The 275,769-nt window shown below is 44.9% G+C and overlaps 5 protein-coding genes and 1 pseudogene across 9 annotated transcripts; 3 read left to right on the top strand and 3 right to left on the bottom strand.

Annotated features, from left to right (window-relative positions):
* Positions 1-20,947: 20,947 nt before the first annotated feature.
* LOC117058583 lies at positions 20,948-21,415 on the top strand (annotated as a pseudogene).
* An 11,184-nt stretch (positions 21,416-32,599) lies between these two features.
* ZNF385C (zinc finger protein 385C) lies at positions 32,600-171,781 on the top strand. 4 transcript variants are annotated; one of them, XM_033169713.1, is made up of 9 exons: positions 32,600-32,743; positions 88,223-88,477; positions 147,390-147,532; positions 157,234-157,344; positions 160,477-160,648; positions 161,665-162,006; positions 166,549-166,736; positions 170,071-170,169; positions 171,036-171,781. In XM_033169713.1, the coding sequence occupies exons 2-9, from the start codon at positions 88,225-88,227 to the stop codon at positions 171,255-171,257; spliced, it is 1,530 nt and encodes a 509-aa protein (XP_033025604.1). In that variant the 5' UTR covers positions 32,600-32,743; positions 88,223-88,224; the 3' UTR covers positions 171,258-171,781. The 4 variants fall into 4 exon arrangements, with proteins under 4 accessions (XP_033025604.1, XP_033025602.1, XP_033025603.1 ...); XM_033169711.1 differs by having other exon boundaries at positions 170,071-170,184; XM_033169712.1 differs by lacking the exon at positions 32,600-32,743 and adding an exon at positions 69,587-69,783 and having other exon boundaries at positions 170,071-170,184.
* Positions 171,782-180,446: 8,665 nt separating this feature from the next.
* Positions 180,447-191,748, bottom strand: NKIRAS2 (NFKB inhibitor interacting Ras like 2). 2 transcript variants are annotated; one of them, XM_033170449.1, is made up of 4 exons: positions 191,306-191,327; positions 190,469-190,599; positions 186,150-186,391; positions 180,447-180,847 (listed from the first exon to the last, which is right to left on the bottom strand). In XM_033170449.1, exons 2-4 carry the CDS (start codon positions 190,560-190,562, stop codon positions 180,608-180,610), a joined length of 576 nt encoding a protein of 191 aa, XP_033026340.1. In that variant the 5' UTR covers positions 190,563-190,599; positions 191,306-191,327; the 3' UTR covers positions 180,447-180,607. The 2 variants fall into 2 exon arrangements, with proteins under 2 accessions (XP_033026340.1, XP_033026339.1); XM_033170448.1 differs by lacking the exon at positions 191,306-191,327 and adding an exon at positions 191,638-191,748 and having other exon boundaries at positions 180,448-180,847.
* Positions 191,749-193,314: 1,566 nt separating this feature from the next.
* DNAJC7 (DnaJ heat shock protein family (Hsp40) member C7) lies at positions 193,315-223,346 on the top strand. Its single transcript, XM_033170336.1, has 14 exons — positions 193,315-193,517; positions 206,701-206,789; positions 207,737-207,861; positions 208,478-208,591; positions 208,941-209,015; positions 210,355-210,473; positions 211,714-211,867; positions 213,424-213,588; positions 214,873-214,964; positions 216,603-216,676; positions 217,180-217,326; positions 218,414-218,566; positions 218,954-219,016; positions 219,810-223,346. The coding sequence occupies exons 1-14, from the start codon at positions 193,390-193,392 to the stop codon at positions 219,845-219,847; spliced, it is 1,536 nt and encodes a 511-aa protein (XP_033026227.1). The 5' UTR covers positions 193,315-193,389; the 3' UTR covers positions 219,848-223,346.
* Positions 223,347-227,099: 3,753 nt separating this feature from the next.
* CNP (2',3'-cyclic nucleotide 3' phosphodiesterase) lies at positions 227,100-244,274 on the bottom strand. Its single transcript, XM_033170337.1, has 4 exons — positions 244,139-244,274; positions 233,097-233,763; positions 229,328-229,470; positions 227,100-227,814 (listed from the first exon to the last, which is right to left on the bottom strand). The coding sequence occupies exons 1-4, from the start codon at positions 244,139-244,141 to the stop codon at positions 227,362-227,364; spliced, it is 1,266 nt and encodes a 421-aa protein (XP_033026228.1). The 5' UTR covers positions 244,142-244,274; the 3' UTR covers positions 227,100-227,361.
* A 2,969-nt stretch (positions 244,275-247,243) lies between these two features.
* Positions 247,244-264,527, bottom strand: TTC25 (tetratricopeptide repeat domain 25). Its single transcript, XM_033170471.1, has 12 exons — positions 264,344-264,527; positions 263,599-263,730; positions 262,908-263,061; positions 262,071-262,132; positions 259,636-259,795; positions 257,797-258,021; positions 254,922-255,129; positions 253,179-253,265; positions 251,747-251,943; positions 249,768-249,868; positions 249,457-249,535; positions 247,244-247,854 (listed from the first exon to the last, which is right to left on the bottom strand). Exons 1-12 carry the CDS (start codon positions 264,455-264,457, stop codon positions 247,520-247,522), a joined length of 1,854 nt encoding a protein of 617 aa, XP_033026362.1. The 5' UTR covers positions 264,458-264,527; the 3' UTR covers positions 247,244-247,519.
* Positions 264,528-275,769: the final 11,242 nt, after the last annotated feature.

Below are 275,769 nucleotides of genomic sequence, written 5' to 3'. Positions count from 1 at the left end.
AGATTTTAATTTGTATCATCAGAGTTGCCTGTCTGAAAATCACACCTTTAAGGAAAACTTTGGACAGATCCTGGCAGAAACAGGCGACATATTATTGAAGGCAAAGGGCAGAGTTAGCTGACGGTTCATCTTGGCCCTAACTCGTATCTCCCAGCTAGGCCTTGCTACATCCAGCTTCTTCATTACCTAGGTCAGCTTTTTCAAACCTGGCACTCTCCTGGCACACTCATCTACCCAGCTAGCTGATGGAATTTGTAGTCTAAAATTTCTGGAAGCTTGGGGAAGGCTGGCCTAGACCAAGAGTTGCTCAGTATGCTATTCCTCTCTGCCTTTGGGAAGTCTGCAATTGCTATCTGCTATCGCTGGCATACATCACTAACCTCAGAAATCTATCCCATGAGATCACCAGAATTCTATTTTTTTCAACAACGGACCTCTCTGCATGGGATAATTGATGTTCAGAGCATATAACCTTTTTTATTTATTTTTTAATGTTATCCAAGGATAATCTTCCTTTTAGGTCGCTCATGCCTGATACACCCAGATTTCCATTTTAGCATCATGAGAAGAATGGAGGGAGCTACTCGAATGCCCAGTAGTGGCTGTTCAAAGTTATGATATAAAAAAAAAATTAGGTTTATTCTGCAGGGAAACGGTTATTTCTGGAGCAGTCGTGGAATCGGCTTGCTTGACATTTTCTTAGCCCCGAAGGCAGAGGTAACCTTCAGGAAATCAGGAGCATGTTCTTCACAGCAACAGCAAAGTTGGGGAGAGGGTTGAAAGAAAATTAGGGAGGGTGTGGATAGATTGGGTTTTGAGTTGTTTTGCTGTCTTGAAGTGAGAATGTAGCCATGCTCCACCCCTCTCTTCCTCTGGGCATGTCCTTGGGAGTGTTCTCAATTGTAATCCCTGTTACATAAAGTGTGAACACTTGTTCTGTGTGGGGTTAGACCTGCTATTAGTGAGGTGACCCTCTCAGGCTGCTGATTTCAGTGTTGTGAAAGGACAGCAGAGTGTCAGTGATTCAGTTTGTTAGTGTTGGATTTTTGCTGCCAGGAAAGCAAGACAGGTGCTTGGTTTTTCTGCCTCAAGGGCCGAAATAACTTGGCCAGCTTTGGGTGCACCGTGATCTACGCGTGTGCATGTTGTTTTTCTGCTCCACCTCGGGCAAGAAAATGTCTTGGGAATTTGGATAGTTTTGGGGGAGAGGAGCTGCAATTCAGAAAACATGGCAAGAAGATCGGAGGGGACAACCCAATTTTCTCAGTCCATGTTCCTGATTAAACTGGAGTTACTGGAATTCCGCCATTCTAGGCAGGAAATTGCCTGTACTTTCCATTGGGTGGACCCTGACACAGGACCAATCAGATTGGAGACCCAGTGTTGGTGCATGGGTCTTGCAAGTGTCATATAAGACTAGACCCACCAAATTGGGACATCTATCCTATGCGGTTCTTGATGTATATTAAGACCTTGCTAGTCCCCCAAAACCAGCCAGTGGCGTAAAATATCTGAAATATTAAACAAAGATTCTTCTGAAGAGCTCTTGCACTTGCACAGGGCTTTCGACAATACTGCTGGATGATTCATTCCTGTAAAATTCAAAAACTTCCATGTCCAACAGAAAGCCATCCCATCAATCTGGCTTACTCCTCTAGTACAGCTGTGCAAATCTGTCAATGTTGGTTATAATTTTTCCAGTCTTTGATTATCCACATACCAGTTTGCATTGTTATTTAGAAAATGCCTCATGAAAACTCAGTAGCATTTTAGTGTGAATTTCATCATCATACAAACATTTTTTGCATGCAACATATTATTTGCCGAGGAATTTTCCCCAGTATGTATTATTTATCCTTGTATGTTATTTTCAGGGATGCAGGTGGCGCTGTGGGTTAAACCACAGAGCCTAGGGCTTGCCAATCAGGAGGTCAGTGGTTCGACACCTCATGATGGGTGAGCTCCCGTTGCTTGGTCCCAGCTCCTGCCCACCTAGCAGTTCGAAAGCACGCCAAAGTGCAAGTAGATAAATAGGTACCGCTCCAGCGGGAAGGTAAACGGTGTTTCCGTGCGCTACTCTGGTTCGCCAGACATTTTATGTTATTTTCAGTAATGAATTCATTGTTATGTATGCATTACTTGACCGGAGAATACTTTGTAACATTCAGAGGAGTGTGAATTAGATAGGTTTGCATTTGAATGCAAATTTCTGCCCCATTGCCGCTACCCTGCACACCTCAGGTATCCACTGTGAAGTTGACCAGAGGTTGGACTCCAGCTCCCATGAGCTCAGCAAGCATGGCCCTGTGGTCAGGGATTATGGGAGCTGGAGTCCAGCAACATCATTGGCTGCTCTTGTTCTAAGGCAAAGGTAAAGGGACCCCTGACCATTAGGCCCAGTCGTGTCCGACTCTGGGGTTGCGGCGCTCATCTCGCATTACTGGCCGAGGGAGCCGGCATACAGCTTCTGGGTCATGTGGCCAGCATGACTAAGCCGCTTCTGGTGAACCAGAGCAGCGCAAGGAAATGCCATTTACCTTCCCACCGGAGCGGTACCTATTTATCTACTTGCACTTTGACATGCCTTTGAACTGCTAGGTGGGCAGGAGCTGGGACTGAGCAACGGGAGCTCCCCCCATCACGGGGATTCGAACCGCCGTCCTTCTGATCAGCAAGCCCTAGGCTCAGTGGTTTAACCCACAGCGCCGCGCTGTTCTACTCCATCATAAAACCTCTCTTGCTAAAACATGCATGGAGTTAATTTTCTTTAAAAATTTGCAGCAAACTGTGACTTGAAATGAGGCAGCAGCTGAGAAAGGAAAGAACAGCCACCCCAAAATAAGTTTGTAGTTTCTCAGTCAGCATGCATGATCGGATTGGGAAGGATAGGAATAGAGGTCAGCTGTAATGAAGTCTTCTGGCATTATTGATTGTATCAGAGGGAAGCTAAGCTTTTCTCCTCGCTGCGCCATTCTGATAACAGCATTGCTGAGAAGAAAATAAAAAGGTACCAGATTGGTTTAGAACATGGAGGGAAGGAAAGCAGGAGTTTGGGGAAGAGATCCATGGAATGTACCCAACACTGGTTGCCGATTAGAGGCCTTCCTTGTAAACAATCCTAATTCTGTGTAAAGGGACCGAAATTCCTCATTTAGCTTGTATTATTCGTGTCCTGTTTGTTTATATATTGGTTGCGGGAATGGGACTGAGACTAAGGCATTGGGAATAAAGATCTGTGAAACAGGAAATCGTGCAAAACTCTGAAAGCTGCCCTCAATGACTACTGGAAGCCATGCCCCTGGCCTTTATATCCTCCAACAGTTCTCCGATGAAAAGAGGGATGTCCTAATCCATAATAGTAATAACAATATTATTATTATTATTATTATTATTATTATTATTATTATTATTATTTATACCCTGCCAATTGGGCTGCTTCCAACATGTATATAATACATTAAACATTCGAAAACTTCCCTATCCAGGGTTGCCTTCAGATGTCCTCTAAAGGTTATATAGTTATTAACTCCTTGGCTCGGGGGGTCGCATATCTCCATACTCTCCAACAAAAATAGGGAAAAGCAGGACATTCCAAGGATCAAATCAGCAGCCAGGACTGCTTTTGTAAATCCAGGACTGTCCCTGGAAAATAGGGGCACTCGGAGGGTCTGGGCATTTTGGCTAACAGTAAGTTGGAGTGGAGCCGGACATTTTGCCCCTGACATTTGGTTTTCGAATCCTCGGCATGTGTACTGCAAACAATGAGGACTTAGAAAACTACCTTTTCTGTTTCCATAAATGTTTAAATCCTGTGGCAGCAATATCCCAACCACTGGAGGCTGGTCTGTTAGGGCAAAGAGGGTGCTGTTCCACCTCCCTTGTCTGCGAGCCCTGAAACGTCTGCCATTTTGTTTGCATATAATTCAAGGAAGGACATTGACTGGAAGCTTCTTGCTTCTTCTTCTCAGGGTTACCATTAACAAGGAGGAAGAGGAGGGTGAAATTAGAATTAGTTGTCTCTGTCTTGTCATTGTTTCCAGCTCCACTAACAGTTGGCCTTCCTCTAACCCCTAGTTGGCACCAGCCACCGCAAATCCTACATTTCACCATAACGTGTGGCTATTGAGAAGGACATTCACTATCTAAAGCAGCTCTGCAAGGCAGGGGCAAATACCGTTGCCACTTTCATGGGCATGGGAGCCAACCCTTAGGGCCCGCGGGGGCTTCGACCCCCCACAATAAAATATTGGAGGGGGCTACCCCCCAAAGTTGATGAGCAATTGTCATTAAATGTGTGTGCGCTGCATGTGATCAATGATGTGGGTCAGGGCTTACCTGTGCCTTCCCCCCCCCCATATTTTATTCAAGTTGGCACCCCTGGGTGGGTGGATGAGTGGGCAGCATGAGCAGCAATCTGCTGAAATCGGGCAGCTCAGGTGAGCGAACTTTGAGGAGAGATGGTCAGAGTGGCTCTGGAAATCTCGTACGCCTCTTGGTCTGTGCATGCTAGTTGTTTGATTTGGCAAGCCGAGATGCTAGACGTTCTTGAACGGAGGCCTACCTCAGTTCACACTTGAGATGTGAACTGTTTTAACAGTGAATCTCTGTCCACAGGGAGAGGTTAGGGATCTCTGGCACTGAATATCCAGCACCCTCACCACATCACAAGTACCAGGATTGTGGGTGGGTGGGGGGAGCAGCCATGAGAGTTACAAGCTGGTATCAAAGTGATACGTTTTTGTGTGTGTAACTAAGCTAAATGAATTCATGAGAACCGTTTTTAATTATCCACCCTCAAAGCAGAGCTTCAAAAGGAAAACGGGTGGGTGGCGCGGAAGAAAGTAGGCTGGATTTTAAATATGCCTGAATTCTTCCTTTCAGTCCTGTAGCCTAGACTTCTTGACCAGACTTCCTCAATCTCCTGAGTCCCTAGCATTAGTAGGTTTCTTTCTGTCAAATAAGGTGCCTGGAAGTTGGATCACAGAAGGAGAAGTGTCCCCAAGGGAATTGCTTTAACCGGAATTGGTCCCTCCTTCAGAAGCTATGGAAGAATTCCTCTAAGCCAGTTAGCAGGCCAGCAGAACATGACATTTTCATGAGATTCTGGGTAAATAAGGAGTTCATACAGGAGATCCATGAGGTAAAATCGGTCATGGGAGCAAATTGGACAGACAGCGAAAAGTGCAGACCCTCCAAGTGTCCCTATTTTCCAGTTACGTCCCTGATTTAGAGAAGCCATCCCAGTTTCTGATTTGATCCTGGAATGCTTTTCCTTAGGATGTCCCTATTTTCATCAGAGAAATGTTAGAGAGTATGAGGTTATCTGACCCACAAACTATCTGAGTATGTTTTTATATACGTTGGAAGCCGCCCATAGCGGCTGGAGCAGCCCAATAAGATGTATGGGGTATAAATAGTAAAATAATCTTTCTGGAATGTTACATCCCTATTTTCATTGGATAAATGTTGGAGGGTATGAAAGTGTGGGGAGACCATTGCTAGGAAACATTAGCTAAGGGACTGAAAAACAAAACAAGTCCGTTCTTGACACAAAATGGAGCATGCAGGGAAGGGGAACATACAGCCAGCCCAGAATATTTTGCTGCCTGAGGTGGAAGTTCAGAAGAGAAAATGGTGCCTGCCCACCCACACTTGATGTCAAGATGTACCATACCCAAGGCCAGTCAAGTTAATTTGGCACTGGGAGGCAGAAAATCCAACATGTACTTCTTTTGGGGAGTAAAATTGCAACCATGATAAAATCATTTCCTTGCTATTTTCACAGTATGCCTTAATTTTCTCCCTGCCCAGTTCATTCCCAGTATCAGAGTCGGGGCTTTTTTTAGCCAGAACTCGCCAGAACTCAGTTCTGGCACCTCTCAGGTGGTGCCATTGCCATCATAAGAGAACAAGGGAGACGTTCATTGTGAGTTCCAGCATCTCTCTTTCTAGAAAAATAGCACTGGTGGGGAACCTGCACCAAGTAGTGGTGAAAAGAGGGGGAGATATTCACTTTGTTCCCCTATATTCTTCTTTTCATGTAAATACCCCAGCCTCCTGTTTACATGGAAACAGAACTGATTCACACATATGTTGCCCTGTCTCATCTCGCTTGGCCCTGAGAAGACTTTGCTGTTCTTACCATCCTGTATGAGAAAGTTCTTTGTAAGACCCAGAGTTGTTGTCCCCCACCCCCAGAATTATGATCAGTGTCTACTGTATACTCTCCCATTCATTTAGTGGGATTTCCACTAATAACAGAATAATTAAGCTTTGGGGCTCAATGCAAGATGAAACCTCCAGAATTTGCTTTGGAAGAAATAATAATAATAATAATTTATTATTTATACCCCGCCCATCTGGCTGGGTTTCCCCAGCCACTCTGGGCGGCTTCCAAAAGAATGTTAAAATACAAGAATCTATTAAACATTAAAAGCTTCCCTAAACAGGGCTGCTTTCAAATGTCTCCCTAAAAGTCTGGTAGTTGTTTTTCTCTTTGACATCTGGTGGGAGGGTGTTCCACAGGGCGGGTGCCACTACCGAGAAGGCCCTCTGCCTGGTTCCCTGTAACTTGGCTCCTCGCTGCGAGGGAACCACCAGAAGGCCCTCAGCACTGGACCTCAGTGTCCGGGCAGAACGATGGGGGTGGAGACGCTCAGTCAGGTATACTGGACCGAGGCTGTTCTCAGGAATCTACTCAAAGGGTACCCAAATAATTCAATACTTGGAATGGGCTTTATTTGCGACTGTGAGTGGCTTAAGCAGTATACCCGAGCATGTGCAGAGTGCATGTTTGTTATTGCGTAACCTCCAGCTTTTTAGAGGGCTTTGATTCCTGCAGTTACGATTCTGAAAAATTTAACCTTAAGGAAACCCGCACGCTCTTTCTCATTTTCTTGCATACTCTGCAGTGTGTGTGTGTGTGTGAGTGTGAGAGAGAGGTTGGTTGCATAAATATTTATACAGCTGATGTACTTTCAAGTAAAGTTTTATCTGGAAATTTCATTTCGGCGATAAGTGTAGATAATTTATTTATAATTAATAGAGACCTCAAGTCCCATCTTAGCACAGCCTCTGAGCTTTCATCTATAATTGGGACATACAGCCGTCTTCCAGAATCCAGCTTTCCTTATCTGCTCTCTTCTTAGTTTTTCTTTACCCATTCAACAAATGAACATGCTTCCATTTACCTTTGCATCAGAGGCGCTGCGAAAGCCTTTGAAAATGCTCGCTGTGTAGGGAAACGAGTCCTGGAAATGTTGGGGAGGCGGTTCTTTCCTTTTTAAAAACAACAACAACAGATTTTGTAAACCCGCCACGCAACTTTTCTTGCCGACACTTCCCCAATACGTGTCCTCTCTGCAATATAGCATGAAGAAATGGGTCACTCACATACATGCATGCACTGGCGATGGAGCAGCCTCACCTTGTGGATTAGTCTGAGCAGACTCGGGAGGGGGAGGGGGAAGCCTGATCAGTGCTGGATTTACATATAAGCTAAACAAGCTATAGCTTAGGGCCCCACTCTCTTGGGGGGGGGCAAAAAATGTAAAGGAAAACAAACGATGTACATTTTCAAAATATAAAATAAAAAAAGAAATAAAATAAATCCTACATATAGCAACTGTGTTTTGTGTTATGTAGGCTCCTCTGATGTAAGTAATGGGCCCCGGCTGCTAGCCTGCTCCCTAAAATATCACTAGTTTGCTCATTTCTAGATAAAGGGTACCTACATTCTGCATGGACTGGTTGCATGGCAACATGTGCAAATGGCTTTAGATACCTATTAGATCCAGAAATTACCATATAGCATATTTTCAACACAAAAAAACAGCAACAATTTGTTGTTGACAGCTGGACATATAAAGGGCCCCATTACCTTCTGTAGCTTAGGGCCTCATCAAACCTAAATCTGGCCCTGAGCCTAATAGACCTGGAGTTGGGGAGTGAATAGCAAAAAAAAAAAAAAAAAAAACACTGCAGGCAAACACAAAATAGCCTTCACTCTTTGCTCCTAGCGATACTCCCTGAGATTTACCTCAGTTTGACTGGAGTCCCTGAAGAGAGAGCTCAAACTCTGAGACCAGGCAGCTCTAGCAGATGAACAGGCCCTTGGCACCCACTGCCCCAGACCTAGCCTATACAGAGGACCTCACAGAAGCTAGTATTGCACGTCCTGAGGATGATGATGATTTAATAATTATCATTTATACCCCACCCATCTGGTTGGGTTTCCCTATAATATTGAAAGCACAATAAAACATCAAACATTAAAAACTTCCCTAAACAGGGCTGCCTTCAGGTGTCTTCTAAAAGTCAGATAGTTGTTTATTTCCTTGACATCTGGTGGGAGGGCGTTCCACAGGGCGGGTGCCACCACCGAGAAGGCCCTCTGCCTGGTTCCCTGTAACCCCACTGATGGTCCCCTTATTATATGTGTATAATTAAATAGTGAAGGTACTGGGTTTTTTGTGGTTTTTTTGGATTTTCCTTTGGCCACTGTTGTTTTGTGTGTGCCCCCTTTCCAACCCTTGCAAAAAAACAAAAAACCCCACAGTTTGGATTACCAATGTTCCGTGTTTGCACCATTTAATTTGGCAGCTGTCAACATAAATCCTATTTGGGGGTTGTTGCTTTTACTGCTGAGTTCTTTGTTTTGTTCCTCATATAAATGTTAAGAGAGCTAAGAGGTAGGTGTCATTTTTTCTTTTCCAGAATATATTTGTCATTGGGCATGTACCTTTATTGTTACAACCTCTCCAACATAGTGTTTGCATTTTATCTCGTATAAAATAACAGGTATGTTTATAACCATCTAGACAGAGGTTTCGTTTTCTTTGACGTGGGCTGAAACGACAGTTTTCCTCGTCCTGTATTGGTTGCATCAGTTGTGCTATTTAGGGAAGATCACATATTTTTTGAGGCCCTTGGTTGTGTTTTGGAAGGTGGTTTTTGTTGTTTTTTTAACTGCTCTCATCACCTTCTAGAAGCTTTCCTGAATACTAATGGCACATCCCTGGCCTTGCTTTCCCTGGTATGTTTGCCTCAAGGAAAGAGAAAGTGATTGTCTGCTTTTGTCAAAATTTTCCCCAGGGCCATCCATTACCCAGCAAAGGCCCCGAGACTAGTTTGAAGGTGACTGCCACATGTATTGTGTCCCCATGACTTTCATTAAAAATAAATAAATCAGCCTGTACCAAACAGCTCAGGAAAACCGAGGGGCATTGTAATAAGACAAGCGTCAAACATGTGAAAATCCTTCTGCTATGGACCGATCTGAGGCGTGTCAGACGCCATTACACATCGGTTTCTAAGTGATGGTGGCCTCATAGACTATTTAGTCTCACAGGAGTGTCAGCTTTTGGTGAACTGGTTGTGGTGTAATCAGGGCTTTTTTTTCATCCGGAACTTACCGGAACCTCTCAGGTGGGCGCCATTGCTATTCTAAGAGAATGAGGGAGGTGTTCATAGTGAGTTCCAGCACCTCTTTTTCTGGAAAAATAACACTAGGCAGAATCACTCGGGTTGCCAGGTGCTGGAGTGTGAGCCTCTCCTCATTACTATACATTTTTAATTTGGCCTTTATCCCGACTAAGAAATCTGCTTAGGGTCAAAGTTTGCTAATCCTTTTCTGTGTCTGTGTCGTGCCTTTATTATTTTTTTGTTCTCCTTGAACTCTACTGAGCTTTCTAACCAAATATGTTCATGCCAGTAGCCCTTGTAATTCTTTGGTTCGGAAGATAATAGTCACTCTAACCTAATGTGCAGTTTCCTCAAAAAGGATATTGTAGAGTTGATGGCAACTGGAATGATCAAGGGTCCCTATGGCAGCCCTGTTTTGGGAAGTTTTTAATTTGTGACTCTGTATTGTATTTTGGTATTTGTTGGAGGCCGCCCAGAGTGGCTGGGGAGACCCGGCCAGATGGGCGGGGTATAAATAAATTATTATTATTATTATTATTATTATTATTATTATTATTATTATTATGAAAGCTTATGAGAAATGGGGGGACCACTTTTCTCTATCTACTTTCTTCATGCCATGCATGATTTTATAAACCCAGACCCTCCAAGTGTCCTTATTTTCCAGCAACAGCCCCAGATTTACAGACAACTCCGGATTTACAGAAGCCACATTCCCTTTGCAGTTAAGCTGGCGTGTGTACATTTGAGGCAGCTGTTGCACAAGGCAGCTTCGTGAATAGGAGTTGCAGGCTCAGGGAAGCCGGACAGGTAATGTTCATTGGGTGGAGACATCTTCGCCCCAACACTGGTTTGCAAATATGACTTGAAACGCAGCATGGGGAAACAACTTTGTTGCATTTGGGGCCGCTAAAGGGTACATAAAGTGCTATAGACACACATGACTGAATTCTTCCCTCCCACGTACAAAGGTTTCTACCACCCATCCAAAGCTAGCATGACAGGGAGAAGACTAGGTTAGAATCCTTATCTTTGCCATCTGGATTTCTTCGTGCAGGGATTTTTTATTATTTATGGTATGGAGGAGGTTTCAGCCGCAAAGCTACAACCCAGTGTGAAATGGCACAGCCTCAACAAGTATTTCCTGCCTCAATGAAAAGCAGGCCTTGGTGTGTAACTACTTAAACTCTCATCCCCAACACAACAAGGCCTAAATACGCACAAACTGCATTTGATCACACTTATCCTGTGTCACTTTTGCCTCTTCCTACTTCTGCTTGGGTTGGAAGTTTCCCAGGTGTCTCGTTCTTTTGTGTTACTCAGCAGTGGATCATGTACATTGATCCGTTTATAGATAAACAATCCTAGTATACACTAGGCATCTATATTAAATCCTACGCTAGTGTAAGTAGCTGCCTTACAAATCTCCTGCCTTGGGAAACTATGCTTCGGGGATGGCAAAAGCAGCTAGACAACTTGCGCTCTCATGAAAACAAACACCCACACAAACCACAGGGTTAGTGAAAGCAATTGGTTTGTCTCCAAGGTGTGGGTGAGTAATTGTGGATTTCAAGGTTTGCTCATTCAGAGCCTTGATGCCCATAGCAACGACAGCCCCAAAGTTCAACTCTTCTCCTCAGAACCATCAGTAGAGGCTTCCTGTGGTCAGCTAATGAGTGTGTCTTAGGTGGTTGCAAATATAATGTCAGAAAGACAAGATCTTGGTGGCTTCCACCAGCTGTGGAACTCTGTCGGCTAAAGAAGGGACATAAGTAAAATCACACAGCCATTCAATATTCAGGGGGAAATCTCCATTGCCGGACCGCTAAAGCAAAATGCCTTTAGTAGATAGCAGCCGTTTAGAGATTTTCTCAGAAAGCTCTAACTTCAAGCAGCGTTTTCCAGGTAAAAACATTTAACCAGGAGAAAGAATGTGAGTGCAGACTGGCCAAGGGTCCCTATTTTCCAGGGACAGTCCCAGATTTACTAAGTCGTCCTGTTTTCTGGTTTGATACCGTAACGTCCTCCTTTTCCTCAATAGGACGTCCCTCTTTTCATCGGAGAAAGGTTGCAGGGTCTGGTAGGATGTCCCTATCTTACTCTGTGCACTTGTAATGTATTTTTTAATTTTTCAATAAAGAATATAAAATACCCCCAAAAAAGCAAAATAAAAAAGATGGTAAAAGAATCATTTTACCCCTTCAAAACTATGATTCATGTGCAGATCTATGGAGATTTAACCGGGTAATATAGTGAAGTTATATGTGCCATTAATTGACTAACCATTACCTCTAACAGGATAAATGCCCAGTTTATGACTGATCTCTTAACCATCACCATCTCAAATGAAATATGAAGTTCCCGCAGTCCTTTACGCCAGACACCGTGTGGCATACTGAAGTGAGTCTTTCTCATCCAGGTATTGATCGACTGTCCCTTTGCACAATAGTTACCAATGCATCTGCTTCAGAGCTGTGATTACACCACTGCTACAGACAAGCAGTTTGGTGGCGCTGATTGAGTCCGCTAAACAAGATGGGGTGGGGGGGTGCTGTCTCCCTTACCTGCTGCCTTGAACACGCGGGTGTCTCCAGCTTCCCTTCTGGTTAATCAGGTCGTGATGAGCTTATATTGCTTTCCGATCTCCACGGAAATTGCAAAGGTCGTTAAGTCCCTGACTGCGTTCACTTTCACTGAAGCATATGACTCAATGAGCAATTAGAGGCTTGAGAGCAGCTGAATTTAGCTCCTTGGCAATGTCCAGGCACCCAGTGCTAGAGGGAAGAGAGACCAAAGGGAATGGATCACTGCCTGGTGGGAGATTTCATTGGGAAGAGAAAAAGACACAGCTAAGCTTTTTTTCTGGCAGCATGGTGGGAAAGTGATGGGTATTGGCCTTATTTGTATGTGTCAGGCTGCTGTCAAAGGCAAAGGGCTGCATTTTTAGCTATATATACTAAATCTCTAGGGACTATTGACAAGCAGGTACAATAGCTGCTTCACAGTGTGATTTTTTTTTTTTTTGAGTAATCAAGAAGTTAAAACTGTTGGACTCGCTATTCTTTTCTGAGCAATGGTAGGCCTTGCCAGGGGTGCCAACTTGAATCAAATATTGGGGGGCAGGTAAGCCCTACCCTGAATAATCAATCACAAGTCGTGGCACACCACACGAAAATCATTTGAATGGCAACACCAATCAACTTTGGGGGAGGGCGGTCCCCTCAAATATTTTATTGGGGAGTTGACTCCTATGGTGCTTGCTTACCCAATGTTTGGTTTCCTTTCAAAAACAGTAAGCGGAGGCTTTTTGGTGTTTTGTTGTAGTCGGTTTATTGGCAAACACACAGTTTGAACATAGGCGGACTCAGGGCTTCCCCCCCCCCCAGCTGGAACTCGCCAGAACACAATTCCCAGAACCTTCCTGGGCTCCATAATTTCTTATAACTTAAATTGGTCAAGCAACATCAATAGTATTATTAAAAAGGTACACCAGAGGCTGTATTTCCTGCGTCAACTAAGGAAATTTAAATTGTCCCAGGAAGTGTTGATTCAATTCTACAGAGGCATCATTGAAACTGTTCTCTGTAATTCTATAACAGCTTGGTACGGTACAGCCTCTAAGAGAGACAAGAAAAAGCTCCAACGAGCTGTAAGAATTGCAGAAAGGGTAATTGGTGTTAGCTTGCCTTCAATAGAGACAATTTATGCTACCCGAGTAAGGAAGAGAGCAGAGAGAATTGTAGCAGATCCTTTACATCCCGGTCATCATCTGCTTGATTTACTTCCATCTGGACGTCGCTACAGGACTTCATATACAAAATCGGCCAGGCACAAGAATAGTTTTTTCCCTTGTGCCATTAAATTGTTAAATTCGTAGTTGTATAGCTTAAGGGGAGGTAAAATATGGGTGGGGTTTCTTTACTTCTTTGTATTGTGAGAGGAACAGTGTCTGTATGTTTACATTGCAATGTAGCCGAAACAAATTCCAAGTATGTTGGAAAATGTACTTGGCCAATAATAAATTATTCCTATTCCTATTCCTCAGGTGGGTGCCATTGCCATTCTAAGAGAATGGTGAGTTCTGGCACCTCTTTTTCTAGAAAAATAGCACCAGGTGGACACAAAGCTTAAATACTCCAAACAGACAGCCAAAGTCTATTGTTCCTGCATCAGATCTCCGGGGAGACAGCTAGTACCTGAAGACACTTACAGAGCTCAAGCTCAGTCTCTTTCCCTGTGCCTGTCTCCATATCTAATCACAAACCGCATCACTTTTCTTTAGACAGCAGAAACCAGGATTTTTTCATCCTTAGCTGGGCGTGGGGAAGGTGTGGCCTCTTCTGTGAATAGTCTCCCCCCCCCATACACAGAACATTCCCCCAAATGGCCCTCTATTTGAGAAGCAACGTCTAAACATCTAGTTACCATGGCAGCATAACACCTGTAGTTTCCCTAACAAAAGGATGTGCTTATCCGGACACTTTGGCCAACCGTCAGACCCATTAAATTTTTGTTGTCCAACCTCCAAATGGGCAATAATGCTTTGGTCTTGCAAGGCAACAAGTCGGCTATGGCAGAGGAGTGGTGTGAAAATGTGCTGAAATCTGCAGCCATGAAACATGCAGTGCTCCATAGGAGTGGCACACCACTTGCTGGAATGCAGTTTGGTGTTGGGCACTTGAGTCTGGAGGCTCAAGGCACAGAAACTATTAGGATTCCAGGGAGAGACGGATTAGAACTGTTCCCATGTGTGTTGTGAGGCCAATCTGTGCCAAGTGTTCTTTCCCAACAGCAAAATTGCCCTTTTCAAGTCGGTCATTCAAACTACAGTCGTACCTTGGAAGTCAAACAGAATCTGTTCCGGAAGTCCTTTTGACTTCCAAAACATTCGGAAACCAAAGCACGGCTTCCGATTGGCTGCAGGAGTGTCCTGCGGCCAATCGGAAGCCGCGCCGGATGTTCGGCTTCTGAAAAATCATTCGAAAACTGGAACACTCACTCCCTGGTTTTGATGGTTCGGGAGCTGATTTGTTCGGGAGCCAAGGCGTTCGGGATCCAAGGTACGACTGTAGTTAAGTCATATTCAGAGTGAGGCATTACTGTTATAGGCAATATAGGGTTGAGGGAAAAGAGAAGTAGGAAGAGAGGAAAGGGGAAGACAGCAAAATTTCATTCCTTTACATAATATATGTGCAAACTTTTCCTGTGGCAGAAAGAAGTCCATACTCAGAGGCAGAGGCTGAAGCTGGAGAGGAAGGACTTCAGAGGCAGAGGTGAGTCAGGCTGTTGAAGTGTCAGGAGTGTCTCCTCCTGCTGCCGCAACAAACTCCCTCTCCGTTGCTCTTCCAGAACCAGAAGAGGTGTGAAGAGGGTGGAGGAGAAGTTAGCTTCATGCAGGCACAGTCTCCAAAGGTTTGGAGGGAAACCTTGGAGAGGAGGGGACTTAGGCAGCTGTGAGGAGCCTCTGCAACTGCTTCATGTGGGCAAGACCTGCCAGGGGAGAGTTGCTGTGCTCATTAGGCCTGACAGTCCGGTGCAGATCCTGGTTTTGCTTATGAAGAGTTAACTCCAACTTGTTCAGTGTGATTTACTGCTGGCTTGCTCCTTGACATCATGGGGACTTGCAGCAGGCATGGGTGGGTTTGTGTGACTTTGCTATTTCCTCCCATGCTAATGGGAGTACTGTATCCACAATTGATGCAGGAGTTGGCACAACTGACCTAGTAGGGTGAAGTCAGACATAATATAAGAAGAGAATGTTACAGGTGGGTAGCCGTGTTGGTCTGCCATAGTCGAAACAAAATAGAAAATTCTTTCCAGTAGCACCTTAGAGACCAACTGAGTTTGTTCTTGGTATGAGCTTTCGTGTGCATGCACACGAAAGCTCATACCAAGAACAAACTCAGTTGGTCTCTAAGGTGCTACTGGAAAGAATTTTCTATTTTATAAGAAGAGAAGTTAGAGCAAGTTTTGAACCAGTGGGATGGGGCTCAACTTGACTTCGTAAGCTGTATGACAGACTTAGGTTGTGCACACACAGAATTTTCAAGTGCTTTCTATGCACACCGAGTGTGGGTGTTTTGTACATTGTTCACAACATGTCATCCATATCCAATGTGTATTCGCTTAATGTATTTCTTCACATTATTTAATGTGATTAAGAGACTAAAAATGCAATATAAATTATCATTGCTCCATTGTGGACATCAGGAAGTGCATTGTGTACATGTCTGGGAATTTTACGCTGCTCAGCTCTCAGCCTTGCACTTTCTCTCATGCATTAGCCCTCTCCCCCTCCCCTTTTATAGAAGACATTTTTAAAACTGCAAAACTGATGTCACAGGCACCAGAGGCCTTCCATAGTTGGATCTTCCCCATTCCACCACGATGAAAAACTGCATCATTTTCTCTCTCTCTCTCTCTTAAAAGCTTTCCCTGGAACAGAAGCGGGTCTATTTATGAAGCAGCAAAGCTGCCTCCATCCCTTTCATAATGATATATGTGCCTATTTCCTCACTTGTGAGTCTCCAGCATGCTGATGCAGTGTGTCAAAGCAGGACAGTTTCTGGAGAAAGCTGTCTTCTGGAAGAAATAATGGCACCATTTTGGAGGGATTTGGGATCTTTAGCACCGAGTTCTGCTTTTGTTCATGCTGCTACTTTTCCAATTGGTGTCCCATAACCTTCTCTTAATCTACACACCAAACTGGAACCTAATTAAAGAAACACACACACACACAGCCTAACAGCCTTATCTTGGCAGGGATTTCCTTAAACAATAAAATTAACAGCTGCAAATAATTACATGTGTGCCAGGTGGCACGAGCTAGTGTTGCTAAGCTAGTATTTAGTATTTAAGCCTGTATGTGTTGGACACATGCTTTATTGGACATTGGGAATGACACATCTAATAAGATGAAGCCATCCTGAATATACTGTTTGGAGAAAAAGGGTATAAGAACTAACGCTTACATTATGCTGTGGCATACATGTGTTTACCATCAGGGGTACATTCGGCAGCCCAATCCTGGTCTCATGATTTACATACCTGTATGATGCATGTGTCTGCAAGCAAGTATTTATCACATACGCACTTAACCTTTTTCACTTTTTTCCCAACAACAAAAAAATATACTTGTAATTAATTGATACATTTCAAACATAGAACAGTATGGAAATCTGGCAAGGAAAAACAAGGGAAACAAATTTGGGTACAGACTTTTTATCATTATTACAGTATTAACAAAAATACACAGCCAAAATGAAAATGGCACTTTGTTGGCAGTTTCAGACAACAGCGCTTGACAAATACATGTTTATCTTCTTTCTAAGTTAATTCTTATAAAATATCTGTATTTATAAATATGTATCCCCCTTCGTTTTCACACAGACACAGACACACACACTATGCCTATCTTTCTATAGAAACAGAAAGTTATAAAGTATTTTAAAAGTAACATTTTTAGGTGCACAGTTTTGTTTTATTTAATCACGTGTGAAGCAATCCAGAGGCAAAATTAGAGTTCTGATTATCACAAGTGGCATGGCTGAAGAGGCATTACCCATTGCCTTAAAGTATGCCCTTAATTCCTTTGCCATTATCAAGATCTAAATCCGTATCAACAGTTATTCAGCTTCTAAATAAAGTCTGAATTCTGGGTCAGTCTTTGTAATTGGTTTTTAGCTGTTCATCAACCACTGCGTGTGATTAATTTGGGAATATGGCAAAGTTAAATATCATTATTATTATTTTTAAATATAGGGACACAATCCTGCTTTTTGTACTCTTGGCATTTGAAACGGCAGGTTGGGCGCTCATTTACAAATAGGTGTTTCAAAGCAGGTGTCCCAGCTGCTGTTTGAAGCAGGACTGAAATTTCTAGACACTGTCTGTAAAGATAAAGGGACCCCTGATCATTAGGTCCAGTCGCGGAGGTCATCTGGCTTTACTGGCTGAGGGAGCCAGCATACAGCTTCCGGGTCATGTGACCAGCATGACTAAGCTGCTTCTGGCGAACCAGAGCAGCACACAGAAACGCCATTTACCTTCCCGCCAGAGTGGTACCTATTTATCTACTTGCACTTTGGTGTGCTTTCGAACTGCTAGGTTGGCAGGAGCTGGGACCGAGCAACGGGAGCTCACCCCATCACGGGGATTTGAACCACCAACTTTCTGATCGGCAAGCCCTAGGCTCTGTGGTTTAACCCACAATGCCACCTACCTACAAATGTCTTTGCAAGTAAACTCCTGAGCTCTACCCTTTTACTCCATTTTGAATCTTTGTCCCTTAATTATTCTTGCAGTGCTCTTTCTGCAGGAGGTATGTAATTGATTGCCATGTCTTCTGACTCTGAAATTCAGGAAGTGGTGCTCGGCTGCTGAGGACTGGTGCCCTCTGCAGTTGGGCTGGTGCTAACAGCTCAGTTCAACTGGAACTGTGCATATGTCCCAGAAGATTGAGCAAGCTTTTATTCTCCTGCTCTGGCAGGTAGGACCTAAACCAATGGACTCAAGTTACAAGAAATGAGATTCTGACTAAACATCAGGAAGAACTCTCTGACAGTAAGAGCTATTTGACAGTGGAACAGACTCCTTTGGAAGGTGGTGGACTCTCCTTCATTGGAGGTTTTTAAGCAGAGGTTGGATGGTCTTCTGTTATGGATGCTTCAGTTGAGATTCGTGCATTGCAGGGGGTTGAACTAAATGATCCTCCGAGTTTCTTCCAACTCTACAATTCTATGATACTAACTAAGCGCTTATTTCGGCTTTGCTTTGAGCAATGTGTGGCTGTATTTGCGAGGGAATCGGAGAAAGCAACACTGGTCGCAGCTAAGTATCGTTCCATGGGGAGCCCTAGTGGTTCCTGCAAAATCTACTCTCCATAGTAGCAACTGTCTGGAGAATTTTTCCCCACAATAACACATGTGCACAGTGAGATGGGATAACTGAAGTGCAAAAGCATGATTAAGTTCAGGAAGCTTGCTTTCTACAACTGCACTCTCATTCCTGTTTTGTTCAGTTTTCCACTTGGAGGACTGTTCCACCTCTTTAAGCTGTTCTGGAATCCTCCAGAAGTCTACTCCATACTGCTCTGACTTTGTTGATGCCTGCAGGAGCCAAACTCTTCTGCAGCTAATATAGATCCATACCCTTGCCTCCATTCCCTACTTTTCATCCATGCTTGTTACTCTTCGGTTGAATCTTCATGTGGAAAGCACAAGTCTGGGTTACCCCAAAAGGGAGCTTGTCTCTATTTTTGAACTTTCTGCAGAACCCAGGGGTGATTGGACTTAGCTGGTGTGACCAATGAAGGCTGCCCTATATTCTACCATCCAATCATCACTTGAAGATGGGAGCCCCTTTCTTGAATGTTCATGGATTTTAAAAAATGCAAGCATCTTGTTTTCAGACACCCACACACCCCATATTTCATGCTTGGCCTTTGCTCATAACCCCCAAGACTCAGCTACATAGGTCACGTTGAAACTCGGGAAACTGCTTGTTTTTTTTTTTTTTAATAAGAATTTATTGGCATTTTCATAACAAAACATAAACCCACACCCACACCCACATATATAAATCAAATACAAACACAAATACAATTCTTCTTGTTTACTCACTTAAGAAAATCTTCTAGTTCCAAATCTTAACAATTGACTTCCCCCACCCTCTCTCCTTCGGTTTTATATCCATATTCTACTTTAATAACATCCTTTCTCTAAAAATTTTATTCACTTAATAAAATTCGAGCCTTAAACCACAATCTTAATAACAATTCTTTGGATCTTAACAAATTACTCTTATATAAAATCTAAACTATTCTTCTTCCCTTAAACTGCTGCTAATATCAAGAAATTTCAAAATATCCCTTTTCTTATTAAAAATTAAAATAAAGCTTACTGTCTTAACCCTCCGATTTCAGATTACCATAACAAAGCATTTATATTTTATACTTAATATAGTTCACCCTATCCCCCCTCTATCCAATGTCCTTCTCCATCTTTCACCGGAACCGCTCCTCAGATTGTCCTCTTTTCTTATACGTCCACAGGACCAGACCAGCCAGACACCGTCCCCAACCATCCTTGCATCGAGCATCAGGATACACTGTTCATCTCTCGGCTTCTCCCATTCAATGCTGCATTCTTCTATTTGTAAATATCTTAGTTTCTTGACCATCGCTCCCGAGCTCACACCTCGGGGGCTGGATATAACATTCCTAGCCGTTCTCGAGCTGCCACCACCGAGAAACGCTCCTTTTTCTGGGGATCGCCGTGCCAACTCACTCAATTTTTCAAACAACTCCTTCAGCTCTTTGCCCAGACATTCTTCCATAGTATCGAGTATCTGGAAGGTCTCCTCTGTGGGAAATAGATTTTCCTTCAAGTCCCCACTCAAAACCTTCAATTTCCGATTAATCAGTTCCAGTTTCAGTATAATAATCCTTTCTTCATCAGTTAGTTCAGAGTCCAAAACAGTTTCAAAAACAAAGCCCAGCATGGTGAGGATGGGCATAGGTATCAAATTTCAGTTTCTATTTCAGTGTTGTTCATCATGTAGCAGTACTTTTCCACTTCGGTTCAAAGTTTTCGCGGCCATTTTCTCTGAAACCGGGACGCAAAGACTAAAACTTTCAAAAGGAATATTTTCCATCCTCTTCCTCCCCCAAGGGAGATCTATAAAGTCTCACTCCTCAAAAAGTCTTAACAATATATCCATCCAATAGCAACAGCATCACAATCTGTTATTCTTCTCAGCTCCGAAGAGAGACAGGCAGTCTGCCTTTATCTAAAGCCTCCAGGGTCGTTAAGTCGTTAAGTCTTTAAACTCAGCAGTTAATCCAATTAAGTACTTACGACCTCCAGCTTCTTTTCCTTTCATCTCTCTCAGGTAGAACGTCTCGCTCACCACGGCCAGTTCTCGCCGCTTTTCCGCCCGGTTGGGGCATTTCCCCTAATGGCCCAGCTCCGCATTCCCTTCACCCCCACTCCCCCTTTACAGGGGGAGCGAGGGAAGGGCGCGTAGCTTAGCGGGCCCGCCGGGGAGCCCGAGGCACGGGACGCTCTTCCCGGCCTCACCGGAGCCCCGCGTAGCGGTGGCAGGGCTCCAACCCCCGGGCTGGACTGGGTGGCCTCGCAGCCGAGGCAACCCAGCGACCGCCCGCGATGGCGACCTCGCCGGAAGTCGGGAAACTGCTTGTTTTTACTCTCCCTTCTTCTGGACTGGTAATTATTAGCACCTCCTTCCTCTTTCCTATTTCTGTCTTTCTCATTTCCCTAATCTGTCTCTGAGCTTTTTTTTGTTAATCCAAACCATAGTCATTTGCATTTGAGCATTTCCCCCAAATGTGCTTAAACCTCCATTGCATTTTGCCTGGTTCCCTAGCACCTCAGTATAAGGCAATCTCTCTGCCTAAGTCTAGATCTTTATGGTCCAGTTTGGATAGCCTGTGTCAAGTGTAACAGCTAAACATGTTGCAGATTTCGGGCTCCTTCTAGTGAGCTGGCAGCAGCAGCTGGAGGAAGATGGGCAAGTGCCTTGGGCTTTGGACAGCCAGGAAGCTGCGCGGTCATCACCGAGACCAGAAACGACATGACAAACAATACAAGAAGGCCCATCTGGGTACTGCTTTGAAAGCCAACCCTTTTGGGGGAGCTTCCCATGCCAAAGGAATTGTCCTGGAAAAAGTTGGCGTTGAAGCCAAGCAGCCAAATTCTGCCGTCGGGTAGTGTGTCCGAATTCAGCTTATCAAGGATGAAAAGAAAATAACATCCTCTGTTCCTAATGATGGTTGTCTGAACTTCATTGAAGAGAACGATGAAGTCCTGGTTGCTGGGTATGGTCGGAAAGGGCTTGGTGACATTGCTGGTGTCTGCTTCAAAGTTGATAAAGTAGCCAATGTTTCTCTGTTAGCATTGTACAAAGGCAAGAAAGAGAGACCAAGATCTTAATATCTGTTATGCTGCATTCAGCTATAATAAAACTTCCAATTTGACAATTAAAAAACAAAAAAACCCTAACCATATTGCAAGCTCATACAGTATTTCTAGCTTTTGTTGTTTTCACTCTGACGTCTGTGCTAGATATGCTGCCATGTGTTATACGTGGGGCTGCCTTTGAAGACAGTTCGGAACATGTAGCTGATGCAGAATTCAAAGGCCATATTGTTGACCAAGCATATAAAATATTTTCTGGCACGATTAAATTGGCTACCAGCTAGTTTTCAGGCCTAATTCAAAGTGCTGATTTTGAACTATGAAGCCTTATGTGGGCTCAGGATGCCAATACCTCAAGGAAATACCTCTTCCACATGAACCAACCTGGACTCTGCATTCATAATCTGAGCTCCTTTTCTATGTGCCCCCCTCTGAGAGAGGTGCAGAGGGTGGTAACACAAGAACAGTGTGTGTTCAGTAGTTCATGCTTGTGCCAGAAAGGTATGCCAGCATCATAATTAGTTTTCAGGCACGAGGCAAAAACATTTCTATTTACCCAAGCCTTTGACCCTTTATCTGGAGGCTGTTAGGTGTATTTGTGGCCTCCCCCCACCCTCATATTTTTAGTGGGATGTGGTGTGTTTAGACCAGTGTTACTTTTATAGAAAAAGAGGTGCCGTAACTCACCACGAATGCCTTCTTTGTTCTCCTAGAATGGCAATGGCACCCACCTAAGAGGAGCTAGAACTGAGTTCCAGTGAGTTCTGGCTGGGGAAAAAAAGCCCTGGTTAGGACTCCCTTCTTAAATACATTATAGACCTGCTTTCTATGTTTTTATTCTACTCTGGTTTTTTATACTTGGTGGTCATGCTTGTTTCACTTTGTGTATTGCTTTTGGGTCGTCCCCCCCTTTTAAAGTGACTAATACATGCAATAAGAAATGGTAATGTAAAAGCTGGGCTCATAGATATCCCCTTCCTATCTTCAAGGAGGAAGAGGCCATTGCAAGAACATGATTCTGAAGCAGCCACTTCGGATGCCTTTGCAACGTGCTTTTGCTTTCTCCCAAAGTAGAAAAAGGGACCTCTACCTGCTCATTGCCCTGAAGCTACATCACTGCCTTTATTCTCTCTTCCAAGTCTCTGCATTCATGTTATTGGCCTTCCTCCTACACGCATCTGCTTATATACCATCCCCTGTGCTCAGAGCAGTACCCCTATTCCATCCACCAAGCCATTTCCCTCTTGTTCCACTTTTTCCTGGAAAGCTGCTCCTGAGTCACACCCCTCTCACCTTGCCTGCACCTCCATTTTCTTTTGACTCGTTCCCTCCCATATCCCCAAGTAACCGTACTCAACCACCATGACCTTGCCCTGCTGTTTAGAAAACTGACTGACATTGAGTATGGCTAGCTATTACAGGCAGTCGTATTAATAAGACACTTGTTGTCGGGTGTATGAATGTTTAAAGCAACGTAGGCTGACTCACGGCCATACGTTTATAGTTTACGTGAAGAACTTTCTCCTGATTGAGCTGAACTCACTGCCAAGCAGTCTCATTGGATGAGCCCCTTCACCTTTATGAGAAGCAAGAAATGTTCCTACTCCATGCTTAAAACTACTGAGTGGACGTTCTTTCTCCTGGAGGCTTCGGATCATTTTGCAGAATCACAGGGAGGGACGAGAGAGTTCCTAACCCCAGACTGTCACCCAATGCAGCTTCTGCATTGCTGCCCAATATGGAACTGAGAGCTCAGTTCTTCCCAGGAGTTAACACCTGCAGGGAGACTTGAACTCCAGCCTTCCTATTGGAGCTCTGCTCTCTAAACCATTATGCCACTATGGGAAACCATAGGCCCAAGTAACATCATCATCATCATCATCATCATCATTATTATTATTTATATTAGTATTACTATTTATTATTGAGCTTATATACCTCCCTATACCCGGAGGTCTCAGGGCAGTTCATAGAAAAGATCACAACATATATAATCAGAATAAAAACAACAACCCACTAACCCCCCCCCCCGCCAAGAGCCACATTTTAAAAGGGTACAGGATGTCAAACAGATCAACCAAAGGCCTGGTTAAAAAGGAACATTTCTGCCTGGCGCCTAAATGAAGGTGCCAGGCAAACTTCCCCGGGGAGAGCATTCCACAAGCGGGGAGCCACTGCAGAGAAGGCCCCTTCTCGTGTTGCCACCCTCCGTACCTCTTGAGGAGGAGGCACATGAAGAAGGGCCTCAGAGGATGATCTCAGGGTCTGGGTACGTTCCTATGGAAAGAGGCGGTCCCTGAGGTATTGTGGTCCTGAGCCTTTACTGGCACTTTCCTTTACTATACTCCTTTATATTGTCCGTTCATCATTATTTGTGCTCACGGTATTGGGGTGGGTATGCATAGTCCTGCTATGAGCTCTGTCTGTGTTGGCAAAAGTTTCGGACTGGGTGTACTGCTTCGTTTTGGATCAACATTTTGGATCCCCCGTAACTGCCTGCCTGAAATCCTGCAATAGTTTAGACACAAACGTTCTGGTTCGTTCTGTGTCCCACTCTTGTTGCGCTATAGTGGAAGAGTGGAATGATGCAATAACACTGGGGAAGTGCTGCAGAACAACTAATAGGGTGGAATGGCCTGTGAACGGTCCAGTATAAATTAATCACTATTACTGTGTCCATGCCCTGTTGTGTGTGTGTGTGGGGGGGCAGTCTGAAGGGGCCCTGTGACTGGATTGCTGCTCTTTCCTTCCACAATAAAAACTCCTCCTTCCAGTTACTGTACAGTACTTCAGTTCCAGGTTTGCTGCTCATGAACTCTGAGTCTTACTCTACCCCTCCCTGCTCCTGCTGTGCTTCCCGGTCCCAAAAGCCTCCCATGTTGTGGGACAACTGTCCTAGATCCCTCAGACATCTTCCATCATGTTCTTTTGAGCAAACGAGATCTTTCATAACTTCTTGATTGGGATCGAGGTAGCCAAATCTGATACAGGACTCCAGATGACGACTTACAGGCTCCATACACACATTCTTTCCCTCAAAGAATTTTGAGTACTGTAGTTTGTTGAAAAAGCAAGGCCAGCTCCTGAGGCAAATCCCAAAATAGCATCTGTCTCCCTACCAGGAAAAGAGGGGCAAGGGAAGATCTACATTAGGAACAAGGGGGGCGGGGGAGAGAAAAAGATCAACATTGGGGACTGCTGCCTCGGTGGATCCTGCCGCCTGAGGTGATCACCCCAACTAGCCTCATGGGTGAGCTGGGCCTGCTGTGTGGGGAAAAGTACAATGTCCAGAATTCTTTGAGAAAAATAATGTGCTTTGACTATGTTTTAAAGGTATAGCATTTACCAGTGCTATTTTGATAGGAAAAAGAGATGCTGGGACTCACCACAAACACCTTGTTTGCTTAGAATGGCAATGGTGCCCACCTGAGAGGTGCTGGAACTGGGGGGGGGGGAGGGAGCCCTGGCATATATGCAGACTACTGTGAATTTTCCTAACTTTCCTATCCTGCTGCCATCCTCTTTCACACACAAAGTCTACACAAAACCCTTCAATATTGGGTTTAGAATGGCATGCAAACTGAAGGACGTTATAGAAAGGCTGCCTTCGTGTTGCTTTTGGTTAAAGAATCGCTCACAGAGAGCTTCACTTTCTCTGGGAATTTATTAAACAAGGAATAGGCCTTAAGACGTTCAGGGAGCACTCTGAAAGAGCAAAGCTGCATACAAGTAGTGATTGCAGCAAAATACTGGCTGTCATCTCCCCCTCTGTAAATAAGTTGGCTATAGCACTGCTATCAACATCTTGACAGCTAAGGTATGAGATCCATTAGAGCATCTGTAATTATTTATAGAGGAGGAGAAAACATATTGCATTGATTTTTAAAGAAAAAAACAAAAAACAGGATTGCCCAGCAAGGGAGCACTCCCTGTTTCTAGGGAAGAGTTCTTAAAAAGTAATAATTATCTTAGTTATAATTGCTAGCAGAATGAAAGCTCTTCACTTTTTTTCTGAAGGTTATTTCACTCTGTTCATATATAGCACTTAACCCGCAGAAAATGCTGAATGGCATTTAACAATTCTGGGGAAGGTCTAAGTTGTCCAACAGATATTATATAGTACAGATTTGGGGGCACACATATTTATGCACAATTGTTTTGGTACAAGCTACATGTTACATGGACTGCAAGATGATCAAACCTATCCATTCCTAAGGAAATCAGCCCTGAGTGCTCACGGGAAGGATAGATCCTGAGGCTGAGGCTCCAGTACTTTGGCCACCTCATGAGAAGAGAAGACTCCCTGGAAAAGACCCTGATGTTGGGAAAGACTGAGGGCACAAGGAGAAGGGAACGACAAAGGACAAGATGGTTGGACAGTGTTCTCGAAGCTACCAACATGAGTCTGACCAAACTGCGGGAGGCAGTGGAAGACAGGAGTGCCTGGCATGCTCTGGTCCCTGGGGTCATGAAGAGTCGGACACGACTAAACAACAACAACATGCTACATCCTACCATTTTTGGTGACATCACAGAATATGTTGTGGTTGAGCTCCCAGACTGAAAGCTGGAAGCTGTACATGAATTAGAGGAATGCAACCAAGAATCCTACACAATGTCATATACTGCTTAGGTTCTATTACTGCACAATGTCATGTTGCTTAGCTTGACTCCTTGAATCATGTGCTGCACTTGCCAGTGGATTTAAGCTAAGTGTTGAGTGTCCTAGGGCAACCTCCCAACATCAAAAAGGACCATGGAGCACACATTTTGGGTTAACATGCCACGATTTTGTAGCTCCAGCCCTGCCAAGCCAAGAAGGGACATTCTGGTTTTAAGCCTGTCAGGTGAGATCCTGGAGACCACTGTGGGGATAACCAGCATCTGGGACGACCAGTAATTCCCGGATTTCCTGCTCCCACTGGCCGTGAAAGGGTCTGCTGGTTATGAACCTGAAGGTCATGAGATTGTTGTTGGAGTTCTGAAGGTTTCTGAAGGTTCCGGAGGTTTCCGGATAGGAAAGATAGGCAAAGCTAAAGTAATGGCCAAAACTAAGGAGGCCAAATAAACTTTTAGAAATAAAAGAAATAAAGACTAAGAGACTGCAGTCAATGGTGAAGAAGCGCTCTACTGCTCTGTGCGGCTTGGTTTCTCTTTCGGTTTCTCTCTGGCTTGTCTCGCACTGATGTTCTTTCTTAGCTTGTCTCGTGCACACTCCACACCGCTACAGAGAGCAGGGGCTATTTATTAGGAAGTTAAACATCGTCATAACATTATCAACAACCAATCACAACGTTGTCTCTAGGTGAGTTTCTGGGCGGGAAACTCTTAACTGACTGTTAATAAGGCTAAATTGGCGCGCTTTGCCCCAAGCGCGGAGGGATCCAGGCAGCAAACCTTCTGCCGGATCCTTTGCCTTCTGTGCGATGCGCGGAAGGTTACCTTAAAGTAAACAGGTGCAGGAGCACCTTAAAATGTATTCCCACAGACCACAAGAGCAAGTAGGGTAGGCACAGCTTTGTGGTTCGTTGACCATCTCTAGTGACTCAGTTGGAAGACAGAAGCTTCAGGCTAAGAGGCAATAATATAATTTATGAAGTATCTATTTTTTTTTCTCTCTGCACCGCTTATAGTCTAGATGCCACTGAATACTAGTTGCAGAGGGACAATAGAGAAAGAGGACTACTGTGCACCCCTGATTGTAAACGTCTTGGACATTGTGGGAAACAAATGGTGGACTAGACGGGCCTTTGAGTCAACTCAACAGGGCTTCTCCTGCAGCAATTTCACCAGTCCAGACTCTGCTCCCACTCTCCATCCCCAGCTTTCTTGCATGCTCCAGATCAGGTAGGTGCAGTGCTGCTTGCAGAGAGTCAGTGGGAGATTTTGCGCCATCTATATACCAACAGTGGTGAGCTAAATCAGATAGCGCGGAGGAAAGCAAAATAACAATTGGCCTGGGTGGTAATGATGGATATGAGAAACCTTTTCCAGACGGCAGGCCATTTTGACAGGTGGGTGTCAATCACCTGGTGACGTTAGGTAACCCAAAGTTTTTTCCCCCCCATTTGGGGTTGTGGCTCAAGCCATACCTGCAGAGGAAGATATTTTGCATTTCCGGCTTCAGGAAAACATTGGAGGCTTTTAAGCAGAGGTTGGGTGGCCACCTGCCATGGGTGCTTTAGTTGAGATTCCTGTATTGCAAGAGGTTGGATTAGATGACCGGCATTGTCCCTTCCAACTCTACAATTCTATGTGCTGACAACAAGTCTGCTTTCAGCAGGGATTGGCCGTGCTACAGGATTCCCCAACAGGAACTCCACCGCTTTTGATCCCAGCAGGTTTGCTGTCAGTACTGATCAACTGAATGGTGCTGACAGCAAGCTTAACTTGCCAAGGAATAATCAGGAGTGTACTTTAAGGCTCCCTGTTTGCTGTCAGATGCATCTCTGCCCACCCCCATCCATGACATCACATATACTGGCATCAGGAATGGGACTGGTGAGTGTAGCTTGGGGGAAACGGCTATGTGCCTAACTGGGACCCATGCCTAGCCTAACTAGGCCCATGGAATTGAGGTTCCACACCTCTGATGTATTTATTTATCATTTTATTAATTAAATTTTCATGCCACCCTTCATCTGAAGACCCCAGGGTGGTTCACCACATAAAAATACAAGATAGAAACACAAAATACAAAAGAAAAAAATAGCGCCCCTTCTTCCCACAAGCACATTTAAAATGGATGTTACTCAGCAAAAGGCCTGGTTGAAGAGAAATGTTTTTGCCTGGCACCTAAAGGTGTATAATGAAGGTGCCAGGGAAGCCTCCCTGGGGAGAGGGAGCAACTGCAGAAAAGGCACGTTCTTGTGTTGCCACCTTTCTGGCATGGCAGGGGCACACAAAGAAGGGCCTCCGATGATGACCTCAGGGTTTAGGTAGGTTCATATGGAGAGAGGCAGTCCTTGAGGTATTGGTGTCCCAATGTAGGGCTCCCAGCCAGTAGGGTTACTGGCCAAAAGAAAAATTGGCCTGCCTTTTGTGTATTTAACAGCACCTTGATCTGCAGGAATAATCGGGTGGAACATGTGGCCCTCCAAATGATGCTAGTCTACAACTCTCTTTGTCCCTCACCACTGGCCATGCAGGTGTTGAAATGCACAGGAATGGAGGCAGATTAAAATAATAATAATAATAATAATAATAATAATAATAATAATAATAATAATAATTGAAAGCATTAGTGGATGGCGTTCCCTTCCTCACTGCATGCATGGAAATTAGATTCTGAACATGAGTGGAGCAATCTAGCAAATCTCTAATGTACCACCAAACTCCTTGAGGTATTTCTATTTGGGACAGTACATGATGCCCCAAAGAAAGGATCTCTCCAAAAGTCTCAAATGAGCTATAACTTGTAGGGGGTGAGGAACAAAAAATTATTTCAAATCTGCTGTTAGCCCTTGGAATGTGGCCTTCTAAAAAAACAACAACACATATCCATCAGATAAGTAAAACTAGTGCGCAGATTTGAGTATCAGTTTGCTTGTTTCCTTGGGCGGAGGGGCATGTGTGATGAGCTTCTGTTTTTATAGCTGTCCACCCAGTGGCTTTTAAAGCCTTGAACTTTCGGATGCTGTAGAGCAATTAATAATAAAGCAGCTCTGCAAAAGGAGTCAGCGAAAGGAGTTTTAAATAAAACATCCAGTAGCCAATTTACCCTTACTTAAAAAGCAAACACCCTCTTTCCGGGAACACGAAAGGGCAATATAATTGTATATATATCTATATTGCTTTCCTGCCCTTGTAAGGTAGCTGGATTCCAGTGCCGGTTGATTTCTGCAAAACATGGTGTGCCTGGATGGGACAACCGTTGGTTACTCCCAAGTGTGTTAAATGCTAGAAAAGAAGAAATAAAAATTAACTATAGCATCCAAGTCAAAGCTTTCTGATGGCTGAACATGGCTTACTTGACTTGCCAAGGTGGTTGTTGGGTCAGTGTGAACAGCAAACAACTCTGGAGGTATTTGCTTAATTTTGAAGTGTTCCAAAGGCCGTGCACTCATGAAAGGGCTTTCATAACAGATGCTATTCAAAGTTATTAAGTGGCCCCAGTCCAGGACGGCTGTTATAATGTGAGCCTTTCATCGCCTCCAGCTGAACAGTTTGGGATTTCCACCCCTAAACAAGCCACCCTGAGCTGTCAGTAGTGGACTCTGTGTGATATATCCAGGCCTCCTTCTAGAAGTGTTTGTTATCCATGTTCATTTTCTGGGATACAGTTTTCCCAAAGCAGTCTTTTCAAAAGTCTATTCCCCCCGCCCCACAAAGTTCACCACCGACTTTTTCCATCGTTCGGTTCCCCTGCCCCCACATAACATACAGCCAAAAGCATCCATGCTGTGTATTCAGTTGCCTTCTAAGAGTAGTGTGATGAGCAGGCAATAATGTTCATCTTCTTGCCATAAAAGGTTTCGCTTTTGAACGCATGCATATCAAGTTGCTGAGGAGCTGATCTTCTGGCAACCCTGATGCGGATGGGAAGCTGGCAGTGACACCATCCTGTCCCTTAAAAGACAACGTATGCATAAGACATCACCTTGCCGACAAAGGTCCGTATAGTTAAAGCTATGGTTTTCCCAGTAGTGATGTATGGAAGTGAGAGCTGGACCATAAAGAAGGCTGATCGCCGAAGAATTGATGCTTTTGAATTATGGTGCTGGAGGAGACTCTTGAGAGTCCCATGGACTGCAAGAAGATCAAACCTATCCATCCTTAAGGAAATCAGCCCTGAGTGCTCACTGGAAGGAGAGATCCTGAAGCTGAGGCTCCAATACTTTGGCCACCTCATGAGAAGAGAAAACTCCCTGGAAAAGACCCTAATGTTGGGAAAGTTTAAGGGCACAAGGAGAAGGGGACTACAGAGGACGAGATGGTTGGACAGTGTTCTCGAAGCTACCAACGTGAGTCTGACCAAACTGCGGGAGGCAGTGGAAGACAGGTGTGCCTGGCGTGCTCTGGTCCATGGGGTCACGAAGAGTCGGACACAACTAAACAACAACAACAGCGCATATGTTGCGTGGTCCCCACAAATGCAGAATGAAAAACATGGATGGGATGTTGGGCGCAGAGGTGTGGTCCAGAAGGCAGGGCCCCAGAACCAATGGGTAGAAACCTTTGGGAAGCAGATGTCAGCTACATGTTAGGAGAAACGCCGTAACAATATGAGTTGTTTCGCCAGTGGAACAGACTACCTACTCAGGAAGTGATGAGCTCTCCTTTGCTGGCTGGCGGGCCACCTGCCAAGGGATGCTGTAGCTGCATCCTGCGCTCGTGATCCTAAATTGAGTTGGACTGGGTGACTTTATAAAGGTACCTTTGAACTCTGTGATTCAGATACAAATTCAGAATTCAGATTCGAACAATGTTAACTTATTATTATTATCAATAACAATATTGAATAACAGCAGGCTAAAATTCTGCAGGGAAAGCTGGGATGTGCTCGTTTTTGGGAATGCTGCAACTGTTGAATCTGACCTGTGGTTTGCCTGTTAAATGCAAAGACAGAAGGCAAAAAACCCGTCCTCTTGCTTCACCCCTTCGTAAGTTTATTTATATCTCCTTACTGTGTCCTATCATTAGGCAAAGTGAGGTGGCTGCCTCAGGCAGATGTTTTTGAAAGGGCAGCAAAATGTTAAGTTATTTAATTTATTATTGTTGGATTTTATTTTATTTTAATGCCAGGGAGAGGGAAGAGATGTCTGTCCCCAAAATAACTTAGCTGGCTTTGCACCTTGATGGGGTATGGGGCGGGCGGGGTTGAGGGTCAATATGCTGTGGTATCTCAGGCAGTAAAACATCATGGTCTGGCCCTGCCCTCCGCCCTTAGCTTTTCTGCCATTTCTTGTACGGAAAATGCTGTTCCAGCTCACCTGTGAAGCAAGGTGAGGCAACCACCTTGGGCAGCAGGAACTACAGGGGCAGCAGATCTGGCCTCCAATGAATGTATCGTGGAGGATGCAGCATGCTTCTTAAGAGGCCTGATCTGCCACCTCCTCAGAAGACCTCCCCTCCAATGTTGCCTCTGCAATGGACTCTTGGAGAATTGGAGGCACTGCTGCTCTCCTCCCATCCTTGTTCCCAATGTAGATTGTTATTCCCCGCCTTGTTCCTAATGTAGATCTTCACTCACCTGTTCTTCCCTGGCGGGAGTGGGAAGCCATTTTGTGGCTTGCCTCAGGACCTGAATGTCTTGGGTCAGCCCTGTCCGTAGGAGCAAACTCCTAGGGACCACAATAAAATTATTTGCGCTCCCCGCCAAGCTGATGGGCATTGCTATTCAAATGGTGTGTGCCTTGCGATCAATTACAGTCATACCTTGGGTTATGGCCACTTCAGATTGTGTGATTTTGGGTTGCGCACTGTGCCGAACCTGGAAGCAATGGAACGGGTTACTTCTGGGTGGCAGGCCTGGCTTCCAAGGAACATGCCCACAGCTACCACTGCCCCTTTGGCAGCACACGAGGCATTCCTCGGAGGCCAAAATCCGCTGCGTACCCTGCTGCCCAAGGCGGTCACCTCACCTTGTCTCATGCATGGGCCGGCTCTGCACACCGAACCCACCCGCATGCCCTTGGTGTCCTCCCCTCCAGTGCACCTCCTGGGCTCTAGCTGTCAAAGTAAGCTGCTGCACATGGGGGCGTGGGGAGACATGGGGCACATCTTATCCCAAGGGTGCCAACCTGAATAAAATATGGGGGGGGGCAGGTAAGCCCAGTTCTGCATAATCAATCACATGACACGGCACATGCACACTATTTGAATATGCCCATCAGTTTGGGGAGGGGGCCTCTCAAATATTTTATGGGGGCGGGGGCGGCGAAGGGACTTTGGCCCCTAGGAGTTGGTTCCAATGTTTTGTTCTTTGCTTCCGGCGGTGAAAAGTCTTGGGCCAGTTCTGGCTCCAGCCCTGGTCTGGTTCCCCTGCTTTTTTTGGGGGGGGGGGTGTGATTAGGCTAAGCAAGCAAGCAAGCAAACACTCCCGGCTCCTTGAAGGCAGGCGGGTGATGCCCCCCCCCCATGGAGCCAGCAATGCAAACTTGTCCGCTAATTCGTGCAGCTGTCGCGCTTGGCCCTCTCGCCCGGGTCACAGCTCTCCCCCCACCGCAGCGCGAGGCGGGGGAGCGGCCGGCAGCTACGCCCCCCACGAGCCCGGGATGGCGCGCGTGCGCGTCCCCAAGGGTCCGGGGAGGCTGGCGCGCGGCGTTGGCACGCGCACTCTGCCCTAGAGCGGGCGCTGCGCTGCTGCTTGCTGCTACCTGCTAGCTGCCCGCGAGGAGGAGAAGATGTTGCAAGCCATGCCCGGCTGAGCAGCAGCTGGCCAGGTAAACTGCATGTGGGTGGGTGGCTGGGTGCGCGGGGTAGGGGGAGAGGCTGAGAGAGAAGGGGGGCGGCGGTATAAAGAGGTGTGTGCATCTAGGCGCTTGCAGGGATTCTCCCCCTCTCCGGAGAATCGCCTATGGCTGTGCAAAAAGCGAAGGAGGCGGAACCGGTCTTTGCTGCTCCGTTAACTCATGGGCAGGTGTGCGTGGGGGGAAAAAAAGTGGGCTTTAGGAGCACGCAGGAGACTTCTGCGTGCCCCACGCACCGGGGAAACGCTTTCGAAAGAGGGAAGGAGGACTAGCCCATCTTAACCCACCCACCTGCCCTCCGTCAGATCCTTGCATCTCCTGCCAGTCGCTGCTCCTACCTGTCAGTCCCTTCCATTCATTTTCTCTGTCTGTCATTCATTCATTCAGCCTTTATTGGCATAATTTCGACAATAAAATTCATAAAAGAAAGGGAGGGGGGAATCCATAAAACATGGGTAATCCAGACGGAAAGACTCGGTAGCCACCATTAAGTAGTTTCAAATTTAACTTTAAATATCCTGAAACCATTTTAATAGTTTTGGGAATATCATCTCTCAGCAGATACTGGATTACAGATTCTTTGCAAACAGATACTTTAAGATTTGAAGGAGTCTGTTTGGCTTTGTCTGTATTCCACTTTCCACCTTCCCTTCCTAATTCCACCCCCCCTTCATGTTTTCTGCCTCTATTTTTCTCCTAGATTCCAACCCCCCCCCCCTTGCAATTCACTTTCTTGCCTGTTTCTCCTGTCCCTCTGTTCCATCTATACCTGCTCTCACCTGGTTTTTCCTCTCCAAGTCATCCGGTTTCTGTAAGAGAGAAGCAAAGGGAACTTTTGGGAAAGCCTCCTCTAGCCCCCTCAGTAGTCTGAATGTGGTGGGGTTGCCCCCCTCCCCCAACTGGTGTTGATTTTCCTGTACTGTAATATTTTTTATGTTTCATGAACAAGGTGTTAGTGTGCTGCAGGCCAGCAGTTGTGTAAATATGCTTTATTTAATAGGAACCAAAAATCATGTTTCAGGAGGTGGAATGTCCTTTGCAGAAGAAGGGTAGTCAGTGACCCAAGAATGGTCATTTTGTAGGAAAACTCTGTATTGGGACACTTAAAAAAAACAAAAACTTAACTGTGGTTTCAAGGGATTTCAGATACAAACCATGGGACTATGAACTGCATAACGCATGACTTTAGCCAAATGGAAGGATATGTTCAAAAGCACAGAGGAGATAGTCCTCATTTGTTGCTTATCTTACAATTCCGTTTTAAGTGAATGTTAGGTTTCTCATTCTTCATTGTAAGCTTCTGATTATTGGAAACCTAGTTAGTGGCCCAGGGTATGAAGACTGCGTCACTGCATCAGAACCAACACCCCCGGACAAGGTGAGCTGTGTAAGCTGCAAGCTTGCATGCTTTTGCAAACAAAATGCTTCCTCTGTTTCTAGTCGACGCTTGGTGCAAGAGTATGCAAGCTTTTGACATAACAGATCTCTCAGTCAGGCAACGGAAAAGGCAGATAATACCTCATAGTGCACCAAGTGCTGCTGATATATGACTGCGCGGTCTTTGGAGCTACACAAGCAGTTCAGTAATGAGCTAGTGTGGGAAAGATAAGCAAATTGCCCTACCTTCTTTTGCTGTAGATATACACACAACACAACCTTTTTGAGTTACTCAAGTCTCAGCAGCTGCACAGAACTTTTGGGTTGTGTTTGTATTACCAGCTTAAAATGCAAGTTGTTCGTCTCAATTTGGATGGAAGCTTGTTGGGGGGACGGAATGCACAAAATGCAGCATTTTATTAGAAACAGAAGGATAGATTGTGTAGCTAATGTCATGTGTATATCGCTTCTCAAATTAAGTGATGGGAATGAACTCAATGCAGAAAAAAATGGAAGTTGGTATCCACCCTTAAGTCAACATTTTTTTGTGTATCTAAAATACCCTGTATGTCAGCAGAAGCTGGATCAATGATATATATTTCCTTACCTATCTTAGCCAAGCAGACCACCTTGTGAATCGTTTAACTGAAAAGGCTGAAAATTGTTTACAATGGTTGAAGAAGTTTTAATAGTGTTTCAGTGTGATCATTACAGAGCTCTTTAAGTGGCCAAACCCAGCATAATTTTACACGCACACCCACCCACACACACACAGACACAGTAGGCTTGTGCTAACTTTGAATATGTATAGTAAAGAATTTCATTAGGCAGCAGACAGAATTCTTCACTAGGTTGATGAAGAATTCTTTCTCACTTCAGTCGTTTCCACACTTTAGTCTGGTGAAATTGGACAATGAAAGTTTGTGTGTATTTCAATCTATCAGGCTAACAAAAACTTTGCTTCCATTCTCAATGTGTTCTCTTTATTTGGGTCACATCCTATGGCTGGGAATTCTCCACTACCCATAATCTTATTAAAAAAGAAGATGGGACAATGATACCTCCCTCTCTCAAGGGCACCAGTAGGGTGACTGTTAATTGTACAGTAACGGTTCTGGTACAGATAGAGATTGTTCGCAGTGAAGCTTTGACACTTTTATTAACCTTCCAAAAGAGCTTGTCCTTGGTTGGGAATCGTAGGAGGATATATTCCCGTTTGCTTCAAGAGTACCTTGCAATCACAGGTTTTTGCAAACTTGTCACTTTAAAAGGTAAAGGGACCCCTGACTGTTACGTCCAGTCGCAGATGACTCTGGGGTTGTGGCGCTCATCTCGCTTTACTGGCCGAGGGAGCCGGCGTACAGCTTCCGGGTCATGTGGCCAGCATGACTAAGCTGCTTCTGGTGAACCAGAGCAGCGCACGGAAACACCGTTTACCTTCTCGCTTTACTGGACATTAAAGCACCAAAATCCAGCTGCTGCATGGCAGACATTTTGGGGTGCTCCCATATGTGAGTTTTGGACAATTTACACCCAGGGATGTAAACAGGGCAGGATCTTCTTCCGGCAACCCAGCCAGATGGGAGGGGTCTAAATGTAATAATGATAATGATAATGATAATAATAATAATAATAATAATAATAAATTCTAAGGGGCTCTTTTGTCACAACAAATCAGACAAGAAAAAGGAAGGGATATTAAACATCCAAACACTTTCTTAGATCCAGTGTTTGTTTTTTAAATTACAACAAGCTGCTGAACAAGAAATGGAACAGTTCCTCAAAAAATGTGATATGGATTTTTCGGGATTTGAATAAGGCCTGTGTGTCTCACCTTCCCAATACAAAATACAGTTGTCTGAAGTTTGGATGTGTAGTGTACATATGATATCTTTAGTGTTTCAGTTGTCAGCACATCTCATTTTTTGTATTTTGTATTTCTGCAAATTCATAACCTGGCCCCAAGTGTAGTTATAACTGCAGGTACCTTAGTTGGGGGGTGGAATGTACTCAAATTGGCCGCCTTGCAAACCTCAGTACTGGCAAAAGCTGTGCAGTTTGTGTTACTGAGAAACATGGGATTTGTGTGCTAGAACTGTAAGAAGCTTTCATACAAATTCAGTGGGGCATTTGGGTGTGTGTCTGTGTGTGTGTTATTTTGAATGTGTGTGTATGTGTTTTAAAAGCAATTTCAGACCCCCCCAAAAAAAATTCAATATTGAAATAAAAAGCAACAGCGCACCCCAACTTCTTAATTTTTGTTTATTGTTAAGTCAATAATATTTGTATGAGCATGCCAGATCCAGATTTTGATGCATTGGTATTTAATATTTGATTTGTTGCTAAAACAGCATTAATCATTAGGGGGGGCAGAATATCTGTTTTAAAAACCTGAATGTTCCAACAGATAGCTTCTTTCTTGTCCTTTGAATCCATTTATCTGACATCAGTCTGTGGTTGTTGTTTTTCTTTTACGTCTTGTATGGCAACAAAAAAATTTTATCTGTAAAAACCAACCTTTAAAGAATAAAAGGTTTGATCACCACCAGTAATTTTTTCAGCTCCAGAAGTTCCGTTAAAAAAAGTGCAAACACAATCACGACCGGCTTTTAAAAAATACAGACCAATTGCAGTTCCTTAATGGAAAACCAAGCATCATTATAAAAAGCAACTGAAGTTCTATAGCTAGTAGGTGTACTTACGATTTTGTTGTGTTTCTTGTGTGTAAAGTTTCCGTGTGTAAAGTTTCCAGCTGTATGGCAAGTAGTTTTGACAAAAGGGACGGGTGGGTGGGAGCGTTATTGCCGCTTATACCAGATTGATTTTGCTCCATGATTTTGTTATTATTTGAAACCACGGATGGCACTTAGGAACATAGGAAGTTGCCGTATCATGAGTTGGGCCAGCCTGTTTTGGCTGCCAGTGGCTCTCCAGGATTTCAGGCAAGGGTCTCTCGTAGCCCTAACGGGCTCCCCCTTCAGCCACATAGAATGCGGACATAGGGTAGTAAAGTGTATTGATTGCTTTGCTTACTTTAAAATGGGGTTAGCTAACTCTGATGCATTTTGGGCAGGGGGCTCCAAACCTCCTGCTCCTTCTGCTGGGTGGGGGCCCTGGACTTCAGCCCCATAGTCGTGCTCTGAGTGCAGCACTGAAGAGATCCTTTGGGCTGGGCTTCCTGTTAGAATCTCATGAGAGAGCGCGGTTTGAGAGCCTTGGCAGCTGGTCCATAACGTTTATAGTTTTTGTGCCCATAAAGTAATTACGCCTTTGGCAAATTAAGCTCAGTGATCGGAAGTGGGGAACCAAGAGAAATAATCTGCAAACAGAAGAGATCAGCCGTCCCCTTGTGTCTTCAGATACATTATTCAATTAATTTGGCTACTTATGCGATGTAGATTAGTGCTTGCGGTGGTTTTATATTCCCTTTAAAATTGCATGGAATGGACTATTTGAGGAGTGGTGTGCAGTGTGTGTGCTTAGAAACCTTACCCATGGATCTGAAGTGAAATTTGCAGGTTGAAAAGAAAATATGCAGCACTGAAGTACAGAATTCCTGCATACATTTTTCCAGCTGTGTGTGAAAATTGAGGTAGTGTATCTCTCTCCCCCACTCCACACACACACACACACACACACAGAGAGAGAGAGAGAGAGAGAGAGAGAGAGAATATGCCATTAGCAACTAGACCAGCAGTGAATTTCAAGAGATGCTGTAAGAGTTTAGATAACACTAGTGAAATTCCTCAGGGGCATTTCTCTCATCTGTTCTTTAAAGATACCTGGTCAAGGCACTTAACAGAGTTGTGTGAGTGAGAGACAAAGAGGGGGGGGGAATTGACAGCACTTGCTATTCAAATGGGAGAGAGGTGTGGGACAAGACATACAGTGGAGAGAAAAAAAGATAATCCTGTGATTATGGGGAAATGATGGGCAGACCAAGGAGGTGGAGGGTATGCTGAGAGCGTCACATATTTGCACATATGCAAATATCTACCAGGGATGGAAGCAACCAAACCTGAATTCAGAGATGTAGGTGCTGTTCCAGACAATTTGGCATGTTATTTTGATGCCCTGGACACACTCAATAAGTGATTATGGTAAACAAGAAGGTTTTTTTGTTTGTTCCCGAACGCCTCCTTTGATAGAAACCAGCTGTGAGACAAGAGCAGTCGAGGGTCCCATCTTGTTCTTCCTATCAAAAAGTGAAAACTACTGGGGGGGGGGGAATCATTGAGGCACATATATTTGCTTACTTTAATCTATTGCAATAGGTATCTGCAGGTGTTCTCTCTCCCCAAGAGCTGAACAGTTGTCCTTTCAGAAGCTGATGGTGAACGGCCTGTACTGTTTGCCTGAGACAGCTATGATAGGTGTTACAGTTGAAAACAAGATCATTATAAAGTTTGCACCCTTCTATAAACGGAGCCATTACTTAGTGTTGCTAGGCTCTCAGCAAAGTCTGCAATTAAAAAAAAAAGTTGTCTTTCAGCTCCTATGTCAGCAAAGTCCTTCCTGGAATTTGTCCCCACCCTTCTTAAACTTTTTCGGTTTGGTACCCGTTTTATACTCAAAACAAGCCGTTCCCTGGTTTCAGCCTTTTGCAGTACACAATCCAGGCATTGAGACAGGGCATGCCTTTTAAGTTGCTGTCTTGTGTTTGAGTACATTTTTGAAAGTTTGCCTACCTCTTTCCCGCAAGCTGTGATTTTATATGAGTGAAGTAGTCCTTGGTGTTCCTCCTCCACACCCTTCACTGAGTTAGAAACATCTAACTGTATTTCTTTGCTCAGAACCTGGAAGGAAGAGTTGAATCGTACAGAACAAACAGTCAGAATGTACAACTCTGGAACAGTGCAGAGGAGCTGGCCAGGTACTGTGTTGTCATAATTTAAGACTGATTGAAACATACAAAGACCGTTGCTCAAGCAGCAATTGCAATTTCTTTATCCACTGTCAAGAATTATGTCCATGATCTCGAGAAAAGTCAATTTGCACTGGTGAGGACAAATAAGAACTTCTTTACACGACCCACAAATGGTCATAAAGAACGCCTGTATGTTTCAGAAACTTCTTGGAAGTCTGCCGGGAGGCGTAATAACCAGAACCAGTAATATGCCCTCAAGCTGTTTGTCAAGGAATCAAAGGAGGAAATGGTCTCAAATGTTATCCAATCTGAGTGCCAGGCTAAAGGCAGGATCCACTGAGCAACAACAACCCATTTCCCCCACAGCTGAGGGCCTTTTTATCACAAGAGTTTTAGCCCATAGCAGCTGCAGGAAGAACAAGGCTGTCTTTTTGTGGACATAGTTGCATACAAACTCTGAACATGAATTTCATCTCCTAATATTAACGTTGGTCCCCAGATTGCAAGTGACGTAAAGAACAGAATGCCACACCTGAATAAAGGATTGGAGAGGGGACGGGGTGGGGGTGGGGTGGACTTGATAATATGACGCCTTGAGCGGGAATAACATTTTGCACACACTCTACCCAAATTTCTTATTTTCACTATAATTCTTAGTTGCTTTTTTATGGATCTTCTTAGTAGGTACCCAAATAAATATAAGTTGTTGCTGTTGTTGTTGTTTTGCTCTGCCTCATCTCGTCACTTTTTTGGGGGGGTGGGGGTGGGAATTGCTTGCACCGCCCTAAATCCGTAACGTCTGTAAAAGGATGTGGAACATGCATCTTCATATGGCAGGGATCGAATGGTAAGCCAGACACGTGTCTATATTTGCAGAACGCAAACTGCACTTGAAAGTACATACAGTCCCATTTTCTGGCTTGTGTTTCTGACCGCAGATCTACCCTCCCTCCAAATTGAAGTTGAGGATCGTAAAGAGGCAGGCATGTGCCCACCCCTTAAGGTACTTAGGCTTGCCTTGTGCAGCTGTATTGCTGCATCCCATGAAGTACCACAGAGTATTTTATATGTCCCTCCCCCACTTTTGTCACACTTCAAAAGCATGGGGGTGGGACACCCACTAATAAGCAGCCTCCCACTGTAATAACTGCTGTGTGGCAAGGATTCTGGACTAATTTTGGAGGAGGAAGTGCACAGTATTACACGACATGCGGTCAGCAAGTGATAGAGCAGCAAAAAGCCATCAAGTGAAGAGACTGCCTCTTGCTCTGTGTGCCAAATGTTGTACTGTACCAATATTGAGCAGTGAGGCTTTAGTTAAAAACGTTTTTATCTGACACATTTAACTCCCTCCCCCCCTTTTTGCAGCCAAGCTTTTAAGCTTAGAAGCAACAACAGTAAAAAACAACAACCCATCATTTTAATACATGTACACATTTGCTAGGTTCACAAGCGGCTCTCTTTGTTCTTCTCTGTGCCACTTTTCAGCAATCTGAATCTCTGTTACAGATAAACAGACAAACAAATGAATCTAAAATTGCTCACTGAATCTATGTTGGAAATGTGGTTTTTCTTTTTTTCTTTTACCTTTAATGTAGGCGAGGATTACAACAGGTTTTAGTGTATATATTTTAATCCTTGTACAGCAATGGAGGTTAGTGTTCCTTTTAAGGCTCAAACAACACAAAGCAGAGGTAGAGCTATTTGTTGAAATGGACCAACCCTATTATTATTATTATTATTATTATTATTATTATTATTATTATTATTATTATTATTTTATTTCTTGTACCCCACCCATCTGACTGGGTTGCCCCACCACTCTGAGTAGCTTCCAACAAAGTACAAAGGAATGCACCAAAATATCAAATGATAAAAGCTTCTTTGTATGTGATTGGGACAGACCCAGGTCTGAACAAGCTGATACAAACACATGGGTTAAAATTGTTCTTTTGCCTAAAGCACCCCATAGTACATAGTTATAAAGCCTTTGTGAACCCAAATGTGCATACTGTGTATATAGACTGGGCCAGGCTAGAAACATGGCCCTGGAAATTTGTACTGACTTGGGAATTTTCCAAGTCGATGTCTGTTTCTGAGCTGTGTACAATTGAGGTGCAGCTTTGTTTTCAGCCTGAAATGCAAAATGCACTAGGCAAGGGTAGAAAGCAGGTTTGGGATTGTTGCTTTTAAAGGGTTTTGGGGGGTATTTGTACCAGGCTTGGCCAATGCAGTGATCTCAGGCAGCCAGGTGCAGTTTTGAAGGCCTTGTATTGTACAGTCCTACTCTGTTGTGTGCTTCGAAAGGTTTTCTGTGAGCCCTGAGAGTACACAGCAGCTCAGTAGGCTGGGCTCAAGACTCGCGGTCCCTGACACTTATTCAAATACTTCTGTGCCACTTAATAGCCCTGAGTGGCTCTCAAAACGCCTTGCAAAAGATTCTTTAAAATAAAATGCTGCGCATATGAAGCCAGGGCTGTTCTTCTTGGTCTTTGTTCTTCCTTTGTGTCATGCCAAGCGCCTGCTCCCTCCAAGGTTCTCTGAAGGAAAGGATTGGGCCTAAGTGGCTGGATCTCACTTGGCCTGTGATGGAAGCGATCTTCCTTGAACAGCAGTTGGCAGGCAACGGGTCCTCTGAGGCTGAGCGGCTGGATCTTGCTCAGCCCTATGATGGAAGCAGTCCTCACTTCCAGAGTGTTTTTCATTTCAAAGTCCTATGCCGTTCCGCCCCCCCCCCCAACATTTACGCAATATTCAAGAGAGCCGAAGAAGTCGCTGATTTCTGTTCTTCCCCATGTTCACCTCACACAGCACCTCTTCCGACCTGCTGCCGTTTGGCTTCTGACAAAAACTAGGTTATTCATCCTGCTGTGGTGGAATTTTACGTGATTAATCGTGTAAATCATTTCATTATTCCACACCATTCGTTTCTGTGCAGAGGATACACAATGCAAATGGTTTTTAAAAACAAAACAAAAACACCCATCAATTATGTATTGTTTGCAGACAGAAAGCAGCAGCAGCAGCAGTGAATCCCAATTCTATTCCCTGGACCGATTTCCATTCCAGACATGGGACAAATAAGTGAACAGTTTCTGCTCCCGTTTCTGTCAAAAGCCTCTTGATGCCCCTAATCAAGGGTACTTTACGGTGTCTTGTGAAAACATAGTTCGAAGGTACGTGAGCAAATAATGAGCTTTCTTGAGGTAATTTCACCAACGAGGAGGCAGCGATTAGCAGAATATTGGGACAGTTCGGAGCAAGCTAAGTGATTTGAGCATGGGTAGGCAAACTAAGGTCCGGGGGCTGGATCCGGCCCCATCGCCTTCTAAATCCGGCCCGCAGACGGTTCGGGAATCAGTGTGTTTTTACATGAGTGGAATGTGTCCTTTTATTTAAAATGCATCTCTGGGTTATTTGTGGGGCCTGCCTGGTGTTTTTACTTGAGTAGAATGTGTGCTTTTATTTAAAATGCACCTCTGGGTTATTTGTGGGGCATAGGAATTCGTTTTTTGTTTTTGTTTTCCCCCAAAATATAGTCTGGCCCCCCACAAGGTCTGAGGGACAGTGGACTGGCCCCCTGCTGAAAAAGTTTGCTGACCCCTGGATTTGAGTGTGTGTTCAATGTAAGTTTAAATAAGAGGGTTTTTTATTTATTTGCTCTTCGTGTATTGTTAATTAGGGTTGAAGTGTTTTGTGTGGTGTAAAACACGAACCCCATTTCAGCAGTGCTTTGGAGGGGAGTGTCCCCCCAAATGAAATGGTAGGAGGAAGATCACACATCTCTTTGTTCCCTCAGTAACTTGGAGATGCTCCGCAATCTTCTGGCCCCTTCTTGTGAGGATGGCATCTCCGCAGCGCATAAGTACACCCCTACCCAAAGGTAATATGGCTTTCTTTGCCCTCAGTGATGCTATATAGCTATATTTGATTGGCTAAATTAGCAGCGTGACATCATCTGGCTCGCCAAAGGATCCCTGATTTGCTAGTATCACACAGTTAGGGGGAAGAGAAAATGGCGCCAGTGGACCATCAGAGGAGAACAGCGTCATTGGGCGTGAGGTACATTTGAGAGTTTGTCCTCCGTCCTTTTGGGCAGATGACCCCTCTTTCCACCAAACATCAAGGATGATAATTCGGTTTGGTCGCAGCAGTTTATTTGCTGTCCCTCTGGATTTTGCACTGAGGTATTTTCTGATAACGTTTTGTCTTTCAACAGCAGCAGCAACAAAATTATCCTGCCTTCCTGTAGTTCAAGCAAATAAAGCTTCAAAAACATTTGTGTACACATTATGCTGGGCCCCTGCTGTGGTCTTCAGCACATGGAATGCAAAAGCTGTATTTATATTGACGTATTTGATCTACAGTATTGTAATGTATTAGGGCTGCCAAGACCAGATTTCCTCTGTGTTTAATAGATTCCCCCCCCCCCCGGATTTTTCTCTCTCTCTTTATGGCAGTTCTAGAAATGAGAGGAATCTGTGACAGTTCAACCCCATTTATAGTGTGGACATGCCAAAGAACTTAATTTGCTGGGTTGATAACAAACAAACAAACAAACAAATTGTTTGTATGCCACCCATCTGACTAGGTTGCTGTAGCCACTCTGGGCAGCTCCCTCTGGGTTAGCAGTGACACAAAGGGGTTTTGTTAAAGAATATTCCTGGGACGAGGGGCAGTGAACTCGTAGATTATGGTGTTTCATGGGTATATGTATGTATTACCTGTCTGTGCACAGGCGAAAGGGAAACGATAATAGAAGTTTAAAACTGTCAGACTCCCTTGTATCAGTTGTTTGTTTCCAGGGGAATTATTTCTAAGTCATGTTTCCTTTGAATCGGTATTTATTTCTGATTAGTGCATTTTATGGGGCTAATTATTATTCATGGTGTTTTGTTTTCTTTTTCAAATGTTTATTGGTATATAACGGGGAAGGAGTTGGTTTGTGAGTGGATGGAGGAAGAGGGTAGGGTGAGAGGAAAATAAAATAGCCCTTTTAGGTTGAGGCTGAAACCTAAAAGGTCCTGCACTTTTGAAGTTTCAATTTGCCTTTGGGGTGACGACTTTGTTCCAAGTCTTAGGAAATAAAGACCTCCTTTCGGTGTTTACAACTGGACACTAGATTTCCAGCAGAATGTGTTCACAGGCTGGAAAAGGATTTGGAAGAGAGATGCAAAGATGTACACTTTTTTGGAAGTGAGAAGTCAGCGGCTGAAGGTTTTTGGCGTTTAACCCAAAATAAAGTAAACTGAATGATGGGGGAAGGGATATGCTGACAGCTTCCTCAGGCATCTTAAAGGGTTTCTGACAAAGTGAGGGAATGATGATTCAACCTATTCACTGAGGAAAACGCAAGGAATAATGGATTTTAAATTATATGGAGGCAAGATTGGAGCTGTTTTCACAAGTGCTGTCCAAACTGGGTTTTGTATGAACCGCATCTTTAATACCAGCATAAACCTGTCATCAGCTGGAATGCATGTTCTAATTTGAAAATGGCTCTTTCTTCCTTTTTGGCTTTCTGTCCTATTTTAACACCATCCATACATGCACACAGATGGCATAATGAGAAATACTCAAAGCTGCTTTTAAATGTTATGTGAAGATGCTCTGAGTATTTGTTTTCATTTATTTTCTTTCATAAAATTTATGCACTTACTATTTTAAATAAAAGTAAAGGTAAAGGGACCCCTGACTGTTAAGTCCAGTCACGGATGACTCTGGGGTTGCGGCGCTCATCTCGCTTTACTGGCCGAGGGAGCCGGCGTTTGCTCTGTGGTTTAACCCACAGCGCCACTAAATAGATTTGTCTTTAATGTTGCACAAGATTCTCTGTTGTTTTTGCTGCCACAGACTAGCAAGCTACTCCTGTGGAAGCTCTTCTGGAGCAGTCTCTATGAGGAAGCACAAACCTGGAGAACCAAATTGACATAATCGTGACAGCAAGTTGACCCCTTTTCAAACCAAACAGAACTAGCTAAATGTCAAGGGCCATTGAAAGGGTAGGAATCAGAATTTACAACAGTGGCACCCCCTTCCAATTGGCCAAGGCATGGAGGAAAACCAGAGCTCTAAGAGAGCTCATAGGTCAATTTAGTTCCTGCAATATCATTCACACTGAAAAAGCTGCAAAATCATTGAGCTTCTACCCATCCCCATGCCACTAAAATTACTGAGGGTGCCACGAGATTAGAGTTTCTTGTGGAATCAGTGCTGCTCATGCACATTTGGTTTTTGGGGTGTGTGGTTTTTTTGCAACACCACACATTGTCAATGTCAAAATGCCAGCCAGTACAGTACTTAAAAAAAATATTTAACCCAGTATTGCTCTAACCACAGAAAATACAATAAGTAAAAATAATTCATTGTACACTCACAATCACTGCCGGTGTGAAAGCCCATTAGCACTTTGTGTGTGTGGTGGTGGTGACTGGTGACATTTCAGTGGTCGCCTCTATCCAGAGGAACAGCAATGAATATCCATGACTGGAAGAATGGGAATGTATGGAAGCAAATGTGTGAAACATGCATGTCAGAAAATCAAATCTTTATCCGGAATCATTCTAATTTTATTGGGAGCACTTGAGATGCACCTGATTAGAAAGAAAGCAAATTTGCTTAGAGGTATATAAGTTCAAATGAGCAGATAGCCAGATGCGTTGAACGAAATCTCCCATCAGTCCCAGCCAGCGCGGCCAAAGATCAGATATGATAAGAAGAAGAAGAGTATGGATTTGATATCCTGCTTTATCACTACCTGAAGGAGTCTCAAAGCGGTTAACAATCTCCTTTCCCTTCCTCCCCCACAACAAACACTCTGTGAGGTGAGTGGGGCTGAGAGACTTCAAAGAAGTGTGACTAGCCCAAGGTCACCCAGCAGCTGCATGTGGAGGAGCGGAGACGCGAACCCGGCTCACCAGATTACGAGTCAACCGCTCTTAACCACTACACCACCACTTAACCACTACACCATATTTTGTAGTCCAAAACATCTGCCGAACATCAGGTTAGTGAAAGCTGCAACACCAGCTTCCAAGTGTGTTCCCTCCTGCATCTGATGGTTAAATTAGTCATGGGAGAGGTGCTTCCCCCCCAGTTTAAGTTACTCCCATCTGCTGCGAACCTGAAGGGGCAAAAACACAGGTACCTAGCTTTGGATGCAATTCAGCACGTACTATTTAAAATAGTGGGACGTGGGTGGCACTGTGGTCTAAACCACTGAGTCTAGAGGTTGCTGATCAGAAGGTCGGCGGTTCGAATCCCCGCAACGGGGTGAGCTCCCGTTGCTTGGTCCCTGCTTCTGCCAACCTAGCAGTTCGAAAGCACGTCAAAGTGCAAGTAGATAGGTACCGCTCCAGCGGGAAGGTAAATGGCGTTTCTGTGCGCTGCTCTGGTTCGCCAGAAGCGGCTTTGTCATGCTGGCCACATGACCCGGAAGCTAAACGCTGGCTCCCTTGGCCAGTAACGTGAGATGAGCGCCGCAACCCCAGAGTTGGACACGACTGGACCTAATGGTCAGGGGTCCCTTTACCTTTACCTATTTATTATGGCAGCTTTTGTGGTCTAGAGTCCAATTCATCAGATGCATGAATTTCAGATAAATCTGCTTGGGAACTCTTACCTAAAAAAGCATCACTTTGTGTCAAGTTACTGCAGTGTCTGTATTCTGGACATTTCTTGGTAGCGGAGTAAAACTTTAACTTTTCCCTTTTCCCCCCTTAAAAAGAGATTAAAGGGAACTATTGCACTATTTTGACTTCAGCAATCTACTGATGGCTTACCCTTTCTCCTGTTTAAAGTAATACTGTAATAGACTATGCTTTCTGAACTTCCACCCGTGTGGTATAACCCCTCCTACCCTTAATATCTGACCTCTGTTAGTTTACACAGCTCTCCTCTGCTCCTTGAGAGACAGAAAGTGTTCAGAGAGAAGGGAGGTGGGGAAGAGAAAATGTTAGCTTTTTTTTTTGGGTCAAGAGAGCAGTTATTTTGCATTCATTTGAACTGTTGAAATATTTAATCAACACAAAAGATTGACTGTGTGCTGCCTGGAGAGCATTTGGGAAATATATATTAAAAAAAAAAACAGGAAAAAGGCAGGTCAAACCTTGGCATTCTCTAGGGACAGATTTGGGGCTCTGAGCCCCAACTGCAGTATAGCAATGAACTTGTGGGAAGGTTTGGTGTCCTTCAACCGTATCTGTAATATGACACGCACATGTATTTATTTTCTTACCTTTGCCTTCATATCTATCTAGGGTGGTCCAAAGCATGACCCAACGGCTGCATGGGGCCCTCGAGGCCCTTTTTTTGCAGCCTTTGATGCCCCCCACCCTCCTACTGCCTTCCAAAAGCAAGCTAAGGAGGCAATAGCCTTTGGAAAGGAGGCATGAGTGCTCTGACAGGGCCTAGAGTCCTCCCTCTTCCCTCCCAAAGCCTATGAAAAGTTGGCCTGTCCTGATTTAGATGGTTGCCTTATCTTAGAGAGGCATCCCAGTCCTCTCCACTTGCCATGATATTTGTGGAGGGCAGTTATACCTACACAGCTCACCACTCTGGTATTTTAAATGACATTCAATAATTCCTCAAAAACACTTGCATTTCTGGATATTTTATGAAATATACAAAAAAAATTGCAAGGAAAGCTCTTATAACATACTGAGATTTGCAATTTAATCTTCTGTAGATCCAAACAGTCTTTGAAACTTGCTGTGATATCCCCCATCCCAGGAAGAGGCTTGGGATGGCACTGCCGGTCTGTGTTTGTCTCCCTTCTTAAAACCCATTTCTTCCATGAAGACCTCGTTTATCCCACAACTTTCACCCCCAACTAAAACAGAAGTCTGAATGTGTAGGTGCCTTTGGTCACCTTAAGTACCGGTATTTATTATCCTTGCCTTTCTCTTTCTCTCTGTTCTCCATTTTCACATGTTGAACTGTAAACTCCTTGAGACAGAGAACTGTCTCTTTTGCTAATCACATGAAGTGCCATACATTAGTGGCTCTATATAAATGAATGCACTGTCACCGTCAATTTCTTTGTCTGTACTGTGCCACCAATGTGCTAGTTGGAAATGGTGGTCTTTTGGTATCCTTTAGTCCTCTTAATCAGTTTGTATGATCTAAAGAAGTACTTGATTCCTCCAGTGAAAGGCTTGATAGTTTTTGGACATTCTTGAATGTCGTGTTTCAGCCCATGGCAAAGCGTGCAGAAATAATTTTTAAGAAATAAATGGCTCGGCTCCAAATTTTCAAGAGGTATTAGAAACCTCTTCTGGGGCCTTATTTTTCAACATCATTATGAAAGAGTTTTAAATCAGAGATTAAAGGGCAGCTGGATTAATTTCCACTAGAGTAAAGAGAAGATTTCAGTTCAGGGATGTCTGGAGACCTCAGGGAAATGTTGGCTTAGACCAAAGAGTGTGGAGTTGGGGGGATTACTATAAGGATCCTGTTAGGCTGAACTTGTCAGCTGCTTTACTCCCAGAGAACCTGTTTGATATATACTGTTGCATGCCACCCCAATCTCCAAACGGTTCAAGATTCCATGGCTTCCAGGTGCTTACCCAGGGTTCGTTTTTTTCTGGAATGAGGGACGGTGGAGACTGTGGTGTCTTTATGATATATGGTTTATTTACATATACAACCTGAGTACGATGGAGGGGCTCACAGCATTAACAGTCCAGTGCTTCTCCTATAGCCACAGCCTTGGATTCTACCAGAAATCAGGCATGGGTCTGTTTTTCAGCTGCCAAGCCTGCAGCCTCCTCTAGCTTCTGGCTCACACACCTCAACTCAACTTTGGCTATTGTCTTTCTAGCTACCAGACAGTTGCCTTGGCCCAGTATACCTGAAGGAGCGTCTCCACCCCCATTGTTCAGTCTGGACGCTGAGGTCTAACTCCGAGGGCCTTCTGGCGGTTCCCTCACTGCGAGAAGTGCGGTTACAGGGAACCAGGCAGAGGGCCTTCTCGGTGGTGGCGCCCGCCCTGTGGAAACACCCTCCCATCAGATGTCAAGGAAATAAACAGCTATCTGACTGTATAGGGAAGTTTTAAATGTTTGATGTTCTATCGTGTTTTTAATATTTTGTTGGGAGCTGTCCAGAGTGCCTGGGGAAACCCAGCCAGATGGGTGGGGTATGTATGTATGTATAAATAAATAAATAAATAAATATTATTGTTTAGAGCCACCCATTTTGTTCTGGCACTTCCTTTGTTACCTTAACAACCCATGCTTAGATCACTATCAAGAAACTTTGACTGGCTATTCCAGTGATTGGATGCTTGTTGGATCCAGGGATTAGAAGGGACTCAGGCATACAGTCCACCCTCTCTCCAACTCAATGCCTGTTTTCTTGCTGTCTCTGCATGCTTGTTAAATTTCTGTTCCAAAACCTGCCAAAGTGTGCATAGTGTTTTGCAGAGTACAAGAGGAGATGTCCATCCACCAAGGAGCTTTCAATCTACAATCCGACACACAGGAAACAACAGGGTACACACAGAATGAATGAATATGTGGTGTTTTTAGTTACATGTGCTTAAGCTTAGTTACAGGCTAGGATTCAGTAGGGCATGGGAAATAAACCAAAGGTTTCATAGAAAATGTGGTAGGTGAAGAGATTTTTGCTACCCTTCACTTGTAAAACAAGCCTTTTAAGGAGACATCTTTCTGCCTCTGTAATTGACATTGTTTTAAAATGTTTTAATTGCATGCTTGCTGCCCAGACTCCTTTGGAGGTAAGGGCAGGATATTATTATTATTATTATTATTATTATTATTATTATTATTATTATTATTATTATTATTACCGTAATAATAATAATAATATTTGAGAAGACCAATCTAACGTCAAGGTCCAATAAAGGTGGCATGGTAAAAATAGCAAAATCTGTGCTGTGGACAGGAGGAAGCAAAATGGGCTTGTGGTTTCATTCCCATGTGTTGGAAAGAATTTATGTGTGTCCTCAAACTGCCTCTTGTAAAAAGTAATAGTAGTCACGTTGACCCATATGAAAAATTCCAACATCTCTATCAGTCCAAAACCTTTATAAGGGCAACCAAAATGTTAAAAAATAGTGTGCAATTTTTCAAGTTCCCCAGAATTCTTTATCAAGCTAGCTGGCAAACAAAAAGAAGGAAAGGGAAGAGGGAAGAAGGCAAACGGTGAAACCATTGTGGTGTTATGAGATCACTATTAGTCATCTGATGTCTTTGGCGAATGGTCCATTAAAATGTTTTAATGCAAGTTGCTAAGAGTGGTCACTCTTTGCAGTTCAGATCCTGCTCCAAGTTCTCTAGAAAGTGGTTATCTTCAGTGGCAAATGGGTGTACCTTGTCTCTAGTGTACACACATGTGCAAATGCATGCAAATGGACTGTAAAGCTGACGTCTGTATTTTGAAACTGTTAGCGCTGTAGGGTAAGCCAGTTTCTGTTTTCCTAGTATATTTTAGCAACGAGCACCTTTCGTTGCAGCGGAAATGAATAGTATGTACTGTAGGTGGAGTAGAGTCTTCAGCACTGTTTAATATTGGTGGGGATGGGCGGGGGGAGCACCCAGATGCTAATCTTTGATTTCAGGAAAAGGGTATTAACAAGTATGACAGTATTTCATCTGCAGTATATTGGAGGCTATGTTCATGTCTTCATAACGTGCCAGACTCGTCAACCTTGCAAGCAGCCGCCTTGTATGAGGCACCCTTGGGCCATCTCTCTTTCACAGCCTCCTTTGTAAAAACAGGACAGGAGGGAGTTCGTGGGCAACAGCTTCCAAGAAAGCTGGATAAAGAACAGACAAGCTGTAAACAGTGAGGCCTTAGCTGTGGAAACACCCCCCCCAGCTTTACCTAAATACAGGAAAGTGCTTGTATGCAGGAAAAGAGGGTGTGTTTCAGAGGGTGCACAGAGAGGTTACTGAGAAAGGTGACAGAGATGCTTTCTACACTGGACTTGAGGCCTTTGCTGTGCCCACAAGAGCTGCCTTGATTCCTGTAGAAAAATAAATCACTGGGGGCTCAGCCCCTTTTCAGAAAGCTTGTGGGTCCAGTTCTCTTCAACTGGAGAAAGGAAGCTGGAGAAAGTTTTGGAAGGCATCCTTCTTGCTAGAAAGGGTCTTTTGGGTTGTCCTCAAGAGGGCCATTCAGACAAAATGGTGACTCTCCCTCTTAAGGCTCTGCATTACTGTAATAGTTTCCATGGCTTTGGGTTCCTGATCTTTTAACTCTTCCTAGCCACAGTGAGGTAAATTTGGGGCACCAGTGAGTAGGGGTGTTGATGAACCCCAGATCCTTTGCCCCTTTCAGTCCTTGCTTACAGATCAACCATAAAGTTCAGTGCAGATGAGTCCCTACCCACTTGCTATCTTAATTTGCCAAAAAGCAGTTTTTTACATTAACATACATATGCAAATTTGTGTCCTGAGTCCAGAGTGCATTTGCCCCATATGTCAGAACAGAACATTCCTTCACCTTTAATGGCAGTGCTGTTGCTACGTACTTAAATGCCACTGCCATTAAGGGTGAAGGAACAAGCTCTGGCATATGGGGTATAATGCACTAGGACAATTCATTTGCAGCCACCATTGAATGAACAGGAGAAGTTCACAATAGTTCCCCAGTAATATGGCTTGAATCACAATTAAAGTATCAGTATCAAACACTTTTTCACATAGCACACAATGAAACGATGGAATTTGCTGCCTCGGTATGTAGTAAAGGCCACCAACTTGGAATACTTTAAAAGAGGGTTAGACAGATTCATGGAAGGTAAGGCAGTCAGAGGCTACCAGGTGTGGTGGCTGTATTCTGCTTCCACAGTACAGTCGTACCTTGGAAGTTGAACGGAATCTGTTCCGGAAGTCCATTCGACTTCCAAAACGTTCAGAAACCAAAGCATGGCTTCTGATTGGCTGCAGGAAGCTCCTGCAGCCAATCAGAAGCTGCGGAAGCCCTTTTGGACGTTCGGGTTCCAAAGAACATTCACAAACCAGAACACTCACTTCTGGGTTTGCGGCATTCAGGAGCCAAAACATCTGAGTACCAAGGCCTTCAGGATCCAAGGTACGACTGTATACAAGTTGCTGGGAATCACAACTAGACATCTCATTGGCCACTGTGAGAACAGGATGCTGGATTAGATGAGCCATTGGTATGATCCAGCAGTGCTCTTCTTTTGATCTTAATGCCCTATGTTAGGAGGGGGGTTTATAATGGATTGTCCAATAATGTAACATTCCTTCTTTAAGCAGTTCTGTTCTGCTGCAGGAGTATTCATGCAAGACATAGAATCATAGAATTGTAGAGTTGGAAGGGACCGTGAGGGTCATCTAGTCCCACCCCCTGCAGTTCATGAATCTTTTGCCCAAAGTGGGCCTCGAACCCATGACTCTAAGAGTCTCATGGGTGCATGAGAAGCCCGGTTAACTAGGCTGGAAGAGGGCATCCCAATAAAAGGAAGAGTGCCTCTTGTTGCTTGTCTTGTGATGGACACACTGACCCTATGATTGTTAATGTTTGCTCTGGGGACCTAGAGACAAAGCCCTGTGTAGATACATTCATCCCATCAGCTTACACACGGCCAGTCTTTTTTAGATTATTCCTTTGATCCTGCAAGATCTTGAATGAACTGGGAAAGATGCATCCCGATTGCTGGGGGGTGGGGGGAAGGAGGGACAAGCCACATAGACTCCACAAGAAAATAAGACAGAAGTAGGAAAAGTGCAGGGACGTGGATGGCGCTGTGTGCTAAACCACTGAGCCTTGGGCTTGCCAATCAGAAGGTTGGCGGTTCGAATCCCCGCAACGGGGTGAGCTCCCGTTGTTCGGTCCCAGCTCCTTCCAACCTAGCAGTTCGAAAGCACATCAAAGCGCAAGCAGATAAATAGGTAGGTACCGCTCCGGCGGGAAGGTAAAAGGCGTTTCCGTGTGCTGTTCTGGTTTGCCAGAAGCGGCTTAGTCATGACCCACATGACCCAGAAAAACACTGCGGACAAACGTCGGCTCCCTTGGCCATTAAAGCAAGATGAGCGCCGCAACCCCAGAGTCGTTCGCAACTGGACTTAACTGTCAGGGATCCTTTACCTTTTTAGGGAAAGTGCACTAAAGAGGATAAGCAGGATACCATCACTTGGTATCCAAATAACTCCATTGTCAATTACAGCACTGGCTTCACCTACTGGCTAAAAATAACAAAAGTCGAAAACAGCCAGGCTGCCTCATCTCACAGAAATCACATTGAAAGGTACCTGTACATTTTGCTTCATAACTTTCTTTCTAGGAGGGCTAGAGACTTTTTTTTTAACAATGAAAGTTCAGAGTCTTCGGCTGTGGGCCTCGTACACCTGTGCCCACCTTTTAGCGTCCCTGACCAGGAGGGAGTGTCATGCTCAGTGCACTTCTTAGGTAGGTTCTGTTCTTTCCAGGATAAAGATTACCTTACCACGCTAGTGCATACTTTTGTAACTTCTAGGGCCAACTACTATAATACACTATATATGGGACTGACCTTGATCTCTCCTTGGAGGCTACTTCTTGGTGCAGAGAACATATTGGATATGTTCTGTGCCAATTGCACTGTCTGCCTGTGTGCTTTGAGGTCTAATTAAAGGTCCTAATTTTGACCTTAAAAGCCCTTTGCAACCCCGGACCCATCTATATACGGGATTGATTCTCACAGTTTCAGCCCAGGTGCCAGTTGGGGCAAGCAAATCAGGCCCTACTCTGTGTGTCTTGAGAAGCTGGCTGTATTGCTTTTTTAAAATACATTTTTATTTCATATTGATGATATTTAAGTTTTGCGAGCTCCTTTGAACATTTGGAAACGGCATAAAATGTTTTTTAAAATAAATATTATTCCTATGTTAGGCTGGATGGCTGTGGCTGAGAGAGAGCAGTTCATCCAAGGCCACTTTGGGAGATTAATGCTGACCTCATAATTGAATGGGGAGCCTCCTTGCTTGTGGCTAGTGGAACTCTTTACTGTAATCCTAACACTCCAAATATCTATGCAAGACACAGAACCTACAGCCTCCAAGCACTGTAGCCTTTTGTACGCCTCTTATAAAATTAATTTGCATCATTGCCAGGTTCAGAAACATTAATTTGGACTGATATTGTTGCAAGCAAGGTTCCATAAGTATGGTTGCTTGTGAAATTATGGATGAATGTGGGCTAATTCCTAAAGCAAAAGATCTTTCTTGCTGAAGTTTTCCTAAGAAAAATGAAACAGCAGCATATTTTGCTCCGTTTATAGAGTACATCTTTGGAAATAAGCACTGAATTTATTTATTTTTTTGGTCTCACATTTGAATATTTTGCTCTGGCAGCTGTCAGTTGAACTCCATTGATCACAGAAAATGCTGGTTGAGATGGAGAATTGATGGTTTGTAGCTTGAACAAGGAGTGGCTCTTGAAGCCAACAAACGGTAGCTGAGTCCCATTATTGGGGGAAATAACGGGTGGCGGTGGGTGGGTGGGTCAGAAGGGTTCTTGGACTTAGCAGTTTCCTTCACAGCTGTTTGTGGTTTTGTGTGTGAGAACACTTTTTGGAGCTGTTGGATCCCTCTTGCCAGGGCCATCTTAGAGGTATCGGCCGCTGTGGCGCGGTGATCCCTCGGCGCCCCCGGCGTGCCGCCTCTCCGCCCGCCTCCCTCCCACGCTGGCCGCCCCTTGGGAGGGGGGCGAGCGGGGATGAGGGGCGTGGCGCTGGAGCGGCGCGGGGCTTTGTGCGCCCTTCCAGCGCTTCAGCTGGGGCTCCGGGAGGTGAGGGCGACCGGCTTGCAACCCGCCCGCCGACGGGGGCGGGGAGGGGGCGCCCGGTATGCTGACGGGCTTGCAGGGGCGCCCCTGGGGGGCCCGGCACCCTGGCGCGCCGCACCACCAGCCCCTATGGACGAGACGGCCCTGCCTCTTGCTGCTTCATTTTTGTCTTCATGCACTGGGTCTTTGTACGGTAGTGCTGTTGCTGTTCTCCACTCCCAACCCTGGTAAATTCCTGTTTTGCATGGTGGCATTTTGGGGTGGAGTCTTTCCCAGTCTTCATAACATTATTGTTGAGAGAAGTTTAGTAGTTTTTGTGGATAACAGAATGGACAGGAAATCTCACAAGTGATGCTGCAGCACAAAGTACCAGTGCCATCATTTTGGTTCTTGGTTACTACAGATATCTAGATCAGCAGCCTAAGTTCTGATTAGTCCAGATGTTAGCAATTGGGCATGACTGCACTATCCATTGACTGTTAATCCACCCCTGCATAAAGTTGCACTTCTATCTGCCATGGTTAATAAGCGTTGATAAGACCTAAATTCAGTGCATTTATCTAATCTTTTAAACATATGTTTCTACATTCATAGCATCGTGTGGATTCATAGCATCGTGTGTCTGGTCTTTTGAAGAAGTGGCTTTTTCAATGTATTTGTTCCGCAAAACAAGCCTTTCCATTTTACTAAATGACCTTCAGATCTTTTGCGTTTTCAGAATACTCTAAACTCCAAAGTGATAGCATCGTTTGTTTGTTTATTTATTTAGTCTTATTTATAATGGTATTTGTAAGCTGGCAACTCCTGAGAAGAATATTGCTCTAAACTAGTAAAAGTAACACTGCCTGGAAGTACCTTGTTCATTCCTGGGCATTCATAAGGAGGTTGATGGAAGTTTGTAAGTTCCTTGCACACCATTGTACAACATTCTCAAGAGGAGTTTAACCTTGAATTCTCTTAGCCATAAACAAGATGTTGTGGCTATGCAACAAGAACAACTATTTTTTACATGTGGATCATATAATCATAGAACCTCAAAGTTGGAAGGTATCCCAAGGGTCATCTAGTCCAACCCCCTGCAATGCAGGAATCTCAGCTAAAGCATCCATGACAGATGGCCATCCAACCTCTGCTTAAAGACCTCCAATGAAGGAGAGTCCACCACCTCTCATGGGAATCTGTTCCACTGCTGAACATCTCTTACTGTCAGAAAGTTTTTCCTGAATGTTTAGTTGGAATCTCCTTTCTTGCAACTTGAAGCCATTGGTTCGAGTCCTACCCAGAGCAGGAGAAAACAAGCATACTCCCTCCTCCATGTGACAGCCCTTGAGATATTTGAAGATGGCTATCATATCTCCTCCCAATCTCTTCTTTTCCAGGCTAAACATACCCAGCTCCTTCAAGCGCTCATCAAAAAGCTTAATTTCCAGACCCTTGGTTGTCCTTCTCTGCACACGTTCCAGCTTGTTAACATCCTTCTTAAATTGTGGTGCCCAGAATTGCACACAGTACAGTGGAACCTCGGTTGTCGAACGCTTCGGAAGTCAAACGTTTCGGCTTTTGAACGCCGACAACCCAGAAGTGAATGCTTCCAGTTTATCAATTTTTTCAATGGATTTTGCCAACTGGCAATTGCGCCTCGGTTGTCAAACGTTTCGGAAGTCAAACGGTCTTCCGGAATGTATTACGTTCGACAACCGAGGTTCCACGGTATTCCAAGTGTGGTCTGACTAAGGCAGAATAGAGTAGTACTATTAATTCCCTTGATCTGGACACTCTACTTCTGTTGATGCCGAAGAGGGTAAGGAGAGGGTAAGGAGAACAAGGAGTCTGGAAATTTCAGTCACTGCCCTTAAAGGAAAGGATTGGGAAGCCTCCTGCAAGGGAGATTGTCATGTGAGTTTTGCCTGCATGGCAGTGCTTCAAGAGACAAAAAGCAAGTGTGAAAGAGAAGCCAGGAAGGGCGGGTGAGGAAAAATTATCAACTGAGTCACCACTGATAAGGCACTCTGCTGCTTTCCTCTCTGTCAGAGTCTAAAGCGGTATTAAGTGTGCTGTTCAGAGAGAACATCACTGGAATGCTAATCACATTAAAACGGCGGCGTGACTGGTAGGGAAGGCAAAGGAGAGGAAAAAGCTTGTTACTAACTCCAGATGGCTTGAAAAGCGCAACCCACTGCTGCTAAGAGATGCTCAATTAGCGATTACTCCTTTTAATCAGGAATGGCGTTGAGTTGTGCTGCTTGGGGAAGCTTTGGAGGTGCTGAGTAAGGCTGGCATTGGCATCTTGTGGTTTTGCTAATCGCACATTTCACATTAACAAATAATATCCTAGTGCCTTATTGAATTGCCTCCTTGTCACTCATCCAATCTCCTCTCATTTCCTATACATAAAGGTAAAAAAAGGTAACTGACCCCTGGACAGTTAAGTCCAGTCAATGGCGACTGTGGGGTTGCGGTGCTCATCTCGCTTTCAGACTGAGGGAGCCAGCATTTGTCCACAGACAGCTTTCTGGGTCATGTGGCCAGCGTGACTAAACCATTCCTGGCGCAACAGGACACCGTGACAGAAACCAGAGCGCATGGAAACACTGTTTACCTTCCCTCCACAGTGGTAACTATTTTTCTACTTGCCTGGCGTGCTTTTGAACTGCTAGGTTGGCGGGAGCTGGGACAGAGCAACAGGAGCTCACCCCGTCGTGGGGATTCGAACCGCCGACCTTCTGATCGGCAAGCCCAAAAGGCTCAGTGGTTTAGACCACAGCACCAGCTGCATCCCGGGATTCCCAAACATAGCTTCACCTAAATAATACCATCTCCTAACAGCTCTTTCTGTTTGCCCCTATCTGTAAGAATGCTTTGTAAATCTAAAGTATATGTTAAGAATAGCAATGGTTTATTAAACCATTTCTATACTACTTTACATTTTTTTAAACAAAAAAAAAATCTAAGTGGTCCATCTATCTAATTTTTATTGTGTTCCTTTTCTAGAGAGTTCAGGGTGGCATACTGTACAGTGTTATCCCCTTGTATCCTGTGAGAGAGGTCAGCATGAGTGCAACTAGCTCAAGGTCACCGAGTAAACTTTGTCTTGAATGATGTTTTGAACGCTGGTCTCGCTGTCTGTCCAATGCACTAGCCCAGCCTTCTCCAACAAGGTGCCCTCCAGGTTGGGGACAGTAGGAGTTGTAGCCCAAAACATCTGTGCAGGTAGCAGGCTGGAGAAGACTGGGCTAGCCACTACTACACCTTTGGACTTCTCCCATGGGGGAAGTGGAGATGGGTGAGAGTCTTCTGATCGGTTGTGGGATCCCTAACTATGCTAATCTCTGAGTTTTTGTCCTTTCTGCTTCCCCTTGTTCCTTGCCCTCCTGTTGCCCATCAGTTATCTTCAAGGGTGCCTTCTGTTTGTCCCAAGGCCTGGCAGAGCAGCAGCATACACTGGGTAATTACCTACAGATGCCCCAGGTTCCCCTTTCTCTTCCAGATTCTGCTTTCTTCTCTGCCTATCTGGGACTGCATCTGAATATCACCGACGCCAGTAGAATAACCTGCAGTATTCTAACTGTACTTTTATAATCTATCTATCTGTCTGTATATTTGAAGCCAGAAACAAACAAAAAAATGAGAGGAAGGGGGAATTTGGTTGTGTTGCTGCTGCGCCAGTGAAAAATGAGTGCCGCCTTATGTAGGTGTCAACTAATGACACCAGCTGGGAATGCTAATGGGGGCCCAGCAGGCAGAACTTGTTTGCTTTCCAGCAAATAATCAAACCTGACACTAGCAAGGGAGACATCAGTAGGTTCCTGGGAGGGTGTCTCCTTGCTCATTCCCCTGCTCAGAATATCTGCCTTGGATTGAATGAGGAGGTGGAATTCAGAAAAGCCCAGGACTTGGAGGACTTGTTTCCTGTATCTTGCATTAGTTGGGGGCAGACTTGATAGTATTGACTTACTCCATTAACCTGTGGCAACTAAGAATTGGCTGCAAGCAAGTAGGCAAGGAAACCTTGGTTCTCTCCTCCTCCTCACACCTTAGGCCATAAATAAGTAGGGGAATTTGGAAAAGCTCATGAAAATATTTGCTGCCTAGTAACTATTGTGGATTTATTTGTAAGTTTGGCTGAGAATAGTTGTTTTCTTCTTGTCTTGGAATACATAGAGAGAGAGAGAAAAAAATCACATTTTAAGTTGAGCCAGCTCTCCTGTTTCTGCAATTAATTTTTCTACTATCATCTACTGTTAGCCACTCTAATGAGAGCAGTGTCTGCTGAAGGTTGTGGGATAGAAATAAAACAAAAAAGCAAATGGGACAGAGGCTTTGGCTTGCAGATTGACACAAAAAACTGGTTCTTCCGAATTAAACCAAGTGGAAATCTCAGGGACTGTCCAAATCCTTATATCTCAGCTCAGTCATGGAGATAATCTGCAGGAGCATCGTCGACCATTCCCCAAGTTGGCAAGGCTCATTTGAGAACGAGAAGCTACACCTTTAGTATCATGGGCCCAGTATTGTAGAATACTGTACTCTGCTAATAGATACTTAGCAGGTACCGTCTGTCCAACTTTTAAATGCTTGCTGAAAACTTTTCTATTCTGTCAGGCTTATGCAGGCAATTATGCATGCATTTTCCCTCAATAGTTTGCTAATTTCTGATTTTAACATTTTAATATGTTTTCTATGGCATGGTTTTATGTGCAATTGTTGTAAACAGCTCTGGTTTTTTTTTGGTTAAAAAATGAATAGCCGTATAGATATAGATGCACACACAGACAGACAGACAGACAGACAAACAAACAAACAAACAAACAAACAAGGAGGGCCCCTTTCTTCTCCTCCTTGCTGGAGCATTGAGCTGCTCTGGATAAAAGGCAAAACATCTCTCAAGTCCTGTGTGCAGAGACAGGAAAATGCTACAGGTGGGAAGGAAAGGAGAGAGCTCTGCCTAAATCCTTAGGAGATTCCAAGAGACTGAAAGTCAAGAGGAAAGGCTCTGTTGGAGTGGAGAGAAATGCCAGCCTTTTCAGTCTGTTGGAGAGAGAGGGCAGAAACAAAATTCAGCAGCTGCACAGAATCTGATGCTGAGGAGACCTTTTGCCATCGACTGCAAAGGCACTGTCATCTGAGCAGAAGATTGCCAGCCAAGTCTCGTGTCTGTGAGGTGTGTCTGCCATCGGGGGGAAAGCAGCCAGCTGGGCCCAGCTGCTACAAGACAGAAGCAACAGCAACTACAGCCAAGGCCATGAATGATTGTGCACACCCATACAATTTCTCGCTCTGCGGAATGTTGTAAAAATGATCGACAACTGGCATCATCATCATCATCATCTCCTTGTTTTCGGTCTTCAGACTATGGCATCCACAAGATGGAGGTAACGGCAGACGTGGGCTAACTCAAGGTTTGCAGAAATCTATAGGTAAATCCCTAAGGGCAGAACCCCCAAAATAGTTCATTAAGGAGGACTTGGTGTGCTCAGTCGCCACAGAATACTGATGGACGGGGGTGTGGAATGGAATGCAGAGGAATCACTAGATTCTGGAACATCAGCAGCCCTCCACTGCAACATTTTCCTGCAGTTTCTGCAGGCAGTGGCCATTTTAGTCACGTCCAATTCTTGTGCGGTCGCCAAGGCGTGGGTCCTTTTGGACCCGCAAAAGGGCAGAATGGGGGTAGAACAGGGTGGAATGGGGCTTATATGTGCTCTGCTGACATGCATAGGGTCCGAGAATGTAACCCTGTGTCACCGCCTGTACTTTTTATACTGTGATTTTAAACAATAAGCACATTTGTAAAGTTGGGTTATTAGAAGCAGTAATTTAGATGTAGTCAGTGCTATTTTTTCCTAGAAAAAGAGAACTCACCCTGAACGCCTCCCTTGTTCTCTTATAATGGCAATGGTGCCCACCTGAGAGGTGCCAGAACTGAGTGCCAGCGAGTTCTGGCTGAAAAAACCCCTGGATGTAGTTATGTTCTTTGGTAACAGATACACCATACTAATGTTTGCTTATCCTAATGCTGATTTCTTCATTTGAAATAAAGCTAATCCATATTGTGAAGTGTGGTTGAAGTAGATGCTGTAAAGATTTCGATACATACCCAGGGAAGTATTGAGAACCAAAGTTCTTACACCTTACACAAAGGGAATTATTCCTGGGCAACTTGCTTTGCATATTTTTACAAAGTGGTAATGGTACAATGTGGGTGGGGGGACAGTTGGCCATATGTATGTCTTGGGCTCTGGCACATGACCGGCCTCATAACGCTAGACTGTGAATAGTACTGGGTTAGGAGAACGCTGCTTACTTGTGGCTAGACTCGATGTTGCATTGGTGAACTATGGAATCTCTGATAACCCACCCAGATCATATGTAGCAAGGCAGTTAACACCGATGTGGAAAATAACTGTGTAATCCATCTCCCTGTTGCCTGTGAGCTGGAGGAACACTTTGCCTCTCAAGATTGCTGCGCAGCTGGACCCAGCCTTGTTTCCTTGACTGTACTAAGCCTGCAACGCTACTCTGGGGCTTTGTACACACCAGAGTGCTGGTATGCACATGAGTCACATACAGCTAATTTTTCCATGTGTGGTTTTGTTCATGTTCATCCACACCTGAGCACTTTTAGTTAAACTCTCAATGATTCCTGTCCACACTAGTGGGTGGTGTTTAATGGGATATATTTGCACTGTGTGCTGCTGTTCCTTCCCCAACTTCACTTAGTATCTCCCCCACCTTCCCTGAGTTCCAGAAACCCGAGCTCCATTACGGCACAGGTATTTGTCTATCTGTGTGGGTGGCCAATTTTCTATTTCTGTTTTTGAGGTATTAGTTTTCTTATCTATTAGACTTGTACAAAACAAAGGTTAAAGAATAAAAAAAAAAACCCACGTGTCATTGCTAAACACACCAAGGAGCACCTCTGGAACAAAAGTAGGGCATGTGGAATCTTTCTGCGTTATCTGCAAATTGGGAAAATCTGAATTCAATGAAGGGAATGTGCAGACTGTCACTTAGGGCTTATCAGGTGTGCCAACTCCAAGTGGTTGAGGTGTCTTTGTCTTCCTCAGAATCTCTGGGCAAGGGGCTGGGTCCCCTCAGTGTTGAGGGGGTGGAGGAGGCTCCTGGTGGTTGGCCTTCCAGACTGTCGATGACCTCCAGTTGCATGTGTGATGTGCATCGTCACGCATCCAGCCCTCTGGGACGACCCTCTGATGAGCCCATTGCGCTGGTGCTGCATCTGTGTGAAGTCACATTTATGTGATGTCACACATATGCGACAGATCCTCACAGTGTTGGGCACAACTTGGCGCCTCTGGGGCTTATCGACACTTCCTCTTGTTCTGCTGCTTCCCCCTGGGGGAAACTGCTCTTTAGCGCTCAGTCGGTGCAAAGGGCAGTTGGATTTTCTGCAGATTGATGTTTGCTCTGATTCAACATTAAAGAGCAGGTTTCCCTTGAAAAGGAGCGGGGCATGCGGAAACCCACTCAGACCTATGCCTAGAAAGCGTGGGTCAAGCGGAAAACTGCTTGCACACATGCTTTCTTCTAGGCACAGCACAAGCAGAAGTGTGTGCGAACCCCTAATGAGAGCAATGTTGTTTGGCCCATGTGAAAAACACACACACACAAATTGCGTCAAATCTACTTTAAAATGCCAAGGGTCCAGTGCAGCCATCGTGGGTGATGTACCCTGCCAGCTATGAGAGTTCTAGAAAGAAATAATCCTGCTTTGGAAGGGGAGCATTTTTCCTTGTGCACTGCCCCAGGTTCAATCCCACACCTCTTGGGTTAAAAAATCCAGGTGGCAGAGCTGGGAAATATATCTCCTTGGCCTGTCCCAATTGAGGCTTCTTCAGCTGGGTTTCCAAATCACAGGCTGCTCAGTTCAACAAGGCTTTCACCTCCTCTCGGTAGGATACTATGCCATGTCCTGCTTCAGCTGCATTTGAGAGCTTTCCAGGTTTCCTTCAAGGGCCTCCATCTGATGCTGGGATTGCTGTCAGGCCACTCTGACCTTTCAGAAGTGCTATTAGTTGCTCCATCTTGGCCACTTTACTGGCTCGCAGTTTCTCTCCACAGGAAATGTTTACCTTGCATTTCCATTGTGCTCAGAGAGACTTGTAAGCAGTGGTAAAATCATACAAGTTAACAGTAAAATACAACAAAATACAGTACAATACAATGAAACGGCATAAAGTAGCAACAGTAGTAAAAAGTGGCAGGTAAGCAGGTAGAACCAGCTTTAAAAACAAGGGCTGGCACAGTCACAGAGAAGGCTTTGCCCCGTGTTCTTGGTAGTTGTGCCTTGGCTGACATCAGGATGTGGAAATGGGCCTCCGCAGCAGAACTTTAGGAGCAGAATTGATCCTTTAGGTATCCTGGGCATTCCTTTTCTGACACCACTGTTGCATGTTTCCTGTTTCCTGTTTTCCTGAGGAATGAGAAGTCCAGGAGCAGAACAATGGGTTTTATTTTATATACGAATTAGGCTCTAAATGGAGGGGTCCTGTTTTGGGCTGTAGCCAGCCTGAAACAAGATCCATGCATCTTCAGGAGGGTGGGGAGGAAAGGAAAATAACACTTTTCTTTCCTCCTCCCCGATGCCAGCCTATAGCTCATGGAGAAGTCAAAATGCTAATCCAGAAATACGAATTCAGCCTTTCTTGGCTGAGGTAGCACTCTTGCAAACTCAGGTTCACAGTTACCAGTTTAATTTTAGATCTGCGTCATTATTTATCGGGGCTTTTTTTCAACCGGAACTTGCTGGAACTCAGTTCCAGTACCTTTCAAGGTGGGCACCATTGCCATTATAAGAGAACAAGGGCGACGTTCATGGTGCATTCCGGTACCTCTTTTTCTCGAAAAAATAGCCTTTATTTATTTATTTATTTATTTATTTATTTGTGTTCCTCCTAAAAAAGTTCAGGGCAGCAGGTGTCGAAATAGTAAAACAATACTATTAAAAGTAAAACCATATTTATTAAAATATATAAAAAACATGCAAAACAGTAATCAGGGAAAACTTTCTGACAGTAAGAGCTGTTAGATAGTGGAACAGTCTTCCTCGGTAGGTTGTGGACTCCCCTTGGAGGTTTTAAAACAGAGGTTGTATGGTTGTCTGTCATGGATGCCTTAATTATTGCATTACAGGGGGTTGGACTAGTTGACCCTGGGGTTCCCTTTCAACTCTATGATTCTTTGAATTAACAATGGGCTCATCCAGACTTCCGCTTGTCCTGCCACTTTCCCCAGGGAAAACCGACTCTTGATGTCTATCGGCTTTTCCGTGGATTGACGTTTGCTCCGATTCAGCGCTAAAGAGCGCGTTTTCCCGGGGAAAGTGGCAAGGCAAATGGGAGAACCTCCCAGGCCTGTGCTTCTTATGCACGGGGCAAGCAGAAGTGTGGACAAGCCCAATTCCAAAGTTGGCAGAACAGTATCTATCAACTATTGAACGCCTGAGTGAACAGAGCTGTTTCTAAGTTCTAACTGGATGCTAAGAATGAGGGACACAGATACACCTCACCAGTGGAACAGGGAACTGGCTCCAATAAGACTGTGCCTCAAGTCAACACCAACCAAGGAACCACCCTTGGTGGCACTGCCAAGAAGGCTTTGCTTGCCAATCTTGGGACCTAAACTGATTGACACAGTTTTCGTACTTAAATTGTACTGACACCTTGAATTGAGCCCGCTAGCTCACTTGCAGCCACTGTAGTGCTTTCAGGACCAGTGGAAAGCTTTTGTATAAATGTTTTAAATTAGTAATATCCCAGCCCCAAGAAACCTCAGCCTCGTTGCTCAGGATAGATTGCATCTCCTTTGGGCAGGAGGCAAGTCCCTTAAGGACTCTCTGTACAGCACCTAGCATAGTGTTGATGCTAATAAGTGTGTGTTTATAGAAGTAGGTAAGTGAGCCTCTAAGATGAGCTGGGCTGAAGGTGAGGAGTGCTGAGAAATATTATCACTATCAGTGAGAGCAAGGTGGAGAGTAGAACTTTAAAATCCCTGAGTCATACATTTTAACGCCCATCTAATCATTTCTGGATTTATGTGCCGGTCACCAATGAAGGTCACACATCTTTATTATGCTGATGAGAGCAAGCCAACTCCAGCAGGTTCCAAGCGAGCTGATTGCCATCTTGCAGGAGGTCTGAGAGATTTAATTTCGGGAATGAAGTGTGTGTATGTATTCTTGTAGCAGCTGAGCCAGAGCATTTGCAGGAGCCCAGCTTGCATGGTTGGCTAAATCAGGTTGCACGCCCACCGTCTATTTTAAGCATCAAATGGCGTGGATGTTGGGAAGTGCGCCAGCGCCATCAATTGTAAAAGTACTGTAGCAATCAAAAGGTTCTGTCAACAGAAGTGCTTGCAGTTGACTGCATTCCTGGCAGGAGGAAGAAGGCTTCAGCCCAACTGTTCCTTGTCTCCTTAGCTGAAAGAAATGCTAAGTCATATTTGTGTTTATGGTTGCCAGTCACATACTGTGAATGGTTTGCAAACACCCTTATGGTTTCATAAGTGGAATTTGAGTTTTGCCACCAAATTAACATTTTGCAGCGAAAGTGACTTCAGCAGGGTTTTCTGAGCTGATTCGTGATAATCCACCCCTGCTTCAGTTAACCTAGGTCACACCTTTTTAAAAAATGAAGCTCTATTCTATACCAGTAAGCCCTCTTTTATCAGCTGTGTGTTTATTATACGAGACCTTTGCATCTTAAGATTAGCTTGCTTTTCTCACGAAAATAACATTGGGCAGATCACTTGTTGCGGAAATAGTAGCATTAATAGTAGTCAATTACTGCTAGTAATTGTTGTTGGCACCTGTCTGTTTCTAGAGACAATGGAGTGCGCCTCCGGGGGTGAAGTCAAACCACTGTGTTAGCAGCACCGAAGTGACCTCCCTGGGGTGCAAACCTGGGCAGTGTGTATGGAGGTCCAGATGACAAGACTCCCTTCTTGGCCTCACTGATGTGGTCCAAAGGAAAGCAGAGCAATATGTTTTGCACCAGCTTGCATGCCGGAGTTGCTGGAAAGAGGCCATCCAACCGTCTTAGAGACTCCACTCTAGACTTGTGTTGGGTTTACTCCTCAATCTTTGCTTCTCCTGAATATATCCTGCAAGGCAGCAGAGGTTTAGGATCAGAGCTTTCCTTGTCCTAGATGGGTTGCCTACCCAGGTTGATGAGCCCCACCTGCCCCTCACTTCCATCTGCAGCATTATCACTATTGTGTCCATTTTAGAGATTTAGGAAGAGAGGTCAAGAGCAAAAAAATGGTGCAATGTTGCAGTATGTTTTGGACTCTGCTGAAGAAAGAAGGAACCCCAGACTGTGGCATATGCTTCCGTAATATGTTAAATAAGAGTAGTTTGCCATCTCTAAGACTGGAGGTGTGATGGCAGTGAATGTGTGTGAGGAGGAGCTAGAGTCATGATCTCCTGTTTTATAAATCTGGTCTTGGTCCTGTGTTGGGGCTTGAGCAACAGTGTTTACAGGAGGGCAAGTCTTGACCCAATTAGAAAATACGAAGACACACACCAGAGTTAACCTCTGACTCTGGCCTAATGGCTGGTCTGTTGCTGGGGGGGCCCTTCCACCCCTATTGTCATTTATTCTACTTAATGCAATGGTTTTTAATTCATTAATGTTGTTTATTGTAGATTTATGCAATAAATGAAGCAGTGAGATTTGTCAGGGTGAACATAACGGAGCTCCCAAGTTAAAATAACATAATAAAAATTCTAACAACAAAAATAAAAAAGGCATAAAACCCAATAAGATATTTAGCTAAAATTTATTTGTTTTGCTTTTCAGTAAAAAAGATCTGCATTGTGCAGGGAAAAAGAAATATTTAACAAAATTTATATACTGCTTGTTTGTAGTAAAACCTCTAAGCGGTTTACAAGAAATATTAAATTATCAATAAGAATCAACGATCAAACTAGATAACCACCTAGGGGGTAGGTGAGCCACCTTAGGGAGAGAATCTATGAAGAAGGTGACATGCCAAAAATGGAATTGTTCATGGATTGTAAACTGTGATGAGAAAAAAATGTTTTTAACCTTCTGACAGGTAACAAGTTTGTGTCTGGTCTGCTGTAGCAGGCTGTATGTAATCTAGCATGCGGATTAAAGATAAATAAACCTTCTTTCCCTCTTTGGCAGCTTCCAAGAGATACTCATGCCTTTTGGTTTTTAGCTCTGCTGGGTTTATGTTTATATTTTGCTCCTTTAGGATTTTCATTAGTAAAATTTGGAATTAACCACCACATTTGTTAAGCAACAGAGCACTTGCTGCTTCCAGTTTGTTAGATGAGTTGGTGAAATGTGGTGACGGCAGCAGGGAAGGCTTCCATATAAACCAGATTCAGCATTCGTTTGTAGATGTGTTACAGAACATGATGTGTGTTTGCCAATAAAACCCGTTGCTGTGAATTGAGGCCAAATATCTCTAAGTAGAAAGTGTGTTTTCTCTCCTTCTCCCACCTAGTATAGGAGATAGATGTGATCACGCTTCCCACCAAGCGAAAGCTGGCAGTCAAGGCTGTTGTGGGTTGTCACTTTTTATTTCCTGATTGGTAAGAATATATTTCCATAGCGCGGAGCAGCAGCAGACCCGTGGGATGAAAATAAATCTACTAACTTTCTTTTGAGTGTTCGCAGCTCATTCCTCACCTGCTGTATCGGCTTGACTTTGCAATAAATAAAAATGCACATCAGAAAGTCTAATGCCGTAAATCAGTCACACATGGACCTGTGCTTTCTCCTTCACTGAGTTCTAATGAAGAATTTGTGTCAGTGAAGGATTTCCTCCCATTGCAAATAGTAGCTCCAAAGGAGTGGTCTTTGAGAGGTCTGCAGCAGGTGAAGAAATGGTTAAACTCCCCCTCCCAATCTGCTGTAGCCCTGATAATTATCAACCTACAGGTGACTGCTATGTGCATTCTTTATGCCAAGATGCATTTAACTTTGTGGAGATCAGAAGCTTTCGTTGTAGTTTTAATAGGGACAGGGGTTCCAAAGAAGATGACCAAACTATTGATGTATGCGACAACAGCAACGAGAATATTATATGCACAGAAATGGAAAGAGCAGGTTTCAAAGAAGGAAAAGTGGCTTTTGAAAGTAGGGGACTGTGCAAAAATGGCAAAGCTGACAGCGAAATGAGATCAAAGCGAGCTTTTTATAGAAGAATGGAGGCCTTTCGTGGACTATTGAAAAAAATACTATAGTCAAATGAAATCATGGGCAGGATTTGAGATAAAAGCAGTGGAAGAAAAATGGTAAAATAATTGTAATGGAGAAACTTTTCTAATAAATAAAGATATAATGCAATAGAATGACCGTTCCCAACATTAAATGGGGAGCGACTTTTGTGTGGTCGTGTGTAGCCCCCTTGGACCCCAGAGCGGCTCCTGCCAGTTTGGGCTGGCGTCGCCTTCCCCAGGCTTGATACCTGTGGTCCCCGCCTACCTCAGCCAGCATCCATTCCTGCCTGGGGGAGGCGTTGCCAGGGGGATTGGCCAGGTAAGGGGAGGGACCATCCAGCTCACACAATAGAAGGCGTAGCTTACCTGGGGAAATGGCAGTCGGGCTCCATAGCTTTGACTGAGGCGTGGTAGAAGGGGCATGGTAAGGGGTGCGCCCTCCAAAGCAGCCTTTCAGGCCTTGGTCGGAATCCTTTATTCATCTTCCTAAATGGGGGGGTGGGGTGGGGGTGGGGTGGTGATCCCACGCCCCCAGTGTGGCTGCGATACCAGGGTTCCCGTTAAAGGGGTCTAGGGGGGAGGCATTAACCATATGCCGAGAGGTTGTCATTGCCCTCCCCCTCCAGCGACGGTGAATGGGAGGCGGGCTCTCTGCTTGAACATATGTTCTCCAGAGCCAGCCCAATCCCCACACATTCTGGATAACCCTGAAGTTTCCCAGATCCCCGGCTGGGGGCTGGGAAGGATAAACGCCCAATGCCTGAGCCAAGGTCTCCCTACATCTGAATCTTAATAAAGTTGTGGCCAATTTTAATCCCATAGCACATTGTCTTGTGTCATTATTCCGCTCAGGGGTCGCCTGGGGTTTGGGGGACTCCGTCTGTCCACACAAAAGGTTTGAGTAAAAACATGGTGGGGTTGGGAATTCATGAATCAGTGTAATGATTTGATATGAAGATTGTTGTGAAAATGTTTGAGAAATGAAAAACAAATTGTACAGCAAAGGGCTCCTTTGTTGGTGAAAATAAGCACCTAACTTAAATTCATTAGTTGAACTCGCACACCAGTAGGTTCACTTAAAACTCAGGACTCAGCTTGTGATGTGGTTCAGTCTCAGAATCTGCAGGGTTCAGCCATGGTATTGAAACCCAGTGTGTGAAGTAGTAAAGGTGCCTCTGAGCATGTGCAGAGTGTACACCCCCACAGCCCCGCAACTCCGAGTAACCACATGTGCACTTAAGCAAAGGCAAATGGGGCATACATTTCAAGTACATTTCCAAGCAGTTCAAGGGGTCTTGGTTTTCTCTAGTGGCAAATATCCGCGTGTGACCTCAGGCGTGGCCTTCAGGGGATGACATGAGATGACTTCCCATCCATCTATCTCCCTCTCTCTTATAGGTCTGATGTCAAGTGCATTCTGCATGTTCTTGGCAGGCAAGCGATTGCTACGGTTACAAATGAGCACCAGTTGGCACCTGTTCTGCCTTGTAACCGAGTCTAAGGACTGTCGTTTTTTTCTTGCAAGCACCTTAGCTCAAAACTTTGGACTTCTTGCAAGCACCTTTGCCTGGGAAAGCTCCTCTGGCAGGGGGGGGGGGGGGTGGTCACTGGTTTTCAGTTCGCAATATTGGAACTTGCATGGGAGGAATTCCGATCGGCAAGACAAAAACACGTCAGGAAATCTTGACCAGACCTTTGCAATTAGGGTGCCGGCTCTTTCTCCCTGGCTGTCCTTTGCTTAGACAAGTGGAGCAGGCAGCAGCAATCAAGGGGTGGAAACGGTCAAATTTGGCATCGTTCACGGTAAGACTTTATCCTCCTGACACAATTACTCTAAAGATACTGACACATCCCCTCTTTTAAACGCTTGGCTTGAATCGACTGGGAAGTCTTATTTTAACAGCTCCTCATAGCTAGTCAAGAAGTTGGCTATATTTTCCTAAGCTTCTTTTTTCCCTTCCTTCAAGCTAAACGGCCAGAAAAGTTGCCAGTTAAGAGTGCTGCTAAAAATAGAATTTAAGACCAGTTTTCTGTTCTGCTGGATTTTAGCATTACAGGGAGTTTTTGCTGAGGGTTGTGTCTGCTGATCTATAAGCATGCTCTCCTGTTGTCATGTACCGAGGTGAATGAAGATCTTCCTGCATGTTTTGAACACCATTTTAGAGAGCTGGAGGAGCCTCTTTAAACACAGCTCTGCTGGGTCAAGCCAAGGACCTGTCTTAACATCATAATTCTGTTTCCAGCAGTTCAAGGGGGTCTTAGATTTTTTTTCTAGTGACTGCCAGAAAGCTTACAAGGGCAGGAAAGCAACAGCTTTGTCCTGTTTTTCTCCGGCAGAGGTATACTATCTGTGAACATGGAAGTTCTATTTAGCTGTCATGGTGAATGTATTTGTCTAACCTGTTGTTACTTTTTAAGCTGTTAAATCTAATGACCATCATTACATCTCCTGGCAGCGAATTTTCTTAAGTTATTTCATGCATTGCACAATTACCTTTTTCTGTTCCGAATTTACTGCCTATCAAGTTCACTGAGTGACTGGTACTGTTGGTTTGTACTGTTATAAACGTAAACAAAAAATCCACATCCCTCATTCCATTGATAATTGAATGAATCTCTAATATCTGCCTTCAGAGTTATTTCTCCCCCCCCCAAAAAAAGCCCCATGCACTCCAGTCCAATGATCATTTGTAGTATACTTTAAATTAAAAATTGAAGGGGAAACTGGTTTATAGATGGAGTTGAGTGGGGAGTATTTGGGTCCTAGAGCTATGCATGGCTGTGAATCCTAAGGGTTTGAGTTTTACATCACCAGCTGCCACCATGTGCCTTAATTGTGACACATGTGTTACACATTAACTGTGACACAAGAATCTGTTTCCCCTGGGATTTTCAGAGTTTTAGGGGCTACAGTTCTAAACTCATTTACCTGGGAGTAAGCTGCATTGAATTAAATTACACCGGAGTTGACATTGTTAGGATTGCAGCCTTGGTCCTGATTATTTTTCCTGCTGTGCTGTTGGTTGATTTTTGGATGCCTTAATTTGTTACGTTTGAAAATTTTATTATTGCTATATGGTGGGGTTTTTTTTTTTAATGTACCCTACCTTGGTGCATCCATACGGATGAAGGGAGGGCTATGGATATTTTTCCTAAATAAACAAACTGAAAATAAGTCCAGTTCTCTGGGCACTTTGCAAAACTTAAAATACAAAACACAGCTTTTGAAAGCTTCAATAAAGCTTCCGTTTCAATATCAAAATGTTTGAAAAGCTGCAGCATTGATCCTCGGGCAGAACATTTTCTTGAACACCTCCAGAGAAAGAAATTGCACAAGAAACTTATTCTACAGTAAAGTTTAAGAAGCTTTTCCTTATGTTCCCTCTAGTTCTGTCTCCTCACATCTTTCTACCAAGGCACACTTCTCTCCTCCTCTAAATGCACACAGAAAACCTGCTTATTCTTTTCTACTGTTGGACCTGTGTTGCAGCACGTCCTCAGATCAGAAAGGTGCCTGCAGGCCTTTCAACAAAATGCCATCTTTTCCAAGGCTAGAATCAAGCAATGATGTTGTTTCCTTGAAGCAACTTGAAGGTGGGAGGACAGAGGCACCATTCACCAATGGTGTGCAGGCAGCTGTATCCCACTGGTCGACCAGAGACGAACAGGCTTGGAATTATTTGAATCAATACAAGAATTTGTCAATCTTTTTTAACCAGGTGTGATAATGCAATTGGGGCACACTGCTAAAGCAATCCTTCTTTCATAGCATAGTCAATTTATGGGTAGCGGGGAGGAGAGAAAGCACATTTTAATGTTTCTTATCAGAGCTCCTTTCCCTTTCAATCCATGCATATATCTGCTATTTTGCTTCCCTGGCCCTGTCTCTCTAAATCAGCTTTCCCTGGCCCAGTGCTCTCCAGGTGATTTTGGATCCTACTTAGCCCCAGCCAGCATGACAGTGGGAGTTGTAGTCAAAAACATCCATAGGGTACCAGGTCAGCCTGGGTAGCTCAGTTGGTTAGAGCATGGTGCTGATAGTGCCAAGGTTTGCAAGTTCAATCCCTGTATGGGACAGTTGCATATTCCTCAATTGCAGGGGCTTGGACTAAGATGATCCACAGGGTCCTTTGTAACTCTACAATTCTATGTTTTCCACTGTCACTTTCCAAACAGCCCACTCTATAGTTTTATAGGTTCTTTGTTCTGCCTTTGTCCGAATAAAAACAGGCTATCTCTTTCCTGGCTGTTGCAAGTCGTGCAAGTGTGTGGAACCAAGCAGTGTTCAGTTCAGGCTGTGCAAGCTCATTCAGAGCAAAGCTTGTGTGGTTTAACAGGAGTGAAGATACTTGCCTGGGGCACACAACCTGAAGATGTGGACCCAGACCATGTATTTATTTACTCATGTTCTCTGTGCACCCTCCAGCCATTGTTCGGCTGTAATTCGATTAGTTGCTTTGGAGTCCTAAGGTTTCTTTCACCTTGGCCTTGTGCAGCTTAGAGGGAACTTGTTTTAGAGTTTGCAATCTGAATTTCAAGGGCTTGAGGGCCATGCATTTGTGGTCCCCTTCACCTGAGCTTTCTGACCTTATTGATGTAGATTGGTTCTGTGCAGCCTTGTAAAAGAGCCGATCACCTGGCTGCCTGTGTGACAAGTAATTTTCCTCCAGGCAACTGGGGAGTTACCCCTACTGTACCCTTTTCTTCTTTCGACCAAATACGTGCAGACTGTTTATGTGGTTTGGTTTGCAAGGCTGGCTTTTGTAGTCCAGGATGCTTTCCATTAAATTCAACAGGCAACACACCATACTTGCAGGTGAATCAGTATGGTTAAAAAACAAACGGGGGTCAATTTCTCACACAGAGAACATCCTACCTTGAAAACACACACGCACACAAAAACATTTCCCTCAGTGCTTATATTCTTAGTTTGAAAGTTATTCTTTTTAAAGAACAATACCTTGAGTAACTTCTAACAAAATTAGTAACAGAATAAAAATGCTTTCAGATTCAGGAACCATCTATAGCTTTATCATGCAATTTGAGGTCTATTTGTTTCTCCTCCTTTCTATCTGTTTTTCCTTCTTCGCTTTTTGTCTTTCCGCCTTTCCTGCTTTCTGTCTTTAAAAAAAACACCCAACAATTAGTGTAGTTATATTCCATGAATTTAATAGAAACTATGAATAAAATCTGTAACAGATTTAATAAAAGTGCCTGTGCAGATCTCTCCAGCAGTTCTTCTTCCTGTTGGTAATGTAGGGCACTTAAATTCTGTTCATTGACAGAAGACATACTTTGCATGCATGTAGTAGCAGTTTCAGTCACTGATGTTATTGGTTTAAGGAGTTGTGGGAGAGAGGCAGGATTGGAAAGAACCACTACCTAAGAATCTGGGGGATTCCTGCCTCATCCCAACCTTTCAAAATGCCTGGAGTAGCTTTGTAACTGCATTCACAAATTTATCTTTAATAAGGTGAAGAATGACTGTGAATACACTCTTGCAATCAATGGGACTTAAGTTGCATTGATTTCAGTGCGTTGAAGCAGGGCTTACCTTGAATTCAACCATGTATAAACAGATAAATATGCGTCACCTCACCCCCAGCCCAGTACAGTGGTACCTTGGTTCCCGAACTCAATCCGTTCTGGAAGTCCGTTCAACTTCCAAAATGTTCGCAAACCAAGGCGTGGCTTCTGATTGGCTGATTGGCCCCAGAAACAATGCCGACAGCCACAACGGATGTTCGGCTTCTGAAAAACGTTTGCAAACCGGAACACTTAACTTCTGGGTTGGTGGCTTTCGGGAGCTGATTTGTTTGGGAGCCAAGCCGTTTGGGAACCAAAGTACCACTGTACTGACATGGGGAGGGATTAAGACTGGCTACCGAATCAGTGTTTAGCTCGCTGATCTGTACATACAGATGGTAGGTCCGTGAAATCTGGCTGAAGTGGACTTAATACCAGTGCAGAACCTGCTGTGGCCATGGATAAAACATTCTGACTGTTGCAGGAAGATGACCCTCGGGGTCCCTTCCAGCTCTGCGATTCTATGAGTCCATGATTCATCAGTCTTAGATTGCTAACCCAAATAGTGTCAATCCCTACTGAACTATCCTCAGGCTATTCAGGCACCCAGTAGTTTTAGTAAGCTGGTTGCAGCCTTTGCAGTGACTAATTTACTTGCTTAGAACATGACGATCTGAGAGCTGGAGGTAAATCCATCACCCAGCAGGGGTGGCAGAGGAAAACGCCAAGTCTTCTGTGGTAGCTGTAACTTAGATGTAATTGAGTAGGATGACACACTTGTCCTGTGGCTGTATTTGTCTCCAGCCTACACAGGCCGGGCATATTCTTTTTGGAAGGGGGTGCCTGAGGAGTGAAGGTTGCAACTCCTCTTGACACTTTGCTGCTGTCTTTGATACAACTTGTAGTGGAAAATGGCTTCACTAGAGTACCTTTGCAGTAGCAAAATGTTCCAGCTTTATAGCTCTTTCACGTCTGGAGCTTAATTTCCAGATGGGCCTCAACTCTCAGCACTTGTTTTCCCTGCTGACAAGTAAAAACTATGCATTGAGCATTCCCAGCTATTAGCAGGGTTAACATTCTGAAACAGTATCCACCTGTGGGACAAATAATTTAACTGTGGTTTAAGGTAGAGGTAAAAAACCAAAACAAAACATTGATTGACAAAATTATTTCTGGTGCCACAGTTGCAGCAAGTTGGGGACAGGATGCTTGTTTTAAAATAAATAAAAACTCATCCTGGCTTCATCGCATGCTCAGAACAAAGGTGGACAGGTAGACCTAGAATAAGGCTGGAGACCTTAAGTTTGTGTGTTAGTGGGGGGAGCACAGGGAGAGAACTGAATGGCCCCCTGCAGCAACACATTGCCCAGATTGTGAGGTTAGCTGGTTTGTGAAGTTTTTTTAATATTTCTAAACAACTGGTTGGCCCTTCAGCATCACTTCTAAGGCTAAGAGGATCATGGGCTGCTGTGGAGATCTCACAGCTGGAATGACCTGTAGTTCTTCCCCTGGACAGCAATCAAGGTACCATAGGGAGCCTTAGACATTTCCCCCCGCACCGTTTCTCTAGACAGGATTATGAGTAGTACGAGTTGTGGTTGCCAATCAGCCAGGATGCTTCCCCATCCATCATTGCTGTGTTCTGCTAGACAACCTCTACTGGGGTCTACAAAACCAAGGAACTCCTCATCCTGCCAGATTTTGACAGGTTCTGGTCATAAGGTGCAGTGGCGAGTACTTTTTAAATCGAAAGTTGCCAATCTGAAGCCCTGAGCCAGCTCCTCCTCTCTGTGTTTCCCTTCTGCAGTGTCAAGTCCAGACCTGGCTCCCAACACACCATAAGAAATTAGTCACTCTGGCTTCCTAGTGCAGAACAAACTGTATGGCACTCTTTTAAAAAAGTGTTTCTAATTGACAGCCTTTTCTTTTTTCTTAATTTAATTGCTTTTTGAATTTCTGAAATTTTAACAAATGTAGCAACACATAATTCCCTTAAATGTTTTGACTTCCCACCCTTACCTCCATGATGTTTTTATTCCCACGCTTTTTTTCTACTGCATTATGAAATATTTTTACCTATTAGATATTTCCTATTTTACAATCTACTTACACCGCTCATATTTCAGATCCTGCCCCCAATTTCATTTGACTATATAATACTTTCTCAGGTAATCCAAAAGGGCGCTCCACTCTTCAATAAAAAGTTTTGTTGCTTTGGTCTATTAAAATTAAAATGGACTGTGTGGAAATGGAAAAATTGACAGCAAGACTAAGAGTTCTAATTGACAGCTTTTTCAACTTCCAACCCACCAACACAGGAAGTCCCGAAAAGAAATGTTCTCAAATTTGAGGAGCTGACATTATGCTGGCTTGATAGGATGTCAGACTAGCAGAGGCAGTGAATAGTTCCAACAGCAATTAGGACAGTGCCTTTTGTATGGTGTTGTGCACAACAGAGTGGATAGATACCGTACTCATAAATGGATCCATCCTGGAAGCAACCCGGCTGTGTGAGTGGGTGGAGCAGCAGAGCAACCAGTTACTTAGCTAGAGGTGTGGTGGAATCTGCATCTGTAGAGATCATTAAGAGCCGTTAAACAAGTGTTTGGCTGGATTTGTTTTCAGCGGCATCGAATCCTGTGGCAGGAGTAACCGGAGAACCTTTTGCAGTTACTTCTAGCTGCCTGTCGGAGGGTTTCCATAAGTGGAAGAGGGATGCACAGTCCTTTGACAATGGTAGCTGTATTTAGCTGTATTCATGCTTCAGCCTCAAGGATGCGGGTGGCGCTGCGGTCTAAACCACTGAGCCTCTTGGGCTTGCCGTAAAACACCGATGTAAAGCGAGATGATCGCCGCAACCCCCCAGTCTGCGACTGGACTTAACTGTCAGGGGTCCTTTACCTGTTTTTTTATGCTTCAGCCTCAGGGAAGTGGTCTTGATTGGACGCACTTGACTCATCCGTCCAACTTGATGGCTTTGTGGTTCAGTAATTGAGCGCAGCAATCATTTAAACTTAGCTCTGTTATGACCCAAGCCTCTAGTACATTATTTCCCAAACTTGGGTCTCCAGCTGTTTTGGGACTACAACTCCCATCATCCCTAGCTAGCAGGACTAGGTATGATGGGAAATGTAGTCCAAAAACAGCTGGAGACCCAAGTTTGGGAAACACTGCTCTAGTACAAGGGTGGCTAGCCTGCAGCCCTGCAGATGCTGTTGGTCTCCAACTCTCATCGGCCCCAGCTAGGATGGTTGTTGGCCAGGGATGATGGGACTTGTTGTCCAGTAACATCCAGTGGACCACAGGCTAGCTACCCAGATACCAGAAGGATACTTCTTTGCAAAAGACCAGTTTTTCTTGTGTCCACCACTGTGTGCAAGGCCGCTTGAAAAAGGCCTTGAAATTAAAACTCAACACCTTTAGCATTCCTGTGCAGTTGCACTGCACCTCTGGGGTGAAGGGAAAGCGTTGCTAGGAAGTGGGCAAATGTTGCTAGGTTTGTGCATGCTCTGTCTGGTGACAAGCTCCTTTGATGGCATGCCTGCCAGCAATATGAAGTGTGCAAACCTAGCAACAGATTCTTTCCCCCTCACTCTGTGTGTCCCAATACACCTGTATCCAAGTGCAGTGGCTGATTTCTCTTTGACATTAGCCACTCTTTTCTCTGTGAAAGACTAGGGTTGAGCGATATATCAATATATGGTCCAAAAGCGGTTTAAAGTCCACACTGTATTGTGATATAGGTTTCATAATTTTTGACCTGGCAATATATCGTGAAGTGTGTGTGTGTGTGTGTGTGTGTGTGTGTGTGTGTGTGTGTGTTATGCAAACATCTTAATGCGGGAAAAACTTTGAAGCCAATGCTTCTACATAGCTCTATCCTTATTGTGATATATAAGTATATCATGATTTATTTTTTTTAAAGTAAAGGACCCCTGACAGTTAAGTCCAGTCGCAGACGACTCTGGGGTTGCGGTGCTCATCTCGCTTTACAGGCCGAGGGATGTGGCCAGCATGACTAAGCCGCTTCTGGCACAACGGAACACCGAAACCAGAGCAGCGCACGGAAGCACCATTTACCTTCCTGCCACAGAGATACCTATTTATCTACTTGCACTTTTTGGCGTGCTTTCGAACTGCTAGGTTGGCAGGAGCTGGGACTGAGCAACAGGAGCTCACCCTGTCATGGGGATTCGAACCGCCGATCTTCTGATCGGCAAGCCCAAGAGGCTCAGTGGTTTAGTCCACAGCGCCACCCGCGTCCCTAGATCACGATGTTTAGCTGGTGATAAATCATGATGTTGAAAACCAGATATCGGCCAGCCCTAGGAAATAATGTCATCGTTTTCTTCTGTTTTCATTGCTGTCTTTTGGACCATCTGAAAACACACTTTTGAGCACTGGTGGTGGTCTTTGGAAGACATGATTGTACCACTCTCCAGTTGTACTGGAGACATAATTGTAATGCAGCCAGTAAGACTTGGATGGAGCCACCATTTCTCATAGTGTACACCAGTAGTTTCCAACTCCTCTTTTGGTTGAAGAACCCTTGCAATGTGTTGTTACATCCAGCAGAAACCCACCCCCTCTCTTTGCCTCTTAAAGTAAAAAAACAAAAAACAAACACACACACACACAGCTAAAACTGGTAGTAAGCAATTTATTTAAAAACATAAAGGGGAAAGTCAAGTGCCTGGGCAGGGTAGATTGTAAAATTCAGTGGACGCTCTCCCACCTCACCTTGGAAATCCTCAGAGAACTCTGGTCAAAAAACATAAATGTGCATGCACAGGTACTTTTGCTTCTCATCAAACAGACATTGCAGGTTTAAACTGCCAGGGGGGAAAAAAGAAACATATTCCATTCAATGGAGATGAAAGTGAAATGAGCGTCCACTCAGCAATCAGCCTTCAGCTCTTTGGGAAAAAAGAACATGTCTTCTATCTAGAAAACTTCATGCTGATATGCACATTTACCGGTATATAGAGTTTTGGGCACAGTGATCTTAAGACGTTCAAGGCACAATGTTTGCAAAATATAGACATTGTCTATTTATATACTGCATTTCCCACGGATTTGTGCTGAAAGTGGTTTACAAAAAAATAAGCTTAAATACAATAATGCATGCATGGCCGCTGACTTGGCGATGTCTCTCAAACAGGATTATCATTAGCCACATTTGTGAAGGATGGATCTGTCAGTGGGAATTAGATATGAGAGTAATAGGAAAACTCGTGCAGCTGGCTAAAGAGCTTTTTGCTGAAGTGTGGTGTGCTTCACAAGCAGAACCTATACAGTCAGAAGTAAGTGCCACTGACTGCTTATGACGGCTTGCAGTGACGCTGATCCTAATAAATTGGGTATTATTCTAGGCACTTCTGGTTCCTCCTCCCCTCCTGTGTGCATATGCACAGCTGCTGACATTTTGGGGCTCTCCTTCAGGCCATGGCTATGGGAACTGTCACAACAACCTCTTGCATTTCAAAATTTACCACTACACCACTGTATCTGGCTGGCTAATGTTGGAAACAGATTCCTAGGCTTGGAATGACGTCCTTTAGGATTAACTATGAGAATGATTACATTTCTAGAAATACAAGCCAAATTGCACAAGGAAAGCTTGCAGGACAAACAAGGAACCAAGCTAGATAGGACACTGGAGATCTGAGACTGGATATCCCATGGCGGGGAAATTGCACCGAAAAAGTGTGGGATGAACTCATGATTAATGGAAAGACGTGTAAACACTCAGCAAGCAAATCGGGATCAACGCTCATGGTCACATAGCCACCTTGTAAACAAATTGGAATGAATGCTCAGGGGGGGAAATGAGACACAGTCTGACTTTGTGTAAGCAAAAAAAGCTGAATAAACAGGTCATCTGTGGGAGCCCTTAAACCACAGAGAGGCAGATTTAAACACTGGGAGCCTGTTTTGCTTTGCATCACTGAAGACTTAGAACTTGCTGTTGGGGGCGGAGAAGCTGCAAGTCTCAGGTTGCTGATTTTTGTGTGTGCCAAAGACCAGTATCTACATGGGAAGGTTCAATTGCATAATATTTTCAATAATATTTAGGGAGAAGGCTGAATGAATTGGCCTTTGCTCTTCGCCTCCCACCTGGTAAATAAAACCTTAAAGGCATACACTAAATGGTTAAGGAGTTGTCCAAGGTTCTAAAAATACAGCCTCCTTGAGCTACCAAGAATTACTCTCCATAACTTTCCCCTTAAAAGTATCTGAAGAAGTGTGCATGCACACGAAAGCTCATACCAGGAACAAACTTAGTTGGTCTCTAAGGTGCTACTGGAAGGATTTTTTTTATTTTTTATTTTGTTTCCCCTTAAAAGTGTGTGTTGGTGTCCCCGAGGGAGCCTCCCCCTCCCTTATCTACTTGTGCCTTGTCTATAAACCAGACCCGTTTCAGATTTATTTGTGCCATTCTGAATTCTTGCTAGCATTTGTCACTGCCATGCACCTGCTCCACCTTTTCCGCTTCCCCCCCCCTTTTGCGGCATTGTGTTTTATGGCATTATTAAGATTTAAAATAGAAAAAAGACTCCGGGTTATGGACTGTATTACGAGAGCTATAAAACTGACCTCAGAGGATTATAAATGAGGTGGCGAGGCCTCTCTTCCTGACAGCTTGCTTACTGTTTTCAGATTTACTGTCAACCCAACGTGGTTGGAGAGTTGTAATTCCTACAATTGGCCTGTTGTTCAATGGGAGTGTGTGTTTAAAGTTAGTTGTAGCTAGAGAGCAAGAAAGGAGTGAATTATCCACCGTAGCAGAGAGCTTGGAAGGAGGAAACCAATTCTGATTGTGCAGATAAAATATAACTGAATAGAGTTCTACAGGATGTGTTGCTAGTGTGTGAAAACAGTCCAGATCCAAGGGTCCTCAGGTATGCACCTCCAGATGATGGAAATGTCAGGCGCAATCCTGGCACCCAGGCATCTATCTTCACTGGGTCGCAAGTGGCCGATAACAAAGTGCAAAATGCGCCCGGCAAATTTCGAACACTGCATCTATCCCCCACCCCAGACTATAATGAAAAGACACATATCATATGTATCATATATATCAGGCATGCAGCTCATTAATATTGTTTCATATATTTCAGGGCTTCCATCCTAGTGCTGAACAAACTTACAGGGCTAAGCCTCATTGTAGTATAACATAAGCACTCTGTACTGTAGAGTGTTTCTGTCCAGTGTTCCAGTTAACCAACCATGCCACAGTTAACCAACCATTCCAGTCCTCCTCCCACCCAATTTTCCATCCTTTATCAATAGTCTGTAAGGTTTCCCTGCCCAGGGAGCGCACTCGATCCTCATTCATTGCTTCATGGGTTCTCCCCCGTAGGATATTCTTTTCTAAAGATTTTTTGTACTTCTGCAAGTCCATATTCATCTCTTCCCCATTCCAAAAATTTTATTTTATAGGATTTTTAAAAATTGCACAGGAAACAAACAAACAAACAAACAACCTACTCTGGGGTAATACAGACAAAATTTGTACACACAGTACATATTTGGCCTGTAACGCCAATATTGTAGCAGAGCACCTAAGGCTGACTTTGTGATCCACACTCACCTCTGAAATGGAGCGAAAAAGCATTGGCTGTGCAAAATGAGATGCTGGACTTTAAGATCTTACATTGAAACTCCCTCAAACTTTGTGATCTCCCTTGAACTTTAAGCTCTTACACTGAAACTTGGTGTGCACGTTCATTGACACAATTCTGCATTCAAAGTTTGAAGGCTGGCCTGATCTGTGGGATTGTTTTTAACGGAGTGGCAGGAAATATATATTCATTGCAGGCACGTGTAAACTGTTCATCTTGCAGAAATGACAAGGCTTCCCAGTTGGAAAGTCAGATAGAAAAGAACCTAATCAAACAGCAAACAATGAAATATAATTTTGTGTGCATGTTGTTGAGGGGGTATAACAGCGGATAGCTCAACCTTACTATGAAGTGATGCCTCTTCAGCTATGTGATTTACCTGTCTGTTAGGCTGGGGAAATTGGAGACAAATACCCGAGCATGTCCAGATGCTTGGGTAAAAGGGAGCAGTGTTTTCCAGAGGCTTAACACTTGGCAAAGTCACATAAAAGTGCAGAGTGAATATTGCAGGCTTGGTATCGTGTTGCATTTTGTTTGTGTTGGGGTGAGAAATGGCTCTCTGTGCTTACACTTTTTCCTGCCGTGGTCCAAGCAGCCCTTGCTTGGAAGTAGGGGTGCTTGAAAAGGTATTAATGCAAAGTGCTTATTTGAGTTGTCCCGGAGTGTGACTTCTGACCTTCTTTTATTTCAAAGAGATTTAGACATCTGTCAAGGATCTCTTGCCATCCATCATCCACATCCAGTGTCCCTTTCCCTCCTTCTCTCTCTCTCTCTCCCTCTCCAAACCCCTCCTCCTCACATTGCTGCTTGTTCTGACAGCTGCTGCTGGAAGATCTTCCTTTTTTATTTTAAAACCCAGGCCACTTAAGGTCTTGTTAGGGGACAGAAGTTTGTCTGCTTTAGATGCTTTTAGATGCTTTAAAAAGAAGAAAGAAACTTGCCTAAAGCATCTTGGCTGCTGTAGGCTCCTGCTCAGGAATGCAGTGAAGAAGTTGAAAAGAGTGCGGCTGTAACTGAGCCATGTGCAGAGTGCTTTGCCCTAACCACTAAGTAACCACAGTAGCTGTCTACACAGATGGGTGTAGCTCGTCTTTCATAGAATCATAAAGATCATAGAGTTGGAAGGAATTTTGAGGATCATCTCTTCCAACCCGCTACAATGCAGGAATATTCAGCTGCCCCTTACGGGGATCAAACCTGCAACTTTGCCATTACCAGCAGCACACTCTAACCAACTGAACTACAGTATCTGACTTGGTCATAGTGTAGCTTCCAAGAAGCCTTGAGTCTCAGTATTGGACCTCAGAGCTGCTTGCTGTGACCTCACAGTTAAATTGCATTTTTTTGTTCCTTTGTTTCTCTTTCCATGGCTACTAGGCAAAGGTGAGTTTGCCCTGCTGTGTATTCTGTCTACTTCACAAATTCCCAAATTGGAGGCTGACACTGGAAATATGGCTCAGGGCTGAGCCCCACTTGAGGTTCAATCTCAAATTATACATGCCATTGTTCCCTGACATATTATTTTCATATCTCAAGAAGCAGACACAGGTATCATTTCCCTATGGACCAAATGCATCTCAGGGGGAGGAGTCTGTTCAGAGGAGAAAACTGGACAGAGAAGAAAGGGTCAGGATGTACTGGTCATCTGCTGGAGACTGCCGTATGGGCAGTTGGTTTAGAAAAGGATATACAGTCGTACCTTGGATCCCGAATGCCTTGCAAGTCGAACGCCGCAAACCCGGAAGTGAGTGTTCCGGTTTGCGAAAGTTCTTTGGAAGCCGAACATTCAGCACAACTTCTGCAGCTTCTCATTGGCTGCAGGAGCTTCCTGCAGCCAATCAGAAGCCGCACATTGGTTTCCAAATGTTTGGGAAGTTGAACAGACTTCCAGAACGGATTCTGTTTGACTTCTGAGGTACCACTGTATGTGTATGTGTGTATGGTTAATATTATATACAGTTTAAATCTAAGACACAGAGATAGTATTTCTAAAATTGCACAAGCCTTGCAATGATGAGAAGCTGTCCTCCTAAACCCATTGGCAAGACTCAATTTGTGGGCAAATCTCTTCCAGTCAGGAAAAGTTCATTGGAGCGAGTGGCTGTGTACACACAATACATTTAAAGCATATTTCATGCCCCCCCCAATCCTCGGAACTGTAGTTTGTTAATGGTGCAGGAAATTATAACTCTATGGGGAATAAACTACAGTTCCCAGGATTCTTTCGGGGAGGGCATGTGCTTTAAATCATAGTACGCATGCACACAGCGCCTGGTTTTCCTTCAGAGTATTATGCGAGGCACATACAAGGCAATGTAGCTCCAGAGGTATGACTAATACCATGGTAATTATCACACCTAGAGTTCTCGTTATTAATTCTATTCATCTGTTTGGGGAGAATGGCAGATTGCTGAATTGCAGTGCCTAATTTTCCAGGAGGGACAAATGGGCACCGGAGAGATTAAGTGAATGAGATGAGCACATCCACAATATTTAATGGTTATTTAAAACTCTGTAACTCGAGCTGTGATGGTGGGCCAAGCTAATTTGAGTGGCCGTGTATCCTTTTTTTAGAGAGCAGTGGCCTTTTGAAAGTATTTTGTCCAGATAACTTTCCAATTTTAATTTCCGCCAATATTAAAAATAACCTGGTCACCTGTGGGAAAGCAGTTAATGAAATATAGTCACCGGAAACTCAGTACACACCATAGCACATCTGGGTCAGAGGTCGTGTGAGACTTTGGCAGGGTGCAAGAGCTTTCTGATGTACCTTGAGTCTTGGAGCCTGTATACAGACTTAACCTGTTCAGCGCAGTTTTAACCAGTGCTGAATCTATTCCCATATTACTTTCCCCCACAAATTTCACTAGTGTCATAAAGTCTCATAGAAATCGATCATGCTATTTGCTTGCTTTAAACTCTTGCGCCATCTCATCTCAGAGATATCAGAAACATCATTGCCACATCCTCTTCATATAATTTTATTATTATTATTATTATTATTGATTCAGTTTTATACATTTCAGTAATTTTACAATCATTTTAACATTTTGAAACTCGACTTCCTACCCTCTCTTCCTGCAGTTCCTTAAATTAATTTTTTATATTTTCTGCATATTCCAAATTAATTTACTCATTTATTCATCTACTTTAAATATATACTCTTATAAAACTGCAGGTTATTACAATAATCCTGCCAATGCTCTTATCTCTTTACAATTGGTTTGCAAATATTCAATAATATTTGAATATTTACAATTGGTTTGCAAATATTCAATAAACCATTTCCATTCTTTTATAAAAAGTTTGTTATCTTGATTTCTTATTCTTTGATTTCTTATTCTTTCGGTAAATTTTGCCATTTCTGCATATTCCATAATTTTTTGTACCCATTCTTCCTTTGCTGAGACTTCTGCTTCTTCCCATTTTGGGGCGAGTAACATTCTTGCCGCTGTGGTTGTATACATGAATAAATTTCTATACAGTTTGGGTAGTTCTGTCCCTATAATTCCCAAAAGGAAGGCTTCTAGTTTTTTTTACAAACATTACGGTATTTTAAACAACTTTTTTCAATTCATTACATATCATTTCCCAGTAAGCTTTAACCTTACTGCAAGACTACCACATTTGATAAAAAGAACCTTTCTCTTTACGTCTCCAACACTTCATAGAATTGTAGAGTTGGAAGTGACTCTGAGGGTCATCTAGGGGTGGCCAACTCCCAAGAGACTGCGATCTACTCACAGAGTTAAATTCTTTGGGGGGACCCAATGATCTACCAGTGATCTACCGTAGATGTCCAGTGATCTACCTTTTGGACATGCCTGACCAACCCCATGCAATGCAACTAAAGCATGCATAACAGAAGACCACCCAACCTCTGCTTAATAACCTCCAATGAAGGAGAGTCCACAGCCTCCCAAGGGAGTCCATTCCTCCATCAAACAGCTCTTACAGCCAGAAAGTTCTTCCTGATGTTTAGTCGGAATCCCCTTTCTTGTAACTTGAAGCTATTGGTTCAGGTCCTACCCTGCGGGGCAGGAGAATACAAGCTTGCTCCCTCTTCCATGTGACGGCCCTTAAGATATTTGAAGGTGGCTATCGTATCTCCTCTCAGTCTCCTCTCATCCAGGCTAAACATACCCAACTCCCTCAACTGTTCCTCATAAGGCTTGGTTTCAAGACCCTTCATCATCTTGGTTGCCCTCCTCTGCACATGTCCCAGGCTGTCAGCATCCCACATGATGTTCTGCTGTGCACCTGCTCTCAGCTTGTGGCACCCCATGGTGCGGATGTTATAGGACATTCTGTGAGAAGGTCGTGGATCAGCATTCCTATTTTGGGGCAGTCTTCATGCTCCCAGGGTGTGAGGTTCAGCTGGAGTTGTCGTATTTGAGGGAGTCTGCACTCCGTGATCCCAGCAATACACGTAAATAACATTTAAAAGACATCTCCCTCAAAGAATCCTGGGAGCTGTGATTTAGGTGTGCTGGGAATTGTAACTCTGTGCCTAGGATTCTTTGACAGGAGGGCATTGCTAAATCGCCTTCTAAATATGGCCTGCGGGCGGTCCAGGAATCAGTTTTTTTACATAAGTAGAATGTGTGCTTTTATTTAAAATGCATCTCTGGGTTATTTGTTATCTCTTTTTATTTAAAATGCATCTCTGGGTTATTTGTGGGGCATACGAATCCGTTCATCCCCCCCCCCCAATATAGTCTGGCCCCTCACAAGGTCTGAGGGACAGTAGACCAGCCCCCTGCTGAAAAAGTTTGCTGACCCCTGCTTTAAATGTACACTGTGTAGGCAGATGTTCAGTAACGGGCATGGGAGGTACAGGATTTTTGTTGGGGGAGGGGCAAAATGTTGTTGAGCTTTTTGGGGGAGATCTTAAAAAAAAAGTTGCAGCGCTCATCTTGCTTTCAGGCCGAAGGAGCCGTTGTTTGTCCACAGACAGCTTTCCGGGTCATGTGGCTAGCATCCCACCCTCTAATCCCAAACTGGTTTCAGTAACTAGATGCTGTGTGGCAGAGTGCTACGACTGAATTCTGCTTTCCGACAAAAATCCACTAAGCAAAATCAGCCGGTTCCACCCAGTTGATTATCCATTCAGTGTTAGTGTTAGTCCTGGGCTTGCTGACGTATAATGTATGGAACAGACTTTAGTTTGAAGGGAAAATATCAGTATTATTTTTAAATATTTATTGTTTATTCCAAGGGTTCCCAAACAGGTTTGTGCGCCACCAGTGGCCCTCAAGCTTCATTCAGCTGGTCCATAGCCCAGGGGCGTAGGGAGCAGCTTTGCCGCCCAGGGTGTCAAAGCGGGGGCACCCCCCTGGGGGCGGGGCGCCGCTCCCTAGCACGCACAGCGTGACGTCACAGTGCGCGCAGCATCCCAGGCACAGCAAGTTTTAAGGCCGCACGGTCGGAAGGGGTGCCGGCTGCTTGCGCCCACCATATTGGGTGGACTGTGCATGTCCACCCAAGATGGCAGGCGCAAGCAGCCGGCACCCCTTCCGTGCGGTGGCATGGCAAGTTTTAAGGCCGCAGCGTGCGAACAACAGCACAGACGCTGTGCTGCTGTTCACGCGCTGCAGCTTTAAAAGTTGCCGTGTGCCGCTGCCGCCGATCGCAGGGGCGGAGCGCCACCCCCTGTCACCCCCCCGGGCGGTACCCGGGGCAGCCCACCCCCCCCACTTCCCTTGCTCCACCCCTGCCATGGCCTACCTGTGGATTTTTGTTTGAAGACAGGAGATGGCACATCCATCGCAATAACTGTTGATTGTATTTTTTGGCTTCTTTTATTTATTGTATTTTATTGTCTTATGGGATGCAAATTTTAATACGATGAATACAATATATAAGAAATAAACGAAGCAATAAAAATGCAATTAAAGCTCATACAGCATCTAGCACAGAACGTTAGAATTGCTACAATAGGCAGAAAAATAGTTACACGGTTCGCAAAGAGCCTTAGCGTTTTTCGGGGGGGGGGGTAGTTTGGAAACCACTTAAATCTTATATTTGTTCTTCGCTTTCTACATCTCAAAGGGAACTTACAGAATATTTTAAAATGTAAAATATGAAATACCATCAAATAAATATGAAATAAAACATAAAAATATGAAAAGTGTTTAACAACAAGAATAAAAAGGGTGAATCCTATGATCATTCCTACCTTCTGTATTCAGTCATGATCCATTGAAGGCACAATACAAATACCGGTAATACTTAGTGTTTATATGGTACATTTAAAGGCTTTTTAAGGCTGTTTGCGTAACTGCAGTACTTCTTACAGCACTCTTGTAAGGCAGGCAACTTCTATCTTCGTATTTCAAATGGGAGGGGCATTGGTGGGATTAGAACCCGTGCTCAGGTCCTGTTTGTTACCATTACAGTATGCTTCACTGGCTGTCAACATGAAACTTCCTGTGCCTTTCAGGGTGTTTCAGCCACAACCCTTTACTGATTTGCTATTCCTCTAGGCGAGCGTGAACTCCTTTCTGGAGATAATCGCCTTGCAATTGTTTTGTATTGTCACATACTGTGGAATGAAAGAGGAGTAACTCTCTCTTTCCCCGTGTGCATCGCTAAAACCTCTGAATTGCCCTTTGAACACATCCAGGAACCCAAAGCGGGTCTGTTTCAAACTCACTTAACCCTGGAATGACACTGTGTAAATTCAGGCTTTAGACAACATTTGGAGTTGCCAAGGAACGGGTCGTTGCAAAGTCAGATGATCTGATGTCTCTAGTGTTTTCCTCTCCAGAGAAAAATAGACCTGTAAAGGCTGCCTCGAAGTTCCACCATGTAGCAAAGAGGGAGTGCTGAGGAGACCAGTGAAATAAAGATGCTGTAATGCTCGCAGTTCTACCTAGCAGTGATTTCAGCTGAATTAAGCTGTATTGTAGGCAAAAGCGAAGGCAGTTAACTCCATCTAGAGGATTCTTCTATGTACTGCTTGATGGTTTTGTAGCTAGATCACCAGCACAGATGGATGGGGAAGACCTTTGCTCCCCAAATCCACTGAGTGTCTCTCATCAGGCAAATTCCAGTACCTATCTTAATTCTTTTTCTCCCTCCCCCCACAGGGATGAAGCGGCCCCTGAGCCCACCCCACTCCCCAGGGAGGAGCAGCATCTTTGGGACCCTCACAGAGAACTCTGGTATAGGGTGCGCACCAGAGCAGCGCACAAAAAGGGAGAAGAAGCACCCGTCGTTCACGCTCTGTGAGGTGTGCAATATCCAGCTCAATTCAGCAGTACAGGCCCAGATCCACTACAATGGCAAGTCTCACCAGAAGCGCCTCAAGCAGCTCAGCAAAGGCAAAGCGCTGCCACGCCAAGGTAAGGCACCCCCTTGGGACGCAGGTGTTTGCTGTGGTCTAAACCACTGAGCCTTTCGGGCTTGCCGATCGGAAGGTCGGCGGTTCGATTCCCCATGACGGAGTGAGCTCCCGTTGCTCTGTCTCCTCAGCTCCTGCCAGCCCAGCAGTTCGAAAGCACACCAGTGCAAGTAGATAAATAGGTACCGCTGTGGCGGGAAGGTAAACAGCATTTCCGTGCGTTCTGGCACTCGTCACGGTTTAGTCCTGCTGGCCACAGGACCCAGAAAGCTGTCTGTGGACAAACGCCAGATCCCTCGGCCTGAAAGTGAGATGAGCGCTGCAACCCCATGGTCACCTTTGACTGGACTTAACTGTCCAGGTGTCCTTTACCTAAGGCACCCCGCCATCTACACACGCATCCTCCGGCAAGTGTGATAGAGAGTCTGAACTGTGATTGCCATCGAAAACTCCGCCACAACTGCAGTATTTCCTTAAGGCAACCCCTGTGAGGGGCAATCTGTATGATAACAGGTGTCTCCCTCGACCCATACAACAGTAGTTATCACTCTCTGCTGCCCAAATATTTCTTATTGTCTTGTTGCACCATAGGCAGGGCCGGCCTGGGGTAGACCTCAAAACGGCGTCTCTCCCTGCCAAGGTAAAAGGGGTCAGGGAAGATCTATATCAGGAACAAGGGAGCAGGGAAAGAAAGATCAGCATCAGGATCTCCTGCCCCGGGTGGACCCTGCCGCCTGAGGCAGTCACTTCGCCTTGCCTCATGGAAGAGCTGGCGCTATCCTTATGCCTGGAACACCCTCCGGGCATACCATTTCCCTTTCATTTCCCATCTCAAAACTCACCTTTTCCATTGGCGTAACCCATTATGTTCTTATCCTCTTCCTGAAACTGAGGACCCTTCTTCTAATTTGGGGTAAGTTCCAGTAACATACCTGAAAATTCAGATTGCACAATTATTGTTGATTTGGGAGATCTTGTGAAACAAACTTGCTTTCCCCCAAAGGTCAGATTTTTCACAGTAAGAAAAGTGAAGAGAAAATGCCCCGGAGAGTGTGGGATAACACTTGATTTTAGCGTGATGATCAGCTAACCTCCCCGCAAACAAATTGGAATGTTAACTAAATACCTTAAGAAATTAGGATTAATGCTCAATAAATAGGCCATTTGGAAGTACCCCAAGCCTAACAAAAGCATTTGTATATTATTTCCCTCTTTGCACTCACCTCAGTCTGCCTCCCGTCCCTCTTTTACTTCCTCATTCAAAATTTTAGATTGTTTGCTGCTCGGGACAGGGACCTGTCTTTTTGTTAAGTCATTAGTAGATTAATCAGTGATGAAAATGGCAAATCTTCTTGAGCCTACTTTGGCTTTCAAGGATCATGAGGAGAAACATAATTTTAAAATGAAGGCCTTTCTTTCTCATTAGTTGTTTTTGTTCATTAAATTATAAATTATCTCACACTTCGCCTTATACCCACTTTATATACCATAAGTGCAAATCCCATTAGACTTACTTCTGAGTAAACACATGGAGTGAACTGTGCATTATTGCCCCTTTGAATGGAACATGTAGTTGCATGGAGCCAGTTCACGGAGAAATCAAAATTATAAAGAGGAAGAGGAAGAAGCAGGGGCCAGAAACATGCTCCAGATGCTGGTGCGATCACTACCGCATCACCACTCTCGTTTGGCTTCTGATGTTGATTTAAAAAACGGCACCATCAGCCGCATTGCTACTCATCTTTGCCAACTTCTCTGAGCATGAATTTAGAAAAGGCAAAGCTGAGCTTGGGGGTAGCGTGCTTGCTTGCTTTTGCTTGCCTGGCATCTTTCTCAACAGGGGTGTCAAAGCAGCTCATAAAAATGCTACACATTCTGCTGTGAGTTGGAGGGAATGAATATGATTTGCTGTTTATACACCTTGGTAACTTGTAAGCAATGAGTATCACCAGGCTGCTTTCAGCCTGGGGTGGGGGGAATTTAGTAAGTGGGTCAGTGTTGCTTCTTTTGAGTAGATCCCAGTTGGAGCTTATAGGACAGCTGTTGCAGTCGACTCGGTGCCGATCCCATTTTGTTAACTGCTGTACCTGAGCACTGTTTAAATTTCGTATGTTTGTATATTCCCTGCCATCTTTCCCCCTTCCTTAAATAATCCTCACTTTCTTTCTCTTTCAAACAGCAACAACCCCATATTTAGATTTATGTTCACCAGTTACAGAATTGCAATCCAAAACATTTTAAACCATTCATATCCAATTATAGTCCTTACTGTAGTCTTCCTTTTACATTACACGGCTAGCATCAGAGGTACCTGCTGAGGCCCACATCTCTGCAGGGCAACTCCTGTTCACACACATCCTGGCCTCCAGGCTCCACTGCTTTTTCCATGAGCTGTCACTTACCTGTTCACTGGCCCTCTTTGTGCCTGCAATAAGTAACAACAATGGAGAGGCAGAGCATCATCCTTCACTTCCCCTGCTCTCCCACTGGGTAGCTGAATGGGCAATGGGGACATCAGTGAGGGGCCACTCAAAGAGATGGTCCCAATGAGGGCCTCTTTCCCAACAGCCCTCTAGATAGAACCTGGAGCCGGCACTGTTTATATTAATAAATAAACAACCTCTCTATTTATTTAGCTCACCGTGAACACTCCATGTGTTCCTTAACCATTCATTCATTTAATCTAATTCATTGCTCCTAGAACTGAATTTTATTCGCGTGCCAAATGATAGATTTTAACACCTTTTCCTCTTCTCTTCCCTGTTCTTCATCCAGTGATTTAGTAGATTTAATGTCCAACCCATCACTTTTGATATGTCAACCCATCACTTTTGGCACATCTACTTTTTCCCAATGAACCCCATTTTCTTAACCGTGGGCATTTTTAAAGGTATTCCAATCAAAACGTACGGTCTTTGGGCCAGACTTAGTTGAACCTACCTACTCTTGGTCTGAAAAGTTCAGAAACTTCAACTGGTGCTGAATTCAGCGGCCACTGGGACAGTACGGTTTGCGCATATAACGCCAATCCTGGCCTGAGTGCACTGGCTGCTAATTAATTTCCGGGCCCAATTCAAAGCGCTGGTTTTGACCTATAAAGCCTTAAACTGCTCAGGACTGCAATACCTCAAGGACTGCTTCTCCTCATGCGAACTGGCCCGGACCCTTCAATCATCCTTCCTCATGCCTCCTCCTTGAGGGGTCTGGAAGGTGGCAACATGAGAGCAGGGCCTTTTCTGCAGTGGCTTCCTGCCTGTGGGATGCTCTCCAAAGGGAGACTCATATCTTTAAGCACCAGACAAAACATTCCTCTTCTACCAGGCCTTTGGCTAATTAAACAATCCATGATGGCCTTTTAAACTGTGTGTATGTGTTATTGTTTTTGTTTGTTACTATGGTATGTATGTTTGTGTTTTTGATGTTTGATTGAAGGGTGGTATGGAATAACAAACAGCAACAGTTCCTCATCTCAGCTGTTTCTCTGCACTGGCAGCCATCCTGCATGATCTACCTGTACCTGGACCGCAGCATAACATGGGAATCAGTTGCAGTAGAGAAGCTGCATTCTTGGAAGCATTCCTTGCATTTCCCCACAGTTTTCCAGTATCCGTGTGAATTCTGGAGGGGGCAGCAGAGCCATACACAGCACAGCCAGACTTGCTCACCAGCATGTCTGCTTTAAGCACCTTGATGTGGCTGCTACTAAAGGGATCACAGGAACTCTTTTTTTCCAGGGTATCTGAGGCTAGTTGCAGAACTTGTGGGTTGTGCATAGCTCGCTTTCTCCCCCCATTTCTAACAGGATTTGGTGGAAGGGGTGGTTGACTGGGAAAGCATGTTTTTTATAGCAATACTTCTCAAGCTACTTTCTTTACACTATAGTGCTGATAGAATGGGTTATTGCCACATTAAGTGGCAGCAGAAATTTAGACTGAATGGGAAGAAAGGCTCTCATTTTTTGTAAATGAAGGCATAGTACTAGAAGCTGCTTCTATTTTGGGGGGGGGGGGGGTGTGTGCTTCCAGGCTTGCCTTTTAGTCTATAGTTACCATCTTACCCACACTTTAGGGAGAATCCATTAAACATAATTAGAAACCCATTGTGTTCCAGGTTTTCCTTCCTGGTTGGAGCACCAGTCTGGCCAGTGCAGATTAGATATAGAGCTGTTTCATGATTATTGTGTCTTTAATTAGAAGATTCCTTCTCTAGAAGGAATAATTTCCGCTGCCTCCAATTGCTTCCTGTTTAGTACAGCCCATCTAAACTAATTACTGTTTGCCACATAATTAGTCAATTTATGTTCTCTGCAGGGAATGGATTTTAATTACTGAGTTGTTGTTTTCCATTTATTTTCTGTTGTTGTTTTCCATATATTTTCTTTTGCTGTTTTCCTTGTTGTTTTCCATTTATTTTATTTTTTTGATAAATCAGGCCAATTTTATATATATAAAAAGGAACCCAATAACAAAAATCTTTCTGCTCCCAGGGAACAGGAACTGGCTATTTACAGGGCGATTAAAGGACACTTTAATCAGTAATACTAGGCTGCACTGATTAGAAAACAGCAAAAACAGAAGTCACAAGGAGAAGGTTTCTAATCAAAGTTGTAGGGGATCTTTGCTGTATAGAACTTGTTTACATTAGGGCAGTATCCATGAGGATTAATGTTTTCAAATAATATAAAAATTCCCTCTCTTTCTGATGTTTAGGCACCTGGAAATTGCACCATGAAATTGGGCCAGCCCAATTTCTGATCCAGCCTGATTATGGATTACAGTTCTTTAATTCATAAATGGTCTTTCTGTGACTTGTTGATACAGGTGTTGCTGAGGTGCAAGGTGCCACAATTTCAGCTTGTGTTCATGATTTTTGTCATTTCTCTCCCCATTGCTTCTCAATCTGCCCTCCTCAATCCGTGGCCCCAAAAAGTCAGCAAACATCCACAGCCACCTCAGCTTGAGCTCCCCAATCAGCCTTGCCTTGGGCCCTGTCAGTTTGCATCTGATCAAGTCCGCAGTGTAACATTTGGGGGGCAGGAAGGACGTTCTCCTTAGGGCTTGTCTACACTGCCGTCTATTGCAGCGATGCTTTGCAAGGCCTGAACAACCTTTATTTTGCATTTGGCCATCTGCTTTTTTTAAAAAAAAAAAATGGTGCTGAATTAATCAGACCCGTTATTTATTCAGAAGTGGGTTTTCTCTAGGTAACTTTTTCCCACCTCTCCCAGGCTGGAAATCACACGGCCACAACTGAAAGCAGCAGCCCTGCAACTCCTCCTCCTCACGACCTCTGAATTCAGTCCCCACAAAGTGTGGCGAACCAAAATATGACATCACTGCATTGCCGGTTTCCTTGCCTCCTCGGTGCTTTATTGACTGTCACTTGTGAAAGCAGGGAATGTCACATTTTTAGTAAATGCTGGGTGGGTGGGGGGGGGGGGGTGAGAGAGAAGGAGGAGCCATGGGGCTGCCACTCTTGGTTAGTCACATGATTTTTGTAATGTCTACTTTCAGTGCAAGCCAGACGTCATTACAGGGACATGCCGCTTCCACCAAGCTGCATCTCTGACCTGCATCACCCAGTAACATCTATTAAGAGACAGTGCCTAATGCGATGTGATATTGTGCTCAGAGCTTTCCCTGCCCTTGTTCAGCTTCATTGGCTGGTGCTGGCAGGGGTCAGGGGAGCTCTTGAGTGAGACGGTGTCATGTCCCACATGCATCTTTGGCTAGACGTTACTGGGGGGATGAGAGTTCCCCAGTTCCGTGTGCTTTTGCCAGAGTGGGGCTAGGATTTCAGCTTGCTTGACTCAGCTTAGTCCTTCCAAGGACTAAATGCCATTTCCCCACCTGGTTCGGCATCCTTAACTCACAGCTTAAGTGCATTTAACTTGCACACATCCGGCTATATGCGCTTGGCAATTAAATAATTATTTAAAAAATCAAAAGCTGGGGACAGGTGTCTGGGGGGGGGGGGAAGACTTCGACAATCCCATCTGCCATTAAACTCAATGTTTTGTTTTGTTTTTACCATACATAGTTTTGACTTTAGGTGCGATCCCTGGAACATTAACTCCCCCATAATGTGAGAGTTGCCTGTACAGTGATACCTCGGGTTAAGAACTTAATTCGTTCTGGAGGTCCGTTCTTAACCTGAGGTACCACTTTAACTAATGGGGCCTCCCGCTGTCGCCGCGCTGCCGTCATGCAATTTCTGTTCTCATCCTGAAGCAAAGTTCTTAGCCCGAGGTACTATTTCTGGGTGAGCAGAGTCTGTATCCTGAAGTGTCTGTAACCTGAAGCGTCCGTAACCCGAGGTACCACTGTATTCCTTTCCCTTTTTAATTTTTCTTTGTTTGGGGATAATGTCATTTCTGTGGTAGCCAAAGTCCAGAACAGAACCAAGGGAAAGATCTGAACGTGCCAAATAATTCCATTTGCCTTTACTTCGGAGGAGGAAAGCAATTCTTGCATTGGCTTTGCTCTGCTTAGCCCTCTGCTCTCTGCTCAGTCTCCTCCTCCTCCTCCTCCTCCTCCTCCTCCTCCTCTGCACCAAAATAAGAGCAGGAAATTATCAGCACATGATTTTGAAAATTATTTGCTGATTTCCTGCACTTATTTTAGCGTGGGGGGAGGGGGGGCAAGCAATTTCATTTTGCATTGTGGCAGAGGGAGAGTTTTTGGCACAAACAGCAAAGGGTACAGCTGGGCTGCAAGGGACGCTGGGGGGGCTCATTTGCCTGTGATGGCTGAGCACATCCGTGATTATAATGCCAGCTGACAGGTTCAGCTAGATAAAGGGTTTTTTTTCGGAGGGGGGGGAGTGCAAAAATGGGACTGTGGCAGTTTTTTGCGAGCAGAGTGATGGATTGGAGATGGTCAAACAAAAGCCGTTGGTGAAAGTTACCTTTTCCTCCAAGGTGGGCTACCGTTGTTCCAGGGGACAGGATAGCTCTGAAAGTGTGTTGGGAAATGCTCTGGTGGCGACAAGAATAAATTACAATGTCTCCCCCCACCCCAAAAAAGCCTCATATCAAGCCAGGTCTAGTTCAGGCCATGTTACTGCCCTAGGCAAAAAAAATATTGTTATCTCCTCCCTGCCTGCCCCCCCCAACCCTTGCTGGCGTTTTATATATATATATGTATGGTGTGGTGGGAGGGGAAGCTGGAGAATTCTGATGAAAACCAACATGAGCAGAAACTCCCATTTCTAAATCAGCTTCCGAAATCAAGGCAGCTAGCTGGCCTCTCCCTTTATTTATTTTGGGTGTTTTGAGCTTTGTGCCTTTTCATAGTGAAACAGTCATCATTGCGCACTGCGTTTGGTTCGCTCAGAAAGTTCGAAATCCAATTCTGGGGGTATGTCAAATTTTTGCCCTTGAACTTCCCCTCAAATCTCCCAGTTCTTTCCTCTCTCTCTCCTCCCCCCCCCCCACCAGTAACTGAGCCATTACATCAGTGTCACACACCCCCTGCATGTCATCCCTGTTTGAGTCATCCCAGCCAATCAGAAATCATGTAGGCATCAGAGCACCAAACCACTGATGGCAAACAAAGTTGTAGTGCTGCCAAGGAAGGTAGGCCACTATTCTCTGTCTTGCAACACTGAGTGCTACAGCAGCTTTTTAAGCTGCAGCTTGGCACCATATAACAGAACCCGTGCGACTGGTTGCCTCAACGTTCGGGATGTGTGTGCTCTACCAGGGCAACTGACCTCATGAGCACTCTCACTCTCTTTCGGAGGGATCCATGAAAAATTGCCAAAAGGAGATCCCTTTTCACCTCAGTCATCAGAAGCCTGAAAGCATGCCAGGCGTAAAGGCTGCAGACATGACGTACATTTAAAGCATGTCCCGTCCCGTCCCCCAATAGTCCTGGGAGCTGTAGTTTGTTAAGGGTGCTGGGAATTGTAGCTCAGTGGAGGGTAGACTGTGGTTCCCAGGATTTGGGAGGGGGCACGGGGGGAATGTGCTTTAAACATATGGTGTGTATGTAGCCAACGTCTGTAATCCCTTTCTACATGTATGGATCTTTCCTTTTTCGACATATTTGTTGCTGTTGTTACTCTGCTGCTGCTGCTGCTGCTGTTTTGGCTGTTTGCACATAGCACCCCAATGCGACTATATCCTTAAAAATAAACTGAAATGCAACGCCCTCGGTGCCAAAGCTATCTATGGGGGATCAGTACAACAGTATGAGATTAAAATCCTATCAAGAACAGCACACAAGTTCCCATCCCTTCTAGAAGAGAAAACAACATCTCTTCTTTTCGGGGGTCCCCAGATATCAGTTTGGCTTACTAGTCAAGCGCCTATTTGTCCTTGTGGCCATTCAAGGTAAAGGAAGGGGCTTCTCTTGTTTGTTCCAGAATTTAGAGCAGGTAAGAAAGATAATAGAATCACATAGAATTGTAGAGTTTGAGGGACCCTGAGGATCATCTAGTCCAACCCCCTGCAATGCAGGAATATGCAGCTGTCCCGCATGGGGTTTGAACCTGCAACCTTAGTGTTATCAGCACCATGCTCTAACACAATGAGCTACTCTTGCTTTTTCTTTCTTTCTTCTTCTTTTTTGTTTGGGAGTAGATCTATATACACAAAAAACTTATTTTCCTGACTGCTTTCCCCCCCAATGTTTAGAGGATCAAAAGTGAGAATTATGTAGTACCCAAAGCATTAGGAGGAAAAATGAATGTTTAGTTCTATCCACCAACTTTGAACTTTTTGTTTTCTTTTTTCATCATTTGTAGCAGTTGTCAAATTTCCATGATGATAAATAAAACATGAGGTGAAATACATGAAGTAAGTTAAATATGCATTAAGGGTCTGCATGTAAAGGAGTTTAACTCAGCTACATAAACCAATAGCAAATTATAGCCTGATCCACTTTTAGAACCAGATATTGATGCTCATCCCATACAACCTGCCAAACAGATGACTGACTGTCCAGTGACATTTTTGCAGATTATTCATTGGGGCTGCATTTAATTCTTCTGAGCTTTTCATTGATTCAGTATCCTGATACCAGTTAAGTTTGAAGGAAGTGAGACACATCCTGACACTGTGGTATCTAAACCAGCTTTATCCAACCTGGTGCACTCCAGCCCAGACTCTTGCTTTTTTCTAACCTTCTCCCAGCTGCTGCACAAGTTAGAGCAGAGCTTTCCAAACTTTTCACGTTGGTGACACACTTTTTAGACATGCATCATTTCGCGACACGGTGATTCAATTTTACTAGCAAGCCAGAGGTTAAACTAACCCCTTTCCAGCCCTGGGAGGAGCACGGAGAGCGTTCACATGACACACTTGCACACCGCAGCCGACACACTGACGTGTCGTGACACACAGTTTGGAAAGTTCTGAGTTTGAGAAAGCTCTACCTTACTCCCAAGCCCTCTGTCAGATATAGTAGGAATCCCTCCAGATTTTTCTTGTCCTGTTTAATAACCACCGCTGCTGCCCCACGTCCCCTGCGCTTATCAAAGAACTTGAGGATGAGGCAGAGTCTTGTCCAGTTTGCATGGAGGTGCAGCGAAGTTTAGAAACTGCAGGTGCTTCTTCTACTCTTTCTTAATCTTTTGCAAATCTCTCTACAGAACAAGACACTGCCTGTTTGGAGTTGCTTCTTCTCTTTTCTAAACTGCAGTGCAAAGAGGGGCCTGCTGCTGGGGCTTCTTCTTGCCAGAGGGTTCTCTGTGGCATGATGGCAAGTGGAATTGTGGGCATCTGCTTCTCCCTTTTCCCTGAAGGGAAAAGATAGCCAGTACAAACAATATTATATCCATTTCAGTATATTATAAATGCTTCTGTTTGTGAAGGTATGAAACAATTGGCAATTTAAAGCAGTAACAAAAATTAAATTAAGACAAAAATGAAACCAACCTATTGTAGTATTTTAAATCAATCCTCAATATGTTTAACCCTTCTTTTAGTATTCCATCTCTGCTCCCAAATTAGGAATCAGCAAGGAGCTGAGAAGCATCCTCACTTTAGCTTAACAATTAGGGTCCAAAATTCTGTAATGGTGGCAGTGCTTTTTTTCTTTAAAAAATGTTTAGGGGTACTCTCATTTTCCTATTCATATTGAAATACTGCCCCCCAATGAGGCCAAACTTAGATTCACAAAATGTTTAGGGGTATACATCCCGCTGCATCCCCCAGGAAAAAAACACTGAATGGTGGTATTCACTTTCTAGCAAGCACTTTGCTAGGGCTTGTGTAATGTTGGAAAAGATTCCACGTGCAAAGGAATTTTTTGGAGTGTAGTTAGGTCATTGTTTATTTTAAAATGCTACAGAAGTTTAGAACTGTACCGTATTTAACATGCTAACAGTCTCAGATGGCATCAGACTGTACTGCATGCTTGACAAGGAAGTGAACAGCCTCTGAAACTTGGAGAAGGGCAAACGCCGTGGGAAGCAGCTGATCCATTCAACTGCAAGCAGATTTATCCTCAAATATCTGTGTGGTGCAGCTGACGAGCACAGAATCTCTGGAGGGAAAATGAATATCTATGCATTGGAGGGATTTTGGGGTGGGTGGGAGGATCAGGGATTCAAATCAAAGTAGGTGATGTGTGTGAAATCTTTAGGTTATGCTTGTCTTCTTTGTGTCATAGGGGTGCGATTCTTTTGGTTTTTGTGTGTCCTGAGAAATGTAAGAATTGCATTGCTGAGTCAAACTGAGATCCATCGGGTTCTGTTCTCCGTCTCTGCAGTGACCCACTGTCACTTTGGGTAGACACAAACAGGACCTGGCAGATCACCGTTCCCTGTTGTTTGCCCATTAATATCTTGTAATCAGAGAACCCTCACTCGGAAGATTTCACCCTTTCCTATAATATTGCTGCATTCACATGCAACATTAAACCATAGTTTAGCACCATGTGCACAAGCCCGAGCAAAGACTCAGGCTCACCACCCCGTCCCTTGTCTCCTCCTGCATGACCAGAAGTAGGACTAAAAAAGGTAAAGGTATGCCTGACCGTTAGGTCCAGTTGCGGACAACTCTGGGGTTGCGGCGATCATCTCGCTCTATAGGCCAGCCCTAGGCGTCCTAGGAGGTCTACTTTGCCAGTTTTCACTTTCACAGAATCTCAGCGTGTCCTGTCCTATCAAGCAAGCATCTTTCTATCTGAATTGTCAGCAGGAGTTTCCTGATAACATGACAACATCTGGAGAACGAGTGTGTTTGTACTGCATTTAACATATTACAGCATTTGTGTTTGTTTATTTTTGGAAGGGTTTAGGTTAATGTCAGAAGGGATGTGTGGCTTCTCTCTCTCTCTCTCTCTCTCTCTCTCTCTCTCTCTCTCACACACACACACACACACACACGCATGCTTGGTAATGTTAAATGAATGTGTAATGTGACAGTGATATGGTTAGTGTATCTGCCCCTAGATGTAAGGGATATGAGTTTACCGATGTGATGATGCTATATGCTTCATCCACAAAACATGGGCATACACACGAGGGAGATTGGCAGCAACCACACAAGTCCAAATAAACTCCTTCCTGAGAGGAGTGGCTAGCAAAGGTATGGGACATTGCACTGTCAGGACATTGGACATTCCTCCATTGCAGGGGGTTGGACTAGATGACCCTTGGTTTCCCTACCACATCTACAATTGTATGATTCTATAACCTATAACATGTTCTTAGACCTCCACCGTTGTGCTTCAAAATATTCAGGGTGAACCCCACAGTAGATATCATTGCCTTTCCTTACATACTTCGTATGCATGACTAGTTTTTGGTTTCTGTTTACCCACAAGGAATAACTTGTTATATTTTATGAATATAAAATATAATTTAGCTTGTAAGCTCCTTGGACGCATTGATAGCATTAACAGTAATGAAATCTGCAATAGAACGTGGCCATCTCTAAATGACTTACACAACCAGCTTAGAAAAACGGAACTCCTAGCTTTGAATAGTCTAATTTCAGATAGGGTTTATTGCTGTCATTCCCCAGAGTTAAGTTTCCTCAGGTATATTTGGGTCATCAGAGGCTCTTGAGTGTTAACGTTTTCTTATTTTTACAAATTGTTCATCCATTAACAAGGGCATTTATGTTCACAGTAGGATTAAATAGCCCTCCCAATTTATGAAGTGAGTATATTTTATCCATGCTGTGCCAGCCTGAGTATTTTGGGGGCCAAAGGGTAGCAGACCTGCCTTAAGGAAAGTGCTGAAGGAATAGACCCAAATTCTGACTTCCTTGGGGGCTCAGTTTCTGCCCCCATCCCAGTTCACCTTCTGGAACAGTTGATAGGATAAAAATTTTTGTAGTGCCAGATGTTCAGATGAAAATGTGTTTCCAGTTTGTCTCTACCTTGCTAACACATGGTAGGCCCATGTTGGTCAGGGTGAAGTAGAACGATCTGGGCTTTTATTCCCCCCTCCACCTCAGTTCACAACCCAAGTGGATATTTGGAGAGATCTTTAAAGATAGAAATTGCCGTAGCCATTGGCTAACCCTGAGCAGCGGAGACTTATGGGTAAAGTACAAAGCTGTCATTTTTCATTCAGTCTCAAAGACTGAGCTGTTTTATATGCCCAGATTGGAAGTCATGTGCAATATACAATCTGGTGATCTGCTCAAGTCCTGCTCTCATCTTGTCACTTTTTCTCAGGCTGTAAAAAATGAAGGGGATGGTAGACCTTGATAGAAAATGAAGAGGGCTATGGGGAAGAGGTGGAAAAAATGGATAGGAGGAGTGGCTTTTTCACAATTATTTTGTGCAAGCAGACAATAAGAGATGCACACAGACAAAGAAATTGAGGAGCACGTCATTAAAAACATTAAAACCACCAGCAAAATATTATTTAAATACCATCCAGGGAGGTGGTTGGACCTTTCGACACCAATGAATAGAAAGTGCACTAAAGGAGGAAAATGAGATTGCAGAATAGCTAAATAAATTATTTGCATCTATCTTTATATTGGAAGATATAGGGCAGATCCCTGGTCCTGACATAAGTTTCTCAGGAAGATAGTCTGAGGAACCAAGGTGAATAGTGATGGCAAGAGACTAAGGCTGCATACACTCTATATATTTAAAAACATTTCCTCCTTCCACCCCAGGATTCCTGGGAACTGTGCTTTACTCCTCACAGAGCTACAATTCCTAGCACCTTCAACAAACTACAGTTCTCGGGATTTTTGTGTGAGGGGTGTGCTTTAAAAGTATGGTGTGTATGCAGTCAAAGCTCTATACCTTACAGACAAATTAAAAACTCTCAGATCACTGTGTCCAGATGGCATTCACCCAAGAGTTCTTAACGAACTCAAATGTGAAATTGCTGATCTTCTAACAAAGTATGAAACTTGTCCCTGTTCAGCCTCCATACACAAGGGCTGGAAATTAACCATGTGGCATCCTTTTGGGGGGGGATCTGGGAAATTATAGGCTGGTTAGCTTAATGTCTGTTCCAGGAAAACTGTTCGAAAGCATTATTAAAGATAGAATTACCGTGCATGTAGAAGAACAAGTTTTTTCTGAAGCAGAACCAGCATGGCTTTTGGAAGCTTAAGTCCTGACTCACTAATGTAGTAGACGGCTTTGAGAGTGCCAACAAGCATATAGATAGAGGTGACTTAGACTTCCAACAATTTTGAATAAAATCCTCACCTAAGACCTTATAAACTTAGCAGTCATGGGACAGATTGCCTTATAGATAGGTACTGTTTAAGGATCGCCGAAGAATTGATGCTTTTGAATTAAGGTGCTGGAGGAGACTCTTGAGAATCCCATGGACTGCAAGAAGATCAAACCTATCCATTCTCAAGGAAATCGGCCACCTCATGAGAAGAGAAGACTCCCTGGAAAAGACCCTGATGTTGGGAAAGATGGAGGGCACAAGGAGAAGGGGACGACAGAGGATGAGATGGTTGGACAGTGTTCTCGAAGCTACTAACATGAGTTTGGCCAAACTGCGGGAGGCAGTGAAGGATAGGCGTGCCTGGCGTGCTCTGGTCCATGGGGTCACGAAGAGTCGGACACGACTGAACGACTGAACAACAACAAGGAATAGGAAGCAGAGAGTAGGGGCCCCTCTGGAGTGGGGTTGTGTTTTTTAAAGAGTACATTCTACAAAATAACCATTGATGCAATCATTATAATATGCATCAATAATTGTGTGCTACTGGTAGATTTATACTTGACTCTCCACCCATCATTCTACTTCATTAGTTGTTCCACGGCGCTTCACATTATTGCTGTCTGGAGTAGGATATATGCTCTATAGTGCGACAAAAGTGGGACAACCTCCCCACCCCCTCGGAACATTTGTGATATTAAAAGTTATAGGAATTCAGCAGGATGTTATGGGAAATGGACTGACTGGAAATAGTACTGAAAGCTTATAATCACCCTAATACTATCATGAGCACAAATAATCGGAAATCTACAATAAAAAGGACACCTTCAGAGCCCTAGCAATAAATGGACAGTTCTCCCAATTGAGGAATGCAGAAAGTAGAGTCTCCCAAGGACCGTACTGGGATCTGTGCTTTTTAACTTGTTCATAAATTACCTGAAGTCACGGATAAACAATGAAGTAGCAAAGTTTGCTTTTAGTACCATCTTGGACAAAGATGGTTAATATAGAAAGGGATTGTGAGGAGTTCCGAAAGGATCTCTCCAAACTGGTTGAATGGGCAGTAAAATGACAAATGCAATTCAGTGTAAACAAGAGTACAGTGATATATTGGGGCAAAAATGCTAATTTCTGAACTGGCAGTGACTGACCGGGAACGTCATAGTAGATAGCTCGATGAAGATATTGAGCCAACGTGCAGCAGCTGTGACAAAGGTGAATTCAATGTTAGGCATCATTAGGAAAGGGATTGAAATTAAAACTGCCAATATTACAATGCCATTATACAAATCCATGGTGAGACCATTCTTGGAATATTTTGGGTAGTTCTGGTCTCTGTGCCTCAAAAAGGATATCGTGGAGCTGGAAAAGCTTCAGAAATAGGCAACCCAAATAATCAAAGGGCTGCAGCAACTCTCCTGTTTCGGAAGGTTCAAACATCTGGGGCTTTTTAGTTGAAAGAAATGCAAATAATAATGGCCCATGATAACTGTGTGTATAAGGTTATATATGGCTTGGAGAAAACGAATAAGGAGAAGCGTTTTCCCCTCTCTCTTGTACTAGAACTCGGGGGCCATCTGTGAATATGAATATTGAAAGATTCAGGACAGACTAAGAAATTTTCTGCAGAGTGCATAGTTAAACTGGGAGTGACCTATCTATGCCTGGTAGGGCAGCTTACTCTATGGCATTAACCCCTTCATGCATTAATTAGACTTTAGCATGTTGGTTTTATGAGGCTGGTTATCCCACACCAGACATAGGCAACCTTCGGCTCTCCAGATGTTTCGGACTACAATTCCCATCATCCCTGACCACTGGTCCTGTTAGCTAGGGATCATGGGAGTTGTAGGCCAAAACATCTGGAGAGCCGAAGGTTGCCTATGCCTGTCCCACACCATCAGCCCCAGCTATTTTGGCTAGGAATGATGGTAGTTGCAGGCTAGCAGTATCTCGAGGATATTGCGTATTGGGATAGAGTATTGCAGCTAAGAGAGAGTGGCTTGTCTACGACAATCAAATATGTTCATGGCAGGGGTGAGGTTTGCATCAGGAACATTTTGGTTCATGGTTCAGTTTCTGAGCCACCGTGTTACAGCAACTTTCTAGCAGGGATGGTGTTGGGGAGAGATAATGTGAATCCTTCCTATAAATAGTTTCTTTCTTTCTTTCTGCATATGTGCTGGAAAACTGTGGTTAGAATGTCAGCCTTCAAGCAACTATTCATCACCTTTTAAACCTTAAGTGATTTGTGAAGGGTAAATGATGGATGGGTGGTGATTAGATCCAGCTCCTCAGAATGGATGTAAGGAAAGAAAAGCTCATGTGTAACATCTGGAGAGGGGGGGGGATGCTAGTGGACAGGGAAACCCTATGCATGAGTGTCACTTTATTTCAGAATATTGTGGCATAAGGTATGCTTCAAGAGATACCAAAGTAGCAAATAAGTCCATGAGGCACACTCTGGAAGGACTCCAGAAAGAGTGAGTATGGAGAGGGCTGGGAATATGCTCTCATTCCACAAAACAAAACAAATAAACCTGCAGAAAGTGATGGGGGGTATGGAATTCAGCTTCCTGACGTAGTTATTTATTTTTAAGTAAAAAATTCAGGCAGCAAAGAAAGTGTGGTCGTGGCTGCTGAAATTTCAGCCAAAGAGCTGACTTGAGTAAAACAGAGCTTTCCAAACTGTGTGTTGCGACACTTTAGTGTGCCGGCTGCAGTGTGGAGGTGTGTCATACAAATGCTCCCTGCGATCCTCCCGATGCTGGAAAGGGTTTAGTTTAACCTCTGGTTTGCTGGTAAAACTGAATTACCATGTCGCAAAATGATGCATGTCTAAAAGTGTGAAACCAACATGAAAAGTTTGGAAAGCTCTGGAGTAAGATTTCCATTAGTTTGGAGTGGGGCCTCTGTCCTTTGCACAGACATCTACTCTTGATTAGCAACCCGGAATAAATTGTGCAAATATCATGTAAATATGATAATGTTGCTTAATTTATATGGGTTGCAGAATTCACTTTTCTTGCCTTGCAATTCGTTTGTTTGTTTGTTTTAGCATACGAGTGCATACTACTTGATCCTGAAAAGGGACTGACGCAGGGGAGCCAAACAGATTGAAGTAGGGGAGAATACTTCCAGAACTGGGGATGTCATATTAGAAGGCACAGAGATGTAAGTGGTAGATGAAAACAAAACAGATCACCCTTGTGGAATTGATAGTGTGGTCCCTTAAGGTGTCTCGGTTAATTCAGCCCCCCATCTCTGTAGGTCATGCCATCAAACACAGGTGAGCTCTCTGTGGCACACAGACAGGAACATCTAAAAATAGGAGAATAGTGCCTGGCTTCAAAAACAGCCAGAAGCTGCCAGGCAAGCCATGATCTGCCAGTTTGTCGTGAGCATACATGCAAAGGAATTGGTGTGCAGCTGCTTCGTATGTGTACATGCTTAACAAGGGAATTTTTGTTTTGGGCAAAACTCCACATTGCCTGGCATCCTGTCTTTAATTGTAGCAGTGCATGATGGTCCAGAGGAAAGGAGGGAAGAAGACCAATTAGAAGCAGCCGAGGTACCAGATTTCAGTTTGGAATTTAAAAAAACCCACAGATTATAGATACTGGATGTATTCCACTTAATAAAGAATGTAATAAAAACTGCTTTTTGTTAGGGAGAACAGTTCTCTCTCACACCCACACATTCATTTCCCCCTAGGATCATGAGGACTAGAACCCTCTCTTTGAAGGAAAAAAAAAAGAACACTGTCATCAGTTTGCTTAGGAATCTATTAAGAATCTACAGACCATAGAGAAGTGTTTTGGGGGAGAAGCCTATTCCTTGCCTAGCTAATGGAATGGAAATCGGTTATCATCCTGAGCGGTTTCCATGCCAACCTGTTCAGCAGAGCAGATACCATTGAAATGCGATGGATTAAAAAGCCCCTTGCTTAACTGACCCTTGATACCTGTTAAGGGCTAGTGTGATTATAATGAGTGCTAATTACACACACTTAGATCAGAGCCGTTTGTCTTGCTATGTGGATATGAAGGCGGCATCTCAGCTTGGTTTCTCGGTGAGCAATAGAGGAGAGGGCCTTTTCTGGCAGAGCTTGTTTGTGTACGGATCAGGTTTTGTAGCTGTTAACCTGGATTAAATTATTACTTGCTCTCTGCACCAGTGTTACCCTGCAGGGCTCTAGTTGCCTCTACGCTTGCACTTACCTGAGTGGAGTTCTTTTTATGGATGCTTATTACTATTTTATCATTTGTATAGCATTGTCACTATGTGAAATGCAGCCAGAGCTTATCTCACGGCCTTTGGGGTGGAAGGACACTGCCTCCATATTAATGGAACACACGTGGAGTTGAGGAACAGGCAAGCTCCCTGCTTTCTTCCCAAGGAATGCACACACAAATACTAGGAAATGCATTTAGGAAGGGGATATGTTCAACGAGGAGCCAGTGTGGTGTAGTGGTTAAGAGCGGTAGACTCGTAATCTGGGGAACCGGGTTCACGTCTCCGCTCCTCCACATGCAGCTGCTGGGTGACCTTGGGCTAGTCACACTTCTCTGAAGTCTCTCAGCCCCACTCACCTCACAGAGTGTTCGTTGTGGGGGAGGAAGGGAAAGGAGAATGTTAGCCGCTTTGAGACTCCTTCGGGTAGTGAAAAGCGGGATATCAAATCCAAACTCTTCTTCTTCTTCTTCTTCAACGAATTTGATCAGAATGATAGCAAACTATATGGTGAGGAAAGGAGTCTTAAAAAATAGGAGTGTAGAAATGTCCATCTTACTTTATAATTGGGGTGTGCATATTACCATTAACTGTTTTTTGAATATAGAGCAAATCCCCAAGGAGTAGTTGTGTTTGTTGCAACAAAAACAGCCAAGAGCACTGTGGCTTCACTTGCTTTCACACCAGCCCTTTTCTCTGAAACGATCATCCTTTGTTAACTCACTTTTTACAGAGCATCCAGACAATATTGTCAAGCCATTGCAGTCCAGTATTTTTTGTTGCAGTCCGGAGTTGTCCTCCTACGTCCCACCCAGCCACCCCACATTCACGATTACTTAACAATTGTTTAGTACATAATAAATTTGCAACACCACCAGCTGTCTAGTGTGGAAAGGACAGCACTATTATGGCTATTGAACACTTCTTGATTCCGTTTGTTTCTCCTTCTTGACAAACACAGCTGGTTCCAGATGAGCACTGCTGGGGAAATTAGTGGTTTTATTCATAAAATCATATAATTGCAAAGTTGGAAGGGACCATGGGTCATCTAGTCCAACCCCCTGCAGTGCAGGATTTCTTTGCCCACAACCCTGAGACTAAGAGTCTCATGCTCTACTGCAGAGCTTTCCAAACTTTTCATGTTAGTGACACGCTTTTTGGACATGCATCATTTCGTGACACAGTAATTCAGTTTTACTAGCAAACCAGAGGTTAAACTAACCCCTTTCCAGCCCAAGGAGGAGTGTGAGGAGCATTCTCGGGACACAACTACCTGCTGCAGCCGGCACACTAACGTATCGCGACACACAGTTTGGAAAAGCTCTTCTCTGCTGACTGAGCTGTCTCTTTTGCCCTAATGTCAGTTTCTGCTGCCACAGTGGGCAGTTTCCTCATTGTTTGTTTGTTTATAAATAGCAATAGTACTATTTCGTTATAAGCAACAGAAATAAAAGAATTTGAGGAAACCAGGAAAGTCTCTCCCCACCCTCAATTGCAGGAACAGAAAATTACCAATTTAAAGGGCAAAAGCTGAACACTATTCAAGGGGCAAGTAAGCAGATATTCATCACAAATCCACCAGCCGTGTTCCATCTGGAAGCAATAAAATGGGCTATACCTACGAGGATACCGGTAGAACTTCTGATTATCGTCGCAGGGGTGCTGAATCAAACTTGTGGGTGAACCAAGGAAGGTTCTAGCCACAGGGAAAGGCATTGCTGGATTGTGACCACTATTGTATTAAGTGCTTGTGTGGAACCCTCCATTTCAATTCTGCTTCCAGAGAATTGTGGGAAAGCAATGTATCCACCCACTTCATTAAAGAGCCGTACTATGGAAGCAACCAAAGAATGATTTATTGTCAAACAAACTTTTGTGGGCTGGAGTCTACTTCATCAGATACACAGAGTGTTATTCTCAGTTGGGGAGATACTGTATATACATAAATGTGTGTGTATGTGTGTATATTAATATATTAATATAATATATTACAATATACTATAACTGTTCAACGGTGGAAAGGTCTCCCTTGGGAGGTTGTGAACTCTCTTTCCTTGGAGGTTTTTAAGCAGGTGGTGGCCATCTGCCATGGATGCTTTAGCTGAGATTCCTGCGCTACAGGGGGTTGGACTAGAGGACCCTTGGGGTCCCTTCCAACTCTATGATTCTATGGTGTGTGTGTGTGTGTGTGTGTGTGTGTGTGTGTTTGTGTAGGGGGGTTATTGGTTTGTTTTCGTTCTTATTACGACTGTTTATTTTGTGCTTTTTGCCTTGTGCTTTTATGCTGAGACCTGCGGATGAAGGGCAGTGTGCAAATTTAATAAATAGTAATAATAAATAAGAATACATACAGGTTGTACAGTTGCTTGGTTTTCGAACAGCCTAATTCTCGAACGTTTTGGCACCCGAACCCTGCAAACCAATCAGAAGCCACACTTTGGTTTCCGAATGTTTTGGAAGTCGAACTGACTTTGGGAACGGATTCTGTTTGACTTCCAAGGTACGACTGTGTGTGGAGAGAGTGAGTTCTGAAACAGCAGCATCAAAAGAAAAACAAGAGGCATAGTAAGTAGGTCCATGACATTTGATACAAAGCTCAAATGTATACAAGTTAACCACGGGGACCATTCACAACAGCAGAAGCTGGTGGTATATCGGAGCTTTGATATGCTAGTTTTACAACAGTAGTGGGGGAAGAGTCCATCGTGCCAATTAATAATAGATAGCAAAATATAGAATAGACATTGTCACTGAGCTAGAGACTGGTCGTACCTGACTTCTTGCAGGTTGCCTCTGTCTTAACAGCACAGACTAGGTAATTCATTCATAGCCAAGGAATGTTTGCCTTTCAGCAACCTGCTCTGCATCCACATCCGTTAGCTGGTTGGGCGGCTGCATGATTAGGGGAAGGGGATGGACCAGTGGTTTTCATCTGATAACAGAGAAGTCAATGCTTCTATTTAAAAAGAGAGCCCCCCCCTCCCCATCTGAGAGCAGAGCCTACTTTGCTTATGCTCATATGTATTTTAAATCTAAGAAGATACTACTTTCCTTTCCTTGACTTTTTAAACAGCTAAGGAAAAATGGATTTCAAAGTGTGGTGTGTGTGTGTGTGTTTGCTATCAAACATTACATTTTTGTTCAATAGGTTTTGCACTTCCCTAACACTCAAGATTTAAAGCTGTTGAGAATTCCCTTAGCATTTTGTGCCCTCTCTGATGCTCCCTTTTCCCAGTTGTGCTGTACAGAACTCTTTGAAGCCCTGGGTACAGCAGATCCGTTCGCAGAAGCATGTTCAACTGATTGGTTAGATTAGGTTATTAACTCTACGCAACACTGCCCTTCCTGAGCATGCTTACTTGGAATTAAGACCCACTGCAGACAATGAATCTTTCTTCCAGGTAAGCATGTACAGGATTGCAGTTGAACAATATTTTATTTAGTTAGAGAGGTACATCCTGATTAATCTGGAAGCAGATTTTTTTAAACAAACAAACTAAGAAATAAATAAAGCAGGTATTATGACAATCATCTTGGAAGAGGCATTCTAGAAGGCAGGAATGCCTCTACTGTGGGGTCTGCTGTGCACAAGCACTGTGCAACTCAAATGCCCCACATACCTGGGACTAAGCTTCGTTAGACTCAGTACCATTTACTTTTGAGTAGACATGGTTAGCATTGTGCCGTAAAGCACTTAATTGATTTGATTGACAGCTTTAATATTTAGCATGAGGATAGTGTTTCTGAATCAGAATGCGGAGCATGTGAGAATGAAACTATGTTTTCTCTGTCTGCAGCCTCCCCCCCCCCCCAAAAAAAACCCCCAGCAATGCTGTGCATAAGTTTGTATCCGCTTTTAGAAAGCAGAGGCTGACTCCTTGGCCTTTCCATGATGAAAGATAGCATATCTCCCTCTCCCTGCCCCCACCCTGGTTCAACACCTGAGTCTTTATTCTGATTGCTGATTCTCCAGTTACAGAGCCAGCAAAAGGCGGGGAGGGGGGAGAGCAGGGAGAGGAAGAGAGACATTTCTTTCAGCTTTATTAATTTGGGTCCTAATCTTCCTCCCAATCAACCTGCTCCCCTTCCTATGGCCCCTGGAATGACCAAGCGAAGAAAATTTGCTTGGGGAAGCTAGTGATCTTGGTTGACCCAAGAATTAGGTCTACCAAAATTACTTTTTCCCCTCTTCAGAATGGATCGGTCAGTCAGTCTCCTCCAGATTTGTTAAAGAGGTCTTAAGAAAGTATGTGGACGGATGGACGGACTGACAGCAGGGACTTCGCAGCAGGCATTTATGAGCAGCAGTGAAAATAAAATAAAATAAATAAAAGAACCGTATGCAAGATGCTTATGGACGCTTCAATGATACGCAACAGAAACACGCACAACCCAACCAGATGCCATATTTTCAGATACTATTTTAGGTCTCTTGATAGGTTTAGCATCTTGATATGTTTCCAGTTTCTTCACCCCACTGGTAGGACTGTTCCAAGCAGGTTGCTACAAGGCAAGGTTTGCTGGCAAAGCTTGGACACAGCACCTTTAGTCACACTTTGTGCTTTTAGCACCACCATCCTGATACAGCAGGTGATGCTTTTCCTGGCATGGAGACAGGTTGATGGTTGGGGAAAAGGTTTACCTGTCCATGTCAGGTTACTGTTAAAGGCCCAGGAACAAGATCAGTGACTCAGCGGTGGAGCACATGTTCCAGGTTCCAGGCCCCGGTGGGAGCCTTAAGCTCCCATGTTAACACTGCTCCACCTCTCCATCCGCAAACCTGCTACTATTACACCTTTTAACAGAGTGGGTCTTATGATGCTGTGTGTTTAAAAACATTCCTTTTGTCATTTGTTCTACATAACACGTTAGAATCATGGCGAGAACTGTGTGGGTGGTTAGGAAGGACCTCTGTGTTGCAGAGACACCACAGCAGCAGCTGGATAGCTCAGTTGGTTAGAGCGTGGTGCTGATAATGCCAAGGTTGCAGGTTCAGTCCCTGTATGGGACAAGTGCATATTCCTGCATTGCATGGGGTTGGACTAGATGATCCTCAGGGTCCTTTCCAATTATGACTCTGTTTCTGTGTATTCTTGCACAAGAGTAGTCTCTCTCGGTGTAGGCCACCCTGGGGACTCAGCAGATTTTTACCTCAAGTGCAGTAGGAGAAAATGGCAGCCCTTTGTTTCTACATGAAAAAAAATAAAGGGGTAGATTTGGCAACACCATTAGGAGTGGTGCAAAACTAGGACCTCGTAACTGAGGGATATCCCCTATAATCCTAACAGGTGTGAAGTTACAGTGATTTGCCCAAGGTTGCTGAAGTTGCATCCACGCCATCCATTTAAAACACATGGCTTTCCACAAATAATCCTGGGAACTGTAGTGTTTTAAGGGTGCTGGGAACTGTAGTTCCGCTGGGGAGTAAACTACAGCTCCCAATAGTCTTCAGGGGGAACCATCTGCTTTAAACGTGATGTAAATGTGACCTCAGTGAGCATTAAGGCAGAGCAGAGATTTGAACCCAGATCTTATTCTACCAAATCTAAAACTCCATTTGCTGTGCCAAGTTGACTCGCTGCTTGGTTACATTTTCAAACAACAGTCCGTTGACTGTTGTAACCTGACCTGACCTGAAATTATATAATTTCATACAACATTGAATGTGCAAAGTTCTCTTGGGCTCTCCTCTCATTCATCCTTGGATCAACCCTGTGAGAGGTTCCAAAGCCCATATTAGAGCAATACCTATATTAGGCTAACCAAAATATGTACCACAAAACGGGGGGGGGGGGGGCCTTTTTAGTTCTCCGTACTCTTCAGTTTTTCCATTTTACAAATGGAGGGAGAAATGAGGTTCCAGGTGTAGCCCAAACATCCCGAAGGCCACCCACGAAGCCCATGGCTGAATAGACATTTGGTTACTCCGTGGGATGTCATCAGTTCTCACGTGGGCCATTGGCTCAAAGGCACCGCTGCAGCGGAACTCATTGCCGCATGATCTTCAGCCATTAAAACAACAACAAAAGGATGAAGCAAGTTGAGCTTTCAGATGGGGAAGGAAGGCCGTCAACAGCTGTTAACTGGTGTCCTGTTGAACTGAAGTGTCAGTGAATGCTTTAAAAAATCACAAGGGTATATGAAGTATTTTGAGTGGGAGTGTGCGTGTGTGGCTGAAAGTTGTTGGGATTTGTTTGTTTGTTTGTTTGTTTTGTGCTTTTGGCAACGTTTCTTAGCCAGGTTTGTTTTAGTGGCGAAAGAATACTGTCTGCGTGTTTTTTTTCGGCTTTCAAAGAAGCTAAAAGAGTGGTGGGTGTTTTCTGCCCCCCTTCCTCTTTCATCTCCCGCCCTCCTCCCGCACGCTCCCCCCCCCAACCATCCAATTTCGATGTTAATACCTCATCTTTGTTTGCGCGGACCTCTGCTGAGAGCAGTTACGGAGGCTAATTTTTCCATCTGTCCTGCTTGGGCCAGCAACTGGGAAAGCGTGGCTGCCGTTCCCTCCTTTAGGGCACTGATCAGCCGAGCGTTAAGCTTTTAATTGAGGTGTAAGTGTATCGGCTCAAGGGGGAGGCAGTGGTCGGCGGGGGGTGGCGCGCGCGGGGCGGGGGGGACGCGCTGGCGCAGCAGTTGCGCGGCGCGCGTCTCGAGGAAGGAGCAGCACACAGCGGCGCTTTGGCAAACCCGAAGAAGCGGCCAGCTCTCCAAGCTCCGTTGCGATGCTGCTAGGTGAGTGCCGCGCAACTTTCTTCCCACCGCCTCCTGCTTTGGATGAAAACTGCGCGAAGTGCATGTGTCCCTGTCCCCTCTCCTCCTCTCCAACCCCGCCATCCCAATGGAAAGCAGTGTCATGTTGATTTGGGAGGTGAGTGTTTTTTTCTTTCCCCGGTGTGTGAGTTGGTGTTGATTGTAGAGGTTTTGGCAGCCCAGGAGGGCATAGATGCCCTCACCTGCTTCGCCTTATTGTCGCCAGAGTGGGGTGTTTATACAAGGCCAAAAAAAAGGCTCAAGGGGAGTCCTGGAGTAGCCTTAGGAAAGGTTTAAGTGGCGTCCTGTAGGCAGAGAGGGTGGAGGTTTTTTTAGCCGGTTGCGGAGAGATTGAGAGAGCTTTTCATCGGAGTTTTTTGAAACCAGGACATTGTTGTAGCTGAATCTAAATCAAGGTGTGTAACTCTGCACTAAGGGTCCTAGGCAAAAGAAGAGGAAGGATATTTGCTGTTACAGTTACAGTATACGCAAATGAGCACTTTTCCCTGAACTGTTTTGCAAAGGCTAAGGTGTTCCCTACTTCTAAGATGCGTATGCCCTCCTTGAGCCTACCTTTTGTGCATTTCACGCAGCCATCCTTTCTTTCCATGTTAAGGGCAACCCAAGTTGACTTTCCCACTGGCGGCGGCTGTCTTCTTGTGTCACTTTTGTGAATGTTCCTGCATCACTTTTGATGGCAAATTGCCAGATCCTTAAAAAGCCTTTTGCAAGGCGTTTGATTGCAGGATGCAGTGGAGTTTTGTTCCAAGTACAGGTGAGAATATTGGCTAGATCAAGTCTGCATGTTCAGATCGACTAAAAAAAGAGGCTCACATATGTTTGTGGTTGTTTCCGTTGGTCCTAAGTGATGTTGTGAGCACCTTGGACGCTATCTTCCGAATCCATTCTCTTCTGTTTTCCTTTTCGTCCTGTCCCCCCCATATTTTGGATCCTTGTCCTTTTTCCTTTCTGCGCTCTGCCTTAGCCCCAATCAGTCCTCTTCTCATTTTCTTAGGTTTTAAGCTAGCATTTTAGCTCAGGGCACAGTCTGCATGATAGAATAAAAGAGGGTGAGGAAATGATTCAATTGTAAAAAAAAAAAAAATGTGTGCAGCATCTTTAAAAAATAACTGCTGTTTATGCATGATTCTAAACTAAAATATGATCAAATATTAATTTAATAATCCAGGCCAGATTTAGAAATGCACCATTTTTGCCTCATCTAGGATGAATTCAGTTTTTTTAAAAAATAAAAAAATCTAAGGAGTAATATATGGGAAATAACTGTTTCCTCCCCCAGCACGGACAAAAAGAATTCTGCGATGAGGAGCACAGGAATTCATTGACTGCCTTTATGTCCCTCCATTTAGTAACATGCTTTCCTCATAAAACAAAGTGAGCTATGTCACTTTTGATGCACCCTTGTTTTCCAGTATCCTCTTCTGTGAAAAACACATTTGTACGCTCTCAGTCTTTCCCCCACATCTTGATTACAAGTAGGGTTTGAGTGGGGCTTTTGTTTGGCTAAACGCAGGTTCTAGTCCTGCTAGAGAAATCAAAACGAAAGCAGACAAGGGCCACCCGTTTAGCCTTTGCTCTCCTGCTTTCTCTGCAGCTCCGGAGCACTTTGCGGCATTTTCTGGGCTTTTTTTTGAGGTGGGGGCCTGTTATACATTGGTGATGGTAATTGCAGTTATTTATTGATTACTTGGCCTGGGATGGAATGCAGTTCCGCAACATGGATTAGTGTGTGTGTATATGTGCATGCACAGACACGCAACAAAAACCTGCAAGGAGATAAAGCACGCGTGGCAAAAATACGATTAAACAGCTTGGGATCCGTATTGGATTCCTCTGCTTTTGGTGGCCAGATAGGGACTGCTGAAAGCGCAGCATCTAAGGAACTGCAGTGCACATTTCTCCCCCCCCCCCATAGGTGTGCCAATAGGGGATTGTTTAGCAGGCTTTGCACCAGTACCACCTTTAGCCTTCGCTTGTGTGGCTGATACAGCTTTTATGATAAGAGATTTCGCTCCATCTTCTTGCTATACTTGCTAGTCTTGAGAGGCAGTTGCCATTCTGAACGGTGTACGTGTATTGCATATACGTGACATAGAGAAAGCGAAATAAAATTATTCTCTCCCCCCCCCATCCCTCTCTCTGTGCTCATTTTGCTCGGATCTGCCCAGTTGTTGTATACGTGTGTGCCTATTTATAAGATCACCGAGTCTAAGAAAGTCAACCATCTTCTTCATTTGGGCCCTTTTGGACGGCGCTATTTTTCACTGGCAGCGTTGCATGTCAGCTGTCTCGCATGGGTCGCTTTAATTTCTCGAATAATCTGAAATGTAATCCGTGCCGCCCGCCCTTGTCTCACATGGAGCAGCCTTTCCTCATATTCCCGGGATGCGGAACCATTGCTGAGATAATATATCTGGAAATATTTGCTAGGTTCTGTTTGCTTTGGTTTCCTCTTTGCTCCCTTGTTGTCGGGAAGCATATCAGAAAAACAGATACCCCAGATCTTTTGAAGGAAAGAAAAGAACATAACCTGCAACATAATATTGGGGGGGGGGGACAAGGAATACACATTTTCCCGTGCTGAAATGACAAATCCAAAATGGGGGAATTTCCCCTTTTGTTGTATTAGATTTTTTAAAAAAAATATTTAAAAGGACCACATTATAGCATTAATGACCTTTGTTTGGGGGGGAATGATTTGTGGTGAGCGCATTTTAAAAGATAGTCTTACATTTGAACAAAAGGTCTGTATTTTATCTCTCTCTCTCACACGCACACATACACAAGAAACGAAGTGTGATTTTCTTTTATAATTTTTTTTTTTTAATTGAAAAATAGCTTTGGGTTCCTTTTCTCTAGTCTGTATGTATGTAGACTGTATGTATGTATTTGCTGTGCTAAGTGTTCAAATACAGGAACAGGATGCCGGGCGGAGGGGAGATGAATTCAGCAATCAGACAATGCCTCTGGAAACCTATATTTTCCCCAACAGAGAGCTATGTGCCACCCCTGGTTTAGACACCAATCATGGATACAGCAGCATGATGTATCCATCAGTCTCCTGTTCTTCTGATCTTTCGATCAGGATGATTATATAGGGGCATGTCCAAATATAAAAGTTTGCAGTGTGCTGTGCTGTGGTTGCTAAAAGAGCAGAAGAGGTATGGAGCACATTGTAGAAAGCGATATTGGATGCCCTTGCATTTAGACCAGTGGTGCATGCGGGTTTGAATGAAATAATGCTGCTGATCTGATCAGCCTTTCTCAAGAAAGGTAGAGAAATCTGCAGGAATTGACTATGCAACAAGGGTCCAATGACATCGTATAACAAATTAATATAAAATGCACACTAAATGAATGAAAGGAACAAAGTAGATAACCCTTGTGTCTTTAACCAGGCCAGATTAATTTGCTGCATTGGTATACAAGCTTAAGAACTCTTTGGTTAGAATAGTAAGGTAGCAGAATCGTGTGTTGTGTGTAATATCTAGTACTGTGTATGAAAACACGCTGAATTGCAGTGATTGAAAAAAATTCATTGCTTATAAAGCTTTTTTTTTAAAGAAACAAAGAAGCTCTTCCTTTAGCAAGGAAAAAAGAACAGATTTTACCATATATTAAGGAGATATTTCAATTAAATGCAATCAGGCAGCTCAAAAAATAATATTATTAATAAAAACCCATATATTTTTATGTATATCAGTCTAGTGATACAGTGGTGCCTCTTTTTCCATGGCTTTTCTGGCCAGTGGAAAGAAGATGCTCGGAAAAGGCCTGGATGAAACCTCAGGAGCTGTAATGGAAGGAAAGAATCGGAGAAAATTAGATAGCGGTAGCTTGCATGAGTAGGAGCTCTGCTTGCTTTTGAGAGGTTCTACTCTTGTGCTGTAGCTTTTCTCACAGGCCTTTCCTAAGGGTCTCTCGACCCCCCAGGAGTGGCTTTGGGGACCAGTTTCAAGGGGCTGTAGTGGGTGAAGAGGGCAGGAAAGTCATATTGCATGCATGCGTACATAATTTTTAGATACACAATCCCATATCTTCTCTACAGTTCACTATCACAAGATGTGAAGATGGCATGAAACATGTCGGGCATGCATCCCTCCCCCCAATGCCCACACATTTTAATCATGTAGGAGAGTTGTCAGTTTGGCTCCCAGTATTATCAGTTTCCTTACTCATTTCTAGAAAGGAGTGTCACATAATTGTAGACATTCATTGTCTGAAACTGAGTAGGGCGAAAAAAAATCCTTTAGATGCAAAACAGAATTGAAAGTTAATTTTGTGATAAAATTACAGTGGGAAATATTACAGGTTTGTGTTTCCTTAATTTTCTGTGTGCAAAAGGCTTGAACTGACTTGAAACTTTATCTGATTAATATAAATTTTAGGGTTTGCCACAAAGCCTAATGAATTATCATATTCCCTTATGCAGTTTTTTCAAAAGTAAGCCCCACTGAACTCAGTGGGAATTACTCTGAAGTAAGTTTGCACAGCGTTGCAGAACAAATCTTTTAAAGTTTACCGGCATAGAATTTGATCAAAGTGTCCCAGATCTGTTTTCTTTGTCAACATATTTTGATTGTAATGTTGAAGCATTCTCAATTCCTGCTTGTTGTTTTCCCACGTCTAATAATGAACTGTTCCCTTTCTCCAAGAAGGCAATAAACTTCCTTGTCCCCCCCCCTTTTTCAGGGGCACTTTTAAATTTATTTTCACATTACACATTTCTATACCACAATGTTTTGCATCTCTAAGCAGTGTACATAAAAACAGTCTTCTTAATATTAGACAAAACTGTCATCTATATAATCTAGCTCTTCAATACTAGATGATATTTTTGTTTGACCTTATTTCGGCTAAAACCATTTTTTCCCCTCTGTGTTTCGCACCCAACAGTTTATTCTGAGAAGGTAATATTGCTTTTTTCAACCTTCCAAATGTGCAGTGCAGAATAAAGGGCTATCTGCAAAGTCAGAAGCTTATGCAATGTTGGCAACGGGCTGTTTGCAAGGTTACGTTAGTAGTTGCTGCACACATTTTCATCACTTGTAACTGAGCCATGTACTGATGATTATGCTTGAAGAAGGGTCCCGCTAGACTGATATTTTATTGCATGTGTATTCTGCAACAAGTTCTTGGTGGATTCATTATTTGTTTCATTAGTTGTTCTGTGGTGCTTCCCCTTTGTAACCACAACATTGCTGTCCAGAGGATCTATAGTGCAGCTAAAGCAGAACAACCCCCTTACCCCCACCCACCAATATTTGTGGCATGAAAAGTTATGGGATTTCAGCAGGCAGGAAGTTACAGGAAATGAGGCAGTGTGACTGTGATTCCAGCATTGCAGGAGGTTGGACTAGATTGCTTCTTTCACCTTTAAAATTCAGTTACAGGGAGGTAGCCGTGTTGGTCTGCCATAGTCAAAACAAAATAAAAAATTCCTTCCAGTAGCACCTTAAAGGCCAACTAAGTTTGTTCTTACCAAGCTCATACCAAGAACAAACTTAATTGGTCTCTAAGATGCTACTGGAAGGAATTTTTTATTCAGTGATTCTAAACTTCTGCTGTAGGTGGAAGGAATATTTTCTACCTTCTAGAGCCAGTGTGGTGTAGTGGTTAAGACCGGTAGATTCGTAATCTGGTGAACCGGGTTCGCTTCCCCGCTCCTCCACATGCAGCTGCTGGGTGACCTTGGGCTAGTCACACTTCTCTGAAGTCTCTCAGCCCCACTCACCTCACAGAGTGTTTGTTGTGGGGGAAGAAGGGAAAGGAGAATGTTAGCCACTTTGAGACTCCTTCAGGTACTGATAAAGCAGGATATCAAATACAAACTCTTCTTCTTCTTCTTCTTCTTCTTCTTCTTCTTCTTCTTCTTCTTCTTCTTCTTCTTCTGAGGTTTCCCAGAACGTCAGCCTCTGGACACACAACTGAGCACTCGCACAACCAGCTCGGTCCATGAGAAGGGGGCTGGGGAGAGAAAGAAACAAAGGCTTGGGACCTTAAAATTCAGTCCTACGTTCCTCAACCAGTGCCCCACTCTCTGCTCCCATTGAATCAGAAACTCTCCTGTAGCAATTTTAGTAGCCTTCTTCTGTGGAGCAGCAGATCTAGGGGATTAGCATAATTCTTCTGTCTTGTTATACAATATAACTTTGTTTTCTGCATAATACGTACTGTCGGAATTAACCATGCTTCCAGATATTCACCCTCCAGCATTTTCTGAATTTTTGCAGCAAAGTCCACAAAGATGAAGTTGTAACTAGGAGCATATGTGATGGTGTTTGGCAAAAATGAGTTTTGAGCTGCTTTGCCTAGGCATTGTGCATCAAACGACCTTGCCTAAAGAGATGATTTAGGAGACTAGGAGAATAAATCCTGCTGTCCAGGCAAGGAGGATACATACATACATACATACATACATACATACATATAATTTTTATTAAATTTTCTGTTTTACAATTTCAAATACTCATTTTGCATCCTTAAGATATCAATGATTTCCCTTCTTCTCTTTCCATTGTTCATTTTACATATCTTAAATCCCTGCAAAATTTACAAAAACTATACCAATCAGTTTTCAGTTTATTACATCCATCAAAACATATTTGCACTGTTGAATTTATCTTAATGCTGCCAGCATTTTCAGCTGTACACAATTATTTTGCATATATTCAATAAATGTTTTCCAATCTTCTTTGAACGTATGTTCTTCTTGTTCTCTTATTCTATATGTTAAGTCTGCAAGTTGTTTCTGTCACTTAAGTTGCCATTCTTCTTTGGTTGGGTTTTCCATTTTTGGGCTTACAAAACACCAGCCTTAGTTGTTGCATACATAAATAACTTTTTCTAGGGATTTCAGTCTGAATTATCACCAACAGAAAGGACTCTGTTTTTGGGGGGGGAAGTACTTTTAAACATCCCCCCCCAAATTCATTACAGATCATTTCCCAGGCAAGGATAATATTCAAAACTTTCTAATGTTATATCAAATAAAGGATTCTTCAGAATCTTTGAATTGGTGATATTCCCAGAAATTTAATATTATTTAGAGAATTGTCAGTGTTTCACTATTGCTCTCCCTAAGCCAACCATATATTTTAAAGCATGCTTACACATTCTCTGCACCCCAAGAATCCTGGGAACTGTAGTTTGTTAAGGGTGCTGGGAATAGTAGCTCTGTTAGGGGTAAACTACAATTCTCAGGATTCAGGGTGGTGCTGTGGGTTAAACCACAAAGCCTAGGGCTTGCTGATCAGAAGGTCGGCAGTTTGAATCCCCGCGATGGGGTGAGCTCCTGTTGCTCGGTCCCAGCTCCTGCCCACCTAGCAGTTCGAAAGTACGTCAAAAGTGCAAGTAGATAAATAGGTACCTCTCCGGTGGGAAGGTAAACAGCGTTTCTGTGCGCTGCTGTGGTTCGCCAGAAGCGGCTTTGTCATGCTGGCCACATGACCCGGAAGCTGTACGCCAGCTCCCTCGGCCAGTAACGCGAGATGAGCACCGCAACCCCATAGTTGGACACAACTGGACCTAATGGTCAGGGGTCCCCTTACCTTTACCTTTACAATTCTCAGGATTCTCATGTGTGTGCTTTAAAATATAAAATATATGTGATTTTTACAGCCTTAATGTTGATTCAGGTAATCCATTTAATAGTTATCTTAACAAATTTAGATCAGAAGTCTCAACAGCAGCAACAGCAGCAGCAGCAAACACAACAACACTTTAGCTTAGTGGGGTTTTCACCTTTTCTTAAAACCCCAAAGGGAATATCTATTGGAAATGTTTCAACATGAACATCTGGTTGCTAATTGCAGCCACTCAACAGGCATCCTGAGAAAAGGTGTTTCATAAATCTGTTGACTAGCTCCTAGCAATCTCCTTTATAACAGAGATAATTAAGCTTAATAATAATAATAATAATAATAATAATACCCAACCCAGGGACAAGAGCTAGAATATCTGAGCGCTTGGGTCTTGTATGATTGATTCCTTTGGACTGCCAGCCATCCAGCACAGAAATTGCGTCTAAGCTGCTCAAAGTATTTTGCCATTGCAAAGTATCTTTCTGTCTGCCTTCTGCCTTCTATTTCCATCCAGTAGTTCTTTTGGCTGTAACAAACTGAGAAAGTTATAATTTTGCAGATTAAACCCTTCCCAGAATGGGAGCTGTATCCTCTTATCTTTGACCCAGGGAAGAAAGGAAGGGGTATATATATTTTGCTTTCTCGTGAAACACAGTCTCTCCCTCTTTGCCTCCCCATCCCCACAAAAACAAATTGGTGGAAACAGAGACCAACATTGCTGCAGGGGTTAGAAGAGACTGAGCTTGAATTGGACAATTACCTCTTCCTTTTCCCCCTCTTTTTGAGTTTTCTAGTTCTTCCTGCCCCGGGTCAAGATTAAGCTTGCTCCCCTCTCCTGATGAGTTCCACATTATGTACCTGTCACAGAGATGCATTCTTCAGCACAGATGAGTCAAATTTTTGGTCCATTGGTTCCTGTGAATGCTGAAGGTTTTAGCAATGTGTTGGGCCTATCAAGGATACTAATCTCCTTTGAATCCTGGGGCACCACCCAGGTGCTTCACATCCTGCATCCCAAGCTCTGTCTATATTACTTGTCTTGTTGTGAGTGGGGAGCTTATCAGTGGAATGTGAGGCTGCAATCCTATACCCCTCACCTTGGAAACTCAGCAGGGTTTGCTTCCAGTTATATTTGTAAGGATTGCTCTGTTGATTGCAGTTAGGACCACTGGTTTCAGACCTAAAACCTTGTGGTTCTTGCTTTTTTTGGTAGAATATTTGTGAATGTGGGAGCTTCACCTTGATCATCAAATAATTTTGGACCAACCCATTAAAAATGGTACTTACTCTTCTTACACTCAGCATATTTTCAGTAGAAACTTGCACTGATTTTTGTACCAGTTTAAGGACTCATCTAGACTTCCACTTGTCCCACTTCTTTGTCCCGGGAAAACCCGAACCTTTACTGCTGAATTGGAGCAAATGTCAACCAGGTTTTTCATGGATTGATGTTTGCTCTGATTCAGCACTAAAAAGCATGTTTTCCTGGGGAAAGCAGTGGGGCAAACAGAAAACTGCTCAGACCCATGATTCTAGGCATGGGGAAAGCAGAAGTGTGGACGCCATGGGTTTCCCCAAGGTTTTTGGGAATTATAGATTGGCAAAGGTGCTGAAACTTATCTTTCAAGAGATTTCCTGCTCACAGAACGTCATTTTCTAGCTTCCTGATGGAGATGGTAAGGTGATTGGTATCTGTCTGTCTCGGGAGACAATGGAGGAGTGCGCCTTTGGAGGTGAAGTCAGATTGTTGGAGTTACAGTGCCTGCGATGGCTGTAGAGACAGATGTAGGAGAAACATGTTCTGTTGCGACTGGGGCAAATGAAGGCATCCAGTAGTGCTGCCGCAGATACACTATGACGTTTCTTTTCTCTGTGCTTCTCCCAGTAGTCATTCCTCCTCTGGTCATTGCTGTGGTACTATGAAACCAATATAGGTCTTTGCAGACATACATTCAAACTCTTCTTTTTCAGCTTGCACAATCCTTTAGGGGCTCAGATCCCATGTGAGCCATTTCTCTTCGGGATCCAGTAATGATGCTATATACTTTTGCTGGAATTTGCATAAAAGGAGTCCTGATGTATCTGACTAAAGGTCCAGTTGGTTCAGCAACATTTCCCCAGCAGTGGAAATCCAGAAGCAGAGTCTGCAAGCTTTGCGCAACACTGCCCCCCCTCCAAATTTGGTATGTAGAGGTATAATGCTTCTTTGCAGCTATCCTGACTGTTCATAGACAAATTCTTGGAAGGTAGAATTATCCCCCCTTTTAATATTCTTTCAAGTCACTTAAGCCATAACCACATACTGTAGTGCAAGGATCCTCACACTTTCTATCCCCAGTGCCCACTGGAGACCCCAGAAAATCACTATTCTGGAGCCTGATGGTACATTTCCAGATCTCTGTTCCAGTGCACTTTTACAACCATGATAGAGCATTGCAGACCCTCCAGGTGCCCCTATTTTCCATCGACAGTCCCAGATTTACAGAAGCCATCCCGGTTTCTGATTTGATCCTGTAATGTCCCTCTTTTCCTTAAAAGGTAAAGGGACCCCTGACCGTTAGGTCCAGTCGTGTCCGACTCTGGGGTTGCGGTGCTCATCTCGCTTTATTGGCCAAGGGTGCCGGCGTACAGCTTCCGGGTCATGTGGCCAGCATGACAAAGCCGCTTCTGGCAAACCAGAGCAGCGCACGGAAACGCCGTTTACCTTCCTGCCGGAGCGATACCTCTTTATCTACTTGCACTTTTGACGTACTTTCGAACTGCTAGGTGGGCAGGAGCTGGGACCGAGCAACGGGAGATCAGCCCGTCGCGGGGATTTGAACCGCTGACCTTCTGATCGGCAAGCCCTAGGCTCTGTGGTTTAACCCACAGTGCCACCTATACACCCATACATTTCCTTAGGATGTCCTTATTTTAATTGGAGAAATATTGGAGGGTAAGGAGTTATGCAACCCCTGAGCCAAGGAGATAAGTACCTCTATTCAACCTTTAGAAAACATCTGAAGGCAGCCCTGTATAGGAAAGGTTTTTTTTAAAAAATGTTTAATGTTTTATTATGTTTTTATATATGTTGGAAGGCACCCAGATTGTCTGGTGCAACCCGGCCAGATGGGTATGGTATAAATAATAAAATTGTTACTGTTATGTAATAGGATGTCCCTCTTTTCATCGGAGAAATGTTGGAAGGTATGAGCTTGTGCTTTGCATGAATAAGGTTGCAGTTCCAATCCTTGGCTTCTTCAAGAAGGCCTGGGAAAGACCCCTGGCCTGATACCCTTGAGAGCTACCATCAGGCAGCATGGGCAGATTCTATACAAGGCAGCTTCCTATTTACGTATTTTCACTTCCGCACCCTTCTTGCAGTTTCTGTTTGAGGAGAAGTCACCCAAGTCCATACTGGGCAGATGGGGAAGCAGTCAAAATGGAGTATCCTTGTCAGAGGCATTCTTTGTTTCAACGCAGCATCTTCTCTATGCTAGCTTGACAGAATATGGCCAGCAGCTCTTTTAGCTACCCTGAAGTTGCTGTCACCAGCATGGATCACTGAGCCGGCTGCAACTGGGGACCACGTGGTGCAGGCTAAAAACATATTCTGCCTCTACGAAGCTGGCGTAACCAAAAGGCTCCCAAAAATCTGTTACCTGATGCTCAAGGTGTAGGGCACAGTTTTCACAGAATGGTCTGAGAATTTGGGAGGCGTAGTGGCCCATTATCAGGAAAGGAATGGACTCTCAACATGATACAAGCACATCATGAAGCAGAGTGGCAGTTCCGCGGCTGGCATCGCCGTGTCCTATTTCATTAAATTCTTTTGTGACAAATTGCAAAGGTTAAGACTTGGGGGGGGGGAGCAGGGGAGGAGAGGTTGGGATGGTTCTCTTAGTGCCTTCGAAAATAATAAATGCTCTTTTAAAAATATATATCTAAAATATAGCATACCTAAGATTTTAGTTATAGCAAGACTGGTGTTGGTACAAGAAAATCAGAAAAGAGATTCAGTTTCCCATCAGCCTGTGTGTCTTCAAAGCAAGAATTTGGAATGAGGCAGCAGTTTTCTGTTCCGACCTGTTTTCATCACAATTGCCTCATTACATCTGTATTCACATTCGTGCCATACATATAAAGCATTATTTTAGCACTTGAACAGCTCCCTCCCAAAGAATCCCGGGGACTATAGTTCGTTAGGGGTGCTGGGAATTTCAATTTTTTTTTAGGGGTCTCCAACAGCTGTCAGAACCCTTAAACTACCATTCCCAGGATTCTTTAGGGGAAGTCATGAATGCTAAAACATTGCTTTGAATGTGTGGTGTTGGTGTGATGGAGTGTTTTGGAACTGGGAATAGCTTGTGCTGCTTTTGTACTCCATACAAACAACATTCTCTAACCTCCTGATCAGTTTTTTCATACACCCAAGCCAAGGGACACCAGGCCATCATTGTGTTGGGTTCCCCCCTCCCCCATTCAACAAGGCTACAACCTGGGGATTTTCTTCTCAATGTTTTCATGTTCTCAGTGGTCTTCTTGCAGTCCTTCTCGAATGGCAGTACTGTATCCCCATCAGAACAGTGGTGCTCAGACTGAGGCTTCAGGAGTCTTGAAGCGAGTGGTGCAGTTATTTCTTGGAAATGATACTTTTCTTAATGTTTCTGTGGGCAACCCAAATAATCAAATACTGTACACCTTCCAAGTTCTGCTCCTTCTCCCTGTGCTATCCCCCTCTCCCAGATGCCTAGGCTCCAGTAGTGGCCACTTCAGCTGCCAGTAAGCAGTAGAAAGAAGAACCACAGAGTGAAAATATACCAGCTTCCATAGCTGCTAGATAGAGAGGGTTCTGTGTTTTTGAGAAAAAGAGGAGCATTTACAAAGCGCATGTAGACAGGGGCTTAGTTTGCAGAGTTCCATGCCCCTTGCCTCTTAAATTCTCTGATTTATTTTCAATAGAGGAAAACTGGGAGAGTAAAGGGGTCATTGGGCTGCGGGTAAGATACCGGTAATTGTGATGCATCCTTTGCACGCTTTGCAGATCAAACGCAATGGGAATACACTTCTGATGGGGTGAATGGATGAAATGTGGGTGTATGCGTTTTATTGTGACTTTTGTCTTGTTCCTGCTTAATATTTTTTTTATTAAAAAAATCAATGAAGTTTTCCAGTGTCAGCTTTGCAAAAAAATAATAATTATGGTATGCATCTGTCATAAAGGAGGTGTGACAGAGAAAGGGGGGAGTTTTAAGATCCTTTTGAGAAAGAGGCAGCCTTTACAAGTTGGGGGATTGATGTGGTTGCATGTGTTTCCCCCCCCCAACCCCCAACCCCCCACAGATAGCAATAACAAGATAGTAGTGGAATAGTTTTTAAAAGGTTTTTTTTAAGAGATCAGTATGCAGTACATTAGCAAGTTTTGCCTGAGCTGTTGTCATAAAGAGGCAGAATCTGCCCCTATTTGTTGTGGGGCCAAACTGCATGTGGCATGGGGAGATCCACAGCTGATCTCCCCATGTTTTGCTTTAATGAAGGAATACTTGGAAGTGGGGGCGGGGGCTCCTTCAGATTGGATTGCAGCAGCACCGCAGGCAGTTTAATCCTCCTTCTGTGGGCCGTTTTGTAATCAACCTCTCCCCACAAGCTGCTTTCCAACTCTCACCTGTATCTCACCTGCTCTTGCCAGCGTGGGTGGTAAGGCAGTAGAGTGGGGTTTTTTTAGGGGGGGGAGTCATCACAAGAACAGCCTGAGAAGAAAAGGCTCCCCCACCAACAAACAAAAAACAAAAACCCTCTCACAACAATACTGAATTCCAGATCTTCCAGCTTCATTTGTAGTTTGACCCCGAGATATTGCTTGAGGCGGGAAACTGATTTTCTTACTTTTCTGCAGCATATACAATATTTTAACAGTCTAATGGATGTCATTATCTTGTACCTATTGCAAGCTTTCCTACACAGCAGCTTACAGTCCACCCCGATTTATCCTCCAGTCTTCCCTGCTTTTCAGCTAGAAAGGTCATTTGAATGCTTGATTCTCTTTTCTCACTCCTTTTCACCCCTTGAACTGAGCCCAAGGACTCTTGTTTTCAGTTCCAGGGCTCCCCCGGAACATACAACAAAGTAGGCCCTTTACTTTACTTTACTTTGTGCATCCTTATTTCCAATGGAAGAGAGGTCGTTTCTTCCACTCTCTGTTAGGATCTTTTTTAGATGCTCCTGTCTGAAATAGGGTCCAGCTTTTTTTTACAGGGAGAATTGTGTGCGTCTTATGATAGAAGCAAAAAAAAAAATCAATCTAAATTCTGGACTCGAGGAAAGCAGTAATCTGTGAGTTGTGTGCAACCTGTGATTATGCATTATTATGCATGACTGCTTTTGCTTTTGCTATTATTGATGTCTTGGATGCCACAGCCCCTTCAGATGCTGTTATTAGCAGAGAATCGGGCTAAAACGGTTTAAACAAGAATACGTTATGGGCAACCGTTGGAAATCCTGTTCACCTCCACCACTCTGGGCTGCAGCATTGCCTTTACACTGTTGGACTTTGCAGCCGTGAAGGCTAGAACAGTGCTTTTAAAAAGAAAGGATCAAGGCTGAGATTCTTGCTGTGTGCAGATTTCTGCACTTTCGTGGTGGGATTGTGACATCCGCAGTCTTGTGTAATGGGCAATGAACATAACATCCGTTCTTCCTGCCAAGCTAATGCACCCAAGGGGTAGTGATTTTCAGCAGAAAGCTAGTGTGGTCCCAAATCCTTTTCAGGAGCATGTTCCGAAACAGGGCCACAGCGTCCTCCCTCTCTTGAAGATAAAAGCAGCCAAGTTACGCAGATATGTTTAAACTCTTGACGTCGTTAGTCAAGTGTATGCTGCTACCCTTTGATTCCGCTTGCATACCTGGAACAGAGTTGAAAAGATATTCTTCACAGCAGTATAAAATGTCTTAATGTTAAACATACCGGTACGTTTTAGAAATACATTCTCAGTGAATGGAAATGTTAAACTTATGAACCCGTTTTGTGGGTCAGGGTTTGTTGAGTGCAACTGTGAGAAGCAGTATCTGGTACTGGAAGCTTCAAGGTCAGGGGAAGAGTCATGGGGTGATTCCATGTATCGACTTCCTCAGCAATAGCAGGACTACAAGGGGAAGTACATCTAAGTCAGGGGTCAGCAACCTAAGGCCCATGGGCCGGAAGCTGTCCACAGAGGTCATTTGACCAGCCCACAAGCCGCCCCCGAACTGAGCTGCCCACTCGTGCACTGCGCTAAACCGGTGCAGTGCGGCGCGGTGCAGGGACTCACTTCCACGGTGCTGGAAATCAATTCTGCACAGATGCAGACACCAAAAATTGCAGGCTTGCGCACACGCACAATCTGGCCCATGGAGGGATCTCCGCGGGACTGATCTGGCCCAGGCAAGATAAACCTCGCTGACCCCTGATCTAAGTAATAATAGGTACTAGTGAATGGGAGAGGGGTGGCTATGCCACTGTTTTTAAGCACCCTACGGAGGTGCTGCCCTAACCAGAGGGAAGTGGAATTATGGAAGCAGCCTAATCCTCATCTTCTCAGTTTTGAAATGAGGCAGGCAATGGTGCTGCCCATGAGATGCTCCTTATTGCTTCAGGGGAGAGGTCCTGCTCAAATGTGTGCTGCTGGACAGCAGTAAGCTCTTGGTGCAGAAATCTGTGCCTCGGCAGGTATGGGATGAAGCTTAATTTAGGTCCTTCATTCCTGCTTCATGCAGAATTTGGGGCAAGAACTTCCTTAGCATTCCTTAACTGTACTCAAACCTCTGGAAGTTTAGATGCGCACAATTTTTTGTTGGCTACTTTAGTTTCCTAAATCGTTCAGATGCTAACCATGGGATAGAATCCAGCAGGAAGCTCCGTGGGCAACTCCCCTTGAAACTAGACCTGCTCAAGGGCACCACTAATCTCTTGTGCAGCACCTGTTCATTGCCCTGTTCATTTTGCACAAAAGGTTTTCACTGGGCCCTGCCTGCGGTGGTTCACTCCTCCTTGTCCCCCTGCCCTGAATCTAGTTTTGCATGTTTTGGAGCACAGAATAGCAACCCTGATGGACAACAAATGCCAAATAAAATAGAGGTTAATGGTACGGCTTAAGTATACCTCGGCACAGTTCAACTTCCTCTGTAAAAGGCTGCACCAAGGGTATCCTATGTTTGTTCACAATGCATGTTTTTTGTCTGATGCCTTTGGCCATTCAAACAGATAGCTAACTGGAAAAGTTGGACAAGATCCGTCAGTTCCCTAATCCCTTTCCCCCTTATCTTTCATCTCCAGTCAAACCAAAGAAGTGATAAATAGGCCTTCCTTTCTAAATTATATGTAAAAGCCTGCTTCTCTTCCTGCACGGGAAACAAAAGTTCAGTTCTTCCTCCATCGTGTTTGGTTCCCTGGCCCAGGTGCCACCTGGGAAACAACTGATTCAAATAAGAAGTGTAAGTGGTATTTCAATGAGCACTGGAAGGACGAACTCACCTGGTTTCAGTTTCACTATGAACGGAACTGCAAAGCTGAGAAGGCCTTTACCATGGGCACTGATAACTTCCAGCGCCGTGCCCTCCTGCATCATGTCACGCCAGGGGCTCACCGGCAGGCCCTGGCCGTCAATAGGGAGCAGTTGGCTTTTGAGACACAGGTGCAAAGCCGCCAGGAGCTGTATTCAGATATCAAAGCAGAAGTCAACCCCATCAAGGTAGCTGTCTTCACCGCAGTCAACTGTATGGCCAAGGTGGAGGTTTCCAATGAGAAATACTCCTCTTTGCTTGAGCTGCAGAAGTTCAGTCTCTGCCTAGCACTGCTTGACCTATGCGCACAGCAGATACTGCCATTTCACTGGCATCCAGGTATCACAGCTGCGTATCTCTGAGTGCACGCCGACTTTTTTGTGCGCTGCTTGAAGTGGTGTGTGTGTGTGTGTCTGTGTGCACGCATTCTGTATTCCAGAAGTGTCCTAAATCTTTACCTAGAAAATCCTGATTTTGTGGTTGGAATAAAATGTGCAACAAAGGTTTCTTGGCATTAATTTCTTTTGCATAATTTATTGAGCTTCAGTTTATTTAGGGTTTTTTTTTTTACTTGGGAAACCAAAAAAAAAGAAGGGAGGGCTGGCAGTGATAACGTTTTAGCATTTGCTTTGGAGTATTAATCCTTGTAACAATCTTGTTAAGATTAGGCCAGTATTGTCTCCATGTTCTTTTAAAAATTATATTATTAGTATTATTATTACTACAAACATTTATTGCAGGAAAAAGACTGTACACACACACACACACACACGAATTCATATATACATAATCCCCATATTCTTAACCACTATGCCTTGCATTGCTAGAGAGGAATGGGAAAATGCAGAGTTTAGCTTACATTGCTAGAAGGGTTAGAGACTAGGGTTTGTGTCCATTGTTAGTCACACTCAGAGTAGCCCTACTGAAATTAATGGACCTGATTAACTAGGGTATATCAATTTCAATGGTTTTGTTCTTAGTTGGGGTGAAAACCACTCTCTCAATGCTACTTTCTGGACATGGTAGGATTGGAACCACTGTAATACAGTTCCCCCAGTTCCCATTCCTTGGATCTGGTCCAGGAGGGTACCGTAGTCAATGGTATCAAAAGCCAACAAGAGATCAAAAAACAGGGGCAAAGTCACATTGTTCCTGTCCTCCTTTCTACAGAGGTTATTCATCAGAGCAACCAATGACAATTCAGTTCCATGGCCAGGCCTGAACCCAAATTTGAATGGTTCTAAATCATCTAAATATGCCCACACCAGAAGCTTTTAACAGTTTCATAGAGAGAAATTGCTAACTGTAAAGAGTCTTCAAAAATGAGACTTTTTCTTTTTAAATAAGAGGCCCATGATAGTTAAATACTGAGTCCTGTAATGAGAAAAGTAACTTAAATTAGCATAATAGACTACGGAGGTTTCCTTTTTAGAGCAAATTCTTTTTCCACATTCTCAGCTAGTCCATGAACATAGTCACCCAGCCAAAGCAACGAGAGCTCAGAGTAAGAGGAAGAACGGGGGAAATCTTTTAATTTTACCAGCATTTCATGCCCATTAAAATCAAATTAATTTGCCAGATCTTGAGTGTTTGCCAGTTGTTTTGCATAAATAAGGGTCTCTGTTTTATGGAAGATAAACATGCTAATTAGATTTCTCTCTATTTCACTCTCACACGCTTTCTCTCTCTCTCTCTCTCTCTCACACACACACACACACACACACACACACACTATCCTGCAGACTTTGCTTTTTTTTAAAAAAAAGGGGGGGTAGGAAGGGGGATGGGTTAGTAATTAAAATATTTCAACAAAATGGAATGAAATGTACCCAGACCTTGGAGCAGCATTCCCTGGAAGGAACTGGTGAAATGAGCAATAATGGCCAGTCTTTGGTATGCAAATGGAGACAAGTTCATACAAAATTGGACAATCCTGCTTTTGCATGGTAGTGAGATGCACGAGGCTGGCATGCTTTCTGAAAGCAATTACCCCCCCCCCTTAAAAAAATTCTCAGTGCACCTGGATATTTTGAGAATGTGAAATAAAGATCAGTATATTGAGAATGGAGAAGTGTGTATTGGGTCTCCTAATGCCTCCTGTATGGATCACAAAAATGGGGTGACATAATGCCTTGCCCCACAGTGATCACTGCATAGTGTTTCTCTATGACTGCAGTGATGTGTGTGCAATCTGGTATAATCCTCTGCTAGATATAATTGTCACAAACCAAAGAAGGTTTAGCTGGCAATCATAATTCTTGCCCTAGGCAAGGCAAAAGACCTTTCAAAGGGGAGGCAACATGGTCACATGACCTTGTGGCATAGGGCTCATCTAGACTTCATTTTGTGCCACATTTCCAGGCGCAGTTCCGTGCTATAAAGCCCATGTCCGAGTGCTTTTTTGTAGGTGGGTGGGTTTCCCCACAAATACTCACTTTTTACTGATAAATAGGAGCAAACAGCAAACCATGGAAAACCCAATTTGCTCTTTGTTCCGATTCAACTTTAAAGAGTGAGTTTTCATGGGGATAGCACCGGGGGAGGGGGGGGGAAGTGCTTGGACACGCCACTTTAAGGTGCCTAGAAAGCACGGGACAAAATGTAAGTGTGGATGAGCCTATAGCCCAAAATCATCAAAGGAAGCGAAATCAGAGATACAACAAAGAAGAAATTTCTCTTTCCTGTTAACAATCTACATATTTTTAAAAGGCCCACTTCATTTCTAAAGAACCTGAGTTTTCTGCAAGTTGAAACGTGTTTTAAGCATTCATTTCCCCACACACACTCTGTCCCCCCGAACTTTGGTCCTCATCTCACTGACGCCAGACAGCCATTGTCAAAGTCCTACATAATGAAGACAAGCTTAGGCTGAAGATCTCACCTTTCATCGGGTTAGTGGTGGAAGAGAGACTGGATGCACTGGAATGAAGAAACCTAGTTTTTTTTTTGCACCACCAGCTCCCCCCATGAAGGCCAAACTTCCATCATGTTCCTTTGCATCATTCAGCTTCCAGACAGTGAGGGCTACACAGCAGTCAAGGCGTGCCAACCATGAAAGTTGCAGGGCTGTAACTCTGAAGGTTCCTCCTTGTTAACCCACAGACACTGTGGTGTGGGATCTAAGGTGAAATCCAGCTTTCCTCTTCTCACTGAGATACACTCCCTCTCTCACCAATGGAGCGGTCTGCTGCTGGCATCAAAGGAAATCTTAGATATAAGATTATGCACCAAAGTAGTGGATGCTGTCTACCTGCTGTGTGCCAGCTTCACAGCAGAAAACAATAGTATCCAGCACTTGCAGAATGTCTTGGAGTTCTGTGAAGTAAACATGGAAAGGTCAAGGGCCATCCACTGGAGTGCCATCTTGCCAGCCGTGGAGGTTATAGATGCCTCTTGGGCAGCCTTGTGTCCACTGGAGACTGAGTCAGAGAGATATCCACTGGCATTTGGTCTCTGTGGAGAACTGAAGAAAGTCAGTTCTCTTGCTTTCACTAAGCTGCTTCCGGACACCTTGCCCATTTCCCCATAAACTGAACAAGTTATTCCAGCTAAAGAACTTTGATCTCTCCATATTGAAACCTCTTGACTCTGCCACCATTATCAGCCTCCAAAACCAGATCAAAACCAATGGCTACAACTTCCAAGAGTTCCTTAATGAACTCAATGAGCAGCACCACTGTGAGGACCAGAATGTAGGGAGTCGGTTCTGCTACAAAGGTGTGGTATTGACTGTTCCAAGACATGCCTGGCAAAATTTGAACATTTCAAGGATACTTTCTTAAAGAGTATGTGGTGCAAACTGCAGGATACATTTCCTAGCACTTCTCTGGAAATGATAAACTATTTCTCCATATTTTTAAACCCCAAATGCTATCCTCAATTTTTAGAGGAAATTGGGGTCTATGGTGCAGATGGACTGAACTTCCTTTTGCATACGCATTCCTGTGTGGTGAGACTCAAGCAAGCACTGAATGACAACCATCTCTCCTGCAAAGACCTTTGTGCTAAGCTGGTCCACGGGAATTCTGAGATGCATGAATTGTTCCCAGACTTTGCCATCCTGGCTGCAATAGCTTTGGTGATGCCTGTTGGCTCTGCATTGTGTGAGAAAAGCAACAAAGGAAGGCAACTCCTTAAGCAGGACCAGTGGGGCTTTTCAAAAGAAGACCAGGGCTTTTCCAGCATTATGGAAATTCCCATTGATGGACCAACCCTCAACAAGTTTGATTTCACTTTAGCTATTGAGTATTATGAAAAGCATGAGAGAAATGGACTTTATAACGGCACAGGCCAAGTAAGGTTTAGAAAGGGATATTAGGAACACAACTTGAACTGAACCACAGCATTCTGTGAAAGTGTTAAATTTTGCCGAAATTACTTGACTGAGGGGCAGGGTAGAGAATGGAGTGTCTTACATTTTTAACTAAAGTACTTAAAGGTCAATGTGTTCTTCTTCTTTTCCTACCCAGCAAACCCATCCTTAACTGCACTGAGTTTCAGGTTCCCAAATTTTGTGTATAACTTGTCCCAATATGAGTTTCCTGCATTTGGAAAGGGTCTGTTATTACTGAAAAAAGAGGGAAGGGTGTGTCTTCTGGTTTATCCCCAGTTTTCCTAAGGTCACTGTTTTTCTGAGTTTAAAGAACACTTTTCTGTATGTCTCGCAACTTGCTATAATCAAGTTACTACTTTGGCCCTCCGGGTGTTGCTGGAGCACAACTTGCATCAGCCCCAGCAAGCATGGCCAAGGACCAGGGGTGATGGGAATTGTAGTTCAGCAATATCTGGAGGGCAAAATGTTCCCCACATCTGGTAGAAGTCGTCAATAAATCTGTTCCTTTACTGGTGAGCAAGAGATACCCGCTACCCCTTCTGCAAAATTCTGGAAGGCAAAAGAGACACCCACAGAACCTTCTAGGTGTGGGTGGAGAGGAAGGATGAACTCCTCTATAATTGTCTCTGTAATTGTCACTGATCTTTTTCATGCTGGGACCAGAACCCTTGGACACTTCCAGGCTGCTATTTTTGGATGGGATTTGATCACATACTAGCAAATTCAGGTTGCAGAGTTTTAGTTGATTGGGAAGTCTTACAAAACAAACCTGCTTCCCCCTAATGATCTATTTATTTATTTGCAACAAGGAAAGGTAGCAGGAAAATGCAGAAGGAATGCTTCTTAAATAGCGGAGTCATCTAATCTCCTGCATACAAATCAGGATAAGTAGTCAATAAACAGGTTGTCTGGAAACAACCTTACTCTATAGTACAGGTCCTCCGGCTTCAATTCTGCTGTAGCTACTCCAGGACTGGGAATCCTCTCCACTCATGACCTAAAACGGCCTTTCCAATTCATTTTATATTTACTTGCTTGTATACCACTTAGAGGACTTGCTACAACCAACTGGTGTATACATTTTGTTAAATAAATAAAATTGTATTAAAAATGCAAATCCCACTCTCCCCACCCCCCCAAACGAAAAAGAAGTTGATCAAAGAGATCTACAAAATATTTAAAAAAAAACAAGCACAAAAATAGCAATAGCCTGTCCTTAAAACACAATTGGCAGACTAAATGCAGTACCAGAGAGCAAGTACACAAAGAGCCAAAGCTAGCAGTCAATAAATAAAATTAAGGAACAACAACAACAACTTGCTTAAAGAGAGGTGTCTTCAATTGACAGCAGAACATGAATAGGGAAGAAGATAACCTAACCTCTTGCAAGTCGTGTTGCAAATCCCACTGTGCCATATCCTGGCCTTTTTCTGCCTTTCCAGCTCCTTCCTTTGTGGGGCATGCCAGTGTAGGCAGTCAGACTTTGGCTCAAAGGGGATGGCTTGGAACGTTGCTGGCAGGGAGGAAGCGTGGTGCATGGGCTTGTCTGGAGAAGTCTGTCCAGGAGGTTTTGGGGTCAGTATGATGGCCAAGGATTCTCAGATGGTTTAGCAGAGGCTGTGGTGTGCTGCCCCCAATAGGAAGGTGCTGTATGAGTTGGTGTTTGTGTGTGCATTTGTGTGTTTCCAGGATTCAGCTGAGAAGAAGAGGCACCCCATTACTCTCCATGCAAACTTCGCCTACCTGGGAGGGAAAGAACAATAATTCTCTTCTCTGGAGGTGGGAGGAGGGGGTGGGAAGAGAATGACACAGCTTAGAATGACACAACTATCGCCTGTGAAAGCTGATGGTCTGGAGCCAAATAAACACCAGCCCTAAAATCACAGGAGTCGCAGCCATTCAGTTAATAAAATTCAATAAAACTGTAAATCCAATTATGAAGCATGCTGGGAATTTTTAAAAAATGTATTCCGCTCTTACAAAGAAAAAGCAAGCAACACCTCCCACCCATGCGAAACAGTTGCCACCTGGTGAGCAGCACTAAAGAGGACACTCCGAAAACAAGGCACCATGAATGGGGTGGGGGTGGGCTTTAGTGCTGGGGAGCAGAGGGGACAGGGAGGGAGAGATTCCAGAAAACTGGGTGCAGGACACTCACAGGAGCCGCTATCTGATTTTCCACAATCTTCCCCTTCAGCCCCCATGCCATGGTGCACCCCATTAAACAGGGTCCCCTGTTAGGAGAGCCTTTCTCGGTAGCTACCAGGGTTGGGAATGTCACCTTCAGCTCACTCCCTTCTCTGTGTTAAGCTATAGATCCAAGTCAGTATATTCTGCTCCAACTTGCAACATAAACATGAATGGCAGCCGGGGGGGGCACTTTGAGGGGGCATGTGGGAAGCTGCCAAGGAGAGGGGTGGGAAAATCGCTGCCCACCAAGTTCTCCCACAAGAGGACCTCTAGATCCAACCCTGAGTCTTCCTGGAGCAGAATGTCAGTCCAAGCACTAGTGCAGTGTTCACACCTGGCCTCGTTCCCTTTCATCTGCCATCGGGCTCAGCTTGCAATAATCGGAGAAAAGGATGGTTTCTACTAATATAAACCACCTTACCCAGCAAGTTCCTTCCTTCTTTGAAGCCGAGCAAGGAAATGGCTCATCTCCACTAAGATTGTGTCATTCTATCCAGGTCTCTGAAGACCTCACCGTTCTTGTTGAGGCAAATCCTTTTAATTGAGTGTCTAAATTAACTGCTAAAAATACATCCCACAGCTGCTGCATTGGAATATCACTGACAAGAAATTGCAGTCAGGGAGAGAGTGGAGAGGACAGGCTAAGAAGCACAGGCCTGCTTGAAAAATAACCCAAAAGGTTAACCTTGTTTTGAATGAGACCTAGAAATGGGAAGTAGAGAATCACTCAACAGCCATGCCCACAGGCAGAATGGCTGTTCTGTTTATTTAATACTGTATATCCAACTCTTCCTCCAGGGCAATTGGGAAAGTGTTGGTCACTTCCTTATCACATTGTGAAGAAGGAACAATAAGAGTCTGGTAGCACCTTAAAAGCTTAACACGTTTTTGCAGCCTGAGCTTTTGTGGACTAGAACCCATTTGGTCCTAAGTTTAAACATTTTATTTGTGCAGTGCACACTCCTGTCCCTATACAGTACATACATGCGTAAAAAAATAGTGGGTGGAAAAGTTTGCCATCAACGCATACTGGATCAAAAGGTCATGAAAGGTGGCACTGCAGTAAGTCTGACGCATTTCTGTGTGAAACCAAAATGGAAGATAAGAATCTTGTTCACAGCAGCAGCAACTGATGACAATACAGTCCTTATTGCTATTCTAATTTGTCACCTGAAGTCAGTCCGTTATAGATGCCAAAGATACCTTCAGTCTTGAATGAGTCTGGCATCAATGGAATCAAGTTGAATTTTACTGAATTCTAGGTGTGTGTGTCCCCCGAAGTCTTTGTGTTGAAGTAGCTAACTTTGAGGTCAGCAGTCTATCCTGAGAAGTAGACAGAGTTCATTCCATGTTGTTGGTGCACTGTCCAATCGAATCTACCCTCCAAGCACACGTTACTGAATAACTAAGGTATTCATTACGTCTGGATGTCTAACGTTTTCTCGTTTATGTAGTATATGTACTTAGTTCTTGCTCATTAGACACATATGTCTTATGGTCTGACTTATTGGGAACTATGACCGAATCTTGTGACCTTGCTAACATGTGCTGGAGTCCAAAATAGTAAACACTGTAATGTTTTGAGGAAACAAGACGTGTGCTGTAATCATTCTAAAAATGAATACAGTTATCACATCCAAATGTAAAATGGTAATTCTGTACTGTAGAAAAATGCCTGCTTTTCAGCTAGCAGAGGCGGGTGTTTTGCAGAAGCTCTGTCACCTGGGTGGTATCACAGATTTTTTGCGTACTGCAATAATATACCGTATTTATTCAATCTAATGCTCACCCTTTTTGGCCAAATTATGTTGCGAAAATTGAGGTGTGCATTTGATTCAATGGCACCTTCACATTTCGCCAGGAGATACTTTTTTTGGTTTCAAGGTTCTGAAAATTGAGGTGCACATTAGATTTGATGCCTCACTAGACTCAAGTAAGTACAATAGATTGCATTTTAACGTAGATGTGAATGGCAACTGCAAAGGTATAGTAAAAGGAATGCATCTTACTTAGTGGGCAGGGTTATCTCCCCACTTTTGTCATTAACAATAAAGGCTTCTCCTCCTCACCACTGCTGGGTTCTATATGTTACCAGTGCTAAGTCAGGAAGGCATGTAGCTCCTTGACAGCTCCACGAGGCAACCAGTTTGGCAGAACACAAACATGGACACGGTGGACGTGAGATAGCGCTGCTGACATGTGGATGCCTTCTGCACACCCTAAGGGAATATAAACACTTCTCTGGGACTGGATGGCAGGCAGGCGAGTGAGTCAGAGGAAGGAAAGGGTGGAGAATTGAGGGAACCCTGACTAGCGCAGCAGGAGAGTCAGAGATACAGCATCAGTTTGGAATGGTTGTATAGGCTGGGTATTGGGGCTGAAGGGGAAAGGGATACCTGAAGAAAACAAAACCTGGAGAGGAGGGGAGGGGAATGGAAGGGATCTTCTTCTTCTTCTTTGGCGATCGCTCGTAGCCGAGTAAGATTGTCTTCCATAAACATGGTTTTAACCATGAGTCTGTAAGTGACTGTGGAGGCCAATTCTGGACCCACATGTCCCTCCACAGTGGGGAGATTGGTTCCCGGGCAGGAGTTGCAACAAATAGGGACATCCTATTCCGTTGTTGTTGTTGTTGTAGTTGTTGTTGTTGTTGTTGTTGTTGTTGTTGTTGTTGTTGTTGTTGTTATAATACCCCACCCATCTGACTGGGTTGCCCCAGCCACTCTGGGTGGCTCCCAACTTATTTAAAGCATAATAAAACATTAAACTTTTAAAAACTTCCCTATACAGGGCTGCCTTCAGATGTCTTCTAAAGGTTGTCTAGTTACTTATCTCCTTGGCTCGGGGGTCGCATAACTCCACACCCTCCAACATTTCTCTGATGAAAGTAGGGACATCCTAAGGAAAAGCAGGACATTTCGGGATCAAATCAGAAACCGGGACGGCTTCTGTAAATCCGGGACTGTCCCTCCTGGAAAATGGGGACACTTGAAGGAAGAGGACAGGAGGCAGGTTCCTAGCACTACCCAAAACAGTGAGGTGGGCAGGGCCTTGAGTGTGGTTACTGAGCTGGAATTAAGGAAGAATCCTTTTTAATAAGAACATGTTGGATTAGGACAAATGGCCTTCTAGCCTAGCATCCTGTTCTGTCATAGTGGCCCACCCGGTACCCACAAGCAAGACCTGAGTGCAACAATACTCTCCCCAACAAATATATAAAGGCCTACCGCCTGTGACAGTGGAAGTATAACTGCATCCTCAGTGAATTTGTCTAATACTTTTTGAAAATTCTTCCGAATTGATACCCATTAACATCCTGTGGAAGTGAATGCCATAGTTCAGTCACGCGCTGTGTGGAGTTTTGTCTGTCCTGAATCTTCCTGGAATTCAGCTTCATTGAATGCCCCCTGGTGCTGGTATTATGAAAGCAGGAGGTCATCATCTGCCTGATAAATACAGAGAGAGAGAAACCGAGGTGCTTCATCTAGACTGCAGGATTGTAAGAGCAACGAAAAGAGGCAAGCAAGATAACGCCACGTAGATCGCAATATTCTAGATGACAAGAATGGGTTCTCCCCAAATTGTCCAAGTCTCCTAGGAGAGCCATTTTATCTTTTTAGTTGTGCTCCATCCAGCCACACTAATATCCTCATCACAGACAAATCGCTCCCTATTAACGGCATGGGGAAGGATGTCAGAGCTGGGTCTCATGACAGGAGGCAAGGTCCTGGAAACGAGGCAAAATTGAGTGTGGTGACATAAGGCGAGGTTGATCTGTTGGAAGAAATAGGAGTAGCAGGCGAGTCCTCATATAGCCCAGACTAGATAAAACTGAACTGAAAGCTTTCAAAGAGATCAGCCTTACCACCTGGCCTAATTTGGCCTATTGCTCTTCAAGTTCCTCATTTGCTGGTTTGGCTTGTTACCCTATACTCCAGCTACAGCTTTTGGGTGGCATACAGGCTGAATGCCTGCCTAGTATCTCTTAGGCTCCAGGTTTAAAACTTGCTGCAAACTCATGCTATAAAGTAGCGCTCCTATTAGATTTTCCATCATAAAAACCTTGCACCATAATTCTGTAAGGGGGGGGGGAGAGAGAGATGATGATGATGATGATGATGATGATGTTATGGTGCCAGTGTCCTAACCATGGGTAAGCAAACTAAGGCCCGGGGGCTGGATCCGGCCCAATCACCTTCTAAATCCAGCCCGCGGACGGTCTGGGAATCAGCGTGTTTTTACTTGAGTAGAATGTGCCCTTTTATTTAAAATGCATCTCTGGGTTATTGTGGGGCCTGCCTGGTGTTTTTTACATGAGTAGAATGTGTGCTTTTATTTAAAATTCATCTCTGGGTTATTTGTAGGGCATAGGAATTCGTTCACCCCCCCCCAAAAAAAAATAGTCCGGCCCCCCACAAGGTCTGAGGGACAGTGGACTGGCCCCCTGCTGAAAATGTTTGCTGCTGGTCTTAACCATCAGAAATGTAATAGGATTTGTTTTAATACAAAAAAATTGAATCCCTTTTGCCTGCCTACACTGCAAGATGGTCTCGGTGACAGTGATAAGTGTTGTTCAGCTTTGAGTGTGCACCCAAGAAGGAACAGCAAATCACTGGTGGAGGAATGCAATAACTTTGTTTTGTGTGGTTCAAGAATCCTGCAATAACATTTCTAATTCAGCCACTGCATTGAACTAAATTATGCACATGGGTACTTTCCCCCCTTTGCTCAGATTGAATTTGCTTCATTACTAACTACGTTTTGGGTGCTTTGATAGAACTTGCAGAATGTGGGATTTTGTGGTCCCTGTTTCCTCCCCCCCCCAAAAAAAAATTCCTCGTGGAACTATGAAGAAAGGAGTTCAGAGCTGAACTTAAACATGGAGACAGGAAAAGTGATGTGTCACCCCAGATTCTAGGACAAGAAGATCAGAAGCCTCTGGCTTTTATGAATTGTGCAAATTGAGCAAGGTTTTGCATATGCACGCTTCATTTCCCATAATTCTACATTTGTTAATGCTGGGAAGCAGGCAAGGAGTTATGCAAAGTGCTGGAAGTGCTGTTTGGTGAGTCTCTGGCTTGGAAAATTTTGATCGAGCATTGCCACCTCTGCCCTGTTGTGGAGAGCCTGTGGAATGCTGGGCGATAGCCAAAGAGATCAGAGAGTGATCAGAAGCAGGTGACAAGATACAGAGAACAAGGAGCTCCTAAGTAGGTTGCCATGGTGGAGTAGGGCCAGACCAAGACATTTTGGCACCTTAGGCCATGGGTAGGCAAACTAAGGCCGGGGGGGGGGGGCGGATCCAGCCCAATCACCTTCTAAATCCGGCCCGTGGGCGGCCCGGGAATCAGTGTGTTTTTACATGAGTAGAATGTGTCCTTAGGCGAACCACAAAATGGCATGACATCCCCCCAACAAATTGTGTTGGCGGGGGCACGCTACAAAGTGTGTGCGTGTGATGTCAGTAAATGAGGGGGACAAATTTCGGTGGTGGATGCAGATGCATGCTGCAGGGGGAAAGTCAAAATTCCCATTATGATTCTTCTAGAAAGACGTCCCCAGATGTTCTACAGGTGGTCATTTATAACTGACCAGTGAAGAAATCCAACAGAATAATGAAAACAGAATCTGAACTGCAAGCAGGAATTCAAGCCATTATAGGGGCTTCCCTGGATTTAGGAAATGGTTTACATTGTAAATACCTGTTTAATTGTGACCAAAGAGACAGCATTGAACTGCCCAAGTGCTATATAGTAACACAGAAATGAAGGTCAGAGTAGGTTTAAATAGTGGTATGACTCTCCTGCAGCCAATCAGAAGCCATGCCTTGGAAGTCGAACAGTTTGGAAGTCGAACAGACTTCTGGAATGGATTCTGTTCAACTTCCAAGGTAAGACTGTAGGCCTACTGTTACTGCAGGTTTATCATGGCCTTTGGCTAGAACAATAAAGTTATTGAAATTGAAAAAGTAAAACAAAAAACAAAACAAAACAAAACACATGTTCTACAAACTATGTAAGTAATGGTAGTCCCGCCCTTGAGATTTGCTTTAGTCCATGGTGTTAGGCTGAAATTTCCTTCCAAACCTTATGTATAAGACGCCCCCTAATTTTGGGGACTCCAAATTAAGAAAACACCCCTCAGCACTACTCGTGTACTTTATAAGGCGAGCCCCAATTTTAAACCTTTTTTTGTAAAAAAAAAAAAAAAAAAGTCTTATCCACAGAAAAATATGGTAATTATGTACACATTCACTTCTAGCTTGTATTCTGCTTTCTTGTGTGGGAGAGCCAGTGTGTTGAGATTAGAGTTGGACTAATGCTTTGGAGACCTTTCCCCCTTGAGCTTAGGCCACTCAGTATCTCTCTGCCCATCACTGCCTCATAAGCCAGTTGGGAGGGCCAAAAGGACAAGGGATAACCTTGGACGGGCAGTTGAGGTGGATGAGGTAACATATATAACAAATTATTGCATGCTTGTTTGTCACTTTAAAACGAATAAATGAGAAACATTTTTTTTTGGGGGGGGGGGAGTGGTTGCCTGCTGTTCTCCAGATTTCCCTTCTGGGTGACTTTGGTATTAATTTGATCAGTACATGCCTGACGAAGCAAGCTGTAGTTTACCCCCCTGGAGTCAGAGCTGGTTCGGGGAGCAGTTCCCTCTACAAAGACGGGAACAAATTTGTCCAATCTGCTAGAAAGAGGCCACTTGTGCCTTCCAGGCATCTTTGGGCCTGTTACACTACAATCTGTAGAAAAATGTGCACACTGAGATTTTAAAAATTGTTATTTTTTATGGTCTTTGATCCATTCTCTTCCTACCCCTTCTGGTTTAACACTGGAAAATAAAGTTAAATAAACAAGGCTGTCAGCACAGAAGAATTCACCTACCTATGGAATTAGGGGTGAAGAACAGAGCCATCAACTGGTGGTAAAGGCAGAGCGTATGCTTTGAAGTGTTTTATTGCCAGTCATCATGATAGAAGCTGTGTTTTAAAAGTTGAGGGGACTGTAGATTGCAAGGATCGCTGAAGGGTGCCCTGCATTACTCTAGTATTTTACGTGCTCTGCCTTCACTTGAATAGTGCCGCCAATATCTTTTGTGCATTACATTCCCACCACCATAGGAGTCGGTGGCAGATGTTATTTGACAGAAGCGAAAGTGATATATCCAGCATTAGAGGTATAAGGGGCTATACATGCTACCCTGCACCTAGAAACCCTAGTATCTTATAGCGTTGATCCCCTATGCAGTTGTGCCCCATATTGCAATCTGTGCATCTTGAGTTGTATCCAAGTGAACCCATTAACGTTGAAGGACCTAAGTTGGTGGTCGTGCCCATAAATTTCAGTGGGGCTACTTTGAGCAGAATTGATGTTTGCTACAGTCCTTTGTTAGCCAAAAGTGGGAGGGAGGGAGAAGGGAAGATAGATGCCATCAAGGTCATTCCCTTCTTCATAGCCCAGTAGGCTATTCAAGCCATGTTTGCACTAGGAAACCTCAGATTCAGGCCTTATATGGGTGGAATTTGAACAGAAAGTATTCAGGCTGAGAGGAGGACTGAAGGCCAAACTATACATTCACCTGCATGGTTTCCGTTATGTAAACAGCAGGTATGAGGAAACCCTGAGCAGTTTTGGAACTGTAGGGTGTGGGGAAGGGAAACCCCTCCCTCCCCAACCATGGCCTTGAGTTTGCATTTTAAGGGAAACCACCATGGGTCCACCCAAGATAGTGTACCAATTTCCCCAGTTCCTCTGGAGGGTTGCTGCTTGAGCATCTCCCTGTCAGAAGATGGAAACTTACCACTAGAAACCTGTACATGTGGCGAGATCTCCCATTTCCTGGTCAGAGGAGTTCCTGGATGAGGCTGCAGGCTGTTGCTATTTAACGTTTATTTTTTGTTCCATTGCTGCTGTGCAAATTGCTTGACTCCATAAAACATAATTAAATATAGCTAAATACATTTTGACCCTATGGCTCATAATCACCACACTGGACCCAGAGACCTGAAGAAGAAGAAGAAGAAGAAGAAGAAGAAGAAGAAGAAGAAGAAGAAGAAGAAGAAGAAGAAGAAGAAGAAGTGGAGGAGGAGGGGGAGTTTGAATTTGATATCCCGCTTTATCACTACCCAAAGGAGTCTCAAAGCGGCTAACATTCTCCTTTCCCTTCCTCCCCCACAACAAACACTCTGTGAGGTGAGTGGGGCTGAGAGACTTCAAAGAAGTGTGACTAGCCCAAGGTCACCCAGCACCTGCACATGGAGGAGTGGAGATGCGAACCCGGTTCCCCAGATTACGAGTCTACCGCTCTTAACCACTACACCACACTGAGACATACTTACAATCCTACCTGAGTAGACTTACTTCTGCCTGGCCCCAAACTCAGCACATAGGAACATAAGGAGAGCCTGATGAATTAGAACAATGGCCCATCTAGTCCAGCATCTGTTCTTTCGGTGACCAACCATGATGCCTGTGGGAGATCTTTAAGCAGGACCCCTGAGCACAAGAGCATTCTCCCCTCCTGTGGTTTCCAGCAGTTGGTATTCAGAAGCAGATGAAGTTGTCCTACAGGTTCTTAACATTTAGGCAAGAACCGAAAACACTGTTTGCGGATAAACTGTGGTAAAGCTGCATAGTCAGGTTATCTTTTTTCTTGCATTAGTTTTTTTATTGTTGATATAGACTAATGTTTATTTTAGCTACTATTTTTTATGTTGGTTGTATTTCATGGAGGTTGTTGTTAGCTACACTGGGCTCCTATGGGAGGAAGGGTGGGGTGTGAGCATTAAGAAGTGGTAGTAGTAAGAAAGTTTGTATGGAGCAGGAAAAAGGGAGCTACACCGAAGCTTGAGATGTGATCTCTCCTCCCCAACCCAGACTGTGTTGGCCTTATGGATAGATGCGACTGGCCCCTGAATAGTTTTCCTAAATTGCAGTCCCTTCCCTTCCCTTCCCTTCCCTTCAAGGGGTCTTGGACCAGCAGGCACATTCTGAATTTCGAGAGAATGGGCGCCAGTCACAAAATGGCTACCATAGCATAACACAAAATTAGAGTATAGTCATTGCTGCTCCTTCCTCCCCGGGACAACTTCAAGCTTGCCATGGAAGTCAGCTGTGTCCTGCTGGTCCAGATTCTGCAGATCATGCAATATTGATTTCCCCACTCTACTGCACAAAATACACAAAATGTTGCAGCTGTATTTTCTAGTACCAAGAAGAATACACATCTCTCTCTCTCTCTCTCTCTCTCTCTCTCTCTGCCCTCTCTCTCACACACAGCTACACACAGATTGCAAAACAATTTCTCCCCTTCTTTCTGCTTAAGTGCATCTCTCTCAATCAGACACACAGAGCATGTTTGAGCAACCCATTCACCCCAATTCAGAAAAGCCTCTCCACAAGCAAAGGAAACAGCAACAACATTTTTTTTAATACCCTGCCCATCTGGCTGGCTTCCAAGACACACACAAAAAAAAACAATAAAACCTCAAACATTAATAGTAACAATCTGATCCAATATAAAAGTCACAGTAACAATAATGTAGAAGTCACAATGCCAGCCATTAAATAAATGTTCACCAACCTGGTGCCCAAGGGCACCAGTGGATGCCTTTGGAGGCGCAGGGCTGGCAATCGCTGCTCTATTTCTATGTATGGAAGCTGGAAAAGGGGCAGGAATTAGGAAAGGCCTTGAAGGACCTTGAGAACCCCTTACACCCTGCCAAATGCAACAGAACGCTGGGGCAAGAACAGCAAAATCAAATGTCCTTTAGGGCAGAAAAATATGTTGTGCTTACCTTGTATGCAGTGGCCTCTCTATGGTGCAGGTCACCAACAATTTGTGTTTTACAAAGAAACAACATACTGGGAAAGGTTCAGAGAGAAACTTTTAAGGAGGACACGTTGGATCTAAGAAAGAAAACTAATTAAAGGGAAGACAGAAGAAGCTGGGTATGGCCAGCCTAGAAGAAAGAAAAGTGATAAGATATTATGTTGGCCATTTTCAGTTATGGAAATAGATGCTAGTTATAAAGAGCAAGGGGAAAGCAGCTGCTCACACTTTCCCTTTGGATGCGTGGCTTGAATAGTTTGTGTATATATCCACCCAAGACAGTGAAGTACATTCCTTACAGTTATTGCTTTCCTTTCCTTATGGAGTATGTAATCCACCAAGTGATCACTTTCCATCTCTGTAGCTAGCAGGACAGCAGAAGTGGGCAGTTACAGGGCAATTAGCATCAGTATGGTTGCACGAATATTGCTTTCAAAAATCTGGTTGCTGCATGGCCAAGGCCAAGACTGTGTAAAATTAAATTTTAAATCAGCGTCTCCGAAACTTCTTAAATGGCCTTTTTCTGAATTAAAAACTGAAGGCACCCTTCACTCCATACCCTCCAACATTTCTCCAGGGCTATATTTTTTCTAGAAAAAGAGGTGCCGGAACTCACCATTAACACCTCCCACGTTCTCTTAGAATGGCAAAGGTGCCAGAACTGAGTTCTGGTGAGTTCCAGCTGAAAAACAGCCCTGGGGATGTTCTATTTCATATCCTCCAACATTTAGCCAAGTATCTAAAGGCCTGTGGCATGGAAGATGGCGCAAGCTTGTCTCTTCCTGCTCCGGAGGCTTGGAACAGGACCGATGGCTTTGAGTTACAAGAAAGGAGACTAACTTCCAACTAACATCTGGAAGAACTTTCTGACAGTCATGGATGCTTTGGTTGAGATTCCTGCATTGCAGGGGGTCAGACTAGAAGACCCTTGGGGTCCCTTCCATCTCTACAGTTCAGTGATTCCAGGTGAACACAGAACAAAAGACGCTGTCTTAAGTTATTTATTTATTATTTAATTTATTGTTTTTATTTCATTTCTTAAATTTGCATACTGCCCTTCATCCTTAGATCTCATGGTGGCTCACAGCATCAATTATGTTGAGTCAGACCCTCAGTCCTCCTAGCTCAGTATTGTGCGCAGAGACTGGTAGCAGCTCCTTAGGATTTCAGGCAACAACCTTTCCTAGAGATCAGATGCCAGGAGTTGAACCTGGGATCTTTTGCATCTGCAAGATAGCCAACAGCAGAAAGCAATTACAAATGGCATGACAGAAAAATCACATGCAATGAGCAGCTTATTCTCCTGTGCGTATATGTTTATTGGGCTTACTTATTTCATATGGCAAACTAAAGGTAAAGAGCGACTATCGGGTTGTGGCGCTCATCTCACTTTCAGACCAATGGAGCCGGCGCTCGTCCGCAGACAGCTTTCCGGGTCATGTGGCCAGCATAACTAAACCGTTTCTGGCGCAACGGGACACCGTGACGGAAACCGGAGCGCACAGAAATGCCGTTTACCTTCCCACCGCAGTGGTACCTATTTATCTACTTGCACTGGCGTGCTTTCAAACTGCTAGGTTGGCAGGAGCTAGGACAGAGCAACAGGAGCTCACTCTATCGCAGGGACTTGAACTGCCAATCTTCCGATCGGCAAGCCCAAGAGGCTTAGTGGTTTAGACCATAGCACCACCCACTATCCCTATATATGGCAAACTGTATGGCAAACTAGCGCTTCTCTCGCACCACCCCATTTGTGAATGATGCAACGTATGTGGGTCTCTTTCTCATTCTACTCTGTTTCCTCTTAAACTCGCAGTATTTCTTATCTCCCTTCTCTTCTTGCCTCTTAGGTCCAGCCAGCCACAATAGCTCCCTCTTGACATCACTCCCCATCCCAGGACGGTCCCTGCATTCGCCGCTGGACATCAAGCATTTCTTGACCTTCCGCTTCAATGGAGCCCCCCAGCTCAACCTCTTCCCCAACTTCAACACGGTGAGTTTGTTACTGGACCTGGTCTAAATGTTACTGAGGAGGAGGCATCCTGCTTGACCAGAGAGGCAACCAGAGAGCTTTCCCCATGTGCGGAGGGGAAAACTGTCTCACATCTCCTGGGTCAAAAAGTGCAACGGAATCGCTGCTTGCCCCACAGTGTGATTGCTGATGTGTCACTGCTTTCTTCCGGCCTCCTTTGCTGGTTCATTTTCGTAATTTCTCCTGTTGATCTGCTGACTTCAAGGTCATCCAGAACACACATGCTCAGGGCTGGAGTTATGTGCGGTATCTATAGAAATACTGCAAGTGCAGGATGCCTCCACACACCCGCTCACGCCCATCAAGTTATGCCAGCCTTCTTTCGTTACAGTTGGGAAGCTTAAGCTGTCCAACTTCACTTAACAAGGGACGTGAAGGTCACTGAGGATTGTTATGATGCCATGGGAATGGTCATTTGATAAGGTTGTCACTGTTGGGTGGTCTTTTGGTGGTCAGGAGATAGCTGGGGGTTCCCAGAAAGGTGTGTTCAACTCACTTTTTTCTTCCATTGATTTCCTGGAAATTTTTGTGCTGTGTTTCCTCTGCAAATTTAGTTTTCCTTGTGTTATATGGAAGGTGGAAATAATAGCTGGATTATCAATCCCCAGAAAGTCTAAAAATATGGAGAAGGTGCTCTCCAAGGAGAGTCATGCTTCCATTTTCTTATGTGTCTTCCATAAGGATAGTAGTTGCTGTGCTTGACCATACCAATGGCCCATCCTGTTCCCCAGTGGACAGATGTTTCCAAGAAGCCAGTGAGCAAAGCATGAACTTAACAGCCCTCTCCTGTTTTTGTCCCTAGCACCTGATATTCAGAGATGCACTGCCTCTGAACATGGAGGTTCTGTTCAGCAGTCATGGCTAATGGCCATTGGTAGACTTGCCCTCCATTAATTTATCTGCTCTAGTATTAAATCACCACATATTTTGATAGAAAAATCTGTAAGTGTTGTGTGAAGAAGTATTCCGCCAATCAGTTTAATTGAGTGGCTTGCTGATCAGAAGGTCGGCAGTTCGAATCCCCATGACGGGGTGAGCTCCCATTGCTTGGTCCCAGCTCCTGCCCACCTAGCAGTTCGAAAGCACGTCAAAGTGCAAGTAGATAAATAGGTATCGCTCTGGTGGGAAGGTAAACGGCATTTCCATGCACTGCTCTGGTTTGCCGGAAGCAGCTTAGTCATGCTGGCCACATGACCCGGAAGCTGTCTGTGGACAAATGCCGGCTCCCTCGGCCCATAGAGCGAGATGAGCGCCACAACCCCAGAGTCATCCATGACTGGGGGTCCCTTTACCTTTTATGAGATGAAGTGACGACATCTAGTTTTAATTTACATGCCTTTTTTATCACACAGTGGAATTTTTTTATTTTTTTTATTTTATTTTATCACTGGAGGCAGTGGAAACCTTGAACATTGACAGCTATGAGATATTGGACCATGCAGCAAAACAAGATGAAACTAAATCCAGATTAGATAAAACAATTGTTGGCTGGGGGTAGATAATTTGATAATCCAGGTATAGGTGTTCAGTTCATTTTGAATGAGGTTGCACAAATTCACTGCCCTGAGGTGCTACTTGAATTGGATGATCCATTGGTGCAGTGAGCAGTAGTACATTTTTACCAGCTTTGGCTGATGTGATTTCCTGTAAAAGATGGCCATAGTCGTTCATATTGTAGCACTCTCCAGATTGAACTACTGTCAAGTGCTCTGTGTGGGGTTGCCCTTAACACACCTGTAAACTTAAAACTGGTGCAAGTTGTCTGGGGCCAGACAGTTGGCGCAGTCTGTTGCTGTTTGTTCTGCCCTGATTACTTATTGGTTTCCAGGTTCAAATTGAGGTGCTAGTTCTTACCTTTAAAGCCTAGGCCTACATGACTTGATACATGGATACCTTTTGGACCATATGGTATTCTGTTCCTCCTCCTCCCCTGCACCCAATGTAACATCTGAGGTCCTGCTCTGTTTCCCCCCACTGAATTTAGTACACCAGCCATTCACGAGGAGCACGGTCTCTTGGGTTGTGGTGGTGGGCAACTAAGGAATGTCCTTTCCACTGAGCTCCACCTGACCCCATGCTGAAATTTTAGGTGCCTGGCTGGAGCCTGTCTTTTTTCTAAAGAACTTTGGTGTCATCTAACTGCTGGTTCAGTTTCCTTTCTCTCTGTTGCAGTGGATTCTATGTCCACCTTTTATTGATCTGCCTGTTGATGTGGTTCCTTTGTTGGGTCTGCTTTTGTCAGTGGCTTCTGTTACTATTTGTTTTTCTCTTTTGTTTTCTTGAAAATTGGTTATTGTTTTACTGTCACTATTTTTGCAAGAGGGATTCAAGCACCTACTGCAAATTTAGATTTGCACAGTTAAAGTGGCTTAAAGCGCTCTGTTACCCCAGCACAACAAATCCACTTTTAAAAAGAAATGGACTTTATGCAGGTTGGAAATGACAGGGAAATGCATTGAAAAATGTGGGATGACATATGAACACCTGCAAGTAAATCAGGAGGGATGCAGGACAAATACTTACTGTCATATACCTGACCTGCAAACAAATCAGAACATATGCTGAACACAGGCCAAACATAATCTAGCCCCTCTGCATAAGCTTAACACAAGCTATCAGGATGAATGCCAAATAAACAGGTTGTCTGAAGGAGCCCTTAGCCATTTCTGTTTCTTCTGAGGGCCCCTCCAAACATCCTTTTTATTGTGCATTCATAATGATTTGTGCTCATGATGCTATCAGGGAGGTCACACACAATCCTGCTTTCAATACTGTCGGCGCCTGCAGAGGTTTTATGATGGTCATACTGCTTCATTTCCAATCAGTGCCTATCCTGTAGATTTCCTGCTGAAATCATGTAGCTTCTTATGCCACAAATGTTCTGGTTTATTTTGGTTCTCCTTTTGTTGCGCTACAGTGCCTCCACACAGCAACAATGTGGTAGCATCAGGGAAGCATTGCAGAACAAACGAAAGCAGAATAAATCCCTCACTATGATGTACTACCATTGTGTCCTGAACACGTTGCAGAGTACACCGGTCTGGAGTGATCCTGAATTAGAATGTGAGATATAAGTTAGAAAGAGAAAGAAGGATGGATGGAAATGTTGCTGAATGGAACACTGAGGACCACAACATTAGTGTTCCTTGCTTGCTCTGCTTCTGGAAATATGAACTGCGTTCGTTCTGCCTTCTTCCTTTGCCTAATCTGCTGCAAGGACATACTGAAGATTCTTTCTGGCAGCTGGAACTCCTATCTAGATGTTAAAGTAACAATATTATGTCCTTAAGCAATGCTTTACTGCTGCTGCATACCGAATTGGAAGGAGGCTCCTGCAGGATCACCTCCTCAACCTCCTGTGCCTCAAGGCAGAATACCTGTTTCAAGCAAAGCTGAATAAACAAAGCCCCCCCCCCCCGATCGTTCTGATTGGTTTGCTTTGCAAAAACATTCCAAACTAATCAAAAATAATTGGTGTTTTAAGGTTTTCCAGGGCCTCCTCCCCAGATTTTGTGGTCATGGTATGGTACCTCCCCCTCGCAGCCTGCTCCCCTTTCTCCCTCTGACCACTCATTGGCATCCCATCACCACCTCTGAGCCTTCTTCCCTTGGGGGTTCCCTAGCTGCTGCCTCCTCTGCATCCAGCCAGTCCATGGCGGAAGGGAATCTAAGGAACTCACCCAAGATTTCTTAAAGGAAATCAAATGTGAAATTGCTTGTCTCCTAACAAAAACAATATAAATTAGCAGCCACGCAATAAGAGGGCAGGTTCTTTTATGGGTCAGTAATTGGTTAAGGAACAGGAAGCAGAGAGTAGGAATATATGGAAAGCTATCTCAGTGGTAAGAGGTGGGATCCCCCAAAGATCTGTATTCTGACTGGTGCTTTTTAACTCGATCTGGAATTAGGGTGAGCAGTGACACGAGGTGGCCTAATTCGTTGATGGCATCAAATTATTCAGGGTGCCAAAAACAAAAAGGGGGTGTGGCATGCCCCCCGAAGAATCTGTTAAAACTGGGTAAATGGGCAACATTATGGCAAATGTGATTCAGTGCCAGTAAGTGTGAAATGATGCACCGTGGAAGCAAAACATCCTCATTTTTCATAGGAGCTGATGCTGTCCAAGCTCAAGGTGTGTGGCCAGGAAAGAGAGATTGGGATGGTGGTGGGTAGCTCAAGGAAAATATTGACCTGCGTTAAGCAACTGTGGAAAAAGTTGAACAGCATGCTGAGTGCCAGGGCCTCATGATAATTGCTTCCAAATTCTTCTTGATACTCACAGTTAAGAACCCAGTGAAGGCCACTTCTCTCCCCACCACTGTCGACATGAAAAGTGGGGAATGGATGGGAGCAATGACTCTGGCTAATTTTGAGCCTCAATTTTTGAGGGGTTGGCCTTGACTCCTAAGTAGCCCAGAAGTTCTGAACTGGGAAGTTCGTATTCCAAACTTTGTTGGCATCACTTTTGCTTTTCTTTTATTTCAGATTTCCCCTTTATTTAACCCACCCACCCAGCACTAAAAAATAAAATGGTAATGGTGTTTATCTGATCTATCATCAACTAGTATGCAAACCCATATCTTGATCCTGACCCACAAGCTGCAAACTACTAGTGTACATAAACCTTCCAAGCTCCAGTGGTTCTATGGAAACTATTCATTTCCAAACAAACAATTCCATGCTAGGAAAGTGTCCTGAAGTCCTCTCAGATGTGCAAAGCTCTTGAAGATTTAACAGCCACTTGCAAAAAGGCACAGTTTGAACCCCTCCTGTGTCTCTCTCTTTGCTTACCCATCTCTGACCTCCAGAGACTTGACAGGAAGTTCAGCGCCACAGTCTCTATTTATATATCAGTGGGAACATCCCAGGGATAAAACAGAAGTAATTTGAGTCAATGCCAATTGGTTATAAAGCAGAGATATAGGATTTTTAAAAAAAAACAACAGCTCACGGAATACACTGCCCTCAAAATACGCTCTTCAGTTTTCTGACAGTTCACTCCCTTAGCTGGGAGGTGCAGAAAGATCTTTCCAGCAAACCTTCTGGAATAAGAACATCAAGAGCAGGAGAATTTGGTAGGTAGATACCATTTTTGGTACAGGAGACACAACTGCAGACTGTCGGAACGCAACTGACGTTTTTTAAGTTTTTTTTCCCTTCAAGGCAAATTAGGAGAGCCATTACCTGTGTTTTGCTTTCTTGAATCTGGATTTTGCACATATAGGTAGGGAGAGTGTAGCTGCCTGCCTGATTGTTTTAAAAATGGAAGTGTTTGGATTCTCAAGCAACCATGAAGCATCAGCAGTGCTCAGGATTCATTGGCTGAACGGTTTGTTCTCCAAGGGGGAGCGGGGGCAGTAAGCCAGCTCATGATGAAGCTTGCTGTTAGGGTCAAGCAAGTAGGCTGGGAAATCTCAGCAGCTTGCATGGTCCTATGGATAGGCCATTGATACTTGGAGTACTTCATTTGAGTGTATAATTTGGGCACCTTTAGGAAAGGCTATGAGCATCCCTGTTGATCCCATATCGTGATGGCACACTGAATTGGACCAACCAATGTCAGTATGTATCTTGATCTCTGATGCTAGAAATCAGTTTTGCCTCAAATTGGCAACAGTGACCAGAAATGATTAAGCTTTGCAAAGAGAGTATTTGTGATTGTTGGTGAAACCTTGCTCTAGGTCTCTTTGCTGCATGTTCTATAATATTGTGGGTGGGTGGGTGCGTGGGTGCGCGCGCATGTGTGCGCGCATGCACGCACACGCGCACACACACATACTTGTGGAAGGGGCCCTTTTATGTGTCGCACGACTGCTTTGGGCCCAGCCACCCAGAAAAATCTGCCAGGCCACCTCACTTCTAGATCCCATGTTGTCAAAGCCTCCCTCCTCATTCACCCTGCGGCTTTTATGCTGAATTGCTGGACTGATTGTTGCTGATTGCCTTTGTCTGCCAATTTGTTACTCATTTGTTTTATTGCTTTACCCCTGTCATAAATGATTGACTTTTAGAATGGGGAAGCTGTACGTCTAATTTTGCGGAGAGTCGATTGATACAGTTTTGTAAATAAATTAAATATAAATAAATTACGGCAGTTGCGACCCCAAGATGCGGTGATAGCCACTTGCTGTGATAATAACAGGAATTATTATCATCAGCACCACAACAAATAAGGCACTGTGTGGAAATTGGACAGCAGTCCTGTGCACACTTATCCAGAAGTAGCATGCATAGGATTTGGGCCCCAGCATATAGGAAGAGCCCCCTGGCTACTTATAATCTAAAGATGGCTTTTGAAAAGGATGAGACAAATTCATGCAGACAATTAGCTGTGCTACAAGTGAAGCATCCATGTGCAGAGGGGGTATACCTCAGAATTTGAGTTGTTAATTTCCCCCCTCTTTGCTTTGCTCTTGCTTCTGTGTTGTTGGTTTTTTTTTTTTTAATGTCCTCTGTTTTGGGTCAATGAAGGGATTGTACTCAGATGAAGGTGATGGCTGGCTGTTGAAAGGTCCTGTGTAAGAGGCAGGGAAGGGAAGATCTCCCAGAGTGAGAAGCTAGAAGCTCCCAGGTGAAAGCTGGGAGGGCCCACCTCTTTCTGTGTTAAGACAAGGGTTAAGATCTACCTGTGAGAGAAGATTTTGCATTCTTCTTCCTCTTTTTTCTGTTTTTGCTTAGATTAGTTTAGGTTTTTTATTGTATTGTATTATGAAAAGCCTTAATAAAATCTTTTTAAAAAAGAAAAGAGTATGAGTTGTGGTGGTGGAACGGTAAGTCCATGCTTATTAACGTGTCAGGGGCCACTTTTTAGGGGGGGAAACGCTGGGTTGTGGATCTTTGGTTCTGTCCCGCAAGTCAGCTCTTGTTTTCCAGTTGTGTGCTGCCATGGATGCTTTTTTTAACTAGAGAAAAGAATTGCTAACTGTTATGTACCAAGCTTGGATCCTAGAACAATAGGCAGGTAGGATCCTAGAATGCAACAACTGGATTAGCTTGCAGGAGAAGACCAATCAGGCTCCATTAAGAAGTTAATCAGCCTATTAGGCTGGTAGGATCGTAGAATGCAACAACTGATTGGCAGGAAAAGACCAATCGGGCTCAAGGAGGGAAGCAGAATCAGCCAATCAGACGGGACTTATTGTGTAAATAAGGTATATAAAAGCCTGAGGTTTGGCGGGCAATTCAATCACTGTTTACAAGCTGCAATAAAGAGCATGAAATCACTGCTGGACTCCGAGTATATTTCACTAACCATTGAGGGTGAAATAGAGTAAATGAAAAGAGATCTCTCCTCCCCCTCACCTCTTCCTCCTGTGATCAGGTGATGGACCTGCCTCCATCTTGCCCTGCATCCCTGCGCCAGGTGGTTACTGCTTTGAGCACGCCACCTTCAAGATTGGGACAGAAGGTTCCTTTGATCACTCAAAATTCTCTGATCCAAAACCAACACCATCCTTCCTGCCTCCGAACCTGCATGTGCCTCTTCATTTTTATTCCAGATGAGTGAGTAAAAATTTCATCACGAGCATGGGAAGGCACCACTTCATTAATCACTTTCTGTTGCCAGTTCTGCTCCCTTTGGGGATGGAATTTAGGGGTCCAGATAATGATTCCCTTGTCTGCACGCTTTGCCTGCTAGACTGATGCACCTGTCTGGACAACTAAATAGCTTTGTTGAGAAATACGATCACCTTCAAACCTCAATCTCTCTCCCCTCTTCCTGACAGCCAGCCTCGGATAAGATAATCTTCCAGAGCCACAGGGCTAAGAGAACAATACGTGCATTATAGATTATGGTTGTGCTCAAACACACACATTATTTTTATATTAGTTTCCCCCCTTCCCTTCCCCCCTTTCTACCTCCCTGTTCTCTGCTCTAATCCGTTTCTACGTTACTTAATGCAATCATTTTGTTTGATCTTAAAGTAGATTTTCGAACGCTGTGGAAACAAATGAAACCATTGGAGCAAAATGCAGTAGTGGATGTAGATTCCACCCTATGTTGCTGCAGAAGTTCCTGAATCCAGTTGACTATTTAACCTAGGTTTTTAAAGCCCTGCCCCTTACTTTTAAGGTATCTGAAAACCATGGAAGACTACATGCCCAGGCTCCATAAATGAGAACATATATGAGTTCCAGAAAAAAACAAAAAAAAGCCAGAAGACTAGGGATGAGGAAATTTTGGTCTCACAAGCTTCTAATTTTTCCAGTCTTGAGTTTAGTTCACCATATTTCTGCATTGCTTTGCCATTTGATTTTTTTTAAGTCATCAGCATTTAGTGTGCATTTCTCTTAATATATAAATCTTTGCATGCAATTTTGCCTAATATGAACAATATTGCAAGCGGTTCCCCCTGATATAATGCATTGTATATTTTCACCAGTATACGCATTTTTATGCACATGCCCCCCCTAAAATGTGCCTTTCTGTACATTTTTTTGGTGGGGGTGGAGAACCACGTTGCAAAATTTGTAGAAGTGCAAATTTTGAAAGATGGACGCTTTTTGGTTTTCATTTTGTGACAGGAAGCATGATTTAAATAGGTTTGTATTAAAATTCAAATCTGAACTGAATTTCTCTCTCATTCCTGCTTGTGTCACCTTAAAGACCTAACAAATTCATTATGGGGCCACACTTTGGGAAACGGCTTGACCAGGTGAGGGCAGCTGATGGGTCTCAATCCGTCGGTGAGTTAGGGGCTTCCCCTGCATGTGACGACAGGCTCTGGCAGATTGAGCAGACAAGACAAATAGCGGGTCTCCTTTTTTGTATTTTTGTTCAAGAATACCCACATTAAGGTCTGGGGGGACCGAAATGCTTCCCTTGGTAGTTTTTGAATTCTGCCATTTCTGATGTTATATTTGTGTCCTGTCCGTTTGTTTTTCTTGCATAGAAACTGGGCTGCTTGTCTTATGCAGAAGGACATGGGCAGCAGATACACTATGTCTCACTGGAATATGAGCAGGTGAATGAAACCGTGATGCAGTAATGAGTGTGGCCTGCAGAAGCCATTGGCATCTGGGTCTGCCACAGGGCCTGATCTCCGTATTTGTGTGGCCTATTATTTCTGGTGGGCAGCTGTTTTAGGTTAGCGGACTGACCGGGAGCAAGACCTGTGATTACTGCCTAGAATGGGCTGCAGATCCCTGATGTGTTGGAGTGCTTTTAGCTAGGAGCTGTGGGTCACAAGTGGTGTTGTGTCTCTTTCTCTTCTGGGTCTGTCCTGGAATAGGGGCAGACTGTGTTGATCTGTCTTTTCTCTTCACTGGGTGGCTATTGCAGTCCATATGGAGTTTATTTGCATATGTCCCATCAGTTATGACTGATAAACTCCTCGTTTCCTCAGCAACACACAGCTGAGGGAGTGTTTGTGGTATTCTAGGATACGTTCTCAGCTCATAGGGTGCAACAGTGAGGCCCAATAAGTCAGGTAAGCACCTTGCAAGAACTGCACACTGCAGAACATTTACCCCACCATGAGAATCCTCTCCTAATATACAGGGGTTCTGTGACAGGTGAGTGTGTGATTTTCGGCAAAAGGGTAAATGTGGAATGGGTTCCCTCATGGCAGAACATTTTTTGAGATGTGTTGCTCTAGCTTTCTGTCTCTCTGAAGCATCGGCTGACTCGTGTCTGCTTTTCTCCACACCCTCCCTTCTAGATGGATCCAGTACAGAAAGCAGTGATCAACCACACTTTTGGTGTCCCCAACCTACTCAAGAAAAAGCAGTTCATCTCTTGTAATATTTGCCACCTCAGATTCAACTCTGCGGTAAGGCATGTCCCTACGGGAGCTGGGACAGGCGGGGGCGGCGGGCGGCGGGCAAGCCAGATGTGTCTGGAGGGAAGGAGGCCCACTCCACACCTCAAATTCTTCCGTTTCTTGGAGTGAGTAAGGAAAGAGAGCCTTGGAAAGGATACTGGGGTGGCTTTTGGAGACCAGTTCTGGATGCTCCATTTCATATGGATGCTCCATTTGTGTTGGCTTGGAAGACAACAGTTTACCAACAGCAGCATCTTGTAAACAAAAGCACATGCAAGACAAAAGGCTTTACTTCATTTGCAAAACACTGACAAAGTTAAGCTTCTGACGAGTCTCAGTCAGATGCTAACTGGTCCAGTTGGGTAGGAGCCACAACTTGAAAATACCCTAGACTTCCTTATAAATCATCATCATTCTAACTTATATTTGTAGGCTAGCTTTAGAGCACTAAAAGTAGCCCTCGTGTTACTTCGTCAGTCTTCCCAGCAACTCTGTAAGGTAGGTCAGTAATATTATATCACCCTTATGGGAGGCTGACACTAAGGGGTCATCCACACTTCTGGTGCCCTGCAGCTTCTCCCTGGAAAAACGCATGGTTTAGTACTGAACCAGAACAACAGTAATCGGGTTTTCTGTGGACTGCCCTTTGTTCTGATTTAGCACTAAAGAGCAGGTTTTTCTGGGGGAAAGTGCTGGGGCAAAAGCAAAACTGCTTGGACTCGCATTTTCCAGGCACGGGGCAAACAGAATTGTGGACAACCCTTTAGATAATAGCTCGCTTTAGGGCATTTGTTGCCTTTTGTCAATGGCAAGATTTGAACTGGGGGTGTCCTCCTGACTCATCTCTCCCATAGGCGCACAGTGTGTCTTTTCACCACGCTTCCTGGGACTTGTAATCCCAGGCCCAGATCCCCAGAAGGAAATAGATATACTCCATGTGTTTTTGAGAGTGACTGCCTCTGTTGCCACCTTAACATGATGTAAGCTTCTTGAAGAAGAGGGCAGCAGAGGAGATGGCAGAGTGGAGAATTGAGGCGAGGTTGTTTGCCCTCCTGTTTCACTCTTGAGAATTCAAGGGCGCTTGCAGTGTCAAAACACTCCCTGCATCATCTTACGCTTTTCGGGCCATGCACTGTTATTTGGCTCTGGCGAAAAGAAGGAACTGCAGCGGGGAGAGGAGCCAAGGAAGCTTCGTACTGCCAGTAGGCCACAGTGGACCTGTCAGTGCTCCTTTGCCCCTGTAAAAGCTCCTGGTTCAGGATTTCTCCCTGGTCTTCTAATAAGCTACAGACCAGCCTTTGTGTAGCTTTTCCTCTCCCTTTTGCCTTTCCTTACCCTAGACTGCTCAGGCTCAGGGGCCTCACAATTCGGCTATTGTCACTTTTGGCTCTATGCTGCTTGCTGGTCATCCACCAAAAGCAGTGTGTCCTTCTTGCCCCCCCCCCGCCCCCCCCCTCACACACACCCCATCCCTTGCTTTTTGCTATAAGGCTCCCATTCCATACTGTGACAACTTCCTCCCTCCCTCCCTCCCTCCCTCACGCTGCGCACCCATATAATTCAATTCCTGGCATTGTTCACTGCCTGGCAAAGTGGAGATAAGGCACATTGCCCCTGATTAAATGCAACCCATTGCTTGTTTCAAAAGGAGCTTTTGGGCAAAAGGAAATAAAAATGGGAGGCATCATAAAGAACGCATACGGCGAACAGCTTCACCATACAAAATAAAGCAACATAGCTAAATCTATATCCTTTAGGTGGTGGTGGTGGAGGAGGAGGAGGAGGACTTGACTTGTCAGCTATTGTCACTTCACGGGGTGCATGTCTAACATGCAGTGTATGTTCACAGGCAGGCAGGCCAGAATGTGTGTGTGTGTGTAATAGTGTATATTCTTTCTTTTATCCTTCCCCACCTTTCTGTGGGAAGGTTGAATAAATTAGCACACACTTCATGTCCCCTGCCTGTGCGATGCTGATAATTTTTTTTGAAAAAAGACTACAAAAGGATACTGAGTGACCACCCTCCCCCCCCCAAAAAAAATGCTTGTGTGTTTAGCAGTCAGAGACAATTCTCCCCATTGTCGCTAGAATGAATAGCTCTGCGGCAAATTCGTGGAAACTTAAAATCCAATCTGAATTAAAATGAGGGTGCTGCTTGGCGGTTCGTCCTCGTTTGCATAATGTTTGAGGTAGGAGGGGCTGTTGCAGACCCCCCCCTTGCACACAGAATGAGGAGGCAGGCAATGGGGAACTCTTCCGAGTGCCAGAGTTTCCTACCACTCCCCACCCCCCACTGTAAAATGTTGTGGGAAGCATCCTTAAGGTCACGTGCTATGCTGTGCTCTTAAAAAAAAAAAAAAGCAAGTCTGGGTCAATTTCACTTTTGGAAAGTAAGGGCTCATTCACACTTCTTCAGGTTTCCCGCTGGTTGGCATTTGCTCTAATTCAGCGATAAAGAGTAGGTTTTTCCTGGGAAAGCAGCTGGGCAAACGGAAAACCTCTCATGTCCAATGTTTTCTAAGCAGAAGTGCGGACAAGCCATGACACCCTGTCAGTTTTGTCTCCCTCTTCTGGACATTTCCTGCTTTTCCCCAAAGACATTTCCCTCTGGGGATGGGAAGGGGATGTACACAGAATTGTATGTAGGGATTAAATACTCAAAGTTTTGTTTTTTGCTGCCTGTGGTGCTCTCCAGCACCCCAGAAGGAATGGGTGGCAGGTGCAAGATAAATAAATCCTCCTTCTAAGTGTAGCTCCACCAAGTAAGGGCTTGTCCAAATTTCCAGTTGTCCCACTGCCTTCCCCCAGAAAAAAAAACCTAAATCAGAGCAAATGCCAATTGGGTTTTCTGCAGATTGACTTTTGCTCCGATTCAGCAGTAAAGAGAGGGTTTTCCTGGGGAAAGTGGCATGGCAAACTGAAAACCGCTTGGGGCCTTTGCCTAGAAAGCATGGGACAAGCATGAAACCTCTCAGACGCTTTCTAGGCCCAGGACAAACATAAATGTGGATGAGCCCTTAAAAAAAAAAAATGTGTACTTCGCGCGATAGACTTTCTTTGAATTTACGTACTGTAGAATGGCCTTTGAAACCACCCTTCCCTCTCTCATCGCTCACCATCTCCATATTTGCCATCTTGCAGAATCAAGCTGAGGCGCATTACAGAGGCCACAAGCATGCCCGGAGACTCAAAGCCATTGAAGCAGTGAAAAACAAGCAGAAGAGTGTCGATGGCAGCGGCAGCCAAGAAAAAACAGCTGCTGACTTTGACACCGCACTAGACCTCAGCGGAGACACCGGCCACAGCAATGCAGGTACCAGTGGTGGCCCACAAAGCCCTGCCCTCTGTCCTGCATGACATTTGAGTTTGTGGAAATGCTCTCTCCACTTAGAAACAGGGTGGGGTGATAACCTGGACACATTTTTCAGGCAATATAAGATGGTATGTGGGGGTTATTTAGTTTTGTTGTTGTTTAGTCGTGTGCCCCCATCCTGCCCCAAGGAAGTGTGTTCCTCCTGTCCAGGCAGCCTCACCTGCTTCTCAGGTTTTTGGGGGGTGGGGAGGGGCACCAGGAGCTCAAGGAATCCTAGGGATACCTCTGCACACCATTCATCAGCTTTAGCGGGCAGCTTCAGTTAAAAAGAGGTTACTCTGAAGAAGGTTTGTAGCTCAGCAGTAGAGCACCTGCTTTCCCAGGTGTAATCCCCAGCATCTCCAGGTAGGACTGGGAATTTCTGGTCTGGAGAGAGCACCTGCCAGTCATTGTGGACTGTTGTTGTTGTTGTTCAGTCGTTCAGTCGTGTCCGACTCTTCGTGACCCCATGGACCAGAGCACGCCAGGCACGCCTATCCTTCACTGCCTCTCGCAGTTTGGCCAAACTCATGTTAGTAGCTTCAAGAACACTGTCCAACCATCTCATCCTCTGTCGTCCCCTTCTCCTTGTGCCCTCCATCTTTCCCAACATCATGGTCTTTTCTAGGGAGTCTTCTCTTCTCATGAGGTGGCCAAAGTACTGGAGCCTCAGCTTCAGGATCTGTCCTTTTAGTGAGCACTCAGGGCTGATTTCTTTGAGAATGGATAGGTTTGATCTTCTTGCAGTCCATGGGACTCTCAAGAGTCTCCTCCAGCACCATAATTCAAAAGCATCAATTCTTCGGCGATCAGCCTTCTTTATGGTGGACAGTACTGTTCAAAATAGGCCAGTGTTCTGAGTTCCTATGTTCCTGCCTCTGTGGTGGCCAAGTTCCAGTCTAGAGAAAAAAGCAGGAAGGGAGGAAGCTGCAACATCCTCCAAGGGAAAATAAAAACGTTTCCTTCTCTTTTGTTAGCACAATCCAACGGCCTGCTGGGATTGAATCAGCCGGCAGCAGAGCCCTGCAGCCTCATCCTGATGTCCCCTGTTGAGGAGTCACCTGCCGAGCTGGCTGGCGGAATCCTGTCCCTTGTCTCCCCACCTGTTTCGGAGCCGTCGGAAGGAGCTCCAGACACTGCAAGTGTGTCGTCGTCGTCCGCAGCGCCTGGAGCGGAGACTCCAGCCACTGAACAGGGCAGAAGCGCCAGCTCAGCGCCAGACATGGAGAAAGAGGGGAAGAAGAGCAAGCAGCACCTATACTGTCCCACTTGCAAGGTGACAGTTAACTCCGCCTCTCAGCTCGAGGCTCACAATTCGGGTAAGAAGGAGCCCTTCGTTGGCTTGTATCAAGCTAAATTCCAGAAAAGCTCGGGCCAGCCTCCACATACAGGTGCGTGTGTTCGGAGCCGATTGCACGCAGCCCATGAAGACTCACTTCCCCCTCCGAAATGTGTTTGTCCAGTTACCTAGCTACTGATGATGGGTGAGAGCTCATCCCATAGTAGCTGTAGGAGGGAAGATACTCTTCTCATTGCACAGAAATAATTATCTGTACACAGCCTGAGGGTGTAGCATCCCGCCTCATTGCCCCGGTATACATGATATCTGAGGATGGTAAAACTGCAGGCCTATCTTTTAAGGCCACGCTTTCCCAGATTGCCCCCCTAAAAACAAAAACTAGATTTTGCCCTGAGGAAACCCAAATGTTGTGTTAAAATGAAAGGTTTCTGATTTACATAACTTTAGGCCGATCCTCTGATAATAAACCTGTGTTCAGAACCTGAATGTTAGCTTGGCACCGTTTAGGATTTTGTGGCATGGAGCAGTGAAGGAGACGATACGAAGATGTTAGCAGATAGTTGCCCAATTTGTACACAACGTTTTTACAAGTGTTAAGAACAAACCTTGGCTTCTGCTCGCAGTTTGTTTGGAGAGAAACACAACATGGGTGTGAGTTCCTACCATAACAAACCAGACTCTTGTCTTGTTCCTACCTTATTTCCTCCCATCTGCGGCATTGGTCAGTAATGGAAAAGGAGTAAAGTGTTTGTGCTCATTAAACCATAGTTTATTGTGATCTATGGTCTAACGTTACATGTGAACAAGCTCAGTGGATATGGAGTGGAAAATGTGACTTTAAGGCTGTGAGTGTGAGATACGGTAAAGAAACCTCCTGCCTTGAACACAGGAGTCTTTTGCTGACATTGCCTCCCAGGCTTCGAAATAGCCACTCACCTGGTCTCCTCTGGTGAAAGCATGTCTAGAGGAGAAAGCTGAGATTCCAGATTCTATTCAGACAAAAAACATCTGGCTTTTATGGCAGTATATACATTATTCGTTACTCTGGTTCCAGTGCACTCCCACTGCTGTTATTTGAAGCCAAGTACTCATGACGTTAGCCACAATTCATAGGTATCCTGTAGTTTCTTGAGAAACATCCCTGTTTGATGTGCTGTCCCTCAAACCAGCTTCCATCTGATTGGAAAAAAGCAAGCTTGCAAGTTAAGCTGAATGAAGTGTGTACATTTTGGGCTTCTCTTGTGCATGTACAGATGATAGCTCCACTGATGTGTACAGCTGCATAAAAATGCAACTTGAAACACAGTGGGGGGGGGAGCAACCTTCCTGCCTTTTAAGCTGCTAATGTGTACATAGCCTGTATTTCAAATCTGAATGAGAGCAGCTTTGTGTCTCTCTTCCTGTAACCTACCGTGCCACCTGAGATCTTCTTGCTGCAAGCCTTACATAATGTAGGTTTCTTTTAGCATCTCCTCCATTCCATCTAAAACTGTTCTGCGTTGCAGGCTTGGGCTTTTTGTCATGTTTAGTAACATCTATTTCTCCCTTCCTTTCTCCCCTCCCCACCAGTGTCTCTCCTGATGAAGGATTTTTATGAACTCGGGAAGCTTGCTTGCTTCTTTGTGACTCCTTAGTTGATCTGAATAAAAGTTGCTTTTAAATTCTATGCAGAACTTTCTCTTGGTGAGATAACAAAGGGCATCCAGCATTGCTCTCACCCTTAACTTTTCAGGCTGTCATTTTTGATGCCTTACACTTTCAAACAGGACAAGGAATTGAAATAATCAGGGTAGCTAGAAATAAATAAATAAACAAACAAACAAAAAATAATAATGAATTCATTTCGGTTTTGTCTATGCTTTCCTGTTCCAACTTCAGCACCAGGGAAGATAATGCAGTTTGTGATCCCTGGAGCATATTTGAAATATCAGTGTGATTCAGGCTTAATAAGATTAACACATATAATATACAGCACAAAAAGAACACATAAACATACACCATAGCATTGGTTTTTTAAAAATAATAATAATGGGAAGGGGACACTTCAGTTTTGAATTTAACAGAAAGCAATGCATAGAATCTATTCCTATGTTCATAAAAGCTGGCACCAAACCATATACCCTTGACTCATGGCAGATAAGGACAGCTGTCCTTGGAATATATGGCACAGCCTACTGCTTTTTTTGAAAAAAGCAAAAAGCCAGGGCTACAAATTTAGAAATAGGCTTGGAGCAAGGGAAGGAGCTCAGAAATCCTTTGTCGTTTTCACTAACACACACATATGCTGAGAAAACTACAATGATGCCCTACCTAAGGGGGGGGGCAGGATCCCACTGACAGGCCTGATCCTGAGCTCCCCCACCCTCAGCTGGCTACATTGACACATAGGTCGGGCTGCCCACTTGACAATCACCTAATGCAGTGTTTTTCAACCACTGTTCCGCGGCACACTAGTGTGCCGCGAGATGTTGCCTGGTGTGCCGTGGGAAAAATTGAAAAATTACTTTATATATAGTCAATATAGGCACAGAGTTAAAAAAATTTAACATTTTCTAATGGTGGTGTGCCTCGTGATTTTTTTCATGAAACAAGTGTGCCTTTGCCCAAAAAAGGTTGAAAAACACTGACCTAATGTCAGCTGGCTCCCTTTTTCCTTTGCAGCACAGCTTGAATTAAAGCCAGGATGAAAAGGGAGAACATTCCTCTGCAGGTGTGGTTTGGAGTCAAACCACACCTGCAAAAGAACTCAGTGAGGCTGACCAGCTGTGACTTCAGTCCTCACTTTTGCAAGAATCAGCTATATTTCAGAGTTCCAGATTGGCCCTCGTACTTGGCAGCAAGTTTAGAAGTCTGACTGCAAGCTCCACCAGCCAAGGAACAATGGGGAGAGTGCTTGTTAGGGCACTCCTGATTGTTCTTGCCACAACACTTGACATCATGTTTGACATCCGATGTGGGTCGGGTGGGCATGGCTTGGGGGGAAATGGCCTTTAGGCCCAAATTAGGACCCCTGCCAGGTCTTATTTTGCCTGCAGGGTAGAAGTTCTCCTTTTGCGTGGACAGGCAGAGTCCCCCAAACCCCAGGCGACCTCCGAGCGGAATAATGACACAAGACAACGTGCTATGGGACTAAAATTGGCCACAACTTTATTAAGATTCAGATGTAGGGAGACCTTGGCTCAGGCATTGGGCGTTTATCCTTCTCAGCCCCCAGCTGGGGATCTGGAAAACTTCAGGGTTATCCAGAATGTGTGGGGATTGGGCTGGCTCTGGAGAACATATATTCAAGCAGAGAGCCCCCCCGCCCCCCCTCCCGTTCGCCGCCACTGGTGGGGGAGAGCAATGACAACCTCTCGGCGTATGGCCAATGCCTCCCCCCAAGACCCCTTTAACAGGGAACCCTGGTATCGCCGCTGCACTGGGGGTGTGGGGTCACCGCCCCACGCCCCCCCCATATAGGAAGATGACTAAAGGATTCTGCCCAAGGCCTCAAACCGCCAAAGTTGTGACGTTTTGCTACGGGAAAGGCAAAACCTGCCAATGCAGGGAAATTCCTTTCCATCCCTTCAACCATGGCCTTGACATAGCAGCGCCTGCGTACCTGTGGAGAAGAGGTTAACCTGCAAAAATAAGCGTTAATTGAGGGAGTGGAGGGTGGGAGGAGCTCGGGAGCCCGACTGCCGCTTCCCAGGTAGGCTACACCTTCTATTGTGTGGGCTGGGTGGTCTCTCCCCTTACCTGGCCAACCCACTGGCAACGCCTCCCCAAACTACCAGGAGTCGCACTGGAATCCAGGGTGCGGCGCACACGTCGCCCCCCCCATTTGATGTGGGGAACGGTCATTCTGTCCAACACTCTCCTTTGTGAAGACTCTTGACAAGGCTAAATCACAGAGTCTTTGTTTTGTTCAGCATGTAGCCACTGCTAGATGAGAATTACAAGGTAACTCTGGGAGACTGCCTAAGGTAAGGGCCAACAGCGGTAGGCAACCTAAGGCCCGTGGGCCGGATGTGGCCCAATCGCTTTCTCAATCCGGCCCGCGGACGGTCTGGGAATCAGCGTGTTTTTACATAAGTAGAATGTGTGCTTTTATTTAAAATGCATCTCTGGGTTATTTGTGGGGCCTGCCTGATGTTTTTACATAAGTAGAATGTGTGCTTTTATTTAAAATGCATCTCTGGGTTATTTGTGGGGCCTGCCTGATGTTTTTACATAAGTAGAATGTGTGCTTTTATTTAAAATGCATCTCTGGGTTATTTGTGGGACATAGGAATTCGTTCATTCCCCCCCCCCCAAAAAAAAAATATCGTCTGGCCCACCACATGGTCTGAGGGATTGTGGACTGGCCCACAGCTGAAAAGGGTTGCTGACCCCTGGCTAGCATATCTAGTGTGGCGGCGGCAGCAGCACTGGGGAGAGTTTTCCTGCACCGCTGCCTTCATTCTGGTATCCTATGACTACATGCCTCTTATCCTGAAAATCCTCACATTTCCAAGAGCCAAGGAGCGGTCTCTGCTTCTCCTTGAACTCATGCTCTCTCTCTTTCCCCCCCTCCTCCCAGGAGCAAAGCACAAGTCAATGCTGGAAGGCCAGGCCGTTCTGCCAAGGCGAGGCAGGGGGAAGATCCTCTCCCGAGTAGGGCACAAGCCCAAGCGGATTGGTAGCAAAGGCAGCCTCAGCATCCAAAACAAAGCCTTCCAATGCCAGGTGTGCGAGATCTTTGTCAACTCAGAAACCCAGCTCAATCAGGTAAGCAGAATGGTCCAGGCAGAAAAGAGTTTCTCCTTCAGCTGCTCTGATTGGCCGTACTGTTATGACGAGGGTCGTGGGACCGATATTCCTGAGGCTGAAATGTTTCCTGAAAAAATCCACAGTTGAAACTTGCTTATTCAGAGCTGTGTGTGCACGACTATTGCTGTTTCCCCTCTGTGGCTGCTTTGCTGGCATTATTTTAGGGTTTCTTCTCCTTAAAGTGCTCCCAGCCAGGCGGGGATCATATAAACATTAACTCGGCCATTCACATTTAATGGCTTCACTGAAAGAAAACACATGTACTTCAGAGTTAGGGCAATAATTCTGCATGTCGTGATCATCACTGAAATGGGAAAGAAGCGCTTTTACCCTCCTTAGATGTTATGTTACTCCTGAAAACTCACAGTGCAAGGAAACATGTTAGTCTTTCGTCTGCCACATAACTCTTTGTTTTAGCTACAGCAGACAAACATTTCTACAAATCTTCTGAGATTTTTCAGTGAAGTTTCCACGTTGGGTCTACCCCTAAAATTCTAGAGTTGGAGATGTTCAAAGCAGAATCTTTAACCTGGGCATATTCAACTAATTCTGAAATTTAAAAAGATTTCCACCATATTTGAAAGCTTTTTTCAACTTCAGTTGACTAAAAGGTGATTAAGAAATATTCTAGGTGAATATTTTTTTTTGGGGGGGGAATGGGTGTTCCTCTAAATTTTTGAGAGAGGTGATCCCCCTGCACTTCTCCCTCTCTCTCTCTCTCTCTCTCTCTCTCTCTCTCTCTCTCTTCTTATTCTTTACAGATTTCCCCCAAAATTTGTATTGTGGAGTTTCCACTGAAAACAAATTGCATGAGGAAATTGGTCCCCTCACCAAGTGATAGCATCAGGTTCAAGTAAAGGACAGAGGGTAGCAATCATTTTTGACAAAGGAATAAACTTTAAAATCCAGTTGATACTGAAAGACAAGAATAGTGGATACATTTTTATTAAAGGGACAATGAATGGTAATAATAATAACTTTTTTAAAAAACCTGTTCGATCTACATTTGCATCAAACTAGAAGCAACTTGACTTGACTTTTGTTCAAAATGTATGATTGTAAATTCAATAAATTTGCTGAAGGAGAAGCCATAGAGAGGGCGACTTCAACCTCGGTGTACAAGGAGTTGAGCAAGGGCGCCACCTGGAGGAACTTTTTAAAAGCTAGGCAAAAATACCCTCAAACTACTACAACTCTTCCAAAAATGGGGCTTATATGATTAAATGGAGTGAAGAAAATATATTTAAAAAATCAGTTTTTGTGGAGATGATTAGGGAGGCAGGAGAGGATATATTATTTAATCATATCCTTCTTAACTTGTGCTAGCAAGTTCCGTATTCTAGCAGAGTTCCAAACACCCCCCTTTTTAAATTACGCAGCGATCAGCTTGTTGCTGACTCATCTGAGTCTTACTATTAAAGATTCCTTCCTGGTAAAATCCCTTCTAATCCCTCTTAAAAAAGAATAAACACATGAATCTGATTAACGTTAATATAAAAGTAGTTTACTCACAGATTCATTCAGGTTCACAGACATATCCCTGAAGGCAGGCTTAGGTTACATAACAACTGGAACTATTCCATAAAGAAGTTAGTCCCAAGTGACTGCCACTAAGCAGTCACTTATCCAAACACACAGCAACATGTAAAATGGAGAACACACACTGATCAGAACTTGGAGGCCGTGTTCTCCTCCATGCTAGTACAACAGACCACACCCTCTTCAAGTCACATGTAGTGGAAGTCTGTCCCAGCTCAGGAGGAAACAGGAAGTCTTCTCCTGAGTGGTAGAAAAAATCCCCTAACATGTCCACTGTAGGAATGTTGTACTTGACTGCAGTTTTACACCCCACAGTTTTACATTTCATTCAAGTCAGCATGGTTCCCAATCTAGACTAGATTTTTTACTGCTAACTCCATAGTCCATTCCCTTCATGCAATCGGTGAACATTGGTAATATCATGCTCCAGTAGATGTGACCGTACCACTGAGCAATGAAATCCGAACCTCGCCATAGTGGTCATTTAACGTTGTTTTAAGGGAAATTGGCAATGGAGAGCTACAATTCCACCAGCCCTTTGGGAGGCCATGGAAGCAGTGACAAGAGGTATCTGTATCAAAGAAAAGCCGTATATTAAAAAAAAACCCCTCTGCAACAGTAACCAAACTAAAAGTTGAAATTGCTGGTTTTCTACCTGCATATAAAAGTCCAGATTCAAAACACCTCCTTGGTGTCAAAATAGGCAAGAACTAGACTCTTTAGAAATTAGTAACACACTGGTTAACCTATAAGGGACACGGGTGGTGCTGTGGTCTAAACCACTGAGCCTCTTGGGCTTGCCGATCAGAAGGTCAGCGGTTCGAATCCCTACGACAGGGTGAGCTCCCATTGCTCGGTCCCAACTCCTGCCAACCTAGCAGTTCGTAAGCACGCCCCAAAGTGCAAGTAGATAAATAGGTACAGCTCCGGTGGGAAGGTAAACGCCGTTTCCATGCACTGCTCTGGTTTCGGTGTTCCGTTGCACCAGATGCGGCTTAGTCATGCTGGCCACATGACCCAGAAAAACTGCGGACAAATGCCGGCTCCCTTGGCCTGTAAAGCGAGATGAGTGCCGCAACCCCAGAGTCGTCTGCGACTGGACTTAACTGTCAGCGTCCTTTACATTTAGCTTTAGTTAACCTATACATGAAGCAATGCTTTTATGAATATGGAGGTAAAAACTGTAGACTTTTGGCAAGCAAATGTAAAAAGAAAAAGAAAATCTATGTCAGGGGTACACAGTACGGTCGTACCTTGGTTTTCGAACAGCTTAGTTCTCGAACGTTTTGGCTCCTGAACACTACAAACAGTGACTGTTCTGGTTTGCGAACTATTTTTGGAACCCGAACGTCCAACGGGGCTTCTGCAGCTTCTGATTGGCTGCAGGAGTTTCCTGCAGCTGATCAGAAGCCGTGCTTTGGTTTCCGAACATTTTGGAAGTTGAACAGACTTCCGGAACAGATTCCATTCGACTTCCAAGGTACGACTGTATTAAAAAAAAGTGATGGCACTTAAACATTCTCTCATAAAACATCTGCACAGAATTTGCCTCCTTTTATTCTAAATTGTACACATTGCAATCCCCTAATAAAAAAGATCTCCACAATTTATTAGAAAACCTAACCTGTACCTGCCCTATGGAATGCCCTCCCATCAGATGTCAAGGAAATAAAACAGCGATCCAACTTTTAGAAGACACCTGAAGGCAGCCTTGTATTGGAAAGTTTTTAATGTCTGGTGTCTCCACCCACAGCACATGAACAGCAGGCGGCACAAGGACAGACTGGCAGGAAAGCCAGCAAAGCCCAAATACAGCCCATACAGCAAGCTGCAGAAGAATACGGCCCTGGCAGTGAGTATTCTGAAGGTACTTGTCACTCAAGGTGCTGACCTACTGCGCGACTTATTGGAAAATACCTTAAAAGCTGGAGCTATGGGTTTGCTCTGGGGATCCTGGTCCCCCTTCTTGGCCTGCTGAAAATTAGGTCTAGGTGCTGAACAGTCTGCAGCGAAACTTCAGGTGTTGTTGCCATTTGGAAGTTAGAGGGAGAAAGGTAATGGCATAACATGGAAGGAGGGCACTAGTTGAGCAGTAGAGCATCAGCTTTTTAAAGAAGCTGAGCAGTCAGCTTTTGAAATCACAAATGAAACCTTAGGAAGGCCGATTTTATCCAGATCTTTTTGAATTCATTCTTTTTGGGAGGGGGATCAAGTGTTATTAGGCGTGGTGGGTGGGCTGCCAACTGTAAACTGTAAGCTGAATCCGTGGTCCAAGGCAACAACAAGATTTTGGGGACATTCTCAGCGTTTTACTAAGGTTTTTAAATACCAGTACTTCACATCTATAAAGAGCAGTGCCGGGGCTTAGGTTTCCTTCAGAAGGTACAGCATGACACTGGAAGCCAAGTCCACAATCACAGATGTGGTTCGGGTTGGCCTTATTGCTCAGTATGGCAGAAGTGCCCTCTGTGTATGCTCAGGAGCATTGATTGTTTTTACTGCTATTTCACACCTTCCAGAGCTTGAGGCAAGGCTTTCAAAACAGATTCTGGGCTTGGGGCCTAGTAGGGCCCAGCTTAAGTTAAGCACTAGAGGTTTAAAGCCGTGGTCCACTGTGTCCCCCTCTCCTTTTGCAGCTCGTTGATTCACATGGTGCGTGTCTCTCTCTTTCTCTTTCTGTGTGTCTCTGCCCCCGCCCTCCTTCTCTCCCTCCCACAGTCCAAACTGGCTTTGCAGAAGCACCTTACGAAGACCTTGGCTGCACGGTTCCTGCCGGGCCCCCTCACCCCAGCCACCATGTGTGCTCTCCCCAGCCCGCTAACGCTCCGACCAGCTGCTGCTACCCTCTTCCAAGCTCCCATCTTCGGACCAGCGCTTTTCCGAACCCCCCCAGGCCCTGTGCGAGCGGCTACAGGCCCTATCGTCTTTGCCCCCTACTAGAGAACTTTGGCACGGTTTTTTGGTTCATTTAGTTAACCAATGTGGGGAAGATCAGGGGAAAAGCAGTACAGGGAAGGAGGGTGTCTTAATCAGGCTGTACTCTGAGCAGAGGCAAATCAGAAACCTTCCACTGCTTTAAGCGCCAATCTTTTCGTCTCCGTTTCTGCCTATGTCATTGTTTCAATTACACATTGGGGGGAGAGAGTATTCCCCTCCGTCCGTTTGCATTGTCCTCCCTCTTAGTTTCAGCCAGGCCTGCAATGCACCAGGTTTTCAGGCATTGGTTGATCTAACTATGAGCACAACCCACCTTATCCAGGTGGACAGGTGGAGCTTGCCAAGAACATTTGGTTAATTAGAAATCTGAACATCTGGAGGTGCCATTTTACACAGGGTTGCTGCGATCCAGGAGCCATGTGAGATTCAGTGTCTGGGGTTTGCTGGGTGGTGAATAACCGAGGTCCAAAGAGGATGTGATGTGGGATTGGAGCTACTCACCTTTTCAATAAGCAAATGTGAGGGGAGGCCAGGTTTAGATGGGGGGGCCTCTCCCCACATGCCGTAGCCCTGATCCAGATCACTTCCTGCCCCCCCCCCCGGCTACTTTTTCAAAATAAAGAAGACATAAGGAGTTCCTGTCACAGAACCTTAACATGTCTGCTTAGTCCTAAGACTCTGGCATGTAGGTGAATGTCAGTATTTTCTCCCTTTAATGAGAGGTGCTAGAAGACCCCTGTACTACTGGAGGGATAGAGCTAGTTTGTTGAGTAGAGACATTAGAGGGAAAATGAGGGTATGCACAAAACTTCCCATACGAACAAAATTAGTTACACACACACACTACAGATTAAACCCTCCCCACCATCTCAAGCCTTAATGTTTAATGTCAGATGGCAAAAATGGTTTAAAAAAATAAGTTTTCAAAATGACCAAATGGTTTTCAGATTAGGAACTGAAAAGCCCAGATTTTGGTTTCTACTTGGGTTAATGTGTGTGTTTTAAAGAGAGAGGGAGAGAGAGAGAGAATGTGAAGGAGTATTGCATATGTTGTAGGTGCAAAATGAGCCAGAACTTTGGGTTTTTTCCCATTAAAAAAAAATATCCACAGCTTTGGAAAGTACCGGTAAATAGGATTTAGATGTGTTTTGGAAAAGGAATATCCAAGAGCCAGGAGTTCTCAGCTGTTAGGATGATTCATACTTTACATGACACTTGTATTTTTTCACACTTGCAACAGTGTCTGGTGTCATGAGAGTTGCAGAATTTGAAGGGAAGGTTATGTTCTTTAAACACGTAGTGAACGTACACCATGAAGTCATGAATGTCCCATCATGTGTCCATTAATGTTTGGAGATGTTAGATTCCTCTTTGCTGTTTTACATATTCATGTCTGTGCAGTATGGATCATCCCCCAAAGTAGGATTCAGTTGGACACTACTGGTTGGGGAAGGAGGTTTGTGTGAAATACGATCTTGCTGGCTGTGTCTGTGTGGTGGTGGATACCCAGATTTCGGCTTTTGGTTGCAGAGTTCAGAAGATAAAAGGCTGCTCTTGGGAACAGCTTACCAAGAACCAGTTCTGATGTAACGTTTTTGCATCTATCACAGATCTTGCAACTTATTCCTAGAAAACACTGTGAGCTGAAGTCAGATCCCTGGATACTTCAGGTTCACTCTAAACATCAGCCGCTGAGTTCCTAGAATCAGAAGGCTGGAAAGAATTGTAAACTACTGTCCTTTCTCCTATGCTGCAAGGTAGGATGGAATCACCCCTCCGCTTTCCCCTACTCTTTACCGCTGAATCGGAGCAAACATCCGTTGGGTTTTTCCACAGATTGCAAATTCGCAATTCAGCGTTAGAGCGGGTTTTCCTTGGGAAAGCAGCGGGGCAAATGGAAAACCCAAGTTTTCTAGGACAAGTGAAGTGTGGATGAGCCTGCTGTCAGCCTGCACATTCCATGCCACAGGCTGGAAGCAAGGGAAGCAGACCGCATGCTGGAAGGAAAATAACAGGAGAGCCCTCCAGCATCAATGGCTGCTTGCACACCTTACACTGAAAGCACATGGCTGAGGAGTGATTCGCTCTTGGCTGCTTGCCTGTATCGCCTCACCAGGTACCACACTTCTGCACCCAACAACAGGGGCCTGAGGGGCACCCCCTGGCCAGCCCCAGAGGCACCATTTGCCTGGGGAGCTTATAGCCAGGGCTGCTGCAATAAATAGCTGTGCAAGCTTTTGGGAGGCAGAGACGTGAGAAGGCATCAGAGGAGGGAGGGAAGGACAGAGGCCAGTGTTGCCCGCAGCATCCCTGACCATCTTTCAAGGCACCCCAGGGTGCCACGGCACACTGGTTGAAAACCACTGTTCTACGGTGTTTAAGAGAGCTGCCAACAGACTTTATGTCTTATAAACCCAATAACTTGAGGGCACTCCTGAATGCAAACATATACCCAGCAGCTGTCCCGCAAGGATAATTATGGACCCTACTGGAACAAAAACAGCAAGGTTTCTGGCCAGGATGAAGCAACGCGCCATTCCAATCTATGCAAAAATACTAATGGAGTGGCTCAGTTCTTCTTGGGTTTCTTTGCCTGTTTCTAGTTCCTGTGCTGTGCTTGTTTCTACTGTATGACAAGGTGGGAGCCCATAACACACACACACACACACACACACACAAACAAACAAACACACACAGCACCATAGTTTCCTTGCTGCAGTGGTCTCCTTGTTGCAGCTTTGAAATGTACCTTGCTGTCCCAGGGGACACTAAAACCCATTTCCATTTACGGCAGAAAACATCAAAAATGTAAAATAGGTTCATTCAAGGAATCGGGACAGGTTCACCCTACTCCAAAAGGAGTTACGGTTGCTATAACAAGCATATTTAAAGTCTCAGGGTGTAGATCTCACGGATTCCTTTATGCTTCAGAGAATGCAAACAAAATGACATTTCTCTCCATTTGTGTGGCTTTTCAAACATGAGCTTTTGCCATTTCCCAAGCCAGTAGATGAAGCTCAGAGGGCAGTCTGCCATCTGGCAAGAAGAAGCAAGCAGCTCTGATTTGCTCCCCACTTCGGTGGCATTTTGAGAGGACTCTCCAGTTTCAAGAGAGACTTAGGCTGGATCTAGACGCATCAAATAAACTTTTCAGTTAAGCGCATTGCAAACTTTGTATGAGAAATCGTGTTGACCAAAACGGCCATCTGGTGTCACAGTGTTAGAATGCATAAACAACATATATAAAGTGTTGTTTTTTTCTTTCCCAGTGTAGCTGAGTCCTGGGGATGAGGACAGATATAATTTTGTTAAAGCGCAGGGGCCAATCTGTAAGCATCTTCGCTGTGTTCAAGACAAGTGCAAGTCTTTCTATCCAGTGCCAAGTTGTGTGTGTGTGTGTGAGGGGGATAGTTCTGCAAGCACACTTTGGATTATGCCAATTGGCTAGTGCCTGTGACTTCACCAAGGCACACACTCCGACCTCCAAATCAGGCCTTGTCCACACTTCCACTTGTCCACTGCCTAGAAAGCAAGGGTCTGAGCAGTTTCCCGCTTGACCTGTGCTTTCCCCTTTGCTCCATTCATTTCCCAGGGAAAACTCACTCATTAGGAGTGCCGACATCTCCAATGAAGTCAGGTGTGAGGCAGGAGGGCACGGTTTGGGGGAAATGGACTCACAAGCCAAATTGGAACCTGTGCTATACCTAGTTAGGCCTGTAGAGTAGAGATTCCCCCACAACTCCATTAGAAGGCAGAGAAAGGACAGGTTTGGAGATAAGAGGGCTAGCAGATTCTGCGAGAAAGCAGGGAGAACCACTACATTCAGGACTGGGAGGGCTTGTTACAAGCCCTGGAAAGTTTGAAGAGCCATGACAGGTATACACTTTAACCTCATTTGGGAATTGAGTCTGTTTTGGTGCTAAACTGGATAGGGCACCTCTAGTTTGCACACTTTTGGAGAGGAGCTGATACACTGGGAGCTGGAGCTGGTGATGGGAATATCACCCATGAGAACAGGTACCCTTGGCCTCCAACCCTCTAGTAATTCAGCAGACTCTGCAAACAAGACTTATGGGTGTGGGTACTATTTTTATAGTGTCCACCTACCCCTTACTGCAGTCATAGCGAGTTTGCCATAAGAAATGTGTTTTTATTTCGTCCATTTGCCATTATTTTTGCTTCATGTGGAGACCTGTAGTCTTGCTTTGTTTACGCAACGTTAAAACCGCAGCAAAGTCATGGGATTCCAGCCCTCTGCTCCCAAAGTGTGGCATCAAGGAAGAACGCCACCTTCACCCCGTGGCACTACATTGCCCTTACAAAGAGAATGGGCCTGATTCGATTAAGGAGAAGGAAACTCACGTGTAGAACGAGAGGGTCTCCTACCTAAACTTGGATGGTGTTAACAAACGATGTTTCTGTAGCATGATGCTCAAAATGGATTGAAAACACTACCACCCAGCATTCTTGCTTTCCTGTTGCATCTTCTTCCGTTTCTGTTGGATGTTACCAATGCCTTTCTGTTGTAGGGTCCCCTGAATGTTTACTTTTCCGTAAGGTTCTCAGTTTTAGCTGATGCCACCCTTCCTGTATGGCTCTAATTTCAACAATCCACTGTGCTCCCCTCTGCTTTTCCTTCTAAGTCGAGGCACTCCAAAGATAACGCCCATCGCTCATCTCTTTTTCCCTGTGTTATTCTCAGTCCTCCTGATATCTGGCCTATCACTGTGCTTTCCGTTCCAGGTTTTACAATGGTGCATCACTGTGCTTCCCTTTCTGGAGATACAAAGTAGGTTAAAATACTTTGCTGGACCAACCTAGGGCCGCTTCACTCTTTGCGTCTGTAATGTGCACAACAGAAAATACATTGCAGGCACCTATATTTTTGAAAAACAATGTGGACATGTAACAGACACGTATTTTTAACAGTGTGTATACACACAGGGAGCCGCAGTTGGCGTTAGCTTCCCACTATGTCTCTCTCCACGCACTGACTCACAAGGTGTGAAGACATCCCTAGATTGGCATAGGAGTATGAAAACTTTTTGAGTTTCAAACAATTCCTTATCGGGCAGATAGAGAGCATGCAAATTACCAATAGGTGAAATGTTTGCATTCCTGATAACGAGCTGTTTATTTACAAGCTAGAAAAATCTGCATTGCCCATACTGGGCTGTTTGTAAAGCTACATTCCAAAAATGGCTGGAGAAATGTACACCTAACGACACATCTCACCAAGCAGTCAGCATTTGCAAAATAGGGCATTGGAGATATAATTGTAGTGAGCAAAAGATCTCTGCTCTTTAAACCATTTCCTTCCCTTTGTCTCCCTGAAAGTGTTCTAGATTCATCTTCATTCTGTGTGGTTCTAGGTTCATCAACATGCTTCCCATCCTCAGAGTTGTCCTGCAACAGCTCAATTGCTGTGCCTCTCTTTCTGAGTAGCCGTACCTAGGCTTGCCAACTGGTTGCCCCTATGGCTGTGCTTCCATTCCTCCCTTTCAGAAATCTTCCTGCCCCTAGCCCCGTGGTTTGTTTCTCCCGCCTTCGCTCTCGATTGCCCTGCTCACAGTGGTAGGTCTGGGGAAATGTAGGGAGTCACATGCCAAGCGCTGGGCGCACTTCGAATCCCAGCGGTGCTGCCTGCAGCTTCCTTCGCTACCTTAATATTTTGCGTAAAGCCATAAGACCTTCTGACCAGACTCTCGGCCTAAAGGCAGCTGCCCTCCGCTGCCCACTCTGGCGCTGGTGTTTTGAAACACTCGGCACTTTAACCCCGTTGAAGCCATTCCTTCTGCTAATAATAATATAGCAAGAAGCTGCTTTAGGAACACAATGTGGATGCTTTCTTCCATAGCCCCTTTTTTCCTTTGTATCCAAAGCATTAATGCCTTTGAACATAGCATATAATATACTCCAGGTAGTAGGTAGGGCGCCTAGGCCATAGCTCTCAGTAGTGTGTGTGCCCCCACCCTACCCAAAAATGTAAAATTTTCTTCTTAAAAAAAAAAAGGAGTGATGTGCAACCTGTTTGATCCTTAAAAAACAAAAAAAATGAAAGGAAAACCCAACACAAATGTAGGGACTTGGGCCAGTACGTTGTTCCCCCACTCCACCCTCTGATGGTTCAATGTATATTTTTGATGTACTATATATAAATATAAATATATAAAAATGTTGAGATTTAAGTAAAAAAAAAAATATTTTGATAACCATTGCTCTCTACTGTGTTACTTGGTCAATAAATGGAACACAGGTGAATGAAGAACAACTCTCGGCTCATTGGTTTGTTGTCGGATGATGGGACAGAGAGCGGCTCGGGCAAGACCTTAACCACAAGCTGGACTGGCAGAGCGTGATCTGCAGCCGCCTCAAAAAGTGTCCGGAGCCTTTTGAGTCCCTTCAGCAGACTTTCATGTAGCCGTTGCTAGTTTGCATTGCCTGTTGGCATTGGGATTTGCCGCAGTTTTCCTCTCTGGCTCTGCGGCAGATTGAAGCAGCATCGTAAAATGGGTGGAGAGAGCTCGAGTGTAAGGTCTACACAAACTGGTCTACACAGTCAGCAAAATGGGGCGGTAAATCTGGACTGCCCCACTTCAGATTGTAGCTGGGTGGGATCTCTTCCCCAATACAAATGAAATATACGTCTGGATATGGAAAACAACATCTAGGATGAAGGGTTCGATTCTAGGTTTAACCCTTATATTGGGGGGGGGGGCAATCTGCTCCTGCAGAGAGTTGCTGAACTACAACTCTCAGGTGCCACCCCTACTCCACATCTGTAGAGTGTGTGTGTGTGTGTGTTTTAATTTCTAATGTTACAAATCTAGCAATAAGTAGAAGAGAGTGGCTGTGATGTTCTCAGATCCTCTGTAGCCTTTACGTAGTTCAGTGCATCTCTGAGCTCAGCTGCTTGTCCAGATTCTACCATTCTTGAACAGGAACAAAGCGCCAGGGCTGCTCATTGGTTACAGATTTATTTATTTTTGGGTGGCCAGTTATATTCTGCAAAACCAGTTGGTTTACATATATTTGCATATTCCCCAAATAAACATGCAGCCTAACTTATCACCTCAGTGGAAGACACCAGTTTTCAGTGTGCTGGAAGGAAGTGCAAAGACCTAAAACTTTTATTAATAAAAGATGTAATAATACATTCTTAATTCCTCATAATAGTTTTACACACCAGAGCTAAAAGGATTCCAATACACTTATTAGCCGTTATCACAACCAGCGATCTCTGGACGACTATTGTACCTTCGTTCTTGACCCCAACTAAGTAGTGATCTTTCCCTGGACATTGCTCGGTGGAGTTTACTTCCAGGTAAGTATGTATAGGACTGCCGTCTTAATTTGATGCCAGCTGTCCAAGAAATTGCTTATAACTGTACCCAAACCAGATCGGGAAAGCAGGGTCACTATGTTTGGGAAAGCCGTTCATGAGATGTCCGAAATCAAACTCATCCCATGCATTGGGGCATTTTTAAATATATACGGAATCATAGAATTGTAGAGTAGCAAGGGACTCTGAGGATCATCTGTGCAGGAATAATGCAGTTGCCCCATACAGGGATCAAACCCGTGACCTTGGCATTATGAGCACCACATTCTACCCAACTGAGCTACCCATTTAACCAAAATCAGCTTTCTCAAAGCGTTAAATCCCACTCCTGGGATGACACTTTCCCCATACTTCTGTTAATTAATTAATTTGTTTATTGACTTTATATACCGCCCTATACCCGGGGGGCTCAGGGCGGTTCACAGAACAAAAAATATAAAACCACAAAATATATAATCAAAATAAAAACAACAACCCAATAACCTCCCCCCCCCCCAAAAAAAAACACATTTTAAAAGGGCATTGGATGTTAATCAAATCAAACAAAGGCCTAGTTAAATAGGAACATTTTTGCCTGGCGCCTAAAGATGTATAATGAAGGTGCCAGGCAAACTTCCCTGGGGAGAGCATTCTACAGGCAGGGAGCCACTGCAGAGAAGGCCCCGTTCTCGTGTTGCCACCCTCCAGACCTCTTGAGGAGACACAAAAAGAAGGTCCTCAGAAGATGATCTCAGGGTCCGGGTAGGTTCATATGGAAAGAGGCAGTCCTTGAGCTATTGCGGTCCTCAGCCGTTTTAAGGCTTTCTAGGTCAAAGCCACCACTCTTAATTGGGCTTGGAAACTAATTGTTAGGCAGTGCAGTCAGACCAGGATCGGCCTTGAACTTAAGGCATTTCACTGTTTGCTTCTCTTCCATCCGCAATTACTCAGCATTCTGTTCTTAATAAACAAATACAAGTCTTTCTGCAGATATTTCCTGCTAGCCCAGAAGTCTGGGAGATAACGGAATAGCTTGGCCATCAGCTTGCTCCCATGTTCAGCAGCACATTCTGCTATCCTCATTCCCCCATAGCCCTGCAGCTTCACCCTACAGCATTCATCCTCCCTTAGTGGGCAGAAGAAGGAAGGGAAGGGAACTGAATCGGGGTCACCACTCAAATGGGGTTGGTCAAGGAAGGAAGACTCCCCTCTGCCATGCTGCTCTTCAGGACCCAAAGCAAAACCAGAAATTTGGTACCCTTAACACAGGTTTCCAAGGCTAAAATCAAAGCCGCTTGGAAAATAAGAATGGCTCCAAACATGGTTGAATATTTAACCACGGCTGTGTACACATTACCACTTCCTCTGACTCCAGTGGCAATCCCACTATTGGTGTCTGAAGCCAAGTACACATGTTAGTCGCAATCCACCTGTATCCTGTAGTTTCTTGGGAAATACTGCCGCATGGTGTTTTCCCCCTCGTCTCAAACCAACATCCACCCCACTGGAAACGTAAGCTGTGGTTAAGATGAGGTGTGTACACTTGTGAAAGCCACTGCACATTCAGATGACAACTTCATTGAGTAGGATACTTTGCTTTGGGTGCAGGAAAACAGATCAGGTAACATGCCTCAGGTTAAGACATCCCCACCCTCTCTGCGGACTTGAACCTCAGCGAGGAGAAAGCAATCTCACTGTTTTAAGCCACCAATGTACCCCTAGCCTGTGACTGCAACAAGGCTGATCTTGTTTTATCGCACAACACACCTGTTGGCACTTGACCCAGGCATGTGGTGTCCGCTTCAGACATTCCCCCCCCCCCATTCAAGTCAAAAGTGGCGTCCACTCCTGTGCACTTGGAGTGTTCTCCTTTTTTAAAAAAAGAGGGGGAAACATGCAAAGAGAGGAAGGAAAGCAGTGACTCATCAGGAATCTGCTACTGGGTGTTCCCCTTTTCACATTGGCTCAAAGTAAGGCCAGCCCTATGCGCATGCAGGTCCACGAGATACAGCGGGCACAGCACCCGAATCTTTCACCCGTCCACGGAACCACTGCTCTTGTTCTTGCGGCTGAGCGGAAAGGCGGACTTGCTCTGCGGCTGCGTCATCTTGCTAGCAAGGTAGACAAAAGGCTCGATGAGGGTCCTGCGGTCGGCGACGGAGATTTCCCACAGCTTCACTTTCTCGGCCTTGGCCCAGTGCTGCACTGCGTCGTGGTCCACGCGTCTCTGCTCCTGCAAGTCGCACTTGTTGCCTAAGACCACGATGGTGACCTATCGCAAACGGGACAACACAAGAAGTTTGCATGAAACGAATGAGAAGTGCACAGATCTGCACATAAGCAAGGCTCCTCAGTCACCAGATTAAGGATGCAGGATAGAGGGGCAACCAGTTACAGGCGAGTTTCATTCTTATATAGCCAGTGTGGTTTAGTCGTTAAATAGTGTTGGACCAAGACAGGGGTCAGCAAACTTTTTCAGCAGTTCACTGTCCCTCAGACCTTGTGAGGGGCTGGACTATATTTTTTTTTGGGGGGGGGATGAACGAATTCATATGCCCCACAAACAACCCAGAGATGCATTTTAAATAAAAGCATGCATTCTACTCATGTAAAAATACCGGGCCGAATTTAGAAGGCGATTGGGCCAGATCCAGACCAGGGTTCAAATCTCCACTTGGCCATGAAGCTCAGTGGGTGACCTTGGGCCAGTCACTGCCTCTCAGCCTAACCTGCCTCACAAGAGAACTGTGTATTATTATTATTATTATTATTATTATTATTATTATTATTACCCCGCCCACACTGGGTGGCTCCCAACAGAATATTAAAAACACAATAAAACATCAAACCTTAAAAACTTCCCTAAACAGGGCTGCCTTCAGTTGTCTAAAAGTCAGATAGTTGCTTATTTCCTTGACGGCTGATGGGAGGGCGTTCCACAGGGTGGGTGCCACTACCGAGAAGGCCCTCTGCCTGGTTTCCAACCTCACTTCTCGCAGTGAGGGAACTGCTAGAAGGCTGTTGGCGCTGGACCTCAGTGTCCAGGCTGAATGATGGAGGTGGAGACACTCCTTCAGGTATACTGGGCCGTGTACACTACTTTGAGCTCCTTGGAGAAAAGGTGTGGCATAAAGGCAAAAACTAAATGATTTCCCTTATCGATAGTTTGGTCAGGCTCAAAAGCCAAGGGAAGGGAGGCAGTTTCTCCACTTGAGTACTGGTGTTTATAGTGGCAGCTGTGCCTTGAAGCTCTGAAGTTGGTGGGAACGACTCCCAGGGGACTGAGTCAGTGAGCAGGACAGGAAGCCTGGGGTTGTGGCGCAGGAAAGAGCCCGACTTTTATGTTGCTTGTTCAGCAATAGCAACCTAACCTTCCCATGTCAAGAAAGTACAGTCGTACCTCTGGTTACGATTGCTTGAGGTTGCGTTCGTCACGGGATACGAACGCGCCGAACCTGGAAGTACCGGAACAAGTTACTTCCGGGTTCGGCAATTCGCATATGCGCAGACGCACAAAATGACGGCATGCGCAGAAGCACCAAATCGTGTTGCACACATGCGCAGACGCGGCGCTTCAGGTTGCAGACCTTTCTGGTTGCGAACGGGGCTCTGGAACGGATCCCGTTCATAACCAGAGGTACCACTGTACAAGATGTGCTCTCAGCTCATGTGACATGACAGCCAGACCTAGCTCAGGGTCAGCTCGAAGGTTTTAGTGGCTTTTCTTGGGTCAATTTGGTGCAGTGGGGAGAGTACACCCTCTCCTCTAGCTACACCCTTTCCCCCTTTGGCCTTTCTCCTAAAAGCCTTATTTATGAAGGCTCATAGCAAGATGACTCTAGAGCAGAGTTTCCCAAATTCGGGTCTCCAGCTTGGTTTTTTGGACTACAGTTCCCATCATCCCTGACCACTGGTCCTGCAAGCAAGGGAAGATGGGAATTGTAGTACAAAAACAGCTGGAGACACACGTTTGGGAAACCGTGCTCTAGAGTAAAACAGGGTTTAAGGAAATTATGACGGGCTAAACAGAGGTTAAAAATACCCCGTGTGGAAGTCACCAGATAAAAGTTATTTTTAACGCCCTTTTACAATCAATCGTAAATAACCCTTCAAAACTCTTGTTGCCTTTGACGCCAAGTGGGTTTAAGTGCACCTTAAGAGACACGGGTGGCGCTGTGGTCTAAATCACTGAATCTCTTGGGCTTGCCTATTGGAGAGTCGGAGGTTCAAATCCCCACAACATTTACCGTACTTTTTTTTCACCGCTTGTTCATATTTCTAACCCTACTTGGAAATTTATTAGTTTATTGTATCTCTTTAAATCCTCCCCCAAAATTCCCACTCTTCCCATATCCTTCTCTCATCTTGGACCTTTACTCTTGCTGTCATAGTTGCACGTTCCACATATTTAATCAAGAAATATTGCCATTGTTCTTTGGTTGGGAGTTTTTTTCCCTTCCGTTTTTGAGCATATAATATTCTAACCGCTAGCAGTGAGAAGCCATTTTTAAATGTCCCCTGGGGCAGAAGTGAGAGTCCCCACAGAACACCAATGAAGAAGATTTTTAGTGGAACCGACTCTCACGAGAGGTGGTAGGCTCTCCTTCCTCGGAGGTTTTTAAGCAGAAGTTGGACGGCCCTCTACATGACTTAGGTGAGGTTTCTGCACTCTTGGGGTCCCTTCCAGCTCTGCAATTTTATGATTCTTAACCTGAATCCTTCTACCGGACTGCCGTTCACTCGTGTGATTTGATTACAAGTTTTACAGTGCAGAAGGATTTCTTAAGAGCTAAAATGCCAAAACTCAAGAGGGCAAATGCTGTCTGTTTTGCAGAGTGGGTGGATGAGGGGGGTGAGGAAACACCAGTATTTTTGCCCTTTTAGCTACTGCTTATAAGCTAACAATACAGGCTCTGCTGGCTATTATATGTAATTATTACACATTTTTTTCTCTGGCGATTGCATTCAAATCAGTTCAAGGTTTCATCATGTTTTTCAAAAGGCACTGTGGCTGAAATCTTTTAAATGCAAGTTTAAAAGTGCTTATTGTTTTTTCCCCTCACGTGTTAGTTTACGGCCCTCAAACACAGCTGTTATTGTTTTTTCAGGCCTTGACCCAAATATTCCCAAAGCTTGCCCGACCTGAGAGACTAGCCAGACCTGAGCCCCAGAGTGCATTCTTTGCTCCTCTCCTCAGCAATAGTCCTCATGTTTTTCCATGACTCACTTTAAATCGAGCCCTCACCTTGTAGCAGGAACTGACCCGTCAGTTGAAGGCAGGCCCTTTACAGCATGCAAGAGAATCTGTGGTATCTCTTCCACAACGTATAGTTAAAGCACATGACCTCTCATGCCCCTTGCAGAGCTATTATTTCCAGAACCGAACCCTTAACAAATTACTGTTCCCAGGATCCTTTGGGGGGGGAAGTCATGTGCTTTAAATATGCTTTAAATGTATGGTGTCCAGGCAAGCGTACCTGAGATTGAGGGGGCAGGGGCCGTGTGACGTAAGCACGCCACGTGCGCACTTCACGGTCCGTACTGTCATGGCATGCGTATGCGCACGGTGCAAGCACGTCCCGCAGAGTGTGAATGCATGGCTGCCATGGAATTTTGAGGGGGCCTGGTCCCCTCCTTGAACAATGAGCTTAAAAAGGTGTTGAAAAACACATTCACTAAGAAACCAGAGGCCTTTCTGCTGGGCATGACCAACTATGAAATCCCCAATAAAGACAGAACATTTTTTTATGTATGCCACTACAGCTGCTAGGATTTTGATAGCTAAAAACTGGAAAACTGAAGAACTACCAACAGTGGAAGACTGGCAGATGAAGTTGATTGAATATATGGAACTCGCAGAACTGACCGCGGAACTCCGAGACCAGAGGGAAGAAACGGTGCAAGAGGATTGGAAGAAATTTAAAGATTATTTGAAACGACGAGAAAAGATAGACATTTGAAATTGGAATCAGAAGGACATTTAAGGCTTCAGTATTGTTAGAAGTTAGTTTAAAATAGGATATAAGAAGTAGTTAGAATTATGCTATGTGGATTATATTAGGAATACAATAGAGTTATATATATGGTCTAAGGTTTATATTGTTAAGATTAGGTGAGAAAGAAGATTTTACAATGTTACAAAGTTACTAAAGAAGATCAGAAATGAACGCAGAAGAGAGGATGTGAGGAGGTCCCAATATAATGTGATGAACAGGATAAAGATAGTTAGATTTTTGTAGTTTTGTAGTTTATTGTTTGTTGTTGTTTTATTGTATTTTGTATTGTTTGTTTTATTGGAAAATTTAATAAATTTCTTATATATATAAAAAAGAAAATTGTGGGGGAGCCTTGCCCTCCCCTAGATGGTGCCCCATGACCATGTGATGCTAATCTGTAAAGCGTTGGAGGAAAGGAAGTTCAAAAACTCAGGTGGCCTCAGTGGCCTTCCATCAGCTTCGGCTGGTGGCCCAGCTATGCCCCTATCTGGACAGGGATAGCCTAACTACTGTTGTCTATGCTCTGGTAACCTCAAGTTTAGATTACTGCAATGTGTTATACGTAGGGCTGCCTCTGAAGACGGTTGGGAAACATCAGCTAGTGCAGAAATCAGCAGCCAGGTTGCTCACCGGAACAAGGCGGTTTGAGCATATTACACCGATCCTGATCTGACTGCACTGGCTACCAATTAGCTTCTGGGCCCAATTCAAAGTGCTGGTTTTGACCTACAAAGCCTTGAAACGGCTCAGGACCGCAATACCTCAAGGACCGCCTCTTTCCATATGAACCTACCCGGACCCTGAGATCATCTTCTGAGGCCCTCCTCGAGAGGTCTGGAGGGTGGCAACACGAGAACAGGGCCTTCTCTGCAGTGGCTTTCGTCTGCGGAATGCTCTCCCGAAGGCGCCTTCATTATACACCTTTAGGCGCCAGGCAAAAACGTTCCTTTTTAACCAGGCCATCCTATACCCTTTTAAAATGTGGCTCTTTTGGGGGGGTATTGTTTTTCTTTTGATTTTATATATTGTGATCTTTTCTGTGAACTGCCCTGAGCCCTCCGGGTGTAGGGTGGTATATAAATTCAACAAATAAATAAAAGCCAGAGATCTCTAGACCAGGAGTGGCAAAGTTATGGCCATCACAGGGACGCCGTTATCCCACAGCAATGGCCATGTTGAAGAAGAAGAAGAAGAAGAAGAAGAAGAAGAAGAAGAAGAAGAAGAAGAAGAGGAGTTTGGATTTGATATCCCGCTTTTCACTACCCGAAGGAGTCTCAAAGCGGCTAACATTCTCCTTTCCCTTCCTCCCCCACAACAAACACTCTGTGAGGTGAGTGGGGCTGAGAGACTTCAGAGAAGTGTGACTAGCCCAAGGTCACCCAGCAGCTGCATGTGGAGGAGTGCAGACACGAACCCGGTTCCCCAGATTACGAGTCTGCCGCTCCTAACCACTACACCAAACTGGCTCTCTTGAATGGGGCTGATGGGAGTCCAACTGCATCTGGAGGGCCACAGGTTCCCCACCTCCCACTTGAGGACCCCCCCAAAACACACACCTTTCGGTGTAGGCACACCAACCTCCTTTTTATCCTTGCTCTTGTCTATCTCCTTCTTCAGAATCTCCACCCTCTTGAAGGACTCCTTGCTGTCAATGCTGTAAACCAGCACGTATCCATCAGTGCAGGAGAAGCAGTGCTTGGGCAGCTCCAGCCCATCCCTCAAGCCTCGGGTGTCATAGAAGCGCACCAGCTCCCGCACGCCCCGGTCCGTCTCGATGGAGCCCACGTAAATGTCCTCTTGGGTTTCGATCATCTCTGAACCTGCACGCAGCCAACAGGGAAGCTGTTACTGGACACGCAGAAATTATTGGGAGTTTTCTTAGAAGGATTTGTCCTCTCCATACTCGCAGCAGCCAGGGGCAGTGCTTTTGTTAGGCCAACCAATGCAAAATAACGCGCAAGCTCTTGAGTTCTCCAGAACTCTTCATCAGGTAAACTAGGAGTTCTGGAGAACTCAAAAGCTCGTGCGATATTTTGGCAGTGGCCTAATAAACTTAGTGCCCTACAATGGATTTAGGGTTTAATTTAAAAATTGAAAATATCATACAAATGTTCACAAAATATTATGTAATTACCGTATTTTTCCATGTACAGTGGTGCCCCGCTAGACGAATGCCTCGCTAGACGTAAAACTCGCTAGACGAACGGCATTCGCTAGCGGAAGGCTGCCCCACAAGACGAAAAAGTCAGTGGGGCTGCCTCGCAAGACGGGGGAAAAAAAATTTCGTCACGGAAACCTCCGCTCTTCATTGCTGCTTCGCTAGACGAAAAATTCGCTCTACAAAGACACTCGTAGAACGAATTGTTTTCGTCTAGTGGGGCACCACTGTATAAGACTAAGTTTCTTTACCAAAAAATTAGGTTTAAAATTGGGGCTCGTCTTATACATGGGTAGTGCTGAGGGGTGTTTCCTTAATTTGGAGTCCCCAAAAATAGGGAGCGTCTTATACATGGGGGCGTCTTATACACGAAAAAATGTGGTATACACAATATTTACTTTTATGCTTTGCGTAATTTTAAAGATACATATAAATAATGTAATTTGTTTAAATACAGTTAGTTACACCCTTGAAGCTTAAAGATGAGAGAGAAGAGCCTATTCATATCTAACTGGGAACTTTTCCTCCTTTATAGCAACTTATAATTATTCCATTTCTAGGAACCCCCATGTCCTTTCTTGACATACCGAGTTACTAAATTCCACCTGTTCATTATTTCCACACAATGTTCCTTTCTTTAATTTTTATTATGGGCCAACACAGTTACCTTTACTTTGTACAGTAGCCTGAGGATCTTTTGCTATCTCCCCGCCCACCCAAAAAAGCAAATGTCTCTGCAGTTGCTATCTGCATTTGGAAGAAATATTCCATTAGTGCCTGTGGATAATTTCCTCCAAATGCAAATCTCAGTTCTAGAAGAGGGGATTTTCCATATGGAAAAAGTTACATTCTCTCTCCACGCCTAATCTGATTACCAGCCCTACTAAGCTGATGGAATTTGCCTTTAGAAAAAAAAAAAACAGCAACTTTGTACTGAAGGCAAAGATGCATTTAATGTCGTATTCAGTTTGGCCCTAAATAACTGAAGCTTAGTGCCATCGGTGCATCTCTATGCCAGGAAAAAGCTGTGCCTGTTGGATTTCTGCTTGCCATGCAGCTGTTAAACTCACTTGGACCTTTGTTGGGGGCAGGTAGAACCAATCCTTGGTCAGACTGATTGCCATACTTTGTGTCAAGGACCAAGGCTGTGTCCACACTCCGATTTGCCCTGCATAGGGTCCATCCCCACCACTGCTTTGGAAAGCAGTGCAAACATTATGTTATACACTATCCATACATGTTCTCTAATTTCTTAGGAAATACTGCATTTTGGTGTGTTTTCCTCTCAAACCAGCTTCAATCTGAATTGAGAAAAAGAACGACCTAGGGCTTATCCACACTTGCTTTTTGCGCTGCTCTTTCTAGACAGAAGTCTGATTTAAAGCTCTATCTCCAAGCACCCGGGTTTTTTTTTTTTTGCTCCAAGCATTCCTTGTGAAAACTGTTCTTTAAAGCTGAATCGGAGCGAATGTCATTTTGGGTTTTCTGCGGATTACTATTTGTTCCGATTGAGCTTTAAAGAGCGAGTTTTTGTGGGGAAAGCTCTGGAGCAAAAAGGAAAAGAAAGGGTCTGAGACACAGAACTTTTTATTGCGAACCATGCCTGGAAAGATCGGAGGAAAGTTAAATACGGATAAGCCCCTAGCTGCACTTTAAGCCAGTAACTTGGGAAGACAGGCGAATTAATGCCAGTGTACTGAAAGAAGCAAAGATCACCAGTTTTTGAAGCAACGATTTTTCAACATCAACTTCGTTGGACATGTTGTGCGGATGCCTTATTATCGTCTTCCAAAGCAACTATTCTGTTCCGAACTTAAAAATGCAAAGCGTAATGCTGGTGGTCAACAAAAGGTTTAAAGACTGCCTCAAGGCAAATCTTTTTTTAAAAAAGTAGTATAAACACCAACAATTGGGAAACAGTGGCCTGTGAGTGCTCCAACTGGAGATCAGCCTTTACCAAAGGTTTCATGGGCTTTGAAGACGCTTAAACGCAGGACGCAAGGGAGAAACGTGCTAAGAGGAAGGCACGCTTGGCAAATCCACACCATAATCAACTCCCGCCCGGAAACCAATGTCCCCCACTGTGGAAGGATGTGTGGATCCAGAATTGGCCTCCACAGTCACTTACTGACTCATTGTTAAAACCGTGTTTATGGAAGGCTATGAGTGACCACCAAAGAAGAAGAAGAAGAATGCAGCCTGAGTGCAATTGCTATGTGGCCCAAGGTTTCTGTCTTCTGCAGTATTTGGTTTGCCCCATATTCATGACTGGTTGAGACAGATTTGCGTGTTGTGTAAGACTCCAAAGCTGCCTCACCTGTCTGCAGCTTTTCTGCCAGCAGCACTCTACTCCTTCCACATTTTTCTTGACACTCTGTCTCTGCGTTTTGTTTTTTGTCTCCAGAATTCAATTTTGTCAGCCGATCAGCCTTTCGGCTCCTGACCCACCCTCAGTATAGACTCCAGGGTTTTTTGAGGTGGGGTGGGGATGGGCGCTCTCAACAACAGTATCCTTTGTGGGGGCCCTTAACCTGAAAGAGGTGGGGTTTGCAAACTGAGAATGATCTTGTGCCGCATTTGATCTTCTTAGGTGCTCTCTACAAAGTGGAAATGGTAATACTGCTAGGGTAATGAGCCCTCTGCTGGCCTTGGGCCCCTAGCAAACACCCAACCGTCTGCGTTCTCCTGCCTGCCTAACTAACACCACATCAAATTCCCCCTCTCCCTGGGTCCCGCGTAACCCAGTCAAACTGAATTTACACTTTGCTCACGATTCTGCACTGCATGTTAACTTTCTAGTGGCTATGTATTTAATTCTTCAAGCTGCATCGCTAGGCAGTGTGCAAAGAATCAAAAATAATTATTAACCCCCTACAAAGAAAACAGAGTGAACGGTACTTAACGAAAGAACTAACCAGTTGAGCTGTGGGTCAGGCAGAAGAGTGGGGTTCTGCACCCTCTCCAGTAGACCCGCCAATGAGACAGAGAGGGACATTCTCATTCTGGAGCTACAGAGTAACTGATAGAAACGCTTTTACTTCTTGCTGCAACCCTTTTGTGAATCAGGGCCTGAGAAGAACATTGGAGCTGAGGCCAGGGGGTGGTTAAACAGGTGACACTCCCCGAGAAACATGGGACACAGGCTAGGATAGTTTCTCCCTGGCCACTTAGAATCACTCCCCAGTGATGGGCAGGATATACATAGAGAAGCAACAGACTCATTTTAATTTTCACAATGGCTCTGTACAGTAAATTAGCCTTAAAAATGGTTTAGGCTTGAACAAGCAGGATAGTCATACCCTCCAACATTTCTCTGATGAAAATGGGACGTGTTGTTGTTGTTATCCCACCCATCTCTGGGTGGTGTCCAACATATATAAAAACATAATTAAACTTTAAACAAAAACTTCCCAATACAGGGCTGCCTTCAGATGTCTTCTAAAGGCTGTATAGTTCCTCATCTCCTTGGCTCGGGGGGTTGCATAACTTCATACCTTCCAACATTTCTCCAGTGAAAACAGGGACGTCCCACCATACCCTCCAATATTTATCTGATGAAAATAGGGGTGTCCTAAGGAAATGCAGGACATTCCGGGATCAACTCAGAAACCGGGACGTCTTCTGTAAATCCAAGACTGTCCCCAGAAATTAGGGACACTTGGAGGGGAGCCTTAAAAACCGGTTTAGGCCTGAACAAGCAAGGCTAGTGAGCTGTGCCCAGATGAAAGCCAACACTCACCGACCACATGATTCCCATAGAGGAGCTGCTCCAGGATAGAGGTCTTCCCAACGGACGCTTGCCCACATACTACCACTTTGCAGCTCTTCCCCATCTTCTGGTCGGTGGGGGGAGAGGAAGAATGCAAGAAGCTGCAAATGGAAGGCATGCGGTGAAAACATACATACGCATACAAACACCCACACATCTCTGTGTGGGCACAGGAGCAAAGGAAGCACCCCTTATGTCACCAGGCCAAGGCTTAAGGCAGGAGTCTGTCCCCAGTCGTACCAAGAGGTGCCGGGGTCTGAACCTGGGACCTACTGCATGCAGAGCAAACACTCTGTTGCTGAGCTATGTGCCTGAGGCTGTTTTTTGGAGTTTCAGGGAGGGACTTCCAGCAGAACAGCCAGGCTGCCTGGAGCCCAGGGTTTGTACCAGCAAATTGGGGGAAAGGGCGTGAACAGGAATGCAAGCGGCCCTAAAAGGATCAGTGTCTGAGGGAAGGCACACTGCTGGGTCCAGCAGTCTTGCTTTCGACTGACCCCGTCAGGAGCTCTCTAGAAACTTATCTCCAGCTCTGCGAATCCGATTCACACATTTTATTCTCTGAGGAACGTATGGTTCCAATGCTGCAATGTATCAAATGTTATCCTGCAATCTGATTTAATCACGTCCATGCGCTTCTTGCCCATTGCAAGCATTGCACAGAAAATAAAAGTTTTCATTGTTGTTGCAAAAAGGTCACTATTTTCATCTTGCATATATTTTCTATGTCACATAGAAGTGTCAAATTTCACTAGACTTTTCCCCCCTATTCCCAATTCCTTTTTACTCCGTGCCCAACTGAGGATTCACCTTGCATCGAAGTAGGCTCCAGTTCACAAGAGCTTATGCCAACAACGAACGCATTCCTGTTCAAGGCACTGCCAGACCCTTTTTCTTGTGCGTCATACAGGTATGCTAACCAAAAAGCCTGGACTGGTGGCTGTTCCCTGTTGGGCCTGTGCACAGGTCTGCTGTCACATAAACGAGTGGAATAAACCCTTGGTATAACGTGAGCATGCAATTCCACACTGATCTTGCTTTTCTAAATGGTGCATCCTGTTTTGGGAGCTTCATCTGAGAAAGTTCGGCTGATCCTGACCTGCTGATCAGCGCACACCTGCACGCGGGTTATGTGGACTTACCTTCCCAAGGCGCTTGCCCCTTTGTTTCGTTACTTTCTGCCTTCAGCTTCAGCCTGGAGAGGAACTGAGGGCCAACAAGTCAGCGGAGCTAGGAGAAGTGGCAGAAAGAGAAGGATGCAGCCCACAGCTCCATCTAGGGTTGCATGTGAAATATTGCTTTGCTATGCTCTGCAATTGCCAAGGAGTCACCTGGGGGAGCTTCAGATGCAGAACACTTAAGACAGCAGCATAAATTGCACAGTGCGGAAGAGTTGCCTAGTGCACAGTGTGTGTTTTTGTGTGATGGGGGAAATGGTGGAATACCACAACAGAGAGAATGGTTATGTGCTGTGGTCACACTTTTTTCACAATAAACTTATGGATTCTCTGCCACAAGGTGGATAGCCACTGGCTGCTTTCCCCTGGGAAAACCCGCTGTTTACCACTGAATCAGAAGAAACAAGAGTGGCCGGGTAACCTAAAAACCTCTTGGACCCATGCTTTCTAGGCATAGCACAAGAGGAAGTGTGGGAGGGCCCTAAGATGACTAAAAATACATTAGTCAAGAAGCATAGGTTTATTAACAACCATTAGCCATAAAAAGCCACCATCAGTCATGGTAGCTAAAGGAAAATCTAGTGTTCTAAAGCTATATAGCAGGGATGAAGAACCTGCAGCCAGCCAGACTTTTTTGGACTACATAATCCCTGACCATTGACTATGCTGGTTGGGGCTGATGGGAGTTGGAATCCAACAGCATCTGGACAGGCCACAGGTTCCAATCAAAGCTCTGAGTGGAACAGATGTTGGAAATGAGGACTATAGGAAAATTATCACTGCCATATCCTTCTGCTGTGTTTCTCAGGGTGATCGAATATATTTATGTAAAATATTAGTTATGTACTTTTACATATGTTTTTCTTTTTCTTTAAAGTGATGAATCCAGCTGAGTTCAGCGAAGCTCCTTCCTAAACAGGCATAAATAAGGACTGAGGGAACCCAATCCCAGCAACAAGCAACAGTAAGTACAGGCCAGCCACAACTTTTGGTTTTTTCTTGTTTAAATTGTTCTTTTATTGATTTTGTAAAATTCAAAACAATAAAAAAATAAAAATATTTGCATGGACTTACAAACTTGGTTGCATGTGAACATACAGCAATAAAATAAAACAGTTGCAAGAATTATCATTTTTAACTTGTGGACTGACATGAGAGAGAACGAATGCCAGAACATCATATTATGATGTACAACAACAACAACAAAATAAATAATAATAATAATAGTAGTAATAGTAATAATAATAATAATAATAATAATAATACGCAACCCATCTGGTTGGGTTGCCCCAGCCTCTCTGGGCGTCCCAACACGCATAAAAACGTAATAAAACGTCAGACATTAAAACCTTCCGGATACAGATCAGATTTGGATTGGTGAGTACGGGCAAATAATAATTGTTCATCTTTTGAGTGCCTTTTATGCTTATTCCTCTCAGGGGGTGAGGGGGCTCCTCCCACCACACAGGGGAAAAAAAGAAGGAGCCGGGGTTCCCTCTTGGCGGACTCCGATCCTTTCTCTCCTTGTTCACCCAAGCCGGAAGTGGGCGTTCTACCCGCCACTACTCGTTCTCCGGATATGGACGTGTGAGCTTCCGTTCCCGTCCTCCTTTCGCTCTCGCTCTCCCGCTCGTGCTCTCTCTTTTCTCTCTCTCTCTCTCTCTCTTTCCCTTCCCGGCTCGCCGGCCGTTGATCGCCTGCAACAAGGAAGCCAAGATGGCGGCGGCGGGAGGAGGAGAGTGCGACGTGATTATGGCGCCCGCGGCGGCAACCCTGGCGGCGCCTTCTCACCCTGAGGGGCCGGCGATGTTGAGCGACGAGGACGAGGACGCGGGGACGCGCAGGTAAGAGCCTCCTCCCGAGGGCCCCCTCCAAGCACACTCCCCACACGGGTTCTCCCGTCCCCTCGAGCGGTGGGGGGGGAGACCCATGGAGGGGGGGAGGGGCTGCCTCGATGTGCGGGTAGGGGAGGGGGGAAGGCGGCGAGGGGCGGGGCCTGCACTGCAGGTGAGGGAAGGGGAAGTAAGGGGGGGTTGGGGTGCGCGCGCGTGCGAGATGCATTGTCGTCAGCTGTGCACCCAAAGGACCGTAGGATAAAGCCAGTTAATTGTATGTATTCCCTGTAGGTGTCGCTGGACTACAACCCCCATCATCCCTAGATGGCCAGGGGGGTGATGGGAGCTGTAGTCCATCAACATCTTGGGGAGGGAGCAAGATTGAGAGAGGCTGGTCTGTGTATACCCGTTTGCTGCTTCTGGGAGGGTGAGTCATGGGAGGGCGGGTTACCCCTCAACAGTCTGCCTTGCAAGGAGATGGTCCCCGGCTCAGTCCCCCCGCTGGCATCTCCAGGTTGGGCTGGGGAGAGGCTTCCTGGGCTGAAACCCCGGGGAGATGCTGCCAGCCAGTGTTGGCAGTACTGAGCAAAATGGGCCATCGGTTCTGACTTGGTATAATGCAGCTTACTATCTTCCTAGAAGGTTCCTCCTTTAATTCTCCACTTATTAGGCTTCGTCGAAGCCTCTTAACTGCACGCCGTTAGGAATAGTTTGCTGTGCAAGAGGGGTCCTTGTTCCCATACAGTAAAGTGGTATTTGAGGGTTTTTAAAGTGTGTATGTGTAAGGGATTAACAGTAGGATTTAGTCCCCAAAAGAGCCCAAGGCTCAGCCCAGGAGTCTTCATCCTCTTTTGAGCCTGACGTGTGTGCTTAAGGCAGAGTTCAATGGGCCTTGTTCCCTAATGCTGCAGTTATAAGTGACTTTTGGTTCACGTTATTATTTATCAAAGTCCTTGAAATGCTTCACATACCTTCACAAAACAGGGATCCTTGGCATATGACCCGGTATTGCTTTATTTGTTTAATTTGTGTCCCACCTTTCCACAAAATGGTGCTCAAGGCGGCTAATGGTGCTCACGGTGGCTAAAGGTTTTAGAAGCGTTGGGGTTAGGGATTGTGGTGGCGTACGCATCATATGCTTAAAATACATACACACCGCTGCAGCTGTAAAGAATCCAGGGAACTGAAGGGTGGTGGGAATTGTAGTTTTGGGGATAAACTACAGTTCCCAGGATTCTTTGGGAGAAGTCATGTGGCTTTGACATTGTGATGAGTGCAGCACTGGGTTGGGGATGGATCAAAGCTGTTCTTCCAGTGGGAAGTTGCCATACAACTTATATAAATAGGGATGAACACCATACTGTATAGTATTTGTGATTCTGGTTGGTTTGTATTAGTTCACTTATTGCAGAGAACTAATTGGGGTTCCAGTTTGAAATATTTGGTGGGACACTGCATTTCCCCATCTTGTTGATAAAAGTTGCAAGTCTGGTGTTATGTGGAAGCAATCAATTGCTTTATGAAAGTGACTAGAAGCCTGCTTCAATAGAAATTAGGGTTTAACCTTCCACTCATTCCTCACTTATAAGCCTGGTTGGCTTATAGCCAGGTCTGTTCTTTGGGGAGAAAAATAAATATTTTAAACTTAGTTTGTGGCTAAATCAGTGACTAGCCCAGAGGTGTATGGTGAAAACTGGTTGCCCTTGAGTCATGGTTTGCAGAGAGTTTCGGATAACAATTCAAGAGCTTGTGATTTGTTCTCTGTGAGGGAATGGCTAGATCTCACACTTTGCATCAGGTGCGGGAAACCTTTGGCCCTCCAGATGTTGCTGAGTTACAACTCTCATCATCTCTGGCCTTTGGCTGTGTTTGTAGGGGTGATGGGAGTTGCCATTCAGCAACATCTGGACCGCCAACAGCTCCCAAGTTCAATCACTGGTATCTCCAAGTAAGACTGATGGGGGGTAGCATGTATCTGAAATGTTGGAGTGAACTGCCTTTCAGTGTAAAGTAGACAAGAATGAGCTACATAGACTGGTCATCTGATTAAGTATAGTAGCAACTTCCTGGGTAACTACTGGAGCCGTGACCTTGTCTGACTGAATGATCAGGGAGATGTGACAGGGGGGGGGGGAAACCTTTCTGGCTGCCAAACTTAACTGAATGAGATTTTTGTGGGGAAAGGAAATGGCACGTGTTACTTTGGACTTTTTCCCTGTCCTAAGGTCTTGGGGTGTGTCACAGTTATTATAGTAATGAGAGATGGGGAACAGTTAATTTAGCTGTCCTGCTCCCAGTTTGACTCACAGCACTTGTGATTAACCATTTTGCAAAAGGTAAACAATGTGGTTTTTCCTTAAGGGAGTCCTTGTAAAATGGGTTAGACTCAAGTAAGAAAGAGTGATGTGCCCTTGGTGAGCTCATGTCTTAGGTGGGGTTTGAATGTTAGCTTCCCATAGGCGAAGGCAAGGCTGATTCTCCAAAAGTAGCAGTGGTTAGTAAACCCCCCCTCCGGTCACAAGGAGCACCATATGGTATCTTGTTGCCCACACACAGGTCCAGAGGAGATGTCTGGAAGCAATGGGCTGTCTCCAAAGAAGTTGTCCTTTCCCTGCGCACGCACACACACACACACACACACACACCACTTCGGAGATTTGCAGGGCACAGGGATAGAAGAGGGTGAAGAAGTCCCATCCATTGTGGTGGTGGAAGTTCTTGTGCTAACAGAATAAGTTGGTTAGATGCTACCCAATGGCTCTGCCGTTAAACTTTCTAACAGTTCACTTTGGCATACCAGAGCATGAAGTCACTGTTTTGATAAAAGAAAGGAGACAAAAACTTTCTTCCTCCCCCCCTTTAAACTACACCTGGTACTGTTGTTGTGTGAGTTTGTAAATGGTATAGCAGGGGATGCTCTGTGGTTGCTTGGAAGCTTATTTGGAGTTTCTTTAATGAGAAGAGTATTAACTGCAGAAAACACTGAACTGTTTCCCTGTCATTACTGGTCTCTTCCTTTGTGTGCAGATGCAAGACGGTATTTAACAATACTCCTTTTTAAACAGAGCAAAACTGTCACCAAGTAGGCCTTGCCAGTGCCCTACATGTGCTAACTGCTTCCCCAAATACATTCCCCAATCCTGTTCTTCAGCAGGTAACTCAATATAGAAAGGGTTCTCTGAAACTTGAAAACCACAGCAGTACAACATAATTTGGGTGTTCCTGCTTACGGCCACAAAGGATGATATTATGAATGGCTGAGAGTCACATTAGGTTATGTCGGGGAACCGTCCCCGGCACAGCGCAAGGTGGTGCAAGGGCTCTCGATGTTACAGAGAGCCCCGGTCCCACCTGACCAGCAGCACCTCCTCTGGCAGCAGAAGGAGCAGCGAGGCTTCCAGCGGGGAGGGGGAGGCTTTTCAGGGTATGGAGGGAAAAGGCTTCGAGGATGCTGGAGAGCCCTCACACTCCTCTCACTCAAGGGACGAGGAAGGAGACACGCAGCTTCCGGGGGTGAAACAAAAGGATGGGAGGCGGGGTTTCTGTATACCGAAGCTCTTTTGTTGGGGTCAGAACCGGAAGGGGCCATTCCCGGATTCTGACGACGCTTGATACAGACATGAACTTATTAGCTCTGCACTGACTGTACATAGTTTGCACAATAAAACTCTTAAAGGAAACTCGGAGTTTTGCCTGCTTACTCATGAGCAACGAACAGAGGACCTTACAGGTTATTAGTACCTCTGGAATTCCCTGCAATTGCTCATTGGAAAAGCCAATATTGTAAGCAAGTTCAAAAAAGGACAAGGTGGTAGGGCTTCTTTTCCACAATTTGGTAGGATGCTCAATGTATCTAGCCTTACTCCCGTTCCTAATAGGTGTGATTTAAACAGACGGATTGGGAGCAGAGGTCTCTTCCTCAACATCCTGAGGCTCCTAGCTATAAACCCTGGCCGTGATCCAACTGAGGTCTTCTTATTTTGATAAACACATTGGTCCCTGCTGTGATCCAGGCCTTTGCTCTCTTTGTGTTGAGATACAGAATTTTAGAGTTGGAAGGGACCCCGAGGCCAAGGATCATCTAGATCAGTCCCCTTCAATGCAAGAATCTCAACTAAAGCATCCATGACAGATGACCATCCATCCTCTGCTAAAAACTTCCAAGGAAGGAGAGTCCCACTCCTCATGGGAGTCTATTCCACTATCAAACACCTCCTAGTTTCAGAAGTCTTTGGTGTTATATTTTGAGAACTATGGGAGAAGAACAGAACCACTTTTAATCTAGGCAGCACTGTGGGATGCTTAAATGTTTGTGGAAGAGTGCAGAAGAGGGAGAGAAGTAACTTGGGGAAGCTGGCTTACAGAGCATGTTATTGGCATGGCATCTTGGCAGAGATGGCCTAAGCAATAAATAGTCAGTGTCAAAGTTATAAAAATACACGGGAGTCAAAGAGATGACAAATATCGTCCATTGACCTTACTTCCAAGTCACCCTGCAGATGAAGTTCATCGGTTCACTGCAGGGCATGGAACACAAATAGCTTAGAAGTTACCCACTCATTGTATTTTGCCCTTGGGTGGTAGCTCTAAGAAGGTCCTTGGAGTGTATATCAGAACTGTATCTAGAATGAGACTTTTCTTTTGAGTAGTCTTTAGTCTGCAGCATGCCTTGGAGAGTGGGGCAACTCCCCAAGAGACAGTATGCAAGTTGACAAGGAAGCTAGAAACGTGTTCATCACCATTCATGTGGAAATTTCCAGGCGTAACTTGGGACTCTGGAAAATCCTGGATGGTTATTTTTGTTTGTTTACAGTTCCTGGCTGCTAAGATAGATAGATAGATAGATAGATAGATAGATATTTTTGGACATTCCCAATGTAATTCTAAAACTCGCCATGGAATTTGCTTTACCTGCATTCAGAGGTAAAATTACTCTTGCCTTAGTATGGCTGCAGTGGAATAATTCCACCAGAGTAACTGCAAGTGTTGAGAGGCATTATTTATTTTAAAACGTTTTTAACTCTGCTCTTCTTCCCAAAAATCTCACAGAATGGCCTGCACGTTATTTGTGATATCCACCAACTAATCTACTGGGTTCTCTGAGACTTTTAACAGGAAATACATTGTATGTTTGACTATGTTCCTTTAGGAAAGTGAGCTGTGTTTTTTGTTCAAATCAAAATGTGGGTTCTAAAGGGCCAGATGATAGATAACATGGCTAACGTTGTGGCCCAGAGGTAGGTCGGCTGCTACATTAAACTATCTCCTACTTACTTTCCCTTTTAAGTCAGAAATTAGCAAATGTAATCCAGAGCACAGGAACAAGTGAGTTATGTCGCAGAAACACATTTGGAGACTGCCCATGAAGCCTGTCCCTATCCCTCATGACTTTCTGAGGGTCTTTTCACATGTTACAAGGAAAGGCATGCCTATTCTCTGGTGCCATAGCAACACCATAGAAGGTGTGAAGGGAAAGTGTGTGTCTGAAAGCACAGGGTGAGAGCACTGCCAAGGATCCATGATTACTTGAGGAATACCATGGAAGCGTCCCTCTGCTGTGTCTGTTATGAGGCCATGGCGTCTGGTATTCTGGAGCTCTTAACAAGAAGAGGAATAGCTATCTAGATTTGCTGTGGGTGTAGCTTTGTACAGTGGTGCCTCGGTTCTCGAACAAAATCCATTCTGGAAGCTCGTTTGGCTTCCGAAATGTTCAAAAAGCGAGGCGCGGCTTCCCATTGGTTGCAAGAGCCTCTTGCATTCAGCAGAAGCTGCGTCTCACGTTCGGGTTCCAAAAATCGTTCGAAAACGGAATAATTTACTTCTGGGTTTTTGGCGTTCGAGGGCTGAAATGTACGACAATGGAGGCGTTCGGGAACTGAGATTTCACTGTATATTTAAATGGTAAAGCAGCATAACTATGAAGACTTAATGCCTATATTCTTAAATACGGTAACCCTGCAACTTACATACAGGTTATGTTTCAGGGATTGTGCCCGTAGCCCAAATTGCTTCATTCAAAACCCATTGTGTTCGAAGGTGAGTGGGGTTGCCAAAGTCATTTTTCCTGGAACCCTACCCCCTTTCTGCCCCCTTCATTTTTATTTTTTTATTTGCCTTTTTATTTGCCTTTAAGGCTTTCTTGATAGAAGAGAACTGTTCTTGTTCTCTGCTTTGAGAGTGCCCTATCCAAGAATTCTCTCTGGCCAGACCTATTTAGAGCAGGAGGACTCAGCCGCTCCTTGAGTCTCTTATAGTTCCTGGATATTTGGCAGCTACTGTAACTAGTTTCCAGGAAAACGAAACCAAAGGCTGCTGAATTCCTGGGGAGGCAATGCAGTGGTGTGCTGCAGGCAAAGTGATCTGTGGCACGACCTTAACAGGAAAGAGAATCTCAGTGGTGCGGTTTTGAGGTTGCAGTTTGTCAGTAGCAGCTTTCCCAGTTCCTTGAAATCTGCAGAATAAAACGCAAGCCACGTGGCTCAGTGCCTGCTTTTTGAACACCTTGCTGGAGCAGGCAGACAACTCTTTTCCATGTTAAACACTAGAGGGCACCAGCGCACAGATGGATATTTTTTCTCATGCCACAATAACCTGCATTGTGTGTTGTTTGGCCTGTCATCATACAAGTCAGATCTGGAGCAGGCACAAAAATCATCTCTGGGCAGCCCCTACCTTCGATCCCAGCCTCCCATATTTAATTTCCTCGTTTTGCAATGATTCCATTTCCCTGCACATTAGGTTGTATCTCCCTGTTCACGGAGTGCTGCAGGAAGAGAGAAACAGCTACTGCATGCCCGTGGTGCTTGCTAGATGCAAAAGGATAATTTTGTGAGCCACAACCTGAAAGAAGAAGGGGAAAACTTTAAGGTAAATAGGATGTTTTAGGCCCCAGGCATGAAAAAACATGAATCCCTATTATTGGTTCATGCCTGGTCTTAAGTTGAATTTTGTCCGTGGAAAAGCTGGTCAGACTTTTCCTGCCCCCGCCCCCCCCCCCCGGAAACTCAGCGCTTTCCATATAGATTTTTTGGCATGAGAATTTCTCCTGCACATCTGCTGCAGAATCCTAGCACATTGCAGAAAAATATGCAATACACTAAGACCTCACACTTGGTTCATGCAGGTTCATCAACCAAACCTGTTGCTCTGCTTTAACTGAAAGTGTGACCTGGAACATAATCTAGCATTCTCCTGCAGTTGCACATTGTAAGAAAGGATTAGTGGTGGGCAAGCTGTCCATCTTAGGAGTTTGTCCACTCATTGCCATCTGTAGAATGCCAGTTCTACACAGTTTGAAAGTCGCATATCTGGGACACCTAAAAACTTTGCTGAGTGAATGGCAAACTTACATAAATTGTCCCACATATGCATATATTTTGCATATGGTGCATGATCTATTCTGCAGAACTCAGTGTGACATAAAAACAAAAAACTTTGAGGCCCTAGGCAGTGGATATACTGCTCACCCCTGACCTGAGATTGAACCAGGATGAGTATGTACTCATTAGGTGATTGTAGAATTGGAAAGGACCATGAGGGTCACTTAGTCCAACACCTACCATGTGGGAATCTTTTGCCCAACGTGGGGCTCAAACCCACGACCCTGAGATTTACAGTCTCATGCTCTACCGACTGAGCTACTCTCACCATCTGTCTTCTTCGGTGGTATTTCTGTTTAGCGGGCATCTGAGAGTCTTTCCTCGGCCTTGATTGAGCTATTAACTTGGAAGCCATGGAAAACAGATGTCATTCTGCCCACTTCCTTTTTTTATTTTTTTAGGTCTTGCACTTTTTGCTGCTGCATTTTTGAATTTCGCCGCAGCCCTGGGGACTAGGTACTGAATATTATTTAATCAAAGCGCGATATCCCTGGGGGCCTCTCTCCTTGCAGGTGGAACCAGAAATAAGGCACATTTTTTCCAGCTTTTCTCTAACAGTTGGATTCAGTTGCTTATTAGCTCTTTGTCCCTGAAATGGCTTGTTGGGTTTGCTGTTCCATCTGGCTGCGAGGAGTTTCACACCTGCTTCCTGCTTTGGTACTGTGGAAGTATAGTGGTTTGTGGTACTCGAGAGGTATGCACATCTTAGTCTTTCCTGGCACAGCTGTGCAATGCCTAGGACCTTAGTAGCGGTGGGTGGTTCCTTTTTTAGATGCTTATTGTAAAACTGTCCCCCACCCCCAGGGTTCACCAGAGAGGGACACCAACTCCTCGCCCAACAAAGAGACCCATTCAGAGAACTGGGTTGTATTTTTAGCCGAGCCAGATTCTTTCTCCAGCTTTAAAAGTAGCAAATGGGGGAATGCAGCCTACATCAGTGCGGGCCTTGCAGAATGACCTCATTCAGGCTTTGGCATCTGTTCGGAGCAGAAACAATCACTCATGATATCAGGAGATCAGAATTTCCCCCCTTGTTGTGGTAGTAGGAGTAGTTCGTAAACAAGTGCAGGGCTCACTTCTGAAATATATCTGATGTGTGCATTCTCCACATTGATGAAACATGGTGGACCCCAGTAGCTGTAGTTTTGGTGTGTGGGCTGTGAGCTTCTGTTGGTTTCTCGGTTTCAGATCCTTTAAAAAAGCATAGTGCATTTTGCGTCCCCCCCAACCCCCCCGCTAGGCTTCCTTGGTGCAAAAGGCTGTATATCTCTTCTCCTAGCAAAGCAACAGTGAAAGCTCTAATAGAGCAGTCAAACCAAAACCCTCTTTGTAGTGTTCAGTACTTGTTGCAGGGACTTTTGCCGTTTCTCAGAAGCTTACAGGAGATTTTTAATGAGAACATCAGTAACGACCTCCTAAAAAACAGCTTGCCTGCCATTATTAATCTTCTCTTTGGAGATATGTAACCGCAGGATATTTTAAGGAGCGTTCTAGGGCAAATATGTATAGGGCAGATTCACAGAGCCCCACATGCTTGGCCTAGGGCCCTGCATGAATTGATTATACATCCAGAACAGGACCCAGAACCTTGTTTAATAAAGTGGCATTAAGCCACAGTAGCCCATTTCATCAGACACAATGAGAAACTGGTTGATCTTAACCAGGATTTCACATTCCAAAGCTGGGGCCCAACCATCAACAGCATAAGCAAAAATATATTAAGATACCATGCATCGCCCTTTAATGCACAAATTAAATATGAGTTATTACAAAGCTATCTAATACTTCATTTATTAATAAACAAGAATGAATTGAGTTCACAATTCAGTTGGACTGTTCTTAGTGCAGCCCAGACAATAACCTTAAGAAGATGCTTAATCTAATATAATAAAACCAATTCCCTTCTCTGAAGTTCCAACTATTTTCATTTTGAGTAATCAACTTCCAGCCATTTAATACTTCTGTAATTTCTCCTCTCCTCCATTCCTGCAGCTGACTTTATTACTTCTAATCGCCCCCAAAGTTTCCTTACCCAATCTTTTAAATTACAGTGGACCCTCCAGATAGGAACTTAATTCGTCCTGGGGGTCCGTACTTGCCCCGAAAAGTCCGTATCCAGAGGCGCCGCCTCTGTGCATGTGCATGGCGCGGTACAGCACTTCTGCGCACGGCAAAACCCGGAAGTATACACTTCCAGGATTGCTGCGTTCGCAACCCGAAATTACATTACCCAAAGGTAACGTAACTCAAGGTACCGTTGTATCTTTCCATTCTCTAACATGAGCAATTATAAAATTACAAAAAGTTACATGGCCCAGGTCCAATAAGTAGATTGTATTTGCTCTTTCACATAATTTAGCAAAGAAAATAACTATTTATTTGAGACCACAGGCAACTGTGACCCACTACAGCTTTTCCTTACTACAGTCCCACAACAAATGGATAAAATCCCCTTTATTGCTGTGTCAACATTTGCCACCGCCGCCCCCCCCAAAAAACTCCTTTAGGGACTTCCAAGGAGTCCAGTGGCACCAAAGGCCCATCTTATTACAGCTTTTTTATATAAACAGTAGCAACCGAGAAGGTGGCACCTTTACCCAACAGGAAATTCAACGCTGCCTTACCACATATCCTGGTTCCATTTTTTCCCTATAGTGGCCACACTCATTGCCTTCTAATCCTAGTAGTATCTGTTAAATTCTAACGAACATCTTTATTCTTTAGGAATACGTTTCAAATTATCTATGTCCTCTAATGCATATCTCTTCCCTTTCGATTTAAATAAGCTTTTATCTGGAAAAATGGGAAAAAGACTCAGCTGGCATTGCAGTCTCCATACTGCTTGTTCACCTGTGGTAATCTGGGCCCAATCTTGATATAAATCTAACCTGCTGAACAAACCAGTTTTATTGTGGGAAATGTCTGAGATATGAAGTGGGACCAGTCCATTAGTTATGATGCACTTGTTGTTACTCCTTTGGCAGCCACCTGATTGGGTGTCCAGAATTTCAGGTTATTTCACATGCAGAAAGGTTTCAAGAGATGGTATCAGTATCTCTTTAAAGGGGCTACGAAAACGGGGGAGAAGGTTTGAGTGGATGAAGCAGGAAACACAACTTGCGATTTCTACATTATGGCAGTTGTCCATTCCTCTTGCCCTTGTACCTGCCCACCTGCAGTCCGCAATGGGACAGACTGCCGGCACAGGTTTACCACATCACCTGCTATTTGTAAGAACTAGGCCTAAACCTCCTAATATTCCAACGAGACTCAGTGTCTGGTTCTGACAAAATAAGCTACAGTGAGCCTTGGACTCACATCTGTTGCCCTCTCCTCTCCCATTTCGTGCCTGTGAGGAGCAGGATAGGAGCTTTTGCTCTTGACTTCAAACAAGCCACGGTTCCGTGTGACGGTCCGGACCTGAGGAACCGTGGTTTGTTCTACATCCTTTTTAGTGAGAACAAGCCAGGGTCAGTCGTATGTTTCTGATCCAGGCTTGTTCTGAAACCATTTTCCAGTGTGTTGATGTGGAGAAGTGACCTTGGTTTTCAAGCCAGAAGAGAATGATTCCAGTCTCCTCTGTTAAGTGAGCCCAGGACCCATCCACAGAGTGGGAAATCCTGGTTTCAAATTATGTCTTAATGTGGACCTTGTTTTCTCATGCCTACCTACAATAAATAACAGTAAATTTTTAAAAAAATTAAGTGAAAATGAGGGGGTTTTGGAACTTTAAAAATTGTTCTTGGACTGTCCCAAACCTATTGAACTTCCTGTGCCACTCCTCTTAAACCACTATATTATGTATAAGCAAGGAATGAATCAGGGCCATGGTTAGCTGCTTGAGACACATTTGATTGGCTGCAGTAAAAGTGAGCTGCACATGTCATGGCTTTCACCGCCCCTGAGCCCCCTGGGGAGATGAGATGTCCTTGGCTTCTATTGTATTGGCAGAACTGATGAACCATGCCATTCTAGTGAGAACACCCTTGGGGGAAGGGAATCCAGAGCGGGTGGCCAGTGTTGGGGCCAGAATGAGGTTAAAACCATGTTAACACACCCCAACACAACTCTCTATTGTTTTGCTCTTTTCTCCAAGGGGCTGTCCTAACATAGCTGGCATTGTCCACTCCAGAGTGCCTTTCTCTTGCCTGGGAGTAGTGAGGAGGTGGCACTCTGCTGAAGAGATCTGCTTAAAGCTATCTCTCCATTATGGTTTGGGTCCGTTTTGCAACATTTACTCGATTAGTCCATTGAAAACATTCTGGTCAACTAAAAATAATGCCCGTGAATGTTTCTAGGTAAACTTTCCTTGAGATATGTCAATTTGGGCCATTGTAAGAACATAACTTTGACCAAACTACGGGAGGCAGTGGAAGACAGGAGTGCCTGGCGTGCTCTGGTCCATGGGGTCACGAAGAGTCGGACACGACTAAACAACAACAAAGAATGTAAGAGACTTGCTGTATAAGGCAACGTCCTTTCAGACCAGCATCCTACAAGGAAGGGGGTGAAGCTAGTAGCCATCCCGTCACTTTTTGTCCTCTGAAATTAGTATTCACTGGAATATTTTCTTTCAACTTGGGAGGTTCTTTATAACAATCAGGAGTAATAGCCACATAGGACATTTTTTTCAGTTCTTCACAGTAGAAACAAAGATACAGGTGTAATTTCCTGATTTATTAACCACATGCAAACCTACACACCTTTAAAACCCTATGTGGGAAACCTGTGGCCCATGGGCCTAATTAGGGCCCCCCATGCTTCCTAATTTGGCCCACCAGGCCATTTCCCCTGGCCATGGCCACCTCTAACCCGGTGTCATATGGCGTTAGGTGTGAGACAGGTAATGGTACGGTTGCAAAGGAACAATTGAGACTTGCTCAGCTTGCATAGTTAACACATGAATTCCTCCAACAGCACCAATGGTGGCCACAGTGGGTGCAAACCAGATCTCCCTCTTAACCAGGATCTGAAACTGACTTTGAACCATGGTTAGGACAGAGGAGAGAAGGCAGTGGGGAGAGTACCTAGTTGCATGTCTCGTTCTCAGCCACGTGACCTCAGTTTGAAACATGACAGGCCACACACAGTGTTTCTAGTGTAAAGCATTCCATGGCATCTCAGTTTGGTTGAGTTATGCACCCCTGGTTTAAGGTGATCCATTCTCCGGGGCCGGGGGAGCTTCTGTATGGCCTCTTAAAATCATTCTCAGCCATGTATCCTTGGTGATTGTCTAGAAATAGTGCACAATTCCTTATGAATAACAGCTTTGGGTGGGTTTCCTGCTTCTGGGAGGAGTCTCCGCCATTAGCTCCATGGTTAGCTGATTGCGTGACCCTCTATCCCAGGGTTTCCCAAAGTGGTTGATATTGGGGTCAGTGAGACTGTGCAGGATGTGAATAAAGACCTGGGGTTCAAAAAGAGCCTAGGGTGGAAAAGAAGCTCAAGTGGAGTAGTATGGAAAACTATATTGGGAACTACGAGTCTCTAAAATAAAAGGCACAGGCATGTACAGAGTGCACATCCCTTGCCAATGTGGAACCTGTATTTAATCACATGATTCCTCAGTATAACAGTATTCCTTGTTAATTACATATTATGAGTCCTGGCAGTGGAGACTGAGTAATAAATGCTGCTTATATATTGGCATTCTTCATTTCATTTACATTCCTAAGAATTTGGACTGGGGTTGATGACAACTTCTGAAGCTCATCAGGGGGTCAATTAACTCAGACTCCCTGCTGTGTCCTGTTGTCTTGCCTATGCTGGATCCTGCTGCCTCTTCTTGGTTGTGATAGCTTGTTTCTTTTCAGAGAAGCAGAGTCCTTCAAGGAGCAAGGAAATGCCTTTTACGCCAAGAAGGACTACAATGAAGCGTACAACTACTACACAAAAGCGATAGGTGAGAGAGAGAAGGGGGGGCTTTCTTGGTTTGTTAAACGGAGAATTGGTGCAAGTTGCCCGTGGGTGTATTTGGTGCTGGTCACAAGGGCCTTGATTTCCTTCATCCGAAAGCTCACGCTTCAGCTCTGATTTGTAATACTTTGCCTCAGTTCAGGGTAGGTAGTACATAGTCAACAACAGAATTCCACAGTTAGAGCCAACATCCCGGATGCAAAGATCCTTGCAACACCTGTGTAATGGCAAGGTTTCTCTTGCACACCAAGCAACACTGTGATTCTCATTATCATAGTTGAACCTTATTTGTGTAAGCAAGCTGTCACATTCCTGACAGTGTCACATCCAGAAATGTAAAAACTTCAAAGTCCTGAGAATCTCAGCCTTACAAACTAGATTGTAAAAAGTTGCTAAACATGGTTTTGGAGGCAGCATGAAAAATATGCTAGCAGTATTGGGCTGAAGTTTCAGAGTGGATCTTTCCTGGGTGTTCCCACCCCATTTTTTGCTCTCTGAGCTTTCCTTAATTTTCCTGCTGATTCTAACCTCTGTTCTCTCCACTTGCCCCATTTCTTTCCTGTTCTTCCCTCTTCGTTTATATGCCTAGAGCAAAGGCACAAACATTGAAACGAATGGTTTCTACTAAGTGCCATTTTGCTGGGAGTGGGGAGAGAGAAAAAATCTATTGGGGGTTGGTGGTGAGGGTTGGCTCAAGATCCAAAAAACGAACCTTTCAATTTTTCTCAAACTTTGTTTGTTAAAGAATAATAAAGTGCAAACAAAGCCACAGACCTCTGAATTTCATTAGGGATCCCGAATTTAGCTTACCAGTGAATGGTGTTGGCTTTCTGCTTCCATCTTATTGAAAGGGCAAGGATTTGGGGGCAAGGTAAGGTGGGGATTTCTACCCTGTCTTTGTTGTACTTAACGCTTCTGCTCCCTGTCCTCCAGATGCATGCCCCAGCAATGCCAGCTACTATGGGAACCGAGCTGCCACGCTTATGATGCTGGGCAAATTCCGGGAGGCCCTGGCGGATGCCCAGCAGTCCGTCAGGATGGACGACAGCTTTTTGCGGGTATGTTATTCCATGTGGCAAGACAGTATCAGCATATAGCGCCAATCCTGGCCGCCAATCTATTTCCAAGCCCAGTTCAGAGTGCTGGCTTTGATGTATATAGCCTTAAATGGCTCAGGACCACAGCAAGGACTGCCCCCTCCCAATATGAGCCTACCTGGATCCTGCGATTATTAACTCATGAGGCCTTCCTTTGTGTGCCTTCTCTGTGAGAGGTCTGGAGGACGGCAATGCAAGAACAGGGCTTTTTATGTGGTGTCTCCCCATTTGCGGAATGCTCTCCCCAGGGAGGCTCGCCTGGCACCGTCATTTTGTATCTTTAGGCATCAGGCGAAAACTTTCCTATATAACCAGGCCTTTGGCCTTTAACTATCTGTGGCTTTTTAGAAGTGGATGGGATGTTTCTGATGTAGTTTTCTTTCCTCTTGGTTTTAATGTGTCTATGTGCGTTTTACTGTCTGTTTTAAGTTGCTTTTGGCTGCCGTGGGCAATATAAAACGACCCACAAGTTTAATAAATAATGAAAATAATATGTGCAGCTCCCCTGGCTGATGATCCACATTTACACTGCATGCTGTCGAGATTCTGCCAGTCACCACCACCTCTCCGTTCTCAGGGACACCTACGAGAGGGAAAGTGCCACCTATCTCTGGGCAACGCCATGGCTGCCAGCCGCTGCTTCCAACGAGTTTTAGAACTGGATCATAAAAACGCACAAGCTCAGCAAGAGGTATGGTTTGCTCAAGTCTTGAGTTTGCCTGAAGAGAGGGATACTCATCTGGTAGAACTAGGGTGGTTGTCCCGAATCGACAGCCTTGGCTTGCTTGTATCTGATAGCATCTAAGGATGTCTTAGCTTGATTCTTAAATACAGTATAGAGATTCTCGAGAGCTTCTACAAGGTGTAAGGTACGTATTTGTTGAATTCAAGATAAGCAGAAAAGCAGCCTGCAATCTTGTTCTTCAGAGGGGGGGGCGGGGTTACAAATATTTTGAATAAAAATAAATAAAACCTTAGAATTATTTGCTGCATAGGCTGTTAACGGTGGAAACTGACACTGTTCTTGCTTTGCGTTGCAGCTGAACAACGCCAGAACTGTTCTAGAGTACGAGAAAATTGCCGAAATTGACTTTGAGAAACGGGATTTCCGAAAGGTACAAACGAAGCAGCCTTGCAGTCGACCGACCGCCGCCTTATCCGCACGACAATGCGGTCTTTCCCTGGGAATGAGTTGGAAATAGGGTTGGTTCCTTCCTCACCACCCCAGGACTGAAAGGTCTAGGGTTGTTTCTGGTTACTCAAGGGAACCGGAATCCAGTCTCCCTTGAATGGCTCTTGCTTGTCCCCATGTGCCCCCTGCTCATGCTCAGAGTACATCTTAAAACAGAATAACTTTGCCCCTTCGACCCCGGTGTTAAGGCCTCCGTATATCCCGGTGAATTCCTAGCTCTCTTGTCTCCTAATGGCTGAGAGCAGCTGGCTCGCCAGGGACAATCTCAAGTTTGTCTTAAGGAAGAACCCTGCCTTGTCTGAGACTCGAGCCAGCTCTCCCCAGGCTTCTCTGTCCCTTGGGCAGCGTCAAACGTGCCCTTTGTCTCTGGAGAAGGAGCATCTCCTTCCCATGGCCTCCATCATTTGGAGAGTCTCGGCGCTTCCCGCTGCCCCCAGCAGTGATGTCACCTATGGGAAGGGGCGGGGGGGGGCCCGAAAACCCAGCTGAGCCTCAGGCCAAACAATGGTCCCCTTCTTGTGCAGCTGTCACTTCTCTGGAGCAGCAAGAGAGCCCCGTGAAGTCACTCATTGAGGCCTGGAGCTTGAGTTAGCCATTTGTCATGGAAGCTTCACCCCGCCCTCCCTTGTCTTAACACTCCGGGCCTGTTGGGTTAGTCTGATTGCTGTTGCAGCGGGGTGGTTTCTCCCCTGCTTCAGGAATGCTTCTTGTTACCTCGGAACGCAAGTGTGCGCAGAGTAGATTGGACCACATCTTAAATGCAGATCTGCCCCCAACTGAAAAGTTGGTGGGTTACAGGGGGTCCTATGGCAGACAAATGAGCAGCTCAGAGATCTGCAGCTTCCACATCTAGCCTTCCCTGTTTTTCTTCAGCCAGGTTCTGCTGCTGGAAGAAAATAACCTCCGAGGACAGACTGCAGGGCAGTAACCCCACAGACTCAGAGGAGAATGCAGCATCTGCTGCCCATGTGTTTCTTTTGCACATAAAATAGAACAGCTATTTTTTTCTCGTGTGTGTTTGGAGCAGATCTGGGTTACCTTTGCAGTGAGAAGAAGCTAGTGTGTTCTGCGTTCCATCAAGCGCCCAGGGGGACCCAGGGTTGGTGCTCGACCCGAAGGACTCGGTTCACTTTTCCTCCAATTTGCCTAGAACACAGCACATGAGTTCTAGGTTATTCAAGTCCCTTGATCTCCTGACAGGCATGGAACGGACTTCTGTGCTTCCCTGTTCTCACTGTTTCTTTTCCACCCCACCCCTCCAGGTTGTCTTCTGCATGGATCGTGCTCTGGAATTTGCCCCCGCTTGCCACCGGTTCAAAATCCTCAAAGCAGAATGCTTAGCATTGCTGGGTCGCTACCCTGAAGCACAGTCTGTGGCCAGGTGGGAACTGTAACCGCTAGAAACAGGCTTGGTGGGGAAATTCCCTGGGCCGTGTAGGGATGGGGGAGGAATTTGTCAACTCAGGTTCCACAGTGGAGTTCCTTGATCCGATCCGGGCAGAGCAGAACCTGGACTGGATCATGGATCCACTTCAGAATCCACATTCCCATGGATTCCTTTAAAAAGAAGAAGTTGGAACACAGATAATCCAGCTGCCCACTGCCTGAGGCAAGCTAGCATGTGGGGCTCCTTGCTGTCACACGCTCTTCATGCAATAGAAGTAAGCCCTCCCTGGGAACAATGGGACTTGGTGTTTTCTTGTTCTCGTGGTGAAATGCATGGAGATTGCTGGGGGCAGCCATGTTTTTCCCCTGGGAGTGATGGAATATCATCAAGTCTCATTGCTGGTTGGGGGGGTCTTTCTGCCACTTGTATTAAAAGCTCACGACAGCAACGAGCCCTGCATGCTAGCTTGTCCAGGCTGTGGGCAGTTGGATGACTGGGTTTTGAACTTTTTTTTTAAGGCAATAAAAAGCTTTTTACAAGAACACAGGCAGCACAGCAGCCCTTGGACTGCTTTCTGAGTACTTTTTTAACCAGAGTTTCTGCATGGATTTTAAACTGTTTTCCCTTTAAAAAAAAAATATGCACAGAAATTGGATTTAGTCCCATCTCCATGCAGAACAGACGGACCAGACTTTAATTGGTCTGTCCATCCCAAATCCTGTATAGCCTGATTTGATTATCAGCTGGATAAGTGAGCAGCTTTCGCTGGTGCTTTTCCTCCTGTAATGTTCCTGCTGCTTGCGTAAGTGGTTCTGTTCTCAGGAACTCGCAAAATTTGGCTTCCCAGGGTTGAGGGATTTTCTTCCTTTTTATTGTAAGTCAAGAGTTACCTTGCCGATATACCTTTTTATTTGGTGGTGCTGGAGCCTCTGGCTATGATTTATTAAATTTCCCCAATGCCAGAGGGGATGGGGCAGACAGAAGAATCTCTGGATAGTTGGGACTTGGGTGATGGTGTGGTCCAGAGGAATGAGGGGAAGGAAGGACCACTAGCAGGAGCCTCGGAGGAGGAGAAAAACTCAGATTGGCCTGAAGGTGTCAGTGTCAGGTGCTGCATATTGATGTGAAGTAGCTGTCCACATCCTGTGGGTTCCTCTGTTGAGGGGTAGGGACATGGCCAACTCTCCTTTGGTGACCAACAGTGCTGTGACTCTGCCTTTGTCTCTGTGCTTAGCGACATCTTGCGAATAGACTCCACAAACGCTGATGCCCTGTACGTCCGAGGGCTGTGCCTTTACTATGAAGACTGCATCGAGAAGGCCGTGCAGTTCTTCATCCAGGCACTCAAAATGGCTCCCGACCACGACAAGGCCTGCCTCGCCTGCCGCGTGAGTATGAAAGGAAGCAGCCGGGTGGGCTTTTGCTTTTGACAGGCCTGCGGGCGATGGAGGGGGGTGGGGTGGCCTTCACCTATGCTTAGAGGGAACAGCGACAGGCGTCACTTGGCAGGTGGCATTCAGGAACAAGGGCAAACGTTGTGCTGCTTGTTCCTTTCTAGAGAGGAAGTAGGAAGATACCTTTCTGAGACAACCAAAGAAGCTTTTCAGATCACCAAGGCTGTGTGCATTTCACACCAAAACGTGCTGCTAGGCAACTTCAGTTCTGTACCAAGAAAGGCTGAATTCTGCAAGCTGTATAAATTATGCAGGCTGAGTAAAATTGCATATTTTATGCTCATGGTGCAAAATTTATTCTGCACATTTTACTATCTTTCATAGTTCTGCGTTTGCAAATGTTGTCAGGGACATTGAAGCTTGACCTCCGTACCTTGAGAATCTTATTCAGACACCTCTGGCTTTTTTTTTTAAGTTTTCAGTGGGTATTTTCCATATGCTTTCAAGCATATATTCACAACCAGTAAATGGTCAGAAGCTGAGTTTCTTGACACCTATTATTACAATATGCTGTTTTGTTGTGCAAACATCTAGTCCTGGCCCTAGTATGGTAATGCTCATGAACAAACACCTTGGGTAGCAAATGATGGATTTGGCTACTTAACTGATGTTAAGAATGCAAATTCTGTGGGCACATAACGTCAGCAAGCTGTCCTATCCCAACTATGAAGTAATTGCAAGTGGATCCAGAGTACAGAGCAAGTCAGTGTGTGTTTAATATACATTGTTTTGTGTGCTGTTGGCATCATACTAATCAACTTTGCTGTGCCTGGATTTTAAAAGGGCTGCAATGCTTTGCCAGTTAAACAGTGTAGATTAAAATCTTCAGATCAATTTAAAAGGGTGCCTCACAGCTGTTGTGGAGTTGGGAGCCTTAACTCTCATTTATTTTATTTTATTTTTTAAAAAGTAAACACAATACAGACTGGGAGCTAAACAGATTATCAACACAAATTAGGGGATGCACAAATCTCAAGTGTATTGATACATTGCTGAGAAAGGAAGGCAAGGACTTAAAGGAGAGCCTTGGTTTCAGAACAGTCAAAATAGTATTTTATTTGTGTGTGTGTGTGTGTGTGAGAGAGAGAGAGAGAGAGAGAGAGAGAGAGAGAGAGAGAGAGAGAGAGAGAGAGAGAGAGAGAAATATAAAGTCCATGTGGTACCTTCATTTATGCCACATGATTACCTGTAAAATAATGACATTTATTATGCTAGTAGTTTTTTGTTGTTTTTAACGAAGCAAGTTGATATATCGTTATATCATCCAACCCTAATGGCAACTATGATAAGTGCCAACCCGCCCTTCTTTTATGGCTCCCCTGAAATTTCCACCCCCAAGTCCAGGCCTAGTTCTCGCTCGCAAATTTATGCCAGTTAGTCAGCTGCAGTTTCTTGAGTTGGGTGACAGGCCTGATGGTGATGGGGTTTTTGGGTTGTTGTTTTTTTGCTGCTCCAATTCTTCAGTGTCTGATGAATGCCTTCTCTTCTAGAACGCCAAAGCGTTAAAAGCAAAGAAGGACGATGGTAACAAAGCCTTCAAGGAAGGGAACTACAAGCTCGCCTTCGACCTTTACACAGAGGCCCTTGCAATAGACCCAAACAACAGGAAAACAAACGCCAAACTCTTCTGTAACCGCGGGACGGTTAATGCAAAGGTAAGGAGACGTAATAAAGTTTGGTGGCGGTTCTTTTTTTTTTCTTAATCAAATACAGTCGTACCTTGGTTTTCGAACACCTTGGTACTCGTATGTTTTGGCTCCCAAACACCGCAAACCTGGAAGTAAGTGTTCCAGTTTGCGAACATTTTTCGGAAGCTGAACTTCTGACGCGGCTTCCACTTGACTGAAGGAAGCTCCTGCAGCCAATTGGAAGCTGCGCCTTGGTTTTCGAACGTTTTTGGGAGTCGAACAGACTCCCAGAACGGATTAAGTTTGAGAACCAAGGTACGACTGTATCTCTCTCAAACTTTCTGGCCGTTGTGCTTTTGTTGTGGGGAAGGTGTCTAGATTCTCCCCACTTATTCTTTAATGGGAAAGGGATTGAAAAACCTGTATCTCAAATCTACCTCCATTTTAAAGGCCACGAGGGGGCATATTGGAAGGAGTCCCCTCTGGTAGGGAGCTCCAGAAAGGCCTAGGAGTGCTGCCAGTTAATATATTTATTTTACCAACACACATAAAAAAACAGAAGATAAAACAGATTTTTGGAAAGGAGAGTTAAACAAAACCAGGAAGAAGGTTATTGCACGAGAACCGATGAGTGGTGTTGTGAACCACTAGGGTTAATCAACGAGCTTTCTTGTTCCTTGAGGAAACTGTGCGCTGTGATTCTTTGGAAGCCAAAGAGAACCTTTCAACCCACTGATAAGTTGAGGAAGCTCTCGGGTACCGGGCTTCTTGCATTCTAAAATTGTTTAAAAACTCTCCAGTGTGTTTCTCTTAAACGAACGTGGAGTGGTTCACTTCCCCCCATAAGAAAGGATCTGCCGGGTGGGCACCTGTGGAAATACATTCAAGCAAATGAATAATGTAATGTGGATTGCCGAAACGCTATATGGAAGCTAGCTGAGCCACTCCTTCTCCCCGCCCGCCCCCCTCCTGGATAATTTTTGTTCCTTTGTTTCATCCTATGCTTCATCTACACGTTCAGTGATTGATCCCCTATCTATCAAGCAGCCTAATGTTTCTGGGCTATTCAATGTGGTCATATCACGGTGTGCCTCTTTATTTTGTTAACCCCTAGTTTGCTTTTCATCCTTCGAGGAGTGGCATCGTCATATTTCTGGGCAACAAAAGTGATTAAAAACATTTTTTGTTTCTTGGCTTGGGAAAAAAAGAGCAAACAGCAGTTCCAGGTTGTGGGAAACTGTTTACTGCCTTCCACTCTTAGAGACCGAAAGCAGAGGGGCCCGTTTCCTAACCTTGCAGCTTGTCTTGCAGCTTAGAAAGCTAGATGAAGCAATAGAAGACTGCACAAGTGCCATCAAACTGGACGACACTTACATCAAAGCCTACCTGAGAAGAGCACAGTGGTGAGTGGGGGTTGTTTGCATTAAATCCTGGATGAGGTTGGTGATGCCTAAGATCAGGTGAAACACGGCTAGGAGGCATCTCTTCCTGAAACCGTGCTGGATTGCTGTCCAGATGGTGGACTGGTGATCATGTTTTTGCATAAGACAGGTGTTCGTATTAGGTAAAAAGGAAGCGTCGCACTTTTGGATCCGACTGCCTTGATAACAATAGCCGATTGGATTAGGTCAGTGGTTCCCAACCTTTTTTTTGGCCATGCCCCACCTAAACATCTCTAAAATCCTGATGCCCCTCCCCTGTGACATATGATTCTTATTATTCAAAAAGCGAACTCCTATTCACGTGGAGGAAGCCTAAAAGACCATTAAATGTTAATAACTCATTCTCAAATTGCCCGCCCCTTAAAATCAAATTGCCCCCCTGTAGAGCATGTGGTTGGGAACCACAGGATTAGGTAAATCAAGCTTGATATGACTAGGAATCTGGAGAAATGTCCAAAGGCCAGTACGTTTCCAAGCACAATTCAAAGTGTTGGTGCTGACCCCAGAGTTCAGCCCAGACACTGAGGTCCAGCTCCGAGGGCCTTCTGGCGGTTCCCTCACTGCAAGAAGTGAGGTTACAGGGAACCAGGCAGAGGGCCTTCTCGGTAGTGGCGCCCGCCCTGTGGAACACCCTCCCATCAGATGTCAAGGAGATAAATAACTATACAACTTTTTGAAGGCATCTGAAGGCAGCCTTGTATCTGGAAGTTTTTAATGTTTGATGTTTACTGTGCTTAACGTTTTAATTTGTTGGAAGCTGCCCAGAGTTGCTAGGGTAACCCAGTCAGATGGGTGGTATACGAATAACTATATATAAATTGTATACAAATATTGGGGGCGGGTGGCGCTGTGGTCTAAACCACTGAGCCTCTTCAGCTTGCTTATTAGAAGGTCGATGGTTCGAATCCCCGCGACGGGGTGAACTCCCGTTGCTCTGTCCCAGCTCCTGCCAACCTAGCAGTTCGAAAGCACACCAGTGCAAGTAGATAAACAGGTACGGCTGTGGCAGGAAGGTAAACGGCATTTCCGTGTACTCTGGCTTCCGTCACGGTGTTCTGTTGCACCATGCTGTTTAGTCATGCTAGCCACATGACCCGGAAAGCTGTCGGTGGACAAACGCTGGCTCCCTCAGCCTGAAAGCGAGATGAGCACTGCAACCCCATAGTCGCCTTTGACTGGACTTATATGTCTAGGGGTCCTTTACCTTTACTTATGCAAGTAATAAATTGTGGTGGTGTTTATTGACTTGTATAAGCACTTGCAGTCTCACTTTTAAGATCACCGCTGTTGTGTTTTTTATCCCACTGCTTCCTCCAAGAAGATTAGGACCTGGGTTCATGTTTCTCTGCCTTCCCTGGGAAGTAGGGTAGGCTGAGCAATAACAGCGGACAGGAACCTGTGCGGTGCAAGGCTGACTGTCTAATTGGCGTGGGGTTATCAGTCCTGATCAGCTGCTTTTATCAACTATACCCCAATACTACATTGGCTTTTTATTCCTGGTTCCTAGTCACATCAGAGTTGCCTTGCCAAGGGCAGTGGGTGACTTTGCAACGCTTCCTTCAGCTCTGAAATCACTAAATGTGCTTCCCTTGCTTATAGTTACATGGACACAGAGCAATATGAAGACGCTGTGAGGGATTATGAAAAGGTTTACCAGACGGAGAAAACAAAAGGTAAAAATACAACATGCCATTTTCAGAAGATCTTGAAAGCTGGCATCCTTCACCGGGATCTCTTGCGGGTACAAAATGCAGGGTACTCAAAATTCTAATCTCTGGCCTTCCTAAACTGGTAGAGAAATCCCGTGACTTGGTGGACTATTTGGTTTAAATGGGTCTTGGAGGGTTCCCTGCCAGGCCAAGAGTATTGAATGTTTCATTTAACTCTCCCTCTTCCTTCTTAGACTAGTAGGCATGTGTGGATTCCCAGTACGCCCACCCTGATAATTGTCCACACACAATTCCATCCCCGGTTTTCCTGACTTGCATCTGACTCTTGACTTCTTCAACTGTATGTTTTGTGATTTGCAAAGGAAATTGTATCAAAGAGGGAAACATCCCATGCATGCAAACTCGTTTATAAACCTTCCGGTGGGTGGGGTGGGGTGGGGGCAGTTCCTTTCTGATGCAGTTAGGGCTGCTTTTTGAGACTTCCCCTTCTCTGTACTATGTTCTAGAACACAAACAACTCCTTAAGAACGCGCAGGTGGAGCTGAAGAAAAGCAAGAGAAAAGACTATTACAAGATCCTGGGCGTGGACAAGAATGCGTCTGAAGACGAGATCAAAAAGGCATATCGGAAGCGGGCCCTGATGCATCACCCAGGTACAGAGAGATTCTCTCAGCATCCTCATTCAGAATCCGCTGGTTCCCAGACCGTGGGAGCTAGCATACTATGAAGGGAGCTGAAGTGTGCCTTGCAAAATTAAGTTTCCACACCAGATGCTTACAGCACGTTGCTCTTGGCAGGCATAACATCCTAAGAGAGAGGGAGCAACGGGACTTTGGCAAAACTTAATAGACTGATCTGTGGGGGAGCGGGTATGTTGGGATGGGGCGGGACTCCTTGTAATTGTGTTTATACACTGAAAATCAATAAGACTTCTTCTTAAGGAAAAAGAGAGGACAAGTAAGGATGTGTCTGGATTAACAACATACAAAGCCCTGCTGGATCAAACCAGTAGCTCATGCAGGGCACAAATTGCCAAGCTCTTTTTGAGCTCCACTGAGGAAGGGCAGGCTAGAAATATAAGAAATTCTTAAGAATTAAATCTAGGGAGAAGAGTGGCACACTTGTTAATGCACAGGCAGCAGAGAAGAGAAAGATTGCCTCATTTCCCATACAACACAATACCTCATGTCCCCTTTTTGGGTCTTTCCCCCTTCTTTAACTGACTGCGTTCCTAAAACTCTCTGTATGCCCATCAATTCTTTATTTAAAGGTCAGGCCTAAGCACATTTACTTCTAAATATGCACCAAGAACTACTTTTGCCTTATTTCGTGAGTTCCAACCACTTTCAGCTGCGATTTTGCGTTGCCCCTTTTCTGCCTCTTATTTACTCCAAGTGTGCTTCGTTGGCCCATATATTACATGAATAGGTTTGTGGTATTCATGTCTTCCAGACTTCAGTGCCTTGAATGTCTCCTTGTCCCTTTACGTGACAGGAAAAACCAGGATACTTTTGCGTGACAAACATATGGCAGAATAAATGATAAATCATGCAAATCTGCTTCAATTGCATATGTATCAAAGGGCCAGAAAAATGGGCTTCTCTTGTCTGCACAATTTGGATCGCCTTGACAGAGAATGTAATCTATTATTAGCACACAATATGCACACCTAGGCTTCTGGGATGTATCACTCTTTCTCAACGCAGCTGAGATTTTTCCTTCTCTCCCAACCTTTGACAGATCGGCATAGTGGTGCAAGTGCAGAGATCCAGAAAGAGGAAGAAAAGAAGTTCAAAGAGGTCGGTGAAGCCTTCACCATCCTCTCGGATCCGAAGAAGAAGGCACGCTACGACAGTGGGCAGGATCTGGAGGAAGACGGCATGAATATGGGAGGTGAGTGCTGAGCCCTGGAGTCCATCTTCCTTGGCTTCTATTTCCACAAGGGAATCTCTGGGAGGGAATGGGGCAATATTATCAAAACCTTTGCAATAGTTGTAGTGTGCTTTTCCGAAAGCATCAGTAATTTTTGAGTCTGAGCATAGAATCTGTTGCTCCCTTCTGCCTAGTAGGTCTGGCTCAAATGACATCTGGCAATTTTTTTTTAAAGGCTTGGAGAAAAAAGTTTAGATTCCAACAAAACTGCCATGCAGAGGGAAGTGAACCATGCTATGAACATATTTTTATAGACTAGTTGTGCGCACATAAGATGCTCATCAGGAACTTTTCCTCACCCCCTCTTACTTTTCTTTTCCTTTTTCCATCTTCACCTTCCCTAAATAGATTTTGATGCTAATAATATCTTCAAGGCATTCTTTGGAGGGCCAGGAGGCTTCAGTTTTGAAGGTAAGTGCCATCAGTTAAACAGAGGGAGCCCTGAGTTTGTGCAGAGAGAGGCTGTAGGCTTCAACTCTGGCAGCGCCTCTTGAATCTACATCTCCAGGTCCCTGGGAATTTGAGAAATCCATTAAGTTCATGTGGACTCGTTTAGGGCCAACTCTGTGGGTAACAGAAACGTATTGCAATTGTATTCCTTAAACCACACAGTTCTCCCAAGTCCTGGGTGGAATCAAGATTTAGGCCCCCTTATTTGTTTGTTTAAAAAAATATATCACTTAATATTTCAGAAATCTCCAAGCCCAAGGCATGTGGCCTGGAGTTCAGCTGTGGCTCCTTCCCTTTCATTCAGCCCATCATTTATCTTGTTGCCTTAACCTTTTAAGGGCTCCTTAAACGCTTGTGAAGCATTCGTAGTAATTGCTGGCACAAAGTTTATGCAGTGATTAGACAATGTCTATTGAGCATTCATTTTGATTTGAGGTGTTTACATGTCTTCCCATTAATCATTAGTTCACCCCATGTTTCTCAGTGCATTTCCTCTCACTTTTCAAACTGCAAAAAGTCGGGGGCACCAGAGTGCCTTAATCCGCTTTAAGTGTGCAAACCTAAAGTCCAGTACACACTTAAATCCCCCCTGCAAAGTACTGACAGTCTGTATGAACCTAAGAGACTCTGGCGCCCATCCTTCTAAGTTCTTGAGTATCCAGAGCTGTGCTGTCGCTCAGCTTCTTGTGGGGAGGGAGCAGAATTGCGCCCCAGAAGGTTGCCAATTCTAAATATGTGTCTCTGTGTCTTTTAGCTTCTGGACCAGGGAATTTCTTTTTCCAGTTTGGCTAAGCTGCAGAAGAGTCCCATCTCTACCGAGACACACCTACTTTGCCAGATCTGCTTCTTTTAACCTTGAGTTATGTTCTCCCTTCATCACATCTCGACGTTTCTTAGGGCCGTGGCGTTTTCTCTGTTGGAGACCTCAGTTTTTTTGTGTGTGCTTTAGAGTGTTAACGAGAAAACCAGCGCTTGAAGAGAGAAGGGGGAGGGGCAGTGAAGGAATATGCTTTTTTTGTTGTTTGTTTTATTGTTAACTTTATTAAAAAAAAGAGAAAGAGAAATAATAATGATAATAAAAATTATTCCTCCACGATAAGTAATTTCAGACACCCAAAGCTGCTGGGATTGAACTGGTGGAATTCCTCACCTTCTGAGACAGGCCTGAGACTTTTCTTAAGGACATAACATGCCTTCATATTTATGTAAGTAAGAAGAACCCAATGATGAGGGGTTTTCATGCTTCGGTTCTATCATCCTGGCTGTAGCCACACCAGACCATATAAACAAAGGTATTCACACACTTAAGGAACACAGGCAAATAGGGAAGTTCATGCCATTACTATCAGTGATATTCATCTTTGGAATAAGGAGATGCCCCCACCCTCATCTTTCAGCACCTGCTGTAATACCTCCAAAGAGTCTGAAACAAAAAATATTTTTTTTGGGGGGGGAGCTTCTTTGTTTCCAATTTCTTGAGTACTTCAAGGAAATGGTAAGGGCTGATTTAACACGTAGGTGTTTGTCGTTTGGCGATGACCCCCGTAGTGCAGCTGTAAACCTGACTCCCATTGAAAAGCATATGGTGAATGTCAGGTGTAATGAAAGATCTCTGTATGTGTGTGTGTGTGTGTGGTTTTGGATCCGCAGTGGCCATTTCGCACATGCAAATCATCACTCAATGTCACATCACGGTTCATACATGCCACGTGCAAATCCACCCTAAGCGTCGGAACCTGCTCCTTAACCAATGTGTGGGATCTTCAAAACCACTCTCCCCCCCCCCTCCCGGAAATGATTTTTCAGAATTGACCAACAATATGTACAGCCTCGAAGAAGACAAAAATCAGTAAGCATTTGTGGGGTGTTGGGGGGCTTTTGGGGTAAAGAGGACTGCGAAGTTTCTGCTGGGCAGCCCTTGTAGCATGCTGTAAAGGTGCTTGTTGTCTCCAAGCACAAATCTTTTGTGCCGAGAGCTGAGTTCAAAATATTCTGCATACATCTTTGTACTCGTGGAACCTCAGATTTTGCTCAGAGCTGAGCTGTCAACCTACCCCGATGGGTTGTTTCACAAGATGATAATTTGCAGCTGGAATAGTAACAACCAGCCACCCTGGAATTGTTGGCTGGTTTTTAAAAAAAACAAAACTGTTATCCATGTGGTAATTACTGTGAATATTGGCCACACCAAGTAACTGTGTTCATAATACCTCCTTGTTTGCAGCAGTTGGCTCATTCCTTTTCTTCTCAGTGGCAAGCCATCTTAGGTAGGCGTTTGTCCCTTCCCCGCTCTACTCCAACTTGTGACCCGTTTTCGATCAGTGATATTTTAATTTACGGTTCCATCTTAAGAGGTGTCCTCAGGCCCTGTGAGTTGCCTGCTACTTTTGAAGCAGGTCACCTCCTGGCAAATGAAGGCTTAACAGTAGGTTTTACCTTGATCCCTGGTTCCCAACCCCAGCCTCCTACTGAAGTACTTTGGAACAGAATCTCTCTTGGCAGAGGTGCAGTTGATAGCAGGAAGCACATATTGCTAGCTAGGCTGAAGGGAGGAGACAGCAAGGAAGTCAGCACCAGAAGTGGGGAGCGTGATCTAGGTGTCTGGCTTACATGAGGATCTTTTCGTGTTAGCACACAGTCTTGGGAACGCCATCTCTCTGGTTTAGGCCTGCATGGTGTAGTTTTCATTGATGGGCATGTGTTTCATTGGCTTGATTTGACTGCCCGGAGTCAAATCAAGTGGGTGTTTTGACTTGCGTATACTTGGAATGTTAATCACAAAAATAGGACAGCTGTGTTCAAATGTGGGCAGGAAAGGATATGAAGCCACAAAATCGCGCTTCATAATTGTCTTACACTGAAGCAAATTATACAAGCAGGGTGTTAAACTTCGGTAGCCTGATGCTACTGGACACCTGGGAAAAGTAGGACTGAAGCGTTCGCTGAAGCGTCGCCCCCCCCCCCTTAGATGTCTTGGCTGATTGAGATCCCTTTGTCTAGAGACAGAAAATGAGGCTTCCAGGGATGTTGTTATTTTTTCGGTGAATGGGCTGCCTAGTCAGCTGCAGATGGACATCTTAAAGCTTTCATGGGAAGTCACTTCCTTCATGTCTCCAGGCATTTTGAATCCTTTTGCGATCCAAAAGCTAACAATAGGCAGAAGTTTCTGGGACCTGACTTTGATTGTGAAGCCGGTGAGTGCCAATTTCAAACCAACTACTGCAAGGTTTTTGTTTTTTTTGTTTTGCCTTTTTATTGTGTGTTTCCAACTACCTGAAGGTCTGCTTCCATTCCACTACGGAGGCCTCATAGGTTTTTGATTTTATGTTAAAAGTAGCAAGCAGGAACTGTAGGATCTGCTTTTAAAAATCCTCCACACCTAACGTGGCATTTTAAACTTTTGCATCTCATTCTTAAGTTTATTTTTGAATTTATCCGCATTGCATTTAAGAGCTACCAGATTGTTTTGTTGCCGATGGCCCCTGTAGGCTCTGCCTCGCCATCTTTATCTGTGTGCGACCTGATAGTGGTAGAGCAGGCTGGTTGCAGGTGGGGATTGCATTTCTGAACGCTCTCCTAAGGGAATAACTCCCTAAAAGTAGCTGGCTTTGTTTTGTATTGTACACTTAAGCCTCAGTGGGAAGGTGGGGTGAGAGAAAAACCAGGGGACCTTTTCCAAGTAGAGAGACCTGGGGCAGCTTCCACCTTGCTTGTGAGCCACTGCGCTCAAGGGTGAAGTTTTCTAGGAAACCTCGCCTTTTTGCCTCAACGTTTCTAAATTCTGTTTCCCCACCCCGACCCCAAAAGACACACACACTTTTTATTTCTGTACACTGCCTTATATTTCCTTGCATGCACTGCATCCTTTTTGGAACACCTGAGAGAAGGACAGGTAAAACCAGTGTTGAAGCCATTTGGAGCTGAGGCCATTTAGCTAGAAATATTTAACATACTCTGTTTTGCCTCAGTGTGAGGATCTAGCCTTCCCCCGTTAAAACGTTTGTTGCATGATCTCTTCTAGAGCGACACCCCACTTCCCCCTCTCTCCTGGGGGTGGCTTCACACTTGGATAAGTAACACACTGTCCCACTTGAACTCTTTCACCTTTCCAAAATGAAGATTATTAGCGGAGAACAAAAACTGGTGACTGTTTCGTTAGGCAGGATTCATAATGTGTTTATATGCAGAAAATTTCAAACCAGACTGAAGCAAAAACCGTATGCAATTGATATTAACTTTATTATAAACTGTATATGATGTACAAAATAAAAAATAAACAATCCAGATCTCACTGGCGACTTTTTGCTTCCTTGGACACTGCTGAGGTTTCGTGTGAATGTGGTGGTATGTGAAGCTGGATTGAATGAGTAGCAACCGTAGAGCCAATCCCAAGAAATCTTTGGTGGCCAAATTTTAAGTTGTACGGCGTGTAGCTAGTTTTCCCTTTGCTGGCACTGAGGGTGGGAGAGGACAAAAAATAATGGTTCTTCTGGAGATGCCTTGACCTGGTCTTCAGATCAGGGGAGTATATACTTAGGTGCTTTGGGAAAGTTGGCAAACATAAAATTACAATAGAGCAAAACCCAAATCTTGCCAAGCACCAATTCTTACCCCACCCCACCCCCGAGATACCCTTCTGGCACGTGAATATCACATGAAAAGCACTCTCCGAGAGACCCACAAACTGCAAGAGAAAGTCTATTGGGGAGTTTGGCCCCTCTTGTGACTCATTTCCAAGAGAAAATCTCTGGTAGCAAGTACTGTAAATGCCAGTTTGGGTACCCAGTGAAGACGCCCTCGGCTTCTATCTGTGTAACCTCAAAGTTCACCTAGTGATGGCTTGAGCAAGCAGCTTTCTTTTAAAGTATAAACTCAGCAGACATTTCTGTATATTAATAACAGATTTATTTAAGTATATTTTACAGTTGCTATGAGTCTTAAGCTCCTATTTGGCCCTGGATCAGAGTTAAAAGGTATTTTTTTAAAAATAAATAAAAAAGTTACACCAGTCAGAACCACAAAGATGTACTACTTTCCTCATAAGTAAAAATAAGAATTTGACTATTCAAGACAAGACATATTAACAGAAACTTGACCATTAGATAACCAGTATGTGAAATCTTAATCTGGCACAGGTATTATAATACACAAATACAAGTTATGATGATGTGGTGGATGTTTCCTGAGCGACAGTTAGCATAACCAATTCACCCCCCCCCCTTGTGTAACTAAACATTCAAGTGAATTAGACTTTGATGTACAAACTGAAATGACCCATCTTGCTTTAAATATTTGATGCCAATTTTGGCTTCGTGTGTTTAGAGCAGGCATAGGCAAACTCAGCCCTCCAGATGTTTTGGGACTACAACTCCCATTATCCCTGACCACTGGTTCTGCTAGCTAGGGATGATGGGAATTGTAGTCCTAAAACATCTGGAGGGCTGAGTTTGCCTATGCCTGGTTTAGAGCAAGTTTAAACCTCCTGTTTCAAGTTCAATCCCGTGCTAGGCACTTGCTCTTAGGAGCATTCACATGAACAAAGCAGTAGGTGTGTTTTACTTCCAAGCTGTTCCCATGGTTTAGCTCAGAGCTGCTTTTCCCTCTTCTTTGCCCCAAGGGAGGGTCATTATTCAGTGAGGTTATACAGTGGTGCCCCGCTAGACGAAAATAATTCGTTCTGCGAGTATTTTCGTCTAGCGGGTTTTTCGTCTAGCGAAGCGGCAATGCAAACCGTGGTTTTCGCTAGATAGACAGAAAAAGGGGAAAAAATTGTCTTGCGAGACAGGCTTCCACTAAACCAGTGTTTCCCAACCTTGTGCCTCCAGCTGTTTTTGGACTACAACTCCCATCATCCCTAGCTAGCAAGACCAGTGGTCAGGGATGGTGGGAGTTGTAGTCCGAAAACAGCTGGAGGCCCAAGGTTGGGAAACACTGCGCTAGACGAATGCCTTCGTCTAGCGAGTTTTTCGTCTAGCGAGGCATTCGTCTAGCGGGGCACCACTGTACAAGAATAAGCACTGAGGGATGGGGAAGGACCCTGGTCTTCTAGTAGCATAAATGAGCCAACTCTGGAGTGGGAGGTATTCTAGATCCCGTGCTTTGTACAACTTCAAACAGAAAGTAAAAGCACACACCACAGATTTCTACATGTACGGTGGAACCTCGGTTTATGAACTTAATCCGTTCCGGAAATCTGTTCTTAAACCGAAACCGTACTTAAACCAAGGCACACTTTCCCTAATGAGGCCTCCCGCTGCCGGTGCCCTTCCACCGTTCGGCTCCTGATCTTATACAGAGGTAAAGGTTCGCAAACCAGGACACTACTTCCGGTTTTGCGGAGTTCATAAACCGAACTGTTCTTAAACCGAGCTACCACTGTACTTGATAAAAAACAACAACAGTGTGTTCAAATGTCTTACATAACTACTGCTGGAATGCAGTCAGGTAAACAACGTGTTCAACAGGACATGTCAAAGTTGCAAGGCGAGTGGAGGATATTCAATAGGAAACTGAAATATTCAGTAAGCGAACAGCAGTTCTATTCACAAAATAAAAAAATCTTGCAATAAGAGTGGCTGGGAGTTTTATTGACTTCTATATCTAAAATAGGCCACTGTCAGGGTCGTAACCATGTTCCAGCTGAGATGTGAAAAAAATGCTGCACTTGTCTCATACGTCTATGCTTTAACTGAAGACCTGCATACTAGTCTGCATAAAAGGCAGATATAAAAACTAAACAGTACCTTTATTCAGAATCTGATGTATCCAGAGGAGAGAGATGGGGAACCTGTGGCCGTTGTGTTGTTCGATTCCAATTCCTATCCACCACTGACCATTGGGCATGCTGGCTGGGGCTCTACATACTTATCTGAGAATAATTTTATTATTTATATTTTCATTTATTGAATTTATATACCGCCCTATACCCGGAGGTCTCCGGGCGGTTCGCTGAAAAGATCACAAAATATAAAATCAAAATAACACAATAGTACCCCCCCCCCAAAAAGAGCCACAATTTAAAAGGGTATGGGGTGTCCATCAGCTCAACCGAAGGCCTGGTTTAAAAGGAATGTTTTTTCCTGGCACCTAAAGGTATATAATGAAGGCGCCAGGTAAACTTCCCTGGAATAAATCACCTTAAAGTCAATGGGACTGCTGAGTAAATATGCACGTGGCTGTGCCATAAATATCTGTATAGCACTTGTCTGTGTTCACACATTAGCAGAAAGACACAGGTTCCACCACTGTCTTGACCAACTTAAAAAAAAAAATTGGGAGGGGGTCATTTGCTGTACACAAACTGCCATGTAAGTCCTTGATTAAATACACTTCATGTTAGGATTTACGGACGCTTTTGACTTCACAAGAACCCTGTTGGTCCTTGTAGCAGGATTAACTGCTGATCCAGTTCTAGCTTTTGAAACCCTTTCAGAAATGAAGTAACTGAAGAGAGGTGCTATTAAATCACTGTAACTAAGCTGAGATCTGAATCCAGCAAATCCAAGGCCAGTGCACGGAACTTTTCCTTTATTCCTTTCAATCTGCATTTCACAGAATTCTGGGGGAGCAATGTGAGAGATCCCAAACAAGGCAGATTGGGCCTACCTACTCAGCAGAATAGGGGGGTGGGGTGAGAATGGATTGTACCACTTCATACTACAGGTGAATCACATCAGCTACCTGGAGTGGCTGGGGCAACCCAGTCCGATGGGCGGGGTACAAATAAATATTTTTATTAAATCATTATTATTTTGAATACACCCCTCTGTAAATATGTCCCCTGCAAATAACAAACCAGCGTGGTTCTCGCCTCACCTTTTCCTTGCTCTGCTGACTTTCTACTTGCAGAGACTGTTGAGGGAAAAAATGCAACTTCTCACACATAAAACACCATTTGCAGTGTGACGTGATATAACCCATTCTACCACTTCATTCTGCGAGAGCCCTAACAGCACAAGTTCTAGTGGATTTACAAGCAGTGGCCATGCTTAAAGGATGTTTCTCTACCTTTAAAACGAAACAAAAAACCTTTTTTTAAAAAAAAAACAAAAAACACCACAAATCCAGTTGCATTAATCTTAATTCACACATATATAACAAAGGAGCTAATTTTCCATTACTGGCCCTCTGGTGGTGTTTTTCCCTGAACGAGAAGAAATTTCTCTGAAGAGGCCAGATAAGCTAAAATTTAACAAGAGTTGGTCTTTAGTTGGAGGACGGTACTTGGATGTGTGGTGGCTTGGGGAGTTGTTTATAAAAGTTGCGCGTTGCTGCAAACGGAAAGACTGCAGTAGCAAGAAGGGCCCTTAGATGATGATGCAAGCGTTAAAAGGGGAGCCCCGTTTACTCCCACTTTGAGTTGGCACCAGTTTCCCCTTTCCATAGTACCCAGAAAAGACACACCTCACCTCAATCTTTTTAGAAAGCTGGAGCATCCAAAGGCCATTGCCGTAGGACAAAAGTCTCCCGCCCCCAATTTCCCCTATTTCCTCGCCTTTGTTCCCTGCCTTTTCCAACTTGACAAACTCGAGGAGGTCAATGCCGGTTTGGACAGCTTCTACCCCGCTGGCACACCCCAGGGTGATGTGTGCCCGACTGCCTTTCGGGAGGCTGACGGCTGGCTGAAGCACGTCCACGTCGCCAGGCCACAGAAGCATCTGCTGGTCACTGAGTTCCACGCGGGCCCCAGCCGTTCTTGGTGTGATGAAGAGAGCAGAGATGGTCAGGAAGAAGGCTTTCCCATAAGATGACTTAACAGCCTGAGTGGGGAGAAAGGATTTCTGTTAGGGCTGCCAGTGCAGTCAAAGACTTGTTTTAAGACCGTCTTGCTTGATCAGTTATTGGTTGCGTTTAAATGACTGAACCTGCTCGTTAAAATCCATGGAGGCTTTTGCTGTTGTCGACTGAAAACAGCCTTGCAAAGAACTCCACAAAAGTTACTAGCCTAAAGCGTAAAAACAGAAACTAGCTGGGCTTCCATGAACACAAAAAGCTATCACACACACACACACACACACACACACACACACACACACACAAACACCATCCCAGAAACCACAGGCTTGCACCCTAAGATAAAAGTGGGACAAAAAGTTAGTGTCATCTAATTTACAAAAGCTTCACTATCTGGTTGCAAGCAGCCATTTTACCAGTCTGACAAGGTTTCAAAATAAATTTTTTGCAAATGTATATAAAAATCTGGGAGATGTATGTAATCATATTCAGGTACTTCTCCCCAAGTGGAGGGGAGGAAGGGGTAACTGTGCAGAGTCTGTAACTATTTGTACTCGTTTCCAGTTATGTCTGCTTACAACATACAAGTCACATTTCATTTTGGGGACTTCACTGGAATCTCTTATTGGCTTAAAAAACAAAACCCAAACAAGTATTTGTGCAAAATTTCAAGGCAAGTTTTGAAAGAGACTATATGCAAGATTAAGGGATGTGGGTGGCGCTGTGGGTTAAATAGAGCCTAGGGCTTGACGATCAGAAGGTTGGTGGTTTGAATCCCTGCGACGGGGTGAGCTCCCGTTGCTCGGTCCCTGCTCCTGCCAACCTAGCAGTTCGAAAGCACGCAGTGTAAGTAGATAAATAAGTACCGCTCCGGCGGGAAGGTAAACAGCGTTTCCGTGCGCTGCTCTGGTTTGCCAGAAGCGGCTTAGTCATGCTGGCCACATGACCCGGAAGCTGTACGCCGGCTCCCTCGGCCAGTAACGCGAGATGAGCGCCGCAACCCCAGAGTCGTCCGCAACTGGACCTAACAGTCAGGGGTCCCTTTACCTTTTATATGCAAGATTGACCAGATTTATGTAACATGTCATTTGTAGGGACTTGAACTGAGTCACATACTCTCTGCTGAGCTCTTTGCTTTCTTGATTGGATTCTTAGAAACCTCAGCTGGGCACCCAGGGTCATATTCAGCCCAACTGTTCCACTAGCACAACATAACTTGTCCTTTCTCTCCCCTGCAGCCTCCCAGGCATTCTCAAAATCTGCTCTAGAAGTTTGGCGGACCTTCCGGAGCAGTTTTTGAGGGCATGCAGGGAGGGGAGAGGAAGGGGGAAGCCCCAGAGTGCAAGAGGAATTCTGCACTCAAAGCGTTGGGTGCAACTGCCAGGATACATATGGATTCCCTTGGAAATGGTCCACTCCCATCTCAAAAGACTGAGGAGGGTGAAAAAGTTGCAGTTTCCAACACAAGAACATATGGAAAGCTCCTACAAGAACCATCCCTTTTCCCTAGTCAAGAGTGGAAGAAAGCAAAGTGATCACCTCCTGCTGTGCGTAGTCATCTGATCCTGGAGCCTTCCCATAGTCGGTGAACTTTGTGGTACAGTGCAAGACCCCCGGTGGCCTTTTCACAAAGTAGCCGGTCAAGTCAACTTTTGCCTTGGGGTCTTCGCTGGGTTGTCCAACTGCAAACGAAGGAGGGAAATAATGAGTCTCGGCAAACTGATTTCGTTGTTTCTTCCCACCTGCTTTTCCCACCCCAATTATTACTGTATTGGCCCGAATATAGGCCGCACCCGAATATAAGCCGCACCTTTAAAATTCAAGGGGGGAAAGACAATACCCGAATATAAGCCACTCCCTTAAAATTCCGCAGGCACTCACACCCATTCTGTTTTACCGTATGTCTGTTTCAGCAGCGATATCGTAAAAGCCATTTTTTGCAAGGTCGCGAATTTAAGCCGCACTTTAACTTTCCACTGCCAGAATTTGAAAAAAGAAGTGAGGCTTATATTCAGGCCAGTATGGTATTATTATTCTTTTACTTAGGACAATCTGCAGGGTTAATTTAAAGCAGGAAAACAGTGGGCATTAAACACCTGCGGACAAAAACAAGATCTGGCTCTCCCTTTGCTAATTTTTAGAACTTCCATAGACCAGGTAATGTACTGAAACAAGATAATGGCATTTGATTAAGACTTAGCATTTTCAAAACACTATACACATGCAACGTACACATTTTTGTAAATTTAATATAAATTTAATTTTTTTAAAAAAACTGCAGCTGTCTGGTTATGTTAAATTTCTCGCAGTTTTTAATCACTGCTTGGAGGTCAGGTGCCTAAAGTGTTTAAGCACAGCCCTTGCTACGTCTTGGTAATGCAATCAAGAATGAATATGCAGTGGGGACACAACTGTGGAAGGGGTCAACTTCAACCAGTTCAGCATGGATGAGCATTTTTGGCCAGAAGTGCACGTTCACAGGAGCAGTGTGGCTGTTGACAAAAGCAGCAGCTTACATCATCTCCCCCCCCCCCGCCCCCTAGATAATGTCTAGAAGAGGTGGTGGGAAGCTGTGTTCCCCACCCCACCCCAGATAATGTTAGACTTTCAATTCCCCATCATCCCTGATCATGGGCCATGCTGGCTGGGGCTCATGGGAGTTGGAGCCTGACATCATCTGGAAGGTCAAAGGTTCTCCACCCCTGATGAAGCTTCATGGGCTGCCATTTGTAGGGGTGAAGACCCTTAGCTGGCTAAGTTGCATTGCAGAGTTTGTAATTCCAGAGACGTTACAATGGGGAGGAGAGCAAGAGATTCAGGCTGTTAGCCAAGGAATCTGTGTCATGTGGAGAGCTTGCTAGCCTTGCCAATGCATGGTATCTCCTTAAGCAGCATTGTCCCAAATCATTTTATCATTTCTTAGGGATCCAAGTGGAAAGCACACTGAATGTGTTAGTACGGCAAGGGCACTGTGTAGAAAGTAGAAACTACATTCATAATATTTAACCAAGATGTGGATGCAAACTTTCAAACTGCAAGTGCTGCTGCAGCTTAGCTGAGGAATGTGGTGGTAAACTTGGAGAGTGCATTCCACCAAGCTGGGCTGGCTTCATTAGGGGCAATTTGATGCCAGTAACTGGGTAACATCTTTAAGGTGAATTGCCAGTTAGTTGTGGCACATTTAAAGGTGCCCATTCCTGGAAATGGAGGGTGGCTAATGGATGGGAAATATTCCCGTTTGGGTACGGCTATGTGGCACATATGTTGAAACATCCTAAGCACGCACAGGAAAAAAACCAACAACGTAGCATTTAACATCCGTGAAATATTGACTTTCATTAGGAAGTGAGAATCACTAAAGAGCCTTGACCCATCCATTTTGCGTGGTTCTGTGGTCCAAAGGGGCTGCCTCCCTACCCAACCTGAGAGACTCTGCATGTTTTGAAAGCAAATGGGGCAATGCCTGCCCAAAATCACAAAAGGTTTGCTGGGAGAGCAAATGGATTTGTCAGTGGTCCAAAATCAGGTGGTGCTGAAGAGCTGCTCTGCCCTCCATGTGAGTAGCAGAAGCCACGCATCATGCACAAGCTATGCGCATGGGGAAAGTTACCTAACCTACAGGCGCAGGTTGCGCGATTCACCTGCTCTTGGTCCAAAATGGGGTGAGGTGTTATGTAGCCAAGAGCCCAGACAGGGTTTCTGCTTCTGCCATCAAGCTAGAAAGCAAAGTTCTTCCAAGCCAGGAGGACCCTCCCAATCCTGTTTGTAAGATCCTACTTTGCTGCTAGGTTGGCCCTGCCTTTACAATGGCAAACACCAGAGAGTGGCATAAGCTTTGCACAGGGAAGGCAGTGTGGCATTTCAGGGGAAGGTGGAGTAGACAAGCTCCCTGGATGAGCTGCATAGTCCTTGTGACGAGCACTCTGATTCTTTTGTAGACACAGGGGTAACTCTCCTTTCATTGGAGGTTTTTAAGTAGAGGTTGGGTGGCCATGTGTCAGGGATGCTTCAGTTGAGATTCCTGCTTGCAGGGGGTTAAGACCTGATGACCCATGGGGTCCCTTCCAACTCTACAATTCTAGGAGTCTATGACCATGCAGGTGCCTAGGATGGCACTTCTACAGCTGGTGGTGGTGACAGTGGCAGCTCTCCTTGGTCCCAGCTTGTGCCATGAATTTTCCCCTACTCTTGGCACAGAGGTGAAGGGAGGATGCTAGAGGATTCATTCTAGCACAGTGTGGTGGCTTTCCCTGGGGCAGGACTAACTTACTTTGAGATATAAGCTGCCAAAAAAAAAAGATAATTTGCACTCTTGATATTCCATAGCGCAACCTAAAGCTTGTTTCTGGCTCGTAACACCCACAGCCTGCCTATAGATCAGATCCAGGAGTGAATATGAGCAGCTTTCTGCACAGCCTCCTGAAACCAAATGATGGAGAATACTGAGATGCCTCAAAACAGAACTGCTGAAGCAAAGGAAAGGTGGGAAGGAGATCCCCTGCTACTCCTCAATGGGGGCTGATTTCTTGGCAGCATCTTTAACGAAGATGGACCGGGGGGTCCCTGCAGCTATTGGGAGGCTGCTGCTGGTGTAGGATGGGGGAAGAGGGGCTGGTCTCATTGGCTTCCAGAGTCGGGTAACATGGGTGGGTGTTTGGAAGCAGGAGCTCAGGCAACATGGGCAGGATTAGGCAGTAGCCCACAACATCTAAGCACTTTAGATGTTAGAACAGACCCCCCTGCGTTCACAGAAGTATTTCTACCTTAGGGCAAGAGTGAGGAATGTTTGCTCCTATAGATATTGTTGGACTACAACTCCCATCAGTCAGCATGGCCAAGGGCTAGGGGTGATGGGAGTTCAGCTCTAGCAACTTCAAGAAGGCTGCACAAGTTCCCCAAACCTGCAGCACACAGAACATTCTCGAAGGGTCAACTTGTGGGTTCTGCACCAGTGTCTCCCTTAAACAATATGCACTCAGAATTAACAGAGTTTTGATTCTGCATAATTCCTTTTGTTTCCTCAAATGATTCAGTAATTATTGGATTCGACAGGGAGCGGCACAAATGAGTAACGAGACACATTCTCAAGCTTTCTCGTCAACAGGAAAACTGGAAACTTGGTATCTTAAAAAAGAGAGAGTTTGCTGAACAAGTATAGGATACCAGCAATTAACCTCAAAGGAAGCAACATGGGAGCTAGATAGAAGTTGCTCATCTTATGCTCAACTAGTAGAAAGCCAGGTCTCGTGAGTTAGTTAGTAGAAGGCAAATCTGACACACACAAAAAACAGGTTTTTGGGGGACCCACATTGCTTAGCCTCCTTTCTGAAGACTTTGATACTGGCAAGCTCGTCCAAAAACGCCTGCCCGGTCTTCCGCAAGTTCTCCGAGCTCCTTTTGCTCAAAAACCACCCATAATACAAGGGAAGGAAATCCTTTTCCAAACTGGGCTTCAGCTTCTTGAGCTCGTCCGCCGAGAGTTTCCACTGGTTCTTATCCTTCAGCTGCAAGCAATCCATTTTCCACGTCGTCTTGGGCTCCACGATGATGACCTGGTAGCGGTACGTGTCGGCGATGTCGAAGATCTGATCCAGGCGCTCCCTCTCATGGTGGGTGTCGTCTACCACCAGCACGCTGATGTCACGCTTGCAGTAGTCGCCTAGGTCCTCATCAACCTTGCTGTAGTCATCGGGAATGGCGCTCCTGACAGCAGGCTGGATTTTGTAGCCGTCAGCGGAGATGACCTTGCAGGCATCTTTGTACTTGTCATGGATGGCTTGCGCCAAAGTGGATTTCCCGCTGCCGGGCAGGCCCCGCAGAACGAACAACGTCTTCGACTCCCGGATGGTGGCAATGGTGTCGTTGTCGTCCAGGAAAGGAAACTGCAAGCTCTCAGGGCGCTCCTTGGGCTGGGAAGACATTTTCCTAAATATCTTGGGCAGGAACGTGTGGCTCTTCCGGCCGAAGCCTTTGTTCTGGAAGGGAAGGGAAAGAAAAGGAATAGTTGTGTGCGCAGTTCATCCGGAACATTCCAGAGAAAGATACCATCTTTGGGCCCTCAATAATAGGGTCACTGTTTTCAGTCTGAACCAGAGAGGGGATTTTTGTTTTTGTTGTTGCTGGGCTATTCAGATGGGCACAAATGGCCCAGTGATGGCTTTTAAATGATGCTATTATGTCAGCTAAGAACATGGTGCATTCCAGAAGCAGCAGCCCTGTTAATCTGCTGTAGGGAAAAGGGGGGGGGAGGGTGAAACCACACACCCTATGGCACCTTTCAAAGACTAACGTTTATTGAGGCCTACAGAACCTCATGCCACAAATACCTCTAATTTACGTACAAATCTTCCCCTAGAGAGCACCTTGCATAGGAAATTCCACAGCTCTTTTTTTTAAAAAAAAAAAATCCAAGTTCTGATCAGCCCCATATCGTCTTGCGGCCTAAGTGGCTTTTACCATGGGGTGGGATGCATGGCTGCCAAAATCTTCCCTAGTAACAAACCACGAAAATGGTGCATTGCATGTTGAGTGTTTCCCCGCCTCCTGCCAGTAACAGCCAATCAAGCAAGAGGGAGAAATGTTTTTGGACTACAATTCCCATTCAACCCTGACCACTGGTCCTGCTAGCTAGGGATGATGGGAGTTGTAGTCCAACGACAGTTGGAGACCCAAGTTTGGGAAACCCTGAGCTAGGGAATTGGTTCCCACAACAGGAAGTGATGGCTCAACAAGTCTGTGGAGGATATCGGTGGCAACCACCCACATTGGCTACGTTCCCCCCTCCAGTGTCAGAAGAGGTATGGTTCTGCATACCAGCTGGTTGGGGTCGCAGGGAGGGAAAGCCCTGCTTCTGGGCTTCCCATGGGCATCTGGGTGGCCACTGTGGTAAAAGGAAGATGGGCCTTTGGCCTGATCCCGTTTACGAGGTAAGCCACTATCTCCCTCCCTCGTTCAATACACACATTCAAGTATGCACTTGCGGACAAGCAAATTACGCTCTCCCACCCAAAAGCATCAACTGTGGCAGAGGGCATGCCGTTTCAAAGTTTCCTTCTTGAAAGCTTAAAACAAATGAAAAAAACGACATGAAACTGAAGATGCAAAATACTTGCTGCCCCCACAGCTGCTGAGGAAGTGAATATGTTCTCTGTGAGCCTACGACAGGTAGCAGCGGAAGCGAGAGAAGAGCTGGCTCTCTCAAGTCAAGTGTGACCATTAAACACACAACCTCTCTCTTTTTCTTCCCCAAAGAGATACTTTGGTGTGAAGGCAAGGACTTATGACTGGTACTTTGTGACAAATGTATTGAGGTGGTGAAAAAGGATGGGAGAAGGGAGAGGAATCCCCAAGCAGATAGACCACAGTACTAGCAGAGCTGGGCAGATTCTGTGCAAACACTGGCCATTGAAAAAAAAAGCCGCAGTCTTCCGTTTCTTACTGTGAAGCCAGGTGAAATGGCCAAACTCAAAACGGGGGTGGACGATAGTCAAAGTCCCACCCTACACACAGCCCTCTTTACCCCTTCCTACAAGAATAAAAATAAGATGATTTCTCGGTGCGTGCAGTGTGTAACAGGCCGAGTTCAGCTTTTCTCAGCGCAGAATTTTGATACTTCGCTCAGAACAAAACCCTTGGGGCTAAGCTACTTATTGGTGGGTTATTTTGAAATTCAGACCTGCAGTTTTAATTGAATTTTAAATTTGTATTTTAATCTGTTATTTTAAATTGATCGTTTTTATGTTTTTTGTTGTGATTTTAATTGATGTTAGCCGCCCTGAGCCCGGTTCTCTGGCTGGGAAGGGCGGGGTATAAATAAAATTATTATTATTATTATTATTAAATGAGCAGAGCAGGCAAAAATCCAAAGAGAGAGGGCAGAGGAGCAAAAAGTGTGGGCCTGACCAGAGAGAAAGATCATGACTCAAAGAGGATTTGCAGGAGCAGTTGGCTTTAGCAGCAGCAGCAGCAACAACAACAACAACAAAAGGCTTCCCTGGGTGTGCTGAGTCCCTGGCAGAGCCAGTCCCTACCATTAGGCAGAGGGAGGCAGCTGCCTCAGGCAACACATTGTTACTTAATTGGTTATTACTGTCTCGGAATTCCTAGGGAGAGGCACTTGTGGGATTTTTCTGGCTCAGGTACTAGAATAACTTGGTTTATGGGTTATGACTTGGCGGGGTGCAGTGATGGTTGATGTTCAGCCTCGGGCAGCAAAAACGCCACGGGGCCAGTTCTGCCACGGGTGACGGAAGCAGAAAACGAAGGTGTTGAGCCTCAAGCTGGGTGCAGAGTTTGAGAGAAGATGCAGGATAAAGAGAGATGGAAAGAGGCAGAGTGATTCTTAAGCCTGTTAGAAGTTGGGCGCCGCTGTTCAAGAAGGGGTTGGTTCCAGCCAAGATGGCTGATGGCCAGGGACGATGGAATTTATGCTGCAACAGCAACACCTGGAAGGCACACCTGCTCTTCTGAATTTCAGAGACATTACACACAGTTGTTTCGCAACCACCAAAGCAAGCTTTTAGAAGCCTTTATCAGGGGATTGAGATTACAATTTAAGGATCTAGGGGCCTTCATAGACCACAAGCTTAGCATGAGTAAACAGTGTGATGCAGCAACAGCAGAAAAGCTACTGTAATGCTATTCTAGGCTGCATCAGTAGAAATATAGTGTCTCAATCAAGGGAATTAATAGAACCGCTCTATTCTGTCTCAGTCAGACCACACCTAGAATACTGTGTCCAGTTCTGGGTGCCACAATTGAAGAAGGATATTGGCAAGCTGGAACGTGTCCAGAGGAGGGAGATCAAGATGATCAAGCGTCATGAAAACAGAGGAGATAGGATAGCCATCTTCAAGTGTATAAAGGGATGTCACATGGAAGATGGAGCAAGCTTGTCTCCTCCTGCTCTGGAGGGCAGGACTCGAGCCAATGGATTCAAGTTATGAGACAGGAGCTTCTGACTAAACATCAAGAAGAGCAGTAAGACAGCTGTCAGGCAGTGGAACGGTCTCCCTAAGGAGGTTGTGGACTCTCCTTTCTTGGAGGTTTTTTATGCAGAGGTTGGATGGCCATCTGTCATGGATGCGTTAGTTGAGATTCCTGTATTGCAGGGGGTTGGACTAGATGACCCTTAGAGGTCCCTTCCAGCTCAGCAATAGCTACATGTCTCCCAGATCCTTGAAGATAAACAAGGCATCTGTGGTGCCTTAATGACTATCAAAGTAGTCATTACAGCCAAAGGATTAAACTATTCACTACTTTTGTTGACACAGAAGCAGGGAAGACTGAGTGCCGCAAGTCGACTAAGACTCGCATTACAATGTGGGGGGGAAAGAAAACCCATCTCTGTTCCTGTGTCCAGTTTCAAGACACAGTGAAGATGCTGCCTGCGTTTGGTCAAGACAAGGGCATTTGAGTAGCTATTGCACTGTTTTGACAAAAACAGCTGCCTGGGGAACAGCGGTTAACAATGGCTTAAAAAAAACACACACACAGAAGACAAAACAAAACAATAATTGTGGGTGGGAGGGAATACACTGTGAGCACCAATTGTTTTGCAAGTGAAACTGAAATAATAAATGCTTGTGTTAAAAATGAGGGGGAGGAGATTAAGGACAATGGTACCACACAAGCCAGTCTAAAGAGGAGAACTTGGATGGTTTTCCAGTGCGGAACAATTTGTCCCATTCTGCACAAAACAAGCCCCCTCCTCACTTTCCTTCCCTGTACCGCACCACACTAACAAGCAATAAGGGAGGGACCAAATAGCAAGGAGGACACAGCTGCTTAGCTAGCTTCCCCCCTCCAACCTTTACATTACAGACTGCAGATAATTGTCGTAATTTGTTGGGAACCCAAGTTCCCAGTCCTGTGATGCAAAAAGAAGGAGACTGCCCTGAAATGCAATTGTCCTGCATTGTGTCACACAAGCCAAAACCACTGCCTGCATTACAAATCAGTATCGTTTTAATGGTATAAATATTTTTAAGCACCTTCTCTACGATCAAACCCAATGCTGTGTACATATTACAATATACAATGGCCTGGATCCATATCTAGCGGTCCTTGTTGGAAAGCCCACTGAAGTCCATGCAACTGAAATAAATGGGACACGCAACTAATTTAAGTGTAGCTGATTTCAGTGAATAAAAACTTACCAAAGAGACGTCCAAATTAATTAAAGCCTGTTCCTACAAACCCTCTAAGAAACAGCTGGATCATAAGAAACTACTAGAGATAACCTCCTACATAACACATTTCCCACATTCCACTGAAGGGTCTGCTGTACAAACTGTCACTCACAGTATTCAAGGTGAACAGAGATTGAAAAGCTGCAGCAAAATAAGGGAGTGGGAGGCTTTTCTTTAAAAAAACTTGGTATTTTGTACAAAAATATTAATGTTTTATACTGGTTTTCTTTTTTATCGTGGAATGAATTTCTGTTTATATTTTTAAACGCAAGTCAATTGCAAACATTTTATGCAAGCGACTATTGTATGGGATGCGGGTGCTGCTGTGGGTTAAACCACAGAACCTAGGGCTTGCTGATCAGAAGGTTGGCGGTTCGAATCCCCACAAGGTGAGCTCCTGTTGCTCAGTCCTTGCTCCTGCCCACCTAGCAGTTTGAAAGCACATCAAAGTGCAAGTAGATAAATAGGTACCGCGCCAGAGGGAAAGTAAACGGCATTTACGTGTGCTGCTTCTGGTTCGCCAGAAGTGGATTAGTGATGCTAGCCACATGACCCAGAAGCTGTACGCCGGCTCCCTTGGCCAGTAAAGCGAGATGAGCGCCGCAACCCCAGAGTCGTCCACGACTGGACCTAATGGTCAGGGGTACCTTTACCTTTATGTAGTACCTGTACTAACAACAGAAAACGGCACCAGGAGCTGAAATGGTCTAAGGCACTTCTGTGCGAGAGAAAGTGCACTGAGAAGGCGGCTTCGAGCTCTTCATTCTGTGCCAAATGAAAACTACGAACGTCAAATGGGAAGCTGGATGCTAGTTTCTTCTTGTAAGTTATCACAAGATTGCTTTCCACTTTTGCCAATCTCTGAGTGATGTGTTTTTCATTTTCAGCTACTGGTTGACTGCTGTTCACACACGATACGCCAGCAAGCCTTTTAAAAATGTGATTGAACCTACCTCCCCTCTAATCCAGCATCCGTTTCTCAAGGATGAGAAGCCCCCCCCCCAAGCAGAACACGAACACAACAGCTCTCTCCCCTACTTGTGCATGCTGGCAACAGCCTCCAACACTGGATGGAGGGAGTAAACCATATTTCACAGCTCGATGAAAATGTGCAACTCCAAGATGAGTCAGTGAGCACCAGTTCAGACCCCGTCAATGTATATGTGAAGCCAGGATTCATTGCCCCATTTATTGCCCTCTTTACACTTGCTTACACTGACTCACATCTGCCATTTTAATGCCCATCCACTCAGTTTGGAGATACTCTTTTTAGGCTCGTCAGAATCTTCTTTTTATTCTTACCACCCTGAACGATTTGGTGCCATCCGCAAGCTCAGCTATGTAACGTTTCACCCACTGGTCCAAATTGTTTATGAACAAGGTAAGCAGCACAAGTACCGATACCAGTGATTGGGGGACCCCCACTTCTTAGAGCCCTCCCTTGAGAGGACCATCCATTTACCCCAACTCTCTGCTTCCTAAACTTTAGCCAGTTACTGATCTACAAAAGGATCTCTTCTCTTCTTCTATGACTGCTACACTGACTCTGGAGTCTTTGGTGAAGGCAGAGGTGTACATAGGGTCCCTTGCAGCCTTTGTCTCACGGTGTGAGAAGGACAGGAAGCTTCTTCTGCGTTTGATCTCACCATAATAGCATACGTCATACATTCCATAGTCCGATAGGTGATTTTTGTGCTCCGCAGGACTGGGCACAAATTATGAGATTAGATAGAAAGCCATGCTGGTTCTGCTTCAGTAAGGCTTGTTCTTCTGTACACTTGGCAGTTCTACCCTTAATCACGCTTTCTGCTAGCGGGCCTGTAATTTCCCAGACGCCTTTTTGAAGAAAATAGTCTTGCATTAGTTACTTTGCAGCCTTCAGCTATAGAGTCTGATTTTCAGGAGAGGTTGCACGTTTTTCTTAAAAGATCAGCAACGTCCTATTTGTTTCTTAAAACCTCTTGGGTGGATACTATCTGGACCCAGAGATCTGATGGTTCTTAATCTGTCAACAAGGCCTTCTCTGGGCACATTTCTCCACATTTGCCCTATATTTGTATATAGCCTCATTTGGTCACCTGTGGCACCTAAGACCCATCCCTAAGCCACAGGGCCAGCCCGGGGCATTTTGCCGCTTGAAGCACAATGCCCTATCGCCCCCTGTTACCGATCTCACCACAGATCCATGCCCCTGCCCCTCCTGTACTCGCACCACCACAGACATGGCAAGCATGGCAAACACCTTGGGTCCAGATCTGCCGCCTGTGGCGAGTCTCATTCTGCCAAGCAGGAGGGGAAGCTGTTTAGATTGGAGTAATCTGTACCACCATATGCTGTTTTTATTCTTAAAAACAATGTAATGGGCTGCCTCTAAGCTGGCAGTTTCATACAGGATCCTGTGTGTGTGTGTGTGTGTGTGTGTGTGGTGTGACTTGCTACTCTGGCCTCGCCTCTGCACCAAGTGTGATTGGATCAGTCATTCCCAATGGAGTGATATGGTGGAATTGTCTGCCTTGAGCAGAAGCTGCCTGATGTGTCTCTGTATGAGTCACTGGGCTCGATTTGCCTCCTTTCAATCAGCCTCTACAGAGGGACAGACAATTCTGCCCCATCTCTGCATTGCAGACAATAGGAGCAATCAGTGCCTTAATACGGAGATGCACCAGAATGACCCATCCTCACATGACTCATGCTCTGGGCTTCCTCCAATCAAGAGGCATGCTCAGAACAGAACATGGAAACCAAGCAGATCAGCTTCCCTGTGGGCAGGTAATTTAAAATTGTGTCTCATTAAAAAGTAAATACTTTATTTAGGTTGTAGTGTTGTAAAACTGAAATTGCCCCGCATTTAAATTCAGTAAAAGTGTACCTGTCATCAGATTGGTCGATGTGCTTGGTTCGGGGTAACCTATAGTCCAATCAAGAAGGAATGTGATAAAAAGTAGGCACTCTTTCTTTCACCAAAATGGAAAACTAAATTGGGCGCTGGAACGCTAAAACCCATTAACAGGCTGTTTCTTCTTCTGAGACCAGTTTGGAATGCAGAATGTTTATCTGTCTTGCATTTGCCTAAAATGCTATTGGCATGTTCAGTGACCACAAATATGCAAGCAGAATGAAGTGGGATTGAGTGGAAAGAGAGAAGTTCTGCAATAATATTCTAAACAAACAGATCTGTAAAAAAAAAATATGAAAGCAATAAGTAGTAGGTTTTTAGAGCAAACCCAGAGCTTCTAAGAATACATAGCCCCCATGACTTCTCAGGGTACCTGCTCCCAAATTTGAAAAATCTCATGGAACAATATACTGTTTTGAGCAAGTGGAGAGAGAGAGAGAGAGAGAGAGACAGAGAGAGAGAGAGAGAGAGTTTTTCTATTCCAGCTGTCCTGTTACCCAGCTGTTTGTGTGCTTTAGATAAAAACAGGAAAATAAAGCTTCGTCATAAGCCTAAATATAGATCAAATGCTCCCCCCCCCCAATTTCTTTAGCTGTAAATTGCTGTTTTATTGTTATGAAACAATATAAAAATGCATTGGTTTTTCAACAAATAAGGAGGGGTAGAGTTTTTAAACTAGGCTATGTCAGTGAAAGAGATTGGTTCCAGCTGTACACCAAAAAAACACCGTGAAAATAATTTTGTTTAACGAGTTGCTTGTTGGCGAGGGAAAGCACCCTAGTTTTATTTCCCAGCAGACTGCTTCTCTAAAAATATCTCAAAATTCTTCCTGTTCCCCCAGGGTTTTACAGGTGGAAAGGAAGTATGGCAGTACTCTTTTGCCTCCTGCATGCCCAATATAAGCCAAGCAAATGCACAGTGCTCTCGGCAAGGCTGTAAAAAAGTTAGCATTCCTCATGCAAAATGGCATTTGCTGTCGAATGGAGAAGAAATAGGAGTGTGGAAAACTGGTGCAAGGGGCTGCACCAACAACTAGGAGCAGATGCTTATTAATAGTAAATGACAGCCTAGGCAGCTAAGAAGGGCATGTACCTTCCCCATAAACATTAGGTGCTGATGAAAAAGAAAAAGAAAAAAAGTTTAAAATCTCATACTTTGCGGGGGATCTCAAACTTTGGGGAGGATAAGTATGCTCTCCTCATCCCTCCTCCCATTTTAGAGATTTTTTTTGGATAATAATTTCTATTGATTAATTTAATGTAACAAAAAAGAACATCCTAATCCAACTGTTATTGTATAACGTTACAAAATAAAATTTTACATGCAACATTATTATTTTAGAGAATTTTCAACACAGTTCTCCTATACTACTCACAGGGGTATTTCTAACTTTACGTTATTTATTGAAAAAATAGTAAACTTCATCCTAAACAAAACCCCCCCAAAAGCATCAGCTGTAGTGCCAAATTACACCCCACCTGTGAAGCAATATAATACAACTCCAACTAAATCAAGGAGGAACAACCCATGTAAACTGATGTTTTCTCTTGCAAACTGATGTTTTCTTTTCCTTAAGTTGCGTTGGCATTCTTCGCCATGCTTGATGAAGAGTTTTGTGAAACCGAAGAGAGTTTAAGTGAGCATTATGTCCATCGCCAGGAGAAACCAATCTACATGTAGCTCGCATCTGTGGCTGACAAAGTCTCTTACAAAATCAATGGTATATTCCAGGCACGTCCAACAGGTAGGTCGTGACCTACCAGTAGATCACTGGCTCCCCCAAAGAAGCTCAGCAACGCTGGCTCCCCTAAAAAAAACCCTCAACATTCTAGCCCTGTAGCCCTAAAAAACTGCCAGTTTTTAACTCTGAGTAGATCACAGTCTCTTGGGAGTTGGCCAGCCCTGGTATATTCTGTATCCAGCTTTGTGTCATTCCTAATGGTTGCAAACGTGACAAGGGCCCCCACCCTGGCCATAAATCTCTCTGAAAAGGGATGCCTTACGTTGTTGCAAAATGCACCCTGCGCAGATGAATTTTAAAGCCACACAACAAATGCAGAGCATGTAATATACACCTCCCACTTTGAGACTCCGATCTCTTCCTATGCTCAGAGACTTGTCCCCCAGAAGTTAACTTCTACAAGTGTCTGTCATCCTCTGTCCAGGCCCATCTCCCTCTACGTTCCTTTTCCCCTAAAATGAGGTTCCTGCTGTAGCTTATGCCAGAAAACAAAACAAAAGCACATGGGAAATTGCTCCCTGCCCCTATAGAGTGTCGCCGCACATCAGCCACCGCCAGGAAAAGTGTAGCATATTGGAAAACGTATTTCTGACAATATGCCTCCCCAACTCACCCTATCCCATACAAAACAACCCATGCCATACAGAAGTGGTCTGGGTGACCTGCATGCAGAAGGGTGAACACCCTCCCATCAGATGCCAAGGAGATAAAGAACTACACAATCACATCTTTTAGAAGACATCAGAAGGGCAGCCCTGTTTGGGAAGTTTTCAATGTCTGACGCCTTATTGTGCTTTTAAATGTGCTGGAAGCGGCTGGGTCAACCCGTTCAGATGGGTAGGGTATAAATAAAACAACTATCTGACTTTTAGAAGACATCTGAAGGCAGCCCTGTTTAGGGAAGTTTTTAATGTTCGACGTTTTATCGTTTTATATATATATATATATTCTGTTGGGAGCTGCCCAGAGTGGCAGGGGAAACCCAGCCAGATGGGCGGGGTACAAATAATAAAATTATTATTATAATAAAATTATTGTTATTATCATGTAAAGTCTAAAACTGGTCCTCACTCCACACACCCATCTTACCATTTCCCCCCTCACAGCTCTGGGGAACAACCTTGAGAATATTCCCCCCAAAATAAAAATTTCTACAAGCCATCCCCTCCCCTCCCCAAAGACAATGAAAGAGGAAGACTAGCCCTACCTGTCTATATACGCTTAGGACTGGTCCCTTATATCCCTGAAAAGCACAAGGGCAGGCAGAAACCCAACAGGTAAGGAGGAGCGCTTGACCTACTGAGAACCTGGCAAGCTCAAAGCTTTTGTCGGGGGACAAAGTCTCGTTTTCCCTCCTGCTGCTCGCTTACCTATTGCTGCTGCCGCCGGCCTGCAGACCCGGAGAAGCACGCGCGCGCACCTCTCGCCCCATTGCTCCGCCCGCTTCCCCAGTCCCCACACTTTCGTTTCCCGCCTTGGAGCCCCTTCATCCACTCCCGCCCCAGCACGACGAGCCCACTCACCATGGCAGCGCCACCGAGCGGAGGGTCCCGGACGCAGCGGAATCGACGCCTCGGGAAGGTGCAAGACCGCTAATGGACTTCGCCTGCGTTTACAGGGACGGAGCCCCCTCGCAGCTGCTTTTCATACACCCGGGAAGGGGGGGGGGCCGAGGCGGGAGTGAGGGGAGGAGGAGCAAGCCGCGCCCTCCCCGCCCGAGTCCCTGCCTGGCACGGCAGGAGGGAAGGCGCGGTTTCGTGGAGCGCGCGCGGGACGCGCTGCCCCCCAGAGGCCGCTTGGCATCAGGTTCCTGCGGAGCCCCGCTTAAAAAAATACTTTCGGGAGCAGCCGGAAGGAAGAAGTAGTAGGGGCTAAGGAGGGACGCAGTGCCGGGTATATACGTACTGTATAAGCTAAGTTACAGGTGGGTAGCCGTGTTGGTCTGCCATAGTCGAAACAAAATAGAAAATTCTTTCCAGTAGCACCTTAGAGACCAATTGAGTTTGTTCTTGGTATGAGCTTTCGTGTGCATGCACACTTCTTCAGACATGAAAGCTCATACCAAGAACAAACTCAGTTGGTCTCTAAGGTGCTACTGGAAAGAATTTTCTTTTTTTTTTGTATAAGCTAAACAAGCTATAGCTTAGGGGCTCACTCTCTGCACCTGTTATAGCAAGGATAGTTGGGTCTACACCTGTTATAACAAGGATAGATGGGTCTTTAGCAGTGCCAGATTTACATATAAGATAAACAAGCTACAGCTTAGGGCCCCACTCTTTTGGGGGCCCCCAAAAAAATTAAATGAAAAAAACACCTGGATGTACATTTCCAAAATATAAGATATAAAACAAATAAAATAAAACCTACATACAGCAACAGTGTTTTGTTTTGTTTTTTGTTTTGTTTTGTTTTGTGTTGTGTTGTGTAGGCTCCTCTGATGTAAGTAATGGGCCCTGCCTGCTCCCTAAAATATCACTGGTTTGCTCATTTCTATGTATAGGGTGCCTACATTCTGCATGGACTGGTTGCATGGCAACATGTGCAATGGCTTTAGATACCTATTAGGTCCAGAAATCACCATATAGCATCTATTCAACACAAAAAACAGTGACTGTTTGTTGTTGACAAAGGACAGCTGGACATATAAAGGGCCCCATTACCTTCAGTAGCTTAGGGCCTCATCAAACCTAAATCCGGCCCTGGGAGGGAGGGATATGTTTTCTTCGTTGCAGCAGGGGTTATGAGAACGAAAGAAATGCAGTCAACCCGGGCAACTCTGGAGGAGCAGAGCCAGCCAGGATTGTAGCCAAACATGAAGAAATAGGAAGGGAAACATCCTGCAAAAATGTTGCACCCTAAGGTGGGCTCTTCATCGCTCCACCCCAAGAAAATAAAGCAGCCTAGTAAGGACAAAGCATGCTTTAGTAGACCGATAATTTTACTTTTTTTAGTAGATCAGTAATGTAGTGTGATGATGCTGGTTGGGAAAGAAACATGGGAGGGGAATCCCAGTCTGAAAGGGATGCCCTGCTTTTTAAGGAAGATACACTATAACGATTTTGTTGCAAACCTCGCTGGTGATACCAATTGCCCTTTTCTCATATACTGTACTTTTTATGATCTTGCAACTCTTAAAACAGCCTGAGCGGCACTTTGATTCTTTAAAACGACAACCACCAGACTTTGGCTAATAATAATACCAATAATAATTTATTTCTATCCCGCCCATCTGGCTGGCTTTCCTCAGCCACTTTGGATGGCTCCCAACTGAATATTAAAAACAAGAGAAAACGGCAAACATTAAAAACTTCCCCAAACAGGGTTGCCTTCAGATGTCTTCTAAAGGTCATATAGTTGTTTTTCTCTTCGACATCTGGTGGGAGGGCGTTCCACAGGGTGGGCGCCACTACCGAGAAGGCCCTCTGCCTGGTTCCTTGCAACCTCACTTCTCGCAGTGAGGGAACCGCCAGAAGGCCCTCGACGCTGGACCTCAGTGTCTGGGCTGAACGATGGGGTAGAGATGCTCCTTGAGATAAGTATACTTTAATATATTAAGAAATTCCCCGTTTCCTATCCCTGGATAGTTGGATACTGACAGGAGGGAAATTGTCTCATGTTAATGTGCCTTCACTTGCCACAGGCATCTGAAATAAATTCACAGTTTTGCTGTGTGTGGGTGTTTCCCCCCCTGTAGTCTACATGTTATGGTATGGATTGCATGGATTAATTTGCGGCAGAAAGGTGGGTAGATGGTCTGAAGAGATGTCTCTCTAAGCAGATGGTTACTAGGCCAGCTTCCCCCACCACACAATCTAGTGCCATCCAGATGTTTTGGACTACAATTCCCATCAGCCCTAGCTAGCATGGGCTTTGAACATATCAATCTAATTAATGTGCTGCCTGTTTTCTACCAGTGTATATAGACAATGTGGCACATTGTCTACACCACTGCTGAACCTACACCATTATTTCTTGGGGAGGGTCCAAGCATTCTGGAGTTCTGAAAACTTTTTGTATTTGGGAAGCAAGATGAGGAAAAGCCACACAAATCTATGACCTGCATTCCCACCACTTCCATTTGCAACATTTGAATGTCCGCAAAAATTGCAGCTGCCCTATTCACACCAAACAAGTAGCATGTCAAAAAGAAATGCTTGTGTACCCAGGTGCCCACCATTGCCATGATTTACATTTTTTTGCAAACAATGGTTTTTTGCAAACTCTGATGCGTGTGTGCATATGTATACTTCTCAATGATACATTAGAAAGTCATGTTTTGAAGTTTAGATTTCAAAATCTCTCTGGTGAACTGCATTGCCGCAGACCATGCAGAAATGGCTCATATCTCAACGTGAGGCCTTTGTTCAATGTAACATTAAAAAAAAAACCACCACTTTCCTCAGTTGAATGCTTAAAGGCATAACTCCCTGCATGCATTTTTGGATGAATCTCAGGCCCTAAGCAGTTGAACTGTCTTCGCAGCACCTTAAAAAAAGTTTATTGTTCCTTAGCTTACATTAGAACTATGACATTAACTGATTGAAGGATTTCCCTAATGGTTATCTAGCTTGCAATTAAGATTAAAGTTGTTTAAGATGGTCAGTGAAAATAAAATATATCACTACAGGTAGCATTTGAAGGCTTTTTAATGGTTAGAACAGTTCCCTCTTCCTGAAGTTACCTAAACAGTAGCCTTTTGGGGTGTCTCACATAAAATGGCAACTTTCCCTACATTCTTAGAGCCCCCTTGAAACTACCCAAAAGCAAAATGGTTATTTTTGAATGCCCTGGAAGGCACTGGAGCTGACTTGGGGAGAAGACATCTGGAGCAAAACAGATGACCATGGAAAAGACACTTCCAGGGTTATAAACCAAGAGTTCCCAAGGCCAAGCTTTCACAGGCCTCATCCTGGAATGTCCTCACCCGACTTTCCTGTGTCGTCGTCTTCTGTTTTCTGACTTCCTCCCACACTGTCTCCTGGGGACTTTCCTCCCTCCTCCTCTTGCTGCTTCTCCCCATCCTCTTGCTGCTTCTCCCCATCCTCGGGTGCAATTGTCTCTCCGCCCTCTGTGCCTGATACCTGTTTCTCTCCTTCAGTTTCAATTTTCCCAGCCTTTTCCTCTTCTTGTTTTTTTGATGTGTGCTCTCCTGTATCTGCATCCCCAGCATCTTCCTTCTTCTTCTCCTCCTCTTGTTCTTCTTCCTCCTCCTCCTCCTCTTCCTCCTCATCTTCTAACTCTGGGAAAGAAATGGAATCTCAGAGAAGATCCTCCCTAGGATTTCTTAGCTCACTCCCACCCTCGCAGTTTATGGTCTTATGGCATTCACCCCATTTTACAGACTGCGACGACAAAGCAGTTTGCCTGAGGCAATTTTGTGGCTGAGCCAATGGGGAGACTCGGTTAATGGGTTTCGCTTCCCATTTAGAACTTTTGCAAGAGCTTAGAGCCTTGGACAGATAGTGCGCCTTCTCCTCGGTGTCTTGATATAATGTGACTGCTCTTTGAATAGGGATGTGGACAACTCCTGCCTTGGGAGGAGGGTGGTCTGTAAGGCAGACTCAAAAATTCTTTTTTATTATTCCAAGAGAGGGATGCATGACAACACTCAGGTTACTAAAACCAGAATACCGGTACATCACTAACAATAAAATTTAAGCTCATACCAAGAACAAACTCAGTTGGTCTCTAAGGTGCTACTGGAAAGAATTTCCTATTTTGTTTCGACTATGGCAGACCAACACGGCTACCCACCTGTAACTGGAACTATGGAAGGCACCACATTGAGCCGCATGAAATGGAAGATAGGTATCTGAAGAAGTGTGCATGCACACGAAAGCTCATACCAAGAACAAACTCAGTTGGTCTCTAAGGTGCTACTGGAAAGAATTTCCTATTTTGTTTCGACTATGGCAGACCAACACGGCTACCCACCTGTAAATAAAATTTAAGGCTAAACTCAAGTAACCTATAAAACCTATGATTAGCAAAGAACAAAAGGAGAGAGTTTATCTATTTGCTGGATAAGAACGAGAAGGAAACTGGAGAAATGCTACCACCTACAGGTTAGTCTTGATACAATACTTCAAAACATCTGGATGAATTTTATTCATGTGGGTTATATGGGCCTAAGGAAGTTTACACATTAGCCCTTTCCCTTGAAATTGTCGTCCTTCTTTTTGCAGAGCATCCAGACAAGATAGTTACCAAATTGCTGTATTATTGTTTAATGTTCCATTCTCCTACTGTTTTTCAAGAGTTGATTTGTGGTTAATTTTTTTCCAATTAAAATTAAAATCTAATTGCAGTGCCTGTTTCTTCAACATGGGCTACTGAGGTGTTTTTTTTTTAAAGGGCTTTTGTGCTTTTAATTAAAAGCTTCCTGTTCTCAGGTTTTCCCCATTTTATTGCTTCAACAAGGTGGAGGGGAATTTATGATGAATTGCCCCTGAAGCAGTCAATATCTGTTCAGGGCAAGAGGCTTTAAGTACTAGTTTCCTTTATCCGCCTCCCTTTTCTTTATTTGACAGCACAACGGTTATATGCTTGGGGAAATGGTATGGACTATTCTTCAAAATGTGCTAAGGAGGCTCTTGACGCATTCTGTGTTTTGACACTTTCTAGGTTTAAACTCTGGAATGAAGCACCTTTTCTTGTAGGTTTTTCTAAAAGTGTGCTCCACATGCTGGGCCCGCCACTGAACAAACACCCCAAATTACTTCAGAGCCAGTTAATCTCCTTCATCGGCTGGTTAGCATGTCTGTGTGTATACACCCTGCAAAGGAAGATAGACCATAGGATGCCTGAAATCCCTTGTACACAGCTTGGTATGTGAACCAACCTTTCAACTCGCGCATCCTTTCAAGCCTCTGTTCTTCTTTCAATTCTTTGATGAATCCTTTGTTGGCTTCATCCAGTGCCTGCAAAAATAAGGAAATAATGGGAAACTTGAGTCAGGCCTCAGTCTCTCTTCCCACCACTGCCATCTGCATATAGTGGCATTAAACTATGGAATTCACTCCCACAAAAATATACGTTACCTAACAACATGCACAAAATATCCTGCTCTCCCCACTGTGGTTCCTTTGGTCTCCCCCTGCCTTTTTTTTGGCCATGTCACCCCCCCACACCCGGTTATAACCAACCACTTACAATAATGATCGCCTGCATAGCAGCAACGTTATGGATACGTTTCGCCTGCTCCAGAGCCTTCTCAAAGTAGGTGACTGCTGAGTGGAAATCTTCCAGTTTCACTGTGTGTTGTTATTATTATTATTTTTAAAAAAGAAGAACAAGAAATAATCAACTTCAACACAAGATATAGACTTCAGAAAAACTTATACAACATGTGGTGTATTTTCAGTTGATTATTGGAACTCTCTAGGATAAGAAATTTAAGATGCACCCCCCAAACCCCAGGATATTCCATCTGCTTTTAATTTATTTTATTTTATTGGGGTGAGAGATTGTCATTTAATACTGTTGACCTAAGGATGAAGCAATAAAGGCTCAAATAAAATAAGTTTATATGTGTGTAGACTCTCACTGAAGTTTGGTTGGGAAGCAGGATCCCTGTCTTTCCTGTCCCCCCCTGCCCCGACCCCTGGGCACACATATTACATCTTGATGTTCCAGATATGCGAATGCAATGTCTGCATAGGAACTAGGTGCGTAACATCTACTGTACCATGCACAAACCTAAACTGCACATTCATGAACCTTCATACAATTTGGGAAAGGGCCACACAGTTTGAACCCACAAATTCTGGACTTTATACACATCAGTTCAATGTAAACAATAGATCCAGCATGTGGCTGTCTGGTGGCCTAGTACTGACTGCCAGGTTTGATGTGTTCATTTGTCTGAAAGAAGGGGAAACATGCAAGCTTCATTTCCCATCATGGGATACACACTGTAGTCTCTTCCCTGCTAAAAAATATTCTAGATACTATAAAATACCATCTTTAGCAGTGTAAACAAATTAAATTAAGTGAGTTGCTGGCAATATAAGCATACATACTTCTAAATATGCATGATTTCGTCCAACCATGAGTTTCCTTCACCAAAATAAAACCAGCATTTTTATCCTGGCCTGTGAATATTCCATACTATAGGGTTTCCATGCTCTGGAATTTTCCAGACATACCTGGAATACTGCTGTCAAGCAGTATCTGGGCAGAAATCTGCAAAACTTTAATTTTTTTAAAGGATTTTTCTTTTTAACTCAAGAGCAGGGGGTGGACATTTGCATAATTCTCATTACAGGATTCAACACAATGTTTTTGTTTGATTTCTCTCATTCACCCCAGCAATTGCATGCCCTTGTCCAAATCTCCATTTGGTTTGAGGCACAAGAAACAAAGCATTCAACTTTTTCCCCCATCGGCATGTCAAGGTCTGAGTGAGAAACCTAGTTCTATACTCTGGATCCACCAAATTATTTGCTGCCCGTGTCAAATGAAAACAATTTTGCACAACATATCCAAACACTGGTATCCTGAGGATTTTAACAGAATTGACTAGAATATAATTTATTCATTTCTATTTTTATTATGTTACTCCCCACCCCCACCCCGCCCACCACTTCCTCTTGAACAAGTTTCTATGCTCTAGGCCATGGGTAGGCAAACTAAGGCCCAGGGGCCAAATCCAGCCCAATTGCCTTCTAAATCCGGCCCGCGGACGGTCCAGGAATCAGTGTGTTTTTACGAGTAGAATGTGTCCTTTTATTTAAAATGGGTTATTTGTGGGGCATAGGAATTCGTTCATTTCTCCCCAAAAAATATAGTCCGGCCCCCCACAAGGTCTGAGAGACAGTGGACCGGCTCCCTGCTGAAAAAGTTTGCTGACCCCTGCTCTAGGCAGCAAACAGAAATCCGTAAGAGATCGTGTCTCTTTAAATGCAGGAGAATTTAAAAAACAACCAGCTGACAAGATGCTAAGCTGTCTCTTGTCATCTCTTCCCAATGTGCTCTCTTTTTCAGGAAAACAGCCTCCCCACCTAGATCCTGGCACTCCAGGCAATTGCCTAGCCTGCTCCTATGGGGGGAAAGCTACCCTAGAGCCTTGTGGAGCTCACACAGACCCTGCTAGTGAAGAAAGCTATTTAGGTTTGTGCAAAGTGATTCACCTTGTGCTTGAGCCACCAATACACCGCCGTTGAGCTGCCACTCAATGTCTCCTTCTTCCTCTGCACACTGCAAGGACCTTTCGCCAAAGTCCCGAGCCTCCGCCGCTTTGTTGAGCTCCAGGTAGCACCTGCCCATTTCGTGGAACAGCCAAGTCTTCTCCAGGTTGCTCTTCACAAGTGGAATCTTTTCTTCCCAGCTTTTCAAAACAAAACAGAATTTTGCAACTAACCGCGGAAATAATTCAGGCCTGAAGTGTAGCTTTCCTGGCTCTTTCAAGACCAGGGCTTCGTCCCTGATTGGGTTATCCCAGCTATGCTGGGTGGCTTCCAACAAATTAAAACACAGTAAGACATCAAACATTAAAAACTTCCCTATACAAGGGATGTCTTCTAAAAGTCAAATAGTTGTTTATTTCCTTGACATCTGGTGGGAGGGCATTCCACAGGATGGGCGCAACCACCGAGAAGGCCCTATGCATGGTTCCCTGTAACCTCACTTCTCACAATAAGGGAACCGCCAGAAGGCCCTCAGAGCTAGATCTGTGTCCAGGCTGAACGATGGGGGTGGAGACTCCTTCAGGTATGCATTGCGAAATCCGTTAAGAGTGCACTCAGCCCTCCACAGGATCTTGGCCCCTACTTTCCATTTCCTTATAGATGCTACTTAGGATTGCCAGGCCCCCTGAGTATAGCTGTCAACATTCCCTTTTTTCCGGGAAATTCCCTTATTCCAGCACTGTTTCCCATTGCTAAAAAAGGGAAAGATGACAGCTATGGCCGTTTCCCAGTGCAAAAAAGGAAGGTTGACAGCTCTGCCCCTGAGGCCCAGGGATGATGGAAGTTATACACCAGCAACATCTGCAGAGCCACAGATTTCCCACCCCCAAGTTAAGAATTGGTACCCAGCAGGCCAGGGATAGAGACAAAAGGCACTTGGTGGGATGGAGAGGGGAGAGAGAGAGATGGCAACTAATGGCATCTCTATTTATACCCTTCTATTCTTTGTACCTGCCTGACCTTCACAGTTTTCAACGCCCCTCACCCCTTGGGAAATCCCTTCCCTAGCCAATGACATTCTGTAGAATCTAGATGATCCAACCCACGAAACTCCCATCCCTTCATCCTCATGTAGCAGAAGTATGGGAGAAATTCATTCCTGTGTGTCAAGATGTTTGTGTGTCAAGTATACCATTGCTTCTTTCAAAAGATTTAGGAGTGGTACATTTGTGGGGGCAGCTGACCACCTGCTGTTGAGGGTCCTTCATCCTCTCCAAACGCTACAACTCCAAGAATCCCTTGAAAGGAAACCACGAGGGTAAAAGCAATTTCTGTTTACAGAATGAAGGTAAGGCAGATGGGTTACGTTAGGAGACTACCCTTGCATATGCAAGAGGCATGGAGGCCTGACTATTTGTCTTTGGGTTCCACCTACGTGTCAATGGCGTTCTGGAAGTTGCCCATGCGGGCATGCACTCTGCCAATATTGTCAAGGGCTCTGGAGATGGCATCAGTCAGGTTGCTGCAAAAAGAAGCAAAAATGAGTAATCTGAAAGCTGGGTTGCTACTTCAAAATCTCCTGAGAGGTTTCTGACCTACCCTCCTTCCCCAGCCCCTGTATGTTGCCCCAACTGTATGTATTAATTTATAGTTCATCGTCAGTGCTTACAAAAGTTTAAAGGATTTTAGGTCTATGGACCAAAAGAAAGCTGTGTGTGAGTTTAAAGAGGATAACGAAGAAGCTGGGAGATCCATGCGACAAGCCGCTTTCAATCTAAAATATAGGCACTGAGGAATTTGCCCAAAAACTGTGCTGCAGAGCCATCTTTAAAATGCAACAAAGCCATTCCAATTGTGAATTTGTCCGGAAACACGGACAACAAAGGAACAAGGTATGAAATGGAGGGACATTAGGACACAGCAGATATCTGCTGGATTCTACTCTAAAGTGCTGAACTGGGAAGAAATGAAAGAAAGCAACTAAGCAGGAAACAAGTGTATAAGGAGGAAAGGAAGAGGCCGATTTTAAAACGTTATTTATTCGCAGTAGGTCAGGGATTCTGGAACAGATCTGTACCTTGCTTTGACTCACCACCTTCCCTCGGGGAGGATATCACTGTGGATTTGGATACTCACATTCTGGGAGAGCAATATGGCAAGGAATAGTGATTTGACTTTGATTTTAATGGCTTGCCCTAAACATTTTAGCCGCTAGAGAGCGCAATCATTCTGTGAGTAGCTTTCATGGCTCACCCAGAGATAATGATGATGATTACAAACTAGAACCCTAGTGCTTGCAATTCTGGAAAGACTGGTACCCATGGGTCAGAATAAGGCAACATAATACTAACTGACAGTATGGGTATTCCGTATCCTAGCTTTCCTTCTAGACAGCATACATATGGTTCCCATGAGGTCTCCTACTGAAGACACAAAGACCTGATTGACTTGAGACCATGCCCTGGGTGAACTAGAAATACACTTGCTCCTGCGGCTAGTTTTCTTCCCCATCCCCACATTCTCCCCTCTATCTGCCTCTTATTCCAAGCACCCAGTCTATGGGCTCAGATACTAGGAACCCCTGGTTGCAAACCCCTGCTTCATGGCCTTCTGATGTAAGCCCTGAGCAGGACAAATAACCTTGCAATACTAAACTAACGTTCAAAATGCTGGTAGCGTGTGTCCTTCCAAGTAAAACACAAACAAATCTGCCAGTATCTGATCACCCTGCTCCTGAAAACAAGGTTTTCAAAGACACAGGCATTTGGAGCAAGGAATAGGAGAGGGGAGAGAAGAGAATGGGGACAGCTTGTGGAATAGGTTGTCGGGCTGGATTCTCCAACTCTGTTGCAGGGTCTAAGGAAGAGCAGACGCAGGATTGGGGAAGCTGTACAGAGTACCGGAGCCTCTTCTGCCAACAGGTAGGCCCAATTCTGTCATCTCCAGCTCAGAAGATATCACCAGGCACTGCCTGCATACATTTTATTTCACAACCATAAGGGCTAGAAACCCTAAGTGTTCCCCTACCCCTCTTTTTCCAGTAGAAACTGAGATTTGAACAATTCAACACATTCCGAACTCCTGTTCTGAAATAGAGAGTACACAGCTACGTCTCAGTGACGGCAGCATGGAACATGCACTCAAGCAGCCTCAAAAAGAGTAGGCTTCTCTTCCTTACTTTTCTTTCGCAATGTCCAGGTCCACCTGGTGGCTCTGCAAAGCTGCTGCCATGTTCCCCATCTCAATCTGAGCATTTCCAATGCAGCTGTAGAGGTTTCCAACCAGTTCGCTCCTGTTGGGGATCTCTTCGTCAGACCAACCTTGGATCTTTTTCAGCACTTGTTCAGCTTTCTGGCAGCTTCTTTCAGGGCTGCCGCTAGTCAACACTTGACGGGGAAGGGAAGAAGAAGAAGAAAGTGTGTGCTCATATGATGCATGTTAACTACCCCCCAATTCATTAGGATATTCCCAACTATTAAAGTGACCGGACTACATAGACCAACCTGAGTCCGTTTTGTTCTATATTTCATTGGGTCCCTATAGAATAAGAGAGAGGCTACATCCAGAGAATCGGCTAACGGGTACTGGCTCTTGTTTTGTCTTTTAGCAAGAATTCAAATACATACATCCTACTTTTTACACCTCCAGGGTCTAAGCTCAGTTAATACAGGAGTCAGGTGAAATTCTGAAGCCTATATATATTTGTGCAATGTGAGAGTTTAGAAAAGTACATTTTCATGCTCAGAACATCCTGCCTAGAGTGCTATAATTCAATTCTTATTTGATGGCGCAAACAAACGTCTCCATTAATAAATCTCTATCTGTTATTTCAGATCAGCATATTTTCTGCTATATATATATAGGGAATTGATTGAATCAATGGGACCCCTCACAGGTCTTAAAATGCTTCGGGGAAACAGATTTGGATTTTACCACATTGGCCAGTAAATGGAATTGTAAAAATGTTTCTGACTCCTGTCTATCAGGAACCATCTAAGATCTTAAAGACTTCTGTACCAACGACCCTACTGCTCTCACTCCTGAATCTATGGGACAAGCATCGTCAACAACTTCACTACAAAGAATTTACCACATGGCTATTGGTGACAGTCATTATTATCATTATTTATTAAATTTATATACTGCCCTTCATCCAAAGATCACAGGGCAGCTTGCAACATAAACTAGGACAGAGGTTTTCAACCTTTTTGAGTCCACAGCTCCCTTGACCACCTACATTCTTTCTGCGGCACCCCTGCGGGGCTCAGGAGCCCAGTTATGTCACCCCTTGCCTGCAGAGCTCTCACGCTTTTTCAAACACCCTTCCTTGTGAAGTGTTCCCTTAGCCTCCTCTCCTCTCCCCTCTCCATGGGAGTCCTCCAAGCAGCCACTGCCGCCGCCCCTCGTCTCTGAGCTGCCCCCACCCCAGGGAGAGGTGCCTCCTCACAGTACCCCGCAGGGGCCCGAGACTTGTCTGTCTATTCCCAACAGCAAGGGCTGGCAGACTGGCTGGCTGGGCTCCCTCGCCCGCTTCCTTGCTTACTCTGAGGCCACCTCGGCTCCTGGCAACCAGCACCCCTTGGCCAGCCCCAGAGGCACCATTTGCCTGCGGAGCTTGTAGCCAGGGCTGCTGCAACAAACAGCTGTGCAGGCCTTTGGGAGGCAGAGATGTGAGAGGGCATCAGAGGAAGGGAGGGAAGGAAAGAAAGAGGGACAGAGGCCAGTGTTGCCTGCGGCACCCCTGACCGTCATTCAAGGCACCCCATGGTGCCACACCACACTGGTTTAAAACCACTGAACTACAGTGTCTATAGCACAAACGTAGAAGATACTACAGGGCTTACAAATACCTTTATGGTATAAAAACACATTGAACCTGACAGCAGCGGGGGAAATAACATGTAATTTAAGTGCCAAAGGGTTAGAAACCCCAGAACGTTTTTTATGCAGTGTGGCAGGGTTTCTTATCTCATGCTACTCATCTCCAGGACTCTTTGTCACCACCAATGCTGGAACTATGACTTTCTTAAATATGTGGTGCCAGGAAACTGGGAATTGTGTTCACATGTGGTGGGGGTGTAAATATGTACAATTTTTTTGGGCAAAGGGTGTTTAAGGAGATAACAGGAATCACTGGACTTTCAGTGAGCTTTAACCCAGTGATTTCTGTTGCAGGTAAGTAGCTGTGTTGGTCTGCCATAGTCAAAACAAAATAAAATAAAATAAAAAATTCCTTCCAGTAGCACCTTAGAGACCAACTAAGTTTGTTCTTGGTATGAGCTTTCGTGTGCATGCACACTTGAGATACTAAGGTGCTACTGGAAGGAATTTTTTATTTTATTTTATTTTATTTTATTTTGACTATGGCAGACCAACACGGCTACCTACCTGCAACAGAAATCACTGGGTTAAAGCTCACTGAAAGTTCAGAGGCAGCATTATTATCAATTTACGATGGGGTGGAAGGTTTGCAGGCTAGGAAGGACTCGCTCACAAATTTATTGGCAGCTGCATGAGTTATTATAGCGAGGAAGTGGAAGGGGCAAGCAGAATGTAAAATGGAAGAATGGTAGAAAGAGTATATAGCTATTCATGATAAATTAACATGTGCCATTAAGGTAAGACGGGGTATATGCAGGAGAAATGATTTTTAGGAGATATGGAAGGTGCTTGTAGAATTTGTACTGTTAAAATGGAAAGGGGTCAAACCATCGCAAGAAGTGTTGAAATTTTGGGAGGTTGGATAGTTACAATGGAATGGTCTCGGTGGCGGGGTGCACATTTTTATTTATATTTATTATTATTGCTTTGTCTAAATAAATAAATAAATGGGGAAAGAAAGAAATGCAATAATAATAATAATAATAATAATAATAATATTCTCTTATTTACAGGTGCTCCCTCACGTTTTCTAACTTTGTGGGTGTATTTAACAAAGAAACCATGCGTGGGCCCTTTCCCCCCCTTCTTTTTGTTTCATTGTGCATAAATGTAACCAAATGCTTAAAAAAAAAAAAAAAAACACCCAGCACATTTTCAGCTGAGCCACCTACACATATCAATGTCCTCCATGCTCTTTAAGATGTATCTGGCCACCTCAGATGGCTTCCGCTTTTGGTCTCTGGTCCATCTCTTAAGCATGAGCTTGCGGTCTCTGATCCGGGCGTAGATAGGTTTCTGCTGCTGCCAGAAATCTGTGCGGGTATCGAGGTAGGAAAGCCCTTCCTGGATCAGGCTTCCAACAGTCACCCCTTGCTTCGTGGTGCTTTTGGTCAAGTCTGCAGGGAGACCATAGGCAGAGATAGACAGATTAAAAAAACAAAACAAAAAGGGAGAGTTTACATTATTTACATATATATGGCTGCCTTAGGGAAGATGCCTCTTCATAGACACATCCTCTCTTTGCTGGGACACATACCGGTAGGTGTTCCCCCACTTTGTGTGGACTTCATATTGTTATGAGTTTGTGGGTAACAGATTTCTAATCCGTATAACCCAAGTTGGTTTTTTTTTAAGGGCACAGTTTGCTGTCATGTGACCTAGAGGGAAAAGATGCAGGTTGGAAAAGCAGAGAAAAAAGCCACGGCTGATTTCTGCTTGAATCCAAGGCTTTGGCTATGGGAGAAGCAAGACCCTTTTGGGGTGCTGATGCTGCGAACCCCTCCATAGCAGGCTCAGGTTGTGTATATGGGTAAATAAACCATATATCCTAAAGACACCACAGTTTCCGTTGTGCCTCATTTCCAAAAGGAAACACAGACCCTGGGCAAGTGCCTGGAACTCCTGGAATCTTGTACCACTCAAAGGTTGGGGAGGCATGCAACCATATTTTCAGTAATGAAGTAATGTTTGTGACTTGTAATTGGATGCTGCTATAGGGCTGGGTAAACAGCGAATAGTAGCACTGTTTTTATTTTGGTTTTGGAATTTGCCTGCCACTCTTCAGCCAGAAAGCTCTGAAAGCAGCAAACAGTACAGTTGTACCTTGGATCTCAAACACCTTGGCTCCTGAACAAATTGACTCCCGAACGATCGAAACCCGGATGTGAGTGTTCCGGTTTTCAAATGATTTTCAGAAGCCGAACATCCAGCGCAGCTTCCATGGCTTCCAATTGGCTGCAGGAGCTTCTCGCAGCCAATCAGAAGCCATGCTTTGCTTTCCGAACATTTTGGAAATTGAATGGACTTCTGGAATGGATTCCTTTTGACTTCCAAGGTACGACTGTACTATAATAAAGAAATGACATAAAACAATAAAACACAATTCAGCACGGGTGACAATTAAAACCAATACAACCTGTGACGCTGATGTTGCTCACAACCCTTAACGTGGTGGTTTATCTTCAAGAATCTTCTGTGCGTTGTTGAAGATTTGGGGAAGCGTTCTAGGGCAGGGGTAAGCAATGTGGTGCCCTCCAGGTGGTGTTGGACTACAACTCCCATCATCTCTGTCCACTGATCATGAAGGACAGGGCTGATGGGAGTTGGTGTCCAACAACATCTAAAGGGCACGTTGGCTACCCCTGTTCCAGGGTATTCACACAGCTGACATGAGGCACTGGCTAAGCCTTGTGAGCTCCACCAACATCCCTCTTGAACCAAACATGTGTTCTACTGGTAATACATTCCTAAGGTTTCATATTGCAGGGGAAGACCAATAAAGTGAGCAAGCCATCTTTTGAGGAAGTCTGTTGGTCTTTTTTTTAATCAAAGAGCCCAGAAACAAGTTTGAAAATCACTATTTTAGGAAATCCCTTAGAAACCTTGCATTCCTGCAAATACCCAGTCAGCCTCACGGGGGGGGGGGTGGTTTGTAATTGCTAGACTGCCTGATGACACTTGCAGTCCTGAAACTCCCAAGCCCAGCATTAGCCAAATGAAGTAACAAAAACCTTCATCCTTGAGCAATTTTTCCAGAAAAGCCTTGTCAACGTAGAGCTCCCCCAGCAGCTGCCGTTCTGTTTTCTCATTCCTCACAGGCTCCTGTCTGCCTAGGTACTTTGCATCCTTCTTAGGAAATTTGACCTGAAGCTTCTGTTTTGCTCTTTTACTCTGCCACATACATAAAAAAGTGTAAAAAAATAAATAAATTTTGCAAGGGGAAATACTTTTCATTTTCTCTGCAGTACTTCTTGTGGGAAGAAAAGCAGCACGGCAGGTAGAAAGGGAGCAAATTGGACTGTGGGCATTGGCTGTGGGTATGTATGATTACAGGATAAAAGCAACTGTGTAGATAAAAGCAGAGCATTTGGAATCATGATTATTTCAGATTGATGGAGGGGTAAGGGGAGGTTCCCAATCCTCATTGTGGAGGGGGAAACATGAAATGTTTCAGGCAATGTGATAAGAACACAAAAACCTACACAAATCTCTAAGTAGAATAGTGGTCGAGCATGGATTATGAGCATAGAAGTTCCCCAGTTCATGCTTCATTCCATGAATGCATCAGGTGATCATAAGCAAGTTGCTTGTAGCTCACCATCTGTATTAGGGAGATAATACTGTACTACCATGGAGGGTTGAACTGAAATACTGTAATGAAAAGTGCTAAATGCTAAGGGCTCGGGTAAATACTAAGCACTGTAGGCAACACTGACCCAAAGAGAATTAAACAAATGCTTAGAACAGTATGTAACCAAAGAAAAACTTCTATGTTATTAGTTACAGGTGGGTGATTACAACTAATCACCAAACTTAAAACCACGGAGAAACCTGGTCTGAACAAAGACATTGGATTCTTATCTCATTATACATAACAAAGCTATCTTTAGCCATCTCACCTCTTGCCTTTCCCTGCAAGACTAATTACAGCTGTTAAGAGTCGTCAACAGGTTTTCCACACCTATCAGCTGATCACCCATTCCCACCACCCTTCTGAGAAATACCCCTCCCCACTCCCTCACTATATTTAAGGATCTGGTGACTTCTGTTTCAGTGTATCTGAAGAAGTGTGCATGCACACGAAAGCTCATACCAGGAACAAACTCAGTTGGTCTCTAAGGTGCTACTAGAAAGAATTTTCGATTTTGTTTTGTTCTATGTTATTACCATTCTTATAGCCAGTGGGGTTTTTCCCCCCTAAAGAAAATGGTTAGGGACACTCTCATTTTCCTACTCAATTAGACTGCCCCTCAATTAGACCAATCTTAAATTCACAAAATGTTTAGGGGCAGAAAAAACCCCACTGCTTATAGCACTCTGCTCTGACAACCTGACAACCACCTCGTGCTGCCACAACTATCTGTTTCTCTAAAAAACATTGCGAGTATTCCAAACCATTCATTAAAATTTCTCCTTTCATGGTGAGTAAATCCATACAGCATACTAAAAATACAATTTCAGCAGTAGGTAAAATGGAGTTGCAGCGAATGTTTACTTCGTTTATGCCCATTTGAAACTTCAAAACTTCACTCTCAGGACTCGTTTAAGCAAGACCGTATACCACTAAAAAAAAAGCTGGCACAGTCCTTGTGAGCAGTAGGAAGAAAGTGCCAACATGCTTTTTAAGTAGTAAAAATAGATACATCTAAGTTTCAAAAACTGGGGCTGGGGCAGAGAAATAATCAATGTTACCTAGCAGAGGAGCAAATGCTTATAACTCCATTGCCTCCATATTTTAATTACACTTTTCATTTCTTAAACTACAATAAACATACTGCAAACTGGGTACAAATAGGATGAAATGGGAGCAACACTTAATTTGAGAGGAGCAATGATATTTACTATTGGGGGTGAGGGAGATGAGTTTTATTTTAGTTGCCACAACTTCTTTCATAAATTGGCCTAGTTTGCATGTAACGCCAGGCCAAATCTCGGCTTTGTGTAAATGAGTAGGTTCCTGAAACGAAGATCATGGCTGCAGTACTCCTCCCCCAGTCCTGCTACTGCCACGCTACCCAAGAATAAGCCATAGTTTTGCTTAGTATTATATCCGAAGCAGGGTTTATGGTTTGTCTTGTGCCAGACAAATCATGACCTGGAACCAAACTGTAACTGTGGGGGGAGACAAACTACAAGCCCATATTCAGATGTAACATTAAGCCAGACCATGGCTTAGCTCTGGGTAGTATGGCAGAATCAAAAAGAACACTGCAGTCAAGATTCTCCATCTGGGAACCTGCACTTGTTCACGCTAAAGTTTAGCATTATGTGTGAATCATGTTATTGTGATGCAAGAGAAAGACCAAATAGCTGCAGACTCAAACATCCTCCCCGTGCCCACCCCGCAACACCCTTTATCTATGCCTTGAACTCCTTACCATATCTTCTATTCCCTCCTAATGAAGGGATCAGAAACCCATTTTGGGAAAATCTGGTGAGACCATACCTCTGCCTGGCGACTCAGAAAGAAGAGGTCTGCTCTGTTCTCCAGTTTCACAGAAGAAGGGCCTACAAACAGAGAAATCACCAGCCAAGAGGTCAGGAAGGCACTGAAAATCACCTGCCAAAAACATTAGCAAGCAATCCCTTGGGAAGCAGCATGCAAACTGTGCAAGAGAAGATGCTAGAACTCCTTGGTCATTTTAGTTGCCCCTTTCTGTATCTTTTTCAGCTTTGACATTTTTCTGGAAACAACCTGCGCCAGAACTCCACAAAATATTCCAACTGCGGATGAACCACAGCTTTCTGTAAGAGCCTATGGTACTTCCTTTAATTTTAACTCTCCCCTAATAACAATGAATTTGCTTTTTTCACTGCTGTAGCACACAAGCCTTTTAAAATAGTTGGAGGTTGAGACTTTTTTCTGAAAGGAGTTTCACATGACCAGCTCCATCAAAAAGGCTCAGTAATATTGTGCATAGATAAGAAAATAGGGTGGCCAATGAAAAATAAAATTTCTACCTGGACATTGAAGACTCAAAGGATTTTCTGTTGGATTGCTTGTATGTGTAATCTAGAGTTTATTTTACTGTCTGCTTTATTGACAAAATTAAATTCAAATAAAATTAAAAGGATACAAATATGTCCTTGGTTTTGCAAAATACCTTCATACCTTCTCTAAGGTCCTTGCTCTGCTCTGCCTTGCACTCTGCTTAGCTAGTTTAGACAGCCTATTATCTTTGTTGTTAGTTTCTCTTTTATTCATGCATTCTCAGCCAAGTTGAAGCTCTGGTCTAGCAGTCAATTAGATTCCATCCCCTAATAAAAAAATCACATGGCTTACTTCCAACAGAATTTTCAATTGCCTCCTGGGATTTCTGAATGCCCAGCCTGAATTGTGGCAACTCTGGGCGGATCTTGTGGCCTCGATGGTAAAAGACCAAGGCAAATTCAAAATCCCCCATAGTGTACAATGCCTCTGCTTTCTGGTATAGGCCCTGAAACAAAGAGGGAAAATGGGGGGAGGGGGGCAGGACAGACAACAGATAGACAATAAGAGAGCTATGCATTGTAAACTTGTTCATGCGAGTAAACAAAAAATACCATCCTCAAGAAATGCACCCAAGCAGCTTGCTTATCCCAGTCTGATAATTTCTGAGATGTGGACAACTTGAAGAAGGGTCTTTTCCCCATCCTCATATTTACATATTCTCACTTAGCTTGAAGTCCATTCAAGAGACTCCCTTCCAATCCAACTGTCCCTTTGAATCTCTGCTCTGGTTTGCTTGCAACAGAATTTTCTAACCTGGTTAATATGCCAAATGGTTTAGAAAGATAGCTGCAGAAAAAAAGAATGACATGAAGGTTGGGTTCTTTTATGGAAGTTATTAGTTACCCTTCTTTCCTTCTGGGTTAAGAAAAGAGGGGAGACAGAACCATAACTCCCTTCCACCATCAAACCAGATACTCCACAATAAATTTTGAAAGGGAACCTTTTGGGTTGGTGCAGGCCTTTCCACCTTTTGGTTACTTACCTTGGTAAACCCTTTGTCAGCTGCCAGGGAGGATTCTGCATCCTTCAAGGCATTTTCTGTATCTCCAAGTCTTAGGTAGCATTTTGAACGGGCAACAAGGCAGTTCCTGTCACCTGGCTGGAGTTGCAGGGCCTAGCAACACACAAAAACACAATGTCCAGTCTCAAAAGTATAGTTACAGCTGCCAACAGATCATTATATACCATCCAACATTTCGTAGATGAAAACTGGGGTGTGCTTTTATCCTGCCAAGGATCACTTGGCGAGCCACAGTCCCTTCACTGTTCCCCATTTCTTAGCAATGGATCTTGTATTAATTTTCTTTACAAGTAGCAGAGGTTGGATGGCCACCTGTCCTGGATGCTTGAGCTGAGATTTCTGCGTGGCAGGAGGTTGGGCTAGATGACCCTTGGGGATCCCTCTCAACTCTACAATTCTATGAATGAATGAATGAATGAATGATCCGGCCTGATCCAGCAAGGCTCTTCTTATGCCCTTACGTACATACTCAGCTCACATCTGGCTTCTCAAAGGCCACATCTGGAGGATGTGGGGGAAGGCGCTTCTTCTCGTATTTGGGGGTCCCAGGTATGCCTGGCCATGCGACAAACGCACCATCAGCTCGACCCCAAGCGCCCAGCGGCAACCTTCCCTCCTCCCTTCATTCCTATTCACGAACCAGCTTCACCCCCTCCCTCCCTTCCTACCCCCATCCTGCCCCCCCCCCAGCACGGCAAATTCTCACGTAGGTGTAGCAAGTCAGCGCCTTGGCAAGCTCCCCGCGCCGGCTCAGCATCGTCCCTTCCGCCATGAGGCTGGGGAAGGTCCCCCGCAAAACCTCGCCCTCCGAGTCCCCCATGCCTTGGAGCAGGGCAAGGCCCAAGTGAGACGCGACGCCGCTGCCTAGCAACCTGCTGCCTAGCAACCGTGGCACTTCCGGGAGCTCTACGGAAGCTCGGGCGGTTTAGAAGCGAAAGGCGTAGGGCCGCCGGGGGGGGGAGGTCTACTGTACCGCTTTTTGATTGGTTTGCTGACGCCCCGCCTCCTTTTTGTGCTGCTGCCACCAAAATTCCAATCTCTTTCTGTTTCTGGCCATTCGCTTGTTTCCTGCACACACCGCAGTCGTTTCTTAGTATTTTTAAACGTGTGATTTGCCTGGGTCCTCCTCATCTTCTCAAAAAGAACACAGCAGGCAGCCGCTGTGACATTCTTTTTTATATACTGTATATAATTTTATTAAATTTTCTGTTTTACAATTTAGAATACTCATTTAAACATCCTTGAAATATCAATGACTTCCCGTCTTCTCTTTCCATAGTTCATTTTGCATATCATTGAAATCCCTGCATATTTTAGGTAAACTAAAACATTCAGTATTCCATTATTACATCCATCAAAACTTATTTACACTGTTGAATTTATCTTAATTTTTGCCAACGTTTTCAAGTGTACACAATTTCCCCCCATATATTCAATAAACATTTTCCAATCTTCTCTCAACGTATGTTCTTCTTCTCTTATTCTGTATGTTAGGTCCACAAACTGCATATTCCATTAGCTTAAGTTGCCATTCTTTAGTTGGGACCTTGCTCGTTTTCCATTTTGGGGCCAACAAAACACAGGCTGCAGTAGTGGCATACATAAATAACATTTTTTGACACCGGGGAATTTCAGTCTGAATTATCCCCAACAAAAAGGACTCTGGTTGTTGTTGTTGTTGTTTTTAAAGTACTTTTGAACATTTCTTTTTCAATTCATTATGGATCATTTCTCAATATTCTTTTACCCTTTTACAAGTCCATCACATATGAAAGAACGTTACAGCTGCTGTGACATTCAGCCTTGCCCAATGGCATGGGCATAGCTGGAGGGGGAGTTAAGTAAATAAATAGAAAATTCTTAACAAACCCCATTGCAGCAAACCACAGACAACCAACCACAGCCTGCCCCCAACCACCTACAGGTAATTATTTGCAAAATTTTAATGAAAAAACAATTTTTATTGTGAGAGATCATAATCAGCCTTACAATTTGTTACTTAAAATCTAAATTACGTTTCAAAACTAACAGTGTTTCACACATATCATAGACTTTATGGCAGGTTTTCTTACCAAAACATCAAAACTTATATTAATCTTTCCTCAAACACCTATCCATTAAAAAGAAAAACTTTGGAAAAACTTAAAAAGTACAAGAACTCACATTAGGTAGTCAAAAAATAGTGCTGTATTTTTCTCACCATTACACACACCTGACCATAAGGCGTAAAAACCATAGTTTTTAGAGGAGGAAAACAAGAAAAAAATATTCTGAATCAAATGTTGTAATGAGTTAGGCATCAGGGATTGCAACTGTTTCGGATAACAAGGAGATGCAGGTAACTGAAGCTTATATACAGATGTTATCCCACGTAAGTAAGAGGCGCCTGGATCACAGCCCAGATGGCCTCCCGCGAAGCCTCCGTCTAAGCTCCCGGTGTCCCTTATCTGCCCCCATCCGGGGATGCAGAAATTAGAGAAAAATATGGGCTAAGAAGGCAAGGAAAGAACTTCAAATGCATTCCATTTTGGCCAACATTTGAGATTTCATAAGATTTCTCAACCTAGCTCTGGAGGCAACATTTTGGAGGCAACATTTCTAAAGAAGAAGAGGAGGAGGAGGAGGAGGAGGAGGAGGAGGAGGAGGAGGAGAAGAAGAAGAAGAAGAAGAAGTCTAGAACATGCCCTAGTTTGAGATCTATATGGTCCGGGACAGCAATATTTGTCATTTGAAGCCCAAACATGGAAAACTATGTATTTCCCAAAATATTTAGGTTTGGACTAGTAGGATGGCATTGATTCCTGCAGGTCTGAAAGCATAGCTGTGCTGGCCCCAAGGGTTTGTCCATGAAGCGAGGTCCAAGTCCAGTCCTGGGTCTAGGGGTCCAAAGGAGGTCAATCCGGCGGGGAGCAAGGCAGGGAGCAGGTCAAGGTCCAAGGCAGGTTCAGGCACAAGGTTGCAGGTTGAGCACACGCTTGCAACTAAGTTGCTCACGCAACTTGGGCTGGGTCTGGCTGGCTTTTATCTGGCCCTATGCTTAGGGCGGTCCCGATCCTCCGGAGACTCGCCTCTCCTCCGGGCCTGGAGGCGAGCACTCCTCCTGCAGACACTTAACTCCCTTCGCCTCTCTGCCCTGAGCCTCTGTAGCTCAGGAGAGGCTGGTGGGTTACTAGACCCAGGGGATGCCTCCGCTTCTTCTGAAGAGGCTGGGAGTGGAGCACCTGCAGGCAATGAGTCCTCCCTCCCATCAGGAGCCAGAGCAGACTCTGCTGATGCCTGCACCTGGGGATCCAGCACAGGTGGGGATCCTTCAGGCTCAAGCCCCGGCCCCGGCTCAGCTGGTTCTGGAGGCGGGGAATCCTGTGCAGGCTGGGATCCCTCAGGTTCAGCATCAGAGTCTGACTCCCAGGCCATCACACCATCCCCCCTCCCAGGCCTCCCCCTCAACCGAGGGGCCGGACCAGGCTTGCTGGGGTAAGCTGCATGGAAATCACGGAGGCAGGCAGGTGCGTGGACGTTTCCCGCTGGTTCCCATGAACGATCCTCAGGCCCATACCCCTTCCAGTCGATGAGGTATTGGAGCTTCCCCCTGCGGTATCGTGAGTCGAGAATGCGCTCCACCTCGTACTCAGGCTCCCCCTCAACCAAAACTGGCTGCGGTCGTGGATTGTCCGGGTGGAACTCGTCGGGCGGGGCGACTGGACTAAGTAGGGACCGGTGGAATACTGGGTGAACCTTGAGCGATGGAGGTAACTGGAGGCGAAACGCCACCGGCGACACCTGCGCAGTGATGGTGAAAGGGCCGGCAAATCGTGCATCCAGCTTTCGTGAGGGCCGAGAAGGATGCAGGTGACGGGTGGAGAGCCACACCCGATCGCCAACACGGAGTTCTGGCCCCTCCTGACGATGTCGGTCAGCCTGGGCCTTGTATGCGTCCTTGGCTTGGCGCAGTTGCTCCATCAATAATTGTTGCTGGGACTGAAGCTCCTGAAGCCAGTCTGTCACTGCGGGGACCGCGGAAGCTGGCAGCACGTCCGGGAACAAACGTGGATGGTAGCCGTAGGAGGCCTGGAACGGGGTCTGCTGGGTGGAGGCGTTCACTGCATTGTTGTAGGCGAACTCCGCCAATGGCAAGTGATCGACCCAGTCATCCTGCTGAAAGCTGCAGTAGCACCGGAGGTACTGCTCCAACACCGCATTTGCCCGTTCCGTCTGGCCATCGGTCTGCGGGTGGTGGGCCGAAGATAGACAGACCTCCGTCCCAAGGGTCTGGTGCAGGGCTCGCCAGAAGTGGGATGTGAACTGGACGCCGCGGTCAGAAACCACACGCTCGGGCAGGCCATGCAGGCGGAAGATGTGCTGCAAGTACAGCTGCGCCGTTTCCTTAGCCGTGGGTATGGACGGGCAGGGGGCACAGTGCACCATCTTAGTGAAATGGTCCGTGAAAACCAGGAGGCAGGTACAGTGACGAGATGGGGGCAAGTCCACCACAAAGTCCAGCGAGACCGTGTGCCAGGGACGCGGTGGGACTGGTAATGGCTGGAGCAGACCGGGGGGTCGCCCGGTAGGACCCTTGGCCCGCCGGCAGACGTCGCAACCAGCAACATAGCGTGCCACATCAGCCTTCAGGCGGGGCCACCAGAACTCCCGGCTTACCAGATGGGTGGTCCGGTACCGCCCAAAGTGCCCTGCTGCTGGGGCATCGTGGGACATCTGGAGAACCTCAGCCCGCAATGGTCCTGGTGGGATGTATAGACGACCCTGGTGCAGCAGTAGGCCCTGGTGCAGGGCCAGCCCCGGATATCGAGGGCATGACCCGTCAGACAGTTCCCGGAGCCGTTCCTGTGCCCAAGCGTCGACCCGTTGCTGTTCTCGCACCCGAGCCTGCAGCGGCTTGGCCTCCTGAGTGGCCAGGAATGCGGCTGGTGGTAAGATAGTCGTCGGTACTGCCTGCTGTACAGTGTCTGCGACGTCCTCAGGTTTCCGGGACAGGGCATCCGCTTTCCGGTTTTGGGAGCTAGGGATGTAGCGGATCCGGAACTGGAACCGGGAGAAAAACAGCGCCCACCGGATCTGCCTTTGGTTCAACTTGCGGGTGGTCTGGAGGTACTCCAGATTCCGGTGGTCCGTTCTCACTTCCACCGGGTGTCGTGCCCCCTCAAGATGATGGCGCCAGACCTCAAAGGCCACCTTGATGGCCAGTAGTTCCCGCTCCCACACGGTATAGTTACGCTCCGCCGGAAGGAGCTGCCGGGAGTAGTAAGCGCAGGGTAACAGTGGCGCATCGGGTCCGTGTTGCTGAGACAGGATGGCACCGAGAGCCGTACTGGAGGCATCAGTCTCCACCACGAAGGGACGAGAGGGATCAGGATGCTGTAAAATCGGCGCCCTCTGGAAACAGGCTTTCAACCCCTGAAATGCCACTTCAGCCTCCTCATCCCAGGAGAAGGGCGTCTTGGGGCGCAGCAGTCGGGTTAATGGGGTGGTGCGATGAGCATAATCTGCAATGAAGGTCCGGTAATAGTTGGCGAACCCTAGGAACCGCTGTAAGTCCTTGCGGTTCCGGGGCGCTGCCCACTCTCGAACCGCAGCCACCTTCCCAGGGTCCATCTGCACCCCGTCAGGGGAGAGTCGGTGTCCAAGGAAGTCCACTGACCGCTGGTGGAACTCGCACTTGCTGAGCTTGGCGTACAGGCGGTGCTCCCGCAAGCGCTGCAACACGGACCGAACATGACTCTCGTGATGGGCTGGATCACGGGAATAAACCAGAATATCATCTAGGTACACCACCACGTATTTGTCTAGCAAGTCCTGGAACACGTGGTTGATGTACCGTTGAAACACGGCGGGCGCGTTGCATAATCCGAACGGCATAACCAGGTATTCAAACTGCCCATACCGGGTCCCGAATGCAGTCTTCCACTCGTCCCCGGCACGGATCCGAATCAAGTTGTAGGCCCCTCGGAGGTCCAGTTTGGTGAACATCTGCGCCCCCTGCACCCGCTCCAGCAATTCTGCAATAAGGGGCAAGGGGTACCGGTCTGGGATGGTGATCTTATTCAGGGCCCGGTAGTCATGGCAGAGGCGAAGCTCCCCACACTTCTTCTTAACGAAGAGTACAGGAGCGGCAGTGGGTGAGGTAGAGGGTCTAATGAACCCACGTTCCAGGTTCTTGCGAAGGAAGTCCTGCAAAGCTTCACGCTCTGGCTCCGAAAGAGAATATAGGCGGCTCACAGGCAGGGGCGCCCCAGGCTGTAGGTCTATGCCGCAGTCGAAGGACCGATGAGGCGGCAGCTTGTCTGCTCCCTGTTCCTCGAACACGTCTAAATAGTCCTGGTACACGGCAGGGAGCGTTGACACAGCCTGCCCCATGGGGGCAGCTGCTACTAACTCGGACTGAGCACGGGAACCCGGGTCTGGGAAGCGTACAGTCCGATTGACCCAGTCGATCTGAACATTGTGTGACTCCAGCCAGTCCATCCCAAGCACCAGGGGAAACCGGGGCATGGTGGCAATGTCCAGGGTTCGCACCTCCCGGTGCTGCTGGTAGCACAGGACCAAGGGCTGGGTCTCCCGAGTAACAGCGCCCGAGCGTAGGAGCCGTCCATCAATTGCCTCCACCTGTACTGGTTCCGGCTTGTTCTGAAGCGGCACCTGATGCTGAGTGGCGAAGGCAGAGTCCATATAGGAGCGGGTTGCCCCCGAATCCACCAGAGCGTGGGTGAGAATCCAGGGCCCACCGGGGGGGTATAGACGCACCGGTATCATGAGGTGTTGCAATTCCACTGGTGAGGGCCCATCATGCGATGCTTGGGTCCCCAGGTAGCCTGGGCCCTCGGCTACTGGGGTTGGCAGTTTTCCCTGCGGCTGGCGTTTCTCAGGGCAGGTTCGGGCGTAGTGTCCACTCCCACCGCAGTAGAGACACAGGTTCCCCTCCCGACGCCGAGTCTTTTCCGAGGGGGAGAGGCGAGGCCGCGCTGCCCCGAGCTGCATCGGCTCCTCCAATGACTCAGCTCTGGCCACGGAACTGCAGGGAAGCACCGGCGCCGGGAGCCCGGAGTGCCGGCGGCCCCGGGCCTGGCGACGGTCCTCCAACCGATCGTCTATCTGCAGACTCCATTGGATGAGGGCATCCAGTGTGGCAGGGCGATCCAACGTGGCCAGCTGATCCAGTATCTCGTCTGAAAGTCCCTCGAGATACTGGTCCCGCAGGGCAGAGTCGTTCCAGGTCAAGTCCTGCGCCAGCAGCCGAAATTCCGTGGCGTAGGTGGCCACTGTGGACTTGCCCTGTTTCAACCGCCGAATTGCCCGATTGGCTTGACTCCCCTTCTGAGGGTTGGCGAACGTGGTTTCCAGATGATTGCAAAACCCCGTATAGTCTGTCAGCAAGGGGGAGTCTTGCCGGAGCAGCGGCAACGCCCACTTGGCCGCCTGGTCCTTCAGCAAGCTGATCAGGAAGTGCACCTTGGTGCGGTCATCAGGGAAATCCCGAGCTCGCCCCTGAATATACAGCTTGGCCTGGGCGAGAAACATGGGAAAGCTGGCTGGGCACCCATCAAATTTCTCTGGCAGGGCCACTGGGTACTTGCCAGGAGCTGGGGCGGCGGCCCCAGGAGCCGGTAGGGCATCCAAACGCTGCTGAAGCGCCGTAACCGCATTGCTTAGCTGCTGCACGGTGTGGGTCAAGGCCTGGTTCTCCTGGGCCAATGCCACTAGCGCAGCCGCCTGGTCTGCCATGGCTACTAGTTCCTCCCGAACGCACCCCAGCGAAGGGGGAGTGCGGGTGTGGCGTGAGCAAACTGTGCTGGCCCCAAGGGTTTGTCCATGAAGCGAGGTCCAAGTCCAGTCCTGGGTCTAGGGGTCCAAAGGAGGTCAATCCGGCGGGGAGCAAGGCAGGGAGCAGGTCAAGGTCCAAGGCAGGTTCAGGCACAAGGTTGCAGGTTGAGCACACGCTTGCAACTAAGTTGCTCACGCAACTTGGGCTGGGTCTGGCTGGCTTTTATCTGGCCCTATGCTTAGGGCGGTCCCGATCCTCCGGAGACTCGCCTCTCCTCCGGGCCTGGAGGCGAGCACTCCTCCTGCAGACACTTAACTCCCTTCGCCTCTCTGCCCTGAGCCTCTGTAGCTCAGGAGAGGCTGGTGGGTTACTAGACCCAGGGGATGCCTCCGCTTCTTCTGAAGAGGCTGGGAGTGGAGCACCTGCAGGCAATGAGTCCTCCCTCCCATCAGGAGCCAGAGCAGACTCTGCTGATGCCTGCACCTGGGGATCCAGCACAGGTGGGGATCCTTCAGGCTCAAGCCCCGGCCCCGGCTCAGCTGGTTCTGGAGGCGGGGAATCCTGTGCAGGCTGGGATCCCTCAGGTTCAGCATCAGAGTCTGACTCCCAGGCCATCACAATAGCTATGGAGAAAGCTCCTGAGGGTGGGGGGGGGGGACACGACCTGTTTCCCCAAGGCAATAGCCAGGGGGAAGAGAAGTGGCTGCCCCATTGCTGGCATGAGGAAATGGCAATCCCCACCCCCAGCAATGGGAGAGTCACTTCTTCCCCTGGTCCAGTTCCACACACCATGTCCATTTTGGGTTAAGAACTTAATTCATTCTGGAGGTCCATTCTTAACCTGAAATTGTTCTTAACCTGAAGTATCACTTTAGCTAATGGGGCCTCCCACTGAAGTCCAGCGCCGAGGGCCTTCTGGCGGATCCCTCACTGCGAGAAGCCAAGTTACAGGGAACAAGGCAGAGGGCCTTCTCGGTAGTGGCACCCACCCTGTGGAACACCTTCCCACTAGATGTCAAAGAGAACAACAACTACCAGACTTGTAGAAGACATCTGCTGAAGGTAGCCCTGTTTAGGGAAGCTTTTAATGTTTGATGGACTACTGTATTTTAATATTTTGTTGGAAGCTGCCCAGAGTGACTGGGGAAACCCAGCCAGATGGGCGGGATATGTTTGTGTGTGTGTGTATTATTACCCTTCCTCCCAAGGTGAGACACAACTCAGCTCCCCCAAGGGTTTGAAAAGCTTTCAAAGAGCCAGTGTGGTGTAGTGGTTAAGAGTGGTAGACTCGTAATCTGGGGAACTGGGTTTGCGTCTCCGCTCCTCCACATGCAGCTGCTGGGTGACCTTGGGCTAGTCACACTTCTCTGAAGTCTCTCAGCCCCACTCACCTCACAGAGTGTTTGTTGTGGGGGAGGAAGGGAAAGGAGAATGTTAGTCGCTTTGAGACTCCTTTGGGTAGTGAAAAGCGGGATATCAAATCCAAACTCTTCTTCTTCTTCTTCTTCTTCTTCTTCTTCTTCTTCTTCTTCTTCTTCTTCTTCTTCTTCTTCTCTTAGCTGAAACATTTCTAACAGGTGTAGTAAGGTACTTCAAGAGCAATAGTTGGGCTTTTTTAGAAGAGCCTCAATGAAATGTAAGGGTTCAACATGTGATCTATGATGGGCTACAAAGACTTGGGTTTGAATTTTACTTCTGCTTCAGGGATACCTGGTGTAGAGAATGGTTTTGTTGGTTGATTCTACCCCCTCCCCCTTGTGAATCGGCAGTCAGGGATAGAATGTGCTAAAAATAGAAAACAAACAAGAACTTAACCAGAGTTAAAAATCTACAGTAGAATAATTGCATTTGTGTAGCTTAGTTCAATGTGCCTTACGAGTTTCAAAACTCCTGGAAAAACCAGTTGGGGGACAGCAGTAGACTCTGACAGCGTTTTGCAGCTTCTGCAGAACAGATCAAACTGGTTCCGTAGCTTAATCAACCAAGGAAGCTTTGAATGATGCAAGGTGTAATAAACATAATGTCACGAAGAGGCCTTCAGCCAAGTGCATTCAGAGTTGTGGAAGAACGTTTTGGCCATTGTGTCTTCACAGTCACTGCACACATGACATTTTATCGACATGGGGTCTCATGGGTGTAGGAGAGAAACTATACACTTGTCACATGTTAAGAAGTAGGTGTCTATTTGCATGATTCTTAAACACACACAGATCACTTTATTTCTCTATGTGTGAACTGATTACACTGAAAATTCATGAGTCAAGGTGATGTGAAAAATTGATTGTGGCGCTGTATTTCTGATGCCTGAACAACACACAAGAGTTATTAGTTCATGTTACTATCTTCAGCAAACAAACATGCATTAATTAACCCTCATTTACCACTGGCGTATGCTTAAGAAAGCTGTAATTGGTGTTGTTTTAAAATGCGGCTTTCCCGGCAATGCTTCAGTTACTGATAGCGTTTCGCCCACGCTAGTGTTTTCCAAACTTCTGAAAGTTGCCACACACTTTTAAAATGTAAATTGGTAATGAAAGAAAATTACCCAGGCAGAGAGGCAACAAGAGGCCACCCGAGGGCAGGCAGTTCTCCGGTGCCTACGTGGGTATGTGGGGTGATGAAATGCTCCAATCACACCTGATGCAAAAACAGGACGTAATGAACCATCTCGACTGGAGACTGGAAGCAGGCAAAGCCAGGGCAGTTAATAATACAGAAACAGCTGGCACCCGCCTCTACAGATGGGTGCTTTGGGCTCCCAGATGTATTTCAATTATTTTATTGAATATCTCACAGCTCCCTGGCAGCTCTCTCATGACACACACGTTTTCCCAAGCACACATATGGGAATTATTATCCTGCACTGTTTCTGAATTTACGTAGACCATTGGCGAGTTTGCTGGAATGATTAACGTCTGCCTGTGCTGCTTCTCCCAGATGACTGATTCAGGGTGTGGTGGTCTTACAGCGTATTTGGAAAATGTCATTTGGACAATGTTGATATTTTTGTGGAGGCAAAATGCAGCTCCTTCCACCCAACACTATGGCACATACTTTTAATGAAGCTTTCTTTCTTTCTTTCTTTCTTTCTTTCTTTCTTTCTTTCTTTCTTTCTTTCTGTTATGTATTGGAAGTTCTCACCCTAGGCCACTAGGGGTGTTGAGTATATAGTTTCACTCTGCCCACCGTGGCTGCAGTTCTCACTCAGGTCCACAACATGCAAATGAAGGATTGAGAGTGCCGTTCACGGATTGGGTGGCTAGAGAGAGTTGTTACTGTTGCATGTCACTGAGTACTATATAAGCAGACTGGCTGAGCCCTTCAGTCGAGTTCTGTTCCAGCCTGAGAATAAAGAGAGCTGCTTGGAGAATCACTGTGTCGTCTGCTATGTCCACCCACTACTTAATACTTTCTGAATAAGTTTCAAATGTTTTGAAGTGTGTATTAACTATTAAGGGGCATAACACACGTCACAGGTGCACCTTTGTTTATTATATATAAAGAACAACAAAATAAATACTTCTCTGTAGCAGAAACAGCTTCCCCCCCCCACAATTCTGAATATGCTTGTCATATGGCTAGGTAAATTCAGGTCTACGAGTATTCTGGACATAATAAATACTGTACAATGTGTTTTGTACTATGGCTGATTGAATTATTTGTCAAAGCAAAGGAAAATTCTGCCAACGGTTGTATAAATGTTTAATGCATCTTTTTTATTTTTGACTGATTTATTTATTTCTGCCTTTTGGGGGGGGGAGAGGAAAGAAAACTATCCTTCCCGCCATAACAACCAATCCCACGTCCCACCAATGCACTACCCATGTATAATACAAGCCCAATTTTTTTACAGGAAAAAAACCTACGGAAAACTATGGTAGGTTGTTAGACCTTTGAATGTCCCAGGATGAATGACCAATAAACAGGAAAAGAGGAACCCTTTAACTGATACAGGCTGAGAGTCAGAGAGCTTAGTTGGAACTCTGGAAGATACTGAGGGCAACTGCTGGGGTGTTAAGCTGTGAATCTCCACCTATGCTCAACCTACCATATATATTTCCAAATAAACACAGATATTGCAAAACACCAATAAGCCTCCACTTACCGTAAGTTGTTCAAAGGAAACCAATCGAGGTAGGCTTTGCACCCCTGCATGCTGAAGTTCTGATCTTGATCAGAGCCCTCCCTGCACTGATGTCAATTCAAGCAAAACATTTAATGTCATATGTAGCCCTTATCCAGATGATTAATTGAGCCCTAATAGGAAACCTAGCAAAGTCAGGGGGACGACCCCAAATTTTTGGAGAAAAAGCGATCCATCTTAATGGATCATTTTATCTCCAATGTAATGTAGT

This window comes from Lacerta agilis, chromosome 14, assembly GCF_009819535.1.
Source record: "Lacerta agilis isolate rLacAgi1 chromosome 14, rLacAgi1.pri, whole genome shotgun sequence".
Lineage (NCBI taxonomy): Eukaryota > Metazoa > Chordata > Lepidosauria > Squamata > Lacertidae > Lacerta > Lacerta agilis.
This window is presented reverse-complemented; position numbering and strand designations above follow the sequence as displayed.

What these genes read in the sequence shown, in the direction of transcription:
- ZNF385C (XM_033169711.1), top strand. Translation starts at nt 88,225, where the DNA reads ATGAAGCGGCCCCTGAGCCCACCCCACTCCCCAGGGAGGAGCAGCATC. An exon ending in CACCGGCCACAGCAATGCAG is followed by an intron (nt 160,649 to 161,664) that starts GTACCAGTGGTG and finishes CTCTTTTGTTAG; the next exon opens with CACAATCCAACGGCCTGCTG. An exon ending in TGGCAGTGAGTATTCTGAAG is followed by an intron (nt 170,185 to 171,035) that starts GTACTTGTCACT and finishes TCCCTCCCACAG; the next exon opens with TCCAAACTGGCTTTGCAGAA.
- CNP (XM_033170337.1), bottom strand. An exon ending in CAGAAAGGAGGCTAAGCAAT is followed by an intron (nt 229,471 to 233,096) that starts GTGGGTCCCCCA and finishes CTTCGTTTGCAG; the next exon opens with TTGGACAACCCAGCGAAGAC. An exon ending in ATGACTACGCACAGCAGGAG is followed by an intron (nt 227,815 to 229,327) that starts GTGATCACTTTG and finishes CTCCCCACTCAG; the next exon opens with GCTGTTAAGTCATCTTATGG.
- DNAJC7 (XM_033170336.1), top strand. Translation starts at nt 193,390, where the DNA reads ATGGCGGCGGCGGGAGGAGGAGAGTGCGACGTGATTATGGCGCCCGCG. An exon ending in AGGCCTGCCTCGCCTGCCGC is followed by an intron (nt 211,868 to 213,423) that starts GTGAGTATGAAA and finishes CTTCTCTTCTAG; the next exon opens with AACGCCAAAGCGTTAAAAGC. An exon ending in CCAGACGGAGAAAACAAAAG is followed by an intron (nt 216,677 to 217,179) that starts GTAAAAATACAA and finishes ACTATGTTCTAG; the next exon opens with AACACAAACAACTCCTTAAG.
- TTC25 (XM_033170471.1), bottom strand. Translation starts at nt 264,457, where the DNA reads ATGGGGGACTCGGAGGGCGAGGTTTTGCGGGGGACCTTCCCCAGCCTC. An exon ending in CTGACAAAGGGTTTACCAAG is followed by an intron (nt 263,062 to 263,598) that starts GTAAGTAACCAA and finishes TCTTTGTTTCAG; the next exon opens with GGCCTATACCAGAAAGCAGA. An exon ending in CATGGAGGACATTGATATGT is followed by an intron (nt 255,130 to 257,796) that starts GTAGGTGGCTCA and finishes TTCCCCGTCAAG; the next exon opens with TGTTGACTAGCGGCAGCCCT.
- NKIRAS2 (XM_033170448.1), bottom strand. Translation starts at nt 190,562, where the DNA reads ATGGGGAAGAGCTGCAAAGTGGTAGTATGTGGGCAAGCGTCCGTTGGG. An exon ending in CTATGGGAATCATGTGGTCG is followed by an intron (nt 186,392 to 190,468) that starts GTGAGTGTTGGC and finishes GGCTGCGTGCAG; the next exon opens with GTTCAGAGATGATCGAAACC. An exon ending in AGAGCAAGGATAAAAAGGAG is followed by an intron (nt 180,848 to 186,149) that starts GTTGGTGTGCCT and finishes CGTTTGCGATAG; the next exon opens with GTCACCATCGTGGTCTTAGG.